The sequence below is a fragment of the Diplotaxodon limnothrissa genome, linkage group LG13 (assembly GCF_057381915.1).
Source record: "Diplotaxodon limnothrissa isolate DT_005_m linkage group LG13, D_limnothrissa_male_GT1.1, whole genome shotgun sequence".
NCBI lineage: Eukaryota > Metazoa > Chordata > Actinopteri > Cichliformes > Cichlidae > Diplotaxodon > Diplotaxodon limnothrissa.
Window position 1 is genome coordinate 10,477,548 of NC_140608.1, and position 288,358 is coordinate 10,765,905.

Genomic DNA, 288,358 nt, shown 5'->3' on the forward strand with positions numbered 1-288,358 from the left:
CAAACTCTCAAATCACCACTTCTCAACCAGCAGACCACAGTGCGTGGCCTCTCTGGCTCTTTTTGGCTTATGTGTATGTATTTCTGCCACTTTGTTCTGAGCTTTTATGCCTCACACCATTAGCAAGCCACCTCATTCTCCCCCTTTCTTTCTCACCCTCTCCCACTGTTTCCTGCACACGCCAGCAGGATTTAGATACCCTATGTATTATGGATGGGAAAAATAAACAGAATGCGCCAGCCATTTATATGACACACTTGTGAGATCACAGGACAGGAGCGATTAGAGTGGTCAAATAAAGCTTCAGTGGGGGATGGAAGAAAGAGGGAAAAAATACTGAGCTAGAGCCTGTCTTTTAAATCTTCTTCATTTTTTCTGACGCTTCCCTCCGCATGTCGTCTAGTAACCAATTACATTAAGCCACCACTCCCATTCGTACTGGAGGTCTATTAAAGTGGGCCTTAATGTAATAGAGGACTTATGTATGTGTTGTTGAGATAATTATTCCTCTCATTGAGGGCGATTGCACCTTCATCAAGCACAGCCAGGCTCGAAGGACCTCCCTATGCACAAGTATATTAAAACAGCAGCACATATGACGCTGTCATGCTCTACACCATTATGCTTAAGAGAATAATCCTATCCAGAATTAGAAGGGGTAACTTTACTATTGAGTGGTCTCCAATCTAATGAGTCTGCTAGTCTGTAATATTTAAAAATCATTTAGGCTGTCGATTATGTTGGCTTGGCTTCTCTCCTTGAGGCAGTGTAAGACAGGTGTAAAAATAATGTAGACGCGCATACTCCATCAGCAGAAATGACTCTAATTAGAGCTGCAAGCAGAGATGATAAAGCTCTTGCACATGGCATAGCACAATGTGATATAAAAGGGTTTAAATCAGGACATTTAAATATTACACCAGAACTTGTTTAAGACTTGTATACACTTAAAAACAACTTAAATTGGGCCCTTTTTTAATTTTTTTTTAACATTTTGTTGGTTATATCACTTGCAGAGAACAAAACGCAAACTTTTTGTTGTCCATAGTACATTCACATTACAACAATGTTTACAATGCTAAACAATAACATTTTGCTTAGGTGCAATTCAGGATTTTAGCATCGATCTGCATGCTGGCGATTGGGGGTGTTATGGAAATCTTTTTTTTTTCTGTGCTCAAAGTTTCCGGTTTGGTTATGTTGGATAAATCACATTTGTAGATTCTAGTTGCCTCACTCTCTCTTTTTCTGTTGGGCAATGAGAGACATTTGGAAACAAGCTGTTACATATTCTGTGCACAGATTATGATTTCAATTTTTTTTTCACATTTTTCATTTTATTAAAATGAAGCTACAAAAAATAATAGACACTCTTAAACTCAATGGATTTAGGCATGTAGACCTGCTGAAGTTCAAACCGAGTATCAGAATGTAGAAGAAAGGTGACTTGGAACATGAAACGATTGTTGATTCCAGTTGAGCCGATGGGAGGATTTCAACAACTGATAATTTACTGGGACTTTCCCACACAACCATCTCTAGTTAGTTATATCCAGTAGGCAGCCACTCCTGTCAGCTATAAACAGGAAATGGAGGTTACATTGGAAAAACATTTTTCTGGTCTGATGAATCCCAATTTCTGCTGCAACATTCAAATGGTAGGGTATGGTAGGGATATTTTCCTTAGGAGCCCTCAGTAGCACCTGAACATCATTTAAGCACTACAGCCTACATGAGTATTGTTGCTGACCATGTTCATCCTTGTATGACCACACCCATCTCCTGATAGCCATTTCCAGCAGGATAAAGTGCCATGTATTTCGGTAGTTTGTTTATTTAGGACAGTGCATGTTAATGAACATAAATGTAAAAAAAATTTTTACATGAATGTAAACATACCAGATTATAGCCAAGGGCTAATTTCCATCTGTTGTTGAACATGGCAGTGACTTCCCTTTACTCAAAGCCTCCACAGTCACCAGATCTCAATCCAACACAACACTTTTGGGATTTGATGGAACAGGAGATTCACATCATGGATGTGCAGTGGACAAATCTCTAACAACTTACTGAAGCTATCATGGGAATACAGACCAAAAGCTCTGAACACTGTTTCCAGTAACATGTTAAATTTATGCCATGAAGAATTAAGGCAGTTTTAAAAGCAAAAGGGCGTCCAACTGGGTGAGGTGTAACAAAAAAAAAAGTTTCTGGTGAGTAAATATTGAAATATTGTTCGCAATCTCACTACATATTGAATATTTAGTGAGATTCTGGATAAGACACTGGTCATAAATACTGTGAAAGCAGAGCATTTATGACCAGTGTCATTATTACAATTTGTTTAGCTTCCAATTCTCTGGATTTTTTTATCAGTATTGTTTTTAGCAAACAAAACACTTGTTGTATTGTATCATGTTCTATGAAGAAATGTAGCTTATGCTGGACTTTCTCTTTCCTTATGTTTATGGATTACGAGAGCTCGAGTTGTCTCATTACATGAATGCACGTAAACATGAAGCTGAACAAGGCTGTAGTTGCAGGAAAATATGTCATAGCTTTATATCCAGCATATAGTTGGCTTGTAGTAAAAGAACACAGATCATGGAAATTTGGGAAGAAAAAAAAAAGTTTGTCAGATTTGTACTTTTTCACCCTGTTGCTAAAGCTTAGTTGGAAAGTTTGCCAGGTCAGCCTACTGCTGCCTAAGGTAATCTATTATGAGCAGCAGATGCAATATAATTATAGAAGTCTCAGCACTTCATTTGTTAGCCTTGATACTGTACACAGTTCAGCCAGCAATATTTTTTTTTAAATAATTTGTAGTGACACACCATCAAAAACAGCAAAGAGACTGACAAATTAAACAGAGCACCTCTACAAGAGGCACACAAAAACACCTTTCATATCATGTTCAAAAGTTCATAATATCAAAGGGCATTGGCTGATGATAAGATACCCAGGAAATGTGAAGGCCTGCAGAGAAAATTACACCTATCCCAACAGCAATATCTTGGCCAAAATGAAAGTGATAAGTGTGTAACCTAGGTGGAAATAAAGCTATGAATATATCAGTGTGTTGGGGTGCAATTTTTCTGATTGTCCAAGTGAATCTAAAGCTTGTGCTTCCACCATTATTGATATATATAGAAAAAGACACGTATGACCTCGATTTGCTAGATATGGGTACAGTGTGATGGATCAGACAAGACAAAACAACAATCAGTAAGATGCCACTGCTGCTGCTGCAAAGTCTATACTCTTTGTGAAAGTCTGCAGCTCCTCTGTATCTCAGTAGACACTTCATCTGGTATCACAGACTCTGTTGTCACTTTACTGGTTTGCCGAAAAGGAAATTCGACTGCTGTTCCATCCTAGAGTATCAGACAGGAATCACACTGTGTTTAAAAAAATACAAAATGTTCTAGTTTGTGCGTTTGAGTGTGTGTGCCCTTCATACAGTAAATATGAACAAAACCTGGAAATAGCCAGGTAATTTGCCATCATCATGTTGAAAATTTAAAACACTTCTTCCACAACCCCACTGCTTTCACCAGTTTAATTTCACATCACACTCGTGAAGGGACCAAAAGAAGTACAAGTGGACAAATTGCCTATTTTCTTCTGTATCTCACCTACTTATGCCCTCCAATTATACGAAGGATCAAGATTATCCTGCACACAAATGTTCATTTTGACTGAGACACGGAACCATTTTTATAAGTACCAAGTGCAGTGTTTCCTGTCAGCGGTATGACAAATAGCACTCAGGGGTCTTCAGATGCACCAACTTTCCAAAGTTGGATAAAGATGAATTCAAGTTCTCATTTATGCATAATTCATTATCATTATTCTTTCTATCCTGTCAGTCGGCAATGTGTTTGAGTTCAAGGGCAAAGATGAAATGATAGTACAAAGGGGTTGGATAACTCACAGTGGTAAAATGGCATTATATCTCTTCCTTAATGTTTAATCAACGCTGTCACTGAGCCCACACAAGGCTCAGTCAGACTACTCAATTTCAATGACTCTGCCGTGTGTGTGTGTTTGTGTCAGCGCACAGAATTGTGTATGTGACCAGCTTAGAAGCTAACATTCTTTCTGAAATGTCCTAGAAACTTTTCCTGCCATCACTGTGTTTCCAGTGCAGAATGAGAGCTGAAAATCACCAATTAAAATGTCAATGCTAAAACCAGCAGTCAGGACAATGACAGACTTTCATCACACTGATGCAGTGTGCTCCACATACATATTTCATAATTGCTTTACCAGTTAAATTAATGAATTTCCTCCTTTCATCTAAAGCAACTTCGACCAAACCTGGTCATCACATTAATGTGACTGTGAAACTGGACCAGTGAAAATTTTCATTATTACAATTGGCTGAAAACACTGCATCCTTCTATTAAGAACTGCTTGCCACTTTCAGAGGCTTTTAATTGTGTGCAGCAGAGGCTAACAAAATCTTGTGAAATAAGAAGATGAACAAGATCTCAGAGCTTTTCAAGCAAAACCTTTTAAAAATGTTGTTTACACCCATTTATCATAGTAAACACCACAGCTCACTGACAGCTTTGTTTTTATCCTTCTTCTAGTTTTGGCTTAAACTTCAATAATTTTCAAAAATAACAAGCCTGCAACAGGAAATTCACTCTTTATTTTGAAACTGGAACAGAAATGGTTAACTATGCTCTGGAAAAAAGTCAGGACGTTGATTTTTTTTTTCACAGATGTAGATGGAACAATAATAACGATGACGTGATTAGATTTAGATTTTAGATTATTGCGGTACAATACTCCATACACCAGGAGTTGACAGCAAATTTGATGCCATCGCATTTGATTTTGCGCTATTTTGCATTAGTAGTTAAGTTGCAACTGTTGGCAACAGTGCAGGGTATAAAGAGTAGCTGCATAGTGGTAGAGATTGGGTTGGAAGGAATTTTTTTCCACTGCTTCTTAGTCGCATTGCATGGATGCTTCCATCCAGAATCCCTGGGATCAAGACTGAATGAGAGTTGCAATGGTTGGTTGGTTGGTTTGCAGAGCACTGAACAAAAGGCGTTCATAAGGTGGTTGAGAAAACTGACACCGCGCCTCATCTGGAAGACTTCAGTCTTGTTCATGTCATCCTTCAGCATGATCGAGAACTCAGAACAATGCAAAAACATAGTAATAAAAATTGCAATATGTACTCACATTTGTGTTTGTGGTGGGATGTTACAACTGAGGAGGAACATGAAGGGAGTGACGTAAGCTAACTACGCTCTGAGATGAAGACAGATGTGAGAAGACAGTCGGGACAGACGAGGAGAGGAAGGAGAGAGGTTAGATTTAAAGGGAAGGACTGCTCAGTGATGTTTGATAAACTTCAAATTTAAAGTTTACATGTGATGTTAGAATTTTAATTATATATTGGACAGATTATGTGTTTTGATAAATTCTGTATTCTGTAATTCCTGATCACAGTCTGAACACAAAGGAAATCTACTGAAGCTCACATTAGAAATTACTGCTTGAGTTGTTAGTATTTTCCCAATACTGAGCCACAACAGCAGATCTTATATTCTTTCACTGCTTGTATCCTATATAACATATTCAAACTAAGTACATTCCTTGGAGTTAGAATTTAGATTCGAATAATATTTGTATTCATATGTACTAAAATGCTATTATTATGATAATATAGCAGAAGATTCAGTTATTTTTGCACAAAAAGTATTAGTAGAATTGGCCTCCAAGGAGCTACTTTTATTTTCTTACTCTGAGTACATTTCAGAGCCTGTACTTTTTCACTTTTACTTGAGTGAAAAAGCTGCTTCAGCACTTCAGCTTTTAGCGGAGTATTTTTTTTTTTAAACCCAGGTATCTGTACTTCTACTTAATACAGAAAGTCTGCACTGGTACTTTTACCACCTCTGATCACCCACATAGTGTAAATCTTCTATATGCATAGTTTCTTTACTCAGAAAGGACTTGTTCAGGGGATTCCACTTCTATAACTGGCTGCCCCTCCACATAGGCCAACCCAGGCAATAGTCATTGGTAATGACTGCACCAGTCAAGACTGCTAGTCCCTTGGACCTGGACCTTTAAGCAAGACACAAAAAAATGATGTATGAATCAAACCCGGTTACCAAAGGCCACAATTTATTCAATTTATTTGTTGTGTACTGCTGGAGAAGCTTTTTTGTTGGTTTAAAACTACATTTGGGGTGGTGACCTAGCATTGAAATCACAATGGAACCACAGAAAATGCAAAACTTGTCACATGACAATGCATCCACCATTATCAAAGTGTTTCATCCTTTATGTTTGAACTTATTGTCTTATACGTGATAGTTTTTACCAACCAAAGATGTTCTGGATTTTGGCTCTTGAATTTTGTTTACTCTTGTATATGAAGACAATCAAGATGTAGTATGCTGTGAGCTCAATTCTTTCAATATAGAGGTTGTTGCTGTCTCCAAAATCAGACTGTGCCAGTGGTGATTTGGCCATCTCCTTACCCAATTTAGCTTTTATACTCAGATCAATAATAATAATAAAAAATAATAAGAAGAGGACTGGTAAACTGCAAATATCAGGATATTTTACATTAGAATCTAGTAGTGTGCAATATTGCAAATTTTAGTATCGATCCTGGAATGTAAATGTGCCTGTTTATAAAGCACTATAAAACACAATTAAAGTTCAGGATGGGCCACCTGCGGAACTTAGAGGATAGAAACAAAGTATCCATCCTGTCACAATAGTATCAATCCAATAACAATACCAGCATTGGTATCGATACTATCAATTACTGGATCGATCTGCCAGCCTCTAGTAGAATCCATCCCCACATCTTTCATTTAGTTTGGCAGCTTGTTAAGAAGTTTTGTAAGGCTAGTTGGTGAACTCATTGCTGGCAAATCCCATTCAGATACAATACCACTCTCTTCTCTCTGTGTTTACTTCAACTTGGAGAACTATTTTATTTTTTTTATAAAAAGTTGTTGAAATGGTAAAAGCTTGCTAGCGGAACATATCACATATGCAAATGCACCATCAGCTTCTTTCTTATAAATGATGAATGATCTTCACTTATTTAGTACTTTTTAAGTTCTTCACAGCTCTTTACAGTGTAACTCTCATTACACACTAACAGCAGCAGAGTGGCCATGCCTGTAGTTAGAAGTAACTTGAGGTTAAGTGCCTTGTCCTCACAACAAACCCACTCTACCACCTGAACCACATTACATAATAACTGTCTGCAAACCACTGTCTGTCGAATAGTTTGTATTCCAGCAGACGAAGGTCAAACAAAAGTGAATGGTTAGATTGGCAATAATTTTAAAAGCTTCCTCCATTTTCACCCACCGTCCCCTTAAAGGTCAACATTTTTTAAATGAGTGACACAGCAGAAACTTACCTTGCTTATCCAAATTTACCAATGTAGAACCTGATGCAAAATAATTTGCATTAGTTTAAATCTTCCCCATTGAGCACATCCAATGTCTGAGTGGACTTCATTAGAATTAACTGAAATTGTAGTTCCCTGTTTGATCATGCCCCAAGCCAATCACCTTAAAGCTAAAAAAAAAGACCTAACATCAGGAACATCAAGAACACATTGTCTCTCCCAAATTATTACAAATTGTTACATAATGATGCTTGGACTCCTTCCTGTCACATTTAAACTCACCTTTAGCTCATTTCTGACACGCAGGATAACAGATGAGAAAGAATAAAAACTGATACAAATCTGCATTTAGAGAGAGGTGTAACTCCTATTTGGGACCAATATTCTTACACTATATACATACATATGATATACCTGTGTACCACTGACAGAAGCGTAAACTTTCATCATATTCGACAAAATATTATTCCAATTCAAGAAAAACACCATTACGCCTGTCTTCAATCATATACACAGTCCAGAAACTGATAAACACTTTGAAATAAAAAGGGTTGGGCCAGCCTTGAAAAACACGAGTTATTTATTCTGCTTCCTTTGTGCTTTGGAGTCCTTTGCAGTGCTGTAGCAGCAAGGAAGACAGTCTAGCTTTGGTCAGAATAAAAGCTGTTATGGTAAACTGGTGAAATGTCAGCAATGCCAGCTCTTCTTGAAAGACAGAACTTCACAGCCACAACAAAAGGCTCCGCGGCATTCGCTGACTGACTGTGTGCTATATACTGACTCTGCAGGTACTCTAGACCCATGTGACACCACACAAGCAACACCACTATACAACACCCTATAAATTTTACATTGAATTTACATTTCATGAGACACTGAAATTCATCTATCTGCATTATGCACAATAGCAATCTCGCCCAGTGTGCTACAAAATAAACAATAGAGTGTCTTTACATCGTTTGTTAAATTTACCTGTATTTGTGTTAACTCAGTAATAACATGATTTATTTTAGTTTGTGATTTCCATTTACTGTTTGATGTACACAGTAATATATCTAATATATAATTTTGGCTATGTACAGTGCATGATTAATAAGAGCACCAAATAATAATCTCATTTACTCAGCTAAAAATAATATTTAGATCTCTGGAGATCTGCCAGGGATGCAAAACTGCTGCTTCTGCTGTTTGATTATGTTGTGTTTTTACATTTTATTAGCTGTCCTAATCAATATTTTTATATTAACAAATTGTTCATTAAAAAATGAAATATCTAGCTTGAACTCTGTCTTTGGAGGTTCAGTAACAGTCTTTCGGTTCATCGCCACGCTCTCTCTCATCAAACCCATTCCTAGCTCAGCAGCTGCAGGTAGCTCTTTTCAGAAATAAACCCAGTGTGCGCTACTTGTACATCCCTGAACAGCAGAGAATGTTTGCTTCTCATTGGGGGAGCTTTTAGCAGCTAAAGAGGTGGATATTTCCCTGAGGAGTTGTTGGTGAGCAAACCAGAAGTATAAGCAGAATAAATATTGGGCTTAGAGCCATCAGGTGTCAACTGATCTGAACAAACTCAAATGTGCTGCTCAGCAATGGGGTCAGTTCAGCTATGAAATGGGTCCCATTCCAAAAAGAATTGTAATGTCACGTTTGTCGAAGAGAAAATGATATTTTCACTGTTTGTGACACGCATATTTGATTACTTATAACAGTTAAATACTTGATTTCTCAAAACTGAACCCTTGTTGAATTTGTGGTATCACTAAAAACATTTTAAAAGGTCTGCAAACACAAGTGTAAACGAGTAAGACAAGCTAAAAAAAAAATCACATTCTTTCTTTTCACAGTTGACTAATTCTTTTCATTTTCAACCTGAGAAAACAAAGTTTATTGAAAATATAATATTTTCAGTCAGCCAGTATCATTACATTGTTGGGGCAGATTCAATTTTCTTTATCTTTGATGTTGAAGTCGATTTATACTTCGCATCGTCTTGTGATCATGAGCACGTCAGTGTATCTCTCAAGTGAATAAAGCCAGTACTGGCCCAAAGCTTATTTGAATGCGCGGTGTCCCTCTGTTGCAGACTTTTAAGATTTCCAAATAGGAAGTCATTACCTTTGACGAGAAAATATCACTATCATTTTCTTTTCAAAGCTGTCCCCTGAATGCAAAACAAACAAGCCACAGCGTCACGATACACACGGCGTCATGGGAAGAGAAGATTATGTTCTCTTGACAAGTCTTATTTAGACGTGTGCACTAGAACACATTAGGCTCTTTATTTACTCCCTCTCAAGACATTACAAACACTTTGTGGCCCAGAGTGCCTGCTGGATCTATGCAGTGTTGATGCACGGTTTGAAATTCTGTGCTGGAAGTGTGTCCAATTTTCATTTCAAATTACATAATTGCCGATTTGAGGATACACGTGTAAACAACATTATCTTTGGGTTTTTTTAAGTGCATGTGACCATTAATTCCACATCACAGCCTCTTAAAATGATCAAAAAAAATATCACTGATTATAAGATGTTAGATTTGCCAGATTAATCGTGCATGAAAATCTCCCACGCTCTTCAAAAGGGTGGGAGGAAGGAGAGACGGGAGGGGTTTAAACCAGGCAGATCCCATACTGCTTCTGTTTAATGTCATGTAAAGTACATCCATCTGAGTGGAAGCAAATAATCTACTACTACAAGAAGCGCCTCTGGCAGCAGACCACTCTCCTGGTAACAGATAGCACTGGAGTGTTCAATCAGCAGTCAGGAGTGTAGCAGGAGTAAAATCCTTTCCTGTGGTGTCTAATAGCATAAGTCCTACCAACACCAACATGGGAGGGAGTCGGGGGCAAAGGTGATTCCGCCTCCCGTGTTATCAGAACCGCAGTGACAGATCTCCAGCAGATGCGTGCCCGGAATATAAAAATAGACTGGATTTAATGATTGTGGCACACTTCCATAATTGTGTCTCTCTCTGTGTCTATGAACTGTGAAAGTTATCAGACTGAGCGAGAGGTGTTCTCTCCTGCACCCCAAGTCAATTTATGTCTCAAGTCAGGGCCTTTACAGATCAAGCTGTTTGATCCGGCTCGGCTGGCTCTGGCGTCTGCTCCTGAGCAGCTCTGGCCTATTGACCTAGACAGCTGTATCGCCCCCACCGGCCCGCTTTAACCTCCTAAGACCCGAACTCTTCCACGGCATGTATTTTTAATTTCTCTTTGATATTTGGTCACATTGGGGCCCGATGAATGTAAAAACAAAGGATTGCCAGATTTTTCTTTAATCTTATTTTTGTTTTTAAGAAAAATATGAGGATATTGGTTTAAAATCTTGATAGCACAGTAGCAGTATAATGTCCTCGTAAATGGATATCAGGCCCTTGTAGAGCAAAATTGAGTATTTTGGTCTAAATAACCCAAAATGTGATGCCCACATATGTGGACGCCAGGTCCCAGGAGGTTAAAATTTCCAGTTTGGGAAAAAGCTTCATCTCTGGAAATAAGAACATGTCAACAGTGATTCATGTCAAAAAAGCAATTGTCCCCGTGTACCTGATGAGCTTGTGTGTTTGTGAGACTGCAAGTTGAAACTGAAAGTTTTTTCTATGTGTGTGACTTAAATTCTGCCTCATGTTGTTACCGAAACACTGATATATACTAAGTTTTGTATTGTTTTTGTATTGTTGTGTTTACCAAAGCTTTAGCTCACTTAAATATCCAAGAAACTATATTGTCTCTAATGATATAAATATAAATATAATCACATGTTACCTCAGGTTAACTTAACTTACCAGCAAGAAAAAAAAAAGTCAACTCAATTAGTTTCAGTTTGTATTTATACAGCACCAAATCACAACAACAGTCTCCTCAAGATGCTTTATGTTGTAAGGTAAAGACGATATGATGATAAAGGAGTAAAATCCCAACAATGATACAACCCCCTATGAGCAAGCACTTGGCAACAGTGGGAAGGAAAAACTCCCTTTTAACAGGAAGGAATCTCCAATAAAACCATGCTCAGTTCAGGACAGACATCTACTACACCTGATTTGGGGTGAGGGGAGGGAGACAGGACAATAGACAACCTGTGGAAGATATAAAGTGCAATGCAATGATTTTTGAGGATGTACGTCAAGCTGTTGTTAATCTGTACAAATACTTCTTAGAGTCATTTTAAACTTGATTATGCTGATGGAATAACAAAAACTTATAGTGTACTAGTTGCAAAGTGAAATTATAATTATCAAAATTGCAGGGAATGTAACAAAAACAGAGGACAGCTTAGATGCTTATATGGGAATGACATGAGTTTTATTGCTGCTGCTTTATAGATGGCCAAATTTAGATGCTAAAGAAACTGAATTTTTAGAAATTGTGCTTTTTTCAAATTGATGTATTGTAGCAGAAAGCCAATAATATGCTGACAGCAGACTAGAAGTCTTTGAAAGTTTGAGAATGGATAACAAGAGATTTCAGCGTAATTTGTTTGGATCGATATGAATGACAGAATTCAAACAGTCAAACAAGGAATCTGAGATGAGAAACATGCCTTTATCTATTTGATATAATTGCCTTCCAAGATTAAAAGTAGTGTACTTTGTCTTGTATTTTCATCTATTTGTTCATTCCCTTGCCTTCCCCAGCTGCACTTAGGCCTACAAACTGTACTCCCTCATTTTTTGTACAGAAGCCAAGATTGCTGATCCCACTGCAGTTTTTTTAGGCAGACCTTTTGGCTTTGTGACAGAAGGGAAAGCACTGGTGGAATTAACAACGGCTCAGATAAATTAGGCTATGACGGTAAACCAGCCTCCACAATAGCAGGACCTCCCCTAAGCCATCATTAATACACATGTCAAAATCTGGCGTGAAACAAGTCTGAAGTAGCGGCTCAGGAGCAGCCTTTGAAGAAGCAAAGCATTCTGGTTATTGTAGGATTTCTCTCCTTCTGCTGATAGTGACCACCCCAATTCTTTTTGGCCCTGTTCTTGCCTTTTTTTTCCAGTTACTTTTTTAAAAATTTTCTATACTCACAGTCTAGTTTTATGACATACACAAACAGTGACATTACTCTGTAAGGAAGAAACACCTTCCACAGAAACCTTCAGTGCGGCTCAGATTAGATGGGAATTTGGATTGAAGATAATGAGTTACGCCAATCATGATTCTCTGTGATGGACAAAACAACAACAACAAAATAACAGTTATAATATGATTGCTGTAGTTGTTATTATAGCATAATTATGGCAATTACATGTCATCTGCCTTGCATTACTTCAATTTAGCACTACGATGAATCTGCGTTGTTTTTAGCTTGCTAATTGCTTTTGTAACAATATATCGTTCCCGTGCGTGGGTACAGCAGTCACAATGTCAAGACAACAAATGGTAACAAATTCAAGTAACTCGGTCTTTCAAAAGTGAAAGTAGTACTTCGAACACGGACATCAAGTGAAATGAGTTTCAGAAGGTTGAATCTGTTTTGCTGCTGCAGACAGAAGATGAGAGAAAATTTGTTTTTGTATGCATTTTCGTGCTTTAGTGATGCATCGCAGGAGGCCTTGGCATAGATTGAACTTAACATGAATTCCTGATGATCAAAGGGATGAAAGCTAAAGTGAAAGCTCCTGTGCTTTAATACACCGTTTGAACATTCACAACATTTCCAGTAAATTAGCATATTGTTTGGTCATTTGAATAATCAGACAATGACCTGGTAAATAGATCTTTTGTTATGCTGTTACTTCAGTGCTTGGAACTAATGTGGAAACTTTTAGTGTCACTACTGTTTTGGGTGAGGACACTACACGGTTGTCTTATGGATACTTTTGAAAGTCACTTTCTTGAATACCTAGTCCACATTTAGATCAAATAGAGAGAAAAAAATCTTAATGAGTCTCTAAATGTAACTAATGATGAAGGTCTCCTAACATCTGCATGGGTTTATTAATGTACTGACCCAGATTACTCAACAAAATAGACTTTGTATCAAATCTTAACTGTACAGGTGTAAGTTTGTCATTTTTGAGCACAGCATAAATACGGCATTGGCATTTTTTTTCTTTAAATGGTCATATCTATAATAATAATATTAACAATAATATGCAGTTTCTCTGCTCTTCTCTTTGTATGATGCCAGTGGAGGGTTTGGCACACAGCACCTACCTGCTCTTCAAACCTCTTAGCTACAAGGGGGAGCCAGTGAGAATATTGATGAAGAAGAAGTTGGCTTTAACCTCCTAAGATCCGAACTCTTCCACGGCATGCATTTTCATTTCTTATTGATATTTGGTCACATTGGGGCCCGATGAATGTAAAAACAAAGAATTACCCGATTTTTTTTAACCTTTTTTTGTTTTTAAGAAAAATATGAGGATATTGGTTTAAAATTTTGATAAAACAGTAGCAGTATAATGTCCTCGTAAGTGGATATCAGGCCCTTGTAGAGCAAAATTGAGTATTTTGGTCTAAATAACCCAAAATGTGATGTCCACATATGTGGACGCCAGGTCCTAGGAGATTAAGGGAGAATAGGCTTAGTATAATTGTGAAATAATCATGCAAACCTACTCTAATTAATTATAAGAATGAATAAATTGTGAAGCTGGAAATAAGCAGAATAGGTAACCTCTAAAGCTGCAGTAAACTGGTAGCTGGCTAATGGTTCAATCACTCTAGAGTAAAAACAGGATGGCAAACTCCTTCATGGAAGAATGGAAAAATGGTGCTTGCCCAGTTATTACATTGTACTTTATTTATTTATTTATCTTAACTTTCAGTGGTTCCGCCGACCCCTTTTCATAGCGATTGCACAGATTTCTTTGAGGGAGGCAACCTGTCTCAAAACAACTGTGGTCCACCTTGGATCACTCTTAGACAAACTGGCAAAGGTTTTCAAAAAACATTTTTATATAAATGCAAAGAGATTGCCAACAAATTGCGATCCCTATTCTCTCTTTACAATAGGGAACTTGACTCAACAGACTGTTGCTATATATAAGTTTCTGGAGTGGCTTTATACAGTTAAAATGATGTCCTGCAGCAATTACATCTCTACTTTTGGAGAAATTTGAAATTTCTGTTTCAAATTTATGGGATTCTGAATGTTATTGGGTAACGTGGGTCTCTGTGTATGTAGATGGAAGCAGATTTGTGATTTTGACTGATTTGTCATAGTTAATCACCATAATATCACATATTATCAGGTTACTTTTGGCCCAATCCACGGTCATTGTCGCACATTTCTATTGCACTGTTGCGTCTGCACTGTCTTGTGTCTGTATCGTACCAAAACAAAGGTGTTGCACTGCCTTTGTTTTGGTATTTTTTTGCAATTTTTGCACCCTTTTTAAGTAGTGCTGTGTTGATTGTCTGTTATATGTATGTATGTATGTATGTATGTATGTAGCACCATGGTCACACACTGTGTACTGTACCACTGCATGTGCTTGAAATGACAATAAAGCCACTTGACTTGGTTGACTTGACTTGATAATTTTAACATAAAATGGCCTCATTCGATCATAAAGTGATAGTAAACTGATATCAGACTGACTCCACATTGTTGCTATTATATTCCCATTTTAAGCACCAAAGTTGCTTTGAAGACAGTAATGCGGGTGGTTGCAGACCTGATCACTGTTTTCAAAGCAACAATTTCAAAGGCAGTGAGAGTTCATAGTAACCAGTCACAATATTTTTTGGCTGTGTCACAGTCTCGAGCCACTGTTTTCCCTAGTGTGACTGCAGATTGATAGGATTCACTGCTTCTGAAGTGAGTCATTGAACTGAACCAATTTAACTGGAACATTTTTGATAGAGTAACCTGACAAATTATATGGGTCTCTGTGCTGTTAAACTTACTATTACATCATCTAAAAAGTGCTCCCGTGTCGGCAAATGAAATTCTAGTATATTATTTGTATCTTACTTATCACTAATTAGCAGGTATCTGTGTCCATGGAAACAGCTCGATACCCGTGGTTGCTGGCATTAGCTGATAACTTAACACTTCACCCTCACGTCTAAATAATGTGCGCTGTGGTTGTAGAAAAAAGACAACACAAGCCTTCAAATGAGAGGCTGCACAAACACCCGAAGAGGTGAAGTGGAAAAGTAAGATTTTAGTTGAACAGCACAAATATAAATTAACCATGCATCCCAGGTAATGAAGCCGTCATTATTCATAATATCTCCGGGTATATAGAGGTAGGAGACTATGTTAAATAATTCTTTAGGAAAAAAAACTTTTCCAAGTATCTCACCTCTCCATATTTAACACAGTTAGATCATGCTGGAGGAAAGCCTACAGTAGGCTACGTTTGGAGTATATATGACGAGAATGAAATTGTATAAGAAATAGAGGCAATACTCATCTGCCTAGTGATTGCAGGGCAGACTGACATTTTGATTTCTTTCCTGCAAGTTTGATGTTAATGATTTTGCTTTGGATGGGGGACCTTCATAGTGTCTGAGCCATATGAGTGCAATTTCCGTCCTGGGGATGAAAGCACATCGATTGCCCTCTGATGGTTTTTATGGGGGGCTGCTTTCATCCAGACTGAGACATTATTGAACTGCACTCACCATTAATGCAGGGCTGATTCTGTGTAACTATATCAACAGGAGTCCGGCAAACATTCATTATGCTATACTTGTATGATGTAGCTACTATACTCCTGCACAAGTGTTTTTGAGCCCCTATGCAAATATCAAAGTGAAGTGGGATAATTTCATTTTCCCACAATGGAACACAGACCTCATATGATCCAGTGAATAAAGACTACAGGAAGTCGGGCAGCCACCCACCCATGATAGGCATAAAAATGAGCTTTTTATTCTCTGTAATTGATTAATATTGCAATTAGACTTTGCAGCCAGCAAACCCTTCTGCATTCACATTAGGGAATTTTATCCCTGCTGGTGTGCAATAGGGAGGATGCTGCTGGAAGCCTTTCTGCCTTTATGAATCCCTCTCTCAGTGTCTGCTTGGATTAAGGAATCATCCACAGCTGCTTCTACTGCACTGATGGGGTTTATGCTCGGGTTAAACGCTGAAATGTGCTCAAGTGATTCACTTATAGTCCAAACCTTACTGAACTGACCCACAAAGACACAGAGGAATGCAGCTGTCTAAATGAATACGTCTAGACAAAAGCTACTTGTGAATATATCACACACATGCCATAAATCTGCCTCTGTTTGGTTAGTATTGCTACAGCGGCTCCCAAATAGATTCAGGGATTATTTTCATTTAAGATCATGTTTAGATGAAGCACAAAGGCACATTTTTCCCTTATTTTAGATCTACTATCTATATCAGTTATAGTTCAAGGTACCTCATTAAAAGCATCAAATCACTATTCTAAAACAGTAAAATACAACTAGCTAGCTAACTAGAATTATGGATTCAGTGTACTAGTTACTGTTTGACCATCGCCTTCATTAATTTGTGTTTATATGAGATAACATGAGGTGGTATAAAATATATAAATTTTTTAATTTAACTCTTAAGTGTGTAATGTGTGTTTGTTGCTTTGAAATCACAATCTAGCCATTTTTAACCACCTTGCTACTATTATAAACAGTTTTACTAAAGTTTGCACCCTCAAGATGAAAAATCCCAATGTTCCTACTATCTAAACCAGTGAAAGGTGATATTAAGTACCCAACACCAGACTGCACTGTCTGCATATTTACCTGCAGGGAAGGTATTGACCTCTGCTCTTTTTACTTAATTTACTGACAAATTATGGAGCATAGAGGCCTCACCTTTGCACTCTAAATTAGCACAGCAGGAGGTGAGCTAAAGGGCATAACTGTGCTATAAACATAAACCCATATGCATGTCAAAGAGGTCCAATTAGGTCCTTCCTCAGTGTGTGGCTGTATGCAAAATGGGCCCAGCTGTTGCAGAAAGTATACAACTCTTTCCTAAATAATGACCAGGAATCAGATGTCAACACTGCCACAAAAACAATGCAGCACATTATCCCCAGTGCTGTTTCCTCTTGTTGATCTGAGACCTGCTTATCCCCTCGCTCCTTCACCTAATGGTCTTGAGTTAAGGAAGCAAAACTCATTGTTGGTCCAACCTGCACAAGTAACACAAAAGCCATGTTACACACACACACCCACAGGACACTTGCATCTCATCCAATTTGCAGTTTTGTTATTTAGCCTGCTCACTCCTCTCTTTTTCTTTCTCTTTTTCTTCCTCAACTAAGACTCACAATCCCTTCAGATCTCAAGAGGCTTAATCAGTTTCTGTGTCAGACTACTTCACGGCAGCCTTTGGCCGCAACGGATATTATCCATCTTTCCCTTCTAACAAATCTGTCAGTCCACTCAACGGGAAATGAAACTTCTCCTTTCTACAGGCATGCAAACTGTTTGTCTGAGGCAACGCCCAAAAAAAGAAAAAAAGATTTAAAAGGAGCAAAACATGAATTCAACATGAAATACTCAACGGTGAGAGCTCAGAGGTGATGTGACAGTGCCAAAGCTTTCACAAGAAGGAATATCAGGAATAAAATATTGGTTTCAAATTCACAATATATGCAAAGGGGTAACCAACCAGGGGAAAGCTTGCTTTGATTTGACTCAATTTGCATAAACCCTCCCAACTATGCTTTTAATAAGTGATCTTCACCCAGGGAGTTGCCGGTGCATAACAGATTAGCATATTCCAGACAACATAACCACCGGTTGGTTTAGGGGAAAAAAGAAGAAGAAAGAAAACAAAAAAGAGAAAGAGAGAAGGAAAAAGAAAAGGAAAAGGAAAAAACTGGTACGAGGGCAAATCGGAGGAATAGCAAGAGGGAATGAGGGGGGGCAATGTACCAAACAGACTTGTTTGCTTTGGATTTCATTTTCAGTAATACAGCAATAAACAGCTACTGCTAGAGAAATAACCACCTCTTATGACTCCCCTGCTAATTTGCTAATGGCTGGGTTGATTCATAGTGCCCCCTAGTGGTTCAAAAGAAGTTGGCTTCTGTTATGCTGAGGGAGATGGTTGATTAGGAAACTAAATGTATGCAACAGTAGAGATTAATAGTTGCTGAGGGGAGAAATTGACTGGGGAGGAGGAGGAATATTAGAAAACATACAGCCAAGATTCAACCTGATATTAAAATAAGACTTTATTCCTTTTAGGAGCAAATATCTATAGATTTTAAAATATGTTTTAAATGCTGCAATATTTGAATAATACACTGAAACGGTCTGTTGCATATATGATGAATGAGGGACGTTTCTGAAGAGGACCTCTGAGGGAACAGACTGCTACGTGATCATTTCTTTACACACTAGAGGGGGCTAGATCATTGGGAGCAAGTCGCATTAAATATGAGCTGATTGTGATTACAGAAAGTGTTGTGGTTATGTTTTTCAGCCACATTTTTACACAGCCTCTCGCTCTGTGACCTGCAGAGAGACAAATTTGCAATTATTCCTGGTCATACAGAATAGATCAACAGCTACATCAGTGTGAACTGAATATGATAAAAATGCGGTCAAGTTAATCCTCCTCCCATCATATTACCCTTGAGAATGGGCTGACATTGACTGTTGGCTGAAATAATGACAAAATAAAAGATGTAGCGCAGTGGGTCCACACTTCAGTGGCTGGGATAAGCTGGAAAGCCAGTTAATTTGCTGCAACTTTAATTTGCATGTATTTGAAAAGACAGAAACTAATTGGTATTAGATAGTTGTGTGTTGATAGAGGAGGACTGTCAGAATATTGGCAGGAATGGGAACACAGGGTCCAGCGTTTAATTGCCTTCCAGAGGGAACAAAATCTCATTAAGTGACACAACAAAAATTGAGTTAATGATAAATTCCAGTCTAAAAAGACAACAGCGGGACATCATTTTCTGATTTTGAATACATATTTTGTAAGAGATCCAAAGGAAAAACAGTTCCAGCATGAGATGCTGATATCATTCCTGTTGTGATGAGTTTACTAAGCTCGCATGATTGTGTTGCAGTTTCTTTCACAGATGTGTTTCGTTCAAGACGCTTGTCATGCACACACCAATCATGAATTACTTCGTATCAAAACAGAATATTTAATGCATGCAGAATACCCACCATAGTTCTTGTATAAAGACACGGGAACCAATGCATTTATGTTGAAGCCATAGCTGGACGGTGAAATGCATCTCTGCAGTGTGAAATGCACTTTGTGCTGCTTCCCAATTTTCCAGTGACAGAATTGACAAAGCTAAGCAACAGGGAGTAAGATGGGTGAGAATTTGTTTTGCAATATTTTACAATTACCAATTTGCTGAACTTGATATATCCCAAAACTAACCCTTTTAAGCAAGCTTTGAGAAAGAGAGATACAGATAGGTATACCTGATCAAATGTTCGTTGGTGCAAATATCATGCATGTCATAGCAGCAATACAGTGCATTTAGCCATGTAGACAAGGTCAAAAGAATCTACTGAAGTTCAAACTGACCATCAGATTGGGAAAGAAAGGTGATTTAAGTGACTCTTAGCATGGTATGTTTGTTGGGATAAGACAGGCTGAGCTGAGTACTTAAGAAACTACAACTGATCTACAGGGATTTTCTATGGTTTACAGACAAATCCAAAATAGAGAAAATATCCATGGAGTGGTAGTTTTCTGGGTGCTGAATGTTGTTGCTGCCCATCTTTTGATGGGCAAACTGCTTCAATCAGGGGAACACACCATGTCTCAGAGTTCAAATTATATCACTGTACTCAAATGGCCTCCAGAGTCACTGGATCTCAATTCAATAGAGAATATAATAGAACGAGAGATTCACATCATTAATGAGCAGCCAACAAATCTGCAGCAACTGTGTGATGCTATCATGTCAGTATGGACTGAAATCTCTGAGGAATGTTTCCAAAACCTGGTTGAATCTATACCACAAAGATTTAAAGCAGTTTTGAAGGCAAAGCAGTTCAACTTGATACTAAGAAGGCGTACGTAATGAAGTGACCAGTGTATGAGCACTGATACGCCAAAGCTAGCTCGAGTTATTTGGTAGTCGTCAGTGGAGAAGAATTGAATCAGTTTTGACAAGCACAACAGGCTCGCACAAGCATCAAGCAACAAGTATTTGTGAAGTCTTTGCAACCCGCAACATGTAAAACAACTGCTATATTTGTATATTTACTTGTTTCGCAATGTTTTGAAATGTACGAGCCTAAAAGAAATAGATAAATGAAATAAAACTGCAGTGGAAGATTTTGCCACTCGAGGTTTCCATGTACTGCATGTATGTGATGGTCAGCAGTTTATTCAGATCTTTCAAGGATACTGACCAGTTTCCTTGACAACAGAGTGCAACATCTCAGCCATTTTCTTGTCTGTGTCCTTGGTGATCAAGCCTAACACTAATTAGGATGATTTATGGGTTAAAAAAAACATTGGATCCATTTTCCTGAAAGACAGAGGCAATACCTCGCTTCCTTTTTTTCCACTGACCTTCACCGTGCCTGCTTTGGGGCTGTATTCTGGATACTGTCAGTTGTTTTAAACAGATGCCTGTTGTTGATTTTGATTTATTTACCCCTCCTCCATCCTCATACTCTTGAAGAGTCTACAGGCCCTGTGCTGGGGGGAGGCTGGATGTGTATGCAAGGCTTTGCATGTGTGGAGATGATGTCAGCTTTATACAGTATGAGTAAAGACAGATGTGTTGAAGACAGACTGTGTCATGAGTACAGGCACAGTCAAGGGAAACGTGCTGTGCTGCACAAAAGACTGCTTGCTTTACATCTACACACTAAGCATTGTGCAAATGATGGTTTTGGCTCAAAATCTGAAGGATTTTATACATTTCATGTCATAGCGGCATCATTAAATGAAAAAAAAATTGCAGTGTCCTGATTTCACTCTCAGAAAATGATACTTGTTTGCAGCTTTAGTTCATAAGCTAAGAAGAACTAAAAGAAAATATACCACACTCTTGCTCAATTCAATAAACTCGCCTCATTTTGCCTCTCTACGTCCATTTTTGCTCTGCTATGTTTGCCAGTGTCAGCAAAATGTCAGATATTGCTATGAGAGTGTCTTTCTTTATATTTCTTCATAATGTAAAATCAAAACAAAGTAAATATGGCAGCAGAAACAATTCAGAAACAAGGGAGTGTTCATTTTCAGTGCTTTACACTCCCATGGTGTGGGTGATGAGATTTGACAACAGAAACAGCCCCACATGTGCCCACAAGAGTGTAAAGAACATGATATCAAGTTTTTCCAGTTACATCCCGCCCCCTCAAGGCTTGTGAGAAGAGCCTGGGAAAATGTCATTTCGTCATCTTAAGTGAATGTACACTCACCAACCATTTCATCAGTTATATGTTGCTAGCACTGGGTTTGACCTACTTTTGCTTTCAGAAGTGCCTTGATTGTTATTGATAATGATTCAACAAGGTGCTGGAAACATTGCTCAGAGATTTTGGTCCATATTGCCATGAAGCGCAACACAGTTGCATTGCACAACCATAATGGAAATCTCCTGGTCCATTACATCCCATAATGTTCTACTGGATTTAGATCTGGAGTGCCAAATGAGTAAAATGAATCTATTGCCATGTCCTGATGCATGCTCAGTCATCCAGATGAACAAAAACAAGTTTTGGGGAATCCATTGTCATGTCCAGGAAACCAGTTTGAGCTGATTTGAGTTTTAAAATGTGGTCATAATAATGAACATGGTCTGCAACAATACTCAGGAAGGCTGGAAGAAAGGCATTTACACAATCCTCAGTTGATAATAAGGGGACCAAAAACACCAAGGAAATATCCCCCACACCCACTGCACCAGTACCAGCCTAAATCGTTGATGAAAGGTAGGATGGATCCGTGCGTTCATGTTCGTGTGCTAAATTCTGACCCCACCATCCAAATGTTGGAGCAGAAATCAAGACTCAGCAGACCAGGCAACATTATTCCAATCTTCAGTTGCCCAGTTTTGGTGATCCCGTGCAAACACTAGCCTCAGTTTTCTGTTTTTAGCTGACACTTAGTCTTAAGTTACTGTAGCCCACCTGCTTTTAGATTTAACGTGTTGTGCGTTCATGGATACTGCTCCTGTTGAGACCCACAACAGTAAAAAGTGAATACATTTTTAAAATTTCTAATGTAGATTCCCAAGTTCTCAAAGTCACTAAATCAGGTTGAAAGTCTGTGAAATGTGTTTAAAATGTTGCACCAGATGCATTTCCATATGAGTCCATGCTCAGCGAAAGCGTGCAAAGCAGACACCATGTGGGATCCTGATGGAGAAAGCAGGGCTCAGGTGCAAAACTATAAGTCATTTATGAAAGGAGCAAAGGGTAGCCATCCACAATAAGCTTGTGTTTGAATATATCTCTCAGTGTAATTATATATTTACTGAAAGGCTGGAACAAGCTGATGCTGTCAGCCAAGCAAGTAAAAAAAGATGATTTTAATAAACTCCAGAAAAAAAAATGTTAAGGGTTAATCCCCCTCAGCAAAAAATTACATAATATCTCTGTGATCCACATAAGCATTATAAATATGTGTTGCTTCCTGTAATATATATATAGCATGTTATTTATTATGAGTCAAGTGGAAGTTAGCCTCTCTGAGAGATCTAAGATACAGCAATACTGTGTGGGGTTAAAAATATGCAGCTACTCTTAAAACTACAAGAAGTCTTATTGTAAACAGGCTCGGGCTCTGATCTGCCTTTGGTATCTGCTGGAGATTCCTTTGATATTTTTATGATTCCTCTGAGTACAGATAATGTTATTATGGCTTCTCATGACAGTCAGATGCTCCATAATATAGAAGAGTCTTATTAGTTGAAGCCTAACAACCCACATCAACCCAATCTCCTAAAGAGATGGGCACTGATAAGCAAAGTCCGCCCTGATAGCAAGATCCTAAAGGCTGGCTGAACAACAACTCAATGAGAGGAAGTTTTGACAAATATAGGCGCGGTCACAAGAGACTTCATATGAGGTTAATGTTTTGAAGTACTGTCATTTTTGGATAAAGACCAGATGGGAATAAACACACACACATACTGGCAGGCTGAATTTGCAACAAACTTTCAAATAACTGCAAGTACATATGCTTTAAAAAAAAAGAAAGAAAGAAAAAAGAGCTGGCATATGTTCATGAACAGGCAGGCACATACACGTTGCACATACTCGTGAAAGCCATCACGGTGAATGACAGCTTATACATTGGGTGCCGTTGAATGGAGGCCACAAAGTGACAGTGCGTAACTCCCATTGCTCAGCCAAGTATAAAGAGATTTGATGGAGCATCTGTTTGGAGAGTGCTGAAACAACAGGCGGAACAAGAGTGGAAAGCTGGACCAGACAGTCTGCACATTGTCACGCGGCTTCAAATTATAACCCATAATAGACACAACAATGGAAAATCACGTTTACATAAACAGAAGACTTACAAAATTAAAATCAACACATCATGCAATATGAATGGGCTTCCTTAATACATCTTATATTATTAACTAACGTTGAAAAGATCTGCAACAGCTGTTACAGATGTGAAGGTCGGGTTGTGTGTGTGTGCGAGAGTGTGTGGGGAAGGGAGGGGAAGAAGGTAAAGAAATGAAAGGTAATTTGTATCAGGAGGAGCAGAACTGTCATTCAGTTGTAACGTGGCCTTCACCTTGTTGTCAGCTTAATATGATTGTGTGTCACCGCAAATGACAGAGCATCTGTTTGTGGCACACAAGAATCAATACTCGGGAGCGAAGTGTCATTTATCTTGTTACGCACTGACTTTGAAAATAAAAAGCCCCATTTCATCCTGAATGTGAAGAAAAGGGTAATTACACAAAGGAGCACTCATAATTATTAGCTCAATCTTAAATTATTCTTAAAGATATTCACCTCCATGAAGAAACACCATTTTTTTAAAGTTGGAGGAAAAGCATTAATTATCTAGAATGTGTTTTAATTCTAAGCATATGTTTTTATATGGTAGTTTTCAAAAAGCTGTTATTGATCTCTAATGTGTTTTTAATTAAGCTGCTAAATAGAAAATAAACACAGTAAAACAGCAAAAAGTGAAATCATTTATTTTAAAATATCGAGAAGTAGAAGCATAACCACTGCTTGAGCCAAGAAGCTTGTGAGGTGCACAGAAACATCATCAAAAACTCAAACTTCACATGTCAAGAAGGACAAAAGGAGCTCCACAAAAAGTGAAGAATTTTGAGTTGAGAAATAAATTGCTTTTGACACGTTCTTCTTTTTCTTACACCCAAAATTTTTATTTGCAATGATTCAGGACACTTAACATTTCTACAAAGCACTTTCTATTACAGCTCAATGTAGTAACAGTGGGCCATCAAGGTAGTAACGTGGAAATGGCACTATTACTATTACTTAATTACACAAGTAAATGTCAAGTAATATTGATTTAGTTATCTTGAATCACCAGTGCTTAATGTGTAATATTGCACTGAAATGTATGTATTTCAGTAGCAACTGGGGGTAAAAAATGTGGAAACAGACATATCCCTTCAAGGCAAAATCAACTAATGAAGTAATATATTGTCAACAATATGATAATCAGCAATGTAATGATGGTAGCTCTGCATGTAGGTAAAAATGTCAATATTACAGTTAATTCAGTGGCTTTTTACCCAGAACACTATGGTAGTCAGTGGCTGCAAAATGCAAACCTGTGTATTTCTAATTCTTTCTTACCTGGAAATATTTGATATTTTCTGTGTAATAACCAGCAATGAAGGCTACAAAATGTAAAACTCCCTATTCCTATTAATTTTATGTTAATATTAAATTAACTTATTACCCTAATATCACCACATTATTATTATTGAGCTGTAAAAGAAAATGTTACAGATTCCTAAACGTATAACAAAAGTGAAAGACTGATGTTAAAGAAGAAAATCAACCTTGTGACCTTTTCCAAAGCTCTGTGGGTATGTGAAAATGTTACTTCTCTAATGAGAGGAAAGAGGGTAGCTTCTGGACATCTGCCAATACATTTTCATTGTATAACGTATGCTAATCCTAGTTGTCTTGGTATGTATGCCAATAAGTTCCAGAAAGTGGGTGGAAAGAAGTTTAAACTTTGTATACTAGTTGCTTTATAAACCTGTCTGAAAGATGACATGGTTGTGCTCCTTGCTCCATTAGCCTCTCCGTCATTGCTCTCCCTCCTCGCTCTGTCTTGCAGTGATTTATGTAGGAGTGGAAAGACTGCAGTGTTGCAATTTGTGTCCTCTCTGTATGTCACCCGAGCGGTCCAACTATTTAAACGGTCTGTAAAATAAGACATCAGTGCAGCAATGAAACCTGTGCAGCATATTTTAAGATTGCTGCACCTACTCACATATGAATATTGATTTTATTCATATGAGGAATAAAACGTTCAAATCTTGATGATCCCCAAAAATTCCTGCCAAACAGAAAAGACATTCAATTTTAGTTTAAGTTGTTGCACAATGTGTTGCGCAACATTCAAGTGCTGCACATTGCAGAGTACTTGAAGATGATGGCATACAAATTCCTAAAGTTTTGTTTCTGCAATACTTATCTAACCCTCGATTAGATTTTTATTTTATTTGATCAATTTTTTTGCTAGGAGATTATTTTACGATGTCGTAGCCAATATTCAGGACAAAAGAAAATCACGCTCAGCATCTCGGTGTGAAACGCTCCTCTGCTCCACACTGAACATTAAAACAAGGGAGAAGCAAACCAGCATAGACTCTCAGGCTGGAGCTGAAATGAAACAGGTGCACATAAATTAGTTAAATAACAATTTACCTTATTCGTTTTTGGAGAAAATTGGAGAGAACTTTGCAATCTGCCATTTAGCCTTTAATTGTAGTTTCACTCTCTTCATCTATTTATAAATGTGGGGATGGAAGTAACATGCACATCACAAAAACATTACATTTTTATTACAGATATTTTACATACAGTCTTCACTTACTGCGCCTGCAGTCATAACTTCCAGTTAATTGTAACTCTACATGATTTGAAAAGTGTACCAAATTCACTGGTTGCGTCTGCATAAAATGAAAATTATGCTGATTGTGTCTTTATTCTGTCTACATCATGCTGTTGAAATACAGATACAAGTGCTTTCCACTTCGTGTGTGTGTATACTTGGGAAGACTAATAATTCAAATCATCTCTAATAATTTTTTATATGCTGATGATTTGTTGGTATTTATTAAAGTATAAACTGCTGACGCAAGTCTAGTGAGTCTGCGATGAGAAGTCTGAGGCTATGGTTTATTTCTCCACTGCAATTTAAGGTCCTTAAATAAAAGTGCAATTTTTATATAACACCAACGTCAGTTCAACTGCTTTTTATAAAGGTGTACTTGCTGCCACAAACCAGACACACTTTGAAGTTGTTTTCAGAATCAGAATCAGAATCAGAAAGGGTTTTATTGCCAAATGTTGAGCAGGTTTACAACATTAGGAAATTGCTGCGGTGCTTCAGTGCAAACATACTGTCATAAATTTCCTTTAAGGTATCACAACTGCTTTACTGTTTCAAAAAACAGTGAATAAATCTCTACACCAAGTTTGAGTGTTTGTCTGGCTAACTCAGCAAGCATTCATTTAAACTTGGTGGGTATAACACTGAGCAGTGTAAACCTTCATTTCTGGCTGATCTGATTTTAAAAACGATCCAGTCTGGTCATTACTTGCCTCCGTCTGCAAGGCACGTACATATGACAGGATCACTAAACATTATGAGATCCTGAGCCTGATGAAACAGGCTTTTCAGGTCTCCACAAGACGTTCAGGTTGTCACACCCTTCATTTCTCTCTCTGTTCCCATCTTGCTTGCAGCTTCTCTCGCTGTGTCTCTGTAACACACTCTGTGCCTTTCTCTCATTCATACACATATTTTTTGTGTCTTGGAGAAAGTTCGATTGCAGGAGTGGAGACAGGTGCCTCGAAACCTGAGCAGAGCTTCACCAGCTGTAACCACTTCTCCAATCAAACCTCCATCATGTTCTCAGCTGTGTTCTCGCCAGAGCGTAGACTTTTCTCATGCACAGCTTTAGTATAAGCAGATTCTCGCAACTCTTCCCTCAGTATACTGCTCAGTTTAATTCATGTTTTCTGTGTCCTCACTTCTCACAGATGAGTCAGCTCATTTGCAGACCTCCTGCCCCATCCGCCCCCTTTTGACTTCCTGGATTTCTTTCTCCCTGGCTCCCCTCGGTATTTCCCCCTGCCAGGTTCATCCCAGCATCGGGTCCACAGCAACCACCAGCTTTTTTCCACCCCAGCCTGAGTTTTTCTGTTAGTTGTTTTATTTTTTTTTTAACTGTATGTAAAACTGTTCCTGCCTCTGCTTCTGTGCCAGCCTTTAGTTTTTACTTCCCTAGCTTTGGACACATTTGGCACTCCATAGTCGCCTTCTATGATGGTTTCAAGTATAAAGCAAATCAGATATTCTAACGACCAGCTTCCCAGAAGGAATTTGCGTAAATGTAGTGAGCTACATCATTATGAATTTATGGTGTAGTCTAACACCACCCTTGGGATTGTTTTGCACTCAGTAAATCAGTGTACAATGGCTAATTTACTGAGAGTATTCATCATCTCCAGAGGATTGATCCTAATATTATAACAGTGTTTCTTCTGAACCCATCACAAAATCCATCACACACAACAAGTAATAAAATCTAATGGGACAATTTCCATGAAATTTACAGAGTAAATTAGTGCCAAACTCGAATGATGAAACTTATTCTATTTGTTGACTCCAAGTCTCTGAAAGGCTGTCTTTTCATGAGTGGAATGAACAAACCTGAGTTCTGTTTTAGTTTATTATTCTACAGAAAATTCCACAGTGAATTTCAGCTGTAAGTTGTCCAAGACTTGCACATATGCTTGTGCTTCAATAAAACAAGCCCAGAGCAGCAGTATAAAATCAATATCTTACACCTCATAAGCAAAGAGAGACAGACAGTATTTGTGTTGGGCCTTGTTTTGTCATTACATCATTATGAATTCATGTAAAGTGCTTTAATTATGCACAAGGCCAAAGCTTGAAGGACCACCTTAAATATTTATCGATTATAAATGCCGTAATTCATTATAAACCTTCTTTGTTCATGACTGGTTTACACTTTTGCTTCAGTTAACATTCCAACATGTTTGCAGTCACCCTCTGCTCCAGTAATACTTTACAGGCTCTATATTAGTAAAGTTTAAACAGTTTATAATACAGTGCTAACAACTGTAAAACAACTGTAAACATCTGCACTGCACTACAGGGGTTTCAAGTGAAAAATGTGCTCTTTACAATATAGGTTTTGCCGTCATGTGAATTTGGCTTTCCCACAGGTTATATGACACTTTATTGTTATTACATAACCAAGCAATAATAGCAAGTAACTGAAGAAATGGTCCGTGAGAGTTTGCGCTACACTGAATTCCTCTGACTTGCTTCGTTACATTAAATGAAGCACAAAGTGAGCATATAGGAACATCTGTAGACTGGATGGTTCTTATTCTAACCACAGCTACAGCAGTGATCCCAGGATGTGGAAAAAAAATAGGTCTAATTAATTAATGATCTGACGCTGAGCTCCTCTATTATCTGTTACTGCAGAATTAGTTTCCATTTTAAAATGCAGATTTTCTAGGTCAGTATATATTGTTTTGAGCAAAGCCATTTTTTCTTGCATTCTTTCTGATTTGTATGAAAAACTGTACTGAGCTGCATAATGGAAATATGATGAAAATCAGACCAGCCATAGTTTGAGCCATAGTGGTCCTGGTTCTGTAATTATGAGGATTTTTTTTCTCTCCCTGAGGCTTGGATTTTATCCTCACTGGAGGAAGATCAATTGTAATCATTTGAACTCTCCATAGCAATGAAAGTGATGGAAAGCCTGCTTTCAGATGCTGTTTTCACAAGCTCCAATAAATGCTCCATGACGATCATATCTGGTTATTGATAATCACATGATAGCAAACATTCACGATCAGCAAAAAAAAAAGCAGAAAAATAACTCTGCAGCCTTATTTTCACAATATCTATCTATCTATCTATCTATCTATCTATCTATCTATCTATCTATCTATCTATCTATCTATCTATCTATCTGTGTATCTATCTATCTATCTGTGTATCTATCTGTGTATCTGTGTATCTGTGTATATATAAAACAAACACCCAGCACGCCCCTGCGGGCGGTTTATCCTTCAAGCTCGGGTCCTCTACCAGAGGCCTGGGAGCTTGAGGGTCCTGCGCAGTATCTTAGCTGTTCCCAGGACTGCGCTCTTCTGGACAGAGATCTCCGATGTTGTTCCCGGGATCTGCTGGAGCCACTCGCCTAGCTTGGGAGTCACCGCACCTAGTGCTCCGATTACCACGGGGACCACCGTTACCTTCACCCTCCACATCCTCTCGAGCTCTTCTCTGAGCCCTTGGTATTTCTCCAGCTTCTCGTGTTCCTTCTTCCTGATATTGCTGTCATTCGGAACCGCTACATCGATCACTACGGCCGTCTTCTTCTGTTTGTCTACCACCACTATGTCCGGTTGGTTAGCCACCACCATTTTGTCCGTCTGTATCTGGAAGTCCCACAGGATCTTAGCTCGGTCATTCTCCACCACCCTTGGGGGCATCTCCCATTTTGACCTCGGGACTTCCAGGTTGTACTCGGCACAGATGTTCCTGTACACTATGCCGGCCACTTGGTTATGGCGTTCCATGTATGCCTTGCCTGCTAGCATCTTGCACCCTGCTGTTATGTGCTGGATTGTCTCTGGGGCATCTTTACACAGCCTGCACCTGGGGTCTTGCCTGGTGTGATAGACCCCAGCCTCTATGGATCTTGTGCTCAGAGCTTGTTCTTGTGCTGCCATGATTAGTGCCTCTGTGCTGTCTTTCAGTCCAGCTTTGTCCAGCCACTGGTAGGATTTCTGGATATCAGCCACCTCCTCTATCTGCCGGTGGTACATACCGTGCAGGGGCCTGTCCTTCCATGATGGTTCCTCGTCTCCCTCCTCTTTCTTGGGTTTCTGCTGCCTGAGGTATTCACTGAGCACTCGGTCAGTTGGGGCCATCTTCCTAATGTATTCTTGGATGTTATATATATATATAGGTCATGGGTCATGAACAGAAGGAGGCCTCTGCCAAAACAGAATCCTTTTTTGTTTGTTTTTTTATCACCCTCTTACGACCATTGCATATAAACATGATTTTGATCTGATTAAATTATCCAGATGCTTTCTGTTGCCTTACTTCTGTTCCAGCTGCAAATGTCCCCAGCTATAATATATATTACAAAAACCAATCCCAAAAAGGAGGAGATAGAGACTCCTCCTTGTGGCTCAACTTCGCCTTCTTCCAAGTTGCATGAAGAATAACAGGGGTGTAACGAGGTCGCTTGAGCAAAACATGTAGTATAAATTTCAGCTTTATTATTTGACTGGCACATTTCAGGCTATGTCCTTTGATGACCCTGATGAAGGCCGCAGGCCAAAACACATTGGTCAAAGTAATAAAGCTGTTCATCATACTACAAGTGTTGCTGGAGCGCCAACCTTGCTTTTGACTCAGGCCAAGAATTCCCTCATAAGTGTTTAGAAAAAATGTTGAACTACTGATTAATTTAGAATGTGTAAATAGCCTATCTGACATTTATAAATGGATGATTAATTATTAAGTGATGTTTCAGAGAGCAGGAGCATGTATTTTGGAGAAACAGAAAAATACATTTTTGGAGAAAAAAATGTACTCTCACACAATAACATGTCCTGTTATACTTAAGACATTAAAGAATAAAAAACAGACTGATTTAATTATCTTTCATTAAATGTGAAGATGGCAGGAAAATTGTGGGACTGTTAGGATTTTTTTATATAACCATTCATCCATTAAACAACCATTAAACACTTCCTCACTTCTCTGGAATAAAAACCTCATAAGTACCATTTTTAATTATCAGTATGATTTTAATATTAATCAACACAAAACCTGCTCATTGCAGACTCATCTGTGCATTCACATGTGGTATTTGCATTTGTTTCCACATTCAGTGAAATGGCAGCTCAGGTACCTTTATAATGTTACCTGTATGATCTCCCCAGCCCCTCTTTTCATCTCTGTTTTAATCTCAGTTAGAATCAGGGGATTCTAATTTGTTTTTGGTATTATTAGATTCTTTTCTTACATTGTCGGTACTTCCCTCAGTATATTGGTGCTTGCAAATCACAGGCACCAGCATATACGCTTGTAATGTGCTATATTGCCCTTTTCTTGTCTTATTTTTAACTAGAACTCACACTTTGATCACACATTCTTACAGCACTTTACCTGCCACACATACATGGCCAAGTTAGACTCACCCATTAAAATGACATGCATATTTTTGGACTGTGGAAGGAAGTAGTTGGAGAAACCTCACTCCAGGTACTCCACACAGAAAGATCCCAGGAACCTTCTTGCTGTGAGTAAACAGTGCTAACCACTTGATCGCCATGTCGCCCTATTTCAGATCAAAAGCAGACAAAAGCAGTATAATTTCTTATATATTTTGTGTGTTTGCAATCACTTCAGAAAAAGTGTCAAATTTCAGGTTAAAAGAATTACATTTGTGGTATTTTTCTGTGGTCAAATGTCAAAATGGATCAAATTCGACCTGGTATATCAAGTATCAGTTTGTGAGAGCTAAAACTGTGGAAAGCGATGTTGTTTTCTTAGTGTATTAATGCAATAATTACAGTGAAAAACACCACAAAACAAAAAAGGTAAGTTATGTTCTGTAGTTCTACAGGTATAGTATACCAGGTGTGTGCTGCTTTTCGAAAAAAGAGTGAAAAAAAAACCACTGTTTTTAGGAGAGGCTCTGAATGCGCTTTGATGAATTTAATGCACAAAGAAAGTCTGTTTAAAACTGAATGAAGATCATTGTCGCAAACTGGCTCAAAGGACCACAAAAGAGATTTACTTAAATAAAAGAGTATTTATTAACATTAATCATCCGAGACATGAACACCAAAGTGGGTTCGTGGAAGAGAGACAGTGAACAGTTCATCTGAGTTTTTATATCCTGGGAGCCCAGGTGGCTGTTATAGACCCTCCCATCTTAGCTTATTATTAGTAAGAGTAGGCCAATATTTACATGAGACCGGTTGAGTCATGGCACAAGATTTTAAACAATAGCAGACTAGTCTATAATTTTTGGTAACTGAGGTCTAAAGGAAACCAAATACATACAAACATGTTTTGAGTTATTTCACACTTTTTTGTTTACTACATAATTCCATGTGTGTTCATTCATAGTTCTGATGCCTTCAGTGAGAATCTACAATGTAAATGGTCATGATAATACAGAAAAACCATTAAATGAGAAGGTGCCACGAAACTGTTGACTACATTGACTATATAACCCACTTTTATATGGAAAATTGCTGTTTTTTGTTGTCAATAATATCTACTTTTTTAAGACAGATGGGTTTCTGGAACAATCCAGGACATGCATCTGCAATTACTGTTTTTCCTCTTTTGTCAACACGGTCTTGTCAGAATATGTCAGCAGGTGTTTAGCATTATGTGCTTTTAAAAATATGGTAATGTGGTCAGAATAAAAGAACAGTTCCTCAGCTCTGCCTTAAAAGTAGCCATCGCTCAAGTATTATAAATCAACTTATTTTTAAAGCTAGAATGAGCAGAAATTTGTTCAGCATTGGAGAAAAATTTCATAGAACCTTTCAGCATGTTGTAATTCAATTGGTTTGAAATTAAACTAGATTTCTGCAATTCATCTGGGCTTTGTTTTCAGGCTTTAGAAAATCTAGTCCGTGACGGGGGACTTTGGCTGATCACAAAGAGATTCTTTTCAAAGAAACAGTTCCTATTAACTTGTCTCCAAAATTCATATGCATATGCACATCTCTTCGGATGATGGAAAGACTGATTCAGTGGTGAAATATTCTTCAGAAAGAGTTCCTATTCCAGCATTGCCAACTGCAAAGTTATCAGAAAGAAAATCTAAATGAGAGGCTGACAACAAATGTAATAAATTATGTGCTGTAGAGCGTTTCAGAGATTGTGCAATCATCATTGCTCTGCTGTTCCAGTATGTACCTGTGGCCCTCTTTACTTCTGTGCTGTGGCTGCTCAGCTTGGTAAGTGAGGATCTGCTGTTAGTGACGTTAAGGTTGTGGAGACTATTTTGCAGAGCTGTGTTTTGCAATATTGCTCCACCTTGCAGTGTCTGTGAAGAACATTCATCTTAAAGCCAGATAAAAGTTTAATTTTGCAGCTATAAGTGAATGTCTTGACATTTAAATAGCCATGATTTAATGTCTGGATTTTGTTGTGCATTTCTTTATATGGGTGGCTGTAGCTCAGGTGGTAGGTCATCTACTGATCGGAAGGTTGGTGGTTCGATTCCCGGCTTCCCCTAGTCTGCATGCCAAATATCCTTGGGCAAGATACTAACCGATGCATTCATCGGAGTATGAATGTGTGTGAATGTCAGTTGTGCTTGTGTGAATGGGTGAATGCACAAGTTGTGTAAAGCGCTTTGAGTGCTCAGAAGAGTGGAAAAGCGCTATATAAGAACTAGTCCATTTACCATTTACCATATATATCTAAATATGTTGTTGTTGCTCTTCGTTAGGTAGTATGCATCTGTGGTCAGAAGTAAATACACTGATGGGCATGAATGCCATAGTAATTTGGGGCTTTTAATAATTTCTTTAACATCTTCTTTCTTCATAGTGGAATGATTGTACAGCATACATCTTTTTGGTATGTGAACAAATCTGAATATGTTATGGATTTTCTCAGATCCACACAGGGTCAAAATTATACACACAGGCTAAAATATATACATGTACACTAACTTAAATCTTTTAGGAAGTGGTGCTGAAGGTTCTACAGTGTCTTTTTACTGGGCAAGACCAAGGCCTATTAACTTTTCGTGACTGCTCATTATTGACTACAACTGTTACTTCTCTGTTTGCCGGCATAAAAAATGATTTGTTTGACAGGACTCTTTGGACTGACTACCACTCAGAACAACGGGAAAGTCCAAGGGACTCAGTGAAGAGCCGAGAAGAATTGTAGTTAGTGTTTATACAAATTTTGACAATCTCTTTGAACTATTTCTAAACCTACAGATTCCAAGTTCAACAGTTCAAACAGTTTGCCATGTCACCACTTTGCTAAGGTCCAGAAGAAGACCCAAACTGTCACCTTCAAATGAGAGGAAATTAATAAAGATGTTCTGGAGCAACCCAGAAACCGCTAAGGCTCCAGCCTGCCTTGTAGTGGAAACTGTTAGCACACCAGCATCAATTTCCACAGTGAACCAAGTTTATATGCAGTGAGAGGGCACAGACCAAATAGAAAGACCCTGTTCCAAAACTGACACCTTCAAGCTCAGCTGTCCACATAGACAAGTCAAATGCCTTTTTGGAGGAACTTTTTATGGTCAGGCGAAAAAAAGATTGAAGAAATTGGTTAGGATCTTCAGGAACTACACAGAAAGCAGTATGACAAGAGTTATGTGTGAAGGAGTGAAACTGAAGCTTTCAAACCTAAGAACACTGTACCAACTGTCAAGCATGGTGGTGGTAGCATCGTGCTCCAGGACAGTTTTGCTGCCAGGTACATGGCATACTGGACAGTGGATTGAATAATCAAGAACAAGTACTGTGCATAAAGCTGAATCTGAACTGGGAAACCAATTTAAATTTAAATCAACCAGTTCTGCCCAAAAAATTGTCATTAGCTCGTTGATGGCTACCAAAAGCATCTGATCAAGGTGCAACTTGTTAAAGAACATTCAAGTAAATATTAGTGGGGTATGTGTTTGAGCTTGTATTTATGGTTTTGACTCTGTGTGGAAAATCCTGCCAAAAATTTAAACTTCACCCAATTCTTGTTTTCTTAAAGTCATTAAAAGTGTGCTGTATAATCATTCTACTCTGGAAAAAGAACAGTTCAAAGAAATCATTAAAAGCCCCAAATTGCTCTAACAGTTGTGCCCATGATAAGTACATGTACACCTCTAACTGCAACTGTAGGTTAGATGAGATCTGCTGCAGTTGTCTTGGTGTATAACACCACAGGGAAAATCCAGAGGTTTTGCAAAGAACTCCATCCCTCGGCTTGTCAGGGCTATTTTGGCAGCACAGTGTTAGGCAGGTGGTTCTAATGTTGTGGCTGACTGATGGAGAATAAAACTTTTTTGACGCAGCTCCCTTCTAAACCTTGTCAAATACTTACATGGCTGACTTGCATCCATTTATTCTGCCTGACATTGTTTGTAGTTTTATTTATTGAGCTTGGAGGAATTGAGGCTTTTTGGATTTGGGTTTGTTTGTTACTTCAGGGTTAGCTTAGGTGAAGTCTGTACACAGTTGGGACACACAGTTGTGCAGGTGTTGTGAAAATAACATTTTTCTTCCACAATGAAGAGGCTCATTTGGTTAGTTTTACTGTTACACGCACAGAGCAGCTTTCATTTGGTATCAGCTTATCAATGTGTATCAAGTGAATCCATATTGTCTTTTCATGGGGCAACCGTGGCTCAAGAGTTGGCAGTTCGTCTTATAATCGGAAGGTTGCCGGTTCGAGCCCCAGCTCTGACAGTCTCGGTTGTTGTGTCCTTGGGCAAGACACTTCACCCGTTGCCTACTGGTGGTGTTCAGAGGGCCTGGTGGCGCTAGTGTCCGGCAGCCTCGCCTCTGTCAGTGTGCTCCAGGGCAGCTGTGGCTACAATGTAGCTTGCCATCACCAGTGTGTGAATGGGTGGATGACTGAATGTAGTGTAAAGCGCTTTGGGGTCCTTAGGGACTAAGTAAAGCGCTATACAAATAAAGGCCATTTGCCAAAAAACGGTATGTACACAGTAAAAGTGACAAGATCTTACTTACTTCATCTATGATTTCGGTAAAAGCTTTACTTACGAGTCCATGGTCTTAGCTGCTTGTGGCTTATTTTGAAAATTTTCCCAGTGGAGACATCAGGAAGGATAAAGCAGGGTATGCTTTAGGATGGGCCAACTTACCTACTGTGTACAGCGTCCCTTGGTTTCTGAGTCAGATCCATCCTTCGCTTTTCACATCCGGTTTCAAAATACCAACACCAACACCATAGCAACTGCTGAAATGCTCTGCTTAAGACTTCAAAATGGGACTTCACTGAGAAAATATCCCTCTTGGTGTATGAGGTCAGCAGCAGGGCCTTTCTCTCATTAGAAATGGGATATTCACACATGCAGTACTTGTTCAGTGTTCAGTGTAGATTTTACGAAGAGTATAGTTCAAAGTCAACCACAGAAAACAGCATTAACTGTCATTATCCAATCACCTGTCAGAATCCAAGTGAAGCTATGACTAATACTGTGCAGTTTACTCCCTGCCAATTCTCAAACTGCAAGGAGAGAGGAAAAAATCTGATTTAAATTATTCCCTGAATACCTAATTATTTTCTGCAGCACCCTGGTGACATTGTCTGGTGTGACTGGGGGTCCCTTTAACGACAAAGCACATTCACTGAGAACAGCTGAAGGGATAATGACTGGACCTGCAGCGCAATTGTTTGACTACAAATACATATTATGGTGCACGAGCTGGTTTGAGAAATGCGTTGGCCATTTTGTTCTGCTTTGTGGCTGTAAATGACAGCTCCATTAGTAACCTCAGCAGTCTCAGATAAAAATGACATGTAACTAAATCACTATTTGATGGTTATTCAAACGTCACCGGAGTTTTGCGTGAGATGTGTGTGAATGCAGGAATACAATGAGGAGTGTGGAGGAGAATGAGGAGGGTGAGGAGTGTTTAGTCAAGTCAAAATAAAAGCAGTTCTCAGGTCAGAGCTCAGGTCATGGTCTAGTTAATATTTTCCATAATCAATATAACAATGGATAGTATTATTGTGAAATGTGCAAGGTTGAGCCACTGATTTTTTTGGAGCAGACAGAGAAACTGCCAATATTTAGAACAGCTAAGAAGCTCTAGCTGTTTTTGTTTTCTTTTTCTTTTTGTTAGTTTGTTTTTTGTGGTGAAAACAAGAGCTTTAAAGTGATTTAAAAAAAAAACAACAACAACAATATTTTCCACTTTCCATGTATGATATGTTTTCTTTTTAGATACAGTACTGTTCAAAAGTCCCATTTTTTTTTTACATTTTGCATGGAAAATGGTACATAAGTGCAACAAATTATGGAAGCATGTGCAAATATATCTGCAAATACAGTAGAAACACAGAGTTTGTACAACTCTAAAAACCCTCGAAGGTCAATCTTTATTCTTCAACACAGCCTGAATTCTCTTAGGCAAGCTTTCTTGTATTTTCTTCAACAAACTTTCAAAAGGACATTCCAAGCTCTTCTTTAGATGTTGGATCCCTTTTGTTCTGTTCTCTGTCAAGATGATCCCACACTGCTTGAATAATGTTGGGGTACAGGCAATCCATGACTGATAGTGTTCCATTGTGTGTTTGTTAGCTCCAGGTATGTTTTTACATTGGCAGCATGTTTGGGATCATTGTCAATCTGAAAAATGAAGACATTGCCAATCAGATGATTTCCAGATGGAATTGCATGGTGGATTAAAATCTGACAGTAATTTACCGTGTTCATAATTTTTCTCCATTTTGACTACTGGCTGAAATGCAGCCATGACAGCGCCTCTATCATGTTTTACAGATGGTAGACACTCACAGTCATACCTCTCTCCTGGCCTCCTCTGTGCATACTGAAGATGATTTGAACCAAAAAAAATTCCAATTTGGATTCATCACCTCCTCAAGACTGGCTGCCACTGATTTCCAGTCCAGTTCTTGTGTGATACTTCAGCCATTTCTTATTTCCTTAAGAATGGTATTTCACAGCCACCCTTCTACTGAGCCCATTGTCTTTTTGTGAACAGTAGACAGAGCAACTGAAGGTCTAGATGCATCTCTCAGGTCACGTGTGAGAGCTTTCCTAGATTTTTTCTCCTGATACTGCTCATTCACTATTATGTATGTAGACACAACACAGGCTCATCCTTTGAATTTGATGAAATTAGGTGAAAATGGTCATGAAAAAAGGAAAAAGAAAGTCTCGCTCCCTGGAAGCAAAATATGAAGAAATGAGGGTTGGCTCAAGACCTTTGCACTGTACTGTATAGCGTTTGAATGATGTGCTTTTACGTCGCTTTAACTCGCAGTTTATGCAACATCCTAAATTTTTGTACAGGTTTGTACATATGGTAATCCGACTGAGTGCTTCTACTCTCCAAACTTGCTGTTGCTGCTCATTTCCACATTCGTAATGTGAAGAGCTGTCACTGTGGACTGCTGTATTTGCTCACTCGAGGCAGCCCAATTTTACCGGTGTGTCTAGAGGAACCCTTACGCAGTCATGTCAAGATTATTGCTTGAGATCATGTTCGTGACCAGGCACCTTCCTGACTCAATAACACACTCATGAAGCTTAAAACACCTCATTTGACAACCTAGCAGGTGTTTTATGTCAAGTTTGTTCCCGGTGACTGCAGCTGCTCCTTTCTTTAAAAGAAATAATAACTTGTGCAGACAGAGAGCAAATGACTCCTGCTAAATGTTTTATGACACCACAGATGATCTCTAGAGTTGAGTACAATTAAAAATTTCATCCAACTACTGACTTTTTTCAGCTGTTTTTTCCAAATGACCTATTGTTACTTCTGTTGCATTGGCTGAACTCAAGCCACTGAGTTAAAAATTGTCTTCCTGAAAAAGAGAAAAAAAAACTGAGAGAAGAAACAATAACACCCTGTCCGTTTGATTTAAGTGTATAATGCAGGCTTACATGAGCAAATATTGATGTGGAAATTCTGTATTTATATGTTGCCATGCAGAGCACCACACGTGAGAGCAGTTCCCTTATAATCAGTAGGAGTAATACAGTCACATGGTATTTATTTCCAAATATATTTAATAATCTCATCTGACCAGTTATGCAAAGCATTAAGAATAATAATATTATTTAACATCTGAACCAGTAAATCCAGCAAAATTCACTCTAATTGATTTGAGGCAACTCCTTGCATCTATCCTCATCCTGCCTATTAGTGACATGGAAAGAATTTAACCCAGGACTTGCGCTCTTTTCAAGCTCTTAAGACTACCATGACCTGCAGGACCGAGAACCTACACAGACATTTGACCCAGAAGTTTGATTAAAGATGTGCTATTGGACACTTATTTTATTATCCATAGACTGGTCACATGTAAACAGCAATTACACTTTGAAAGCCTATGATTCTGTGTAAAATGGGCTAAAGATGCTCTTGTGCTGCTGTTTAGAGTAGCTTTTAGATGATTAGTGTGGATTGTTATCCACACTTCTCAGTGATCTCATATATTGAGACGCTTGCTTCTCAGTGAGTTGATCCGTAGTCTCACAGGTCATAATCTCATAGATAATCCTTCAGTTACTCCGTCTTTGGATGACTTAACACCACTGAATGCCAGGCTAAAAAAACCCATTTAAAATAAAGAACACATAATGCTGTGATATAATGATAACAAACACAAAAGTGTGTTGGAAAAGTAAAAAGGACCACATGATATAATAAATATCACTGAAACACAGTTGAGTAATGCCGTAAAGTGAGGCAATGAACTATGGAAGAGAAACTAGGATCTTTTGTGTACCTATTTTCTTTGCAGAACAGCTGAATCTCTGTTTATCTGCACATTTTGGCAGCGCCTGTAGGTACACTGACAACTTCTTACAAACTGTGATTGTAATTCTAATAAATCTTTCTGCAGAACTTCTTTGCCAACAGAGAAAGGGATTCTGGTGCAATTAAATGAATGCTGTGATTGCCTTCTAGCTACACTTTAGTTTTAAAAAAGTCAGCTGGTATCTTTCCTATGTCAGTGTCACTTTGCAATGTTATGTGACAACCTATATTTCACCTCTAATACGTGCCTGCCGGGTGGGGTTCCTTTTCTCCCGACACCCCCCTGTTGAGGATCATATGATGCTCTTGTGTTGCTTTGTAATGTTTTGCATATGGCTCCCGGGCGAGGATCCAAACTCTGAGTTGAATGGTGTTTTTGTTCAACATGGATCATCCCAGAAGAGAGCAAGAGTGCACACGGCTCCCTCAAACAAGCCTGTCAAGATGTCCGTGGAGGCCCAACGCCAGCACACCCCACCAGGCAGCTGCTGCCTGCCAGGCGCCCATCTACAAATAATCTACTGTGGGAGGAGGTGTCAGTCTGTTCTGTCAGGGTATACAGTGTGTATCCAATTCTGAGTGAATGGTTCAAAGCTATTGCACAAAGAACTAGGTAATAATAAAAATCTCAATAGTGTTTGTATTTAAGCAAACTGAGCCAGTTCTGAAATGTAAGCCACATTCTGTGACTTCCATGTAGGGATTACTGAACCTAGCAGGGACTTGCTCCGGGGTCCAAGAAAGAGAAGCAAAACAGTGTTCTTTTTTTTTCCTTTTGAAAATGACTACAAAGAGACATAGAGCAAACCACAGCATTTACACAACTACAAATGTAACAAACAGCTATAAATAAACAAACACACAACTACTAGAATGGGTGCAAAGTAATTGCAAAAAAGAGACATGAAACCACAAAGAGACACAAGATAACTAAGAAAATGGATGCAATGTGCATTTCTGCAGATGTGAAATGTTGTAACACAACCACAAAGAGATGCAAAAGGGCTACAAGAGTTGAGGTACAAAGAACCATATTTTGGAGATATACAAAATTACACTTAAAACATCTAGAATAACTAATAAAAGACGCGAAACAACTACAAAAATATGCAAAATGTCTGCAAAAATAATGAACACTGATGCAAAAAAACAACAACCCTGCACATTGTGACTGCAAAGAAATACAAAACAACTACACCATGATCCAAAACAACTACAAAGAGTTGCAAGAAGAAATGACTGCAAGGGATGCAAGCGTCTACAAAATAGTTAGAAAAATGAATACGAAGAGCCAAAAAAAAAAAAAAACTATTGCAGAATGACTTTAAAATCATGCATGATGGCTTATTAAAGATGCAAAACAACTACCAAATTATAAAAGTGGACAACAGAATTACAAAGACTTGGAGAAGAAAAGAATACAATAGAAGAGAAAGGCAACTTTACTGACATTTGGGAATGTAGCGTAAAGTGCTTTGGCGTCCATAGGGACTAAGTAAAGCGCTATACAAATATAGGCCATACAACAGTTAGTGCACATCAAAATAAAATTTCAGAGCATCTAAATCTAAAGGTGTGAATATATATATGTATTTTTAAAACTAGAATATAGACACATAAGAATATAAGGGCAATATGTCTCTATACACTATTATTAGAAAGGAAAAGTGTACTAGAGGCATAAACAGGTGCAAAACTATTACAAAGAGATGCAAAGACTACAAATAGAAATACCCAACAACAACAACAAATATAGGTATGTAAAACAAAGGTGTATTCTAGCCATGCAAAGCTGCAACAAAGACATCTGCAAAAATATCATAGCTATATGTCAGTCTGTTTATTTATATAAGGTTGTGCCATTGCATTTATATGAGATGACTCACACATCACGGCACCGTAACAGGTTAGGTATGGGGTGCTACTTAGAGCTTACACAAATAACACACATTTCGGGTTTTTTTGTATTTTCTAAGTGATCTTTTGCAATTGCTAGGTATTTTGGCAACTTTCCATGGTGCATGATTAGCAGCATGCAGTTTTGAACTATTACCGTAGGACACAAACCATCACGTTTTATCATTTCACAGTGAACTGCACTTCTTCTTGTATTACAGAACAGCCAGTCAGTTTTTTGACAGCCCAGTGATCAGGTGGCATGTCATACACCATTAAGCATGACTGCGATCGCTACGGGGTCCATGCTATAAATTCCCAAGTGTTCTGTTCACACATTTTGTTTTGATACTTTTAGTTTATCTCTGCTTTCTTTGACAAATAAAATTGTTTTGACCACTTTTCATAGAAAATGACGATGTAAAATGCTGCATGAAAAACCCCAAGTCATATGGCTTTACCCCCGTTGGAAATTGCTTACAGACAGTCAAGTAAACCGCAATCAGTTTGTATAAACAACACAAGAATATAGCCCATGCTACTGAGCCAATACAGTGTCTCACAGGCCTGGCTGCTGATACAAGTTATATAAATGTGTGGAATACACCAGGCACAGACACACGCACACACAGGTAGGTACAGCCAACTTCCACATTTATTCAAGTGTTTGTTGTTTTGACAGCTGACTCAGTCACACAGTCTGACAGCTCACGAGCCCAGCTGATCTCTCTCCTGGCCGCTCCTCCTCGTCTCACTATAAACACAGCGGAGGGAGACCATCATCAGTCCATAAACAACATCAGCTGTTCTTACCGGCCTCGCAGCGCCGCCCTGATGAGCCTTCCGCTCCACTCCTCCCCTGCAGCTGCGCCCGGGGCCACGCCTCCGCCACACACCCCCACCGCCCGTTCGAGGCCGGGGAGCCGTCCGGCCGAGCCAACTCCCCCCCCCGCGAGCGAGAGAGGAAATCGGCCACTGCCATCTGCGCCCCCGGCCTATGGATCACCTTGAACTTAAAGGGCTGCAACGCCAGATACCACCGGGTGATCCGGGCGTTGGCATCCTTCATGCGGTGGAGCCACTGCAGCGGGGCGTGGTCCGAACAGAGGGTGAATGAGCGTCCCAGGAGGTAATAGCGCAGGGAGCCGACCGCCCACCGGATGGCCAGGCACTCCTTCTCCACGGTGCTGTACCGGCGCTCGCGCTCTGCTAGCTTCCGGCTGATGTATAGGACAGGGCGGTCGGCCCCCCTTACCTGCTGGGACAAAACGGCTCCCAGCCCTCTGTCCGAGGCGTCAGTCTGCAGAACAAAAGGGAGGGAAAAGTTAGGAGTGTGAAGCAGCGGCTCCCCACAGAGAGCCTTTTTCACCTGCACAAACGCCGCCTGGCACGGCCCCGTCCACTGGACCAGATCCGGGGCACCCTTTCGAGTGAGATCGGTCAGGGGGCTGGTTAGCTGCGCAAACCCCGGCACAAAGCGACGATAGTAACCCGCCAACCCCAAGAACAGTCTCACCTCCTTTTTCGTCCTGGGGCGCGGGCAGGATGCGATAGCCGCCGTCTTCTCCACCTGTGGACGCACCTGCCCGCCCCCCAGGTGGTACCCCAGATACTGCACCTCCCTCCGTCCAACCGCGCACTTCTTCGGATTGGCCGTGAGCCCCGCCCCCCTCAGGGACTCCAGGACCGCGGCCACCCGCAGCACATGCTCCGCCCAGGTGTCGCTGTGGATGATCACGTCATCCAGGTAGGCGGCAGCATACGCTGCGTGCGGACGCAGTACCCGGTCCATGAGACGCTGGAAAGTGGCCGGGGCCCCGAACAGGCCAAACGGAAGTGTCACGAACTGGTACAAACCGTACGGAGTGGAGAAGGCCGTTTTCTCCCTGGCCTCGGCAGACAAGGGAATCTGCCAATAGCCCTTGGTTAAGTCCAGTGTCGTGAAAAAGCGGGCCGTGCCTAACCGGTCCAGGAGCTCGTTGACCCGAGGCATGGGGTAGGCATCAAAGCGTGACACTTCGTTCACCCTGCGATAGTCGACACAGAACCGTATAGACCCATCCTTCTTCGCCACCAGAACGATGGGGCTACACCAGGCGCTGTGCGACTCTTCTATTACTCCCATCCTCAGCATTTCCGCCAATTCCCTCTGCACGATTTTTCGCTTGTGCTCCGGGAGCCTGTAGGGCCGTGAACGCACCGTCACGCCAGGCTGCGTCACGAAATGGTGCTCGATGAGGGACGTCCGGCCGGGCAGGGGGGAGAACACGTCCGCAAAACGCTGTTGCAACGCGACAACATCCGCTCTCTGGGCCTGTGTGAGATGGTCATCACAAGGGAGGGAGGCGGGAATGATAGAATTTGGCACCTCAGGCCCCGACTCATCTCTCTCCTTCACCAAGCTCACCAGAGAAGCGGTTTCAACCTCTCGCCACAGTTTGAGGAGATTGAGGTGATAAATCTGCGTGGCTCCTCCCCTGTCCGACCGAGCGACCTCATAGTCCACGTCCCCGACTCGCCGTGTGACCACAAAGGGTCCTTGCCACTTGGCGAGCAACTTCGAGCTGGAAGTAGGGAGTAACACAAGCACTTTATCTCCCGGTGAAAATTGCCTGAGCCTAGCCCCTCTGTCATACAGGCGTTGCTGACGCTGCTGAGCCTGGAGCAAATTCTCCCGTGACAACCTCCCCAAAGTGTGGAGTTTTGCTCTCAGGTCCAACACGTACTGAATCTCATTTTTGGCGGGGCTCGGACCGTCCTCCCAGCTTTCTTTAATCAGGTCGAGCACCCCACGTGGCCTCCTGCCGAACAGCAGTTCAAAGGGAGAAAATCCCGTGGAGGCCTGGGGCACCTCCCGCACTGCGAATAACAGAGGGTCTAGCCAGTGATCCCAATTGCGTTCATCCTCGTTAATGAACTTACGAATCATAGACTTCAAAGTCTTATTCAGCCGCTCCACCAGCCCGTCAGTCTGAGGGTGGTAGACGCTGGTCCGAATAGATTTAATGCCCAGTAATTCGTACAGTTCCCGCAGTGTACGAGACATAAACGACGTGCCCTGGTCAGTCAGTATCTCTTTCGGGATTCCGACTCGGGAGATGACCTGAAACAGTGCCTGCGCCACACTCTTTGCAGAGATGGTGCGCAGCGGAACTGCTTCCGGGTACCGCGTTGCGTAATCCACCAAGACTAACACAAAGCGGTAGCCGCGTGCACTCCGGTGAAACGGCCCGATGAGGTCCATGCCGATGCGCTCAAACGGGACCTCAATGAGGGGGAGAGGGCGCAGCGGCGCCTTCGGTATGGCCGGCTGGTTAACAAGTTGGCAGTCCGGGCAGGACGCGCACCAGCGGCGCACATCCGCTCGGATGCCCGGCCAATAAAATCGGGCCGTTATTCGCTCCAGAGTTTTCTCATAGCCCATATGCCCTGCCATGGGGTTATAGTGGGCCGCCTGGAAAAGCGTTTCCCGGCGGCCCTGCGGCACCAACAACTGGGTGTGTGTTTCCTCTGTCTGAGTGTCACGACTCACTCGATATAATCGGTCGTTTAATAAGACGAAACGCGGGTAGGTCTGCGCGGCCTCAGGGCGCACCACGTGACCATCAATAGTGTTGCAGGAATTGCTGTCTTGTGTGTGACTGGGTGCAGTAAGGAGTGTATGTAATGTGTGTGTGAGCATGCGCGTGAAGGAAAACGCGGGGAGCGAAAGAGGAAAAAGAGAGTGAGAGAGTGTGTCATGGGTAGAGGGCGACCGGGAGCAGCGTTCTAACGGGCTACAGGCTATGCAGTGTGTTTCCAAAGTGTGCAGTACTGTTATTAAAGCCTCATCTCTTCAGTACTCTCCGGTGCCTCGGCTGATTTCTGTCTGCCTCACTACTCCACAAAAGTGAAGGGAGTTAACCCCGAAGGAGGACAAACTTCGGCCCTGGAGGAAGCATCTCCCCTCGTGTCTCCCGACCACGGTCAGGGGACTGACGGCGAGGAATGGTTAACACTGGCGACCACGAAGGGACCCTCTCACGTTGTTAAAGAAGTGGTGAGCACAGAGAAAAACCGACAGGCTAAAGCGGCTAACGATAAAGCCGAGTGACTGTAATTACAAGTGTATTAGCCCGCAGCTAAGCTAACTCGCGATGGCCGCTGCTCGCCATTCTCGTGAAAAGTACGGACTTGAGACCAATTACTCCAACCCGTTCATATCGCTGACCAGTGTCTCCGAGGGTGCCGCGAGCATTAGGGAAGCTAACAGAGACAGAGCTGTGACTAAATGTGAACATATGAACCCATTCCTGTGTGCCGAAAGTTGTGCTAACACACACGCTAATGGAGAGTGTGTATTCGCGCCGCCCGATGGTCCTGCCCGGCCGCAGTTTTCCCGCACGAATCCCTTCGTTGATGCTGAATGCCGCAGCTACGGCCGTGAGAGAAACACAGGCAGCAGCATGAACTATTATCCAGCTCCTACTCCCCAAATGAAAATCCACTATCCAGACTCAAACCCATTTTCCTCCGCTCACATGGACAGTTTTGTACACAGCACACCGGCTCAGTTTAACGCAATGTTAAATACACCCATGCAATGTATGCCTTCCAGTAGCCTTAATGAAGCCATTAGCTATGGGGAAATCACTGCACAGCATAAACCCCGCTCGAAACCAGGCAAGACCCGCTGTGTGCCCCGTCAGCCCCTATCTGACAGTGAAGAGGACGGTGACACTAGAGAGAGAGTCCCCACCCTACGTCCGGGCCAATATGACGGCACCACACCGTGGAAGGAATTTCTGCACAGGTTTGAGAGCTGCGCTGAAGCCAACTATTGGTCAGAAAAAACAATGACAACTCAGCTTAAATTCTGCCTAGTTGGAGCAGCAGGGGCCATTATCCACAGAAATCCCCGCTCATCCAAATGGGATTACCGCCGCCTGGTGGACGAACTGGAAACTGCATATGGCCCTTCTTCTGACCATGCAGCTGCTGTTGCTGTAGAACTGAGGCAGCGAGTGCGTAAACCTGGTGAGGCCCTGCATGTTTTCAGAGATGACATTTATGGGAAAGTGGCTGTTGCATATGGTAATAGAGCAGAGATTGAACAAGACTCTATAGCTGTTGAAGTTTTCACCAATGGGCTGGGTGATGCAGAAATAGTACAGAAGTTGCTAGAGAGGCACCCAGCCACACTTGCCTGCGCATACGAAATAGCCCACCGACACGAAACCACTAAAAGGGCTGCATCTTATGTAACCAGTGCCATGCAGCAAGGAGCCCGTAACGCAGCTGAACGCCGGCCCCGAGCTGCCGTCGTCAGAGAAAAAGACAGAGATGAGACTGTTGCTGAGCATGCACCTGCAGCTAGCCCCTCACCGAATCGTTTTGTCCCACACACACCCTCGACAACACCGAACAATCACAGAAATTTTAAAAGGAGTGGGGTTCGCTGCCATAACTGTCAAGGTTGGGGCCATGTCCAAAAGCAGTGCCCTTCCCCTCACAAAACCACCAAGGCCTTAACATTGAACAGTAGCCCTTGGGACAGCCCAAAACCCACTGTGCTCCACCTTAAGTGCCAAAGCCAAGAAATGAGTATCCCCATGCGCCTCTACGAAGTGGAGGTATGTGCTGTTTTGGACAGTGGAGCCCGGAGGAGCGTGCTGCCGCTGCCCTACTACAACTCCATCCACCCAGACGTGAGACCACCACTACAGCCCTCAGTTGTTGAGACCTTGCTTGGTGTGGGACCTGGGGACGTGCCGGTGCTAGGTGAAGCCCAGATACCTGTCAATATCAACAATCGACAGGTGGATGTTGATTTCTTGGTGGCAGATATAGCAGGAAATGAGGTGCTGCTTGGGCATCCCTTCCTCACTCAAGCTGAAGCACGTCTTGATTTTGGCAAACGCCGCATCATCCTTTTCGGTGAAGAGGTGCTCTACTACCAAACCGAAGCCAGTACAAAGTCACACGCAGTGAGAATAGCTAGAACTGTGGTGGTGGAACCGGGGCAAGAGTATATGGTGAAAGGCAACGTGCATCCTGGTGCAGCAGCTCGAGGTGACATGATGCTTAGTCCCACCAAAGGTTTTGTTGAGAAGCACAAAGTACTTATCGCCAGAGTCCTAGTCAACGCACAGCCTTCTAAAGCTGTCCCACTTCGCCTTTTTAACCTTGGCAATAAAGCAGTAACAATTAAGGCGGGATCCATTGCCGGGCTCCTCCAGCCAGCTGAGGCCGTGGAACCCTCCATGGTCTCCCCAGCTGCAGACTCTCTGACCAGCCCTCCTGTGGTTCCTCTGCACCTGCAGGAGCTCTATGCCCAGAGCTCCACAGACCTCAATGACTATGAACAGCTCCAACTGAAACGCTTGCTTTGCACTTATGGACATGTGTTTTCTACAGGGCCTGCTGACCTGGGCCGAACCAGCCTTGTGCAGCATGACATCATAACCCGTCCTGGTGCCCCAGTCAAACAAAATCCACGAAGAATGGCAGGGGAAAAGCAGCAAAATGCTGATCAGCAGATCTACGACAGTCTACAGAGCGGTCTCGCCCAACGCAGCTGCAGCAGCTGGGCCTCGCCCATCGTTATGGTGCGTAAAAAAGATGGGACATACCGTCTCTGCATTGACTACAGGGCTCTCAACGACCGCACCATAACAGACGCCTACCCGCTGCCCCGCATCCAGGACACGCTGGACACACTCTCAACTGCCAGATGGTTCAGCACATTAGACCTCGCATCTGGCTACTGGCAGGTTGAGCTGACGCCTAGAGCACGCAGGGCCGCCGCTTTCTGCACTAGGACAGGCCTCTTTGAGTGGAACGTCATGCCATTTGGACTATGCAATGCCCCGGCAACGTTCCAGCGGCTGATGGACCGCGTCCTGGCTGGCATGCAGTGGGAGACCTGCCTGGTCTACTTGGACGACATCATCGTGCTGGCTAAGGACGTGTCGGGGATGCTGCAACGGCTTGGCCAGGTATTCTATAGACTTCAACAAGCTAACTTGAAACTGAAACCTGCCAAATGCTGCCTCTTTCGCCGCGAAGTTGCTTATCTTGGCCATGTGGTATCCGAGCATGGTGTGGCTACCGACCCCAGCAAAGTTCAAAAGGTTCAGATGTGGCCCACACCTACGTCCATCCAGGAGGTCAGACGCTTCATCGGCCTGGCCTCATATTACCGCCGGTTTGTGAAAGATTTTGCCTCTATAGCCGAACCCCTGCACAACCTGACCAAGAAGAATGCACATTTTCAGTGGCATGCTGAGCACCAAGCAGCTTTCGACAAGCTGAAGTGTCGACTCACCTCTGCCCCTGTTCTTGGCTATCCACTTGACCATGGAGAAATGACACTAGACACTGATGCCAGCGACACTGGCATCGGCGCGGTGCTGTCACAGATGCAACAGGGCGTGGAACGTGTGCTGGCATATGGCAGTCGTATGCTATCAAGAACTGAACAAAACTACTGCACCACACGACGTGAACTACTAGCCGTCGTGGATTTCACGTCCCACTTTCGCCAGTATCTCCTTGGACGGCCTTTCAAAGTGCGCACAGACCACAGCAGTCTACGGTGGCTAACAAAAATGAAAGAGCCAGAGGGACAATTAGCTCGATGGCTCGAGAAGCTTGCCGAGTACAACTTTGAGATCATCCACCGTCCAGGTCGAGTGCACACCAATGCTGATAGCCTCTCCAGAAGACCCTGTCGCCAGTCTTGTCCATGCAGAGTGCAGGACCCCCCCAAGCATCTCGGGGGGACCAGTCATCAGGCAGTTCAATGCGAGTTGGACTCTGACACCAGCTCCCTGTTGCTGAGTCCGGTGAGGGTGGAGGGACAACCGGCTACTACAGCGGTGTGTCTAGTGGGGGTAAGTCATAACACCACCACACCAGAAACAAAGACTTTAGACCAAACTGCTCTTACAAAGTCAGACATTTTATGTCAAAACACTCCTATCAACACAGACATCTCAGAACAGACAATTCACACTAGAACAGACATATCACACCAGAACATGTCCACTAATACACACACTGTAAAGCTGACTGAGAAAGTATATGTGGCTAAAACCCTTGATACTGCTTCTCTGTTTCATGGTTGGACCATGGGGGAGCTGAGCCAAGCCCAGGACGCTGATGCAGACATTGCACCCATACGCGCCTGGATGGAGGCCAGCAGTGAGCGCCCCCCATGGACTATTGTTTCACCATGCAGCCCAGCAACTAAGACATACTGGGCTCAATGGAAACGGCTCTACTTCAGAGATGGAGTTCTGGTCCGTCGCTTCTACTGCCTTGACGAGACCCAGTTCTATCCCCAAATCGTACTGCCACGTAAGCTACAACCAGAAGTGATGGGCCAGATGCACGAAGGGCCAGTGGGTGGACATTTTGGTGTCGAGAGGACTGTGGCCAGACTACGAACCCGATTCTATTGGTATCACATGAGGGAAGACGTCGCTCTTTGGTGCCGTACTTGTACCAGCTGTGCATCCAGGGCCCGACCCCAGAAGACACCGCAAGCTCCGATGGGAACTGTCCGGGTAGGAGCCCCAATGGAGCGCGTTGCGCTGGACATTATGGGACCACTGAATGAGACAGAGCGCAGAAACCGATATGTGCTTGTGATACAAGACTACTTTACAAAGTGGACTGAAGCCTTTCCTATCCCAGATGAACGGGCTGCAACCGTTGCCGAGGTCGTTGCGTCTGAGTGGGTGTGCCGCTACGGGATACCTCAAGCACTACACAGTGATCAGGGACGCAATTTTGAATCTGATGTGTTCCAAGGGGTGTGCAGTTTGTTTGGCATAGATAAGACTCATACAACGCCATTCCGACCCCAGTCAGATGGCCAGGTTGAACGTTTCAATGCCACTCTCCAGAAGATCCTGGCCTCCACAGCAGAGCGTTGTCATTGGGACTGGGACCTGATGATCCCGTACGCTGTTATGGCCTACAGGGCGACCAAACACAGTGCTACAGGTTTCACCCCGAACTTCATGATGTTTGGCCGAGAACTGAGTGAGCCAGTGGACCTTGTCGCAGGTCTACCTCCTGATCCAGGCAACCAACCCTCAGTTCCAGAGTATGTGCAGCAAATGCGTGAGCGGCTGGAGCTGGCCCACCTCATCGCCAGGGAAGCCCTGGGTGAGTCAGTCAAGCGCGCAAAAAGGCAATATGACAAGAACTGTTGCCACACACAGTATAAGACTGGAGATCCTGTGTGGTATCTCATCAAAGGAACACGTCACGTCAAGAACAAGGTCAGAAAGTTCCTCCCATCGTATGAAGGACCATTCTTTGTCCTGGGACAATTGGATGACCTAGTTTATCGGATCCAGAAGAACCCAAGGTCTAAAGTGAAAGTTGTCCACCATGACCAGCTAAAGCATTATCGCTGCCGCGAGCCACTGGACAATACCTGGGTCCTTGATCAGGCTCATCAGTGGTCCCCTACAGAGGTCCCACCACCAGCTTTAGAAGATGACCCAGCAGACCGTGATCTGGGTCTGCACAGTCTGTTCTCTACTGCAACTGGCAATGGCCCCAGCTCCTCTCAGCCTTCTGTCTCAGTTGCAGCTGATCCCGCTCTGGTTGTGGTTGTCCCATCGTCCCCTTCCCATGTAGACCATGAGAATGGTGGGGGTGTGGTGGGTGAGCCAGACCACCCGGGCCAGCAGTTTCAGCGACCAACTCGTCGGCGCAGAGCTCCAGACCGGTATGGAGTGTGGATCACTTAACTTGGTTTACCTACCATGGACAGTTCCAAGTAGGACTGAAGATTCGGTTCAAGTTTAAATCGTTTCAGCCTCCTATACTGTTAGCTACAATGGTTTAAAAGAGTTATATTTTTTTTTCATTGTTCCAGTGTTTACATTTTTTTTTAAAAAGTATCTGAAGGACCTACGGGGTTATCTACATGCACTTATCCATTTGTATTTGTGCCTTCCTAGATGCTAGGATAAGTTGGTTATTCCCGGTCGCCATGTAATAGTTACAATTGTGTAATTTCTTTTCTACTTAACAGCACTTGAAATGCTTTATTTTGCACATGTATGTACACCTTACTTGAGCCAACCTCTTTGTCACTGAAGTGCACTCGTTGATACTATACCTCACCTTATATGCGGTAATGGCTAACACTTTTATCTCCTGTGGGCTCCAAGTGGTAAAGGGGATTGTGTACCAGTTTTATGCATTACAATGCTGGAGTGGAATTATTGTTTAATTGCCATCCAGAGTGGGGGTAGTGTTGCAGGAATTGCTGTCTTGTGTGTGACTGGGTGCAGTAAGGAGTGTATGTAATGTGTGTGTGAGCATGCGCGTGAAGGAAAACGCGGGGAGCGAAAGAGGAAAAAGAGAGTGAGAGAGTGTGTCATGGGTAGAGGGCGACCGGGAGCAGCGTTCTAACGGGCTACAGGCTATGCAGTGTGTTTCCAAAGTGTGCAGTACTGTTATTAAAGCCTCATCTCTTCAGTACTCTCCGGTGCCTCGGCTGATTTCTGTCTGCCTCACTACTCCACAAAAGTGAAGGGAGTTAACCCCGAAGGAGGACAAACTTCGGCCCTGGAGGAAGCATCTCCCCTCGTGTCTCCCGACCACGGTCAGGGGACTGACGGCGAGGAATGGTTAACAATAGCCATCACTTGGTCAAAGGCTGAGCGTAGGGTGCCGTCACGAGACTGCTCCAGTGGGAAATCACCCATGGGGGACACTTCCGGGGCCGGCGGGACGTCCCGTGAGGGACCCGCCGGCTCCTCCCCCCCCGGAGTCAGTGTCGGACGACCCCGCGTCACCGCTGAACGCCGCGCACACGCTACACCCCGCTTCCGGTCGTGATCGCACCCCCGCGTACTGTCCCAGTAGCTGATGAAACCCCGGCCAATTGGTACCCAGAATCAGGGGGTGCGACAGGCGCGGGCTAACCGCCGCCGTTACTCTATGCGTTTTGCCCTTATACTTTAATAACAGCGGCACTATGGCATACCTGTGAACGTCACCATGCACACACCTCACCTCCACCCATTCTGCCTCCAGCAATGCCCCGGGGCGAACCAAGCTTTGGTGTACGAGGGTCTGCGTGCAGCCCGTGTCCACCAACGCCTGGCGTATACCCCCTCGAGTCCTTACCGGAATACTGTATGTCCCTCCTGGACCGGGGGAGGGTGCTGGGGCGCCAGCAACACGAAACACCTGCCCCACTTCCATAAGCGGACAATCCCTCCTCAGGTGCCCCGGCTGCCCGCACTTCCAACACTCCGGCCCCGGCGTCTGTGCTGCTCTCCGTGGCTCGGGGGCGGCTCCACTTGGCTCGGCTGCCCTGGACGGCACCAACGCCGCGAAAGGGTTAGTGGGGCTCAGCGCCGGCAGCCGCTCTGCCTGCCCTGGTGCCGGCACACGGCGCCTCGGGGCCGGCACCGGGGCCTGTTTGTTCGGCCTCCGTCCGGCGTCCCCGGGTTCCCCTGCTCCAGCGGCAAGGTGGTCCTCCGCCAGCGTCACCGCTACCTCCAAGCTTGCGGGCCGGTGGCACCGGACCCATCTCGCCGTCTCCGCTGGCAATCCCTCCGTGAACTGCTCCAGCACCACCTTGTCCACCAGCTTCGTCTCCCCCTCCGATGTTCCCGGTTGCAGCCAGCGTACCGCCGCGTCGCGCAGCTGCCGGGCCCAGGCGAATGGTCGGTCCGTTGTAGCCAGCCGACAGGCCCGGAACCGCCGGCGGTGGTCTTCGGCGGTGAGCCCTAGCCTGTCCACCACTGCCCGGCTCACGTCCGCGAAGCTGCTCCTCGACGCCGGAGGCAGACTCAGGGCCGCTGTTTGTGCCTCCCCGGACAGCAGGGGGAGCAGCCGCGGAGCCCACTCCTCCCGCGGCCATTGGCAAGCCTCCGCCGTGGCACGGAAGGTCTCCAAAAAAACCTGTGGGTCGTCCCCGTCCCCCATCCGGGGCACCGCCACCGACAGTGGCGAGGGCTTCGGCGTGGCAGCGGCCCCGACCAGCCGCTCCAGAACTTGCGTCTGCCGGTCCGTCTGCTCCCGCAGCGCGGCCAGGTGGGCACGCTGGTCGGCCGCCTGATCCCGGCTCATCGTCGCCATCTCCGCCAGCATCTGCGCCAAGAATTGCAGAGGCTGGGCGGGTGGCGCGGCCTGTGGGTCGGACATTTCCCCACCGGCACTTTCCTGGGTTTCGGCACCACTTGTGGAATACACCAGGCACAGACACACGCACACACAGGTAGGTACAGCCAACTTCCACATTTATTCAAGTGTTTGTTGTTTTGACAGCTGACTCAGTCACACAGTCTGACAGCTCACGAGCCCAGCTGATCTCTCTCCTGGCCGCTCCTCCTCGTCTCACTATAAACACAGCGGAGGGAGACCATCATCAGTCCATAAACAACATCAGCTGTTCTTACCGGCCTCGCAGCGCCGCCCTGATGAGCCTTCCGCTCCACTCCTCCCCTGCAGCTGCGCCCGGGGCCACGCCTCCGCCACAAAATGCTAAAGCGACAATAAGGCAGATCCTGAGAGGTGCCCGCTGGGAAACATAGCCAGCATGCCAACTCTGAATGTCTAGAGCCAGACACTTTGGAGATGTGTGTGCAACAAGCTCTTCCTTTACTTTAATTTGAAAAAGGTCAGTTATATTAACATTTTCAATGTGAGATCACCCCCTTTGATTTAACTGGTGGAAAGTCCAGTCATGATCTGGAAATTTGAAAATGTTGCACTGAATGAAAGTTGTTCTGAGATCTGCTTGCATGCATAAAAAAAACTTTTCCAGCTCAAAGATCAATCAAAGCTCTCAAATAAACCTAATATACTACATGGCCTCCCTGTTTCACAGCACCAGTATCGCATTGAGCCTCAAGCCAGGAGTGTCTTGCTCTGGTCATCATGGCAACTCCTCTGCCAAGACCCATCAGAAAGTGTCTTTATTTATCCTCATACACACTGCCAAGTAAATCTTGAAATGCTGCTCTGAGTACAGATGTTGGCATTAGAGGAACATAAACTCCTTAACCTGTTGTTGGAAGGAACTTCTTCCAGCTGTGTGACATATCTTTATGGCTGATCAAGTGGATTAATCCTCCAGAGGGATGCTTGAGGTCACAACTGGATTTTTATGCCAAAACAACTACAAAAATCAGACACTGTCAGAAAATATTCTTCCTTGGATTTTTTATTTTACCATCTATTGAATTCAGTGAGTTTCTCCATGGGAATGTAAATTGCCTACTGGGGGGGGGGGGGGGGGGGGAGGAGGAAGATGAAAGGATAGTAGGGACAGGACAGCACACATGGTGGGCAACAAGTGGGGTGGAAAACCGAGCGCCACGTGCTTGATATACTGTGGTGCACCAGCAATAGCCACAACACGAACTGTGGAACACGAGGACACAACATGATTATGAAAATGATTAGAAATTTTACAGTTTAATAAAAAGTATTAAAAAACAAAACAAGCTCTTTGTTGGATGAGTGATTCCTCGCAGTCGTACAATGTGAACAGAACACTGTACTGGAGATAACTGTGCTTTAAGTGTCTATATAATCTGGGAATATAATAACTATTTCTTGCTAGTTAACGCTCTTGAAGTCTGCTCTGGTGACTACAGCGTCAATAGTCCTGTGAAGCTCCACCTCCACTACCACCTTTTATGTTAATTTCCGCGCGGACTGAAGTGAGCCACTGCGTGCTGGATCTGTTAGTTGCTGTGAGCTGCTGCTTGATGTCGATGAATCTTTGGATAGACACAACCTAACGCTGAATCACTGTCGGGACTCTTTTTTCCCCCCTGTGCGTGTGTGAACAGTGTGGTGTCCATATAATGTCGCTGCTGAGGACGCGAGGCTGAATGTGAATACTGTGGATCCAGGTCGCAGTTAGAGGGAGAGGTGAACGCACCTTGCATCCAGCCATGGGAGGTCAGATCACCAGGAATACCTTTTACGGTAAGGGCATCTGGCGTCACCGGACAGGAGAGCGTGTGCCGATTGTTTATTATGCGCCACAACTGTAATATTATAAGAGGAGACGATATAAACGAGTTGTAGGCTTGGCTTGTGCAGCTTCAAGCCAGTGTGCATGAAAACTGTAGGCGTCCTGGGAGCCTAAAATAAAGGAGAAGTGAAATTACAGCCGCTTTGGCCAAGTTTAAGCACCATTTGTAAGTCACGACTGGTTTAGGATTAAAGACACTGGTGTTTTTTAAGTGTGAAAATCCTCTGCGACATATTAACCGACTTCCAGCAAAAGAAACCAAACAGGACAAACTGAACTGAGCTGGTTAGAGGATTAAATAGCCTTCAACTTTTTTTTTTTTTACCCACCTGCTTGTTATTTTTATTTATTTATTTATCTCTGCCTTTAGTTGATGCCTAACACTTTTAGAGTCTCCTGCCTCTTTTTAATGAACCTGCGTGTCTGAAATTATAATAGTGAGCAGGTACAGGGTATCTTGTTTCCTCTGCTTTTTGCTTGTATTCTGTTTCACTTTTTAGGTGTACGTTCAGTGGTAAAAGTCATATAGAACCCCGTTTAGTTTTGAATGATTATTGGGAGTCTGACACTGATATAAGTACACACAACATGCATTTAGTAAAATTTCTTAAACCTGTTATTAAACTATGCTGAGCACTAAATGAATTTAAGATGACTGTGGTCTTTTGTTTTTTTAAGCGTTTAATTCGTTAGTGCTGTTTTATTAAGATTAAGCATTTAAATTTAAAGTTGGCACAGTAAAAGTTCATGTATCAGGCATTAGGGTAGAGCTGAAGCAATACTTTGAATCGATTATTCAGTCTCCAGAAACATAATGCTTTTGGATATGTGATTGTTTCAGTTAATTCCCAAGTAAACCAAGTAGAAAGTTCTCTGGCTCTGGCCTCTCACATGTGATGGTTTGCAGATTTTCTGTGGCTTACTCATTTTAAATTTAATAACCTTGAGTATGAACTGATGGTTGACGGGCAGGGAATTTTGATGAGTTTACGCTCTTTTCTGTCATTTTATGGAAGAACATGAAGTGACTAATAAAGAAATATAACCATCAGGTAAATTGAATTATAAGAATCCCATTAATAGCGTCTTGTTGGGGGCCTAACTGATGCAGTTCTAGTGTTACACTATGTCTTTTGTGGGATGTAGTGTTTTGATTAGCTTTCAGTTGCTTTACATCAGCAAAGATTTGCCAGATGATTGAATGCTCTGTGGTTTTTGGTTCCTAGTTATTGTAAACAGTCCACATACAGTAAATGCCACAAGTCTGTGTGGCCTTATTTGATAGAAACCTGGCATTCACTTGTATTTCTGATCATTTGTGACCATTATATTTCAGTGAACTCAAGTCAGATTAACTAAATTGGATAGAAATAATTTTATACCAGCACAAATGATCTTCCACTGTCTCTGGCTATAAATGTTTTAGGACAGCAACAGTTTTTGGGTTCATTTTTCTGTTCAGGTGGTACAATGAAGGTGATAACTTATATAGAGTTTACAGTCTTCCTTTTCACTTTTTATTCAGGTCTCCAACGCTGTCTATCAGCACCAACCTGCCCATCCTATTTTTCTAACTTTTACGTTCCATATCCATATTATAATATTTTTGGTTTCATCTCTCTTCCATATTGGTATTATCTTGCTTTAGTTTACAATTGCAGTTTGGTACTTTTTGATATACCAAGTGCTTTCTAGCACACCCAGATGAACCAGTTCATGTGATCCCTTTTCCAGTTTCAGTTGTAGGGTCCACTGGTGTGACACAATACAGGTGCAGACAGGGGCACAGCTAGAAGTTCTTGGCTGTCAGCCATGTGTTCAATCGGGGCCCTAAAAATGTAAACCTTAATAATCCCTGTCGCATTGCAGGGCCCACCTCCATCTTAAGGGCTCATGAATCATTCAACCTTCACTCCTCCCCGTTTGGTAAACCTTCATGACGACTCTGGCATGCATTGTTCTTACTTAAAAATTCTTTAGTTCGATGTTTTCAAATAGGAACACTGCATTTTTGGACGGTTTTGGACTGTTGCTGAGAAAATAAAAACAAGACATTTCAAGGTATCACCTTGAGCTGTGAAATTGTTTGACATGTTTTCATAATTTTCTAGAGCAAACAACTAATCCAGCCCAAAGTTTACATCATGTTACAGTCCAGTATACATCTTTAACACTGTGCATGTATACCTGTTAGCTCATGACAAATAAAATAGGCTTTCCTTTAGGTTTTTTAAATAAAGCAGTTTAAAAACAATGAATTGATCTAACATTGGAAACAAAACCCACTTAAACAGATTCAAGTGATGGTCCTGTCAAACCTGAAGTAGGCGCGGCCCTTTTACAGAGGCCTCATACAAAGCATCTTCTCTGGTAAGACGTTTAAAAACTTTTAAATCACAAATGTTTATCTCTTATTGAAACAACGCCAGCTATGACATATGTGGAAAAAGCTAAATGTGCCCTGGAGCTCTTTAGAATGCATTTGAGGGGCCACCATGCCTTGATACTAACGTCACACCACATTAGGGCCTCTGCTGAGGCGTCTTAGTAAGACCAAGCCTCAGGATAAAACACAGAGGAGCGTAGGAGGCCAGGTGACACTGGCCAGGGCCACTCATTGTCTCTGCACTGTTTGTCTTTTCCAATTAATGACAGCAGAGGCAGTCACATTGTGTGCGGTGGTGCATTAAGTAACATTATCCTTAAGTTGCTCATCTGACGTTTGTCATGGCACCTCTCTTTTATCGTGGCAGGGCTCTGGTCGGTGGTTACCCTGACGTCACCGTCGGGTTGCATGACTTTTTAAACACACTTCAGCAACCATTGTATCATCAGCACTTTTGGCTCTAATCAGTTGTCATCTACAGTAAATCAAATGTGGTATTTTTATTTATCCTTTTATTTACTTTTTTGACTTTCATAGTTTATATAGTCCTTTGAAAGTTGTAAACCCCTGACAGGATGTCTGGGTTGTGGAAATAAACCTTCAGCTGATTAAAAAAGAAAAAAGAAAGTCTGTAGAATTCAATTTCACAGCAGCAGAAATGGTAGTAATATAGCAAAAATGAAAGAATATATTGGATTCTCTGGTTAGATGGTGGAGGATAAGAGACGCCACGGTCTGCAGGGCCAGTGAGGTGAGGTGTTGCTTCTGTTTTCAACCCTAACAGGAAATATTCTATTCTATTCTCAAGCCTGGTCTTTGATGGAGTACAATGCAGTGCTGTTTTGTTTTCCCCAAGACATCACGTCTGACACGACGTCATGGATGCAATATGGTTGAAGGGTTTGTTATGACTTCATTTAAGACCACTGTTGTGCACAGAGCACAATTAAGCATTGTTCAGCATTGACAAGAGCATGCAAAAAACTTACTAAATACACTGTGCTGAGTACAGAACACTTGGCAGAGGCTCTCTGATTGTGATTTGAAGGGCAGGACTGGACAGAAATATGTGACAACGATTCCCATTTGACAGCATTTGTAATTATTTTTCAGGGTTGACTATGACAAGTTTTTTAGATTTTTTTTTTTTTTTAATATAAATCATGTCTTCATCTACTGCTCAAATCTCTGTCTCTGCCCTAAAATTAGAACACTGTGATGTTCTATTAAACCTGGCCTCAGAAGTCACATGGCGACTCGTCTCCAATCCTGGCAGTCCTAACTGATTTGTCTCTGTGGTGCATTATATACCTCTTGACCTTCCAAGGTCAATTAAAGGAGAGCAAAAATAGCTGTCTTTCAGCAGTGGCTCACATTCTCCTCTTGCAGACAAACACAAGCTGCTCATACACAGTCTTCCAAGTTTAGGTGCGAAAATGCAACCAGTTCCCGAGGATGAAGAAGCGTTAATGAGGCTTAAATTATTTATTTTGTTCACACTTCGTGCTCGATGGTATTTTAAAACCCTGAAATGCTGCTGTAGACGAGGTCGGCGTTTTATGGAATAAAATCTGTATCAAACCGCGTCGTGAGATAAAAGTTATTTGTGTTATCAGTAGAATAAAAAGTTGGGTTTTGAGTGAGCCAAAGTTTGTGAGAAAACACCTCCTCCATTAAAACCACAGTGACCTTGGTGTGGTCCTTTTGAAGAGGAATGTAGGAAATGAGAATGGGGAGAGTGGATCCAAATGAGAGGGAGTCCGTGTGAATCATGATTATGAAGGCTTTGAGATTGGACGTTTGGGGAAAAAAAAAAAAAGCTGGTTCTCTTTTATGAGTTACTGTAAGTGGGACAAGTTGTTCACATTTTCACATGGGAAAAAATCTAGAAACCCGAGTGCATGGTGTGACTCACTGTGTACCTGTGGAGTTTTTTTTTTTTTTTACCACTTCCTCTGACTTACAAATCACAATAAATGCCTCACATTTTGCACCACTGATTTTGTAGCGTCGCGTGTACGTGACTTTCAGACATAAAGACTTATGATAAGATTGATATATGCTCATTAAAACACGAGCCGTAACTGGAAATAACATGTTAACAGCCATTCCTCACTATTATTGGTGTAGCTTTGAATATACTGTATTCGCCAGCTGAACATACACGCATCAAGAACTCCCGTAAGATCCCAAAGGTCATTTTCTCCTTGGCTAATTGTGGTCTTATTTGTGTGTAAGTTGATCTTTTTTTTTTTTCTTTGTCCTCCGCCTCCTTCTGCTTCCTTTACCGCTTTCTGCTGATTATCAAACAAAAAGTTTTCCACAGAAAGAAAAAAAAAACAAATGCAACACAAATCAGATGATTATCTTGAAAGATGTAGAATAACAAAAGTGAGATTTCGGTGTTACCGGAAATGACCATTTACTGAAATGAGAGTGTTTTGCACAGACTTCTCGCAGCTGCATTGTTCTCCTAAATTACGGTGCCAGGAGAGCAGGTCTGTCTTTGTGCTGTTGGGTTTGTGTGTTTTTTTTTTTTTGTTTTTTTTTTGTTTTTTTTTTTTTTAAATCCAAGGACATTTAGCTTCTAATTTACAATACAGGTGTTATTACTGTGCTACCGTGAAAAGATGGAAACAGACTTATGCTTTAAATTGCTTAAATAAATGTAATTGCTTCTGTTTGTCTATCTGTCTGTCTCTTTGTTAGCAGTCTAGCATCCAAAGTTTTTAAGATTTCATTTTCAAATTTTTCGTGACGGTAGTTACCAACAAGAACTCAAGCTGATTTAGTTTTTGCGAAAATTGGGTCAAGGTCACACCAAATGTGAAAATCAGTCCAAACGTTATGTTACCCATGATTTCTTTTTATGGATCATCTTTAAACTCTACAACAATATACTAGGCCTTGGAGTACCAAAATTGGATAAGCATTTGACTTGACCGTCATTGTTGCAAGTTGACCTTGCAAAATATCATATATATGGGCATGGAAAAAGGGCATGGAGAGAGCTATACAACACGCTTTTTATTTTCTCAATACAACACTATACAACTATAGCCCTTGCCCTTTGGGGAAAGTTGGGTTCTCTGAGTGCTTTTGTTACCAAATTGGATAATTCAGGAGAATGAACCAGCCAGTGTGGTCCTGCAGTGGTACAGACAGCCTGATTCAATACTGCAGTCAAATGTAATCTAATATTTGGGTATTTTACTGTAAATTGCACCCCAAGAAAATTAACTCCCCCTCAACCCTTGACCAAAATAACCAACTCTTACGCTTCTCATTCTTCACATAGATTCCCTAAATGGACCGTTTCCAGCAGGACCTCACCGATATCACCACAAGCCCAAGCGCTGCCTTCCCATCCAGCCATGTGGAAATTTGTCCTCCTTCCCTCTGCTCTTCCACCCAAGCACCAAGGGCTCGCAGATCGTCATGGACATGTCTCAGAGAACTGTCAAGAGACAGGCCAGCTTCTGCAATGCCATCACCTTCAGCAACAGACCTATCGCTGTATATGAGCAGGTTCGACTGAAGGTAAACGATGCACTATTCGAATGTCATTTGTATTCACAGGGATAATTACTATTTGAGCCCCGGTATGCTACACACAGAAAATGACTGGGTTAAAAATTGACCTATTGCACAATGAGTCCAAAGTCCGACACCAGAACTAGAGCACAACTGGTTGTCATTTTCATAATTTCCTGTAACGAAAAAGTTACTTTACAAAACCATAGATTAGCACATCTTGTACTTTCTGATATTATTACAGTCAATTACTGAGAAGATCCAAATTGTGAGTGTGATGAAAAGTAGTCCTCTTTTATCTCTGTCCCTCTAATTCTGTTAGCATGTTTTCATTTTCTTCTCCCTGCCTGTCTGCCTCCCTTTCTTCATCCCAGCTCTTCACTCTCCTGTTTTCATTTTCTCTCTTTCCTCTCTGTGCTCTTGTGTGGGCCAAAGCGGCAGCAGCTTAGAACAAGTTTCCACTTCACCTATCAGGCCATCTATGTCTCGAATGTGAGAGAGTAGGGCAAGCACTGCCATGTGAGGAACACTGTTATCTGGCACAGTAAATGCAAAGTAAATAGTGCTTCGAAATAAGACAAAAATCGTTTGCAGGTGATAAACATACCGAGGTAACCAATCTTGAAAGTGATAAGTTGTTTTTTTAGCCCTGCTAGTGGTTTGGCACTATGATGGGAATGTTGTGCTGTCTGTTTGTTCAGACTGAAATATCTCAACTATTGGATAAATTGGCATGAAACTTACAGACATAGAAGCCCATCCGTCCATCTATTTTCTTAAGCACTCATCCAGCCAAACCAAATTAAATTCCTCAAGATAAGTAAAAATAACCTCAGTAACTCTATGTAAATGATTGATGTAGCCACATTTCAAAGCCTCGATGTTAGCTTTGCTTAGACAGGCTTCGCCATGCAGCGGGCCATATTATTTCGCAGATAGTTTCTTTCAAAATGCTCCAAGAGGCACAAACAGCACAAACATGGTTGAGAGGTCCACTTCAGTGAATTGAATTAGTGCAGGAGAGTTCAAGCAGACAACCATCGGCTACAGCTCCCTCTATGTCAGCATTGTGGACCACATGTGAGCGATAACGTTAATAAGGTTTATTTGCCCGCACAGGGAAATTCTTTTGCAATCACATTTCCATACACCAACATGGAGCAAACACATCTTTTTCAATACGTAGGGACACTTTCATTGCACCTTGAGGTTGTTTTGGCTAAACCACCTGGGCAGGCCATGTGTTGCCCATGTTTAGAAATTTGATGGCTTGAGGAATAGACAAGACATGGATGTTGCTTCTTGTTGTTCTGAAAAGTGAAGCCAAGGTGGAAGTGCCTCTGGTAGTACAAATTATTCCTGTAGTAAACAGCCTCCACTTTCCGGATGATTGTATTGGAACAAGTGCTAGTTTCAGAACAAACAGAATAAAACCTGAAGTAAATTTTGTAAATTATGAGTACACTCATGGGCCAATGACTTGCCAGTCACATGTGAGTATTGAGTAGCATGGTATCACTCACTTTCTCTGTAATGTCTTCCACGTGCTGCTGAGGCTTCACCATGAGACTTCACTAAACAATGGGTGATGTCACCATTGTTATATCCATCTTTCAAACACATTAACAGCCATAGTGGTTAATTTAAGCCTTACCAGTTTTAATTGGTATACTGGCTTGCAATTGGGACAGTGGTGTAATCATCAGCTGTTGGCATGCTAGAAGATAAGCTGTTGGACATGATTATCATCAGTTAGACATTTTTACCATGGTGACATTCTTAAACTCAAAGCGACACTGCACAACAAGTGCATATGTGTCTGTAGACTCTAGATATTTTTGGACAATATTTTAATCTTAATGCTCTTATAGTATATGCCTTTAATGCCCAGTACATGTTTCTGCCATTCTAATGGTTCCCATAGGCCATTTGTCATGGTGCTAACATGCTCCGATCTATCAGGCAAAACATTTTGGATTGTATCCATTTTCATAAAGAAGTCACATTTCACAATAATCTAGGACTAGCTGCTCTTGGCACTGACAAAACACAGTCATACCACTTTAAAGGTAATTGCAGCTATAATTATGACTGGGTGGAGGTAAAAAATTACCCAAATGCAAGCTTTGAATGTCATGAATTAATCACAGTGCAGTGCAGGTAGTATCACTGCAACTCAGCAGAAACTATGCCGGCCCAAATTTGGCTTTATTCTTTTTAGCTCATATTGTATCTTGCATGTATGTTCTCTCCAGATCACTAAAAAGCAGTGCTGCTGGAGTGGTGCTCTACGTCTTGGTTTTACATCCAAAGACCCATCAAGGATCAATCCAGACACCCTGCCCAAGTATGCCTGCCCTGACCTGGTCTCCCAAAGTGGCTTCTGGGCAAAAGCACTTCCAGAGGAGCTCTCCAATGAGGGAAACGTCATCTCGTTTTGGGTAGATAAGAAGGGCCGGGTGTTCTATCGAATCAACGACTCCAGCCCCATACTGTTCTTCAGTGGGGTACATGTCTCAGAACCCCTCTGGGCTCTCATAGACGTCTATGGCCTCACTAGGGGGGTCCAACTGCTAGGTGAGTCATGCATTCAGAGGCAGGTCTACGTTTTATTATCTCAAATATTTTATTTACTCCCAAAAACCTTTAAAACTACTCATATTCCTGCCAGTTCTAAGTTTGATTTGTGCTCTATTTACAGCTGTTGTAATGATCTTGCATTAGCTCATGAGACCCATTAAGGAGGCTAAGCTGAAATGGTAAACATTATACTGTTAAACATCAGCTAGAAGTTATCTCACAGCACCTCTCTGCCTGGGTAGACACTTACAGAGTTGATAGCATTGCTGCAGACTCTGTGTTCTTGGTGTAATGCTTTGCCACTGGAAAAACACTCTGCATCTGCTGCTTTTTCATCAAGTGATTAAAAGGTGATGTTACATACAGCTGCACTGCTTTTCCCACACCGGCCAAATGGCTCAGTGGAAAAAGATGGTGGGAGATTAGGCAGATTGTATAGTTAGCATGGCCGTTAGTATCAAAGAAATTTCCCTGAAGGGAGAATTTCAAAATGTCTGAAATCTTTTCTTACAATTCTGCCGTGCTGCTTAAAGGGTCATTACATCAAAGAAATGTGAAGCAAACCGGTCCGTCCCAATTATTAACAGCAGTGTTTCATCAATCTAAACCATCTCAAGTGTGTTTGGATTGGTGATTGTGTTGTATTTATGAAACACATCATAACCAAGCCAGCTTTTGAAAACAATGCAAATGGGCAAATAGGAATCCTTGTGGTTGCCTCAGTACTTATTTATAACCATTTCCAAGAACCGCACTGCCTCTCCCTCTAAACAAAAGAGGCTGTCAGCACCAGTAATAAAAATAGAAGAGGCTCCCATATTGTGTAGATAGTGCCATTTAACCTTATTTCTTGTGGTGTGGTTGACAGCGAGAAGCGTGCTATCTCGTGATGGGCTGTTTGGTATCCAGCGCCAGAGTGTAGCTATCTGGGGTTCACTGGCCTCATGGTGCTGACCAGCACATTGCTCTTGTTCTTTCACAAGAGCAATGTGGTGTGGTGTTCATCCCAACAGGATAGACGACAGTAGGGATGATGTCAGGTAATGAGATGTTTGGGGTGTTTTTCCAAGACAATCAAATCAGTGGAATGTCTCACTCTGTGGATCCAAGTCTGAGTTTGACTTCGTTTGACATGCAGTCAACTTGCCTTCAACCCAAACTCGGATTCATATGTTTAAATGAAAGTCCCATTGGTATAATAAGAGAATTTTTCCGTTTTACAATTACAATTAAATCTGGGGTTTTCTGGAATGTGAGATCATACTTTACGCAATCTATGCCTGTGTATAATGTGAATGAGGCCAGCAGCCATAAATCCCACAGTTTCTACTCTAGTTTTTCCATATTGATCACTTTTATCCTCACATTGATGGCTTAAACCGAAAAGCCTCAGCCCTCAGTCAGCTAAAGGATCACTTGGCTATCAGCTTTCCTCTATAGCCTGAGAACGTCACTGCTCAAGAGCATGGTATATCTCAAAAGGCCAGTATTGTCTCAGGGGTTGGCTGCAGTTCAGCAAACACTTAGCCTGAAATATGGGCAGACACATCAAAGTCTGGTGTTGCAAACTGGCATGCAATTTCCTTTAACAGAAGGCTGCTTTTTGATTCTTAATGATGCTTAAAAGCTGAGCCAAATTTCACCTGTTGTGGGCTTACACAATCTGCCCAGGTGGGAATTATAGATCGCCAGCAGTTTTTTTTATTTTATTTTATTTTTTTTAACAGAAGACAAATTGTACGAGGAGCTGTGAATAGACTCCACGGAGTGTGGAGAAAGGCTTGGTTGGGTGACCTTGATTTGGCTTTTGAGATAAATGTGCAGGACAGTTTAAAAAGAAAAAAAGGCAGAATAAGATGCGATCAATTGTTTACTCATGATGATGATGATGATGATGATGATGATGATGATAATAATAATAATAATAATAATAATAATAATAATAATGTGCATCACTGATTAGATAATGTGCTTCAGGAGTGTTAAAGGGCTTCACCACTAAGTTTACATAGGACTACTTTAGTACAGAGGGAGTACTCCACTCCACTCAAATTTAGGACCGTTGCAAAATCGTTTCTACTCAGCCAAACAACTCACTCCAAGACATTTCAGTCAGAGGTTTCGCTGCAGGTGCCTGATGTGGCCTCAAGATGCTAATCTCCAGCACTGATGACGGCTGTTATGTTCACTTCTTCCCGAACATGAGATTTAATTTACATTATAAGCTGAGAGTCTTCATATCCAACCAATTCCTGATTCAAGTGACATCTTTGGAAGCAATTTATCAGATTTCATGCACCTCCCTCAGAGCCGCAGATGATTTCATCAAGATTTTCTCCCAAATGCATTTCCTAAGCACTGTAAACAGACTTTTATGTTTAAAAACCGAAGGCCGCATCAGAGACCGGAGCTTGATTCATTTGGAAAAATGTCAGCTTTTGGTATTTAGTTGGTATTTATTTACATTAATAGATATATGAGATTCAGCATATCAGAAGTCTGTTTTAGTCCATTTTTAAACATGTCTTCTTTGTTTCACTTTCAGCTTAAGAAAATCTATGGTATGATAACAGATTTCACTTCTCGTAACATTTTATGTCTATTCCTGTAAGCCGAACCAGTCTTGTCTTATTACCTCATTCCTCAGCTGACACGGCAGACACTGCCCTCCATTCACTTTGAGACACACATAGTGAGCTCGCTGTGATCTGATTTCATCCTTTATGTAAAAAGAATCCATGTCTTTAATATTTAATGGATTAATCATAATAATGTTCCTGCACACATCAGCATCACAACTGTTACTTCTGCAAAGTGCCACCTGAGTATTACTACCCTGTTAAAAGGTGATGGTTTGATTGTCTTTTCCTGCACAAATATTTTCTGTGATCCCTTCCAGGGTGAATATTTCTTAAAAATCTGAATTTATTCTGAACGCATGATGAAGTTTTATAATTATCCGAGTCATTTTTCAATAGATGTTTTTCATTCAGTGGCTGCAACCTCCCCTGAGGAGACGCAGTCAAAACTTTGTTGTTTTCTTTAGCCAGTGGCTTATCCGCATCAAACGCATGCTCTGCATCGTTCTCATACCTTTGTGTCCATTTGATCTTTTACAACCAAAACATGCTATATTAAGGGATTCAACCAAGCTGCTATCCGTCATCACCATTTCACTTGCGCTGCCTCTTAATGCGGTCTGCTGTCAAACAGCTTAACTGCTCTCAGGTCTTATTCTGATGTTCAAGGATCTTTTCCAGTGCAGTGTTGTTTCCACTCTTATCATGGGAGTGCAGTTCAGTAGCTAGCCACCCATGCAAGAAGCCAAAGGTGATCCTGAGATCAGTGAGACTGCTTGAAAGCTGAGATGGCGTTACGTAAGAGAGGAACCTAAATTAATCTGCTGAAATCAAACTGAGCCTCGGGGGTTGTCCAGACCAACAATGCTGCCCATGCAATTTAAGAAAGATCTGTTACATCACCACACTTGTCCTACTCACACAGCTATCAATAAAGACTAAAGTGCATTGCTTGGGCTTTGTACAGAACGGACTGTGCTGTTGAGGATGCACGACACTACCACTTTAGCCCTTAGTAAGATTGACAAAAGATTTCCTCAAGTGTATAATATGTCCCAAGCAGTATAACTGGTTTTAAAGCTCAGTTTTCTCAGCTGTGTTTTCATAAAAAGGTCTCTGTTTACTATGTTTCCTCTAGCAGTATAACCAAAAGCCTGGCTTTACGTAAACCTTTTTAATACCCCCCCCCCCCCCCCACTAATATGAAATCAAAAAGTGTTAGTTTTCTTTTCTTACTTGCTAACTTATAGGCAACTTGTCAAGCTACAGAAACCAGGTCATAAATATCTGAAAAGAAACACACAGGGAAATGGTACACCGTTTTGTGGTAAAAAAAATGTAATGGGGGATCCGAATGCTCCCTTTACACCTATATAGCTGCAGTCTTAGCAGAATCTGTTTGTTTATGGGACGTATCCCAAGAGACCACACAGCATCCTCGGTTTTGTACAGGTATGATGGATTTTTTCCAAGTTAGATAAGCCGACAGAGTCAAAGGCATCTTTTGATAGATGCAAGATGCTTTACTGGGGGTTTGTTTACTAGAGGTAGATGAGTCACTTAATCACTGACAGAATGGTAGTGATCCGTGAGGCCGGCATCAGCTAACATCATCTGCAACCTGTCCTCTAGTCATTAGAGAAGAATCCAAAATGACTGCCAGACTGTCAAGAGGCTGCGTACCTCTCAGGTGATTAAGAGGGAACTGTTGACATCAATCATTTCCATACACGGCATTGCGACACATTAGACTGTAGAGCTTCATGGTGGGGAAAACTCCTGCTATTTGCTTTTCATGCTTACTAGCGTCTTCAGGGACATCCCTAACATTTACACCTGATGAAACACAGGAAAGGTTCCTTTTTTTTAAAATGCATGCTGCATAGAATATCCGTAGTAGTTGCAAGTATCCATGCATGGCTTTGGCAGCTTCACTTAACAGTGGAGAGAATGTTTTTTAAAGTTGTCCACAATAAGGATAAATCTGTATTGCTTTAGTCATTTCTTGTGTTTTCACCTGGTAGATCATTAGACTGTGCATTATACAGAGATCTGAACTATTTTATTGTGGACTGGGAATTGTGATCACTTAAAATTAGCACAAGTCACTCTCCTACTCCATAATAAAAAGATACCCAGTTTGCACTCTTTTTCCTGCCAGTCCAGATTAGTTTGGAGTGCAAATCTGACAACAACTGCAATCTTCATTTACCTTATGGCTGCTGCTACTGAAATGTTGGTTATCTTTATTATGATTCATCTTTCGACTATTTTAATTCCTAATTGTTTCAGTCTATAAAATGAGAAATTAGACATCACTATCCTTTAAATCAGCGCCATCAAACCAGCTATTTGCCAAAAGAGCTAATATTAATAAACATAAAGAACACAAAAAAGTTAGCATTGGCTGTATGTTTAAACAATTTTTAAGCTAGTTATTTTATTATAAAGTGACTCGGAGCTGACAAGCATGCACCTCCCTGTAATCATATAATTTATCCCTACTCGAGAAATATTGAAGATTAACACTGACGGGCCTCAAGTCCAAAGCAATAAACTCCACAGCTCTCATCATCATATTTTTCCATTTTAATGATGGAAGAGGTTTCACATCCAGCTTGTCTGGGTGCAGCTGCTGCTGTTGGCTGCCGCTGGAGCTGGTGAAGCTGTGGCTGAATTGGACCACACATACTGAAATATGCCAAGTCAAATATGGAAACATCAAGCACTAAACAGTTGTCAGAACAGTCTAACTTAGACAAGTTGGCTTACAGGGTTTAGATGATAGATGACTGCTAAATTCTTAGTCACACACACCTAAAGAATGGAGGGTGACCCTACCATAGTCCATGGAAAAATGTGTATTCCTCAAATCATTGGCAAGTGGTTGCCTCTTGTCACGCAGGCCTAGAGACCAGTTAGCAACCCCCTAGCACACTGGTCACTAAGGAACAATGTGTATTCTCCAACTGGTTAACAAGCGGTTGCTGGATGTTGCTGACATTTGCTAGCTGAAAGTGGTTCCAAAAAGTGTGGCATTAAAAACCCTGTTGCAATTGTTTTTGTTTCCTAGCAGAATGCCACAGTTGCCTTTAGTTTGCATGGAAGATGCCAGCTTATCTGCACCTTTGTAGAAAATGTATCATGTTGCTGAATCCTACACTTTTCCAAACGAGCAACTTTTACTGTAGTTACTTTAGTTGGCAAGTGTTTGCAGACAAGTTTCATGCAAACTGCAAGCGACCAGTTTGCTAGTGACAAAAGCGATCACCAGGATGTCTTAGTGCAGCACCATCTTTGCCACCAAATTTAACTAGTGACAGCCAGCAGGCTGGAACAACGACTCTTCAGTCTGAGAATACACATTTTTGTTGCAAGAGAGTCACAGACTAGTCTCTACATCTGTGTAATTGAGGCCTAAGCTTAAAGTTTACAACAGCGTCACTGTGTCAGTTAGTTTGGAGAAGATAAACATTCAGTAAATATAAACATTAAGGACATTAAACATAGTAGTGTCTGTTATTTTTGGCAGTGCTGTGAAAACATGGAGTGTTATCAAAACATCTCCATGTTTTCCACGGATCAACCCTGGAAGGCTATCGAGGTAGCTCTTCTTATTATTATTAAAACGGTGGACCGATTACTGAGAATTTGATTATATGAAACAATATCGACAAAATAATTGAGCAATTGCCTGTGAGACTGCAACCCAGATTCTTTAAATGATCACTTTATCAAATTTTCCCCAAGGGCCGCAGAGACTCTTAGTCCCATTTCAAATTTGTCGCTGAACAGATTTACAGTATTTCATCATGTGTCCATAGCAATTCTTTACTCTTGTTATTGTGTTACTTTCATGTTACTCAAATAAAAGCGAAACAGTTTGCAGTTGCCTTTGACTCATACCTGTTTTATCAAGAGAGATAAACTGCACACGATGAAAAGCTCGGTGCTGCACAAACATGTTTGACGAAACCTGATTGTGCTGTACTTTCCTTTCTTTGTGTCTATTTTTGTCTGTGCTCGCTCCGTATGCCACATACTTATGTTCACTTGCTACAGATCTCACCTATTGTTTCTCTTGTCAACACAGATTATGTGGCCTTTCACAAGGTTTGATTTGTGGATTAATATGTTATAAATATAGAGGCAGATCTGATAAGTGCAGTCGGAAACAAGTGCACGCAGGATTGGGTCAGTGGGGCTGATTTAAAAAAAGATTCAGTATCATAAAATGATGCCCAAAGTGGTTTCTGTAATAGCATACAAGTAAAACTTTTAATTCAGTTTTTATACTGTATCCAGTCATGATGTGGTCCTACCTTTTTCAAAGGGGCTTCATAAGGGAGCAGAACTAAACTCTTTGTTAATTTTGATTGATGAAGACACGCGATAGGCCTCAGGGTTCTTATTACCCTGAAGTACTGCAAATGGATGTTGTGCTAATACATTGGGTTTCTGGTCTGCTGCTTACAGCCAAATCCTCCAAAAACAATAAACTTGAAATTCAGCATGATAATAACAATATGCAAAGTCATCTGTCAAAAGTCAGTTTGCAGCCAAAGGCAAAAGGCAGACAGTGAGAGAGGAAAGCAAAAAGAAATGCTAAATGTCTCCATATTATAAACATTCGGTAAGTTCCTTGAGGTGAATTCTTTTGGCAGAATTAGACTGAAATCATGAATCATACTTCAGCTTGTCGCGCTTTTCTTTCTGTTTTCTTCAGCAGTTGCTGTCTGTGTGATGAAAACCTGAACAAATCGAACGAAAAGTGATCCTTTTTTTCAAGGGACTGGACATTTAAACCTGATTACAGTCGCATTATGATTTCGCAAGGCTGTGGACGCCGTCCCAAGTTTTCCTGTTATGGAAATTAATGAAGCTTAAAACTTACGTTCCGGTCAAGAGGACATTTAGGCCCATGTTAATACCTTTTTGGGTAAAACGATGCAAGGCTAGAGAGGCCTGTGCAAGATCTGAGGTAACCTTACTCATTCCTAACTAGGTACATTGTCTTTGCTTCTATGTCATAACCAGTTTGATACTGAGGTTGCTAGCTCTCGGGCAAGTGATAAATCTATCCATAATCCACCCGTCCTTTAAGTTTAAAAAGAAAAAAAAAGAATAAATAAATCAAAATTTGTGGTCGTAAAGGTCATAAAAATAGCAGAAATTGCTATATTTAAATTATTTTTCTGTACTGCTGTATTTGAAATACAAATTATTAAACTGCTAAACATAACAGTCTCAGAGTATAGTTGTAGTGTAACTTGATAGTACAGATCTTTGTACTTGAGTCACCCTTTTATTTCATAGCAGCCAAACAATTCCCATTTGCATGCATGTTTGCAGCCAACCTTGCAAAACTATTTATTAACTTAAAAAGCATTTTTGAGATACAGTGTGGAGATACAACGTCAGTTTGGAGAAAACAAGACTCTTGGACACAGTCGTGTCAAAAGGACAACCTTTACTCCTTCTATCTAAATTAAGAGGTCAAGTAGCAGCCAGTTCAAATGATTGATTTTGATTCACTGAATGCAAGTGTGACAAACTCCGTAAAAGCAAAACGTTTTGACAGGTTGCCGGTCTGGAGCATTCAAGTGTGTGTTCACTCTTTAGAGGATTGTTGCAGTGTGTTAAAGTCAAAGCAAATTCACCAAAGGTCAGCATGTGCAATGCTCTGAGGAATTCTAAAACCTTCAGCTCAGACTCTACAGGCCTCAGTTAGCATGTTAAATATTAAAGTTCATGCAAGTACAACCAGAAAAAGACTAATATATGAATAAGTATGGCTGAGACAGGAGGAAGCCTCTTCTCTTTAAAAAAACAACAACATGACCTCATCTAGATGCTGTAGTTAGATGAAATGCTGTAGTGGGACCTTAAGAGCGCTGTGTATAAAGTAATGGCCGCAAATCCAGTAAACTGAAGCAACATTGCGAAGAAGAGTTGGCCATAATTCCTCTATAATGATGTGACCGAATGATAGTCCTTAAGGAAACCGTTGCTTCAGTTTATTGCAGCTAAATGTTGTTCTATGGCTTATTGAGTCATGAGGTGTATGTACTTGTGAAAACTTTCTCTTTCATATGACTGCATGTTTTGGATGCTATGTAAATAAAGAGTTTATAGTACAGTGGCTTCAATCAGCACAAGGAAAGACCTGATAAATGACTAGCAAACAGAATCTGCAAATTCAAAGGAAGAATTGCCTTACTGTTCGTTTATTTTAGCATGCTGACTGAAAAAAAAAAAAAAAATCAAAAGCTACCACTGAAAGCGTTTGAACAGTTGCTGGTATTTGGTATAATTATAGTGAAGTGATTGGGTGCTTGCCGAGGGGCCTTGAAGAGCCTTTCAGCTTCTATAGCTGCATTCAGGAGTCAGAACAGAGACGAGCTGGTTTCACCGTCCCCAAGACACACAGTGCATGAGTGTTACGCAACATTATGGCCCATTAGCGCTTCCCATTTCTCATGACAGTTTTTGGTCGCTTATATTTCCACTATTTTAAAGCCACTGTTAAGTGATTGCATAAATGTGTCCATTCATCTCCAAGTAGTTATTTTGTTAATGCTGCACACACACCCAGGAATGGCATGTTCAGTTTTTTGTTTTGTATTTTAATCACACATCCTCTCCTACAGGCCGGTGAGGTGTGAGTGGAGGACACAAGTGTACAGCTCCCTATAGCACTGTATTCTCTAAGTCACTTTTGAGTGTTTTTACTTGGATTATAACTAAGTAAATTAAATCTGCCAGACAGTCAGCTACAATTAAATAAGGGGCTTGATATAAACTAAAGGGCTGTATTTTGACCTAACATCTGCCAGAGTGTACACACTGGGATTAGAGTCCACTTATTTATGAGAGCTCTGTTTCTGGTGATCTCAGGGCTTGGAATTCACTTGATTTGTTGAACCAAAATAAATGCCGCTGGCCAGGCTATTATGCTTCAGCTGTGATTTAATCGGTGCAGATGGAATCGAACAGATTTTCAGGAAATCAAAATAGAAATCGTAATGGAGCCTGTCAGTTTTGGATCCAGGAAGCTGGACTGTACCGGGGGAAGCCTTTGGAGAGGAGGCTAATCACTTTCAGATGACCCGGTGAAGACGTGAAAGCGTGCTCTCTTTCCTGTGTGTCGATGTGTGCACAGATGTTCGCTTGATATTACTTTCACCAAAAACAATGAGATGAATCAATAATTGGAGAAATGTGTTTCAGATTGAGACACCTCATCAAGCAGTGGACGGTTGTCCAATGTGGAATTACCTAAGATGAGTAAGGCTGTGTAGAAGCACTGCATTACAGGCAGTTTCAGAAGGCTGACCCTAGAGGAAACTGTGCCCTTGAAGTGCTCAGCAGCGTCTTCATCTGCTGCCATTTCTCCCTTCAGTGTGTGCCCTTTACTTTTCACTATCACAATCATAAATTCTAAAAACCAATTGCTTAACTTGGTCTCTCAACATATGTGGCTTTTGTTGCACATGGGGTCCTATCATGTATCACTGTTATAGCTTTTAGACCCTCTTGCTTCACGTACACTTTCCTTAGTGAGCTCAGTCTGGGGTTTTTGGTTTTTTTTTTCTTTCTTTGATAAGCGGAAGCCCATCCCTTTCCTTTTTGGGACAGGCGCATAACCCTCGCCAAACACCTCTCTTATGATGGATGACTTCACTCAGTCATTGCAGACAGAGCCCTGGATAGCTCTGCAATGCATGCATACTTACGGCAAATCCCCAAACGCACACACATATATGCACACGCACACAGTCGGTGCTGCTGACCTTGTATAGAGGTTGCAGCTTCATAAAAAGACCAAAATACCTCTTAATCTTGTTCTACCAGCGCAAGGAAGAGGAAGAAATCTCCCTCGTCTATATAGTGCCACGCCACTGTCTGACTGAGAGGTGTCCATGACTAAAAGAGGCACAGCATTCCCCAAAAAAAAGAATGTACATAAAAACAGCTCTATTGCAATATGTGCATTTCTTGTGAGTTACACAAGATGCAGTTAGCTCTTAATATAAAGCATACTGTTTGTTTAGACTGTGTGTGAGTTTGTCTGTCTGCAGTTTGTTTGTTGTTAAACTGGCTTGTGTTTACAGTAAAACAGGATTTCGGTTTCGGTTACAGCCTCCCATTGCACATGAAATATCGTCTCCAGAAACAGGTTTTTCCAGGCAGTGTGAAGGCATTTATGCCTGTGAATGTTGGGACTTGTTTGAATGTGTAACAACGCAAGAGGCAGAGGGATGTTTATCTATCTGTCGACTACTTTTTTTTTCTTTTTATTTCCTACAGGTGTATATTTTGGCATGGATGTGTTCTTGCTTTCTCAAAGCCAAGAAATGTCCCCATAATGTGTAGCAGGAGTTGAGCTACACTGATTACTGATGTTTTCTCACAGCTACAATGATGGTATAAAGAGCCAGAGTCAAAGCGGTCAGCCGCTGACCCTGTAGTATCAGTCTGGTATGTGTTCCTCTTTTCAAATAGTGTTTTTTTCCTTCTCCTGGGACCAAGAAGCTGGAGCTGTTAAAAGGCCTCTTAATGCTACTGGGCCAATTGCAGCCATGCACTTAATCATTTCAGTATTGTTTTTTGTCCCAGATCCAAGAAGAAAAAATCCGAATTCAGACTATTCAAAAGCTTTAAGGACATGAACTTCGAAGTAGAACATAATTACCATTATGTTTAGGACATGTTATTAAAGAAACCACTGGAGCACTGCCAGCTGTTACGACTCAAAAAATTGTTACTCTAAGCTGCAATGAATTTCTGTTGGTACCGTGCTTAATTTTCTCACATAATTCAGAAGACTGTGTGCGACATTTTAATGAGAGTGCAGATTGTAAGGAAGAGTTGGTTCTTCATCAACCAAAGGGCTTACAGTTACAAAAAGGTGTGTGTGCGGAAACTCACTGGTTTATGAATTTGCTTTGTTAGAACAGTTTTCATTTGTATCCAATACTTTTAGCTAACACCTTTAACCTATGGTCCTTGCTAGTACTGAGTTGAAACCCTTTTGCTGCCCTAAATGTTTGTGACGTAGATTTACAAAGTGCCGGAAACAGTTTTTTCAGAGATTTTGCTCTATGCTGACATGATAGCATCACACAGTTGCTGCACATCCGTGGTCTGAATCGCCGCAATCGCAAAGCTGCTTTATTTGGTGGCTTGGAGACTATGGAGGCCATTTGAGTTGAGTGAACTCATGTCATGTTCAAGAAATCAGTTTGAGATCATTTAAGCTTTGTTATCCTTCGTTATCCTGCTGGAAGCAGACTTCAGAAAATGGGTACACTCAGGCCATAAAGGGATGGAGGTGGTCAGCACTAATACTTGAAATGATGCTCATTTGGTACTAAGGGATCCAAAGCATGCCAAGAATCACCCACACATTCAAGGAAGGATAGTCCATGCCAAATTCTTACCCTCAGAGCAGAAACTGAGACACATCAGTCCAGGCAACATTTTCTCAATCTTCCTAGCAGCTTCAAGCATTCTGGCCATTCTCTTCTGACCTCTGGCATCAACAAGGCATTTTCTCCATCAGGACTGAGCTCACTGGGTATTTTCTCTTTTTTGGAACAGTCTCTGCAAACCCTGGAGATGGTTTTATGAGAAGATCCCAGTAGATCTACAGTTTCTGAAATACTCAGACCAGCTCGTCTGGCACCAACAACCATGCTACATTCACAGACAGTTAAATCACCTTGCTTCCCCATTTTGATACGTGGTAAAAAAGACATTGTTTTGCACATTTTATCAGACAGAAGATAAATGTGGTGTATTAGGTGTTTCAAGCTTCACCATGTATTACCCAAAGATTTTCATAGTTTGTCAAAAGTTTCATGAGTAAAATTCTTTCCCAGACTCTTTTCAGGCTAAACCCAGGAAGAGCTCATACATATTTAGTTGCCTCACGTCTTTGTCTTTCTTTGTTTGGTCGTCTTTTATCTTTTGTATATCTTTTTTATCACAATCCCTTGGAATTTCTTTGAATGTTACTATTCCCCTCACAGCTTGGCTTGAGTGCTGCGCCAATCTCAGAAACCAAAACTGTGAACCACAGGAAGCTTTAATAGCAAGAATAGAAATTATCTCCTGTAAGTCGGCTAACTTTGCCTTGAAGATGATAAGGCGGCTAATAATAAGACTCTCGTGCCTGATCGTGCACGCTCTTGGCTGAGGTAGTAATGAATGTCAAGCACTTTATCAGAGGCTAGCCGGAGATGTGCCATCTTTGTTTGATAAAGGAGAGATGTTGAGGTCTGCCCTTTCATTCAAGTGCCTACCCTATTTTTTTTTTTTTTTTTTTTTTTTGTCAGGTCGTCCCTTGCTGCGCTCTCCTTCTTCATCCACTTCTCAAAGGGAAAGCCCAAAGCAGATCGAGGCTGGGAGCCGTCATGTCACTCATCTCTCAGCCTGCCCTCTGCTTGCTCTCCTCAGATGTCCAATCAGCCTAATTTTAGCTTGTTTTAGATGGCCGTGTTAAATATGTCTCTGTGTCCCCAAGCGTGCCATGATGCAGATGATCTGTGTGCATGGAAAGCACACTCACGCTGTGTTTTCTTTTTTTTTTTAAATGATGCTCCTGTGTGGTTTCTATTTAACAGTGAGCAGATTTAGCACAGGAAGGCCTATTTGTGAGGTGGGGTGGAGAGCATGGAGAGACATGTAATGCCGTTTTTAGGAGTCCCTTTACCTTTCAACGATTGGAAAAAAGCTGATTTTAGCATCCAGACACATAGCTGAAAATGTCACCAGTAGACAGAGGTATATTAAGTTGCTGGTGCTGAGGCAGTTTGTTTTGTAAACACTTGTGGTAGCTATTTGGATGTATACATATGGTTTTACTCTCTGACAAAGACTATATATAAACTGGCTTCAGTAAATTTTTGGAAATATAATCTTTGCATTTAAAGGCTCGGAGGACTGGAGCTGTGGTAAGTCTCACTTGCACACTTGGAGTTATGGTAGAAAAAAAATAGTGCACCCTTTATCAGTTCTAGGCTTTAACATATCAGGACATAGTTTAAGAAAATCATCTTTCTTTAGCAGCTATTAAAATTATTTAAATCTAGCCTTAGGTGTAAAATGACACCCAGCAGTTTCCACTGTTCCATCATTTATTTAACAAAAACTAAACCCAAATGCAGAAGCAGAGTGTGAAATATTAAATACACCCCGTGATTCAGTAGCTTGTACAACTTTTAGCAGTAACAGCTTAAAGTAATTGTTTTCTGAATGACCTTATTAGTCTCTCACATCATTGCGGAGAAATTTTGGCCCGGTCTTCTTTACGTTGCTTCAGTTCATTGAGGTTTGCAGGTATTTGTTTTATGCGCAGTTCTCTTAAGGTCCACCTACAGTTTCATTCTGGTTGAATTCAAGACTTTGACTGGGAAATCGCTTTTCTTTTTCAACCATTCTGTTGCAGATTTGCTGCTGTCCTTGAGATCATTGTTCTGTTGCATGGCCTAATTTGACAAGCTTTAGCTGTTGGACAGGTCATGAACTTCAACATGTAACTTGCTAAGGCCTTTAGGGTCTAAGACGTAGCTTTTAGGTTTGTTGCACTGTACAATCTGACCTTTAGCAGAATTAGCTGGGATGTCCTAGAACGATTGATGGGTAGCAGTAATTGACTTTCTAAGATAAGTTTTCATCCTTGGCATTGTGTTAACATATACCTGAATATACTAGAGCAGCCAACTGCTAAATCTTCTGCTTTTATAGAGGTGCTCACACTTGCTGATGATCAGTTAATCAAGTGCATTTAATGAGCAGCACCTGGCTCCTACTTACCCTCCTAATTCCTACTTGAAGCAGTGAAAATGTCCGTAGTTTTTCACACGCTGTGTCTGCATGTTGGCTCAGTGTCTGTTGAATAAGTAATGGCACAAATCTCATGTCATGTGGTTCAGCAGAGGTTGCATTTACTTAATTTTAAGACGTGCGAGAGACCAGTGTATTTTCATCATGTTGTGATACATAAAACCTCAAAACTGAAAGAGGGTGTACTTTCTTTTTACCATGACTGTAAGAAACAAGCAAAAGAAACCACAGGACCCTGAGCTAGAGACAGCGAGACAGGGCCTCAAACACAGGACCTCTTTTTCCTTCAGTGTTACATAAAGCTGTTATGTCCTACTGTGATGGAGCCACTGGGCCTGCAGCTATAGCTTTCCCCCACTTAAAGTGCTGATATGTTTCGGGAACATATAAACATTGAAAAATTTTGTTCATACTTTTGAAGCCTTAGTGCAGAGAGAGCTTTAGAATGAATATGTTATAAAACAGAGAAGCCGGAAGCCACCATTTGTTTAGAGTGGCAGGTGTGATGAATAAACAGTGTATAGACTGAGGATATAAAACAAAATAGTGTTATACAAGGAAATATGCAGATTACTAAGTGGCTACATTAATTTCATTTAGTCCTCCTGACTCTGTTTTCTACTTGCAAAGACTGTAAATTGATTCATTTTTTGCAGCTGTAAAGCCAGAGTGCTAATAAAAATTATTAGAGAACAAATAAAGGCAGTGTGCATGAATTTAGATTTGAATGTGCTCTGTAAAAAAAAAAAAAAAAAAAACCCCACCACAAACAAGTGATTACATAACATCGCTGTGTGTGTGTGTTCTTTTTTTCTTCTTCTTTTTTCCACAGACAGCGAGATGGTCCCACTGGATTGCCTGCGTCCTCGTTCTCTCGCTTCCGCCCACCAGACCGCCATTCAGCGAAGCAGTGGTGACCCTCGCCTCTCCGTCAGCCTGTGTGACCTGAGCCTGCAGCAGCAAGAGATGCATCTGGAGGAAGATGATGAGGATGAGGAGCAGCTACATCCCCTGAGCTCCTCCTCCTCCTGCCATGTGCCCCAAAACTCACAGAACTCACAGCAGTGCTCGCTTCTGCCCAGCCATTTGGACAATGATCTGCACTTTCACTCTGTGCACGGCATCCACGTAACCGTGCTGGATAAGCACACGGTGGCTCGGCTGGATCACCGCGGTGATGAAAGGACATTGGTGTTCACCAGCCGACCAATGCGCTGCTCAGAGACTGTATTTGTGAAGGTGAAAGCAGGTGTCTCGCGGCCCGGGTCGCTTTCTTATGGCGTGACATCCTGTGACCCCGCCACCCTGAGGCCCATTGATCTGCCGTCTAACCCAGAGTCCCTGGTTGACCGCAAGGAATTCTGGGCTGTGCGTCGCGTAGCGATGCCACTCCACAGCGGCGATATCTTGGGCTTTGTGGTGAACGCAGAGGGGGAGGTTATGATGAGCCATAATGGCGTCAGTGCAGGGATGCAGCTGTGCGTCGATAACTCCAGGCCTCTCTGGATGTTCTTCGGTCTGCACGGCACCATCACACAACTCAGGATTTTAGGTAGATTCAGTTGATCTTTTCATGTTTTTATCTTTTCATTGTGTGTGTGTGTGTGTGTGTGTGTGTGTGTGTGTGTGTGTGTGTGTGTGTGTGTGTGTGTGTGAGAGATACCTAAAAATCTATTTTTATGTTCTTAAATCAAATTTGGATTAGAACAAATTCAGGAAAAACCTAAGCTATCACAAGAATGGACTCCATCACTGTTATTGCTCCCTCAGAAAACACTAAGATTTTTTTACCTAAGAGCTGCTTGCATTGAAGCCATGTTTAACTGTCGAGCCACAGCCCTTTTAGAAAATGAGTTTTTGGTAATTAGATTTCAGTCTTTTATTAGATTTCAGTTTTTCAAGATTTTTGTTCCTTTTTCCTCCTTCTGAATAATTAAATCTTCGTTCAAGGAAATCAGATGTGCTCACAGATCTTTGCAGGGTGTCAGTTGTAACTTTCCGTTCTTAACTGAGTGCGTGATCGTGGAATGACCTTTGGAAGCTGAATTCCCACTCAGTCAAGTCATGAAATAGTTTCTCCCTCCTCTGTTGTCTGGGGCTGCTCTCTGCCTTTTTATCAACTCATATATCGCTTTTGGAATTTACATCCAACCCCCACGATTTGCCCGTGAATGTTAACTTTGTACCGTCGGATGAACAGACCTCGTATCAGCTGGGTTTGATTCCAGCAGATTTCACACAGTGATAACGTGACGTTACCTCAAGGTACTCTGAACTAAAAGTGTGGGTGTGCGTACACAGTTCAGGACTCAGAATGAAAAAAAGTAGGAACAGATAATTGCGCTCTCCAAAATAATTTCTTGGTTGGAAATGAAATGATATGGGTTATATGTAAATGCTGTAGTGATTATGACTGAGTAAAAACAGATTTCTTTTCAGGGAGCTTTGAGGAAATTGATTTGCCTTCAGGCTCTGTCCAAGAGCTACAGATCACTTGATTGTTCAACTCTTCAGAACATGTAATCAGTCTACTCTGTACATATTTGAATCTCTTTGGGAGAGTTTCAAAACAGGGTTTACTGTAGGTGGAAAATTGAAGGCCCTCGTGTCAGTAAAAGGTTATTTTTCTAGGTCATTTGACATTCAGCATCTGCCCTCATTTTGTGCAGAACGAGGTTAAGATTGAAATATTTATTTTGATTTCCTCAGTGGTAAGTCTCCTGCACTTTAAGGATTTTTATAAGCTGGAGCTTGGACATAGTTTATTTGCCTGTATTGGTAAAATATCACAGCAGGCAGGCATCATGAGTGAGTGCTTGTGATCTGTTTATCTTCATCGCAGATTAAGTCTTGATAGAGAACAGTTTTCTTACAGCTCAGAATTACACGATAGACATCTTTTCATAGAAAATCTAACATTTGAGATGAAAAAGAGGGTCAAAATACTCTGGTTGGTTAGTTTTTTTTTTTCTATAATAATTCATCTGTGGATTCTCTGCTCTCTCTCCTTTCATGTAGTCAGTCAGACCAGGAACTGAAGAGGTTATTTCTGTCTTGCGTGGGCTCCCAGCAGTCAGCATTATGTATCAGGAGGGTGCCTGTGATCGCTCCTCATGATGCCCTCCATATGCATTATTAAAATGTAATTGCATGGAGAATTGCAATGCTGGGTTTTCCACCCACAGCCAGTTCCTGTCACACTGGTCCTCGAGTCGTCTCTGTACTTCCTCTTTTCCTTCTGCCTTTTTCTTCCTCTTTCTCCCTCCCATCCTGATTCTTTGGGGGTATGAGCATTCTTCGAGTCATTACCCACTCCAGCTGTGGGGAGTGCATTTGTGACGTCTCTGCTCACCCACTCGCAGCATCCCGCACGCCATGAGTTGCCATGGAAACATCTAGCCAGTGAGACAGTTTGTCGTGGCTGGGTGTTGTCAAGCCCGTGAAGCGGAACAGATGGGAGACTGTTGCTCTCACGTGGTCATTTTGTCCATGTTATCTCAGAAACAGTGATTTGATCTTTTCATGGGTCGGTCTAAGGGTCTACTCGTGTAATTACATGCTAATTTCAGTTGTAAATGTGATTAATACATATATGAGCTGTAATTTATTAATATTTTCAAGAAAGATTCGGCAGAGAATTATCACCTAACTCTGACCACAGAGCTTCCAGCTTCTTTCAGTTCATTTTTGTGGTTGTGCTCCCCACAGCAAGTAACCTCTTCTTAAATTAGGGTTTAAATGAACCATTTGTTATAAAGTTGTGATCTATAGTAATAGCATTAGTATTAAAAAATGTATTTTTTAATACTAATGCTACTTATTTTTTAGCACTCTGTTTTAGATGGCAGTTACTCAGAATTAGCTGCTGAACTGGCATCTTTTAAAATTTGTGCCTTACATATTTATGTTAATTTTGATCAATCACAATATCAAAAAATGTAGTTGATGCAAGAAAACTCTGCAGGTATTCTTGCAGACAGCTCCAAAATCCTTCACCAGTAGGACAGGACAGCTTGTATCATGCCACTTGGTGTTGCTTGTGGAGCTTAATGCGTTGGCTATGAATAGACTGTACAGTCACCGGCCACTTTGTTAAGTACACCTGTTCAGCTGCTTGTGTATCAGCCAATCGCACATCAGCAACCAAACACATTCAGACATATAGACATGGTCGAGATAACCTGCTGAAATTCAAACTGAGCGTCAGAATTGAGAGAAAAGGTGATTTAAGTGACTTAATGTTATATAGATGTTTGCCCCAGATGGACTCTAGTGTTCACAAAAAAACTGTCCAGTCAGGAGCACTGTCTCTGGGCAAAACACACCAGAAGTTCACCAACACATTAACTCAGAGCTGCCACATAAGCGCTTAATGGAGTGCCGTTTAAATGCTACTGTATGCATACATCCTCTCACTTTAAAATATATAACTTTATGAATAAATAAACAGATGACTCTGAGAAGAGTGTGTCTCAGCAAAGTGCTGCGATCATCAGTCCCAGCGCTGACCTTAAATGCAAGTAAATTAGGGAACGTTTAAGCACGCATAACCAGAAGCAGTGTGTTCATGCAGACTTTGCTCCATCTACTGATTTTTTTTCTTCTTTCTTTCACACAAACACACTGGTGGTTGCATGATTAAAAAGCTACTATGACTTGTTTACATAAGCTGAAACTGAACTGCAAGCGGTTCAAGTGGTCCAAGGAAAAGGCATCAGAGTTCAGTGCAGCAAATCGGGTCACGTAGCTACAGTTATGCAACAAACTGTATACATTTTACAAACCCTATTAACGTTTTCTTGGTTAGAAAAAAAAATCTCACAAAACACAGAGACGCTAACGTGATAGAACAGCTGCAGAAGTGAGAGAAACCAAAGCAAGTGAAGGACTGCATTGAGACACGCTTAAAGGAAGCAAACGGTTCATCAGTGTTATGATGGAGAAGTAGATGCAAGTGCATTATTCATATAATCCTGTAGATACATGTTGCTATTAGCTGTTTACTGCTAGTTCGTCACTTCTGCAGCCGTTGCTTCACGTTATTGTCGCCCCAAAAGAATTCCTATTTTGTTTTGTGAGTTATGTTCCACTTCTATTGTTTTGGGGGGGGGGGGGGGTTGTGTGTGCTTTTGCAGCATTTTTCTATTTGCTGTCAAAACAGAATATCAAAATCTAGCAATCTTTCAGATGGCCAGCAGAAGGTCGCTTCTTTGGTTCCCAAATGAAATCTGATAGTACGAGAAAATGACCCTACTACTAATTTCATGATCTCATCAAATACTTTTCCAGTGAGTCTGTGGTCTCAATCACTAGATTCAGGTCTTCTTTAATACTACATGATGTTCATTTTCTAAATTATGGTCCCATTTAGAGTAAAATAGAAGACAAAGCAGGGTATGTTTTATGATTTGGCTGCCTTTCCTCCTCCACCTCCTTATGTCTTGCTTGTTTGTTTTCTTTTAAATGCTGGTATGACATCCATCGTTAATATAAAACCCATGGCTGCATTGCAGTAACTAGAGCTGACTCATAATTGATTGGATTTTGGGGTATGGTGGTAAAAAAGAATAATATTTAGTCAACCTTTAGCAAAATTTATGGGGACAAAAACACAGTTAAAAAATGAGTTTCCCTCACACCTGACACCAGGAAAACACGTTTAGCATGGCAGTGAGTTCACTGTACTAGCACATAAGCTAGTTGCTAAAAGAAAATATGCAGTACTGGATGAATGGAGGAGTTAAGTGGGGGGTAAAACAGGGCTAAAAGGAGAGCGAATATCAAACTTGGGTTTGGTGGAGGAATGCTAATGTTCATCCATAATTGCTTGATGTGTAAATAAACAAGTGTTGAAAGCCACTATACACATGCTCAACCACAAATAAGTCTCCTGCACTGCCAGCACAACCAAAGACACACATACTCACGATCTCACAGCCAGCCATGAATGCATAATACAAGAGAAGACAGAAGGGTACATGAATAGACAAGAAGGTTATCCATTTGGCCTTATTGGAGTTCACCAACACATTAACTCAGAGCTGCCACATAAGCGCTTAATGGAGTACCGTTTAAATGCTACTGTATGCATACGTCCTCTCACTTTAAAATATATAATAACTTTAGGAATAAATAAACAGATGACTCTGAGAAGAGTGTGTCTCAGCAAAGTGCTGCGATCATCAGTCCCAGCGCTGACCTTAAATGCAAGCAAATTAGGGAACGTTTAAGCACGCATAACCAGAAGCAGTGTGTTCATGCAGACTTTGCTCCATCTACTGATTTTTTTTTTTCTTCTTTCTTTCACACAAACACACTGGTGGTTGCATGATTAAAAAGCTACTATGACTTGTTTACATAAGCTGAAACTGAATTGCAAGCGGTTCAAGTGGTCCAAGGAAAAGGCATCAGAGTTCAGTGCAGCAAATCGGGTCACGTAGCTACAGTTATGCAACAAACTGTATACATTTTACAAACCCTATTAACGTTTTCCCTTCCTTTTTTTGTGAATTTACAGCGTTTTGCTTTTTTCCTGCATTTTCCCACCATCTGTGGTTCTTCGTTTTTTTTCTTGTTCTCCACTCCACATTGTATTGTAAGAAAATTTGGATAAGCAAATAGTGGAATTGAATGAAAACCACTGACATTAGATAATTTGACACATGGAAGCATGGTGGCGCCAAGTAAGTGACCAAACCAACTGTGTAGCAGTATTTCAATGTAAAACAACAATGCTACATCACTGCCAGGCAGACTTGATCAGATTTTGTCTTTCTATGAAATCGGGGTTGGTACGCTCTTCTGTGAGGAGAGATGAAGTGCCAGTATGACGCCAGAGCCTGTAGTTATCGGGTGCGGATGGGGACACATCACATGGGACGCACAAGAGAGCGTCTGTAGAGAGGGGTTTTTTTTGTACCCTACCCGGAGGTATTGTGGGCTCGTGAAGGAAGAAGGAAAAGTAGGGTGAGGGGAGATTACATCAATTCATAGGCTCCTGACTCACTCACACGCCTACACACACACTGTAGACTCATAAGTCATCTGCTTGGTGATAGAGAATATTTGACGTACGTGTAAGGGAGAGAATGACAGGCTGAGATAGCGACAGAGATGTAACAAGACATCAAACCTCCTACATTAGCTAATTATCAGCCCTGACTCTCAAAGATGCGGACGATTGAAAAGTGAAATGTTTAATCTTTGCATGTGAAACTTTGGCACTTTTGAATACTTCTATAAAGGTATCGTTTCCTCTCTATCCCCAGGCTCATCTCAGCACCCAGACCTGCGAGGCCCATCGGTGCCCAGCTCTCCATCATTTACACCAAACACACCCACAATGCTTTGCAGTGGCAACTCTGAGTCCAACCTCAACACTCCTTTGAATATCAACCTCAATTCAAGTCTCAACTCCAACTACCACACGCTTTTTTCCTCCTCAACAGGTTTGTCCAAGCGTTTTGGGTTTTTTTCTTTCCTTTCTTTGCGTATCTTTTCGGAGAAGTTTCGTGACATCTTTACAAGCCATGTCATGGTCTCCGATTCAAGTATTTCCACATGCCTTGTTTTTTCCAGATTTTCCATTGTGTTTATAAAAAGAAAATGTTTATGAAATTTACATTTATTAAAATGCAGAGGTGCAACAGAGCAGTGAAACAGCCAGCAGCACGCAAACGCTGACTGAACAGCACCAAGACGTCAAGTCGCGATGAGCACGTCAGTGCATGAAGCAAATATTTACCTTGGTGATGTGAAGCAGCGATCCTTGACATCACTACCGTCCCAAGCTGCCGGCAGTATGACAGCAAAACAGGAGTGATGATTGGAGTGCGCACTCAGTTATTCTTGCACAAAGTTGTCCTGAAGCTTCATTAGCAGGAAAAATAGGGGAATAGTGCTGACAGGTAAAATAAAAGATGCGTTGGATGTAGGGTACGTCGGATTGAGCAGAGCTGAATCTGTCTGGGTGAACTACCTGGAAGGTTTCTTCTGTTTTTCTGCCTCACCTTCAGACTCTCATATCTCTAATGGCTTTCTTTTGTCACCCCAGGTACAACCCCAAGCTCTCCATTCTCTAACCATCCAGAGTCCCCCACCTTCCCATCCTGTTCCAGCTCATGGAGTGATGAATGCACCATCTGCTATGAGAATGCAGTGGACACGGTCCTCTACGCCTGTGGGCACATGTGTCTCTGCTACGCCTGCGGTCTCAAACTCAAGAAGATGGCGAACGCGTGCTGCCCCATTTGCAGGAGGACAATCAAAGATATCATCAAGACCTACCGGAGCACGTAGGCTCGATAGGCGATGTCAGGTTCAGCTCGGCACATTGTCAAAGCCATGTGAGACTTTGTAAAGACACGGCACAAGCCTTGATCGTTTGCGTGTGCAGTCTGGCTCAGGTACTTTAAACTCCACCATTAAAGCGTTTTAATTATATCATGTCTAATGCACATCCTTAGCAAGCTAACAGTTGGTCCACTGAGATTCATCAGAGATCAATCCAAACGTACAGTGTGATCAACGGAGACACATTTTTGTGTAGTAACAGCACAACAACAACACACCTTGACCTACTTCCACTGAAGAGAAGAAGTAATCTGAAGAGGCATCTGTCCTACTTTGCCACAGTAGCTCATCAGTCTGCTGGTGATAGCATCACTGCTGGCTAGTTTTATGAGAATTAAAATTGTCCAGAGGAGTGGAGAAATAAATCGGTGGTTTCACCAGCTGCTCCGTTGCAGTTTTTCAGGCCGCCTTGGTTAAAGTGTTTTTTGGGGGGTTTTTTAAGTAGAAGCTCATGGCAAGATCAGATCGCGGTGAGGAATGAGTAGAAAGACAGAGAAAGAATGTGGCGAGTGTGGTGTGTTTGTGGTGAAAGTGCTTCTCTAGCAATAAAACACAAAGAAATGTCTGACCCTACAGGGTGAAGAAAAGCCGGAAAGGGAGCTCTGTTGGGTTATAAATGAAGTGTTCTGCTGAATATCTCAGCACCTGCTGTGCTTCTGTGAATGTCAGCCAAAGCAAGATTGCGCAAAGGGTAAAAAAGTGTGAATGTTGTCACCGCAGAAGGTCACGCTGGCGGTGAATGAGCATGTAAATCAGTGAGGAGGAGGAGGAAGGAGGCGAGAGGATGTTGTACGTTTGGGATGGAGACAGGGAAGAAAGAAGCGTCTTTGCTGCATGTCAGGGTAAAGAAAATGTTCACGCAGACGTACCAGATACAACTTTAGAAAGCCTGTAAAATGAGGGACTTGCGTGGATTGCATGTCCTGCTTCTTGGCAGCCGTTCACACCATCTCTGGCTGGTTGCTAAAGCCTGCTGGATGCTATAATTGCACAAACGTCATCCAAATAAACAGTGGTGGGCAGGGAAGCATTTTAAAATGCTGAAAGAGCACATGAAGATGATGAATCAACCTCTTCATCCCTGAAAGAATCAGGGAATACGAAATCCCACATAAGTTACAGATGGCTCCTCTTACTTCAGGTTACGCCCCTCTCTTTCATGCATCGAATCTCAACGTGAATAATTGCTTTCAGTTATGACATATTTATGTGTCCTTGAGCGGATTGGAAATTTAAAACAAATCGCAAGTTTGTCATCAGCGGCAAGGATGTAGCTTGTTATTGTGGGACATTTGTGTAAAAAATGTCATTTGCATATCAGTTTCTGAGTGCTGCTCTCCATCGATAAAAGCAAACTCCAAGGACACTTTCACTTGACTAATCTCTTGCATTATGTACTGCTTTGAAATGTTAAGAAACACAAGATATGTTCAGGTGTTACTCTGGCCTCGCTGAAACATTGCTCATCTTTAAAGTAGTAAGTGCTGATTTCTTTTCGAGCTTGTCGTCTTGTGGGGGAAAATTGGCAGTTACTGTGTGGATCATTTGAAGGACAGCTAAGTTTTCTAGTGTGCCTTTTAATAAAGAGAAGCTTGGACAAAGTTAGGCTCCTCACTGTGAAAACCTAGAGGGATGCCAAGGTCCTTTTTTATCTTGGAGCCACAGGTGGAAGCACAAAAAGATTGGAAGCAAACGCATCAATGTGCTTAATATCAGCGTGTGCTTTTTATTCACTGCTACTAATGAAATGTTTGTGTCACTACAGTGTACAATACTGGAAATTAGTTGTGAGCGTTGAGAGATGCTCACAGTGTACATTTCTACCTGGGTTCGTTTTCCTTCCTGACCAAATATTACCTAGCAGAAATCCAGCATTGCTGAACATTTGAAATGGATGAAACGGTATTGATGAGTGTAATATTAACTGTACATTATGAGGTTTATTTATTTTTCAGTGCTACAATAAGAAATTATCACTGTTTCTTTCGTATGTGTGGGTGTAGTGTCCAAAAAGTAAGAACATTGTTTATTTTATGGTTAGCAGACAAAGACAAAAGGAAACTTTTATTTCCCTGAAAGGCCCCTGCGGATGTGTCAGCTGATTTTCACTGAAAGAAATAGTTTGACATTTTGGGAAATGCTTATTCATTTTGCGGTGAAGATTCAGATGAGATGATCCGTTCCGCTCTCCAGTGGTTGCATGGTACGTACATTAAGTCAAGCACTCTATTTAACTACATTTTTGTATTTCGCTTGAGCATTTCCAGGATTTCAGAGAGAAACATTCGACTTTTGGGAATGTCATCTCAGTCTGTTGCTCTTCATGGAGCTAGAAAATCAAATATTACTTTCTCTAAAAGTTAGAGAAACTGAGAACCAGATGATAATGCTACTTCACGACTGATGGATATTTTAAAAAGCAACTGTTTGCTTACAAGTTTGCCACACCACGTCAAACCGTGGCCTACCTGAACAAACACCCCGAAGGCTTCGCTGTTTGCCTGCCAACTCGTCCCTGCCAAATAATAGTGCAGCCAAATCTGTCACACATCCTCTGGAAAAGTGGTGAATGGTGTAATTTGTACACTTTGATTGCAGCCGTGTGATATTTTTGGAGGTACTTGTTGCAGCTCACCCGACTCTGTAGAAAGGCATCTCCAGACAGATAAGAGAGTGGTATCACTCTATTCATCAGTTTCCCAAAAGGCCAAATAAGAGAAAATCAAATGTAAAGTTGGAATTGTTTAGCTTTACCTTTTGGTAATTTATATTTCTCCTAATTGAGCGTATTTAAACCGTGTTGTGGCCTGTGAGTAGTTCTGTTGATTCCGAGAGCTTCTTTTTTTCCCCCCAAACGTGACCAAACTAATCCGAATGAGGCAGTACGTGAAGATGGGCATTGTGTATTTTTGTACAAGAAAATTGTGTCTTTATTTTGGTTTTCTGGGCTACTTTGTGGTTTCTGAATTCGCTAATTATGTTCTGTTTGTTAAATAAAATTTAAATCACTGGCTTTCCTCTTTGTCTGTTATTTCCGATGACTGTATAACATGACCAAAAAAAAAAAAAGAAAAGAAAAGAGCACACAGAGCAATTCTTTCGATACAATAAAGAGTGAAAACTGACCATTTCCATTTAACTGCCGGGGTGCTTTCTCTGTTTTATGCACAGCAGGAAAAAAGAAGTCAATCTTGCACAGACGGGGAATGAAAGTGCATTAGCGCCATTACCTTTTCCCAAAATATACATTATACAAATGTTTCATTTGTGGGAGATTTACCTCTTGTACATGAAAATTCAAATTAGGCAATAGCTCGAGAACTAAAAAGGCGCCCAACACAAACATTCTCTGCAGTAGTATACTTGACTAACATCCCACCATATACTATATGAATAACAAAGGCAATGGCTTTTAGTAAACGGCTATAACTCACAGGGAAACTGTTTAGAGTTGTGGTATGTAGACCTGGACAGAGTGAACATCATCTGTTATTTACTACCCTGCAGGCCTGGCTCTAATGCAGCAAGGTTTTAAGCTGCACTCCAATAGGCACAAATACAGCCTGCGACGTTCGGACATGAAACAGGCAGCAGTGTGTTCAGAGGTGAGAGGGAAATACACAACCAGGGACTGTGAAAGTGACATGAATACAGTACATCTCGCTGGTGTCTGTGTACACACAGACTTTCCACTCAGACCTCTCAGTGAACCTGGCTGTGGGCCTTGTGAAGGCTTAAGGGCTTGCCAGACGTGTTTGAGCTGTGTTATGGTATCTCTTCTAGACAGCTGTTTGGTCAAACGCGCAAACTATCAACTTGTATTAATGTATTAAATTTGTATTCCAAGAAGGCAAGGCACTATCGATTTTGAATTTTAACTACACATCAGACAGTCTGAGTTTGTATTTGTTCCTCTGCTGTAGCCGAGGCACTAAGCAGCTTTTGGTATTCAGTGTGATGTAAAAGTCTTTTCCTCAGTCAGATTGGTGGCATCGAGGGACAGACTCTAAAAAGTGTTATTTAAAAACTGCAATTTTTTTGTTTTAAAGTCCCTGATATCAAATGAGTCCTTTCAGCCTTACAGTAATTATTGAGCTGATGAAGGCACAGGTGAAGGTCACAGTGATGCAGTGCTTTGTCTGCACCAAGATGCTGAGTACTGCTGCCATCCAGTGGCCAGAAACATGTCCAGCATCTTATGCACCGGGCAGAAAACACAGACAGTATGATTTAAAAAGCTTTCAGTGCATTTTGAAAAAAACAAATATTTCATTCAAAAACTCAGTCAATACATGGCAAGTCCATTTTTTATAAATAGTAATGGCAGTAGGTTGACAAGAATCTCATTTTATAGAATCAATTTTGACCATTGGCCATAAATATAGATTCTAGTACCATTCTTTAATCATTACATATATATAGTTAATCAAATATTTTCTTTCCAGGTGCTATAAATCACATTTTCCATATTTCATCATGCTAAATTAAGTCGCTCAGCAACCGCAGAATGAAAGCCAATGTCAAACGTGCAGGTTCTCCTAAAGCAGTGCTGCTGTCAATTAGAAATGAATGGAATCCTAAGCAGCCCAGGATGATCTAATTTATTTGAATGAAATCATCTGGCTGGTAAAACACTTGAGCTGTATTAGAGCTATAGATATATGCAGATGTGGAATGAAACTAGATATAAACACATCCAATACTGAGATCTTTTACAAAGTTAAAGGTGGAAAGAGAACTGAGGGGTATCCTATTGCCAGTGATTATGGCTGGTAATGAATTTCATCATACTTTCTGTCAACTGTTAACAGGATTATACAAAAAAAACTACCCACCAGAATTTCATGAAACTTGGTGGAGAGCTGTATTAAGAGAAAAAAACTTTTGTGAGTGGGTGCCGAATCAAAATGCTTTTGTGAAACAAGGTATTGGCCTTGGGAGAGGATGTCCTCTTAGTGTGCCCTTCTAGCTCTCAATCTGCTCAGATGATAATGATCACATTCACTCACAATAAAGAAGTGCCCCTAAACACACCTGCAACGCAGACAGGAATAATCTCATTTTGGTTTATCACTTTTACAACAATATCAGTTTTTTAAATGTGTGAAAGATGACTCGTTATTTTTTCTTCCTTGATAGGTCCTAAAAAAATGAGACAGAAAATATTAAAAATGAAGCATTTTAGCAGCATTTAAGGAGTATCAGAATTCTATATGTACATCCCATTTTACATAATTAATGCTGTTCAATAATGCAGTTTTGTGAAAAAGACCGTTTTCAAAGAACTTTAGAACAGTTTTTAGCAGCAATAACTTGAAAGGATCCTTTTTATGTATGAGTTTAGCAATCTTTCAAAGTGCTGATGAACAAATTTGGCCCACCCTTCTTTAGTTCTTTGAAACATTTATATATGTCCCAGCATATAATTTTATTTAAATTCTGGTCTGGACTTTGAAAGGTCCACTGCAACATCTTGATTCTTTTCTTTTCTTTCCATTCTACAACAGAATGGCTGAAAAAAGTAAACTGTCCTGTTTATGACTCAATTTTGGCCAAGCTTGGCATCACATTTGACTCTAGAATACTTTGGTATTCAGAGGAGTTCACAATAGACTCAGGGATCAGGTGCCTGGGTCCTATGGCAGCAAAATAAACCAACTCATTTCCCCTCCACCACCATAATTGGCAATTGGTATGAGGTGTTTGTGTTGATATGTTTAGTTTCATCCGTCCAAAGAAAATAGTTCCATGCTGCCATGTTCTTTTTATATGTATGTTGGGAACCATGGAAGTAGGAAAACAGCAAGTACAGGTAAAATTTTAAAATTAAATTAAATTTAAAAAACAGATGAAAGAACAAATGAATGTTCAAAAGTGCATTTATTAAAGTAATTCTTTTGGCACTTTAGTTATCATCACTGATCAAACAGTTAACATCAAACAAAAGTGAGAAGGTGAGCGTCCCCCCAAAAAAGGAATACTGTCAAATTTACTGCCCAGCAGAAATTCAAAATGTTATTATAATTAATAGAGCAGTTCATTTTAGAAAGGTTTAAATGACTTTTGCCTTTGTAATAATAAAACATGTATTAACATAATTATTAAGTAATGAATTTACAACATTTTCACTGAGCTTTTGCCTCTGAAATTAAAAAAAAAAGTTAAGGGAGCTCTGCTGTAACTGTTTTGAACTTTAAGGGAGAGAAAATGCTTGCAAATTATTTCATGAGGACAAAATTACATAATTAAATGGATAAAATATTTCACATGAAGGTGACATACAGTATAAAGAGATATAAAAAAAACATGCAGCACCAAAATTTTACTAACACAAAGCAGCTTTGGCAACAACAGAGATTTTCTTTAGGAAATACTGTAAAAAATAACAATTAAAAAAAGGTTTAATTTCAACAGCTCAAGGCATCGTCAGTATAATGAATCATTTCAAACATGCAGTAAGCTTTAAGTTCTTAAAATGTGTTTAATAAAATTATGTTAAAAACTAACAGAAAGGGGTTCGAGGAGCAGACACAAAATGACGTCTTATTTCAAGTTAAAGGTAACCACTGGAGAATATCGTTAACTCACTCTTCCACTCTCTGGTGTTGTCTTTGGTTGTGGTTAAGTCCCGATATATTGTTCCTGATGCAAAGTCTTAGGCACTCTATCATGTAGATTCATATTACCAGATGCATTGTTTCATTACAAAGTTAAAATTTGATGGGGGTGCTCGCTTTGGCAAAGGTACCGGAATTCAATCCGGATTTAATGTCCGGGAGTTAGCTTTTTTTTTTTTTTTTTTTTTACAAAATAAGTCTGTTAGAGTAGTCTTTACACGCATGTCCAGAGTTCTGCCAGCTCCATACACGAGTGCTAGTGCTTTTTCTCGAGGTAATTTGAGGGCACCCATCCTTTCCTTGGTCTGCCATTGTCCAGAACTTTGCAGTACCACCACCCATTGGGGTTTTTTTCAAGAACCTCCAGACTCGTCCCCTCAGGAAATCCCATCGTCTCCTCATCACCGGGGTAGTCTGCTATGGAGATGTAAACCTCTCTGAGGTTGTTATGGATGATGTGGGGCTTGGGTTTCACTGTAGATACAGGAAGGGCATTCTTCTGAGAGCTGACACCAAGGGATTCAGAGCTGCCAGTACCAGATCTGTTCCTGCTTGGCAGTGCTATGTTATTTGGTGCCAAACTGCGTGGCACAGTGCCAAAGGAGGCATTGCGCCGCACTGTGGGGCTGGTGCGTGGGTGATCTGTTGAGTTGAGAGACTCATTTCTCCTGAGAGAGCCAACAGGGCTGGGACCGTCTCTGATGGGGGCTGAGATGAAGACAGATTGCGGTCTGACAACCTGCTGCTGCTTGATGCTGTTCTGCTTGAACGCGCCAAACAAACCCGTAGGTTTGGAGAGACCACCTGGAGGCTTGGAGGGGATGGGTGGAGTGACCTTCTTTAGGTTTTGGTTAATATTATTCAATGCGCGCACCCTTTGTTCATTCTTCTCCAGACTGTTGGACTTGCTAAGGCTTCCAGGTTTAGTCGGAGTGCCATCGGATTCGGATCCTGCCGTGTCATCCTGTGGCCTGACAGGTTCCAGGTAATAAGTTGGAGCCCAACCCTCTGCATCTCCCCAGCGAATATACCACCAGCCACTTTCCTGCTTCTCCAGCACCTCCACCTCCACTCCACCAGGAAAGCTAAGCTCAGACTCTTGGACTTTCTCGTACGGGTCTGTGGTGCGGTACAGGCTACAACCTTCCAGGTCAGAGTCTCCTCGGCTGCCTTTAGAATAGATGGAGGAGAGATCTGATGTGCTCTGAGATGAGAAGGAGTCCTCAGAGGAGATAACTGAAGCAGTCTCCAAGTCCTCACCTTTAGCTTTGGTACCATTCTTCAGCTGTCCCGTTGGCCGTAATTGCCTTCTTAATGTGCTGATGTCCATCTTCTCTGCACTGGAACTCTTTGCTAGCTGTGGTTTGGGCCTCACCACTGGCCTTAGCTTAGAGGAAGATTTGGTGGATGAGGATGGCTTGCTTTCCTCCTGGTCTTTCTTAGGTCTAGATAGATCTGGGGTGGACTCAGTGGAGGCAGATTTTGGACTGGATGCCTCATCAGTTTTGGTTGAAAATGAGCTCCCATTCAAGTCAATCTTGAGCTTATTACCTGCAGGTTTCCGTCCACCAGATGTTGGGTGTGCAGTCTTGTCAGTTTGTGACAAGACATTTGTCTTGGAGGAATTGGAGTCCCTGCTGCACTGCCTCTCTGGGGTCTCCCTGAATGGTCGAAAGCCATCATTCTCATAGATACATTCTTCCTCACCTTCGGCCTCTCCCTCTGCCTCGTGGCCATCTTCAAATGACTCACCCATCTTGAAGGAGGCACTGTGGAGTGATGAGGCTGGTGAAGGCTTTGAAGACATGTGAGAGCCCTTCTCTGAGGAAGTGTCCTCATTCTTTCCATCAACCAAGGAACTTTCTCCTCTCAGAAACTCAAACTCAGACTCCAGGTCCAGATCGCCAATGGCAGGGACATCATATTCTGGCTCTTCATAGACAGGCTTACCAGGAGACACAGGAGATTCTGGGGCCTCAGACCCAGGGCTGCTGGGGGGTGCAGTCTCCACCGAGTCCTGTTTCTTGACAGGTGGAGCTGGAGGTGGAATTTTTGGGCGGCACAAAGTGCTTGTTCTACGATTCAGGTTGGGTTTTTTACGTTTGTCAATGTAGGAGCAGGGAGCCCACCCCTCCTTTTCTCCTATCTGGACATACCACCAGCCACCAGAGTTTTTCTCAATGACCTAAAACACATTTCCAAAGAAAAAAAAAGTATATTTTTGTCTTTATTTGAAGCCATTTTACACATTTTAATTTCAGAGGTGTTATTGAGCTATTGAGCAAGAGATATGTGACTGATGTTTGTGGTAATCTTGTGCCTTAAAATAAAGAGCGCTTACCTCAGCTTTTTGTCCTCCGTTGAAACTGATGCCATCAGATATACAGGACTGGAAATCTGCAATGGTGTAATACTCTGCTTCAACTGTAGGGGGCTCTGGAGGAGAGGGCAACTGAAATCCCTACATGAATACAAAATGGGTTCTATTAGATTTATTGTCAGTGATTAAAAAATTTCATTTCTAGTTTATATTCAAACCCCTACATATAAGACGCTAATAGTAGTTTTTTTCTCCACTTAATTTAAATGTATAATAATAATAAATAATACAGTGTTTCCAGCAGTACACATTATCCTCGACAGCAGCAGTCCCCAACCCCCGGGCCACGGACTGGTACCGGTCCGTGAGTCGTTTGGTAACAGAGTTGAGGCTCGGGTGTCAAATTTATGGTTTTCAGGGCTTTATATCGGTATTTTTTATTGTTTTTATCGTTAACACGGTTTTCCTGGGTCTTTTCCCGTGTGTTATGAATAAATCTCCTTTTTTTGGTACCGGGACTGTTTTATTTTGTTGTATGGCTGGTCCGTGGCGCATAAAAGGTCGGGGTCCGCTGCTCTACAGAGTGCTTACATATTGAATCAGTGTCACTTTCATAAGGGTTGGAGTTTTTTGTTTGTTTGTTTGTTTGTTTTTATCAGAATGGGTACTTTTATCTTTAAAAATTAAAATATGCTGGTAGATGAACAGGACATTAAATTAAACAATGTGAATACTTCTTCAATTACACATTGTTGTATGTTGGTAAATGTCTGTATGAAGGAAAAGTCACGAGTAACAAAGTCCCGTGCACACTCATTACCTAGAGATGAATGCAGTAACATTTTCCCTGTGATGTGTCTTTTTAAGTAAAGATTTACCGGTTTGTTCTTCAACAATGATCAAAATCATTCATAATTGCTTACAAGTTGTATACATTTATTATTAACACCATTTTTTCACGCTTTCTGACCTTTATCAACCAAAAATAATAATTACATGTATAGAGGGATAGATGGATGACTGAAATATCATCACTCTTACCAGGGTTGCATCTCTCCGAGGAGGAGGTTTTTGCCTGAGAATGGGAGAACCTGTGAGAAAATAACAGAAAAATCACACATGGTTTGGTTACATTTAATGAATTTGCTTTACGTCAATATATCATAGATTCAAAAGATATCTGCCCACATTTGAAAATATTCAAGTCACTATGACAAAAAATGTCAGGGGCATGACTAACCAATTTCTACCCGATGTGGGGCAATTCTGGCTATAGCGGGTGAAGCAGGCTCTGCTTTGCTGTTTCCATCCTGTGGGGCATTAACAGGGCTGGCGTCAGCGCAGGGGATTGGCAAGCTTATCTCCCTCCTGGCGACCTGTGGACTCTCTGGGACACCTTCAGTCTGCACATCCTTCTCACTTAAAGCTTTCTTGTTAAGGAGGTTGCTGATCTCCATGATGTTTCCTATGATCTCCACTGGGCCTGTCACAGTCTTCTTACGGGGAGAGAAGTCATCCTTCATCTTTTTGAGGTAAGACGCTGGAGCCCAGCCCTCCTTATCTTGGTACCTGTGAAGTAAGTTGGAGGAGAAAATGATAAAATTGTGTAGAATGAAAAAAAAAATGTCAGAAGCAAGTAAGGAGAGCTGTACTGTACCTGATAAACCACCAGCCTTCCAGATTCTTCTGAATCACCTCCACAGTGACACCTTTCTCAAAAGCAATTTCATCTTTCCCTTGGCTCGAGTAGGGCTGCACTGTTATGTACTTCTCTTCTGCAAAAGAGAATGAGTTCAGATTTTGACAGCAACGAGATCTCCGAAAACAAAATATTTAATGGAAACAAAAAACAAGACAGAAAACTGTATAATCTATAAATCTTTTTATAGACTTGTATTTTTATGACTACACTTCAGTAATGAGATGACACATTAAATTATGAAGCAATATATAATGATAGATTACCCTGAGATACACCAGACCTGTGAGATGAAACAGACTGGATGTGCTTTCAGGCAGATGTGTGAGTATGGCTCAAATGGCACGTGAGATTTGTCTATAAATTTTTCTTTATCAACCTAAGAAATAACTAAAGGACATAATTAATTCATGTCGTTAACGTACACAGATGTGCTGCAGTGTTAGCAACTGTTTAGCAATGTCTCACACAGCAATAAAACCCATTGTAACTTGGAATGTTTGCATCATTATCACTGGTAATGGATTATGAGTTTCAGTCTGATTCCCAGCACAAATAAGGAGCAGTGGGGCACCCTGGTGGTGCAGGATAGGTTCGCATTGCTTAAAATAGCACTAAATATACACAGTGATTATGCACACGTGATAGCAGTGCTTTCATGTAAGTGAAGGAATATATCTCTGTAAGAAGAATAATGCCCAAGTTCAGATAAAACAAATCCTAATAGCAATGCAGAGAAACAGTTTGTGGAAAGAGAAAATGAGGCACACAGAAAGGCCAACTTAAAAAAAACGAAACAAAAAAACAACTGACCTGCTTGATTTAACCCCTCAGATTGCATGAAGCTCCTATTAGCTCCAGCTAAATCTAAGAATATAGTTTTTATTTATTTATTGCAAAGCCCTTGAAGAAATATTCTGCTTGCAGCCAGTGTTGGCAAAATAATATTCTAAAATGCTTTATTGGCATGTGAACGTATATTTTAGTCTTGGTTCTGTATGAAAATAAGTGAAAGCAGATACACTAAGCGGGGCCATCTCAGCACAGAAGCCTCCTCTTTCAAACCTTCTGTTTTAGAGGGACAGCCAATCAGAAGAAAGTTTTTGCCCAAAGTGAGACGAAATGTTTCAGGCAGTGAAAAAGTGCAGTATAAATCACATAAGCATAATTATGAACTGTGAATCATGCAGCTCCACTCAAATAGAGCCAAGAATAAAAACCTTGTGGTCATTTTCAGCTCCACTGACAGAACGTAATTAGTTCTATAACATGACAATGGGAAACTACAGCACATGGGTCAAACTAGTGTCTTAAGGACTAGTGTCCTTGTCCTTTCGACAGGGAGTATCTCCTAACTCAGCACATAACAGAAAGCAGAGGCACCACGCTGATTTATGCATTCCCATGAGGCCGAGGGCCAGAGCCAAGTCATCATTTCCTGTCATTATGGCAATTCCTGTCTAAACACAGGGAACACAAGGAGAAGAGGTGTGCTCATAAAAAAAGAGAGGAGCACATAAAAAAAAGTGCTGTTCTGTATGCCGTCTTCTCAGCTGGTTCACAGGAATCAACACTGTGGTAACAAATTATTCTGTTTTCCTTTTCTCCACCCATTTCCAAGGTTGTGTAGGCAGCTTAAATGGCTGTGGGATAGTAAGTCCTTTCAAACTCGTTGGGTACAGGATATTTTCTGAATGCTTTATTTTCCTTTTCCCTGGTTCTTCCGGCCACTTTGTGTTGGGGCTGCTAAATCGTTTGCCTCTTACCAACTTCTTTCAAACAGTCTTCAACAATATCCAATGAAGGGAAATTCTGAATCAGATGTTATAGTAACCACAACATGCATCGGTGTTATAAAGTGTTCATGTGGAGTCAGCAAAAAAACAAAACAAAACGCAAAGCTGAATTTCAGTCATGGGGTGGAAACTACTCTCTCTCCACTCTAGAGAGCAGCATGCACTGCCAAGTGCAAAGTTTGGGCTGAACTCAATAGCCTATCCGTGCTCCTCTGTCAGCCATCCAAATGCATCTCTTGTGAAGAAAACCCCTGGCTGCGGTAAGAATGTGCAAGTTTGCTCGCAAACTAAGTGGAAGATTAATAAGACTCTTTGTTTATCAGTCAATACTGGTTGCTATCTGCAGCAAACCAGGAGAGAAATGTCTGTTTGTACCACACTTTGACAGAACACACACATATTACAGATCTACATACACGCTTCATTTGCTCATAAAACGTAAAATATGGCTCTAAACTGCAGCATAAGGCATTCCTAAGTCTATTACGCAACTACTTTCAGATGAGTGGGTAGTTTTTTGTTTTTTTTTCCTCTGTGATTTGGAGACGATTGGCTTTGGCATGCGGAGTATAATTTTAATAAAAACGCTTACGCGGAGCAATTTTGTAGCATAATTTGAGCTTAGCATCAATAATTAGTGTATATAAAGTTGCTGATTTCACCTTTGCTTTCCAGGCCCGTTTCATATTAACGTCAGTTAGTGGTTAGTTGTGGATTGTGGCTCGTGATAACTGCATTTGCTGGAGGACAATGCAGAATGCAAGCCTGAACAAATATGTGCATGTGATAAAAGTTGAGTCATGTGATAAGAGACAATAAATGAGATGGGGTGAGGACAACAGTAACAAAAAGAGAAGGGAGGGAAGGAAGGAGGGAGGCGATGCAGCATGTTTCTCAGTTCACCTCGGCTCTGCTGCCTGCTGATGACACCCCCCAACGTCCATCTCCGGTCCAGCCTCTTCAGATGAGCCTTGTGTCGCTTAGTAACTGACACACACACACACACACACGGCGACCAGATGACAAGGAAGAATCAAACAAACATGGAGACATGAAGAGCAAGCACAAATGTTACACAAACACACAACACACAAATGACATGGATCCATTATTAGCTACATGGAGGACACTAAAACACGACCACAACGCAAAACATGGTGGACAGTTAGCATGAGTGGATGGAGGTTACAAAAGAAATGTTAAAAACCAAGACATCTTCTCTGTGGCTTGTAATTAGCATGTTGTTATCACAGAGGCTCCCCCCCGTTAGGTTTGAGCATGTGGGACGCATATTGCCTTAAAGGAGCTGGTTAGAGATGTGTACCTAGAAGGGTCCATATTTCCTTGTATTTTAAATATAAGATGGCTAAAATGGAAATGATTCCAACAGTTCAGACATTAAACAAGATCCTTTTTATATAGAAATTTTAAAGAGACAGTAATAACATTTGGTTATAAAAGATTTCAAGTCTGAATCATACGCACAAAGCAGCTAAACTTTACACAAAGACTCAGCATCTAACCAGTTAATACATTTTATTTTACTTCTTTAATGTTCACAAAAACCAAAGTACATCAGTTTGCCATTTTACTGGTGGCTATATGCCAGTCTATTTTCCCCACCAGTTTCCTCAGAGGAAAGAAATAATTCGGCACAAAACGTCTTCATAAAGTCACACATTATTGTTCCACACCTTACTGTTTGCACATGCTAAACAAAGCAAAAATAATGTGTTTAGTGATACTGGTAGGCAGATATATTGGACTAAGGTAAATAGCTGCACTCCCAGAAATACATGACTATCATTTGTGTCAGTGCTGGCAGTATCATTATTTTCCTCTTATTTTCTACTACCAAAACAAGGAGGATGAGGGTTTGTTTACGCTTCCATCAGTGGGTAAACTCAAATCAGAAGATGTCTGAGCTTTCAACAACTATCATTATCAGAATCAGAAAACCAATTTTTGAAAAATATGTTGTTGTTTTCTTGGGGAGGGGTCAAAGTGACTATGTGGTTGTGCACAATCGGCTGAAGACCGCAGAACTGATAAAGAGTTGTTTTAAGAGGTTCATGCCATTTCTAAGACTCATGAGACACATAAACATTAATTACACTGACAGACTGTCCTTCCTAAACCCCCTACTGGTTAACTCAGTAAAGAGATAACTCCAAAAAAGGAGATAGGAGTGCATGGTTTGCATATAGCTATGCGCCTGTGTGTTATCCATTTGTTGTATTCTGAGAGGAGAAAAGGGCATTTTAACTTATTTAACATAATGCAAAACATTAATACTGACTAGCCTTGTGTGTTCACTCTCTTCTTCCACCACTGAGTCATAAGATATACAACACCGCAGGGATTCTGAGTCCCATTGTTACACCAGTTGTGCAGCAAAAAGATGTTTGGCCAGAGTGCTGGAAAATCTTGATGTTTGTTTGGAAGTGTAATATGCAACTTAATTATTTCCGTACCTCCAGTTTTTTGGGTTTTCTCTAACACAATGTTGCATATATCTTAACAAATATCCTGCAGTTGCTGCAATACCTGCCAAAATGATCAAAGTTTGCGCATCTGACACTAATTGAGCTCTTCTGGCATATGATTAAAGTGCTCTCTCCACTAACGTTGAAAATGCTTGGGGAGTGAGACAGCATTAGTCGCTCGTAGATGGCTTGATAACTGTATCTGAAAGGGCCATCAAGGCAGTTGGATGCTGTCTGCAGCTTCACACGTCAGTTTCACATTTCTGGCAAACCAAACTCTTCATAGGTGTGTATGTTACGACTGTTTTGGATCCTTCTCTGGCTCCAGTAAGCTCACGAAACTTAACATCCATCATCTTCAATGGTAAGCGGACATGAAATAGCGTGAGTCATGTCAGAGCTTTCTTTCTTTAACGATAACCATGATTTAAAGAGCATGACTCCAGAAATATTCATTTTTATTCAATGAAAACACACGCCTCTTTCATGAGCTACACTACACGGCGGGCGTATCACTTAATACTGCACTGTATCTTTCTTGTACAGTGCAGCACTGCACAGCACATCCTTTGAAACATTGAGGTCTGGTCTCTCTTGGCCCTCCTCCTTGATGTTTACCCAGGTCTGAATCTACACTCTGTTCTGATGTGCTTATGATGGCAAGCAGACAGAGTAACATGCTCACCCGGCCCAGCCTCAGTTGTTAGCGTAGACCAGCAGCGGTGAGGTTTTTTATTTTTATTTTGTCACGGACTGTCAAAGACTGAGGATTGAGGGCAAAAGTGGTTTCTGTGTGTGGGTACAGTGGAGTGGGTGAGGTTGTGTTTACATGTGCAAACGTGTGTGGGTGGGCAAAGACTGAAGCGTTTGCAGTTACTTACCTTCCCCAACTTTAGAGGCACCCAGCTCCAAGTCATCCCGTGTGCCACTGTGAGAGTTGAGATAGGTAGCAGGGACCCAGCCCTGCTCCTCTGCAGTGCTGACAAACCACCAACCTATGGAAACATACAGAGGTTGTAAATTGCATTTCAAACAATGAATTGGATAGCAAGAAATCAGCGTAGCCTAAAGTTAACTTTAAGGAATTCAACAGTTTTCAGAGGTCTGCAATTGCTCTTGAACTTTCCTCATGAAGTTGAGCCTTTGATAAGACTTGCACCAGAAAAAGTAGACAGAATAAGCCTCCAGAAAGAGAGATGAAAGAAGAAGACAGATGCCATTTGTACATTCCCGTTAATCACTTCCTCTTTGTTTTACTCATTAAACCTCAGCTGGATAAAATATCTCCAATCACAGCTACAAATGAACACGAATATGATGCATTTTATTGTGTTGCCAACAGAAATCTATCACTAAGGGCAGGACCAAGAACATCAGAGGACACACTGCTTGGCTGTGGCTCAACCCATGACGAGGTCTTGTTTGACCTACGTTCCATCGGGATCAGTCATGAAATCAGTGGGCAGGAAACTGCTGAAGTGATCCTACAAGCCAAGATATCCATTTGCAGGGTTGCAGCTGATTTGACTTCATTCTCCTGGGTATGACAGCATTGCTATTACATCTTTATGACATGCCTCAGTTGGAGAGAAGCAAGTAAAAAATAATGCTCATTTTAAAAATGGATCCTAAAACTAGCAGTGGCATGCTATAAACTCCAGGTTTGCATCATATCTCCTAGCCAAAGCTGTGTTTTGAAAGTCAGTGATTACAGTCAGGGTGGCGCAATGGGAGGTTGTTAATGATCAGCACTTCCAACTCACCTCACCGAACCTGATGATAATCTTGGTCATTTCCTTGGTCATTTTTATTTAATAGTTATTCCTGTGACAATGTGGGCTTTCTTTGGCTACTTTCAACAATGTTCCACAGTTCAAAGACATGCATGCTAGATTAGCTGTAGGTGCGAATGTGTGTGGTTGTGTTAGTCCTGTGATTGGCTGGTAAGGGTTTACCCTGCCACTCATCTAATGTAAGTTGGGAAAGGGTCTATCCCCTAGACAGATAAGCAGTTCAGAAAACAGATGCATTACAGTCCGAGATGCTGTAATCATAGGATTTCTATCCATGCAAGGTGTGTAGGATACATACATATATACTAGGGGTGCAACAATACTCGTATCGATATTGAACCGTTCGATACAGTGCTTTCGGTTCGGTACGCATATGTATTGAACAATACAATTTTTTTATTTTATTTTATCAACTTTTCTTCTGATGATGCTGAGCTCAGTGGATCTGCATTCGACTACTCCGTCTAGGCTGTACTGTCGAGCGCAGATCCACTGAGCGCAGCGCAAGCTAGCAAGACAGAAGCTAAGCTCATTGCAACTTGGCAACTGCTTCAACGCTACCCAAAATTGAACCTCCCCCACCCTCATTCAGATCTGGCGTTTGGAACTATCTTGGTTTTCATGTGAAGTATGACCCTGAAGGTAAGCGCGTCATGGAAAAAAGTATAACAGTATGTCGGATGTGCCATGCAATGCTCAATTGGTGGGAACTAGTGCGTTAGCGCAGTTAGCTTGTTAACGTGTTGACGCCGTCCAGCCCCACGCACGGGGCGATCCATGGTAACTCGTTAACAGAGATTTGCCGTGTTATGATGTTAAAGTCATTTTTACGAGATTAACGCTGACAGCACTAGTGGGAACACAATGAATATGACTGCACATTTACCCCGACATCATCCTAGTGCAAAGACAAGTGGAAGCAGACAAAAACAACAAGCACGCATGCTACAAACTTTACCCGAGTCATTTAGACAGCCGTTAGCACATGATTCTCCTTATGGGGATCTGCTATGTTTCACATGCTGCTGAGAATATAGCCCAGAAGAAGCGTATAGTATAGCTTTTATTTTGGAAAGAGCCATTTCTCTGTAATAAACTCTCTGATCGAGAAAGATTTATTTATTTATTTTTTATTATTTTGTTGTTTCAGCAACATTAAATTTAAAAACTGTACTTTTGAGTTAAAATATATATTTATAATTTTAATAAATGACAAATTAAAAAGGTATGAACATTTTTTTGTATCGAAAAAATATCGAACCGTGACACCAAAGTATCGAACCGAACCGAACCGTGAATTTTGTATCCCTGTGTCATCCAAAGAGAAAACCTTGCATATCCAAAGCCAAAAGAGTTCAAAGTTGGTCCGGCTTGATTTTCTTTTCTTTCTTCTTTTTTCTCTGTGCCTGTTTCGACCTGAAATTTCTCCCTTTTAAACTGAGGTTTTTTTGCCTGCAATTGTCGCAGAGATTGCTGGACTGTTGGGTTTATCTCAAGAATGTTGCAGGATTCTTAGATGGCTGTTGTTGGGAAATGGTGCCATGTAAAATTACATTCAGACAGAGCTGACCATACTGGTCTCCAATTGCTTGAGCAAATCCAGTCCCAATCTTTGGGGACTGCGTATTTGATGTCACTTCAAGTGTTTGAATCCATCATTGTCCTTTTTGATGCAGGGCTCTTTTAAGGTGCTGCACCAGTGTTTCTTAGGTGGGTTATTTGTTCCACCTATTATTCTGCCTTTGTAAATTATTCCACACCAGATTGACTGAAGTTAAGTTTGGTGTTGCTGCAATCACAGAAGAGACCTGTGAAGCACTCAAGAACTCCTCAAGAATGCAAAACACATTTTATTATGCTAGAAACTAAAATGAATGCCATGGCAAGTAATTGTGTTTTTTAAGGCTCAATTTCTGTTACACTGTACAGCTATATCAAGTTTTATGCTTTTAAGAAAAAAGTAAACGTGATTTTTATTTATCATCTCCCCTCATACACTAAAGAGATCATTTGAAGTCTTTGCTAAACCAAACGTTTCCTCTCTGCATATTAAAACATTAAAAATACATATGTATATTTATATATTAGGACTGTGTCTCGCTTCTCAATGAGAGACTTGATTGACAAGGATGGAAAAAAAAACTGTCACACACACTTTGTTGTGGTAACAGGAACCCAATATGGCTGACAGCTGTCTGGACAACCCATAAAGACAATGGCAGTGTTCCATTTCACAGCTGGTTCAAACCTCTCCTATACATTTTTTTTTTATACAGATGGATCCATGCTTTCATGTTGTTTACATCAAATTCTGACCGTACAATCCAACTGGACTCATCACTCATGGCCCAGGCAATGTTGTTTCAGTCTTCTATTATTCAATTTTGGTGAGTCCATAGTGAGGCTGAAGTGAGTGGCAGCGGTGTGGTCATCTGCTGCTGTTGTAGTCGATCTGCTTCAAGATTCAACATGCTGAGCATCAGAGAAGCTCTTCTGCATAGCTTGGTTCTACCAAGTGATTATTTGAGTCACTGTTGTCTTCCTATCAGCTCAAAGCAATTTGGCCATTCTCCTCTGACTTCTGATTTTAGGTAAGATGTTTTTGACCAGATAACTGCTGCTCACTGGATATATTCTCTTTAAATCCTATAAATAGTTGTGTGGGAAGATCCCAGTAGATCTGTAGTTTATGAAATACTCAGAACAGCCCATCTGGCACATTCAAAACCACTTATATCACCTTTCTTCTCCATTCTGATGCACAGTTTGAACTTAATCTTAATCATGTCTACATACCAAAGTGCACTAAGCTGCTGCCATTTGACTGAATAGGTGAACAGGTGTACATAATGAAGTAGCAGTGAGTCACGCTGATACTAATACTTTTGTTTGTTTTGTTGTTTGTTCTTAATTCTATGTCATGAAAACTTAAAGAAAGTGTTTCACTCTTCATCCAATGCCATTTAAACATTGATATGACACATAAATAAATAAATATGGGCCTCTGACATTGATCACCTATGTTGGTGCATCCCTAGTTGTTATGATTACATAATCAATATCTGCTTGATGCTGGCAACTGCAAACTCTGATGACTTACATAAAGTGAATCGGATTGACTCCCTAGCCATATGACTTCGTCCACTAAATTAAACTGGAATTTAGAAAAACAACAGATGTCCTGCTGACAGACTAATACTTCCACTGGCTTTCTCTGCGGAAGCAATAACCGAGAAAATCTTTCCAAGCCTCTTGGTCACTTACACGTGCAATCTCTGTGATTCATATCAAGGGTGATTTATTTAATTGCTTAACTTGCCTAGCTATACAACAAAAACATGATGGGCTATGGGCCTGTTCTGCATAAAGTAAGGGTGGGTCTAGATAGGCGGATATTGGTTGGCTCTGAACACTGAGCTGGCCTGTGCTCAGGGATGTAACAATCCATGTAATGTGCTCACCAAAGCTTTGGCTTGAGCAAAAACCCCATGTCAATAAATCAGGCTGAGAAAGCAAACCACAAAAAAGCACAAAGTGGCATCTACAACATTGAGATGGACTTAATATGTTGATCCTATTTTGTGGAGTTGAAAGCTTGTTAGAAGATCACAAATTTCTACCGTATTTTAAACATAACTGCGGATTTCACTGTAATTAGTGTCAAAATAATGACAGGAAAATGTTGCAATACTTCATTAAGTCACTGAAAGCATTTAAATAAGTCTGATGTGCCGAGTTTAATGAACAGGGAAGGGCAAGATCAATTACATGAATTGCACATTAAACTAAATCAACCATTATACAGAAAGGTCAGCTTGGCAGGAGAAAAATCTCTATAATCTACTCAAAGGACGAAAAAAATCTTTACATTTGCAAACTGCCATGTTCACACTTACTTTGCAGCTGGGGAGAAATATCAGGTTCACTTTAGGGAAGTGACAACTGACAGCAACAAAAGCACCCACAAGGATAAAGTGTGTGAATGTACTTTAAATGTGACCGTTGGGCTGCAAGTCTGAATCTAAATATGGTGCAAAGACACGGCGTCAGTTTAAACGACCTGAGTGAATACACATTGTTACTGATGGCTTGGGTGGCTTTGTCTGTATTTTTCAACCATCCCTTTACATGGCAGGTGCTTAGGCTGAGTTCACTGAACCTCAAAGGCAGCAATAAAAGTAACCTTAAAATGAAAACACACATTACGTAAGTGCTGATTTCCTGGCCTTGGCAGGTTTATATCAGAGAGCTTGCAATTATACGAAATGTGGGGAAAGAAAAAACTGCTCCACATCTTTCATCGCATGCACTCATTCACTGCTCCGTAGCATTTGTGTATAGGCAACACAAAATTACACAAATACAGCTGTCAGGAACCATGTGGTGAAAAAACTCTATTAGATTTAAAAATGAAACCCACCTATAATTGATACATGTGTGTCATCTTATGATAATTCCTCTGGACTATTTTTTTCCATAGGGCTGGGAGGTGAATTTGATTCTAAGATTTTGGATAATATCAACATCATACTTGACAGGGTTATCATTTGTACACTCTTCCCAGTGACATAAACCTTTTACTGAGGTCATTACAAAAGAAGCAGCTGTTTTGTGAGTCTCCCGCTGCCAAGACAGCAATCTTGCAGAATTACATGGTGACTAAGATTTTGATGAAATCATACTGGTAAGTTTACGTGGTTTTCTGAATATGTTGACCTTCATTTTACCCCTGTATGACCTAGAACCCTCGGGAATTAAATTCTCAGACTACAGTGATTTTAATTACAGACGGTGAAGTTGAACAATGAGAAAGTTAAGGATAAGACTCAGTTGTTTAAAAGTGAAATTGCAGATAACAGAAATAAGATTCATAACAGAGTAACACGCAGTGTCTTCTTCACTTCTAATTATCTGTACAGATGTGGAAGAAATACATGAAAGAAGCATACCTCTTGTGTCTGGAAACTTCTATGTGAGGGTTTGGGCAGGTACACTTGCATGTGCATGTGCATGTGTCAGATTCTGATCCACCCACTGTCTAGGCTGCCACGGCACAGAGCTCAGACTTACATTGCAAAGCAACACCTTTGTTTTCATCTGTGCATCTTGTGTATCATTATCTCTTGGGGTTTTTTTGATCGGTCTGCATAACAACCTGCTTTCCTCCATGTCTCTATGCCTTGCTATAAAAAGCTAAAAACCCTGGAAAGCTACTGCAAAGTTTCAACCACAAACAAGAAAAACAAATATGTCCAAATGCTGACTTGCAATACACTTTGCTAAACATTATTCAATAATACGATTATAGCAATTTAGTCAACATCCAGAGTAAATCAAAAAGGTTTTAAAGCGTTTGAGCAGATTTGAGTTCTGTAACCCCCCACCACCATTTTAGGGTCAGCGTTTGCATAAGACAATAGCTAAAACCACAAGACTCTAGTGGGAATCTCATATAACACCATCGCACCATAGGATCGTGACCACAGACATCAACCTCAAATGTCACAGCCTCGGAAAGATGGAAACTGAATGGTTTGTCTTAACTACAGTGTTGTATTTTACTACAAGGACCAAGAAAAACTGAATGTTACGGAGAGAACAAGTTGTAATATACGTTTTTTTCCCGCAGCAGCCTGCTGAGGTATAAATAAGACTGCTCATATCAAGTTAAATGTCTGCTTGGTGCCAATAATGGCCTTGTTTGAACAAAAACAATGATCTAATTTAGACAGTCTAAAATACCCAAATTCTGTCTTTCACATATAAAGCTAAAGACAGCAGTTGGTTTGTGCTGGTTGACAAATCCTGACAAGCTGCACCGAAACCTACCTACAGTTAGCTTAATATTTTTTTTGGACAAAGAGAGTTTTTGTAGTTTTGCCTTTTTTCACTATCATACTAGGACCGCTGTCCCCCCAAGCAGGCAAGCCCTACTCCATTGCTATTTCATAACAAATGAGTCCCAAAGAGATGTGTGTGCAAGTGAGGGAGACCATCATTAGGCTAAAAAAAAGTCTACAAGAAAAATGGCAAAAATGTAGTGGTGGTTAAATCAACAATCTGATACATTCCTTAAAAAACTCAGCAACACTGGCCAACAAAGTGCATGATCACATTTTCATGGTTAATAAAAGCAATGTCACAACATCAAACCAAGTCAAGAATACTCAATCAAGAGACATTTCATGAATGTAACTGCAAAGTGTTTACAACAAGGTGCAAACCACAGTTACCCTCAAGAACAAGTCGGCCAGATCAGACATCGCCAGAAAACATCTCTGGACTGATGGAACCATGATTAACGTAATAGAATGATTGGAAGAGAAATGTAAGCTGAAGGCTTGAAACAGCTCACGATCCAAAGCATGACGCATCCCCTATTAAACATGGTGGAGGCAAGGTTACGGCATGGGCACTTTGCAGCCCCCAGTGGAACCGCGTCACTATTATTGACTGAAGATCTGATATACTACAGTGGCTACACATGCTACTCAAATGGTTAATGACCCAAAACTATACTGCAAAAGCAACCAAAGAGTTTCACAAGGCAAAGAAACTTGATATTTTTCAATGTCCGTCAGTCATCTGATCTCAACCCAGCACGGCAGTTACTGAAGACAAAACTGAAAGACCCCAAAACAACTAGCAACTAAAAGCGGTAGCAGTAAAGACCTAGCAAAAAATCTTTTTATTTCCTGGAATCTGCATTTCTATGCATTTGTTACTTTTTTATGTTTACATTTTAGTTTTGGTAAGGATTGAACACAGTAGGACTAACGTTAAATATACAGGTGCTGGTAGTTGGACTTTTTCTTACAGCTGGACAAAACCAGCTATCTGTTTTTCCATTTCCAGTCACTGTGCTAACATAAGCTAACCTGGTACTCATTGTAGATTAATACTGAACAGACATGGATGAGAGTGGTATCAACTTCCTCATCGCCAACAATAACTAAATAAACAATTTTTAAAGGGGGCACATTCTTTTAACTTTAAACAATATATTAAAAAATGTAAGATAAAGATGTCTCATTAATTTAGGTTAGATTATTTTATGTAAATACAGAAATTCAAGATGAAAATAGCTACAGAGAGACACATTTCTATATTATTTATGTAAACAGATGCTCCTTCCAGGCTGTCTTCATAGTCTCACTTAACCTACAGTATATATTATACCCCTTCAAGAGCAGATGCACAATGTAGACATACAATAAGCACAGACAGTATTTCTAAGCTCTTTCTCTCTCATACAGTATCTACCATCTGGAAACTCTATCAGTTTTAAGAGCCATGCTTCATTTTTACTGTAATCAACAACAGATTCGCAGCTGCAACAAAGTAACTAGATTTATGGAACTCTGCTCTTTTCCTAAGGTACAGGAAAAACCCATAAAACAACGCTACAATCTATGAATGCGATCAATCAAGTTTGATTCCTTAGCATTGGCATGTTTAATACAGTGTGACTGACACACTTGTTAATGACCAGATATCCGCAAAAATGTATAATTAACTTAAGCAGGCTCGACTTGATTAAAGTTGAAATCCACACTGTTTTGTGCAGTGGAATAACTCCTCACAAAAGAGTTCGACCACATCTTCCATGAACATGTGAAACACAGACTCAGCAGCATGAGTCGTTTTTTTTTTTTCATGGCCCGAAATGATGAGGAATGCAGGAGCTCAGCAGTCCTGCAGATACTCGACACCACTGTTGAGTAAAGCAGGAGAAAACCCCATTCATTTCCAGCTTCTGTATTTATTAACAGTAGATCATGTATCAAAGCACAAGGGAAAGGCATCCAGCCCAATACACACACTTCCAGTTTTCATAAAACACTGGATTTCAATTACCTCGGTGGCTCTGGTACAAGGAGGGGTGAGGGGCAAGAAATGGCACAAAACGACTTTTAAGAGCTAATGCTGACCTAAGGAACAACCTTCACTCCCTCCCAGTCTCTGAAAGGATCCCCTCATGGTCTGAACGAAGCTGTAACCCACAGCTTGTGTGCTCTCTATTCTCCACCGAGTTGGGAGACACAGCAGTCCTTGAGTGCCTGAACCCACCCCTTAAAATGCTGGTTTAACTCAATGGTCAATTCTTAAGTGAGAGGGAGACATACCTTTTTTGGCTCCAGACATAGATTTCTGTACACTATTATTAGAGCCATTACTGTAACTTAAATACCATCACCATGCCTGTTTTTTATCCCCATATGCCTCTGTGACAAGATGCAAGGAAATAATGCTATCTGAAAATATAGGCTAAGGTTAATTTCTAAAGATGGTCATTTTTACTTCCTACACTGGGCTGAAAGAATGTGAAGGATGAGGATTGCTCTGAGTGCATAATGTGTCTTCCATCTGCTGCTGCAACTTCGGCTTAAAAAAGACATTTAACAGTTGGCGAGTTTTCTGTATAATGTCTTTGGTGGTTCATTGACATGAATTATAGTGTTTTTCCTCTCTTGCACAAGGAAACATGTTCCTGCTGAAACTGCACATACCAAATTGGGAAACTTGGAGTTTGAGGATTAGCAGCAGGTCAACACTGACCTTCCAAGAAAGTTGGGATAGGGGAAATAAACGTCTGAAGATATTGTGTAATACTAAACTAAACTGGTGTTAGCTTTCACATCTAATTCAGTTAAGTGGAAAAATCATGAATTGGTGTATTACTCTATGTTAAATTACAACAAATTAACAGATTTAATCACAGGCATAAAATGTCATTTAAAGCAGTTAAGGAGATAAGGCTGAAAACTAGTTCTGAGGGTTTTAGGCGACAGCAGACTGACATAGTTGTGGAAACAAATGCTGCTCACCAGATTTCTTTTTTTTTTTCCTTTTGGTGTTTTTTTATGGAAGAACTTGCTTATTTAAGCAAACAGGAAACACAAAACACATTTGCTATTTATAGTATTAAAACTGGAAAACTCCAAAGACAGAGAGAAAGCACAGGAGATAGTTTTCAGTGAAAGAATTTACAGCATTACGAAACAAAGAAAAGTGGCCCTGAACTGTAGACTAGATGATGTCCTATATTAACTAATAATGACTTTCAGAACTGATCAGCTCAGTGACAAATGCTAAGAGAATTAGTTAAACAAAAAGTGATGAAAAGAAAAAAGTCTAAATGTGGAGATTACAGTTGTTTTTCTGAAGACAAATGGCCATGGTTGCTATACTTTGGGTTAGTAAAATCATACTTCAGAATCTGTTTTAGTAACGAGGAAGGATATGATTTCTCTTTTAGCACATAAACACAGTGTAGTGAAATTGTATAGTGACATTGTAAAGATGGTACAGAAAGCTGCATCTGGTCAGACAGAAAAACACACAAACTTGGAAAAGTGAATTTGTAGAAAATGAAATGGCTGGTAATGGACAGATGTAAGGTGAATTATTAATGTGAACCTGGAGGGTTAGCCTTGTATAATTTTGCAGATTGCTCTCTGTTTCTTGAGTCAACTCCAGATAAAGGAGATTTAGCTGATCTGAACACTGAGTCCCTGCTGAGGTTTACCCTGAGATCAGCTTACTTCCAGCCTAAAGACAGGAAGGACAGACAGTATTGTATTAATACGTTTTTTCCATGTGAAGGTTGAGCAGACATCCTGCCCATCTATCATGCCACGCTGAGGGCCAGACCCGTTTAATCTGTGTGTTCAGCCTTTGTGGGCTTTCAGTGAAGCCATCAAACATCACCTGCAGGAATACCCCTGTCACTTTCCAGTCTCTCTGTGAAGCTTTGTCAAACTTTGAATCATTCTTGCCAACAAGTGACTTTCGGAAAAAAATGTCTTGTCTTGTAAGTGAAAGTTAAGGTTTTGTCTGAAATTCCTCTAACCCCGCCCTGCCTATATAAGCCCGGTGAAGCAGCAGAGACACAAAACATACTGTACATAGGTGGTGCCAGGGGGTCTTTGGGGAGATGGAGGGATGCTGTAAGTCGATCTTTTCACAGCAGACAGACATTCCTGGAGTTCATGTGGCAAACCGTAATTCACAAATGCTAATCTACCCTTAGAAGAGAGACGTTAAAAGCTGATGGTATCCACATAGAGAAATTGTCAACACAGAACTGAGGGCAACACGCTTAGCACAATAATTATGATATTTCCAGAAGCGTCTGCAAATTATTTTTCCTTTCCTACGTCGCCCTTTAAAAGGCAAAGTTTAAACCGCTGAATACAGAGCAACTGAACTGACCAACAAGCCTGCTAGCTTAGCTTTGGTTAACATCTCTCCAATATAGTGTAAACTGAGGAGGCATCCTGGAGGATCCATTAAGCCATTATATTGAACCAACCTCTCTGAACCACTAACTTTGGCAGGAAATTGCTTTTTCCATTTTCTCTCCGAGTTTCTCCCTGCACTATTCTCTTCTCCTGAGCCAGCATCTCCCCCTGGCAAACTCTCATAAAAAAGACAAATAAAATAGCTGCACAAAGAGTGAGGACAAAAAATTATTAAACTTTAACAATCATTTTCTAAGAAAGCTTTTGTTTTCCTGCATCTGTGTTAGTAAATAGTATTATTCAAGAGAACTGAATCAGTGGGCCACCTTGCTGATTTACCACACACTGCACCCACTTCAAACACCCCAAAAAACAGCCGACAGTATAAACTACTGTACCAACTGAAACAACGACCACAACACAAACTATATCATCAAGCCAGGGCGACGGAAAATACTTGCTTGGCTTGGGATAGCAGGTTGGAAAAGTGGAGAAAGCGGAGCTCACTTATAGGGCTGACCTAGATTCAGTGCCCCGTCAGAGGCATACATTATCTAATCCAAGGTAAGGGAAAGTCGATAACTGCACTGGGCAGGAGTCACAGCCAATGTCTATGGTGCAGTAGCTTTAACAGCAGGACTTTGGTTGACGTTACTGGGTGAATGGCAGAAACAATACAAAGCTGCACTTTTCCATTTCTAGATCTGGCTCTATTATAAGCTCATGCTGTTGCACCTTTAGATGCTGATATAAAATTAGATGGCAAAGTTTTCTACTCACTGCATCCAAGACTCTACAGGGGGACTCATGCGGCTTTAAATCTGCCCAGATTGAAAATCCATACAGCCCTTTTATCATAACAAATACACCAGACACTTTTAGTACCTCTAACTCAGCAAATTCACTACATAGAGCTGTAATACACAGATCAATCTGTCAGAAGCTATTAAAGGGTTTGTACTTATACTGCAAGGGAATGGATGCTAAATCAAATGAACTCTGAAATCTTCTTAGCACACACCTGGTCTTGTTAGTGCTGGCAGAGGGACACAGAGTGATGTCACCCAGCCAAATGGAGCAGAGTTAGCCAGCTTCCACTGGAAAGGTGTTGATATTTCAGCCTAAACGCTAGCAGTGCTGCTGGAAACAGTCTCCACAGCAAATTGTAAGGAACGCGGGTTATACTTCTGTGATCTCTGTGGAAGTGTCAGTGTATAATAAAACTGTCAAATAGCCTTCAGATGTGTTTTCAAAAGCCTGCCGTCTACTATTTTGCTTTCTAGAAACTCATAAGAAATCCATCTAACCAGAGATGAATGAATGAGCTGAAGTGAAAGTGGCAGCAAAATATAGCCTGCTTCAGAGATGAGAGGCAAGCAAAGCAATAATAACATGAAACAAAGTTAGAGCAATAACACGGAAACCTGGAAATCATAAATCTGCAATGAGATGTGCATGAGTTTCACATGGATCAACAGTGCACAGTGGTCAGCTGAAAGACAAAAGTGAAGGGGCCCATAATAAAAACAGGACCATGCACTTGAAATTCATGGAGAAAAGCACTCGTATAAGGCCCCCAATAAAAGGACTTCAAGGTGGTGGAATATCCGCCTCACAGTGGCTCCCCATTGGGTTGAAATCCTACCGGAGCAGAGAATGAAAACAAATACATGAACCCAAAGGCAGGACACATGACACTTCAAAGTGATCCTACTCTGTGGACCTTTTTCCTTAAGGCCACTGTGGCAATCACACCCACAGTGGAACCTAAATCCAGTTGCCTTCCCTTCACTATTTCCTCCTCCATCTCTCTTTTGCCATCCTCCCGCTGAAGAACACATGAGTCTGATTACTGTTTTACTGTCTCAGCACACCATTAAAGCTGGACGTCAGACCCTGTTACCAGGTTTATTTCTCTCCAGTCCCTCCTCTGCTTCATGTGGCAAATTCAGACACGTGCTTAGACCTGGCATCGTTGATATTTGAGCATATTTAGGACACATGTTTAAATTTGTGATATTATTTGTAATCCATTTCATATGTATAAATTATATACTTCATTAGGTCCTACTGTCTTCTTCAACCTACGATAAAACAGTCCTGGGAGTACTACAGAATAATCACTGACTAACGTGAGACTGTGCTTTATGTTGGCATTAAAGATTCAGTATTGTCAAACTAAATTACATATACCCTAAATTTGTAATCTTGGCCCTGTCTGCTAGCTCTTCCAAGAGGTTAAACAGCTGACTAAGGACTCTCTGCAGCTGGCATTTGTAAATCCAGCATGTCTTGCTGGCTTTCCATTAAAGTGAGGTGGAATAATTAATATGAGTCTGGAAGACATTCCTCTTGCTAGAGGCAACATTCTGGCCCTCAGCCTAAACCAACAGTGGGAAAAAACAGGGCTGACTGCAGGCCAAAGCGAGCCTCCAGATGGGGGCTGAGCAACAGCTAGCAGGCTTCGGACAAAGAAGGTGAAAGAGTCGAGATACAGAAAAGGGCAGAGTGTTCGAGGAACTATATGACTGAATACTGAATGTTTGTGTTTTACATACACATAGCATGCGTGCTGTTTTTTCTTGCTCAATACTGTTGTGCATCTGTTTTGATTACTCACCACTCTCACTCTTTTCAATGACATCGACCACCTCGCCTGCTTGAAGACTGATTTCTGCAGGCTCTTGTTTTTCGTAATTGGCCACCACCACATACTGTTCCAGAAGCATGGGGTCCGAAGCATCCAGACCTGGGGTTGATGGAAAAAAACATGCTGTCAGCCAGCTGCCAGCCATAGGTCCACGAGAACGACTGTTGGGCACTCGTTGTGCCATAGGCCACTTTGTTTGTAGAGCTTAGCCAATCACAATATTCACGAGGTTCAGTGCATCTTCCCCAAAGTCTAGCCATAGAGCTGCATGTCCCTCCAGCCCAACATCAGGGGCAAAGGAGACAGTCTAGAAAAAAAGAACCTCCCACCAAGAAGTAAAGGATCAGACATTCAAGTGCAGAAAATCCATTCTGTTTTACTAAAGGGACTTTATCCGTTTTCTCCAACAAAGCTGACTCCCAGTCAGTAGATACACATAGACACATGAACACAGTGGAAAGGCTCGCAGCAACGGGAAAGCAAAAGGAGGTGTAGAAGTGACAGAAAAGTGAGCTAAAGCCAGCTGAGGACAGGACAGTAGAGTGGGAGAAAGAAATGGTTTCCCTTGGAAAATAAACCATCTGCTAAAAAGCCTCCTTCTCTTCAGTTGGGGCTGGAACTGGGGGAAGAGTAGGGGGGTTGTGTACGCCAATCATAAGAGTCGGCATAAGGGGCCTTAAATAGAACCAGATGAAGGGGCTGGAGCTGTGCTCAGAGGGATGGCCCTCTGTCTCCTTGAAACACTAGAGCTCTGACTACAGCGTGCAACCCAGCCAATGGAAATCTTCCTCTGTGTACTTAACTGAGTTAACCATATAAGCGCCAGCAGTGACTTAGATTTGTTGATTTGGTTTGCACTCGTTTCCTAACTGGGTCAACATCTCACCAGATTTTGGTTCATTAACTAACACCAGCACAGCTTTCTCAAGTAGCAAACATGTGTTTTCATTCGTGAAGGTATTTAAAGAAGGCATCGTACATAACCGACAACCCGCAACATTTTTTGGTTCCCGCTTTACATAACTGAGTCCGGCTGAAGCCTTAATCGGGAACAATCTCTGAAACAAGCATCCCTGAATGGACTAAAGCAGATCTAACAAGTGTCAGCTGGAATCTAGTCACAAGCCAGCGACACTGAGCTCAAACATTAACAAGACCTTCTGTTGATCACCGAGTTCAAAGCTGTGTGGACACAGGAGGAGCTTCTGTGTGCACACTAGATTATATCTGTTTACTCTATTACTGCAGTTGCAACAGATGTTTACTTTAATGGTGGTTTAATATCAGCAAAATACCAACAAACTTCCTGGAGATCCTCATCTCTTCGTGGGCACACTGGTCCAACTTCTAACTAACTGCCATCAGTAGGGTTAGTTTAACAGAAACAGCCAAGCACATACAAATAAAAGCCTTTTTATGGGGTAATCACAGTTCCTGGAAAGAGCAACTCGGTTTGTATCCTGATGATGGAAAATAAGAAAAGTTCAGTGTGATAAATGGAAGATTTGAGCCTTAGATAAGGAATGATTGAGAAGGTTCGGATTAAGCTGCCATTTCTCTAAAGAGCTCACCTGGCTACAGTCCCGCAGACTAGAGATTAACATTTCTCTAAATCTGGATAATATTTCACATTCAATTCAGGGACTGCACTTGAAATGTCAAGGAGCTAATAACTCACATAGATGAACTCAGCACCATTAGCAACTCACATGATGAAACTGCCAAAGAGTCTGACACTGGATTACTGTGGTCGGGCTGCGGTTTATGAAGCTTCACGTTATTTATGCAAGATGTTTTGTCAGACCACAAAATTGGGTGCAGAAACAATGGAAGGAATATTATATAAATATTGCCTTTTTAGTCTTCACTGTATAATATGACAGTAGTTACTTTGGTACAGCAGGCAGAGTTATTTATTTTGACACTATTAATAGAAAAGTGTTGTTAAATGGTTTGTTTTAACTCACAGGTCAATTAACTCTCTATGAGGATATGTGAGCAATTACTGCGTACTGGGTAAGTGAGTAATTTCAAGTCTATAATTTCGCCTGTATTTATGGAATATCTCCAACTATATATGTTTTCTATCATGTTTCATATCTGTCAAATATCACAAATTTTGTAGACTGGAGAAAATGTTAAAACATGAGGACAATTTAAATGTTTCCAGGCATCATCCCTGTGCTCGGTCTGTCCAGATTTTAAAATGTATTAGCATGCATAACTTTTACCAAGTGTAATTTAAAATAGCTTTAATAAACAGCAATGCCATAGACTCATTCTGTTGATTTAGCTACTGCTGGTTGTGAAATAAAACACTGACCTGTGTGGAACCCGCCTCCAAATATCTTCAAACTTGGACATTGTTTTATCAAAGAAAAAGAAAACAGAGGGCTCATTTGTCAACAATGCATTTTCAAGACAGATGAAAATAATACTCAGGTCATGAGCTCATAAAACTCTGTGTCAAAAGACGTAAATGTAACCTTCTTTAGCACACAATTAGCAGCTGCTGCGAGAAAACCGTAAATCTGTGACCTGAGTGACTAAAGACTCTGTCAGTAAAGTCAACAGGCCTGAAAAACAAAAACTAATATTTCATCCTCTTTCAGGAAATGAAATGTTTTGCAACAGCAGGAAGACAGAGCAAGAAGAACATGTGTGTGGGGGAAAAAAAGCAGACTTGAACAGGATAAGCCTAATTTCGAAACAGTGTACGAAATGTGAATCATACAAACTGTGTACAAAACAGTGTTTCAGACAACACAGTGAAACATAGTGATCATAACAACTAAAATATATACATAGTATATGCAAAAGAAAGGCAGCTGCAGAGTGTATGAACACTACTCACAACAAACACTGCTGAAAAAGAAAATATATTTAAATGTTTTAATCAATAGCTAAAAGTAATCCTGCCCCTGTAGTATCTGTAATATCCTGAGAGCTCACCTGATCAGGTTTATATCTTTGTGAATGTGTATGTATAAGTGGAGGAAACCAGAAAGAACAAACTTGTTCCTCTAAACAAAAAGCATAACCAACCCCAGAACCAACATACACTGCAGCATGGCTAACTATTTTTCATTAGGCTGAACTATTTTGCACAATAAATAGGCTACATTTAAAAAGTATCATTTCACTGTATTTATTTTAGTCTTTTAAAATGTGTGTCTACGTGCAGAAACATTATCTAACACGTTATGCATGTTATGCCATATTAACTTGTTAATGATTGTCACATTACTGTTAAGTTGCCCAGAATGTGCTTTATTTTCTGTTGTGTTAAATTAGAAGTGACACTGTGAGTGAACTTAATTGATTGGTTAGTGCGTCAGAAGAGCTACAAGTGTGAAAACTGTCTTGTTACCATAGACAGTACAAAACATGGACGTAGCATCCAGATCAGAAAAATGAAGCTAGCATGAAGTTTGTTAAATCCACCTTCTATCTGAAAGCCACCAGATGGCGATAGTTGTAGTTGAAAAAAAGGATTTCTGGTATTATATAAGTTTATGAAAAAAACAGTTGGCTCGACCTCTGTACACGTTTTATTTTTATGGGCGAGCCATCATTTACAAAATAAGTCTATTTTGTAAACTTGGTTCATATAGTGTTTTAAAACTGAGGATTGTGTCTGGTACAGTGTGCACACTGTGCGATTTCCCTGTCAGACCTACTGCTGCTCGTCACAACCGGAAACGTCAATCTTGAGGCATCTTTTATGCTGTAAATGCTTTTTACATTAGGTCAAGTTTGACATAAAATCGTTCTTTTACTGAATATTTTTAAGTTACATCAGTTTAATTCCAAGGAAAGGGAGGCAAATGAATGCCAATTTATATAAACTAAGAGGAATTAAACTGGAAATGTATTTAATTTTTATTGACATTTATTTGTTTAAATAAAGTAAGCTAACTCCCAGTCCTATAGTTTTAGTTTAGTTAACTCATTCAGGTGTTACAGTTGGGAGGTGTGTGTATATGTATTTTCTTGTGTACCCTGCATGACCAGTAACGACCAAAAGCATTTATGAGCTTTGAAAAGTATTTCTTCTCGGCTTCCATCAGATATTAACCACTCGGTGTTTATCTCTCCTCTCTCCTATTTATACACGTGCTTCCTGCTCCCACCCTTCCACTCCCAAATGTCCCAACTCCATTCAACCCCCAACTCCACCCCCATTCTTCCGTCATCAGCTCCATCCAGGAATGATGACAGTTTGGAACTTTGCAATAATTCATCACCAACAGGAGGAAGCCAGAGAGTCTAGTCTACTCATTCTTTTTTTCCCTAAAAAACGGTTTTCAGGCTTTTCAAGCTTTTTGCTTGGTAACATGGTTGGCACAGGTCGTTATATTTTAGTGCCACATTTCTAACCCTGGGGTATCTTTGTAAGAGCAGAACCGTGTTGAGAAGATTTGGCAAAGTGCAGTGCCTTTGTTTGGCTCATCAGCAGCAGATGTGCAGCTGGATTAGAAAGGGACACAGAACTGCTGTTCAATGTAGTACAGATGTACTCATGTCATTGAATCAGTATGTGGCCCTAAGGGAAAAGAGGCAGACCACAAATAAATAGTACAGAAACATTCACCCAAATCATCTCAGTTAGACAGCCTTCACATTTCAGTTAGAAACTGCTGAATAGCTTCATCATCCTCACTTTTGCCTGCTGATTCTCGCAGTAAAGCGTAGCTCTGCAGTATAAAACTATTGGAGTTCCAAATATCTCATGATCCACTTGGTAAACACTGAAAGTCACGGTATGTTTATATTTGCTACACGGGTTTCTGCTTTTGAAAAAAATTGAATGAAAACTACAGAGCTGATGATCTGGAGGAATCAAACATATTTTTTGGGGGGGGGGTTACTTCACTCTGTGTTGTTGCCTTTTTTGGCACAAAGCTACATTTCTTGAAAAACAAGTGCACAAAAACAAGTGCTGATCATTGGAAAATATGAAATCACTGCCAGGCTGTGTATCATGTGAGCCGCATCTTTGTCCACATACGCATGATAACAACAGAACAGGGACCCACTCATAAAAACACTGCTCTACAGCACTACTAGAGGCAGTGTAAAACAACCCACAGTGCACCTTTAACTTCACTGGATGTTGCTGATATGAAAAAAAAGAGACTGGAATCAGATTCAAACCGCTAATTTAATGAGCGAGACTCCTCCACTTCATCAGGTTTTCCAGTAGAAAATCTGACGCCTGCACCACCGAACAAACAGAACGTAAGAAAAAAGAAACATAATGGATCCTCGGTTTTACTTACACAAAATCCTAATAAAAAATATGCATTTGCAATTTTTTTCCTCAACAGTATAGTCTTTGAAGAACTGTCACTAGTCATCTCTTATCAGAAACCGTGCATCCTGTACTGTATCTGTTCTGTGCTGCAGGGGCCAGAGTTCAGGAGAAACGGAAAAAAAATTCTACACCAAACCTAGAAATCTGTGCATGAAATGAGCTGTTATATGACAACAACTAATAAAAAAAAACATCTGTTTGATCGACATTTGATTTAAACCTTAACACATTTCATGTACTGCTTGACTCATAATTATGTACGACTGAACAAAAATGCCCAGTATTCAATAGCTTGTCATTGACAGGGAAGCTTGCTGAAGCAGCGTACGGCTGTTAAAGTGGTTTGGAAGTCCTCATTTGCCTTAATGATTTCCTATGCCAGTTTAAAAATCACATCCATCTGCAAACACAAACAAACACACGGCCCTCTTGACCCACCCACCATCTGACTTGTTACCAGATTCCTTCCAACACGCGCACGCGTACACCCATGCATACTACATGTAGTATGTAAACTCCCTCACAGACACAACCTCATCCACACATATGCACCCCCGTAGGTCCTGAGAGACCTGCAGCTCAAATAAAGACAGCAAGTCTGCACACATAAACACACTCACTGGGCCTTTGCGCAGCACTGACATGGTTTCCACTTGCCACGTAAACCTCCTCTCCTCTCCAGCTGCTTTTCACATGCACTACACCCTCGAGCGCGCCATTTCTTTCTTTCCTACTCAATTTCTATCTGTCTTCTGGTCAGCCAGCTCTCTTTCTGAACGCACATAAATACTAAATCTTTTAAGCTCCTGAACTTCGGCATCCTATGAGCACAGTAAGCAGCAGTTGATCCTGTTTCCTTTAGAGGTTCGCTTCTGACAGTGTGTCTCTTCACCTAACAGTGATTCATGCTGACCAGCTGAGTATCGGCAGTCAGCCCTGACAAATCCATTATATGCTAAAAAAAAATGGCATGGCTTTCTTTGAATCTCGTGTAGATTGTTGCAAGGCTATGATGCAGAATCAATCACTGCTTCGATCTTGCAGGGCTCCAGAAGCGTGAGTCATAAACAAGAAATGAGATGTGGGTCTGAATTTTACTGAAAACACATGACAGATGAGATCCCCAGTTTATATAACACAATTTCCTTTCACTACACTTCTTTTCACTACCCCCCATCTAGTATCAGCTCTACCAAAAAACACAAAAAGAGAAGAAGAACATTTTTTTAAATCCCAACACAGCAAATGATGACAGAACTGTCACGAAGCCAAAGATGATAACAAAACAAAAGTGAATGATCATCTGTGAGTGTGCTGTTCCTGTTTTCTTCTCTTCCCAGGTAAACAGCGTTCCAAATCAAACCTCTAATCGCTCAAAGTTTTGTGGTGAGGGGTTACATTCTCTGTTTTAGGCAGGGGATCAGTAAACTCTTAAGGGAAACCTGCAACGTGTAATTATGGAATACATAAGCTGCAGCTACAGCAGAAATTCACCACAGACTCACTGCACTTATCTGCTGTCCTGCTTTGAAAGAGAAATATCCATCTTTAACCACTAATGTCCAGCATGGGGACTATACTGGGGGGCTTCAAGATCAAGTATGGGGAGCTTAAAACAGTATGAATAACAAACCAGCATACGTACCAGATATAAAGTGTATTATTGTGCTTTGATTAATAAGACTTGAACCCAAAAAAATGTTTAAAATAAGAACAAATACATGCATATAATAAAGTCTGCAAAACAGATCAATTTTAGATCTAACTAAATTATTCAAAATAAAAAGGACAGCTACTACATGATAAAACTTTCCAGGCAACTGATATGAATATAACTGGAAGCCAATCTAATATCTTGCACAGACTGAATGCAGGCAACACGCACAGACACACACAGCTGAAATACGACAATTTTTTCCATTCCAGTATGTAGCTGGAATTCACTGTTACATAAAGCCTCAATACCGTGGAACGCATAATGAAATTAGGCTGGGGTCTTATTTCGTTTGGTGACAATTCCAGTGCAGCTTTTCCTCAGAGTGGATCACCCACAGAAAATTAACTTCCTAGGAGCTTTTATAGCCCAGCTATGCCGTATGTAACTGCGGCAGACTGCAGGAAGGGATTGCCAAAGCAACTTTACATCTGATTGCAGGACGAACGTGTAATTTGTAACGCGTGCGGGTATTCTGAGACTTCGAGCACGCAAGTGGATGCATGCACAAGAACTGGATAGCTGTTCACTAAAACTCCTCTCATGCTTTTCCTGCCACCTCCTACGCTCGTATCCCCATGCTCAGCTGAGTCACTCAGCACTCTAACACACAAAATATTAATGCAACGGCCTATTCTGGCAATGCAAATGCAGAGGCACAGACAGGTGGTCTCGCCCACATTACACTGTTTTCCTGACCATTTAATAATACCACAGGATTGTTTATGGCACCAGAGTCACACTCATGGCGGACAGTTTGGAAAAAAGAAAACAACACATAATTCACAGCAGCACAACCAGAAATGTACATGTTATTTATTTAATAGTTTTATTTCTAAACTGCCCCAAACAGTTATCTTCATAACCAGCTAATCTGCAACTTATTTTCTTGATTAATTGAGAGATTCCGATTGTTTAGTCTCCAGAGAGGCCTAAAACCAAATATAATCAATTTACTGTCACATGGGGCAATGAAAGGAAGCAAATTCTGCAATTAAAGAAGCAGAAAAAAACATTTAGCATTGCTATCGAAGCTGAAAATATTAATATCATATATTTACTGATATATAAAAATCTTTATCGTCTTACTGAGGTCATCTATCTTCTTAAGCCCCCACAAGAGATATCAATTTTTTTCCATTATCAACAAACACTGATCTCATTTTCAGTTCTGCCTAAGACTCCTTAAGACTTTGACAGGTAGAATTGCAGGAGTTGCCTTTTCTTTTAAATTTAAAGCGGTACAACTTTTTTAAAACCCATGAAAATTAACATAAGGATATTTTCTTACCCGATTTACGTTTGCCAGTGCCTCCACAGTCTCTGCAAAAGAAACAACAGCAGAGCAACATGGTCAGAATGAGTGTGTAAGCAAGAAAGGCCAGAGCATTTATATGACTGGTTACAGCTGAATCTTTGCCCGGGACCATCCAAGTACAGTTGGCACACAAGTATCAGCCAAACCCTCGCTGAGAATGCATGAAGAACTTGACCCACTACCAGTGGGAGGGAGACAGGGTGGGATACGTATGAGTGAGTCGCACAATAAGTGTGTCAAGGACAGCAACAAAGGAACCCATCGGCCCTTTTAGCCAATGTGTGTATATTTCTGTTAAAAAGCCAGATATGTTGTACATGAGGGGAATGCAGCTGCCTCTATTTAACAGAACAGCGTTTATTGACTTTACAACAGTATCATATCCCCCTTTAAGTCCCATTCATCTTAAGATGTGAAAGCATCTTTCTGTTCCGAACTATGAACTGCAGAAAAAAACACTGAAAGGAAGCGAGCTAGTGTCAATGAACCTGCTCTGTGCTTTGACACTCATGAAGGTCACAGAGCAGCGACTATCCCTTCACTGCACCCACGCTTACTGCGCTGCTCTAAAAGCTGAGCTTAATCAGCAGAGATGGGATATTTATGTTTACTTTGTCAAAATACTATATGCACTTTTCCCACTCAGTGTACTGCAACTTGTGAAAACACATGCAAAGTCTACCAAATAGAGTACCAAGCTGCAGGTAACAGCAATAGAAAATTTATGTGTTTAATTTACTCAAGTAAAGCGTTTTTTTCTCTCTTTTTTTAAATGCAGTGCATGCGCTGTTGAATTCGTTAAAATGCTTTCCTGAACTGTTTGTGGTTTCTTTATTTGTACACGTTCTCTCAAAAAAATGAGCGTTGATTTGTGACGGCCACCTCGTATTACAGCAGAACAGGTCATTAGCCTAATTTCCAATTGTCACCGTTGTTCTATTCAGCCTCTTTCACACTGACGGAAATTTGTCATTTAGAGACAGGCAATAAATAAATGATGAATAGTTTTTAATTAATTCATTATAGGTTTGTTGATTCAATTGGAGCACTCACGCTTCATTAATTGCATGCAGGCACACAAGTGATGGTACTTCACATAATTACTCCATTCAGTTTGATGGGAATTTGTTTATAAAGTGGAAATGCATAAACATTTCAGGCCAGACCATTTTAGGAAGTTCGGGCTGAGTGTTATGCCCTGGTTTAGTTAACTTGCAGAGAGAAAACACCGAGGAGAAGTTGAGTTTTGACACAGATGGAAGCAGACACCTGGCTCTATGGAGGGCCAGCAGCAGGACTGGAGCCACAGCCAGTTATGGATATGAGCACATGTTTGGATAAAACCTGTCCAACGTTTGCCAGGTTACAGTCTGTTCATCAATACTCAGTGTTTGATTGAACCAAGTTACCAAAAAAACCCTGCAATTTTCAAAGTAGATTATTTGACACTGCTGTACAAATAAGCTATTTCGCATTTGTTTTACATCTATATAATGAAATAATGTAAAATATATATATATATATTCGTGATAAAATAATATCGGCACAATTTCTCTTTTTCCCCGATGAATGAGCAAAGTAAACACAGATAATTTATGAGACAATTATAATAATGAATTGCTTATACATTAGATTGATTAAAAGATTAAATAATAGACTGACTAAACTGACACTGAAACAAAAAGGCCATGAACTGAATTTCGACGGCGTAAGAAAAATCATTAATCGTTCATCAGCAATATAAATGTCATATCTTTCGATAAGATTGATGAACAGAACAAAAAACAAAGTTAAACTTTTGTGCCAAGCCACATAAACAAAGCTGTGGATTAATTAAAAATGCATAGTCCAACTAACAATGGGAAACTTTAAAACCCCAACTTTATAAGGAAAACACATCTAGGGTCAGAGGTCAGAGGAGAATGGGCAGGCTGCTTTGAGCTCATAGGAAGACAACAGTCACTCAAGTAATCACTCGTCGCCACCAGTCTATGCAGAAGAGCATCTGTAAATGCAAAACCTTGAAGAAGAACAGGGGCAGAAAACTACACAGTGTGCAACTACTGTCTGCTAAGAACTCTAGACGGAGGCTACAATTCTCACAAAAATTGTACAATAGAAATGAGAAACATGTCGCCTGGTCTGATGAGTCTCAATTTCTGCTGCAACATTCAGATAGTAGGGTCAGAATTTAATGTAAATAGCATGTAAAAAGCATGTATCAGCGATTCACACTGCTCATAGTGATGTAGGTCCATTTTCTTTGCACACTTTGGGTGCCTTAGTTGCAGTTGAGAATCCTTTAAATGCTCTATCTCAGCATGCTGACCACGTTCATCTATACAATCTACCGATCTTCTGATGGCTGCTTCAAGCAGAATAACACAAAGCTCAAATTATCCCAAACTGACTCTTGAACCTGACAATGAGTTCACTGCACTCAAACATCCCAAAGGTGTTCCAGCAGAACACCTTTGGGATGTGGTGGAATAGGAGGCTCACAACTTGGATGTGTAGCCAACAAATCTGCAGCAACTGTGTGATGCTATAATTTCAAGGATGGCCAAAATCTAAGGAATATTTCCATCACCTTGATCCTGTGCCACAAAGAACTGAGGCAATTCTGAAGGCAAAAAGGGCTCCAACCCAGTACTAGGGAGATGTGGAAAGTGTGTGTTGTTCCATTGGTTTCAGATTTTCCTATGTGTAAAATTGTTATAGATGTTAAATATTTCTTAATTATTTTAAAGATGTCTTCATTTGTTTTTATTTTGCCAAAATCTGCTTGGGCAGAGATGAAACTGAAACAAGGCGGGGAAGAAAAATGAAGATAAAGGAGACTCTTGACATGCCCTGCTTGCTTGTGACCTGTAGCACAGAGGTGGAGTAATATCTCTCCCAAGAGGAGACTGAGCACACAGTCCTGGCTTTGTGTACTTTCCTCTTATCACCAGTAAAATCTAATAGGTGAGAGGAAGGCAAGGGGAACGAAAATATGTCCAAACACTATTAAAAGTTTAAGACTGTGCTTGTGTATTTAGAGGTAAATTTCAACCTCTAAATACACAAGAAGCTGAAAAATAGTCTTTTCAAGCCATAAAGCTTTAGTTTCATCATTCAGACCAGGACGCACATACAGTGCAGGACACACGCACTAGCACTGAACACATCATTAAAAATTCAAACCCGTGAGAATCCATCTGAAGCTTGAGTTGGGAGTGACCATCTGTTTGCACATAACTGCAAACTCTTTGTAGGTGGGCCTATTACAAAAAAGGAATGTGTAAGATATTAGTGCTCGCATTTTTCATCCAAGCCAGAGGACTGAGGTATCTGCCTTTCTTCAGCACACAGACACTTCTGCACGACCTCAGATTAACCTCTGCAGGAGTAACCTCGAGCTCGAGTCAATGGGTCGACATCATTGAGCAGCAATCCATTACGATAGGGTTGTGATTTGCACATAATCTCTTACTACACCGTTTCTGTGCATATCCTGTAACAAAAAAAAAAAAAGGTGGTGAGGTTGACTCAAATCCTCACAAAGGCACACACACTGCTGCAGTCAACCTCATGCGTACTGGCCCCAATCTCCAGCAAAGCTTGGCTATGATCACACACTGATGTCAGGTTAAAAGAATGTTAGTTTGACTGTGTATCAACCACTAATTACTCTCCTTGTGGTGAAACAATGATGTCGAATTAAGACTTAAGCTGTAAAGAACAACTGCGTTTCATAACTTTTTAAAATCCTTTGCCTTTTGTTGTATTAATCATGTTCTGTATATGCAATCCCAATGTGAGGGCTCACCCTCCAGTTAAGTACAAAAAGCAAGCTGTCATGTGTGTTTTGGCTGAGATTAAGGTTAGGGTTTGGCATGTAACAACTATAATTAAGGTAAAGGAGGTTAGTCAGGACATTTTCTTCCCAAATTGCTTGTGTTTACATCCACATACATATATCAGGAAGAAAGGGGCCACCGATTTTCTACAAAAACATTATATGTTTTGAACTGATGCTGCAAAAGTGATAAGAATTTAAACAAAATTCAACTATTTCACTGTTGAAAATGATTAACCTCCTTCATCTGTCATATGCATAGAAGTGACTAAATGAAGTTAAAGTTAAGATGGAGGACTGACCTTCAAAGTCACACCTTATGGAGGCAATTTTGTTTCTTGCATCGCTGTTAGATTTTCTTTTCCTTTGCCAACAGAGCTTTTGCTCTGAATCATTGTGGATCATTAGCGTCATCTTGATTTTAATGATTTTGTAACTTCTGATACTAATTTCTCTTGGATATGATCGAAATTTGCAAATGTTCCAAAATTCTCATACGAGTAATACTTGGATAATCTGACTGATCTGAATCATAACATCTTAATCCGAATTTGTTTAGAGCTTATGCATAATATAAGCTAAAATATAGTGTGTATGTGTAACATCACTACTGCAGGCTGCTATTGTATTGCATCCCATACATTAACACTGTGATTGTGTCCTCTTGGTGACTTCTTATATTAGAATAGGACCACTTGGTTCAAAAAGAGAAATTTAAAATCAAATATCACTCTCTCTTTATTTTTTATTAACATTTGTTTTGTTAATATTTTAAATGTATGTGATTCTTTTATATAAATGAAAGAACAAATACAACAGAACAGGTGGTGTATCTCGTCTCCTTTTTGTTTTTTTCCCTCTTGATTGAATCAGGATAGTTTCCAAGCTCCTTGGTTAACAAAAAGAAAAAAGAAAAGAAAAATGAGATGGCGTGGTGTAAACTTAATTTGTCTGTATGAAAGGTAAAATGTTATTTTAAATTGACATTATGGGCATATGTGCCTGTTAACTAGATTTAATTATACTTCACAACACTCCCGTAGATGCTGGCCTCAGAGGTGGGAGTCCTGAAAACATTTCCCCTCGGAGGTTAATAAACTGGAACTTTCTGCAGTCACACTGCACATACAGCCCATGGATAGTTTTCACTAAACAACAATAATACAGAGGCTGGCGGAGAATGTATTATCTCCAGCAAAACACCTTAAAGCTAACTGATGTCAAAATGAGTTAAATTGCTGTGTTTCAAACAGCAGAGACATCCACTTTCAACTCTGCATCACTGTAAAACACTGAAGTGTTCAAAGACCGATGACTAAAACTTTGAATTTTAATTTTATATTTAGCCACTGGCATTCATTCTCAAAAAGGAACTCTAACTTCAAAAGGTCTTCCGCATGTTTCTTATCACAACCTAATTTGGACTCCAGGATGTAAGATGATTTGTAAGACTACTAAAAAAAACAACAACATGTTTTTATTATACAAATTTATAACATCTGTCTCTCCAAATTTGTCTCAAAGCTTCTCTGAAAGTTCCCCTTTCTTATGAAATATACAGTGGCTCTCGGCCATTAACCGTCTGGAAATATTTTAAAAGAGGATATCATAATTTGAACGAATTGGGCGAAAGCACTGTAAGAATCCCGTTTGTTTAACTGCATTTCAACCACTCACTGAAAAATCATTTTTAGTGATTTCCTAACAATAAGAAATATTCAGATGTCTAAGAAGTATCAACATATTAGTTAATCCTTTTCGATGGCATTGTTAAAAAACCGAAGGCATAAACACAGGTGAGTTTTTTTCTCATTAAATCTGCCTTTTTTCTAACTTTCCATATAGCCAAACACAGCTTTATAGATAGATCGATAGAGCAATAGATAGAGATATGTAGTGTCTTTTAGTGTCTTTACTCAAAAGATTGCAAGGCTTACTTCACCAATATACTACACATTTAATTATCAATATAAATCTAATAACCCAATCGAAAACTGAACGCAGACTGAGGCATGCATTTATGATGGATGAGGCACCATCTTTCATTCACCCAAATGCTATAGAAACGTCTTGTAATTTTTAACCAATCATGTGGCTCCCTCTTGTGACAAGCAAAACAGTACCTGTGTTTTTTTCCTGTGCAGTGACCACTGTTGAACGTTAGATGGCAGTAGCATCAACAGGCTTGGACATGAGCAACAGTGCATCTCTATCGAGGCTGTTTGCAGGGCATGTTTGAACGGTGTGGAAGGAAATGTCATGACAGGACCAATTTTCTAGGTTGATTGGACGCATTTTTAATTGCTTTCATGACCTCTTTCATCTGTTTCATCGTGTTTCAGTGAGTGTGAGTGAAGCTCTATTAAATCTACAGCAAGGTTTTTCGTTTCACAAATAAACACTTCTAAAACCATTATTTGTAATTAAATAAATTAGCCGAACAGGACAGCAGAATGGTTCTTTTACATTTTTAACATATTAAATATTTAGAAAAACTATTTGTTTCACAGCTGGGTGTTAAATATCAGAATTTTAGAGCATAAAAAGAACATGTTTTCTGTGAATTGCCCAGACCACCCCAGGAGTAAAAAAACAACTTGGGCAGCGGGTATTATACTTTAAGATATTAATTTAAGCTACGCTGGACTGTCTCTGAGATTAAGGGAGCCTCTCACTTTGAAGTGAGATTAACATGCAGGGGTATTAGAGGTTAGAGGTGATGGGCCCACATTGCTGATAAAAATATAATATCCCAGACATATGACTGAACATAAATCTAACGGAAAGAACAAAATGTAGACAATGAGTGATATTGCAGCCAGGCCGGATTTACTCCCACTCTGACTTTGAACTGAGTATGATAAATGGCTCGCCTGAGAGCCTTATCTGCCCTGAGACTTGAACTCCGACGTGCTGTCGTTACACTGCTAATCCTTCCCCATTTGTTCTGGCATCAGGTGTCACCTCCAAGAAATCATTATTAATAAAAAGCAGGGCTTCTTGGAGCCAGATCAATCAATCATCCCTGACAAAGCAAAGCCTCTGGATCAGGATGGGTCAGCACGAATTAAAGGCAGCTGCTGAGCCACACACATTCAGTTTGCTTCCATATCCAATGTTCACATCCCACCAGAGGGCAATGTTTGGCGTCTAACAGTTCATGCATACAATGCCAATGCTCAATAACAGCTTGTGATTTCTAGCACATAGTTATAGTTACTCACTCTGTGGGAGGGTTGAGGTCTTCTGACTTAGTCTCAAAGAACTGAAGGACCTCCTCACTTTGGGAAATGTGGGTGGGAAGTTTCATCAGAGCCTAGGAGAGAGAAGGGTGGGAGAAAGCTACTGATTCCAATAAAAACAATAAAAGGTCACACTAATGTGTGTCAGTTTGGACTGAGTAACTGGTTTATAACACTTAGTCACTACCCAGTCACATGAGAAAACCAGGCAGAGATGTGGAGGGTGTGCAGGGGAAGGAAGAAGGCTCTGAGCACAGAGAGAGAGGGTTAAAACAAAGAGAAAAACACAGACCTCAGTTTGATTGAAATTAAAAAGACACCCTCATGTAATCTGTATTTTCAAGAAAGCTTTGTGCTTTCATTCATTCATTTCAGGTCCAATAAATGAGAAACTGCTGCCACACTTGGCAACACACCTGCCCCACATTCCCATCTGTGGGCTAATAAGCATAAGAGGATCAGGTAGCTATCTGCACTCATTGCTACAATTAAAGTCTGCTGATTCATTCTTAGTCTCTCTTTTGTTTTTACCCCTGCGTGCCCCCATTTCCCTCGTTTCCTTCATATGCTGCCTATTTACATTGGTGACAGGAAATGACAAGCACAGAGAGCAGTTGCTTTCCTGTTGAGGCTGGTGGAGGGGAGATAAATGTTGAGGCCTTGAAAAAAACTGTGGTAAATGTTCAGAGGGTAGAGCACTGACAGAGATAAAGCACTCTTCCAAACAACATATAAATTAAAAATGAGTAGTCTCTTCAATAAGAGATGCATTGTGCTGCACACAAGTTGAGAAAAATCCAGCTCTGGAAACAGTGAGGCATGCAGCTTTTGTCTTACTTTGCAGTAATTATCCAGGTGCTTCAGCCTTCTGACGGCTACATCTCTTATGTGACTGCGGCGAAATAAGACTTTACCTGAGGAAAAGCAGAGCACTGTCAGGTGTATATAACAAAAAACACAAAAATATTATGATTAAATGCTTAACAATCGTGCTATAATTTAGGCTTAGACATTTATAAAATCCCAGCATGATCCCTTTCCAGCTCAGCTGGTACTGACACTGAGATATAAAATTCCAACCAACATATGGAGAACTTCTCTGGAGCTGATTGCTCTCAACTAGTGGGACTAATGTGAGGCAATTGAATCCACTTTTTCGCTTTTTCCCATTTCCTAATTTCTAACTCTTATGAGACTGAGATTGCTAAGAGCATGAAGCCTACTAAATAGAAAAATAATGCAAACCATTTGGGGGTTTAAAGGAATACAGTTCACACCATGGTGGGCTTACAGCTTGTCTAACAAAGGATCTCTTCACTGCTCTCCTCTGCTCTGGCCCACAATGAGTTTATCAGATTAGACAAATCCCTTTCTGCTAGCCTCCTACTGAGATGGCCGACCACAAAATGATTTGGCCCGGATGGAGAATGGAAGCCAATAAAACAAAGCAATGTGGTAGGCGATGCTATGGAGTGTGTAGGAGGAACAACAAAATGTCTAATAAGACAACACTGACAGTGCCGAGTGTGTGCATACTGAGTTTAATCACCTGGCAAAAAAGGAATTATTCTCTTTTTGGGGTCTTTTTGTCCTCCATCAATTGGAAATTTGTCAAGGATTCGCATCTGCAAAAAAGAAAAAAAATTAAGAAATAAAAATGAAAATGTAACACGAACATTAATTGTGGAGCAAAACTTTTTTAAAATCCCCCTTTCGAATACAATAAAGACATGAAAGGCAAGCAATTATAATCATGCAAATGCTTGATGGCAAAAAAAAAAATCAAACAAACTGTCAATTATCTATCGCGAGTTTAAAGTGGAGTAATCTGTGATGAGATACAGGAAAAGGGGGTCTGAAAATTCTCCAGCAACAACTGACCATTTTGTAACAGTACATGAGTTCAACACAGAGTATAATTATATATCATCTGAAAAACCATTTAAAGTGCAAACCATTTCACTTTGATAGCTGGGGCAGCAGGCAAGGTTACATCACCCTCTTATTTGAAAAAACCCTCACAAGGAAGCCACTTAAGCAGCTTAAAAAGCCATCAGGGTGCATAACAGGCACTTTGATGTTGACACTTGATACATACAGTGGGGCAAAAAAGTATTTAGTCAGCCACCGATTGTGCAAGTTCCCCCACTTAAAATGATGACAGAGGTCAGTAATTTGCACCAGAGGTACACTTCAACTGTGAGAGACAGAATGTGAAAAAAAAATCCATGAATTCACATGGTAGGATTTGTAAAGAATTTATACGTAAATCAGGGTGGAAAATAAGTATTTGGTCACCTCAAACAAGGAAAATCTCTGGCTCTCACAGACCTGTAACGTCTTCTGTAAGAAGCTTTTCTGTCCCCCACTCGTTACCTGTATGAATGGCACCTGTTTGAACTCATCATCTGTATAAAAGACACCTGTCCACAGCCTCAAACAGTCAGACTCCAAACTCCGCCATGGCCAAGACCAAAGAGCTTTCGAAGGACACCAGGAAAAGTATTGTAGACCTGCACCAGACTGGGAAGAGTGAATCTACAATAGGCAAGCAGCTTGGTGTGAAAAAATCAACTGTGGGAGCAATCATCAGAAAATGGAAGACATACAAGACCACTGATAATCTCCCTCGATCTGGGGCTCCACGCAAGATCTCATCCCGTGGGGTCAAAATGATCATGAGAACGGTGAGCAAAGATCACAGAACAACACGGGGGGACCTGGTGAATGACCTGCAGAGAGCTGGGACCAAAGTAACAAAGGTCACCATCAGTAACACACTACAACGGCAGGGAATCAAATCCCGCAGTGCCAGACGTGTTCCGCTGCTGAAGCCAGTGCATGTCCAGGCCCGTCTGAAGTTTGCCAGAGAGCACATGGATGATACAGCAGAGGATTGGGAGAATGTCATGTGGTCAGATGAAACCAAAGTAGAACCTTTTGGTATAAACTCAACTCGTCGTGTTTGGAGGAAGAAGAATACTGAGTTGCATCCCAAGAACACCATACCTACTGTGAAGCATGGGGGTGGAAACATCATGCTATGGGGCTGTTTTTCTGCCAAGGGGACAGGACGACTGATCCGTGTTAAGGACAGAATGAATGGGGCCATGTATCGTGAGATTTTGAGCCAAAACCTCCTTCCATCAGTGAGAACTTTGAAGATGAAACGAGGCTGGGTCTTCCAACATGACAATGATCCAAAACACACCGCCCGGGCAACAAAGGAGTGGCTCCGTAAGAAGCATTTGAAAGTCCTGGAGTGGCCTAGCCAGTCTCCAGACCTCAACCCCATAGAAAATCTGTGGCGGGAGTTGAAAGTCCGTGTTGCTCGGCGACAGCCCCAAAACATCACTGCTCTCGAGAAGATCTGCATGGAGGAATGGGCCAAAATACCAGCTACTGTGTGTGCAAACCTGGTAAAGACCTATAGTAAACGTTTGACCTCTGTTATTGCCAACAAAGGTTATGTTACAAAGTATTGAGTTGTATTTTTGTTATTGACCAAATACTTATTTTCCACCCTGATTTACGAATAAATTCTTTACAAATCCTACCATGTGGATTCATGGATTTTTTTTTTCACATTCTGTCTCTCACAGTTGAAGTGTACCTCTGGTGCAAATTACTGACCTCTGTCATCATTTTAAGTGGGGGAACTTGCACAATCGGTGGCTGACTAAATACTTTTTTGCCCCACTGTATGTCTATTTACAGCATCAATCTCTCAAGAGATTAAGCAGGGAGCGAAACAGAGCTAAACAATGAAAAACAACTGTTTTACAGTGAAGATTTCCTTCTGAGGGTAGCTGTCCCTAACAGTTTCAACATGATTCTCCTTGGATACGCATATTTTGTATTTGGTGAAGTTTTGATGAGTGCTAAAAAACAAACAAACATGCATTGCATGTGTGTTACATACTACAAACAAGAGTAGGTATGTATTTTGCCGCAGAAGGACATGGTTTTTGTTATTTTGCCTGTTTACACTACCACAGTGAATTTTAAATTAACCAGTAAGTATGTGATTGAAGTGTAGGCATTTGGCTTTAATTCAAAGGGTTTCAATAAGAAGTTTACATTAAATATTTAAAAAACTGCAACGCTTTTTAAACCCAGTCCCAAATCTCCAGAGGCACAAAAAGGAATGTTTTTAAAACCTGGATGAAAATCTCCTGCCTGAAGTCTACCCCAGTCTACCCCAGTAAATGTGGGTTCTTCTTTATACTCTGCCAGGCTTTTTCTCCAGCCACCTGGAGTTCCTGTTTGTGGATATTTCCCTTTGGTTTTGCATTTACTGAAAAACATGTTCATCTGGGTTGAGATCGTATTACTGGCTGAATCTGGCCACTTTTGGGCTGCTTTTGCTTTTGCACCATATGGCTGAAACTGAGCACAGAGTATATCCCTGTACACTTCAGAATTCACCCTGCTGCTTCTATTGGCAGTCACATCATCAGTGAACGTAGTGGGAACCATATATGGCAATGTCTTATTTCTCCACCATTTTTGACAGATGATATCGTGAGCTGTTTCTTTCCTTCTCCATACTTTTGTCTTTCCATCATTTACTTTGGTACAAGTTAACCTTGGTTTCATGGGTCTAAAGCAGTGCAGGCTCTTTTATGTTTATTTTCTGGCAACGTCTAATCTGGCTCTCTTGTTCTTGAGCATAACCAGTTGTTTACACCTTATTGTAAACATTCGTGAAGGCGTCTCTTGATTGCAGACTTTGCAGACAATGATACACCTACCATCTTGATTTCTTGACTTGGTTACATGTTCTAAAGTTGTTTTTCTAAACCATGGAAATAATTCTGTCAACATGCACTTTAGCTGTCCTCTATGGTCTTTCAGGCCTTTTGGTGCTGCTGAGTTGGCAGCTTTATTCATTCTTTAAATAATGCACCAGACTGTTGACTTGGCCACTCAAAGTTTTTGCCATCTTTCTGAAAGGTTTATTTTTGTTTTTCAGCCAAACGATGGGCTCCTTCACTTGCACCGACCTCATATTTTAAATTACAGTGGAAAGCCATAAATACAAAGCCCATAAATTCCTTTGCCTCCAAATAACAATGGAACAGGCCTCACTTGGCCAGGAAGCTACTGGTCAGTCAACTGTCCAATTGCGTTTGAGCCTCTGGGTATAAAATGGGTGTACTAACCTTAACAGTTCTAAACAGTTAATGCAAAATGCATGTAAAAACCCTTGAATAAAAGAAAGCTGACTGTCTGAACTTTCATCGCATGCTGACTGCCTGATTTAAAAAATCCATTGTGATGTGGTACTTTCAAAAGGAAAATATATCTTTGTCAAACAAATGATAGACCTTAACTGTAGTATCGTCTTTGTATTCACACGAGAGCATCTTACAGTAACAGGTTTAAGATGTAGATGTAACCACGCCTTAATTTTTCCTCCCTTGCCTTGTTCCAGATGTGCTTTACCAGCAAATTCTGTGAGTATCAAGCTGAAGCACACTCAACTGGGAGGAGAAGGAAAGGTCTCAGTTTAAACTGAGCCAAAAAGAAACCAGGTGGACAAACAGAATCAGGCTTGGAGGTTAAAGTTGGATCCAGTCTGTCTGGGTCTGTGGGAGTTGTTTGTAGGACTTGTGCAGCAAGAGGTGGTTTGGTTTGATGTTGTGGTTCTTTCGTTTCCACTTTAATCTGCTGGCTTTGCTGAATCTAAAAATTTCTCCCAGGGTATAGCATGTTCCCCCCTCTCCCCCAAACTACAGACTGCTAACAAGAAATGTTTTCCTTTGAAATGGACAGTCATCATTATTGTGTTTTAAGGGCAAAGCAAAGTGCAGAGTATAAAGAATCGTCCTGGTTAACCACACCTGCACATAGCCATGGTAAAATTCCTAATCTTACGGTGATTACAGTCTAATGCCGAGAAGGCACGACATCAAATATGTATGTAAACCAGACTGTGTAGTTTAGGATGCTATGGCAATAACATAACTTTACAGGCTAGGCTGTAATTCCTCCAAATCCCAGTAGTTATAACAACCATATTGTTTATTTGATACACAAAGCTACACGCTCATCATGTTATCAGGCTTACAGCTGGATGTAGCTGTGTACTCCCTCTAATACAGGAGTGTTCACTCAACACTTGTAAGAAACTGCCTCAGCTTTTCATTTGGGAGTGAGGATGACATCACTACTGGAGATCTACGTGGCTACACTCACAGCTCCATGGGACAGTTTGGAACAAAAATCTGATTGAAAACACTCCTCATATTTTGTTTACCTTTAATTCAGAGGCTTTGGGGAGCAGAGATGGTGTAATTAATCTATATTTCTATCCCACGCTCTGCCCAGGAAACTGCAGTGTATTTAAGTTGTAGCGTTAACACTGGGGAATGTCTATCAGGCAACAGGTGCTATGATGTAATGACATGTCCTGTCTCTTTCCACACTGTTTGGTAATCAGTGTTGTGAATAAATACCAGAGGAAGGAACTGCAATAAAAAGTCAATCATCAAACATATCTTTATTTTGTCACAATGATGTGAATTATGGTGACTGGAAAAAAACAGAAATAGCTTCTGTAAACTGTAATGATAATCTCTTGAGCCATTTAAAAATAACTGAGCTCACAGGAGAAAGGAAGAAGAAACCGACACAGACACTGAGCTGTAACAGAAGACAAAGAAACTGTTCTGAGATAGGAATGTCTGAGTGGGAAAACAATCAGATTTCATTGCTGGGGTGTGTTTTGACATCTTCTTTGCAGTTGTCTACTGCAGCGAGATCGTGGTGCAACACCCTTTTGGATAGAGTAATAATAACAATTTACTACAGTCATATTAAATATTTCAAAGAAATCTAGAAATTCCTATGAAACACCCCATGATTAAGCAGCAATGACTTAAAGAAATCATTTTCTATGTGACAGTCTCTCACAAGATTCTGGAGGAATGGCCCACACTTCTTTACAACGTTGCTTCAGTTCATGCATAGTTCTCTTAAGGTCCTGCCACAACATTTTAAGGTTGAGGTCTGGACTTTTTCTGAACCACTGCAACACCTTGATTCTTTTCTTTTCCAACCATTCTCTTGCTGCTTGGCATCATTGTGCTATTGTGGGACCCAGTTTCAATAAAGCTTTGGCTATTGGACAGATCGTCTCACATTGTGGCTTCAAAACAAGCCCAAATAATCACCCTTCTCTCACCATGCTTGACAGTCATTTAAGGTGCTGATATGCTTTGTTTTGTTATCACGATCTCATCTGTCCACAGGACAGTGTTCAACAAGACTTACTGTTTGTTCGGATGCACATTTCCAAGACAAAACCAATGGTAGGATTTGTAAAGAATTTATTCGTAAATCAGGGTGGAAAATAAGTATTTGGTCAATAACAAAAATACAACTCAATACTTTGTAACATAACCTTTGTTGGCAATAACAGAGGTCAAATGTTTACTATAGGTCTTTACCAGGTTTGCACACACAGTAGCTGGTATTTTGGCCCATTCCTCCATGCAGATCTTCTCGAGAGCAGTGATGTTTTGGGGCTGTCGCCGAGCAACACGGACTTTCAACTCCCGCCACAGATTTTCTATGGGGTTGAGGTCTGGAGACTGGCTAGGCCACTCCAGGACTTTCAATTGCTTCTTACGGAGCCACTCCTTTGTTGCCCGGGCGGTGTGTTTTGGATCATTGTCATGTTGGAAGACCCAGCCTCGTTTCATCTTCAAAGTTCTCACTGATGGAAGGAGGTTTTGGCTCAAAATCTCACGATACATGGCCCCATTCATTCTGTCCTTAACACGGATCAGTCGACCTGTCCCCTTGGCAGAAAAACAGCCCCATAGCATGATGTTTCCACCCCCATGCTTCACAGTAGGTATGGTGTTCTTGGGATGCAACTCAGTATTCTTCTTCCTCCAAACATGACGAGTTGAGTTAATACCAAAAGGTTCTACTTTGGTTTCATCTGACCACATGACATTCTCCCAATCCTCTGCTGTATCATCCATGTGCTCTCTGGCAAACTTCAGACGGGCCTGGACATGCACTGGCTTCAGCAGCGGAACACGTCTGGCACTGCGGGATTTGATTCCCTGCCGTTGTAGTGTGTTACTGATGGTGACCTTTGTTACTTTGGTCCCAGCTCTCTGCAGGTCATTCACCAGGTCCCCCCGTGTGGTTCTGGGATCTTTGCTCACCGTTCTCATGATCATTTTGACCCCACGGGATGAGATCTTGCGTGGAGCCCCAGATCGAGGGAGATTATCAGTGGTCTTGTATGTCTTCCATTTTCTGATGATTGCTCCCACAGTTGATTTTTTCACACCAAGCTGCTTGCCTATTGTAGATTCACTCTTCCCAGTCTGGTGCAGGTCTACAATACTTTTCCTGGTGTCCTTCGAAAGCTCTTTGGTCTTGGCCATGGCGGAGTTTGGAGTCTGACTGTTTGAGGCTGTGGACAGGTGTCTTTTATACAGATGATGAGTTCAAACAGGTGCCATTCATACAGGTAACGAGTGGGGGACAGAAAAGCTTCTTACAGAAGACGTTACAGGTCTGTGAGAGCCAGAGATTTTCCTTGTTTGAGGTGACCAAATACTTATTTTCCACCCTAATTTACGAATAAATTCTTTACAAATCCTACCATGTGAATTCATGGATTTTTTTTTCACATTCTGTCTCTCACAGTTGAAGTGTACCTCTGGTGCAAATTACTGACCTCTGTCATCATTTTAAGTGGGGGAACTTGCACAATCGGTGGCTGACTAAATACTTTTTTGCCCCACTGTAGCTCTTGGGTTTGCAGTTTCTCTGAGCATTGCACCGGCTGATCATGGGGTAAACTTGCTGCAACATCGAGTCCTGCTCCAGAAGAAGCAACATGAAATGACTACAAGCTTGCAGATGAAAAATCGGATGGTGTGGAACAAGATTTTTATAGTTTAACCAAAACTATACTACAAAACTAAAAATACATGTAAAAAAAAACATTTCAGTTAACTCAAAATAAAAACGAGACTTTTTTTTTAAACTTAACTGAAACAATTTTTTGTGAACTTTGGAAAATAACTAAAGTAAATAAAATTTGCCTGATGAGGTTTTGAAAGACATGCTTATTCAGACTCTGGATTTCTACAATACTATGACACACTATCAGTTAACTGCTTAAAAAACGTTATGTGTTTTTATTGTAATACCCTTACTAATTTCCTAAAAGAAACTAAACATTCTCAAACAATAAAAAATAGGCTCATGCCAAAAGGCAGTCGGTTTCCAAAGACTCGGTAATGTACATTGCCGAAAAAGTTTTGGTTTCTTCCTCATTCCTTTAGTAATCTGCCATTCATGACAACCATTTGAACAAAGTTGTTTTTATTGTATTATGGCCTATCATTAAATACAAAACTACTAAAGGTGTGGTTGCTTTGAGTGCCAGCAATAGCAACGGTAGCCTGTAGCTGTCTGAAGGCTTTAGTTCACCAGAAGTGAAGCCTTCAGACAGCTACAGTCACTGAATAGAACCATCGGACTGTTTTATGGTGTTTATGGTGCATTTTTAAAGAAATTATCTAACAAATATCAAAGCTTGCTGTGTAGTCAGTCATAACAACAGCCCATCAAAGAGCTATTCACCGAGGTAAAATAAAGTATCTTATTTGCAATTTGCTATTAATTAGAAGGTCTATATCTGTGTGACTTATAAATCCAGTTTATAAATGCATGTCATTAATCAGGCTTGCTAATATAGCTCTAAAATACCAAATGGTGCATCCTTAATAATGCTTTATACCATATTATGGTGCCTTTGCCAATTCCACATCTTACTTTTGGTTCTCATTAACGTAGTTAATCTGGGTAATGTAGTTTGATCACATTTAGTTTATTTGTGTCTTAGGTGTCTCCTTGTCTTTTCCTACCAGGTGTTTCTCAGTTCTTGTCACTTCCTGCTTTTAGTATTACAACAAACAGGATAGGACTACATTAACAGCTGCTACACTTCCAGGTCTAATTTCAAGGAGAAATCTTGGTTATGTAGCTTAAAGAGAGAGAGAGAGAGAGAGGGGGGGGGGGGGGGGGGGGGGGTGTTAAAACCAAGGTAAAAAAGATCTAACTCTTGTCATTATGCTACACTATTACAATGCTAAATTGTTGCTGCATCATTTTAAATAACCTTTAAATAAAGGCCGTTCTGAATGTGTGATACCAATGTTGGAGAAAAATAACCCTTCAAAGCTTTTAAAGTCCTGATTCATGTCAGGAATGTAGGACAGAGAAATTATAATGTAGACAGGGTAGAGCTCACTGCTGGCCTAGTCACTCAATCCCAAAATAATGACAACTAAGGGATTTTGGAGAGGTTTCTGTCCAAAAGGAAACCAGGCCAGCTTGCACACGCCACAATCCCCCCTGTGGAATGCTGTGACCCATGCGACCTATACGCTGTGGTTTAAGGGTGTGTGTGGAGGGGGAGACCACACTCGCTTGACACACTGACCAAATCTGCTCACGTCAAACATGTGCAGGTCAATAACATTTCCCTTTGACAACAGAAACAGTGCTTGATGAAATTCAGGCTCAGCAATCTTCTAGCGTAGAAATAAATGTCTCTAAACCAAGAAATCAATGTGCTTAACTCTGCACATGCATTACAAAGAGTGCACTTCACTTTACGTCAGCAGAAAAGACAAAGGGGGGAGGAATCAGATAAAAAAGGTGACGGGATCCTGGTAATTTATGATAACTGCTTCCCAAAGGAGCAGTTATGAACTATCTTAAGTGTGCTGGAGAGGTTTGAAACTTCAGCAGTGAGTGCATTTTTGGATGTCAAATTGGCAGTAAAAGAAAATACTTCATCTTTAAAAAGACAATCAGCCAAACAGCTTGTTGATGACAATGATTTGTATATAGCCAGCTTTAAATTACTAAAACGATTTTAGACACGGTATGAAAAATTGATTTAAAAGGCGTTTCTTGTTCTGTGACCTTATTTAGCTTTTCAACTTGAATTCATGGTTATCTGATGAGATCATGGTCACATTTGGCCCCCCTCTTTTCAGCTTCTTGCGAACACAAAACACGCAATTGTGCTACGAAAAGAGAGCAACTGTGAAGAGTTTGGAAAAGACTGTAGGTGTCAGTTGGCAGACACACAAACAAGCTCAAACTCATTTGAGAATTGAGTATTTGAAAATTCAGATGACAACGAAACCTTTATTGTTGCAAATTATTGCTTCTGAGGCATCCAATAGCTGTCTTATCTTATTATCTTATATCTTTAAAGTCAGGGTGACAAAATTGCTCTTTACCACAACCCCCAACCTACAAGAGCCTCCCTTTTGAATCGAATGCATTTTGGGACTGGCCTTACTGCATTACTTAAGCTGCATAGTCCTTTAGTATTCTTACTGACTTCAATTCTAAAAATGTATTAAGCAATCCATACTATATGCAACATATATACAAACAAATGCCCTAAACCTAACCATTCTGTATTGACAGCTGCAGACTGTTGTTCTTCATGATTACCACAACCAGACAAACATACCCTGGCAGCAGAGATCCATGCACAAGACTAATGTTTACAAAGACAGGCGAGGAGGTCTGTTTCAGTCAAACAGACCAGGGCAGACTTTTCCTGGCTATTAGCAAGAGACAAGAGAACAAAGGGTTTCCTACAGCCAGCCCACCAGAGCCAATGTGCTTTACTGCACTTTGAGAGGGCCATTGGAGAAGGTCCACAGACGGCCTTTTACAAGAAAAGGACTTAATGCACTCATTTAGGGTTTAACTCTAACTTTCTTTCTAAGAAACAAACTATAGTATACAAAAAGGCAGATACAACACCCATTTCCAAAACAAAACGTTGATGCTGTGTAGAATCTAAATGAAAACAGAGTGCAATGATTTCACAAAACTCATAAACCCTTATTTTATTTACAACAGGACATAGAAAACATATAAACATTTTAAACTAAGACATTTTACAATTTCATTAAAAGAATGTTTTGGGGGTGCATTAATGCCTAAGAAAATGGGACCTTGCATAATTGGAAAGACACACCGGTTCTCAGTCCCCAAACATTTACAGACTTTGAGAAAAATACCAGTTTATAAGATTTGTAAATCACTGGATTTTTTTTTTTTAATTTACATTTTACACAGCCTCCCAACATTTTTGGAATTGGGTTTGTATTTTACTGCTACAGGATCCTGTAGAAGAGCCTCAGAAGTTTGCCCCATACTGCATTCTGCATTCTGAGGTCATGTTTTTTCCTGCATCTGGTGACTGGATTTCCCCTATTTTCCTATTTCCATGCAGTCGCCTTAAATAAGACCTTTCACTAAACAGGAGCTGAACAGAAAGACATTGACTGAAAGGTCAAACTGGCCTTGCGGAGTTTAATGTTGCAATACAACAACACATAAGACATATTAGAACCATTCTTAATACAAAACATTGAGCTTTTGGGCAACTGCCTGTGCAACTATGAATTAAATCTGTAAAATTATTTTGTAGTCGTTGCAGTGTAACGTACCTGTAGGTCAAAGAATTTGCTGTACCTTCTGTAGATGACATGGGAAGTGGAGTCTGAGTAAGTAACATTGATAAGGTACACCTGCAGAGAAAAGAACAAACAAAAGAAGCCCATTAGGAACAATATCACTTTGTCAGAGACATCATGGCACCGCTTTACCCCTTTTTGACTTTACTTCAAAGGATCATCAAAGGTAAAATAAATTCATTATGTTTCTCTTTGTCAGTCACACATTGGAAAGCCATCAGGGGGTCAATGAGAGGGCCAATAGATTTGAAGCATTGTGTCTCATTAAAAACATGCATATTGAATTACTCTTGTGTATTTAAGTGCAGCCGATTGAATGCAGCTGATTCAAATATTTCACAAGTACAAATATTGAATGCGGCGGTTTAATAAACGCTGTAAGCCTGTTATTTTCTTTGCTGTACATGAATATGAGACTCTCATTAGTTTTCATTTTTGAGTTTTACATTACCAGTGTCTCATGAGTCCACCGTTTGAAGGGGAAAAGTTGCTTCCGTTGTGTCAAGTTCTGCCAGTTCTACCACCACAAAAGATAACAAGGAAAGGAAGTGCTGACTCATGCTAAAGCGCAAACAGGAGTATCCTTTCCTTGGCACAAATCGGTCACTTACAAAATACTCCCAAAATAAATTTTTTATTTACCTCAACAATAAAGAGCCCCAAAAACAACTGCGCTCACCCTGAGGTTCGGAAACAGATGGCTACACCTAATACATTTTCATCTAAACCCATGGCGCAGAGTGTTTATAAAAGCATCATTTACACATATGGTGGCAAGCTGCAAGGACATCAGTTACTAGTTTGAAATGAAGTCTTCTGCTTATTACAAAAGAGTTTTCCAGCAGCTCGCTAATTAGACACAGACAGCCCAAACTCTCTCATATTAGGCAAAAGCACGGTTCACTTCAGAAGCGGAGGGGTTGCAGAATATTATCAGAATATTAATTTGCCATCTGGAGAAGCTGGGACGGAATTAAACCACTAACCTTGCAATTAACAGATGGGTAGCCACAGCTGCCAAGCTAATATTTGATGTCACTTTTGGTAATTTAAGGTGATCTCTACACAGTAGTGATATAATGTGTGACACTTTAAATGTCATGTTTCAGTTGTATTTATATTTATATTTATGTTTATTGTTATGTTATGTTATTCTGATTTTTAAAAAATAATAATAATAATAACAATAATAATATTTTTCTTCTGTTTCATGTATAATTGCTTACACACATGATTTCAGGAGAAATGTATAGCACCTGTGTAGTTTAGGAAAGAGAGCTTACACAAGAAACCACACATGACACTCACTAACTGAATGCACCATGCTATTTACTGAGGTATTCACACTTTGGCACAATCAAATGGCACACAGACTTGACTCTAGCTAGTTTTGTAATTTTCCATCAGTTTTCAATTGTTTCCAGAGTGGGTTTGTTCATTTCAGCTTAGCTTTGTTTTAATCAGTTTCAGTGTTTTAGCCTTTTTAATCATTATAATAGGGTGTTCTTTGTCAGGAGCTGACAAAGTAATTTGTAATACCAAATTACAACACAATCACATTTTGTAAAGGCTGTTGACTCACAGTCATGCAGACCTCCCAAGCCTTACTAAACAGATGCATCAAAGCCTCCTCAGGCTTGGTTAACTAATTTGACCAAAGACTAAAACTAAAGACATTTCATGTTTCTTCTTTTTCAACATGGAGGTTGAGTTAACTAGAAAAAACACTGCTTAAACCAGACCACATGCATTGGATATTTGCATTCTTCTTTCCGTGTTTAGCTGAGCTCAGAGCAATTGTGTAATTCTGTTGTTCACACACATTCACGAAGCTGTGAGAGTTTAAATACCTCGATTGGTAGTCACAGCTGATAAGCATGCACTTACTGTAAATGCGTAAGTATCTAGTTACCAGGAGTGTTAATATAGTAAACAGAGGATTTGACATCTCCTCTACCATAAGCACCCTTTGGAAGTATATGTAAACAAGGCTTAGTTGCTATGTACTCTTTGGCACCACTGCTACAACTGCCTGGAAGGAAGTCACACTTGGACAGTTGAGACAAAAGACAAAGGGCTGCTTCTTTCCTCTCTCAATACCGGATAAGCATTCCAGTTGCTTAGCTCATATATAATGAGATTCCCTCTGGGGGACTTCCCAGTCAAACCTCACCTCCGGCTTTAATCCCAAGAGAAAAGGTCTGTGCCCTGTCTTTAGCTGCCTTGGGGACCCTCCCTCAGCAGGAGATGGATGATTCAATTGATCCCAACTCTCAGGTTAATTAATCCAATTGGACCTGATGGGCTAATTGATTTTTTTTGCTGTCCCACTGAGACATGGTTCAACTGTTATGGCTCAACAGTTTGAGTGAGATAACATTAAGGCCAGAAAGTCCACAGCTTAAAAGCAGCTCTTAGAGGCTATAATAAAGAATCCTAACAGGCACAGAAGGAGTTTAACATCCTGACACATCCTGACAGAATTACATTAGCATGTAGGCATACTAATATTTTTTAAAGGAGCACTTGTATGCAGTTAGTTTTAATGTCAAGTATTTAACTATAAATAAAAGCACAGGAAAAAATGCACATTTTGAGTTTGTGAATGAAAAATCAAGGTCTAGGATTCATCGCTTTTCAATACCTAAAATTTCTGGTTATTCAATGCAATTGTATTTATATAGCACAAAATCATACCAAAGGTGATGTGAGGTAAAGACCCTGCAGTAATACAAGGAAAATCTGCAAATTATCCATTTCCAAAAAACATTGTTCTTAACATTATTAAGCATTATACACTTTTAATTACACCCATATTAATTTTTGCCAAATATGGTCAGTGGACTGGTACTTATATAGTGGCTTTCTACTCAATTTTGGCAAGAGTCACACAATCACACACACATACATTCACACACCTGTGAAGTACTTTAACTAATATTCAAACAGACATTCACACAGTGGACATTCACGGAGTAGTATTTGGGGTTCGGTGTTATTTGTGTGAACTTGGTATTTAAAATATATATAAACAAAGATGTCCTGTAAAGATCACCTTTCAGTGACAAAACAAACATGCTGCACTTGCTGATGATAAGACTGTAATTACATTGTCATCCTAAAATGCAAACATAAAGATGAGTAAGACCTGTCCAGGGTGTACCCCGCCTCTCGCCCTATGACAGCTGGGATAGGCTCCAGCACCCCCCGCGACCCTGAAAAGGATAAGTGGAAGCGAATGGATGGATGGAAAGATGAGTAAGCACTTGGCAACTGTTAAAAAGAGACATGGCAGGCTCGGGGAGGGGCCAATTTTGGGCAAAGGTTTCTTCCTGTTAAAATGAATTCATTCAAATAATCATAATAACTCATAATAATAATAATAATAATAATTTCACACAACACTTTTATGTACGCCTAGCTGCTTTGCGTAACATATCCATACCACAGACTTTCACACGCAGACACTGAGTGAAAGTATCAGGAGCTACTTCGGGTTTAGTATGTTTCCCAGGGATACTTGAACATGCATACTTGGAGGAGCCAGGGATCCTTTCCAATTGGTAGGTGACCCACGCTACTACTCAAGTCCAAACCAACAGCACCTGGTATTCTCAGGGAGTCTCCCATCGAAATCCTAACTAGGCCCAAACTTTCTTTTCTCCTGAGATCGGATGAGATCAGGTGTACTCAGAAAGGTATGGCTCTAAGCCATGTCTTAATGACTTTATCATATGAAGAGATATTTTGGACAGTTGAGACATTTCTTGCCTGATTATACTTCTATTCTCAGAGTTTCTCTCTTATCATGTTATGCTATCAAGAATATAAGCATGCGAGCATGTTCAACATGGACGGTCAACATATTATACCTATCACGAGAGTTCTATCTTATCTTATCTTATCTTATCTTAAAAAGGAAAGGTTTAAGCCTGGTCTTAATAGTAGAGAGAGTATCTGTCTCCTGAATCTAAACTGGGGAGCTGGTTCCACATAAGAAAAGCCTGGAACCTAAAAGCTCTCCCTCCCAGTCTACTTTTAAATAATGTTGTCAGGAGAAGGATTTTACATTTGATTCTGCATTTAATGGGGAGCCAATAAAGAGAAGCTAATATGGGAGAAATATGGTCTCTTGTTCTAGTCCCTTTCAGTACTCACACCTCAGCACTCTGGATCAGCTGAAGGCTTTTTAGGAAGCTTTTAAAACAGCCTGTAACGAATTACAATAGTACAGCATAGAAGTAATACACGCTTTAACTACTAACTACTAATCCCAAACTACCAGGAACTGCAGTAATAAAATGGAAATTCTAATTTTAATTTGATGGGCCAACCCCACATTTTTCCCTTGTCACCACTTGTTGACAAGAGACCACAGCCAGTTTCTAAACCTGTTTGACTGGGGTTTTTGCATAGCTTAGTCGCTAGAGCATTAAGTCTCAGCGATGATGAGCAACACAACCTGAGAAGTTAAACAAGTTTGTGTGCCACAGTGACTCGTATTTCACACAGCTAACTCAGCTATCAGAGGAGACTTGGCCCTCACTTCGGTCAGACAAAATGATCAGGTAATCATTGACTTTTCTGTCATATGCCGTTTGTATAAAGACAATAATGTGCTTTAACCTCCTAGGACCTGGCGTTCACATATGTGGACATCACATTTTGGGTTATTTAGACCAAAATACTGAATTTTGCTTTGCTTTAGGAGGTTAATTTTGTTACAACTTGTATTGGTTTAGACAAGATAAGCTGAGATGATGTTTGAATGAGAACTTTTCTGTCATTCTAAGAAGTCCTGAAAAAGATTCTTAGCTTTCAAATACACTATCACTGAGAGACTCTATTCCTTTACAAGTTAACTATAAGAGGAAATAAAGATAAGTTATAAGTCAAACAATTCTAGCATTAAAGCTAGAATGATATAATACTAACGCTCTGTGTGTGTGTGTGTGTGTGTGTGTGTGTGTGTGTGTGTGTGTGTGTGTGTGTGTGTGTGTGTGTTGGGGGGGGGGGGGGGTTAGGGTTCTGTAGCATTATGATTTATTATTCATTGAATTTGCATTTTATCACAGTTAATAGTTCGCTAGAAAACTTACTGTTTCGCAGACGTTTAGGAAATAACAGTGAAGAAAACAGGATGATCTGCTTCTTCTAGCGTTTCAGTGAAATGGAAGATTGTTTCTAGTGACAATATCCATTTCAGTCTTTGTCACACCTGTTCAAGGTGAAGAGTTCAGGTTATGTTCAAAATGCTGACTTTAAGTAATTTGATTATATGGACATTTTGCATGCAATTTTGTTACATAAGTATAATGTCAAAAGTAAATTTATTAGAATATGATCAAATTAAATGTACTTGATTGGTATATATTCAGTTTATTCCGAACTAATTTTAATGATATATTATTTTAGTAAAAACACCTTTGATTTGATACATTTCAGTTGATGAAAGTTTTGTTGAGGGCAAAGAATCATGTTTTTGATTGTGAATTTTCTGTAGCTAGTTTTATTATGCTTGTTTCCTTTGTCTACACTGAAGTCAGCAGCAGAATTAGCACATTGTTTTTATTAACTGATTTGGTCAGCTTTTAGGACTTTTAAGCACTTTTACTTTTTAATATACTTCTGTCATTTATGGTGTAACCTAAGAATGGTTACATTTAGTTAGACACAGTTTTAAATGTTTTATTATATAATTACAGAATATCCGGAGCTTTTTGAAAAATGTCAAATAAAATAAAAAATGTTTAATCCGATATAAACCATGACTCCAAAATCTGAATTCCTCCAAAGAAGTTTCAATAAGAGATCAATCCTAAAATGTAACACAACAAAATGTACTGTTCCTATATCAGTTATATTAAGCTATTATTTTTTATTAACCTCCTTATCAAAGAGGACTGCAGGTAGTTGGGGAAATCAAAGATTGAGTCACTCTGATTGACTCCAAGCCCTCTAGGACGAATTTTTGTCATTTTTGCAAATAACAGCTGTGTAATTTAAAGGCAGAAATATTATCAACAAGCTGCAATCAATCCAAGTCAGTCTGTGCCAGTGAGTGCAACTCCTCTGCAATACATCTCTTTGTAATAGTGGACTCGAGTCAGCTGGGCAGTAGCTGGTTAATTCTGGCTATACTCCTGTATAAAAGCAAGGTTGCCTGGTAGTTTGATAGTATGTCATCACTGGTAACATCAGTGATGTGCTTTTCAGAGGCCTACCTTCAAAGTGTCAAATCACAACAAAAGTTCCCTCAAGGTGCTTTACATTGTAAGGTAAAGTCCTTACAATGTTACACAGAAAACAGAAAACCTCAAAATGAATATGACTCCCTACCAGTAGAGATTAATAATAACACATAATTAAATGCAGAGAGGTGTAAAAACACATAGTGAGTGAAAAAGGTGACTGAAGAAGAAACATTTAATGCTTCATGGGATGTTCATCTCCCAGCAGCCTAGACCTAGTGCAGCGTAACTAAGGGAGGATTCAGGATCACCTGATCCAATCCTACCTATATGCTTCATCAAAAAGGAAAGTTTTAAGCCTAAACTTAAAAGCAGAGAGGGTGTCTGTCTTCCAAATCCAAACTAGAAACTGGTTCCACAGAACCAGCCTGAGAGCAAAAAGCCCTAATGGGGTGATACGGTACTATAAGGTCATTAAATTAAGATGGGCCCTGATTATTCAAGAGCTTGTATGTGAGGAGTTGGATTTTCAATTCATTTCTGGTTCAACAGGGAGCCAAGTCAGAGAGACCACACTTCATTTTTAGTTAGTCATGCATTAGACACGGCCTATAGAAACTATGCTATGTATGTACGATATGATATGTTTGTAGTACCTGAATGTCTTAAGGCGTTATTTATTGATACATGCCTGATTGAAATTTCTGTTGAGTGACTATTTATTTATTTTTTCACTGTTTCCAGGGCCGGCCACATCGGAATTGTTATGCTCTTAGGATCACTTCTCTCTATTGTTTTTTTTCTTCAATATTATAGCGACACTGAAATGTTCCGCTCACCAAAACTTGTAAAAATGTATAACAATTCCTATAAATACTCATTCCCAAAATGTGAACAAAACATGGCTGCTGCCAGAATCTCAGGCTTCGATGGTTTCCCTGATATACTTAAAGACTTTCTTTACTATCGTCACTGTCGCTATTTTCCCATGATTCTGGACCTTCCTGACAAATGCGGAGGCATCGAAGAACCTGAAGACATCTTCCTTCTGCTTGTAATTAAAAGCTCCCCCATGCATTATGAACGACGTGAAGTGCTGCGAAAAACCTGGGCTCAAGAGAGGTCATACAAAGGTTTGCGGATTCGAAGGATTTTCATCCTTGGAACAATGGGTAATGACTTTGAGAAAGAGCGATTGAACAAACTCCTCAAAACAGAGCACCAGGAACACAATGACATCCTCCAATGGGACTTTCAAGATACATTTTTTAATCTCACTTTAAAGCAGGTTCTATTCCTCAAATGGATGAAAAGGAACTGTCAACAAGTTAATTTTTTGCTAAATGGTGATGATGACGTTTTTGCCAATACGGACAATATTGTGGACTACCTCCATGGTCGCCGTGAAAATAATGGAAGCCAGCATCTGTTTACTGGTTTTCTGATAAAGAATGGATTTCCTGTAAGATGGGACAGGAGCAAGTATTTTGTTCCATCTCAAGTATATGAAAAAAATGTTTACCCCAACTATTGTGGTGGTGGGGGCTTTCTTTTGTCCAGCTTTACAGCTTTAATGATACATAGCTATTCCAATGCCATTCCACTTTTTCCTATTGATGACGTTTACATGGGAATGTGCCTGGAAAAAGCAAAACTGGCACCAGCACCTCATATCGGTATAAAGACATTCGGATGGTACATTCCCTCCAAAAAAATAGATCAATATGATCCTTGCTATTTTAAAGATTACCTCTTGGTACACCAATTCTTTCCTAATAATATGTACCTTATGTGGCATCAAATAAATGACCCTAATCTGAAATGTGGTGGCACAAATTCGACTAGAACGATCCAAACTTAAACTTACGGTTAGTGATATTGCATTTTATGACTTTAAGTCACAGCAATCATTGAATTATGTAAAAGTTTTAAACTGATATATCACGTTTGCCCATATAGACAGTCAGCCAGACAGCCACTGTTACATGAGTGACATAATCACAAACAGTACATAAAAGATTCAGTACTGATTTTATTTCTGATTTGTTTTTTTGTTTTTTCTTAAACATGTGCGTTGTAAATAAATGTGAATTGAGTTGAGGTAAGTCTTCAGATTGGGAGGTAATCTCCAGCTTTTGAATATAGTCTAAGGGTCGAAAGTGTTTGTCATGTTTTCATATGTTGCAGGTAATCCACAAACACAGTTATGTTCACTGCGAGTAGGCCAAATTCAAGAAAGTGGGTTGGTGCTCGGGGGCACTAGTATTTGAAGTATTCATCTGAAGTATTAATTAATTACTTTTCCTGCTTTAACTGTGACTAGGGATGCACTATTATTTAACCAGTAATGACATTTGAGGTCAGAGTGAAAAAAATGCATTTATTGAAGGCAACTTGTGATTTTTATCTGTTTGTAACGTTAATGCAGTGTAGAATTGAAATACTTTTTAGTTATTTGTTTGTAGTTGTTTTGTTTAAAGTAGGGGTTTGTTTGTTTCAATGGGGCAAAATGTTTGTTAATGAATAACAAACACGAAATAAAAAGGAGACTACTTGTCAACCAAAACGTTATTGTAAAGAGTGATCTGTTCATCCATTAATATGATATATTTAAGTGAATTTGGGTAGTTGTTGTGTAGATATGTATGCTAAGTTTGGTGTTGTGTTAGTTCAAATCCATATTAACCCATTCTAGCCTCAACAAGAAGTAAGGCTCAAAACTTAAATTACAGGTTTGACATCTACAGCATACACATTTGCTTTGTAAATGAGCTCTCCTTTGAGGAAAAAAACATATCAGTTACCAATGGTCCCAGCTTAACAGAGTTTAAATAAAGTTAATCCCTGGGTTAGCTCGTTCTCATCTAACATTCAAACATGAAAACATCACTTTTTCTGCACTTTAGATTGTTAGGTGAACAATGAAAAGCAAAAAATCACTTGGGAAACAGGGCACCACAGTTAGTCTGCATGCCATATACACAATTAAAAGATTAAATATATATGTGTGTAAAAATATAGCTGCAAATCCCTGACTACTACTTTTGCTACGTCTATTTAGACGATGGCGCTGCTTAGGGTGCAGCCCAAGTCTTAGGATCCTCATCCAGCTGGCTGTCACGTATATGTGATTTCAGTTTGTTTGTGTTTTTAAGCCTCAGTGCATGCTGTCGGCTCTGTCAGACGTCAGACACAGTGACACTGTATTTTACAGGCAAAAATAAAATACTGGTGTTTTTCAGGCACGACAGTACAGCACTAAGCAAAAGCTTGCAAGAAGACTATTACTTTAAACATTTTTTAAAACACAATTACTTTAGTTTATTAAAATACCCAAATAAATCAAAGCATCTGATATTTTTTAAATGACCTGATATTAAATCACTGTTGTCAAGTATATACAAAATCAAATGTAATAGGTTGTATCTACATTTCAATCAAAGCCATGTGGTGACAAAAAATACAACGCCTCAGATCACCACAGTCATAAAGAGACATCTTCTGGGTACCATGAATGTCTCTATTTAAAAAATTAAATTAAATTTAAAAAAATTTTTAAAAAAAAGCACCAGGTCCGTTCAACAGCTGTTTGGTGAAAGTAATGGACCCTCAGAGCAACACTGGCGTCCACAGAGCTGCATAGCATGGGTTAAATTTCCACAGAGACAATACACAATAACTGCACTGGTGATCTACTTGAACAAGAACAGAACAGAGAGAGAGTATACAACTTACATAGTGCTTCGAAGGATTCCTTCTTTTCTGCACGTCCACAACATTTACGTCAAGGAAGGTGCGGAACTGCATCTTGACAAGCGAACAAGATTTGCACCAAACACAATACTACAGTTTGCACCAACGATGTTCACCCATGAAAACTTGGTTGCTTGTAGTAGAAGCGCAAGAAGAAGAAGAAAGAGTTGAGAGGAATGAAAAGAAATAACTTTCCTCTTTCAGGCTTTGGGTGCATCCATGAAATTACAGTGTCAGACGGCCTCGGAGCATCTGGACTCCTTGTGAAACATGACAACGCAATAAAACTGGCGTCTAATCAGACTTCTCCTCCTTCGGGAGGGGCTGCGCCGCTGCTGTTGCCAAAAAACGGGGGGCAGTCTGAGCAGTACAGCTATTTAATATGTAGGCTATGGGGCGGTCCTGCTTCAGCTGGCTGGACACACCACACGGGACCAAGGAGGTCACACTGTTTTCAAACAGGTTCTTGGATTTGTTGGTCATCCCTAAAGTGACTGATAGTTTGGGTGAAATGTGAATAGTGAAAAGACACATTTCCTCTCCATAAATGGGCGATGGGCTGAACTGCTGTATAAGATGAAACATCTGTAGTTTTTTTTTAAATGATTTTGAAACGCTTTTTTGCAACAATAAACGTCCCCGACATGTGCTGTCTCTTAACTTCAAGAAAACAGTCCGTGTGTCTGAGCAGGCACGGACATTGACCGTGTTCGCTACTTGCAAACAAACAGGCAATTTGTCTAGTTGGCTGACGCGTATATACTTGTCTAATTTGGCTATCGCTTCCAAGTTATACATTAGATTTCCGACAGCACCTAAAGCAGCCAGCATACCGTTGCTCCCTCCTTGTGGAGACACGAGGTAAAGCGCGAGGAGGAGGTAAAGAGAACAATTCATTATTATTCCCACATTGTGGCGCTGCAGAACATAAGTGGTCTGTTTGCGTTGTCCTCCTGTCTAGATAAATTTCCTTCCTGTTTGTGCCCTATCCTATAATAAATCTTTCCTTATAATTTATGACAGGTATACTGTTTATAACATCTAGTAACATAGTAACATACAAAAAAAACACAGACATAGATATTTTTGCACCACTTTTTGAAACTGAGTCATGCTGGAACATTTCTCAGTCTGCTCCACAGCTTCATTCCACATACAGTAATTCAAAACCTTTTTTGTGTCGTCCTAATATGCTGCTTTAAAAACAACAACAACAACAACAACAATAATAATAATAAACTGTTTTAAAACTACTTATTTTTACTTTGCACATTTCTGAAGTGACCATATTTAGTAACGCCTTTACATTCCCTCTAGAACAAAAAGGTTTTGTGTCATATGCGAATATTGCTAATGTTGACATATCAGATGTGTGTAACGTAATTTCTATAAATAATGACATTTGTATTCTTAATAGGCTCCCAACATAGACTGAAGTATATTATTTGAATGTTTTGCTCACTGTAGGCAAGTGAAATATTATAATTTTTTGGCTGTTATCAAATTCAGATTAGAGATGAATACTCTGCTATATATTTTAGGCTGTACCACAGCATTATTTCTAATGTAAGTATCAACCAGTTAAAATGCTTTTTTCCGGTTAACTGGTAACTCTATAAAAGTAGTCCACTTTTAATTTTACTGTAGTTTTTACTGTTTAGCTGTTAAAACCAGTGAGAAGTAAAAAAGTGAAAGACAATTTTATTTTACAGTGAAATCCAAAGATGAGTTGTGATGCACTGAGTTTTGTTGCTAAATGTGAAAACTAATGACTAATAAACTAATTAAACTAATATTACCAGGTATTCACAAAATGAAAAATAATAGAATTAGAATAGAATAGAATTCAACTTTATTGTCATTGCTCATGCACAGGTACAGGGCAACGAAATGCAGTTTGCATCCATCCAGAAGTGCTTTAGTGATATAGATATATTACAATATATACTAGCAATAATATAGATATGTAAGTATATTACAGAAATGGGTCTATTATGGTATGTTATAATGTACACGGTATGAAGTATGTTGTGAATAGTATGTACAGGCTGTAGTGAGTACAACTATGTACAAGATATGAACAGGATATAAATATGAAAAACTATACAGAATATGAAATAAATAACTTTACAGAAATCTGAGATATACAGTTATACAGAAATGGGAACTATGCAAGTTGTAAACAGTTGTAGGGTTAAAAAATAAATAAATAAATAAATATTTTTAAAGAAAAAAAGGGGGGGGGGGGGGGGGGGGAAGAATTCTACCATTTTCTCCTCTTTATGCCAACAGGAGGACCACAACTGGCATGCGTGGTAGAGGCGAGGGGGCTGAGCCCGGCTGAGCGGAGCACGTCCTGCTGGGGAGGAAATAGCCGCTACCCAGCTGCGTCAAGCTAACTAGAAATAGACCTGCTGACAGCGGAAATCTATTTTTATCCTCCGACGTAAAAGCGTCCACTCTGTTGTTTTGCTCAAGTCGGACAATAAAACCAGTCTGTTTCTCGTACTCCAAAGTGAACCAGTGAAGCGGACCGGTTCGGTAAAATCACGTTGATACTGCGTTTACGCCACCTATCGTACATTGAAACGCCTAACCATCGAGGTTTAAATTCGGTCTTGTCACGCAGTACCGTCACACAATGTATTACTATAAAATGTGATTATAATCCTATATATTCTATCGTAATATACTTATATTTGATCTAACGTGAATAATGTATGTAAATTATAATTGGTTGTTTATTTAGATGCGGAATATATAGTGTACAAAGCCACAGCAAAAATACATCTTAGCTCAGAAAGGCAGATGTAATATGACATCCATGACCACCTAACTCCAAACGCTATAGACCCTTGTATAGTTATGACGTAGGCAGTCGAAGGTCTATTATAGATTTTCTTTTTGTCTTATAAGTTTAATATGTGAGGGGTTTTTAAAACCCTTTATTGTATTAGTCAACTAAGCTTTTCACCTGGCAGCCATTTTGGTCATTCCTACGGGAAGTTATTCTGGCAGTTATTTTGAAGCATCATCTAAATCAAATGGTATTTTTATTTTAGTAGTCAGTGGGACAGAAAAACTTTTAATGTGTAGTAGTTTTTTTATGTCATTTAAAAGCTATGCTAACTGTATCACAAAACAAGTTTAGAAGTTTGTGGTTTTTTAACTTTTTTCTGACATCAATAATTAAAACAAAATATCGCTACCATTTTTTTTTTTTTTTGACGAAATTGAAAAAATAAAGCGAAATAATGTAAATAAAAAGGTCTGCGTAACAGTTGCGTTTTATTTTGAAAGACTTTAGCGGAAATATCGAGAGCTGCGATAGCAGCTTGATGCTAGTCCACTAACTTGTGTGTGGTCAGTCAACCTAAGCATGAGGTCCGTTGACTGCGTTTTCGTGTTGGTAACGTTATACGATTAAAGAAAATATTCTGTCGAAAGTGATGATATGGTAAATATTTTTTCCGCTTCGTTTAATTTTGTTCGCTCAAAACGGAAACACGAGCCTCTGCGGAACAGCTAACTCTTCTCTGTATCCCTCATCTCCTCCGACAGCGTCCTGTGAAGGCTGCTAGCTATGATGTGACTGTGATATCCGCCGTCGAGGGAAGTTATAATTGACATTATCATAGCTGAATGGCTAAAGCACCGGTCTGTCTGGCTTAATTTAACGCTTGAATGCTCTCATTTCGATAGCCTTTTGAGCTCCGCGTCGGAGGGAACCGCTATATTTTCTTGGCGGAAATAACCGAAGAGAGCGTACTCGCGGTGCTGTAGTTCACACCTAAAAAAGATGTCCTTCTTCAATTTTCGCAAGATCTTCAAACTAGGGCCGGATAAGAAAAAGAAGCAGTATGAGCATGTACACAGAGACGTCAATCCTGAGGAGATATGGGAAATTATTGGGGAACTGGGAGATGGAGCCTTTGGGAAAGTGTACAAGGTAAGTTGACGTGTTACGTTACATCCGCCTTTGGTTTCCTGCATTTCTTTATAGACTAGCTTCAGTTGTTTCTTCGCATGTTGCTGTCTCGAGGTCATAAGCTGTAAAGCTGACAGCGATGATTACAGCTCTTGTTTGGGTAACATATTCCAACCTCGGCCACCTAACCCTCAGCAAATAACATATTTGTTTCATATAAATCATGCAGGAATTGACTAACTGCTAATATCCTGTAAAGAAATGTGACCAGCAGCTGGGATCTTAAACTCAATTAGTTTTTGGATATTTTCTATTTAGCAGGCTTAGCACAGGCTTTGCGTCACTGCCGGAGTATAGACATGACTTTACCAGTGAGTTGCACTTGGGGTTGGTTAAAAACTGATAAAGGTGTGGTCCACATACAGAATCAATATGGCCTCACATGTGACATGTTGGATTATTTGGGCCTGTGACATGTCAGGACAACCACAATAAATAGTTTAAACTAATAAAATGACAGAGCAGGTGCACCCAGACTTTTAAAAAAACACACACACTTTATGCTAATTACTGTGACAGGTGCACAGCTGGGTTTAAATTAGGGCAGTGGTTTGTCACATCTGGTTTGTCTTCACTAACCCATATATATAGGAACTGTTACAACAATTTGATGACATAGAAGAGTACCTGTTTATTATTTTGTTTAGGTTTGTTTTCCTGCTGAGAAAGTCAGGTATGCCTTCCAATGTTGTAGTTTGTTGGTGTATAGTTATGCTACATGGAAAAATATTCAATGCTGTGTCCTCCAGCTGTAATCTCTGCTACTTTACTTACCTTTCCAGGTTATCTCTGCAGGAGTTTGCTCTAGGCTGAGAACACACTTTAGAAAAAGTTAGTGTTTGTGTACTTGTAGCACAAGTAGATTAACTTGGTTAACTTGTATTTTTTTAAACATAGTTTCTTTTAAATATTTTTCAATGTATATAACTGTTTTAGTAGATTAGTGAAAAATAGTTTCCACAACCTTCCGTGCCTTCATGCCTCTTTTTGTTTTGGCACTAATCCCTGTTAAAGAGCTTTCTTTCTCTCTCTCTCTCTCATTGTGAGCTACTTAATGCTGTTCCTTCCTGGTGCTCTTGTGTTCAAATAATGCAGCAAATGGCCCATAAATCTTAATTTGTCTTCACTTATTTCCTAGTCTTGTTAGCTGATTGGCTACACGAGATGAGAGCCAAGAAATACTTGAGTGCCTTCTCACACCAAAGTATACAAAATATACACCTGACTCCCAGTTATCACTTGTGTGAGCTCAGGTGAAGATATCTTTAATCAGGCCACATTAGTATGAAAGCGCACTGTGCTTTCATTTGCTACTTCACAGGCTTCTGGCAGCTAACTCCTTTGGGTGGGGTCGCAGAGTTTGCAAGCAACATGTGAATCAGCTGTTCAAGTGAGGTCAACCGGAAGAGAGAGAATTCTTAACTAGTAGATGAATGTATTACATGTTAAGTGTTTCATAGACACTTTTAGTACTGCAAACAAACTGCTTATATAATTCTTTCCATGCAATGAGTCATTTTTTAAAAATCTGATCTACCTATTCAAAGATAGACCTCTACAGGTGGTGCGATATGGGAGTTTTCATTTATCAGCTATTTATTCACATTAAAGGTTGGGTTTTTTCTGGCTCAGAATGGGCCTTCAGGGTGTTACTATACACGTAAGCATGATGGTCTGCAAACAAAAAGTCTATGTTACCTTATTTAACAGAGGTACATACATTTTTATTGTTACTGTTTTTGGCTGTTTTACAAACATAAATATATTTAAGCTTGAGTAAATTAAACTCCAGAGTTCAGATGAATTTTTTCTGACAGACGGAAATGTATTTATTTATTTATTTAATAAAGTAAAAACTCTGCGTTCATGGATGTACATTTGAATAACCAGTGCTGAACTGTCAATGATTATTATTTACAAAGAACCACAAAGTTCGCTCTCCCTCCCTCTTAAACATGATTATAGCACTCCTGCGCTCTCATTTAATTCCTCAAAACAGATCAACATTAAGCATTTAGCACATTAAAACGTCATGTTCATGATGAGCAAAGGTCACAGGCTCTTCTTTAATGAGTCAAGTGACAGACAAATTATGGTGTCTCTCTTCACTGTAAAGCTAATATTGAATCTGCATGTAAGCGATGGCCTGTGCCTGACAGGCATCAGCCACTACAAAGGGAAAAAGAGGCAGGCAGTGTGTCAGGTCAGAAGAGTGTAAATATAGGGTCTGACACACTCTGCTGCAGTTGGTCTTTACACTCCCTCCCTTTTCTTTTTCCCTAACTCCCTGAGATTGTGTCTGTATCCATAAACATTAGGCCCTAGGCTGGCCTTAAAATAACTTCCCAGTGCTTTATTTCACAGGTTCAGTGATCATTTTTATTGGTCTCCTCGGTGCAGCTCTATCAGGAATGAGAATTTAGGGTTTGAGTTGTGCAATAAATGGCACAAACCTGTTAAATCATATACATATTTGGTATAATAATCACTGCAATGAGTGTGACAGAGTGAGATGAAAGAAAGAAAAGAGGGGAGGAAAAGGAGTGGAGGAAGTGAGCAAGCGTTGCAAGATCGGCCTGTGTTAGAGTAGCTCAGAATGACAGGATGTGTTGTAATTTTTTTTCTTTTTTTTATCAATGTTTGACAAAGAGTTGTCTTAAATCTCTGAAATGAGTTTCTTGAGATACAATCTTCTGTAAGCTGCGTAATTTATATTGCTCCAAATGACTTTTTTCTTAATGTTGATATTCTTCCATAATTCCTGTTGTGTACAAGTTACAAGTTGTTGCTCTGTAAAATTATGCTGAGCAACATTTGGCTTATAATTAGCATGATCCTTTCCCATTTTATACACTGTGTGCTGTAAGGATATACTCTACAATTTATCATTTTGTCAATGTTGCTTGCAGGCACAGAACAAGCAGAATGGGACCCTGGCTGCTGCTAAGGTTATCGACACAAAGACTGAGGATGAACTGGAGGATTACATGGTTGAGATTGACATTCTGGCCTCCTGCAACCATCATCACATTGTCAAACTGCTGGACGCTTTCTACTTTGAAAGCAAACTTTGGGTAAGTTCGTCAGTTTCGTGCTGGGAAGCAGTGAAGCATGGAGAGACAGAAATTCATTATAAGGCACCATTCGTTATGCTGTTTCTCACAGGACTTTCAGATCATTTGACTGATGGCTCATGACACTAAACTTTTCTTATTTCTTCAAGAGTTAGAATGGGTCATATGACAAGCAACAGAGGCTAATACACGACTAGGACTGCATGCTTCACTGGAGAGTACCTGACTGCTTAGAAGTAATAGGCCACATATAGTTGTTTTTTCTTTATTTATTTTTAGCTGGTTAGCTAGAAATCGACCTGATTTGTTACTGTGTTCAAAATTCTGCAAGTGAAGTCTTTGTATAAGGAAGTAAAGAAGTAATAGGCCACTACTGAGAAATGCATTATCATACTTTATACATCTTCCTATTTATAATGAGGGATTTATGTATTTAGTGGAATACTCCTCAATTTGGCCTTATTCCTATCTCCCTCAAATCATAACCAGTGTGCACAGTGTATTTTATAATGAGAAAGAACGTATAAATCTCTGAACACAGCCCCTCATCCTCATCCTGGTGTTTTACTGTGAGCACAGAGGTGCAGCTTTAATACATGGTCAGTAGATCTCATTGTGTGCAGTAAGAGGCCCCAGAGCAATTAGGTCCTAGCAGGGGGTGTCATGTGACTGTCCCTTGTGGACTGGCCACAACCATTGGAAGATAATGGAGCAGTTTTGGTGGCTGGAGAAAGTGCTTTTGAATAATTCAGAGCCGCATGCAGGTTGTCCCTCTGGCCTTTGAGTTCAAATAGCATGATGAATGTGTAACTGCCTACATTTAGCTTGTGCCGGGTGTTGAGTTAATGTATAATATGTTCATTAATTTTCTACAAAGGAAATCTGTTGCTAGAAAACAGATGTTTACTTTGACTTGTGTCTACAATCAGTGTACGTTTAGTTTAATACTCACCTGTAAACTACAAAAGAGATGGCATGAGAAAGTGTACTGCCAAATGGGAAGAACCACTTTGTTTCTTCCTTTTGTTTGAATCACTGAATAGAGGGTGGTGCTCTGTTTGTAGCTTCGATTGATTTTTGTATCATCTGATACCATGAGCTGCCAAGCAACATGCAGGCTAAGCCAATAATGATGAAGTACTGGTCGGGTACATTACATCAGCTCTTACAACTGAGGTCAGAACCTGTGCAGTTTTACATCCTAGCATAGGGGATTAGCATTAGTTTTATTTCGTTACCTCTCTGGAACCCAAAGAATCACTGCACTTTATGAAAATTATTGCATATTTGATGAGGTTACTGATATTTCATCTTAAAATATCAGCTTGAAACTTGTAATTAAGTAGTTAACTGGCACCTTTTTATGTTGATATTTGTTGTTAAAATATCCCCTATAAAATTACACAGTTTTATATTTAAAAGCATCTCCCCTCTTTGTTTTTTCTTCCCTTGGGGAAATTTCTTCCAAGCTAGAAACGTCCAATTAAAGGACACTTGCACCCAACGTTTTAGTGTATTCCCAAGCTTTTAACATGCGCATATGTGCATACTGTTTTGAAACAAACAAAGATGGCAATAATGGATGTCTTCCTCTTACTGTTGACAGAAGCACAGTACTGTGAAGAAATGCTTTAGGCTTAAAGGGATCGTCACAGAAAACATTTTTCAATATTGTTGTTTCTATAAAGTATAAGTGTATAAATTAGTACATATTTAGACTAATGACAAACCCTCATTTACATATTAAAACCTATAAACCTTTATTTATAAACATATAAGCAAATGTTAAACATTTTAGAAATATTGTATTAAAAAATAATATTCATAATGCAAGTTAAGTATTTTAAATAACATGTCTTCTTAACTGGCATAGTATGGAGAGACTCATGTTCACTTCCTTTAAGTATTGCCCCTTGTACATAAAAATGTGCAAAGGGATTTTCTTCAGTATTAATGCAGCGGTTTAGTTTAAAGCGTGCGTGCTCATCCTAAACAAACATGTTCAAACTCTTCTGCAGTGTTTACCAAAATGAGGAAATCGTTTGTCACTAGGATCTGTGATGAAGCATACATAGTATGTGTAAAATATTTACATGCATTTTGCACTAAACATTTTTCTATACTTTTAAGAAACAATTTGTATTTTGTAGAAATTCCTATAATAGACTCATTCATCACAACCTCCTCTGTATAGTGGAAAAGGATCCCAGTCACTATCAAGTTCAAAGCTTGAACTTCTACAGATATTTCAGTTCAAGAAGGACTAAAAGACAGATGCATGTAGAATGGAAACCAAAAGACGTATAGCTCAGTATGGCTGATTGGCGTCTTGATCTCTACAGTATAATCAATCTTTTCAATAAACATCATGTTGTTCCAGCTTTTGAAAGTCGCAAATTCCTTATTTAATCAAGTCGTGTGCTGCAAGGGTAGGTTAAACTGGGACTTTATTGTATTATATAAGTGTATTACTTAATGTTCTTTTGTTCTACCATTACAGATTCTGATAGAGTTCTGTGCAGGCGGTGCTGTCGATGCCATCATGCTGGGTAAGTCCCTCATTCACTAAAGCAAAAAAAAGAGTAACACTATGAAATTCTGCAGCTTTTCCTTTTCTCCATCCTCTAGTGCCAACTCTTTTATTCCATCCAGAAGCCTGTACCGAAGGATTTTTTTTTTCCCCCCTCTACGAAGTTGGCAAAGCAATTCCAACTGTAATTATTGTAGCTCAGGTTTCAAGAAGCAGTTAAAGTACTTCTTGTTCATGCACTTCCTCTGTCTTGTTTTGAAGCCTAAAGAAACACAAAACCACTCATTTTAAAATGCAAATTGCATTGCAAAGAAGATGATAATGAATTCACTTCACTATTCAATGTTGATTCATTATGACTCGCCTAGATTTGTCTAGTCATATGTGCTTGCTGATGTAAAGGTGGAGATGACCCATTTTGTGTTTGTATTTGTGTATAACAAAGCCTACAGCAAAATATTCACTGGGAAAAATTGGGACTTTGGAATTTTCTCTGTGCATGTTTGTCCTTAGAGTTGGAGAGACCCCTGACTGAGCCCCAGATTCGTGTGGTGTGTAAGCAGACTTTGGAGGCCTTGGCTTACCTTCATGAGAGCAAGATCATCCACAGAGACTTGAAAGCTGGGAATATTCTCCTGTCCCTGGATGGAGATGTAAAACTGGGTAATTGTGTTTTTGTTTTTTTGTTTTTTTAACCATTTCTAACCATTTACTAACAAAAGGAGATATGAGAGGTTATTCCATTAAAAAAATACTAAAATCAACTAAATGTTCTCGCAGAATCAGGTTTTTGTTTTGTATTTTTTACAAAAAGCATGTTTAATAAAGTACATAGGTTTGGTTTGAATCTTTAAGTTCTGAAACCACATAACCTCTTAAGTACACGACTTACTTACTTGGGATGAATTAGTAACAAAACGGGGGGGGGGGTGTCTACTAAACTCACTTTAGTATTATATTCATTCTTTGATTTGTCCTTGGCTCTGTATTAAAACAGCCGTTGTAGATCTCTTTGTAGCTTGACTTTGGGGTTGGTGGTGACAGTGCAGCACTGTGGTTTGTTTACACATAAAAATGTAATGAGTCATCATTTGGCATCGGGTTCAAAAACTTGGAGAACAAAGTGATGTCCTTGCTGTGTGTTTTTTTTTTTTTTTTAATATAATATTCTACCTATGTATGTGTTTTGGTGATGCATAATGTTTCAGAAGTAAGAGTATTCATGTTCATGTTGTTGCTGCAGCATCCATAGCTCCTGGCTGCCTGATGATTCATGTTCTGTAGGCAGAGGGTCATGACGGAGCCTGGCAAACAATAATTATCAAGCCAGTCACCAGGGACTTAATGATAGATCTCTTTTTCCCTCTAATGTGTGCATACTGTAAGTGTTGCAAGAAAAGAGAGCAGGCTGAAATAACTGCACAGGTAACACAACAATGATGGACCCTAAGAGCATTATGAAAGGGAATGTGAGGCTTTTCTGCTCACTTTGGGGATAAATATTATAAGTGTAAAGCACTCTCTACTGTGTTTTGTTTTGGTAGAAAATGCTATTTTATATTCTAGTCTCACAGGGTGCCATTTTACAGTTTAGCTTAATTCATTGATGAAAAGAATCATGATTTATTTCTACTTTCAGCTGACTTTGGTGTGTCTGCTAAAAATACCAAGACATTACAGAGAAGAGATTCTTTCATCGGCACTCCATATTGGTGAGTCACACTGCCTGCTTACAAGAGGGCATTCACCTCTTAGTATTTGATAATTGTCTCAGACTGTACCACAGCTAAGATGACAGTGGGTTTTTTTGTTGTTGTTGTTGTTGTTGTTGTTGTTGTTGTTGTTTTAAATCATCAAAAAATGTGGGATAACAACTCATTTGAAAAAAATCTATGTATTAAACAAACTTCCTATTTTATATTCCTTTCCTCCTGGAAAATAAGAGCATTGACCCTTAAGCATTAGAAGATATGCTGAATGACCTCATTTACCTGCATTCCAAAATGTGGGTTATTGATTGGTGGCTCTTACTGACTGGTTGAATTTCGCAGGATGGCTCCAGAGGTGGTAATGTGCGAAACTTCCAAAGACCGTCCATACGACTACAAGGCCGACATCTGGTCCCTTGGCGTAACGCTCATAGAACTGGCACAGATTGAACCGCCCAACCATGAGATGAATCCCATGAGAGTGCTACTGAAAATAGCCAAGTCCGAGCCGCCCACACTCATGAATCCCTCTCGCTGGTGAGATACTGTGCTGGTGATAACTGGGAAGGTGGTGCTGGATTGTTTCCGAATGGGAGATGAGGAAATGTTGAGGGTTTGCATGTGTGAAAGCATGATAAAATATTAATGTTAAAAGGATAACTACTACTGAATTACTACATTATATAAAGAAAAAAACGGGGTACTTACTCTGTTCTGGGACCAACAAATTCAGTCTTCTTTACCATTTAAAGGTCACCAGAATTCAGCGACTTTCTGCGCAAAGCACTTGACAAGAATGTGGACAATAGGTGGAGTACAGTACAGCTTCTGCAGGTGAGCTGCAGTTGCAAACTACTATAAAACTAAGTGATGCATAAATGTCCGTCAGATGTTAATGTGTCACACTTTAAATGATTTTGCAGGATAAAATTTTTTATCTAATGTTGATATCTTTTGTCTATATATGTAGCATCCTTTTGTCACCAGTGTAACTGACAGCAGACCTCTCAGAGAACTCATAGCTGAAGCCAAAGCCGAAGTCACAGAAGAGCTTGAGGACAGCAAAGAGGAGGAGGAAGAGGACGAACCTGATACACCTCTGGTATGTAGTTTTTTGGGGATATGTGTATAACAAGCATTATAGTATTTTACTTTTTTTATCATTTAGATGAACACTTGATGTTGATAGCTTCATTAAACTCATTGCGGTAAGTTTTATTATTGCTCACTGTGGACATATTGCAATTTCTGTTGGTTTAGGCTGGTCCCGGGCACAAGCGAGCACCTTCTGATGTCAGTGTGGCCAGCTCAGAAGATGACAAAGTTCCATCAACTCCCTCCACTCTTGAGGCTGTTAAAGAAAAGATGGAAGTTGAGCCTGCTGAGGACCAGACTAGTGATAAGTTATCTGATGAAGGACTTGGAACAAGTGAGGTAGACAAGACTGAGGAGGAGAAATTAAATGAGGTGTCTGATGCCAGTAATGAAGACCTGGCATCTGGACTAGTAGAGCCCAGCAAAGATGTCATCTCACATGACTCCACAGAGCCTAAACCAGAAGAGAGTCAAGGTGAAGAGACGTCTGCTGAGCAAGTAGTTTCACAGCCAGAAGAACCTGTAAATACAACAGACAACCAAGAACTTGTCACAGAAACAGAGGAGGAACAGAAGGAGACAGAAGAAAGGATAATGGGTGATGAAACTACCCAGGTAATGGAGGAAGAAAAAGAGCCAGAGCAGGGGAAGCAAGAGAAAGAAAAAGAAGCTGGTAAAGAAGAATCCAGAGAATCACAAGCAGAACCTGAAGATGCAGAAAAAACAGAATCCATTCCAAGAGATGAGCCAGAGGTAGAAAAAGAAAGCAAAGAATCCGAGGAGGAAACGACTGAACCCAAACTAACAGGGAACACAATGGAAGCCATGGCTAATGGCACAGATGAAAATGTAAACATTGAGAATATGGAATCAGATGGAAGACACACGTTTATAAATGAAGACACAAAATTAAGTGTGGATGAGTCATCTGCTGAGCCTATAGAAACAAAACCAGAAGAGAAGCCTATGGATGAGGCCCATGAGGAGTCACAGCAGCCTGAACAAGAGAACCAGATCACAGAGGAAGCTGAGCTAAAGGAACAAGTACCAACTGAGTCTACAAATGGCATCTGTGATGAAGTTAAAGACACCCCTGAGGATTCAGTGGTCCCACCTAAAGATTCCTGTGTGAACGAAGAAGAAGAGAAAGCAACCCACGCAGATGAGAGCACTTCCCAAGATGCTGTCTCTGTCCAAGAGAGCGAAACGGATTCAGAAGCCAAGATGGAGCAAGGAAGCCCTGCTGTGATCAGGCCAGATGTGGAGAAGGATTCTGACTCTGGGAGCAGCTCTGCTGCTGATAGCAACAGCCTCGACCTCAATCTGTCTATCTCCAGCTTCCTGTCTAAGAGCAAAGAAGGGGGCTCTGTGTCCTTGCAGGTAATACAGTCTGTGCCACTATTACACCATCAGTTATTACATTATCAACACTACCCTGATTACTCGATCCTCTAAAGCAACCCTGCTTTTTGGTAGGAGTCAAAACGACAGAAGAAGACTCTTAAAAAGACACGCAAGTTCATGGTGGATGGTGTGGAGGTTAGTGTGACAACGTCTAAGATAGTGACTGATAACGACACCAGGAATGAGGAGATGAGGTTCCTGAGGTACGTCTGTATCTAATCTGCTTGACATACAGTTGTTCTAAATGTGTGACATGACCCATTTAACTCGCCTGCCTTAAATAGTGCTCGCTCTTTTTACAACTCCCACAGCTTTTTACAAATGCCAGATGGGTTATCTCCCGTGATGAATGCCGCATTATATTACTGTCATTTCTCATGTTGCCTTGTAAAGACATGAGGCATGTTGCTGTTACTGTGTGTACAAGTGCTGTCTGACTACTGCACGACCCTCCTGTTAGTAATATATGACACAAATGTGAATCAAACATTTTAAAAAGATTCATCAAAGCACGAAAAGCCATAGAGTATGAATGAGTCACTAAAGTTGAAATAAACATTTAGATATATTTTTTTAAAAAGTCACTGATGTGCAACCATAAAATTCCATCCATGTTTTTGTGAAAAAAGTATTAGATTTTTTTTAATAAGTAAATATCATGCCCTTATATTGATATGTTCACTGCAGGCGGCAGGAGTTGAGAGAGCTTCGCCTCCTCCAGAAAGAGGAGCAAAGGGCCCAGCAGCAGCTGAGCGACAAGCTGCAGCAGCAGCGAGAGCAGATCTACAGGCGTTTTGAACAGGAAACTACTGTGAGTCACTCTGGTTGTACTGCACTAGTGTGATGGGCTTTTTTTCTTTCTTCTTTTTTTGGCATTTGGCTAGCTCCTTGAAAAACAAGCACCTTAATGTCAAATCTGGGCTAAATTTAATGCAAGTGTTTACATCAAATGTGCTGCCAGATTTTCCTTAACTGCTTAATTTTCACAATATTGGAAACTTTAATTTGCATTAAAAGCAAAATGAAAAAACGTACAAAAAAAACAAAGAGATTATGTAAAATCTAATATAAATAAATATTGTTTTGGAATAGTCAGGGTGACCCTAGTGCGTATCAATTCTGCAGGCTAAAAAGCGTCAATACGACCAAGAAGTGGAGAACCTTGAGAAGAAGCAGAAACAGACCATTGAGCGACTGGAACAGGATCACACCAGCCGGCTCCGAGACGAAGCCAAACGGATCAAAGCAGATCAAGACAAGGAGCTCTCAAAGTTCCAAAACATGCTGAAGAACCGCAAGAAAGAGGTATGACCCTGCATGTGTGTTTCTCTGTGGAAGTGGGCTGAGTAGTACTTAAATTTGGGAGCTTGTGATCCAGAGCAGCTGCATGTGATGTGTACTGCACAAGCCGTTTAATGGTGCATGTGTTTACAACTTAGCCGGTGGCTAACCTGGCTGTCTCATACTAATCCTATGGGAGTGGTGCGCCCTGCTGTATGTGTGCAAATGTTACCCAGACAGGCTGTGCTATCCTTCTCCTAGATGCTGCTCATTCATGTTGTTGTATCCATTATTCATCTGCCCAGAGGCTTCTGGTTGCAGCTTAAGAAATACTTTGCTCCTGGGGTGTGTTTGTTATTTTTAGAAAACTGTTTACAAAAAGTCAGGATAGTATCTTGACACGTTGATGTCTTAAGCTTTTGCTTGATGGTGCAGATGTTCTCATGCTTGGTCTTTATAAGTCTTTCCTGGCTCTTTCTGTGCTCTTTAGTAGCCTTTAAATGCTTCTCTGGGTGTGCCTTTTTATGTTCTTAAGGGCAGTAGTGCTTATTGCCATCTGTTGTGTACGATGATGCCTTGGTGGTTGCCATGCTCCTCCCAGTTTGATGCTTAGGCTACTTACTTGTTATTGCCATTCTACTTAATGCTGTTTTACAGGTTGGCTTGCGTTTGCTTTCTTGGTGTTTAGATGTAAAAATCCAAGAATTAGGCTATGGATAAGATGTGTTTTTTGCATTTTGTCATGTTGTAATCTTTATTGAAATGTACTGTTACTGTGTATTTAACTAACCATGTTTCTTGTATGAGTGTGTGAGGTTGCTTTGGTCATGGGATGGCCAGATTTGAAAGGTTTTTCCAAGTGGTGTTGGGCTTATTTGGGTCAAATAATAAATGCCTTTGGTCTGACTAACTGACATGGAATTGTCTTCAATAGTGCTGCAGTATTCTTTTGGAAATCTTAAGGTCAAGATGGATAAATAATCAACAGATTCATTATTAACAAAATTATAAGTCCTCTATAAATGGCAAATTGGAAGAAAACCATGTTGAACCTGCTTTATTACACTGTTAAATCTAGTTTGTAATTACAAAACAATTCCAACTCAGTTATTCTATTTTTTTCTTTTTCTTTTTTTCCCCCCACGAATCATCATGTTCATGGCTGCGAGACTTAATCGAATGCAAAGTAATGTAGGGCGAGCTGTTTTTGAGGCTAACATCTTCTGCCGTGCACAAGTCAAATTCTTTCTTTTAACATGACTCTAACTCATGGGGGTCAAGTCGACAGTTCAAAGAAACGTTAAATGCAGGAGGTGGAAATTAAGCATGTTGACTTTAAATCAGTTGGTGGCTGGATCCAGTATCTCTCCTCTCAGACTGGGCAGTGCATGACTCTTACTGTTGTTGGCCAGCTTTGTTAGATTTTCTGACTATAGAGATCAAACCGATTCTGCACATACACACTTTAGGCCATACAGGAAGTTGGACATTCACCCAAACACAAGAAAAAAGAGCTCATGAAACGCTTAAAGGAGGACCTCACACTCCTCAACACTGCAGAGGTAAAGCATCACCTTCTGTGTCTGGAGTATTATCTGTGTATGTAATTGCTCCCTATCTGCTATCTATCTACTACCTACTGAGCTGTATTGACTTTTGAATATATTCTCCTTCTTTATAAAAAAATTTTTCTAAGATTTTAATAATACCATGTACACGCTACAGTTAAATGGTTAGCTCTCACTGAATTTTGGCAAAACCAAATTTGTGCTTCAGGTAGAAGCTTTAAAAAAATAGCAATTCCCTTTATGTTACACATATATATGAAGATTTGTTCAGGAGAAATAAATTATAACATACAGTCACCAGTGAAGTTACATACAAGGTTTCTGACAAATTTTTTGCTTTCATGATTTCTATCCTATGATAAAGATTTAATTTTCCTACTTTGTCACACATAGCAGTGGAAGTGTTCTATTGGACTATATTAAAAAGATTTTTACAATATTCAGCCTTTTATTAAATAAAGGTAGGAGGAACAAAAAATTAAATTGCCTCAAAGGAAGCAACATCCACCTTTTACTGTTTTCCTCAGTAATGAAAAATATAATTGAACTTCGAGATTTCCAGCTGTCACCAAAAAATGAATATTAGAATCTTTATGGAAGTAAAATTTGTGGTGTGGCCACTGAACACATGTCAGTGTTAAAAATCAAATCGGGTTCTGAATATTTTTTATTTTTCCTCAGAAAATTAATCGACAAAACAAAAGAAACACAAATTTAATGTTTTAGATTTGCTTCAAATCTGAATACTTGTTTACCTCCATCTTCACTGATATGGAAAAATCATTTATTTTAACTGATGACTGCTCAAAACAAAAAATAATCATTATTAGATGCACTGTAAGGTTTTCTCCTTTGAAAAGTGTCCAAAATGTAATAACCATAACATGTAGTCTGCTACTCAATACTGCACATCCCACACCCGTCCATCAAGTACAAAACATCCCACATTGCAATTCTTCATCTTTGTTCCTGACACTACATATGTGGAATTTAATTATGTAATGCTACACTTGTCAGTGGTGATCATACAGTCTGTGGTGGTGATGATGATTCAGAAGTGTCAGATCTCATTTTACCAGCTACCTCAGGCACCATTCAGGCTCTCTTAACAAAGGAGCGACTGCAGACATAGCTTTTGTCTCCACAGTAAAGATCGTTACTGAAAGACCTTTTCAAAACTTGGTTTTCCTGCGCTCAGTCTGAGACACACAAACAAATGTCTTCTTTTCTTTGAAAGGTAAACCTTAATTTATTTTGTTTTAAATATTCTGTAAGTAGCATTGAAAGTAACAAAACTGCTTTTTTTACCAGCTGGATTTAACAAAAATGCTAAAATTCTGAGCCGCTTTGAAGCATGGCAAGACAAAGAGTTTTGACAACTAATTGATTGACTTCCTAACATTCATCCAGACCTCGCCACGAGCCTTAAACTCACCAACAATCCCAAAGTGTAAAAACCCATTTTTAATGTAGGAAGGATCTGTGTGAGTGCTGAGTGAGTGTTGACGTGAGAGATCCTCAGGCTGCTGTGTGCTGTCTGTCCCTGATCAGGGCAAGTGCGCTGTGTGCTCTCCTCCACAGGCAGTGGCCCAGGTTATGATACAGTCTTTTCAGTTGTCCTCATGCGCACTCTTCAACGCTCAGATGCAGGATGTAAGTGCCCCCCCATCCCGCCCCGTATCTCTCCATCTCTGGCCCATACTTAGATGTGTGTGAAGTTACATGACAGGATAGTTTGTGATGGTTCAACACATGTAAGCATGGGCAACGTTGGGATTTTTTTCTTTTTTTTCCTTTTTGAGTGTTGTCATCACTGTGTTTGTGCAGTGGTTCTTTCTTCCTCTCTTGCTCAGTATTTTTCCTCCACCAGTTCACAAATGTTATACATCAAGTCTGTGTATTTTATATGGTATTTATCTTGTATTACACCGTTTGCTTAAGACTAGATTAAATCTGGGTTGCACCGCTGTGTGGCAGCTCTTGATGAATTCTGTCTGGATCCATGTTTGTCTTTGTCAGCCAATATAGACAGCCTGCCTTTCAGGGCAGATGAGTCACTCATTGTGTATAAGTGGATTATGAGATCACACTTGAACCATCTTAATTTGGATTCAACTGTATAATAACAGCGTTACCTTAGTTTTCTTATAATCAAGTGAGTTATATGATCAGTTTTACCTAATAATAGTTTTATAATCGCAATACAACTTACAGTTAACACTAGCTAGATAAAGTTAAATAAAATAAATAGAAGATTTGGCTTCTTATGCAATTAGTCATGCGTAATGTAGGCTGGTTTCTGGACGATGTGAATGTCACTGTAGATGTTGTCTTGCATAAAACTTTGCCACAGTATCTCTACTAAACTGTTAACTTTTCTCTCTTTCTTCACTTCCATTGTGGATCGTTGCCATCCATGAACTCTGAGTGTCTCTTTTGCTGAGTCCAGTTGATGATGTGACATCTTAGTGCTCTGTGTTGTACTGAATTTTGAAGTGAATGGCTAGATTACATTATTTTGCTTCAGGCAGATTCGATCATTAAGATGCAGTCTAACTGTGACACTGCTGTGCTTCCCCTCTCTACTTTTTGCTGTCTCTGAGTGATCTCCATGTCTTCCCCAGGCAGTTTCTCACTGCTCTTCTCTCCTCAGGAGCAAGAGTTCCTACAGAAGCAGCAGCAAGACTTGGATGGAGCTCTAAAGAAAATCATCCAGCAGCATAAAGTGGAGATTGCCACGATTGAGAGAGACTGCCTTAACCACAAACAGCAGTTTATGAGAGGTAGAAGACTCGACTCTGTTACTGCTCTGTTTTGGAGTTAATCTTTTTTAAGGGTAATTGTGTAATGTATGCCATAGGAATTAATTATTGAGCTACACAAATGATCACAGGGTATTTTAGGTTTACAGGGTCCTCGTGTTTACCAGTTGACTTGTAATTGTGTTGTAAATCTGGTGATCACTGATTCGAATTACGCTGCAGTGTTATATTCACACGAACACTGAGAACATAGTCAGAGATACCACATTTTGTGCCACTCTGTCTTAAGACTGCTGCTGTTTTAAACATGACAAAAAGGCAAACAACTTACCTCACGTATCCTGTGCAAGATTCAAGTGTCTCAAACCTCATTTTCATGCCAGACACAGACATGAAAGAAACCACAGCCTGAGATGTACTTTTATTTTTGAGTCAGCGTGTAGAGGAAGTTGATGTCAGCGATGCCTCCTTTGCTTGCCAAGTGTGTAAATTCTGACTGTGACACCCAGACGACTGAGACACTGTGTTTAAGGGGATGTGCTGCTGCCTATCCAATTTTGCCTTTTTGTTTGGTTTTCAGACCCCTGTTGGTAACCAGCAAACATGCATGCACATGTTTTTTTTAGCCTTGTTTGTGCTCATATGTGTTTTGTAGCTCGAGAGGCAGCCATGTGGGAGCTGGAGGAGCGCCATCTGCAGGAAAAGCACCAACTGCTGAAGCAGCAGCTGAAAGACCAGTACTTCATGCAGAGACACCAGCTGTTGAAAAGGCATGAAAAGGTACAAGCACAGAGTGGAACTGTAAATGTAACTGTAAAATTTAAATAACCCCACTAAAACAAAACTGTGGGCATTCGTGTGTTTTATAGGAGATGGAGCAAATGCAGGGCTACAACCAGCGTCTGATAGAGGAGCTGAAGAACAAACAGACTCAAGAGAGGGTGCGTCTGCCCAAGATCCAACGGAGCGAGGCCAAGACCCGCATGGCTATGTTCAAGAAGAGTCTCCGCATCACCGCCACAGCATCCATCACCGCAGAGCAGGAGAGAGAGCGGATAAAACAGGTAGAGGCGCTGCGAGCTCGGGCTAGTGATGTTTGACCATTTTTAAAAGAAGTGACTGGACATCAGTTTTTGTTGGGGGTTTTTTCCTCCTCTTTCTCTCAGCAGTAATGTTTCACACTGGCTTAGACTCACACCTGGGCGCTGACCAATACAAACACAGTACCCTTTATTATTCCAGCCTGTTTGGATCTCAGACCAGAAACTTTCCAACTCACCATTTCACAATCCATACTGACGCCATCATTCTCAAGTTGCACTTTCAGTTTAGTTTTGTGGATGAAAGCTCAGTGAACGATCTTGGAGGAAATCTTAAATTTTAGTTTGTGCAAATAGTTTATTCGCTGACATTCTGAATGTTAATACGCAACATGCTTGTGTTGTTTTGTAGTCACGGTCAGTTTATTTGAAATAGACACTATGACCAAAGGCATAGAGAAAAAAAATGCATCATTTTTAGCAGTTCCTATGCCTTGTGTGAAAACCGCAAATCATGCTCACATCTGTCTGTTGTGTTTTTGTCTCCATGGTCCAGTTTGCTTTGCAGGAAGAAAAGAGACAAAAGGGCGAGAGACTGCACCAACACCAGAAACATGAGAACCAGATGAGAGATTTGCAGCTACAGTGTGACTCAAACATCAGGGAGCTGCAGCAGCTGCAGGTGGGGCTCAACGCGCTCACATTCACACTCTATCTTTTTATGTTTATCGTATATGTTTTAAACTACATTTCTATGGAGCTCCAGAGTATTGAGCAAAACACACATAACCACGTCATCCATCCATCCATCCTTCCATCCATCTTCTTAACAACTCATCTACCTTTAGGTTACAGGAAGCTTATTCCAGCTGTGATAGGGTGAAAGACTGGGTACTTCCTGTGTAGGCTGCAGTATAACCATATCAAGAATATATACAGTTTAAAAAATAATCATTTGTGACATTCAAATTCAACAGGATTCAGTAGTTTTTCTACATATTTATTTTAATGCTAATGAAAAGTAAACATTAACAAGGCTACATTTGTAGCAGAGGCTATTTAAAACATGCAATCATAATTGTACTTGGTACTATTGTTTGAAATATTCTCACTAAATTCCATTAATATTTATGGCTTCCTTATATATCTATCCTCTGTTTTTATTGCTTCGGTTAATCCATGCTCATGTTGCAAATGTTTATGTGCAGCCTGTAGAAAGAGTTTCTGGAGGCCGGCGGTATCGATTTCTATTAGGTGTTGCCGGTCACTTCACACTCTTACTATTGATCTTATTCTGATCACAGAGCTGAATTAAATGCTTTCTGGCAACAGTTAAATAATTAATATACTAATTATGACAAAAATGTCATTCTGGAAAAAAAAAAGTTGAATCTAATTCATTTTTATCCAAAAGGTTAAAGGTCAGTTTCACTTTGAAACTGCAAATGCGCTGCAAAAACACTTAATTCAGCACCATAACTCTAGAGCAGGTAGATACTAATCTTTCTGCTATAGCAGATTGATTCTAATCTACTAAATACTTTCAGTCTTAACTACATTTGTTATGAGTCTGAACTCGAATGGAATCTGCAGCCTGTTTGCTATGAAGTAAAACTGCAGTGCAGTAATTCTAGTTTAACATGATTATTAATTTATAAGGTTTTTTTTATCATTTATTTAATACTGCATATTTAATGTGCATTTTAAGTTTTTAATCTTTAATCCTTTAAGTTTTTGCTCTGCTGACTGAAAGTGACTGCAACAGATTCATAAATGAACAGTGACTTATGAAGATTATCAGAAAATAAGTAGAGGACAAATTAAAGATGTCAGACAGCATCTATTTTTAAAGGAATAAAAAGCAAGATATGTCGCAGTGTAGGGACGTATACAGGATTCATTAATCATGACAGCACCGTGTTAACACACATTTTCTTTCAGAATGAGAAATGCCACCTTCTGATTGAACATGAGACCCAAAAGCTGAAGGAGCTGGATGAGGAACACAGCCAAGAGATCAAGGAGTGGAGAGAGAAGCTAAGACCAAGGAAGAAGGTATGCTCATTATCCATGTTTGTGACTTTATTTCTTCCATTTTCTTTCTAGTGACGCCATGTTCAGGATCCACCTGTGCAGGCTGTCTCAACAGAATTTTTCATATTATCTTCAAACTGGTTGACTCTGTTTGTATGTGCTGCCCCCTGCAGGCGTTAGAGGAGGAGTTCACACGGAAGCTCCAGGAGCAGGAGGTCTTCTTCAAGATGAGTGGTGAATCTGAATGCCTTAATCCAACCACTCAGAGTCGAGTATCCAAATTTTATCCCATCCCAAACCTGAATAACTCTGGCTTGTAGCCTAATGTTCGTCCGTGCTGCAAAGCAGACTGCTGTCAAACTCTGCTCTCAAACTCGACTCCTCCAGAGTTTAAAAAGGAGTGGAGTTTGAAGGACGAGCCGAGGCGTCATTTCTCTGACCGCTAACTGAAAAACGTGAACACGTTTCACTACTTAAGTTCCACCATTCGCGAGCATGACGTGCCTACACACCGTTCCATTACTTAATTGGGTTTCCTCAGCTTGCTGGGAAGACTCAAAATGAATGATATGCACTTGTTTTGAGCATGTTCAGATTTTTAAAAGTCTGCGGTTGGTAGCTGAGGTCAGTCATGCTTTTCAGATTATTATCGTTAAGCTTAGCTCTGCTACAATATGAATAATCTCCAGTGCCTCGTGTTCTTTTTTTCTCTGCGTTTAGGCCCTTCCCTGCATTTTCTGCAGCTTGCAGTAAATAAATTCCCACCTGAATGTTTTGCACTTAAAAAACTGGTTATCAATTCTGCTCATAATCACAAGATGTCATGAGATCAGTGTAATCGATTCACACAAGCTGGTTATCAAAGACTGCTCTGAGATTTAGTTTGGCTGCATGTAGTAGTAGACCTTGCTGAAGGGCGACGGAGTCAAAAGACAACCATGTATAGATGTAAGACTTTGTTATGTCTGTGTAGTCTTCTGTGCACAGTGTCTGATGTCTAACGGGAGTTAAAATGTTGGGATCGGGAGGCTGTGAGTTCAGATGAAAAATAATGTACTGTGTTGTAGGTGTGTACCTAGATATGAGGTTTAAATAAATACTGTGCTTGCCAGAAGCATTTCACCATCTTAAGAGATGAATGAACAAAAAATATATCTGTTGATTTAGCACATAATTTGATTTCAGTGCCGGTCAGCAAAACACAGAGGTGGCCTGTTGGGTTGGGGTTTTTTTGGGGTTTTTTGACGTTAACTAAATCAGTTCTCCCTTTGACTTTCAGCAGCAATCTCACAAACTAATGACGTCTTGTAAAGAATAATTACCGAAGGAATGTAAAGCTTTTGATTTGCACTGTATTGCCACATGAGCTAAAAAAAAAAATATGCAGTAGAAAATTTTGCCTCACCAAAGCCTAATCAAACTCCAAGCTGAATTGTTTCAACATATTGTTTTCCTTTTATTAAAATTACTTTTAGCTTCTTCTTTTTTTTTTCTTTTCCTTTTTTTCAAATATGCCCTTAGTATTTTACAGCCATGCCTAATCGAAGCCTGTATTCCTGGTATGCTGTAATCGCTCTTCATGGTGAACTTTTGCACTTGTTGAGAGCAGTCCTTTAACTGTACGAGTTTCAGTGTGTGAGGAGATGCCCTCTGCTGCGTTTTACGATAAAGTATTGATGGTTCACAACAAGAAATTACTGTAGTTTCATTTGCCACCATATAGCATCGATGCATGTTATAATTTCTGTATGCTTATATATAAACATTGATTTGATTTTTGTCATAAATGCTGGATTTTTATTGGAGTTTCTGGAGGCTGTCATGTGAATTACACCATTCGACCAATAGATTTCAAATATTTTTTTATTTTATGTTACAGCATTTTAATGTTTCATTCTATCACAATGAATATTCTTTAGTATATGCATTTTTTATGTCAGATGAAATGTATTTAATGTGTCTTTATATATGGACATTTTTTTTCTTGTAAATAAAATATTGACTGTTTATTCGGCAACTTGAGTTAATTTTATTTTTAGACAAATTTAGTAGTACAAATATCAAAACTCACAAGTCCAAAAATAGGTTTATTTTTCTATTGTTTTTCCTTCTTTTTTTTATATTGACAAAATGTCAATAGGTATAAATCATGTAAAAACATAATCTGGGAACATTTTATAACTTAATCTCTGCAACACTTAAAGGTATAAAGAAAAATATATCAAATTCAGTGCCCTTTCACACAAAAAATATACAATCCAATCCACTTCTTAGTGATCATCCAAGTCACTCTTTCAACCACGCCAACAATGTGTCTCTAACCCACAATTATCAGTTGTGCCTGCAGCAACATTAACTGTAACCCTCCCTCTGTCTGAGACTGTCAGGTTTACATAGTAATATATGTATGCATTTAAAGAGTAAGCTGTTGTAATTTGTATGCAACGAATGCTTATGGATACACTTATATAGCCCTCAATACAATATAATCCTCAAATGACAACAATTTAAAAAAAAAAGAAAGAAAAAAGAAAAAGGTACACCAGGCACTCAGTGTGGAAAAAGATGCAAAAAATATCAGCGACTGCTACTTGTTGCTTAAAAATATATTCTCGTAAACAAAGCTGCCCCAGGAAAAAGTCTGATTGCAAGCTTCTAATTAAACAGAGTAAACATTATACACCCACATAATTAAAACAAAATGAAGTATATGCCTGAAAAACCCTTAATGTCTACTGAAGCTGTTTTAAAGACACTGATGCATTTTTCTGGCTGCTTTTATTTTCTCAAACTGACTTTTCTACAGTTGGAAACAGCATTTTAGCTACTTAAATTGGTACAGTTAAAGACCTAAAAAAAAACTGAGTGAAAATGAAATGAAATCTGTTATGATCCAGTAGTATGTTAGCCCTTTAACCGCTGCCAGCCTGACGGCGATGCTTCTGACGACGACCAACAAGTTTATTGCCTGCAGGGGATGAAAAAGAGTGTGTAGGAATGCACTGGTTCATATGTACGGTACTGTGCAAAACCGGCACCCCTCATTTCTTTATATTTTGCTAGGAAAATTGAAAATATGTGCAAACATGGAAATACAGTAAAAAAAAAAAAAAAGCATTTGGAAAATTCTAACATGTTTGGAAGTCAATATTTAGTACGACAACCTTTACTCTTTAACACAGCCTAAACACTAGGGAAAGCTTTCTTGTTTTTTCTTTTAGTCTTCAGGAATAGTTCTCCAGGGTTCCTGAAGGACATTCAAAGACCTTTGGACGCTGGCTTCCTTTTGTTCCTGTCTGTCAGGATGATCCCACTACGCTCAAATAATGTTGAGGTCTAGACTCAGAGGAGATAGATCCATGATTCATTGTGTTCAGTTTTATTCTATTTCTATTCAGGTATGCTTTTACTGCAGTGACTGTGTGTTTAGGATCATTGTCATGATGAAAACTGTCCAGATGGTATTCCATAGCCTCAAAACCATTGTGTTTTCTAGATAGCTTATAGACACACTGTTGTACCTGTCACCTAAACTCCCCTGCACATATTGATAATAAGACCAGTCGCCACTGATTTTCAGTCCCGTTCTTGTGTCGTGTGGCACAAAGTTTCCCTTCAGATTCACTTTCAGATACTGTTCATCTTCTGTACATAGTTTTTAGACCTGCCACTTATCCAGTTTCCTCAAATTTTGTAAAGGTCACACTGCACACCAGGCTGAGATAGTCTGTATTTTTGGCTAAGATCTATTTGGGAATCACCTTGTTGGTTTAAAAACTAACTGCTGATAACTAAGAGCCTAAAAATATAAGTTGTCTGCTATGTGTAAACATGACAGTTGATAATTTTTTATGCCTGTGTCAGTGTTAAGTGGCTTATCACATAAAATAAATATTCCTCTAAAAATGGTCAGGAACAATGAGTGAACTGAAAAGAAGTGAAAAAGCAGCCAATGCTGAAAGAAAACCTTTGAAAAACCTACAGAAATCCTAGAGAACTGTTCCTCAACAAAAAATACAAGAAAGTCTGGCTCCTTAGAAGCAAAATGTCAAGAAATGAGCGTTGATTCAAGACTTTTGCACAGTATTGCATGTAATTGGTTGTTTTTCCTGTAGTTTGACATCATAATAGCTTACCTGCTTCCCTCTTCTGCACTCTGTGTGGAATTTGGACAGTATATGTCCCTGGTATTCCAGGTAAACCTGGAGGTCCAGGATCACCTGTAACCATACAAAACACTCTTGTTGTTTCTGCACTAAAATGTTACTCTACCTGTACGCACTGAATAAAATCTGTTTTGTGTACCTTTGTCTCCTTTGGGTCCTGGGTACCCTCTTTCCCCTTTTGGCCCAGGGCTTCCTGAAGGGCCGGGAATGGTGCCATAGACTGTGAAAGGACAGAAAACAGATTTGTTAGAGGTAAAACTGCACTGTCTAGCAACACTTCAGAAGTTGAGACAGTTCAAGTGGGTGGAAAATCATAAGTATATTTACCTCTGAAGAAGTCCATGAGATCAGCTGTGATATTGCCGTAAGCTGCAAAAACACGACTGTGACCAGGTGGTCCAGGTGGGCCAGGCGGGCCTGGCGGGCCTTGAATAGCTCGAACATTTGTGGTCAAAGAAGCCCCACCTGAATACCCTTGCAGCAGGCCCTGACCTGCAGAAAAGTAATTTAAAAAAAAGAAGGCACTGTAGTCATATAAGTTAATTTGCATGTCTTTCATCGGCCTAAGTGAGAAGTACTCAAATCCTCAAGGTCCCCGTACTGGGATCAGGCTCTGTGTATGTGTTATTAACATGCAACACGCTACCATTTTTCAATGGTTTGCCAAGCATAGAGCATTCACAGAAGAGGCTGCTCATAATGGATGCAGCACTGTTGTGCTTAATTTGGAGACAGAGACTTAATTCAAATTCTTCTAACTGAATCTGAATTCAGAGTTGTGATAATACCCTTCCTGATGCAACCCTGTGAGGGTTTTTTTGTCTCCTCTCTGACTTGAACCAGGAATCTTACACTTGTTAGATGGATGCATTAACCAATGCACTATTGCTAATATCATAATATAATTGTTATGGTGCCATTTTTTTGCCAAAAAATGCAAAAAACCATACTGGCTAAAAAACAGGCCTTAAGAAACATTGAACGTCAGGTCTAGCATGTAGAATTCCCAGCAATATAGGAACTGTAATTCTAACAGCACATCTGCCACAAAGGTACAAAAACTGGTAGAGTAACTGGTAATCTACTTACTCTTGATGTAGTCTGTAACTTTTATGGCGACATTAGAGTAGTCCAGTGTCTCAGCAAGCTTGCTGACATCAATCTGTCTGATCTGTGGGTTGTTGTGAGAGTCACCCTGAGCGTAGGTCTGGCTCTGTGCGTAGGTCTGGAGGTAGCCTGGCTCTCCACGCTCTCCTTTCAGACCCCTTGGACCGGGAGGCCCTGGAGGTCCCGTGATGGTACGGCGAACACTGTCACCTGGAGAGAGAAAATGTGTCATATCTGCTCTCATCTGTGCTGCTGGGAATGTTTTTTCATATTTGTATCTGTGTGGGATGTCCAAAGCTTACTGGTTAGATACTGCTGAATTTCAGTGCGGATGCTCTCCCTGGGGAAGTTCCCACTGTAAGAAACTGATCCAGTGTAAGTGCCTGGTGGACCCTGTGGACCTGGAGGACCAGGAGGGCCAGGAAGACCTCTAAACCCAGAACCTGGCAGAGAATAGAGACCAAGATGAACAAAGCTGGCACAAACTGATTTTGGATTAAATAAGAAGATCCATCCATCCATCCATCCATTCACTTCCGCTTATCCTTTCCAGGGTCGCATGGGGCGCTGGAGCCTATCCAGCTGTCACAGGGCGAGAGGCGGGGTACACCCTGGACAGGTCGCCAGTCTGTCCAGGGTGTACACATAGAGACACAGACAACCATTCGCACTCACATTCACTCACAGATTGACCAATTAACCTATCCCCACTAACTGCATGTTTAAATAAGAAGATGAATAGAAAAAAGCAAAAACCGTCCAAATTAAATTTTACAAATTAAAAATTAATCTTGTATTAAACTCAAGATTAAAAGATATGATTGATATGAATTTCATAATAAGCCAGAACTGCATGTCTCATCCCACAAAAGACCGCTTCTTCTTCTTCTTCATTTGCATCTCTAAACCTGTCCTAATTTTTCAGTAATATATAATATGAATGTATTATAGAATTTGGATGTTCTAAATAATATGGTCAGCATACATAAAATAAACTGTGGTGAGCCAAATACTTGGTTTTAAATTATTTCTTTCTACTACTGTGCCAAGATGACATTACTCTGGCTTTATCTTGGCCTCAGATAAAGCGGTGGAGCACTGAATTCTGTTTGCGGAAGCCTGGTGAGGGGCAACCAATCGGGCGAAAATGGTCTTAAAGAGACAGGAGCTCAAACTTCTAATTTTTGTTCACAAATAACATTTCTTTGAGTACTAATTGAAATTTAATTCGAGGATGGATAACATTTCTGATACTTTTAAAATTATTTCCACTGGTGTAAAATTATTTAGTCGACCCTTAAACAGTTAGTATCCAAGTGATTTTTCATGGTTAGACATCGCTTCGTAAACACAAGACTATTGTCACTCTCTCTGTTAGACATACCCTGCAAGTAACGCTGGATTTCTTCCAAGCTGTAGCCACGACCTCCTGCCCCATACACAGTAGCAGTGGAGACTCCTGGCGGGCCCTGAGGGCCAGTAGGGCCGGGTAGCCCTGGAACACCCGGAGGACCAGGAGGGCCTTGTTGCACAGCAGATGCGATCCATGAACGGAAATCTGAATCTAAAAAAAGTTGAAGATATGAGGAAGAAGATGAGTGAGTAACTTTATAGAAACTTTGAATCCAGATCATTCTGTATGCAGGTTATTTTGGTTATCCAGATAAAACATGTTGGTGTCTGTTAATAAAAAGAGACAGACACTAATTAAATGCTCTTACTCTTTATTAGTGCAGAATAGTCAATAGTAGCGGTAGTGAAGCCAGACCCTGCTGGACCAGGAGGCCCTGCAACCCCAGGAGGACCACGTGGCCCAGGTGGACCTCTTGCAATCCCTCTCTCTATAAATAACATAAAACCCATTAGTTTAAGCCCAGTTGCTGTATCCATGTTTAGTGTTTTTAGGTAAGAATCTTTGCTAACCGTTCATGAAATTGAAGACATATGTAGCTATCTCCTCTACTCTATAACTGCCTGAAAGTCCTACTGATGTCCCTGGTGGTCCTGGTGGCCCTTGTGGCCCTGGTGGTCCTGTCAAATATCTCCTCACGTCATCTCCTGGACAGATCAGAGCAAAGACACAGTTTAGCTTGGTGCATCCAAGCTTAAAAAACAAAAAATGATGCATGATAGATGATGATGAAGAGACTGTAGAGGTGCTGTACTGAATGCAAGCTGGGTATGATACAGCTAAAATATATATTGTACTCACTCTGAAGCATAGCTATGAGACCGCTGACTGTCAGGGATCCAGAGGCAGGTCCAGGAGGACCAGGTGGTCCTGGAGGACCCTGAACACCCAAGCTGAACCCTGAGTCTGAACCTGAAATTACACAAAACATTTAGAGGTGGTTCTAGTTTACTGACTGTGTCTCTGAAATAAGTATTCATCTCTCTCACATAATTAAAAAATGCTTACGTCGTAGGTATGCAATGACACGAAGAGAGATGTCATCTATAGAGCCTGAGTAGGTTCCAGGGGGTCCTGGTGGTCCAGGTGGACCTGGAGGTCCAGGAATGGCAGATTGCCTGGCTCTACCTGAAATGGAACAAGTCAATACCATGTTCTGCCCTCTGAAAGTGATCTCCCTTTAGAAAGACTCTTACTTAAATAGTCACTGATGTACTGCCGCATCTCAGTAGAAGAAGCAAAGGAGCCCGGCAAGCCTGGAGGGCCAGCAGGACCTGGAGGACCAGGAGGACCTGACGTGACTGAGATTGAGCCTGGGGAAGAAAAAAAACCTGACAGTTAAAATCCTGTGGAGTACAAGTGGACTTTAAAGCCACTGTGAACTATTTCTGTTTTTAAGAAGAAGACACTCGTGACTTTGTCTATAATTGTAAACAGAAATGAGGACATGGTTCATGATTTTATCTACCTCTTGAAGCGCCTGGAATCCCAGGAGCTCCAGTGTCCCCTGGAAGATAAACAACAAATGTATTGTTGTTGCGTGACAAACTCACAGTTCATACAGCTAATATAACGCATCTCATCCACTGATTTAAGAGTGCTGTTAGCTTTACCTTTGAGTCCTTGAGGCCCTGGAGGCCCTGGTGGACCCGGTGGTCCTGGGAGCCCACGTCCTCCACCATATGTTGACACTGTAAGTCAGAATTGATACATAAACATCTGAAGTAACATGATACAGCATACTGTATTTTTTAATGTGCCAGCTCTCTAATTCAGACGTTGTGTTGTGTCAGCTTGTGCAATTGCCCCCTCTGAAGTTCATGTGTAAACATGGCTTAATTTAATTGTAATGTGATTATTTAGAAGTCCTGACCTCTCTCGTTGGTTCCTGGTGTTCCCGGGGTGCCGGGCACACCTGGCTGACCGGGTTCACCTGAGACACAAATGTCAATTATTTAAGAGTTATATAAGTTATATAAGCATATAAGCAGAGAGGCTTGGTATGAATGGATGCATGATTTTAAAAAAAGCCAAAATATAGACAAAAATTAAAGATAAAAATTATACCTTGGTATCCCCTGGGCCCTTGAAGACCTAAAACAAAGATAAAAAATTGTATGTTAAAGAGCTAATAGAGAGGCAGAGATCAGACCACTTCACAAAGACTAATCACCTGTTGATCCTTTAGCCCCGGGAGGCCCAGGAGGTCCTGGTGGTCCTGGATATAAGGCTGCTATAAGAAGAACAGTGCTGAAGTCAGTGGCATTGCTCTGTTACTACTAATTACATGTAAAACCCAAATCTAGATATAACAGAATTATGACTGTGGATCATACCACCAGCGCTGGATACAAAGCTGGAGTCCCCTTTGTCTCCTTTAGGTCCTGGTCTTCCATAACCTAGAAAGAACAAAATAAGAGTTTTTACATGAAGAATGGATCAGATTCACACGCAGTGACAACAGCGCTGAGACAGAAACTTGCCTGGCTGGCCTGGGGGCCCAGGTGGTCCTGGAGGTCCTTGTCTGGAATCTCCTAATAAAAAACATTTTCAAATGACTCAGTAGGTATTTTTCATTGTGTCAAACAAATCCCACACAACTTTTAAAGATGTTACCTGTTATTATGTCTATAATGTTATAGAACAACTGTATTGATTGACTAGTCTAGACTACAGTAAGTGTTCCTGGGGCTTTGGGCTCTTTAGACTTTATCCTCTCCTCTGTGCGCCTTAGAACAATGTGAAGATGTGCTGGAAACTTCTACTAAATATAAAATGTGTTATCTACCTGGACGTCCTGGAGGCCCAGGTGGACCCGGTGGGCCGGGTGGGCCAGACTGTGCCAAACCTCCATTTTCACGAAACAGCCCTGAAGCACAAACAAAAACAAGTTTATTAAAGAGAAGTGGCAAATACTGAATAATGGCTACTATCAAAGTAATGCTAACTCAAGTGGGGGACAGGTTAAAGTAAAAAATGTGATTCTGTAGTGGTAGTAAAACAGTTAAAAAAGTTAGCATTGGCCACCAAACTCTGATACAATACAGATAGATAGATAGATAGATAGATAGATAGATAGATAGATAGATAGATAGATAGATAGATTCATTCAAAAGTACTCACTGTCTGTTCTGCTTGAAGAAACCGTCTCACTCTTACTCAAGGATAGTTCTGATTCTCCCACGTCTCCCTTTTCTCCTCTGTCACCTTTAGGACCTGAAAAGGCAAACATTTAGGGTTTTAATCTGAATCTGAAAGGAAAATTCAAGTTGAGAACAAGAAAAACCACAATGACGTACCAGGTTGGCCAGGCAGACCAGCAGGGCCGATGGGACCTGAGGAGGTAAATTGAAGATAAAAAAAACAAAACATTAATGCTGGTACTATAATTCAGCGATGAAATGAATGTCCAACTATTTTTTTGGGCTATCAAGCGTCAGACCTGATAATCCTGGAGCCCCAGGGGGACCAGGAGGACCAGCAGGCCCAGGTGCTCCTGGGATGCCAACAGCAGTGGAGCCAGCTGCTAAATGTATGTGATTATCAGATGTCAAATTCTTGTCTTTATCAGGAGTCTGTTAAAATATACATTTCATGATGTTCTGTTACCTGCATTGATGATGCGTCCTGGTGCACCAGTGTCACCTTAAACAGACATGCAGATCTCACGTTAAGGTGTTAAAGTCATAATCAACAGCACAAAAAAAACTTGCAGGCAGACATACGCAGCTGTACCTTTGGTGCCGGGTTGTCCTGGATTTCCTGGTATCCCTAAAATACAATTTAAGTACATCATCAGTGTGGTCAGCATTCAAAAGTGTCACCCCCAGAGAATTAATAATATGCTACAACAGGAGAGGTATTAATGGCACAGTCATACCTGGTGGTCCTTGAAGTCCAGGTGTTCCTACAGAAGGAAAATATTATGAATATATTTCTGAATATATGTAGCAGATTTATTATCTGCTAATGTGTTAGAGCAGCAACCTTACCTGGAAGTCCATTATCCCCAGGAGGCCCAGCAGGACCTCTGAGTCCAGGAGGCCCAGCTGGTCCTTGGTCACCTGGGCCCAAGGAATAGCATTAGGATTTATTTATTTTGATGTATTTTTATTTTAATTATTCTATTTTACACTTGTGTGAAATAAATGTATTAATTCTACCTATATCTGTTCTATATTCTTATTTAAATAATATGTAAATTAGTGCAAATGCAGTGCTTATATGATGAGTTATTCACCTCTTGATCCCTTTGCGCCATCTTGTCCAGAAAATCCTGATGGGCAAAAAGCAGAAAATATTTTATATTTAATTTATCTAAAACATAAACGCATATGCTGCTGACTTAATAACAAGTCTTAGCTACAGACAGAGGAAGCCTTATGAGCAGACTCCTCTTTGACAGAGAATGTTGTTTCATGCTCCTGCAGGTTCTAAACAACCACATGAAACACCAGGAGGCAGTCGAGCACAGTACCACAGTCCGAGTGTCTGAGAATCTATTAGAATCTACTATCCGAGGTTAGACATCCTCTGACTCACCCACTGATCCTTTGGAGCCTTTTTCTCCAGCTGGCCCGGGCGGACCTGGTAAACCGGATTCACCTGAGAAGTCAGACAACTCGATCAGAAAATTAAGAGACTGAACGGAGTTTAAAACATGCTAATTTTGCATCTACAAATCCAGTTTCAATTACAAAGCTGTGCTGACCTTGTGCACCTCTGGGACCTTTGTCACCAGTGTCACCTGAAATAAACAATGAATTAAACTCTGATCAACAAGCCCAACACAGGGTCCTTTAAAATCCTGACAGGATGTACAACAAACCTTTAAGTCCCTGGAATCCAGCAAGCCCTCTATCACCTGCAGAGTAAGAAAAAGATGTTATAATATATCAAAAAATAAATAATTTAACTATGAATTTCACACTATTTAGCAGGTGAGTAGTGTGAAACCCACCTTTAGCCCCAGGAGGCCCTGATTCGCCACGGAAACCTTGAAGACCTGGTTGACCTATCACAAAGCAGTTCATGTTAAAGGCCAGGAATGAAGTTAAAACACTAATGATGCTATTTTCAGCTGGTGCTAAATACATTTTGTGGTAAATTCCGCTAAGCAAGTAGATGAATTCGATTTAATGCACTAACCTGGTGGCCCAGAAAGTCCAGACAGCCCCTGTGCACCTGAAAGAATAATTAGCAATTAATAATTATAACAGCATTTGGACAAAAATAAGAATTTAAAAACTGTTTTGATTCACATTGGCACTTTAGGAAAGCTTGAGCTTTCTTTCTTTCATTACACTGAGAAATCAAAATTGCTCTAAAGTGACACAGATGTAAAATAAACGAATAAGTAAATAAATAACTGTAGTGAAAAAAACAACAACTTTTTTCCAGTGTTTTCTAAACCAAAGCTTTCTAAGTGTTTTGGTAACGCTATTTGGAAAAACAGGAAAGACATATGAGTTTAATTATGCATGAAGTCACAAATAAAACATATTTCTGGAGAGTATGAATAAAAATAAAGCAATGATAGGCCATTCTTTGTTTGTTTTGTTTTTTTTTGATAAGTAATGTCAACTGCAAATTGCATCTTGAGGCTGTATTCATAAACTGACTCTATACTGCCACCTGCTGCTGCAAACGGTACAGACACCACGAGGGATTAAATGCTTGTCATCTCATAAATGGCTCAATAAGGAGGCATTCATAGATGTTTTTGTTTGTTTGTTTACTTGAACTTGAAAGCTCCATCTTTACTGATCTCACCTTTTGGTCCAGGGGGGCCGATAGGTCCTACAGGCCCAGGAACCCCAGGATCTCCATGAGCACCTGCAGAAGCCAAACATAAAAGATCTTGTAGTGACAAACTGTTTGCGAGTCAAGCTGGACGAGGTCTTTGATTGCTCTGAGTATGAACCATACCTCTGTCGCCTTTAATTCCAAAGCCTGGAGGTCCTGGCTCACCTCTCGGGCCAACTGGGCCCTCACGACCTCTGAGACCCGGTGGCCCCTCAGCTCCATGTTCACCTGATCACACATAAAGCACAGAGATGATCAGTGGCTCTAACTCAGCTGAGCAGCTACATCATGAATTCAATTTTAACTTGAAATGTTTTGTGTACCTTGAGTTCCTTTTTGTCCTTTGGGACCTTCGGGGCCTGAATGTCCCATCGCACCTGGAGGACCTGAAGTCACAGTCACAGTGAGTAAAAATGGCGTCACAATACCACACAGTAATTCTAAGAAAAATATAAAATAATGTGATGACTAGCATCCGATACCAATGCTGATACTGACACTGACATTTGGAGGTATTTTAAATCCACTTTTCCAGTGTTTCGGCTGAAATGTTTTTGTTTCAGACACACGACACACAAACAGATCTCTGTAACACTTGTCGATCCATTTTCACCCTGCCCAAATCTACTCAGATCAGCTTGTGTTGTGTGCCAAACACGCTGACAACAGGAAAATTGTAACCCGCCCTCTGGTGGACAAACTATTGTATCTAACGTTAATGGTCCTAACATGGTTGAAGTGTGTTTTACAGTTTTTTACAGACGCTAGGACACATTTCCCAATACTTAGGTCACTTTTGCAAAACACTTCACACAATCCTCCTAACTGACCGTCAGCTTGGCAAAGCAGTTCATTTCACATTCAAAATGCACTACAACTACCAAAACACTTCATTCAGGTCTCAAATAAACTCATTCTTCCAGAACACTAGCAAAGGTTGACAGCCGGCAAACACACTTCGTCACCCACAAAACAATGACCTAAAAAACACTAACAACATGTAGCATTACACAGTGTTTTCTTGTGTAAAACAAGGACACATCTCTGTTTATAATTTCAATATATGTTACTGGAATGAATCAGACATCATGCAGAATTCGTTACAGTTTTTTACAGACGCTAGGACACATTTCTCAATACTTAGGTCACGTTTGCAAAACTCCTCACACAGTGAGCACGACAGAAGTCTATGTGGGCTAAACTGAGGACCAGTTATCATTGTTTTGGCACAAAATGCATTCAATGACTACATCTCTCAAATTTCATGAATTATCTTCTCACTCAGACACAACAACTGCCAAAAATCTTTGTACGTACAGGACATTTTGCATGTGCTTACATACTGTTTTCAAAACTGTTAAACTTATGGCCAAAACAATAACACAATGCAAAACTTAAAAAGACAGCAAAATCCAACAGCAATATTTTATTGAAACATATTTTAAATCTAAAAATGCAGTTTAACCAGCCACAGCTGATTCTCATTGTAGATGAACATCTACACAGGTGTTACTCCTTCAATTTTTCAACTCCTTCAATTCTGGCAGCCAGAAGATTCTTTCCTAGGTGTGTTGCCCTAGATGACATAAGATGTGATGTGGATGAGAACCTGTGGCCAAATGGAGGAGACCGAGTAGATTAGCATTACTATTGTATGTGTATCAGTGGATGGTGTGTATACAAATTCTTGTATTTTGGGATTACTTAGTGCAAAAAAATAAAAATACATAAACAAATATTAACGAATTCTGCATGATGTCTGATTCATTCCAGTAACATATATTGAAATTATAAACAGAGATGTGTCCTTGTTTTACACAAGGAAACACTGTGTAATGCTACATGTTGTTAGTGTTTTTTAGGTCATTGTTTTGTGGGTGACGAAGTGTGTTTGTCGGCTGTCAACCTTTGCTAGTGTTCTGGAAGAATGAGTTTATTTGAGACCTGAATGAAGTGTTTTGGTAGTTGTAGTGCATTTTGAATGTGAAATGAACTGTTTTGCCAAGCTGACGGTCAGTTAGGAGGATTGTGTGAAGAGTTTTGCAAAAGTGACCTAAGTATTGAGAAATGTGTCCTAGCGTCTGTAAAAAACTGTAATATTTGTTTATGTATTTTTATTTTTTTGCACTAAGTAATCCCAAAATACAAGAATTTGTATACACACCATCCACTGATACACATACAATAGTAATGCTAATCTACTCCATTTCTGGCTGGGTCCATGTTTACATCACAAAAAAAACCTATTCAGCAGTTGTCTCCTTTTGTAATGAAATTGAAGGAGTAACATCTGTGTAGATGTTCATCTACAATGAGAATCAGCTGTGGCTGGTTAAACTGCATTTTTAGATTGGAAATATGTTTCAATAAAATATTGCTGTTGGATTTTGCTGTCTTTTCAAGTTTTGCATTGTATTATTGTTTTGGCCATAAGTTTAACAGTTTTGAAAACAGTATGTAAGCACATGCAAAATGTCCTGTACGTACAAAGATTTTTGGCAGTTGTTGTGTCTGAGTGAGAAGATAATTCATGAAATTTGAGAGATGTGGTCATTGAATGCATTTTGTGCCAAAACAATGATAACTGGTCCTCAGTTTAGCCCACATAGACTTCTGTTGTGCTCACTGTGTGAGGAGTTTTGCAAACGTGACCTAAGTATTGAGAAATGTGTCCTAGCGTCTGTAAAAAACTGTAACTGCTGTTATAAATGCTGATACTGATAGATCAGCACACAGATAATATCAGCCTGAAAACAAATTGGGTGGGCTGTAGTGATTAATAAATGAAAATGTAAGTCATCGTTACTCACCTGGGATGCCAGGGAAACCGGGATCTCCTATAAAAAATAAAACACAAGAGAAATAAGAGCAGAAAAATGGAGCAGGACTTCACCCGAAATACTCCAAAAAGAAAATATTTTGGTCAGTAAGAGATACTGCTGTTAAACCTTTAGTTCCAGGGTCGCATAAAAAGAGTAGGAAAATAAACATTCTTAAAATTTTAAATGACATGCAGCTGATTTTGATTACCTCAAGAACATTATAGTTTTAGATGTAATTATATAAACTTTTTTATATTTTACCTTTAGGCCCAGGCAATCCTCTCTCTCCCTGTACTGAGGACGCTAAAGTAGCTGAAAAAGGAAAACAATTACATGAATGTAGTGCATGATATGTAATTGTATGTGTGTGTGTGTGTGTGTGTGTGTGTGTGTGTGTGTGTGTGTGTGTGTGTGGTACCTTTGAATGCCTGCGACTGCATTTCAGCCCTTAACATGTGCTGGATGGCCAGCTGAAGAGCAGCAGAATCTATGTGTCCTCCACTCACGCTGATCCTGAGGTCAGTGCCAGTACCGGCACCACTAGCAGAACCGGTAACCCCAACTCGTTGACCGGTACCAGCAGCATCAACTCTACCACTTTGACTTGTACCAGCACTCCCGACGCTGCTGCTTCCACTACTGCTGGAGCTCCCACTGGAACTGGTACCAGCTCCAACACCAGAAGTACCAGTAGACCCTCCAATGCCATTACCACCTGCGCTGACATCACTTGTGGAAATCTGAACTTGTGTCCTGGATCCTGAACTTCCACCTCCTCCACCCACGCCTATGGTGTTGTCAGTGCCCATACCTCCACCATCCACATAAGTGTTGATATCATTGGAAGACAGCCGACTGGTGTGGGCGCCAGCGACCGATGACGCAGCTTCCAGGGTCGCCACTCGACTCTTCAGCTTTCTCACATCCTCAGCTGAGAAAAAGACAGGCAGATGTTTCCACCGTAAGTAAAAAATTCTTATTTACAGCTTCTCAAATGTAAAGTGTTATCTTTCTTTTTCTCTTCTGTAGACTAAACACTTAACATCAGATGACTCCGTGATGAAAGTACTATGATGTTTTAGCTGTGGTCTAAAAATCTAAAATGTAACATATTTACTTGCTCATATTTGTAGTAAATGTGAGCACAAGTATAGAACGGGATTCTTGCAGCTTCCCTTTGTGGGAGCCTCCAAGCCCGAGGAAAAAAAAATCCAGTGGATAAGAGCCCAAAACTGCAGTTCCCCTAGAGGCCACTTGAGGCTGCCTCCAAAAGCATGTAAGTGCTCTTTGACTTCCATGTTAAGATGCTGTTGAACTATACAACATTTAAAGTATGTTTACAGCCTGATAGAAGAAGCATTTTTGGTTACTGTTGGCGGTTTCCCGTTCCATACTACCTGTACTGGGGTCTTAGACAGTGTTTGTGGTGTTGGTGCTATTTGAAGTGTTTTAGTGGAGCTGTATGATCTACAACGTGGCTTTCTGGGTGGTACAGACCATCCCAGAAGTTTGTGCTTCAGTTATGATGACTTGTACAATTTAACAGATTATTTAGCCCTCCAACTTCATACCAGGATGAAGGAGGAAATGCAGATTTTAGAAAGAAATGAATGAACTGTAATATGGCACTTAAGCCTCAGTTTCTAAACTATATATGGAATACTGGAACAATTAAAAGCAATAAAAAGGCTATTATTTATCCAGACATACAGAGTCAAATTTTTATTTTTCCTTTGTTTTCAAGGGACATAAAAATGAAGTGTATATCCTCTCAAACTCTGCTGTTGCTTCACAGTCTAAGACTGAGAGTGAAGACTCGTAAATTCATTTGTGTTCCCCTCGGAACATATTTAACTTAACATATAACTAAGCTATAAGTTATAACATATGTATTGAACTGAATGATGAAAAACAGACGTTTATCAGTTCACAGACTCTGAGCAGGCTGTGGATGCTTCAGTGTAAGTTGCAAATGTATTTTCAGGTTCTTGACATCACATTTTTATCAGGGTAAATCCACAACAACAACTCTCGTGCTACAGGCAAAGCAAACTCGAGTCTCTGATGTCATCCAGCAACGATTTCCAGAGCTGGTCTGTAGACAATGAATGAATGCCAGACTTTATGGGGGTGGGACGGCACTAAGAGATCATATTTCCAGGGAGAGAATTACATTTATTGTTTCTCAGCTCAATAGTGGAGACTAGTCTATAAAGGCTGAAACACTTTTTATTGGTTAAAAAACAGTCACTCTCTGATCCTTCACAGCACAGCAGCTTTAGAAACTGGCCCTTCAGACTCCTGAGGTTTTATCTTATCTGTGGCCTTTGGGGTGGGGGACTCTCATAAGGCTGCACAGTTCAATCTTACCCAGAGCAATGAGGCCAAACAGGAGTCCCAGCAAGAGCAGGGAGAGAAGGAGAAGGCCCAGCAGCCACTTCCACCAGGAGCAACAGGAGTCCGAACAACAGCATAGTCCTCCGCCTCCGAAGATGCCGCTGTCCCTGTGAATCTCTGCAGAAAGAGTGACGAGTTCAATCCAACATTAAATTTTCAGTACACTGTCAATTAACTCCTCAATATTTATGTCGATGAAACTTACCTGCATAGGTGGCTTTGTCTTTCATTACAACTCCAGATGAACCATCTGTGCAAGAAATAAACCAACATCACCAATTTTTTTGTTATTGTTGTTGTTTTCTTGTAAATCAGTCACATTGGAGATGCTTTTAAGATGCTCTCACAGTAAGAGTTGCCAGTCTCTGCCTTCAGTTGTGCCGTTTCACCGTAGCTCGAAATAAGCTTCTCCTTCTTTATCGAGTCTCCTGACAGTGACCCTGTGAAAACAGAAAAAGCACCCATTTTATGTATTTATTTATTTTTTCTTAAGGAACTAAACTGAAAACATACAATGACAAACTGTAACAGACAATCAGCTTCTAAAGGAGTTTAAATTATAACCAAAAAACGAATAAAAAACAGTGCAATTAAATACATGTCAGACCAATTCCCGATTAAAACTCTAAGGAAAGTTGAGGAACTTGTATGCCCAGTAGGTGGCGCTGAGTGTGAGGCTCACCTCCTCCTACATGAATGCCGCTGCTGGTAAACTGCTTGCCGGTGTCTTTTGCCAAAATGAGCATATCTGTCTCCCTTTTGGCTGGAACGTTTTCTTTTTCAGAAACCACGAACTTATAGTCTTTCTTATAGGCGTCATCAGTTTGGGATCTAGTGGCTGATAAAAGACAAACCACCAGGAATTAATCTTGTTCAGCCTTTGATTATTTTTATCAGATTCAGGGGGATTTAAACTGTTGCAGACTTACCCGTAGAGACTCCAGTGCTGATGCCGCTGCCACCGTTGGTCACGTTCTTCTGAACACCATATCCTGTAAATACAAACGCATAGATGAATATGTAAGAAAGACACAATTTTGAAATGAGGGCAAAAAGAGGATAGAAAAAAGGTTTTCTTACCTCCCAGGTTAGCATTGACGTTGGCTCCACTGGTGGTGAGCACACTGGCCGAAGTGGGTGCCAGGTTATTCTGAAAGCCGTAAACTAGAAAATATAGATGCAGAGATTTGATTAAGTAACTACCAATTATTTCACACTGGAGGAAAGTCACAGTGGAGAAAGGAAGCATCCTTCATTTCCATTTATGGCCCCAGAGTAGTTTTACAACTTGACTATGCTAACCAGCCAGAATAGGGAAGAAAGACTTAACTGGAGTTTGTGCAATTTATTTTGTTTTTTCAGGGAAAAGAATTACACTGACTATGGAAAAGTATCAAAAACTCACAAAAACTCATGCATCAAATATGGAAAATACTTCCAAGGTTTTTCTGAGAATATATAATATTCAAATTCAACACTATGGACCATCAGGATGGGCATGATGACATCTGCTGATTTCTAATATAAGACTTATCATAGTGTACCTGTTTCCTTGTTCAGATGTTTGTTTATATGTAAGCATGTGTAGATATGGAGCATAATAAATGCATGTGTAGTGACAACATATCCATGTATATCCAGGAACATTTGGTCTCACCTGACAGGGATGATGGAGAGGTGGGGATGACTGGTGCCAAGCCTGCAGCCATGTTGTTGGCGCTGACCTGCCCACTTTGGTATGTGTAGCTGCTGGTGTTGCCAGCAATGACTGTAGTGGAGGAGGATGGCAGAGTGGAGGTGGACCAGGAGAAAGTGGGGAACACCGTGGAGTCCAGAGTGTCATATTGACCTGATCTTACAGTGGTGTCATACTGCACTGATCTCACACCAGTATCATACTGTCCTGATCTCACACCAGTATCATACTGTCCTGATTTCAGACTACCATCATACTGTAATGACCTCACACCAGTATCATACTGTCCTGATTTCAGACTACCATCATACTGAATTGATTTGACGCCAGTATCATACTTGTCTGTGATATCATACTGGCTTGATTTATCAAGCTTTCCATTTGTCAGGCCGGTATCATACAGTCCTGATAAATCAATGGTGTTGAACCCAGGTGATCTCACACCAGAGCCAAAAGAACTTGAAACTGCAGGAGAGAAAAGACACAAAGACAAACATTTTAAATGTGTCTCTAGTTTTCACTTTTCTCCACTTTGTGTCTGTGATGTGCAGCTCAGGCGGCAGTGCGTTGTCCTGTAGTTTGGTCGGTAGCCCCCCACTGTCTGTGTTATACTGAACCATAATTGGCCTCTGATGCATCCATCAGAGTGTGAGTGTGCGTGTGACAGTTAAAAAGAGCTTAAAGACATAGTATGAATGTGTGTGAGAAAAGGTAAAACCAATATATAAGAGTCTATTAAACAGTTTAACCCCTTATAACCTGTTTCCACATTCAGACTAAATCTATATATTGGACACAACTTGACAACTAACTTTATTGCACATTAATATACATTTTTATTAATGTTATTTTTTCCCTCTTTATTCCATATTAAGATTTCCTGTGACACCTCTCTAATATATAATGACTTTTTAATAAACCCTGACTATTTTGACAAGATCTTCTTCTACGTGAATCTCCAACGCTAAAGGGTTTAGCACTGTAGTATACCTGACTGAGAGGCCACTGAGATGGTCTTGGTCTCCACGCTGGCCTTTTTAGGGACAGGCAGGGTGATGGAGGCACTGGAGGAGCGAGTGGGGCTGACGCTGCTAGAGCGTCCCTTCAGCAGCTTCTTCACGTCATCCAACTCTGTCCCTGCAGAACCACAAACGCACAAACAAATGCAACAATGCAGCACATCTCAGATACTGTTTCATCTTGAATTTGAACTAGAAACTCAACAGCAGAAACTGTTAGAAGTTTATGGCTAAAAGGAATCCTAAAAACAGAAGACTGTAATTTTGCAAGAGGCAAACACAAAAAACACTTTTTAAAGAAAATTTAACATTTTGTCTTAATATTTATTCTTCATTTAGTTTGGTTAGTTGGGGGTATGTGTCCTCTGAAAATATTAGTTAATCTCCGTTTGTCATAAAACAGGTATAATCAATCATATAAATATCTAACATGTACTCATGCAATAATCTCACAGTGTAAAAGTGGCCATGATTTATTGTTTTGAAAGTATTTTTATTTGTAATATTTCTGCGAGTGATAATAGCTGCAAAACCTACAAAAGAAGAGACTTACACTCCACTTCTGAGAGTTACGGTCTTGTTTTTGTTTTATTATATTTAGTAAAAGTGCTTTCTCCACCACTACACACGATGTACCGTGGCAGGCTGAGGGGGCCAAAGGTGGCACAGAGTGACTAACTCTTAAAAAATGTGGATTAAATAACAGCACTTATGGACTTCAATCAGCAGGGGGAGCGATGATCATCTGTTCAGCTCTAACTCTGCACCGTTTTGGTCTAAAATAGGACTTACTGCAAACAGTGAGTCATGTGTGCCGTTGCTACCACCAAAACTCTGCCCCATAACCTTTTCTCCACATGGCTACAGTGCAAACAAAGGCACAGTCCCCACTGTTTAAACCTCCCCTCGTCTCTTTTTGCTGATGTATATGTTCTGTTTTGGAGAACTAACTGCAACACGTGTTACAAATTAGAATTTTATAGACTCGCATGTGAGAAGTGGAACGTAATATAAATCTGATCCACATGATTCAAAAGAGACACCCCATAGTAAAAAGTCTTTCACTATGCAAGTGGTTCTTTGAATGAATGTACTCAGGAACAGGACAAAATGAGAAAAAGTTCTGAGAACTTGCATAACAGCAGCAAATGGATTGAGAGGTCTTACATCTGCAGGGAGTGGGGGAGGCACTTTGCAATCTGACTCTGATCTCGCTTTCTGGAAAAAAAAATCACAACACACAATGGACAATGGAATCCTCATTTAATAAAATAAATAAATAAATAACAATTCAGAGTCAGATGGTGCAGAAATAATGAGGGGAGGAGCTATTATTAAATACCTCTGCTTTCGCTTCTCCCTCTTGTGGCACCAGAGCCTGAAAGAAAAACAGAGACACATGTTTAGGGTAAAACAGGAGAGATATTGTGCAATGAGAACATTGATAAGCCTTTTCACTTACAATAGTTTCCATAATCTTTGCGAGTAAATTCTGGAGAGGAATTAGCACTGGAACTCCCTAGAAGAAAGCACAATGGTTGAGCAGGAGTATAAACAGCACCCTTGAGTTGTGCCAGTTTCCTTCACTCTCTGATGCCAACTGTTTTATTAACAGGATCTCACCATCATAGCCCCCTGAGCGGCTGGATATGTGCTTCCTCTCCCGGAAAGCTGGCGACAGGCCTCCTGATGAGCCAGCAGTCTGCGTCCTCCTGGCACCGCCCGACGAGCTGGACCGGACCTTGGACGCGGAGCTCACGAGATAACTGCCTCCGCTGCCTCCACCTCCTCCTCCTCCTGTGGCAATTCCAAAGCTTTCTCCATCTATGTAGGTCCCACCTCCCTCACCCCCTCCTGAGGAGTCTCCGCCGAGGTAGATTCCCGAGGAGGAGCTGTAGCTCCCGGTGTTCACACCTACAGAAGCTGGAAGGATGATTTCCAAAATTATTTATGATTTCACAGAACTCTTCAGTCATGATTGGACTAATATGACCAGGAAGTAGTAACTAAGTCCCTTTTCTCAGCTGTAAATTTAAGATAGTGCCATTTTACATGAGTATTTACAGCTTCTGCTCCGCCACATCTCAGAAAAACTGAACATACTGGAAATACTACATAGCACACAGAAAATATATAGTGATGATCCATTTTAAAGTCCCACTTACTGGAAAATATTCCTGAGAAACCTCCACAGAAGATGCTACATAAGATAATCGTTTTTATTTAATAAAAACTGCTGTTTCTAAAAAGAAAAGTAAATGATTTCCTGTGGCAAGTGTACATTAGCAGCTAAAACAGATCCACTGAAACTCCTGAACGTGTTTACCTGCAGAATATGATTAATGTTATACAGATTCTGCAGATAACACTCGCATTGCCACACGTTCAGCTGACCAGTTGTGCAAAACTTGAAACACTTGAAACAGGCTCAGTTATTTAATTTGGTTTTTCTGTACAGTCCACAAACTGTACAGAAACTAAATTAGAGTACTGATAGTTACTTTACAACAAGAGGAACTCCTGTTTTAGTGTGTGAAAACATCCAGATCTGTCATTTTTACATTAAACCCTGGTTTAACTTATTCATTCAATTCAATAAAAAAGTTCCCCATAAATATTGCACAAAAATAGTCATTTCTAATTAAAAACCTGCTAAATAACTAAAAGAAGTAAAGTATTTCCCTATGCCATGCTGTGGAGCAGAAGTATATAGTAGCATGAAACCATAACATCTAAGTAAGTATCTTTACTGAGATTGGAGCTAAAAGTTAAATACAGTAACCGTTTCCCTCTGGCACCCGAAAAATAACGTTTCAGTAAACCAGCTCCACCTCAGCCTCCTTTAATAGTAATGCTCTCCGCTGTATCTTAGTGCATCAATAATGACGTCAGAGCTACTTTCAAGAAATAAAATATTCCTGCCTGGATGCAAAAAACTAGAATCTGTCTTTTGTAATTCGGGTTAAAAATGTGACATTCAGCATTTCAAAACAAAACTGCAGCTTCCTCATTTTAAGTGGAAAGTTGCTCTCACATGAAGAAAAGTAAGTTCCACTGCTGCTGTTCTGGGTTAAGACATTCTTCTCCAAGCCCAGCCCTCCAACACTGCTGGACATATTCCTGTGATTTGATCCGCTGGTTCCCTCTAGCAACGAAGACACACAGCAAAACACAAGAAGCAGTTACTCATCGGGAACTTCCTTTAGAACTATAATTACTCTTATTTCTTTTTTTGTTTTTAGTTTGCTGACAACAATTAAGGCAAACATGGCTAGACCAAAGAGACTCACTTGGTGGGAGAGATGTCAGTCTGGTTGTGGAGGTTATGGTTTCTGTGACAACTGATGAAAAGGAAACAATAATTACTACTGTGCACACAGTATTTGAGTCCATATAGGTATAACACTGAGAGTTATTACAGCAAACTACACTTTTTTTTGTTGTAAAAAAACTGAAAATGTACTTTTTTTGCCAGTATATTATCTGTTTTTTATGTAATAGACAGGATGACATAATGGAATAACAGAAAACAGATCACATAACAACAGAAAAATAACAGAAATGATCAGAATAAAAATAAATATGAAAAGAATAAACAAATAAACAGAAATAACATGTTATTGTGTGTAGACTCATCTTGACACTTATTGTTATTGTTATTGTTTTTATACTATAACTAAAGACTAGGGGTTAGGAGAGAGGATTACAAAACTGTTATAGCACATTAATAACAATTTTTGGAGAGCAAGGTTGGTCGATGTCCTCCTACAACTGTTTTTTAAATTTAATGAAATTTAATGAAATGAACAATTTCTAACCATAGTGAATTGATGTGACTGCTTACGAACATTAACAGGCATACAAATGAAAACTTCACTCTGACTATTAATGATTTTGACAACCATCTAAAAATGCAAAATGCTAGTCTTAATAGTGCCTCATAGTTTTTTAATAGAGTATTAACTGATCTATTAAACACTATTAAAGTTCTAGTTGCAACCTTGAAGCCTTTAATAACAGGTGACTTGCAATTACCTGGTTCTAAAACAACCAAGTGCCAGGTTAAGGTCATCGGGTTGGGTGGTTTCCCGTAAAATCAAATCAAACTCAAGTCTTGCGTTTAAATAAAGCTAAAGTATCAAATGAGGACATCTGACATGTCAAGTTTTTCAATGTTTTGATTCTTACTGACAAAAACGCCCCTACCAAAAATTTCACAAGCATCTTGAGGTCTTAATTTGCAGATTGCTGACCCTGTGATTGCTATCACAATGCGCAACAGGAGAATAACAACTAAATCACCTCCAGGAACGAGCCGGACCCTACGCCCTGTGACCGCGTTTTCTTTATGAATTTTCAGTCCCAACTTGGATTCACACTTTCTGACAAGTTCTGACTGTAATCAAAGACTTTGTCCTCAGGTCAGCCTGAGCCTTCATGCTCATCATATATGTAGGCATGAATTACAAGAACATTAAATAAAGATTGCATAAATTATGGGTGCAGATAAATTTGATGTTAATAACACCCCTGTTCCAGCAGGAGGCAAGTTGTTCTCCTGCAGCAGCCTGTTGAGTTTTGCTGGCATCAGCTATAGATTATAAAAATTCCTTTAAGTTCATGCTGGCTTCTCGTTCGTGTCTTCCTCCTTTCATCTCCTCCTCTTCCCTCCTGCTTTCCTTCCCTTTTAGGGGTTTATGTCTGTTTTAGGCCTGTTATGCTCCTGCTGCCGATGCTCCTCGACTCTGGCAAAGCCTCGAACACATTCTAACCACTGGTTATGAAATGTGTTAAATAAATAAAGTTCAGCAGATTTGCTTTAAAAGTGATCAATAAAACAAGAGGACAGCGTGTCTGATTCTCTCGGCAATGGTCAAACTTATGATCCGGGCCTGCTTGACCTCTCCGCCCTGTGTCAGAAGCTGTTAGGCCGCGATGAGCTCTGCTTTAACATTTAGCTATGACTACTGAAGGGAAACCCAGAGGATGACTTACACTGTGATGAGCAATGGAAAGTGAGACCAGTGAAGGCATGCAGTGATGTTAGTGATAATAAGACCCCCCAGAGAGAGAGAGAGACAAAACCACCACCAAGGAAAGGAGGACGCTATTTAAAACCGTGTAGCAACAAAGTATTTTTGAGCCTCTACACCAATCTGTCTTTAAACCCTCAAATAAGAAATCACTTTATGAGGTCTGTGAAAATGGGACGCTGAGATTCTGAATGAAATCCAATTCAAATAGAACAAAAACTGTCTGTGGCAGTTAGTTTTTGTTTAATGTGTGTCTATTTTGGGTGAATCAAGCCTTTATTTTGGGATTTAATGGTGGCTTTGTCTATCTGTACTGCCATTCCAAAAACTTCGGAGGAAATCCAGAAATCTCACCCTTTTCTTCTGAGAAGTCCATCTGCCTTGTTAACTCGTCCATCCCATTTTAATCTGGTGAGATGATGATAAAATGTTGACCACAGTCATGTATATTCAGAGCCGTCTGCTTATTTCTTAACTGTGGTTAGATGGTATTTTAGCTAACATCTAATGAAAAAAAAGACAAAATTGTTCTCCCAGGAATGATCTGGGTTAAAGATCAGGCTGCTTGTTTACTGCATGTATTTGATACTTCATCCCAGCTGAAACACAAAATGTCATCACACCAGTCTTCCTGATTGTATTTTTTAAAACCACCATATGGTTTCCCCTTCCACTAACAGCAGACAGGCAGAACATATGCAACAAGAGCACACATTTACCTCTATGTGAACAGAGGACACCACAGAAAAGCATCATCTATAGCTTTCAGCAGACTTTCTATTTACTTTTGTTTCTTTGACGAGCAAACTCACAAAGGAACAAAGGAGTCTGGTGGATCACCGCTCAGCTCTGAAAGACCATCCTCTCACCACACCCTGCCAGCCAACTAAGGGCATTTAACTGCATGTGCTTCATCTACACTCAGGTTATTTAGAAACAGCAATGCAGAGAAACTTCATAAGATGCCCTTTTTGTTACTTTTCTCCTGTACCACGTGGTGCTGAAACCACAGCTTCTACCTGTGCCCAGTAACACATTTATGCTGTTTTTACTGCTGTGAGAAAAGTTAATAGTGAAGATATTTCTCCCAATAAATCCACTCCTTGTTATCCTTTTAGCTTGAAGCTTGTAAAAAAAAAACAAAAAAAAAAACAGTTACTTATCATAGGCTGTAACTGATCTGAGCAGCAAATATAGGCACATGTCAGTTAAAGCGTGATGCTCCAGAAAGGCCGGAGCCACTGGTATATTTAGACGGATCTAAATAGCACAGCAAAAGGAGAATGTGTAAAACTATCCTGAGATCACTATAACCGATCCCCAAAAAACCCCTCCAATGGATTGTACATACAAGCCAAGAAGTATGTGCGGAGAACTTTGAAGACTATAACAATTCCAACCTATAAACACCCAAAAAAAGATTGACAGCCCATCAGCAAACTCCCAGAGCGCAGTTAGTGCAGAGATGCAGCAGCCAGGTGGGAAGAAACATCCGCAACATCCACCTTAAACAACTTTCCCCTTCTCCCCCCACCCCCTTTAAAGTCTCCAAGTTATTTCAGAGCACTGCATTGTAACAAAACAAAACAAAAAGAAATCCATACCTTCAGCCACTTCCAACAAGTACCGATCAAATACGGATTCCTCCCAGGATGGAGCGACTGATCCACCACCGGAGGAACAATGTGTTTATGTGAAGCTGACGCGTCGTGCGGGGATGTTCTTAAAGTCCTCGATCCTATTGTGTCTTTTCGCTCAACTTTCCCAGGCAAGTAAAAACAGAGATTTTAGCACCGGTCCCAGCGGCGCCCATCAGCTTAGCAGGCAGGTGTGGCAGACGGCACGAAAAGCTGAATTTGAAGAAGAAAAAGAAGAAGAAGAAGAAGAAAAGAGCTCCCGAGGGAACCAATTAAGTTGTCAGACTCAGCCTAACAGGCACAGATACTCGACAGTGAAAAGGAAAAGTGATGAACTCCTCCTGCTGCTGCTACTGCTCAGCGCTTTAGCCTTACTTTTCGAAACTGGTAAAGTTTTGAGAGGAGGTGGGAAGGGGTTGATATGGGAGGTAGGATTTTTTTTCCCCCACCACCACCTTCTCTTTCCTGCTGTTGGATAGCAGTGCAGCCATTTCGGGGTCTGCTGATCTAGTGTGGGCTACAAATCAATCCTGCTGCATCTGGAACGCATCTGGTGCGCATTTTTTGGAACAAGAAACAGAGCATTTAATCTATATCCTATGGCTTCAGCAACTGTTATTACATAACCAAGCAGTATTTTTACAACGTTTTAAAATTAAAAGCACAAGGCTGGAGTCGGGTGACTTTAACTGACTGCAATGTTTGCGTAAAAGGCTCCTCAGCTTTTTTTTTAAATCCAGCTGTTTCAGCATCAGTTTGTGCCTTTCCTGTTTACTGCTCAGATTAGGAGTTCTGATAGTTTTCATGTGACACTGCTGATAGACTTCAGAAGAAATCAACAGCTTCCACCACGTGCAGTCACCAAATGAGAGGACACACGAGCTGTTTTTAACTGCATGATAATAATAAAAGTTCTCCATCCATTCATTTACATTTATGCAATTTTGCAGCTAAATTATAGATGTTTTATTTCTACACTGGCAGCCGCAAGCGCCAGTAGGTTCCCTCACCCACCACACCCTGTGCAGACATCCACCCACCCTGCATGACTCACAGCAAGTATGACTCTAATCTGCTCAAAGGATGGAAAAGAAATGGCCCCAAGGACAGTGTAACGGAGGAGGAGCTGCTGCTCCGCTCACATCTATGTGCAAGTTTGAATAATGCCAAATCTTAAGGGAAAGCAACAGATTCCAGGATGGTGGGGGGGAGCTGCAGCAGACTGGCCTGTGCAGCCTTTTTGTATGAAACACACTCCTGTTTGTGTTGAGGATAACAGCTGTTCCAGATAAGCTCTTATTATTCGTTTGAAGAGAGGGGGAAACAGCTTCAAAAGATTTGACAGGAAGTTCAACAATGCTTACACAGCAGAAAAATTAAAAGAAAAAATCTTGTTCAGGGTTTATTAGGATAACCGGGCATGTACACATAAATGATTAAATGTTCTTGACAGAAAAATAGTACAAATTAGGTTTTCTGAAGGAGTATTATTGGTTCTCTTTGTAAAGGAGTCAGCACTTACAGAGCTGAAAGATGGACTTTTTTTTTCTTGCTGGCATAATTTGTATTTAACTATAGAAGATGATTTAAGGGAAACCTCAACAGACTGGCTTGGCATTTTGAGGTGTTTGAAGAGATGAAGCTGAGGTTCAACTTTGCACAGACATCAGGCTTTGCTCTAAGTTGAGCTAGTAAACCTCTCCGGTATAATAAATAAATACCAAGAGGGAACTTCTGACGATACTTGGCTCAGAGAAAGTGCATGCAAATTTAAAAGAGAGAGACAGAGCATGTAATAGTTTATTTATAAACCTCCTGATTTTTATTGGTTTTCTTCTCACTTGTAAAACTCCTGAGCCGTAAACATTTTGATTCTGCGGACTTACAGAAAAATAACCGCCATTTATTTTTATAATTAATACTTCAAGCACCAAATATTCTACAGCTACAGCTAGTGCCATCTCTGATTATAGCCTGCACCGTTCTTTGGTTTTGGGAGAGTTTGCTGAACTAAATAAGTGATTTGATATTTTCTTGTAGGAAACTTTGTTTAGTTCTTTTCCGAGACCTAATAATTTAGCAGTTAAATGAGAATATAATCCGTAGATGACTTGAAAGTACTGCAGGATCCAGTCCTGCTGAACCGGATAAGTGGTTGAGAAAATGGATGGATGGATATTTGAACATTAAATGAAGGCTATAATCATATGCACCATTAGAAAAACAGAACAATAAACTCATTGTATAAAAGAAGCAACACAAAGAGCATGACCTTAACACAGGGAGACACACTTGGGACTATTTTGTTTTCCAAAATGAAAAGACTATTATTTCTGAAAAGGAATGTGGGTTTTGATCTATGTGGTCAACATAATTGCTTCAGTCTTTGACAGTGAAAGATGACACGTCGCTATTTCAAGGGGGATCATCAGGAAGGATTCGTAACAACCACAGTCATCCAACTCGTACAGCCATCACTGAGCTACTGCAGGTTAAAGGTCAAATTGACTTTGATTTTGAAACCACGTTATTTTTGCATCCTTTTTCACAAGCAGACACTTTACCGTCTCGCAGGAGAAAAGAACAAGTGTAAATCAAAGTTACTGATGGCTATGGTCCAGATAGGTCTTGGGTTTCAGGGCACTGATACTGTTCAGTTTGACAGTGAGAGTGTTGCAGACACTGTGACTCTGACTGGGACACTTAAACAGAAAGGAGCTGCCATTAATAACACCTGTCCTTTTCCTTCTTTGGATAAATATGGAAAGTGAGTGGAAAATGTGACACCAAATGTCAGGAGGCCTCAAGTTCGCTGCTAGCCAGGTGATTTTTATCACCTGTGTGTCCCCATATTGTGGCCCCTGTGTCAGACTGTAGTTTACTGGTCTTTATGTGCTGTTTATGTAAACCTTGGAGGGGAGATAAGGAAGTGTTTTACAGATGAGGCTCACTGGCAACGCATTAAAGGGAAACCAGCACACAGCGGATTGTGAAATCAAAATAACCCGCTAACCCAAAATACAAAACACCCTTTCAGCCAAAGTCAAGTGACAGTCTGTGCACAGCCCAGTAGCGTCTAATCCACTGGAAAAGGGGAAGCAAAAGGCTGACCATATCTTATAATTTAAGTAAGGGGGACAATAGCATGCAAAAACATGGCTAGAGTCTATATTTAAGAGTGCCGAGCCTGCACACCTGTATTTGATGAAAGACATGGCACCTGCGTTCGCTGTCTCACATTGGCTCTGTTGCTACCCATATTGCTGGGGACTGAGCACAGAGTTTTTGTCAAGTTTTCAAAAGTAAAAAAAAAAAACACTGAAAACTGTCTCCTGACTCACACATAGTAATTAACTGCAGCTTTCAGCCCTGCAACATTCATCCATATAATATGACAAAAATCCCCAGATCCCTAAGGTGTGTAATATCAGACTGCCAAGTGCTGAAGTTCAAGTCCAGGCAGCCTCACGTTTTAATTCCCACTTTTTATCCTCAAGGCAGCAGGAAAAAAAGCAGGTGATCGCAAACATCTGAACGCCATCCCAAACAAACCATGAATGGATCGGTCTGGAGGAGTTAAAAATAAGCCCATTAAAGGAAATGAATCAACTGATGAGAAGAGCTGAATCACAATGTGACTCGACCCTAGCAACAAGGGTGACAAGCAGCACTAAACCTGTCAACAGTCCACACAAATCAGTTTTACTTTGTGTTTCCTGTGGCACTTTATTTTGTAAAGCAGCATAGTTGAGTTTAATTTCACTGGAAGTCCTTACTTCTTGAATGTTACGCTTTATCCTTTAAAATCTAATGAGAAATATAATTTACTCTAATATTCTTCTTATAATTACCTGACTTTATTTAGTTTTACTGTAAGTAACCTGTATTTCCAGCAGGTTTTTTCAAGTTCAAAAAAATTATTTTTAGGAACACTTAACTAATTTTGCATGTATAATTTTCTCAAAGCAGAAGAGCGAGTCAATATAATCATACGGATTTATTGTAAGTTTGAGAAATATCATGAAAACACCGGATTTAAGGCACAAAGAACATTTTGTGCCTTACATGTTATACTAACTACAGCTCCCAAGATGCGTTTCTGTAATACGTCATTACGTTCTATCCAATCACAGACTGCGAAGGTTTCGAGCCGCAAAATACGGAAAAAGTCTCGCGTCGGTCCTAGCTTTCTGATTCAGTCTGCGTTTAGTGAAAGTTGTTGGCTGCTCAGTGGTTATTGTAGCAGCATTTAACAACCCTTCATTTACTGTAAGTGCTGAAAGTAGTTTTGTTTTTTCAGCCGCGTCTGTTAAAATGTGATAAATGGATAAGTGCCTAGCTAACGATATCCACTTGGCTAACTTAAACTACCCTTCGAAACTATGAAGTTTACATGATTCAAAGCAAGTTTCAGCGATGGAGATCACACCTAAAGCAGCTAAATTACAGAGGGACTGTTGTTCACCATGTAGTTCAGTAGAGTCAAGCCCGTGTGACTACAAAGAGAAGGTAAGGTGTTAGAAGGGCTTAAGCACCATTTGTCTTACATAATATAACCTGGCATGATGGTTGACTTTATAGGAACTTTTGTAATTAACTATCAAAACTTGCCCATGCACTTTCCCTGTGAGTCATTTTCTTTCCTGTCACCCCCACAGCATCAACCGAAGCTGAGTGCCTCACTGAGGGAGAGGCTGAAGAGATCCAGGCGCTCCTTCATCTCTCCCCTCTCTGTGGCCAAACGCCTTTGTGTTGATGATGAGGAGAATGGCCAACAAGTTTCAGCAGATTCCCAGCAGCCCGTTAATAATCCTCCAGTGGTTTTAAGCAGTGTTGATGTAAACAGAAATGGGGAGAGAGAAGGGAGTAAAACGTTGTCTGGGCCTGCTCCCAAATCAACACAATATCCTTCAGGAGACTTTGCACAACGTCTCAGGAAGGAGGTGAAAGACAAAACAGAGACTCTACGTAGACTCAAGATGGTTAAAATGTACAGAAGCAAGGTATTGGCGACATTTAAATGGAACATAATGGGATATGTTTTTGGTTACTTAAACCAAAGCTGGCAATTTCTCACGACAGGTTCTCCCATCTTTCTCCCACAGAATGATTTGACTCATCTCCAAACATTGATTGATAAGTGGCGGCATTGTGCTCAAGCTGCGCTGTATGAACTGCAATCAGAAGTCCCTATTGATGGACGAAAAGCCAGCTTGTCTGAGCTGATTGACCTGTTCAATTTGGATGAGAGCATTCTGCACTTTGACCGCACAGAGGACGACTTCACTACCTAATAAAATGTTACAGGGGAACAATCACATTTCAGATGTCCTGTTTATTGTTTAATTTGTTGCTGCTACAGTTCAAGTTGTACACTTTATGTTCAATTTATCTGCTGAGAGAAGCTTAAATAAAACCGTAAAAATCTGTTGAAGAAGAAAGCTTTGCTCATTAGTGTTTCAGTTGATCAAGCGAAGGAAAGTTCTTCATGGTGAGACGCTCAACTTCTGCCCCAAGGAAAGCCAGGTTCTCTGCCTGAGCTCTGGCGAGTTCCTTCAACTTGCTCCTCTTAACGATTTCCTGGTAGCGCTCTTCTCGTGCAGCAGCCTCATTTTCTGCCATAGCTAAATACCAAACATGCTAGAAGATGAAGAAAACTCCCATTTGCATTGTGTTTAATTAGAGCTGAAATGGCTGTTTTCGTTACCTGCTGCTTTGCAGATGTGTCTCAACTCTGACACGGTGACCTGCATTTCAGGGAGCTGCTGTTCTAAATCGGCGCTCTTTTTAGCTTTTGCTGCTGCCCGCTTATTTAACTGTTCAATCTTTCTTAAGCGTTGCTGCACACTCTTCTTATGAGTCTGAAATTAAAAATAATTGCATTTGCATAATTGCATAAAATTGAAATAAAAATGCACATTTTATCTGAACAGTCAGCTGCACAAATTACACACATGTAGCTACTGTTTTATTACCATTTCCATCAAGGCAATACTTTTCTCCAAACTGGAAATCTGCTTGGATGTGTGACTTTCTTGATCTGACTTGCTGCGATGCTGAAAAGAAAAGAGTGTGCAGTGAAAGAACAGAAAATCAGCATCCAACAACAGTTGAAGTAAAACACCTTCATCATAAAACTTTGGATTTAGTTGGTTGGTTTCATGGGCTTGAACAATGGCAGGAAATGGCCACCAAAGATCTACCTGAAGTTTTTTTTTCCAACGGAAGCTGGCATTCAGGCCTGGAAACACATGCGATGCTCATTGACTTGTTAAAAATAAGATGACGGATGAGTCATTTGATCTGTATTTTTTATTTCTCAACTGCAGCGCTCTAACTTGTGATATTACTCGTGTTCAATGCGAATTAGGTTGTAAACAAAGTAAAACGTATTTAAAAAAAAAAAGAACGGAAGGACAGGATAATCTTCCAACCAGTCTCCGCCTATTGAGTAAGAGTTTTAAGAGCTGAAAAAGGGAAAAAAACAGGGTGGGGAGCTGGCGTGAATAGGGTGTGTGTCTTCAATAAAAGATCATCCATCTGTGCTGGAGGATGGTAACAATTTGCTGCCCGCAAAACATGTGATGCTGCCAAATACCTGCCTTCATATCACCGCCCGAGGTTTGGCCAGAAATGCAAATGGGATTAATGTTTAACCTCAAACGCAGACATTTTGTTATTATTTTAAGCAGATGTTGAACGTTTTCATAAGTTGGAATTATACAGCGTAATGCCTATTCACTGTCTCAGTTTAGTTTAGAATAAAACATTTAAAAAGAGGCAGTGTTAGCATATTTTAGAATCTACATTACTGTCATTTTCTGCTGCTCCTCTGAGAGTCGTAGCATCTTGATATTCTTCTCCTTGTCGTAGAGGTCTTCTATTTGCTTCCTCATCACCTTGTTCTCCCATTCCAGCTGGATCATGCCCTTACGCACGTCTTTGCACGCCACCATGGATGTTATTTTCTGCTCTGCAAGTGTCTGAGCATAGCGATAATAATCAGTAGCAGGCAACGACACCATAACCACCTGAATTTGACCAATTTGGTTTGAATCAAATCAAATTCTTTGTGATGAGAGTAGGAAAAGGCTGACCCTGATGACATTTCTCAGGTTGTCCACGACGCTCCTGTGGTAAAGCATGAAGTCGGTGTCTGCGTTGTCAGCAGTTGGGTCTGTGGTAGTCACCTCCACCTGTCCCTGTTTAAGTATTACCTGGACCATGGTGTCCATCAGGAGATCAGTCCTCCTCCGGTGCAGACTACAGCAGAAGGGGGGAGCACTCACGGGTCATTCTTCCATTAAAAAATAGATTTAATGTACTTACACTAGTCATTAAGTTTAAGGCTTGTTTTACAACTGCTTGGAATCAGAGTGAAAAATCTGATTTATACCTTTCAAGCGCTTTAGAAAGATTTTTAATTTCCTCTTGAGCAGCTTTATCCTCATTTCTCTTCTTCTGCAGGAACGCCTGCATCTCAGCGAGAGTCAAAGCTTTTGTTTTTACCTGAAAAAGACGTGTCCAGCAGTGAGTGCATGACTGCAAGCACAGAATGGAAATAGTTGTTTTTTACATCTATTCATAAGTTGAGCCGGAGTAAGATATTGTGCACATTTATGCATATCTTAATGGAACAGCAACTCTCCTCCATATTTAACCTCTCCTCGTCGTCATACCTTTTGCTCGCTCTCTACTTTAGCTCTGCGAACGTGACAGAATTTCTCCCAGGCTACTGTGCTCAAGCCCTCTGGTATGTTCGCTGGAGCGTCCAGTTCGTCCATGGCTCTGAGCATTTGGCTGAATGCATCAGGGGCCTGAGAACCACACAGACGATGCTCTTTAAACGGGTCAGAATTGTTGCTGTTGTCCATCTGGGCCCTCATCTTCTGAGCCCTGTGGGGTGAAAATTTGCCCACAAAAAACGATAAACAGTTTACAACTCAAATTATGTAATTTTCTTCATGCGTAGCCATCAATCAGGAAACAAACCTGGGTCTGCGTTTGAACATCTTATAGAGGCAATCGACCATATGGCTCGGAAGGTCTGAAAATGCCCTCCTGAAGTCTTTATCCAGCGACTTCAGAGACACAGACGTTAGGTTACTATATTGTGTTATGTTTGCCATCTCTCTCAGCCATGATTTTAGTACGGTATTTAATCAGCTGGCTTACTTTGTCTTCAAGGACAACATTGTCATACGTCTCCTGTAACAACTCTACTTCATCTTCCAGCTTCTTCAACCTCTCCTCAGTTTCATCCTGTCAGAGGAACCAATTTTAGAGGAGACGAGCATGTATGGAAATTAGCGATAAGCAGTCTTGAAGCCTACAAAATGAGTGTGCCACACAGGTTAGCTCTTAAAAAAACATGCCTGAACAAAGAGAAGGTTTTGTTCTACAGTTTTGGATGATGTTGCTGCCATTTCTCACAAAGAACGGAGTGTGAAGCTGGCACTCATAAATTCCTACAGCATTACTGTGCACCAGTTTTCTGACCTTGTATGCCAACATTTTTTCAAGTTGGAGCTTGAGCTCCTGCTCTTGGCTTCTCATCTCTTCTTCTCTGAGGACTGACTCAACGAGATATGTGATCTTGAGCTCTTCCTGTAAGATACACCGAAACCAATTTTAAGCAGGATGTTATAAAAGACATTGCAAGGGGCAAATGAGAAGAGACGGCTTACCTGGTATATAGCTACTGTGCAGTTCACTTTCTTCTCTAACAGCTTTGCCAGATTTTCATCAAACCTTTCGGTCGCTTCCTTGGTGGACTGGTGAAGCTTTTTTATTTCAATTTCCAGTAGCTGCAACAACACAGGCCACAGACTGTTACCATTCACATCAGGAGTGAATTATAATTCAGATCAGTGCAAAAAGAGCATCTTATGTAATACCTTTTTGTACTTCTCCTTCTCCTCGCTGAGCTCCTTGGCTTTCTTTTCATACTCTTTGAAAACTTTTTTCTCCTCCTCACTCCACTGAATGTCAGGTTTGGTCAAAACAAACTCAGGCAGAGGTATTTCCTGTGGAGTAAATTCAATAGAAACTATGTGCCCTTCTTGCTCATTTGTCTAATTTAACTGACGCTGCTTAGAAAAGAATTCAAGTTTTAAAAAAAAGAAAGAAATCCTGCGACATCATTAACACACACACACACACACGTGGTTCATCTGGCTAGACTGTATGTAATATGAAACAAAGACATGAGATGTGGACCAGCTTTCTAATATGTTATATTATCTAATTACAGAATACATTATTATCTATAACTACCAGTAATTAAAAAACAGTATAGTTTTAAATAGCTAAGTACATCATGTTGTATTTATTTATATTATCTTCTCACTTAAAAGACTGTTTTGGTTTGGTTTTCTGTTTTTTAAATTGAATTACATTCTACAACAGCATTCAAATGTCTTATTCAACCATATACCCCCGAAACCCCGTCTTCCCACTTGAGAGCAGATCATCTAACAATTAAAAAGTCAGTGTTTCAATTCCTGGCTACTCTAGTCTGCATGTCAAAGCGGCAATAGTCAAGGTGCTGAAGCATGATTTTCAAAGGCACAGAATAAAGTGCTACATGAATGTGTGTGTGTTTATAACTATACTGTTTTTTTTTTTCTCCTCTTAAGCCCGGTTGAATCGGGCTTAAGAGGAGAAGGGCACTTCATAGGTACCAGTTCATTTAACATAAAACTCTATTTTATATTTAATTGTATTCTGCATTTGGAGACAATCTCAAAATTAACAGATTGATCAAAGAAGTGAGTAGATAATATTTCATACTGTGTTCTGCTGTCTACTGGTCTACTTCAGCATTAATGTCTTAAAAAAATGTTTTGATGGTCACCATTTTCAAGATGTCCTCTTTTTTCACTTCAAGTACTCCATCCATCATGTCATCAAGAGCCCTTTCTCTAGAATCATCAGCCTGCAATTGAACAATAGAACAACAAAACCCATTAACATGGCAGAACTGAGCTATCCTCACCATCGAAGCAATCATCCTTTATGGAAGTATTTTAACATGTAAAAACCGAAAAACAAAAACATATTTTTTTTGTTTTGTGGCAGCATACTTGGGCAGCCAAACGACGTTCCTCCTCCAGCTTTCTCCTCTCCTCCTCTTCTTTCTGCTCCGCTGTGAGGTACCGTTCAGCTCTTATCTGGAGTTGGACAAAGTTGACATCTCATAAGACAAAAACCACACACCATTTCACACTTTGGTAAAAGAACAAACAAACAAACGAGCAGTTCAACTTGTACAGATGCTTTGTCCCCTGAACTTTCTCTGAACCCTCTGTGAACTGATTAGATGTTTCAAGAGGACAGTAACCTCAGAGACTTCCACTGCGAGCAGCCTCTCTGGCCACTCGCTGTTGGCCAGGCTGGGCTCCCACAGCTCCTCGTGCATGTCCAGCTGCAGCATGATTTCTCTGATGTGCTTGTTCCTGTCTCTCACACGTTTGAGCTCCTTCATCTTCTGCTTGTGTAATGCCTCAAAGTCAGCGTTGAAAGCCGTCTTGACGCGATAAATCACATCCTGCAATGTGCAGATTAGTGAAATTGGGCAAAGAAAACCTGCTATTAATGATCAGCATGACAATATGATGAAGTTGCTCTTTATTTCCATAATTATTATTTTTAAGAAAGTGTTTTAATTACAGTTCTGGATATTCCCTGAATATAAAGACATAATTATTGCACCTTTTTGAAACAGGTTCCCACCTGTAACAAAACAATCTGGTTGATCCTCTGCTCTATGGTTTTCAGGCTGAACTGATCGTAGACATAAGGATTTGAATATCCTAACTGAGCCGAGATACTCCCCGTCACAGTGGCAGTCTCAGCGTCCTGGACTTTCTTCTCCTCCTCTTCTTCTTGTGCACTGAGATCTTTCTTTAGGTTGCCTAGCTGAGGGTTAAAGGTGGACACAAGGGCTGAGATAAACAGTGAGGACTGAATCTGTGGCCATGTGATTATAAACTTCATCCACAGGACATTGCACTAAGATAAAACTATCGAAACAACTCACTTTTAGCCACACAGCTATAAATCTAAAAAAGTTTCAACAATGGTGGACTGGCATGTGTTCAAGCATTTCAAAATGCTACTGCAGTGAAAGGTCAGATGAAGGACTGAGATTCATGGCATCCAATCATTTTGTAGCTGTAAACTTGTTTTGACTTGAACGCTTCAGCCATAAAATGTATTTCCAGAGAGGAAAACCCAAAACACAGAGGAGGCTGCGTTGTCGCAGCTTCCACTCAGCGCTGCATTACTGCATTTCTGTGCCTTTCTTTGCAGTGCTACTCAGAATCTAAACTGTTTGAGCTTCTGGATCTGTTTTTCTTACGCTGCAGGCAGCTTTTTCTAACTTCCTCATATTTTGAACCCTGCAAAGGTCCTCAAGTTCTTTTGCTGTTTGCTCTTTCAGAGGGTAGTTCAGCACTTCAAGGTCAGAGTGAAAGGCCTGCGGCAGACAAGAGAAAAAGAAACTGCGATGATTAAAAAATGTTAAAAGTCATCAGTGTGATGTTTCGCTGTTTTTTTCTGACCCTTCTCACCTTTATGGTTCTGCCGATGACCTTCATGGTATCCCAGCATTCTCTCTTTAGGACATCACGGAGGTAACATTTTTCTACAATGTCCCATTCAATTTCCGTCCTCACCTACAACAGGGAAACAAATTCACAATCACCCGAATTCAGAATTAAAGTGTCATCCCATTTATGTGTGTGTGTGTGTGTGTGTGTGTGTGTGTGTGTGTGTGTGTGTGTGTGTGTGTGTGTGTGTGTGTGTGTGTGTGTGTGTGTGTGTGTAGCAGTACCCTTGTGACCTCCTGCTCCACCATGGCCTCGAGTCTCCTCTCCTCCTCAACATCCAGGTTAAAGTGTTCAGGCTGGTTCTCACTGTCACGTATCATCTCCTGGATCTAACATCACAGGAAATACAGTGCAGGGATCCCACTCTTTGTGGAACTGTTATCATTTTTTCAAATATCATGTTATGCTTTATCTGCTGTATAGTATTTACCATAAAGTTTTTAGCTTTTAGATATGGAGTATTTTGGCTACATGAAATCTGTTTTTAGATCACTCTAATTACGTGTATGTAGGTTTTGTTCAGGTATTAAGTATAGTTGTAAGTACGGAGAATTCTCAGTGGATTGAAAAACGTTTATTGACACAGTAATTGTGTTAAATTCTTTCAGGTTTTATGCATGGGCATTATAATTTTCTCCTAATCTTTTTAATACCAGCATTTGTAATAAACTTCACTTACACTGTCGCGTAACTCTTTGATGGTTTCCATCAGGTTCTTCTTCATCTCAGAGTATTTCTCTTGATCTTCTTTTAGAAGCTGTTGACAACATGTAGACTGTCAGATTCACAAGAATCGAGAATCTCTCGTAAAAATTCAAATTAGAAATAGTAATTACTGACAAGAAAAGAAAACACTTCAGCCTGTAGCACAGAGTCAGTGCCAGGATCCCGATTGTGGACAAAGTAATTATAGAAGTTGATTTTAATCCTGACGCTTATATTTATTACAAGTGGGTGCATGCGCGTACCCACAAGCATGTGTAAATGAAAAAAACAATACTCAATCTATCATTAATATTCTTGCTGTGGATTGTGAAGACCAATATGTTCATCCTCTTAAACACAGAGATCCAAAGTGTAATCAAAGAAACAAATAAATCCTCTTATGGATGAGAGGGTGAGCTACACTGACTTATAACAACAGTGAGAAAACAGCACTGCCCTGTATATTCATCAACCCAATAGAAACTGCCTCTACATTGAAAGAGAATATAAAACAGACAGGCCACCTATTTTTTAACAGTTCTCAGGACAAATTTTATTTTGTCCCCGCTGAGACTCGTCTAATATTTTGAAACAAAGAAGCCGTGAAGGTTCAGTATGACCAAAATCCCAGAATCAAACTGAGTAAAACCTCATGATCGTATCAGAAAAATTCAGAGAAGTTTCTTCATCCTCTGCTGAACAACCTCTGAACTGTGATGTGCTCCCTCAGATTTATCAGGTCATGGTTCATGTGAAATGGGTTGTTGTGATTGGTCAGAATTTGCCTTTGATAACTTCATAAATATCACCTTTTACTTATATATAAAGGAAAACACATTTAGTTTTTATTTATTTAAATATTTCCTTTGTATTAATTGAAAATAAATACTAAGACACTTACTCATCTTATCACGGTGGGCCCGTTAGTGGAGTGGGTGGGTTCAGACCCCTTAGGCCCACCCACAACGCTGTGGTAGATGTAGCATAAATCAGACTAGAAAGTGCCTCTTTCCGATGTGTGATAAGATAATCAGTGAGGTTTGCTAAACCTAAAATTTAAAAACCTGCCACACCTTCAACATCAATTTATTGTTAACAAAATTCTTTGTCAGGTGACAAAGTACCTAACATGCTCTTACACATGTTTATGTTCTTTACTGCACTATACCTATAGCTAATTGGTTTTCTTACTCCATAAAAAAAATAAATCAAGCTGTTGCACAGAGTGACTGCATGCCAAAAACCACACAGCTGTTTTTCCAGCTAGATACCACACACTGGTGCAAAGGGGACTTTTGTAACCTTCCAATCTGCAAGCGCGTAGAAAACCCCCCCAGCAGAATAAGTATCTAAAAATAGTAGACAACATCCAGATGTCATTCCACCACCACAAATATCACAGCATATTAGTCACTGACCCCCTCTCGCCTGCTTTCCAGCCAGGTGGGCTGTGAAGGTGGAGCACGTAGGAGGTTGTTATCGTCCCTATCTCGCTCTGTCACATTGACAGATGGTCCACCACTGACCTATGACACATAAAAATAACTCAAAGATTTAGATAAGTAAACAGTAAATGGCACACAAGCAATAAATAGCAGTTTATATCTATTACAACTGATAAGATATACTTTATTTAGCATAAGAGCTGGAAAATTCCCATGTTACAACAGCCAAAACTTTAACTACAGCCTCTAACAAACCAGCTTAAAAAGCTGAATAGTTTAGTAATAAAGTACAATATGGCCAAAAAAAGATTTTAAAAAAATTAAAGACATATATGACAATTAAAAGAAATGAGCTAAAAACAAAAAACCTACATGAAAAATCCAGTAACAAACATATTTTAAAAACAAAATATAAGAAAATTTAAAGTGTATTAAATGGAGTAACGAAAAAACATCAGGCCCTTTCTTAAGAAGAAAAAGTTAGGTTTAATTGGTGCTTAAAATAAGTTTGTCACGTGCATAACAAAACATTATAACTTAAATCTGTTTATGTTAAAGCTCTGTCGGGGAGGCGTTCCTTCAGATTTGGAGGCTGTAGTTTGGGAACTGAGTTGTGAGGCATTGAAAAACATTTACTTTTTTCCTACCACATTAAAATCATTAACAGCTGAAGTTAAGAAACAGCACTGAGCTACTAGAGGCCATGGAAGCAGGGAAGTCTGCACAAAGGAAACTTTTACAGCACTAGACTGCAGTTAGTTAATAGCTTTAGCCCATTGTCCTGAGCAAATAGAGCATGTTTTTACAGTAAAACAGAACGCAATGGATCAATTTAACCTTACTTACCTCTAGAGTTTCCGTGCCAACCGGAGACACTTGACCCCACACAGGAAAGTTAATCAGGATGGGATTTTCAGTATCAAAGATATTCTTCAAGAAATAAGCCGTAGACTTGCTGTACTGAGTAGCTTCATTCATCGTACTGACATCCCCACCTTTAACTCTGTGTGAACCCAAGCAGAAATACACAAAAATATGCAAAGGTATTTATCAGCTGTCATTTTAAGAGAAGACCGCAGTCAACGGTGAATTGATCATAATGAAGGCACAAGTAACAGCGCACACAAATCCATTTAAGAGTTTCTAGACAAAAGAATCTCTGAGAACAGACTACACAGCTTGGTTGCACAGATAATATTTGATCTTTTCATGGAATTTGTTGCTATTAATAAAAATATATGTTATCATCAAGCATGTCCTTTAACCCCCTCAGGTTTAACGGTGCAATGAATCTTTGTAGAGCCTAAGCATGTAACTTTAACCCTAGGCGATCGGACTGTGCAATTAAACTGTTCTATACAGTTTTGTCAATCAGGGAACAAAAATAATAATAATTTTACTTGAAGCACAAAAGAAAAAAGTATTTTAAAAAAATCTGTTCTTTTCCTTCTCTAAAATACAGAGTTAGAATAGGGTTATCACCTCAGAGGTCTGTTTATGGCCCAGGCTGTATATTTATATGGATCATAATGAAAAGGTTTTCTAGTGTGGATCTGAATTTGAAACAATTAAACTTTTCATTGTTTCTCAAAGAAAGTATCCTACTGAAAATATGATGGATTGTTATGTGGCATCATCTGTGATCCCAGAAACATGCATGCACACCCGTTTTTAACATTACTGGCTTTGATTTTATTGTAAATTTCCAACTTCTAAATCAGTGATGAGAAGATGGAAATTTATGAGTAGGTCTGCTTGCAGCGAACCACGGCTAACAGACTTACAGTAGTGACATTTTTCCGCTACAACACCCTGAGGCAGATTCCAAAGTGACAATGAAAACAGCTCAACGTCAGAAAACATTTAAAACACAACAGAATCGAGAGGAAAGATGTTTTCTTAGCTTTTGCTTTAAACAAAAGCATTGATATATGTTTGCCAATAAAATGATACTGCCATGTTTTAATAAAGTCAATCCTTAATTCAGTCAGTCTTTTTTAGCAGTACTGAAACAAAGATAAAAGTCACACAAGGATTGCCTAAAATATGTAATTTTGTTTGTAAATTTTGTGTTTTTGACAAAAAACAATTGAAACTATAATTAATAACATGGGAACATTTTAGAGTATCTGTCACAGATAAATTAAACATTATATATATAGCTTGGTCAATTGGGGTTACATTTACAGATTATTCGCAATATTATTATTATATAAATAATATAGGCAGTGGGTTATACACACCATGATCTCGCAAATGGTGCATGCAAAACAAAATATTTCTGAAGCACTAAAACCTTTAAGATAAAAACGACTTGAAAACAGAAGCATGCAGGAACAATTGCTGTAGTCAGATGTGGAATGTGAGTGGGATGTTATTCTGAGGAAAGATTGTGCTGTGAATTTTATTAGATCTTTGTCTTCCTGCTGATATTCCCCTGGACACTAAGTTATATTTACTTACTTTTGTCCTTCATTGCCAGTTATAATAGAGAAAAAGCCCTGCCTTATGTAACCCTCATCAGCCTATTGGTGACTGTGAGCAACGGTTCCCTCTGCTGTTCACATCTGTGCATTATGTAAGCGTGACGTGCAACTTGTTTTACCTGATGTTAGTGCACACAAGAGAGCCATCTTTGAGGCCTACAGTGAGGAGTGTGCAACCGTCTGTGGAAAAGGACACGTTCCGGACTCCACCGAGACGGCACGAGTGACACTGCAGTTCAATGTACCGCTCCTAGAGGTGTGGCAGCGCCACAGGGAATGAAAAGCAGGATTCAAAAACATTCACAGTAAAAATGAAAAACAGGAAATTAAATGAGATCTAACCATGGACGCAGTTTGTCTAATCCGTAGTAAGCCATCTCGGGCCACAGAAGCCAACCATAAGCGGTGAGGGGAGAGAGCAAGAGAGGCAGGGCCCAGTGGATGACCCCTTACTTCCTGCACTGGTTTCAGCTCGACTCTCTGTTGATCAGAGAGATCCCCTTTGTCCTGAGAGAACAGATCAGAGAGTAGAATAATAAGATTCAAAATGCACACCTGAGACCATTACGTATGTAAAACTACAAAAACAAATCAGAGTGATGCTATGCTGTGACTTAGTTATACAGATGATTTGAGAAGAAAAAAGCCAAAAAAGACAGCAGCAAACCTCAGGAAGTACAAATCGCTGAAGTGTTTTACTCCTGTGGCAGTAAGCAAAGATCTCACTTAATCCCAGAACACAGCTTGTAAGTGGACGAGGCACGGTGAATGTGAACACTTTGAGGACGTGAGAAGACAGGCAACCATGTCGGTCTATACTATCTGGACCTGCAGAACAGCAGACACGTTGTAATATGCAATGAAAAACAGATAAATTGAGAATTACAAACTGCCAAGCCTGTTTTTTTTCTGGCGCTTTAATCTCAAAGATGGCCCCTTAAAGCAAACTAGCATCTCAGCGTTAGTATTAGAACTCTCAATTTGGTGTTTGCTTCTTCTTTGTGTCTTTGTGTGTGTTGTCCAACATAGTTTTCCAGTCTGCTGTATAAATAAAGGGTGTGATTTTGTAAACTGTTCACTCGCTGTATTCATTTTAACTGTGTCAGTAACAACATGTCTAAACATTTCTGTGTGATACATCACGTTAAGTACTATTAATCCATTATGGGAACGTGGTCTAGTGTCGGTTCCTTGTTTTGAACACTGCCAAGATATTTCCTTGGATAAATAAAACATAATGGATAAATAATGCATTTTTTCAGGCTTAAAACAATAAGAACAGAAGACAAGAAGAAGCCTATCATTCATCGTTTATTAAACCTGTGTAAAGTACTGTTTAAAATCTCAGGCTGTCTCCCAGTTCTTTATATTTTGCTCCTACAATGGGAGATAGGTGCAGTGAAACGTGCAAACATAAATGGAAATATAGTACATGAGACAAGAACAGTTTCCACAGTTCTATCAAATCTTTAAAGTCAATATTTGGTATGCCCAGCTTCATTCTTCAATATAGCATGAACTCTTTTAGGCAGCCTTCTTGTCATTTCATTAAGTAATCTTCAGGAGTAATTTTCCAGGTTTTTTGAAGGAAATTTAAAGCTCTTCTCTGGATGATGGCTGCTTTTTTTTGTTTTTGTTAAGAAGATTCCACGTGGTTTCCATAATGTTTAGGTGTGGGTTCTGGGGAGGATGATCTATGGCTCATAGTGTCCCAGTGTGTGTTTTTTTAGTCCTCCCACTTCTTTTGTCTTCATTTTTCAAGTTTCCTCAATTTTTTTTAAGGACACACTGTACACCATGTCAAGATATCCAAAGTTTTTAGCTAAAAGGAATCACCTTTGGGAATCATCTTGTTGAAGAAAAAATAAAATTGTATGCCTTTCAAAATGCATTTTTTGGGACTTTTTAAAATCTGACTAAAGAAATGGAAGCAAAATTCATGCCTTTGCAACGAGCTGCTAATAACAAAGTCCTAAAGATACAATTTAAAACTGATTCTTTCAGAATCAGAAAGACTTTATTTATCCCCAAGGGGCAATTAAGATACAACAGAGCAGCATGACGTTGAAGATAAGGGCAGGGCATAAACAAGCAATAAGAGTGAGAAGTTCCAAAGTTTTTTGTTATATGTCAACATAACACTCAAAAGACCTTCAGAAAGCCAGGAGAACTACTGCTAAAGACCACTTTAAGAAAAGACAAGAAAGCCTTGCTCCCTGGAAACAAATCATAAAGAATGGATAGGTGACTCAAGACTTTTCACAGTACTGTAAGTGGAATATAAAGGAAACCACGGGAACCAGGACATGATCCTTAAGTTTCGCTTGTACTTTATTTCCATTAATCACCTTCCAAACCTCTCCTCGCCCACAGGAGATGATTCAACTTTTGGTTTCAAAATGAATTTTTGCTTTTTGCAGATTCTCAAACCTCACTCCTCTCATGTATGCAGTGCCCCTCCTTGGCTAAATGTTTACATTTTTTTTAACTGCCTTAGTTTACTACCCCATGATTTAATGATTCATTTATTAGACTTGAGATTCTCACATTGCCTCTGAGACACTGCCAAAAAATCCTACTATTTTTCAAGAGGGATTCACGCTCTTAAAAAGGTACCACAGTAATTTATGTTCTACAGATTCTTTTTTTTTTAAAGAACAACTCTGTCCTATCATAAAACTGTTTTAAAATGATTTAAACATCTAGAGACTAAGTAGAGAATTCATCAACACTTTTAGTTTTGTACCTCCAAGGTTCTGGGTAGGCAGAGAGAGCAATGTAAGCAGGCTACTGTCCTTTTTTCTGTCCTCTTCACCAGCACACAGTGCAAGAACTTTCACCTCGTTCATGTCCCTGTTGCACTGAGCGGAAAGAGACAAAATGCATCCAGAAAGAACTGGAAAATAAACCCACACATTGCATTGGTTACAGTAGTAGGACCACACATTTCTGCAACGCTACAGTGTGTGACAGTTCTTATCTAGTTACACTGATGTGTGCTGTAATTTAATGTTGATTTATAATATTTTGAAAGGAGTAAGAATAAAAGCATTTACCTGTGTACCCTATGACTGAAAACATCTTGGACGGCCTAGCTTCTAAGACATAGATATGTGAATCTGAGCCACCGGTGAAAAGATAGTGCCCGTCATGATCAAAACTGTAAAAGTAAACACATTTTTATTTGCTTTTCTGAGCAGAAGGGGAGAAGAAGTCACCCTCTAATTCATGCTTCCATGTCACAAATATAATAATATATAATAATATAATATAATATAATTTTGTGTGCAGTTTTTAACTGAAATGCCCGTGAAAGCATCACAAAAATGGAAGATACTTACACTAAATGATCAACAGCACTGTGGTAAAGGAGAACCTCGTGCACCAGGCGAGGCCTCTGCTCCTGGTTTAGGTCAATAAAGAGCACTTTTCCTGTAGTTGTTCCTACAGCTGCATAGTGTGCAACAGGACAGCAGGCCAGACATGTCACCTAAAGACAAAGAGACTTGTGTTTTTTCTTAAAAATGTCAATTTTACACATTTTATATTAAAGTGCTCTGTCCTGTAAGTTCTCCTGGTGGCAATCTGACCTCCACTTGGAGTGAGAGAGAACTGATGCAGATGCCATCTGAGGACCACAGTTGCAATTCTCCAGACTCCTTCAAGGACTGCAACCAATGTAAACACAAACATCACTGCTCATTAAGAGACACAGGCCCAAATTACAAGACGCTGCAGTTCTTGAGCAACACAGATGCTTTACCACACAAATGTTCTTGTCATTGTGCAAGAGAGTTGCTGTCACAAAGTTGCCACTGAGAACATCGAAGATCTTCACAATCCTATCTGACTGGGCTGGGTTCAACACATATATCTGCCCCTGAAAAGCAGGAGGTGTCAGAGTTTGTTCTTTTCTGTCATGTAACATATTATTATTTGGATATTTTAGGCTATATCATGTTATGCTCCTGCGCACTTAAGTACTTACGGTATTAGAGGAAAAAAGTAATGTTTTATAGTCAGGAGAGTACATCACAGTTGTGACAGGTCTTTCTAACTTCCACGTTTGTGCAATGTTTATCTGACTCCCTTTGATTTGCAGGTGTACCACGCTCTCCTGCAACACAGAACAATATTAAATTGCCTGATGTTTGATGTGCTTGTATACATTAATACAGTAACCATTGAGTGGGCTTGTACCTTTCCTACAGCAATCAAACCATTGTTGTTAGGAGTTAAACGCTGAAAGCTGTTTCTTCTGAGTTCAGGGATAGATTCAGCACCTGAACAAAAATGAAGAACAAATAATATGTCCAATGTGTTTTCTAGTCTCTGAATTGGGTAAAAAATATGTTCCACATCCAAGTGTGGGTTTGTTTACTTGTAGGATTGAAAAGGACAGAGACAGAGTGGCTCTCTGGGTCAACAAGAAGCAGGAATCCTTCAGCACAGCCCACATAGAGCTTTGAAGTGGCTGTCCAGCAGATGGCAGAAGGAGTCAGCCTGGCTCTGGTGCTCTGGTGGAGTTTGGCCTGTGCAAACACATGTAGAGCTGGGTCATGGAAAACATAATTGTTTTATGGATAAATTAAAGATCTAAAAACTGCAGTTATATCACACAAACTAGAAAGTTACCATAATGTTGCTGACATTTTGAGAGGATGGTGCCTGGCTCTCACTAAAGGTCCCACCAGGTGCTGGAAGCTTAATTGTACTGCAATATGACAAATATGATATGCACATATATGTTATTATTTGACTCTTTACTTTCCCCACTTTCTTTCAACCTTCCATGCATTTGCAGCAAGGCTGAAAGAAACTTAAACACATGCATTTGCTGTATTGCGTTTACCTCGGTTGCAGGACATGAAGGCTGTCACTCTTTGCAATATTCCAGACAGTGAGTGAAGCAGTGCCCAAGGAACAAAGCTGAAGCCAATTCATGGGGTTGAATGCCAAGGAAACGACATCCTGTCCAGCTTGTGGTTGAGAACAAAGTGGCTCAGCATTTTCCCAGTTCCTGCATCAGAAGGTTATGATTACTATTACACTGCCGCTCAGCCCGAGTAACTGAAAACACATGGTACACAGTATAGGGCAGTGTTCTGCTTTGAGTGGCTTACCACACAGTAATGATGTGGTCAGGAAGAGAGGAGCAGGAGCCCAAATATGGACCACCGTGGCTTAATGCCAGAGATGTGTAGTCCAGTTGTGCTCCTCCTAAAGAAAGAGATGAATGAGCAAAAGTCCACATCTTTGGCAGGATTACAGTAAAAAATGTGGCAGTTTAACAAATTAAAGTACGTCTGCCTTACCCTTAAGTTCATTCTTCAACTGAAGCTCAGGGAAACTGTACACATATATCGACGGGGATAGCTTTTCCTCGGAAAAAGCAAAAATCCCACTGTTTCCGTTGGCTGTCAATGCACCAATGCCTCTGCCAGGACTCGGAAACGCGTTTTGCGTCCTTGTCTCCAAATTCAGGAAACATATATGATTCCCACATGTGTAGCATACTGTTTTATTTTCAACAAACTCGGTATTTTTGTTTCCGAAACCTTGTATCCACCTGTAACAATCCAATATCAGTTAATTGTTAACAAATAACCAGTGTCGTAATTGCAGCGACAACATACCTGAGTTCTAAACTTCCAAACTCGTTCATTTTACGATTAAAAAGAAGAAAAAAAAGCCAAACTACGCAATGTTTATAAGTACTTTCAACCGGGAGAGCGTTGTGTAACCATAGTAACCCGCCTTTCACACTATTGGCTGAGGCGCTGTTTGACACGCCCACCACGGAAATAGTGTATAAAATTAATAATCAGCCATACTGCTTGCTCTCTGACTTTCTTTCTCGGTCAGGTGTAGTCGGTCACCGTTTCGGCTCTTCGTCTACCACTTCAAGTGCCAACATGTCCACTGAAAAATGTTTCGCTAATGGTAAGACCTACGCTGTTACTCGGCTAAAACTGGAGGCTTTCTATTGATGAATTTTCCTCTGCCCTGAACTGATTACAGGGGAGAATTTAGGAAGTAACGAGATACAACACTAAAGCTAAACGCAGATACACTGTAGTTGCAAATCAAATAGCCCATTTAATGGACTCATTTTTAGTATGTGTCATCAAACGCAGTAGCGGTTTTTGATATGGGCGACACGCGCGGTTGCCCGGGGCGGCATCGTGGCGGGGGGCGGCATCACGGGCATCGGTAAAAAAAATAAATAAAAATAAAAATTGCTCGTACTCATGCTGCCCCGACGTCATGCCAGTGCATACTGGAAATGGCATAGGCACCGATCGGTTTTCTATTGCCCATTTGCTTGGAATAAGGGCGCCCTCCGTTTGCGAGGTGCTCCTGCTGCTTCCGGCACAGGGAGGAGAGGGCGGGGCGGCGGGGGAGTCACTGGCTGGCTGGAGCAGCATCTAATAACCAACTCGCAAAATAAAAACAAAACACCAGACATTATGATACAGACTTATAATTTGCACCAATGTTTTTTTCGAAATTCTATACGCGAAAAGTGAGCGCGAGAGCCCTCGGTGCGCCTGCTTGCTGCTGAAGTCAAAGTAAAACTTTATTGTCATCTCCGCTACATACAGTCCAGTATATAGAGAGACGAGACGACGAGGCTCCACAGCAGTGCAAGTAAACAAACAATATATATAAGAAGAGTAAGAAAATAAATATGCACTTTAGGACCAGGGGTAAAGGGATCAATAACAATTTAAAATTTATATTTTACAGTTTGATGATTTAAAGTCTCACACACACAACCCGTCGAAAGGGGAGCGGCCCTGCTGCTTCCAAATAGAGCACATTTCATTCATAATGATGTAAATCCAAGTCCATTATGTATTCATGATTTGAATCCTGGGTTGTGTGAAATCCCAGAAATACACCCTAGACAAAGTGAATCTGTGAACTAAGGTGTAGGTCTGTTAGGTTATGTTGTGGTGCTCCTCGATATGGGGGATTTGTGTTCATACTGGAGTGCAAAATTAAAACCAATGGAAGATGGACAAGAAAAGTTCAAAGCCATCAGGTGCTCAGTTTAGAAAAAATAGAAAAGAAGAGGAGGAGAAACGAGCAAAAGATGCAGGTAAGCAGACGTGTCATTGGATAATGGCAGGTCATCCTGAAACAATCAGAATCAGAATACTTTATTAATCCCTAAGGAAATTATGTGGGTTACAGTTGCTCCAAGAAGAAATGGTAAAAATAGCAACAGTAACAGACTAAACTCCAAACAATACATTATGTTACAGGTTTTAATATTAATTAGACATTGTCAATTGTTGATTTGTCCTGTTCTCATTGTATGATGAATTATGATGGCTGTTTGGTAGCTGTTTGCATACTATGCATACTCTCTCTCTTCATATGTGTGTGTGTGTGTGTTTCTCTGGTGAAATTCAGTATGGGTCCGACAACAGTTTTATGTCAATGGACAATCCTTAATATGTGTGTGTGTGTGTGTGTGTGTGTGTGGGGTGGGGGCAGGAGGGGGGGGGGGGGGCAGAGGGTGTGTTCGCCCAGGGCGCCAAACAGGCTAAGACCGCCACTGATCAAACGTGTTGTGAAATAAAGACTAAATTAAGAGCATACAGCTGCCAGTCTACAACTGCATCACATTTTCTGTCTCAGCTATGACGAAATGCTAAAACATAAATTTGCTGTGTCCTAGGTCTAACTCTAGTGACAAATAACTGTGCAGAAATAACAGAAAAATAGCCCAAACAAAAAAATGAAAGCAGTAATACTTGACAGTTTCTTCTCGGAGTGGTTAATGAAATCAAAAAATAACTTGATGAATGACCCTCAGAAGTCTTTCCACCTCAGTATTTTTTTATTCTAGTTTTTAAGCTTTTCTTGTTTCCCTCAGGTAGTGCCGCACCTGGTCCAGTGCCCAAAGGCCACATTAGACTGTACAGCATGAGGTTCTGCCCTTTTGCCCAGAGGACCAGATTAGTGTTGAATGCCAAAGGAATCACGTAAACATGCATTTTATTACAATTGATTTTACAAATCTCATCCCACTCACTGAACATAACGTAGGTACTTTTGTGTTTCAGATATGACACCGTCAACATCCACCTGAAAGACAAACCAGACTGGTTTCTTGAGAAGAATCCTCTTGGTCTTGTCCCAACGCTTGAGACACCTGCTGGTGAGGTGATATACGAGTCACCCATCACCTGTGAATACCTGGATGAAGTTTACCCTGAAAAGAAGCTGCTTCCCTCCTCTCCCTTTGCTAAGGCTCAGCAAAAGATGATGCTGGAGCACTTTTCCAAGGTATGTTGCATGAAAACTTTAATAAAAATGTTAAGGGTTTGGTTTTTGTTTTTCAACCATCACCAAATAATTGTAATGTCACTATTTTCTACAGGTGACACCATACTTCTACAAGATCCCAATGGGTAGAAGGAATGGAGAGGATGTCTCTGGACTGGAAGCTGAACTGAAAGAAAAATTAGCCAAATTAAGTAAGGTAGGTAATGTATTTGAATCCCGTAGTTTCTTTGTCCATTAACTCAAAATGTAATATTACAGCTTGTAAAGGCAAAAATGTTCAATCATAGGACCTTGCTAACAAGAAGACCAAGTTCTTTGGTGGTGATTCCATAACAATGATTGACTACATGATGTGGCCTTGGTTTGAGAGGCTGGAGACCTTTGAGTTGCAACAGTAAGTAGCAGTCTTTAAGTTTAAAGGGTGTTTAAAATGAATGTTTAACTCATACAATAATTTAAAGAAACTTGAGGTCATCTGAGTGGAACCTAACTATACAAAGGTTTAGACAAGAGAAAGAAGAGGGATTCCTACATTGATCAGTGCTATTTGTCATTGTTCCTTTTGTGAGACCAGAAGGGTATGCTATGAAGCAAGTGGTATACTTTCAGGCTTTCTTTGTGTTTGTTGGCTTGTCAAAACTTGAGAACCCAGTGAGACACTACACGCCTCACAGTGTTGGATTAAAGACAGATTTTCTGCATTGCGCTCAATGCACAAAGGGGGACACATGACATAATTTCGCTCTTTCGCCACACAATGTGGATCAATCGAATGCGGCCTCCTTTTAGTCATGGACATTATCAGAGGAACTGCTGATAGGGACCCATAAAGAATCACTATAAAATCCATATAATGGCAAAAGGAGCTCCAAGTAAAGCAATGCTGCAGGGAAGAGCAGATCTTAAGAACTCCTAAGTTATATTTATTTTGCCTCTTTAAAATTGAAAGTGCAAAGTGAATTTTACAGATGTTGATGGTGTTAAGCATAATTTGCAAACATTGATCAAATAAGGTAAAAGAAGAGTGGGCTCCTTGACAGGGAAAACTCTAAATTTGTGCTTAGCACACTTTACTGATGCATTAATCTCACTTGATGATAGTTACGAGTTGACGAGTGTGGTTACATTGAATGCTGCCTTGTTCACATAGCATGTTTGCAACAGCATTTGAGTCACTGAGTTTGAGTCCAACAGCTTCAGCCTGTGTTTTTTAAGTAAGAGTGGTGTTGGTTAAAATTAAATCTTAGTTCATCTTTATTAATGGAACCTGCTCTTATTGTATTATTGTAGGGTCTTTACTTTACAATATAAAGCGCCTTGATGCAATTGCTGTTGTGATTTGGTGCTATTTAAATCAAACTGAATATTTATATTACTGAAACAGAACGTCTCATTTGCCTAACGTTTTCATTTATCTGTGTATTCATGTTCTGTCATTCAGTTTTCTTTAAATTACTTTCTTTGTCTTCTAGCTGTCTGGATGGTACACCTGAGCTGAAGAAGTGGACAGAGCGCATGCGGGAGGATCCAGCTGTTAAAGCCACCATGTACAGCACAGACACCTACAAGGCCTTCTACAAGACCTATGTTGATGGGAAACCTGACTATGACTATGGCCTGTAGAAAATTAGCAGTGAGACCACTGAACAAAACTCTCAGCCGTCCTTTTATATGTCCGATGAGTCAGGTCTGTATCAAAATACTGATGTGGCACGTGTAAAGGGAAACATCTGAAGAACAAATGTGAATAACTTTTTCAATTAAATATCCATGAAATGATCATCCTTGTTTGTTTGGGTTTTTGTTTGTTTGGGTTTTTGTTTTTTTTTTGTTTTTTTTGGGGGGGGGGTTTGTGCTTTAAAAAAACAAACAATTTCATGCTTTTCTCCAGGCCACAGAGTGTGGTCATTTGATAAACTGGAGCTCCACCAAAACAATACAAGAAAAATATCAGATAAAGTGTAGAGATCAGTCCCATCTGAAATGTGTGACCACGCTTCAGTAATTACTCTGAACAGTGTAGTTTTGGTGATTAAAATCTGCCACCACTAGGTGGAGCACTTAGGTAGTCAGCCTGGTGTTATGTAACTGACATGGGTGTTGCTCAGGCTTTTAACAGTGCTGATTCATGTTGGTCTGTATTATTTTTGTTTATATATATTTGCAAGGAAAAAAAGACATTGTTTGAACTTTTAATTTCTCAAGAAAAATGCAATGAAAACTATGTATAGTGAAAACTGTGCTTATTTATGACCAGGATTCCTGGATTGCAATGGAGCTGCAGGTGCTGCGGGTCAACAAAGGAGGACAGAGTTAGTCAGTACATGTGTGCACTGGTGTGGCTGTTGTTGTTGAAGGTGCACACAAAGCTTTGCACTTAAAATCCAATGCGCTGTGTAGGAGTAACTATTCAAACATTACAGTTTGAATAACAGTCTATGAATTAATCATATTTCAAAAAGGGATGGCATTTAGTCGAAAACCACAAAAGGAACCAGCAGAAATGGTCCCTCTGGGCTGACACTCGGTCAGTAGTGGAGAGAGTAAAGGAAACAGACTCACATGAGATTTAAAATGGGAAACATCCGGTGAAACAAAAGGACAAAAGTCAGATTCAGATCCCGATGGTCAAAAACTTGCACCTGTATAATCAGCAAAGAGAGATTCCTGTTTTTGATGAAGATCCTCCGCAATTCTCCATTTATTAGAGCTTTTTTGCTCTGTGTCTGAAAGCTAAAGCAGTCTAACCAAAGGTTCCAGACAAAAATATACATTGGGTGAAATAATGATTTGATCCCCTGATAAATTTGTACGTTTGCTCATTTACAACAAAAAGAGCAGTCTCAAATTTTTATGGTAGTTTCATTTTATTGGTGAGAGACAGAATATCAACCAAAAATACAAAAACAAAAAAACAGACATTACATAAAAGTTATAAATTGATTTCCCTTTCACTGAGTGAAGATTACAGACAGATGTTTCTGCTGGGTCTTTCTTTGTGTGGTATTTTTCCAACTTATAAATTTCAACTTACAAATTCTGCAGGGAGTCAAATAACAATTTCCTCCACTGTGGTAAAAGATGTCAACCACCTGGAATCTTTGAAAAAGTATTTATATACAAATGAGCCCATCAGTTTTTGGATAATGACACTTTTTTGTAGTCCTGCCTCTTTACATAACAGTAGATTTTAAATTCTAAAAAGTCAAGATGTGATTGAAACGGAAGACTTTCAGCTTTAATTAAAGGGGTTTAACAAACATGTTGCTTTAACTAAAGAAATTACAGCCATTTCTATCTACACACGTGTTTGGGGTGGGGGTTTTTTTTGGGGGGGGGGGGGGGGGTGTTAAGATTTGCTGAGAGGCAGTTTTGTGGCAGGTGAAACCTGTAACCTCTTCAATACATGACAAAATAAACAGATCAAAAGATCTTGAGTTGATTCCAAATAGCTGTCTGAGAAAGCAAAAGATGCTGACATGTTAACCTGCAAGAGATCCATCATTTGTCATCACAGCCTTTATTCACTGCGACTCAGTGAAAGCCAGGATTTAGAAATGGCTTCCAGTATTGGCTTCTGAGAATAAAGAGAGCAACATTTCTGTGAAAACATGTCTAACAGCAACAATATCAGAAGGAGACAAAGGGGGCGGTAATCTCGCAAAGTCATAACTAGTCTTACTTTCTTCTGGGTTATGTAAAAACAAGACAAAAACGGGGAGTGGAGTATCTGCAAAGTCACTGTGAATATGCGTTACACAAACGTGTATGTGTATATATATATATATATATATATATATATATATATATATATATATATATATATATATATATATATATATATATATATATATATATATATAAGCTGTTTCCTATTATTCTCTCTTAGCAGCATAAAAATAGGCGATGTTCTCTGCAACTCTGTACAAAGCTTCCTGTTCTGCACAGTTTCAGTCTGGCTAAGCAATCTAATGACCTATGACACAGTTTATAACTTAAAAGGTGGCCTCTAATATACTGGCCTGTTATTAAATGCATAAAACAAAATACACTGCAAATAAGCACTAGAAAATATATTTTCCTATTAGTATTCTACATGTTTCCTTCTGAATAAAGTTATATTCAACTATACCTTTGAAAAAACATCAGTAGTTGTCTTTTACGGTTCAAAGTTGTGGTCACATATGAGACTTAGGAGGGTTTTTTTGTCTTCATATTTTAATTTAATTTTAATATTCTTTTAATACATTTGTCCCAAATGACAGATTCTGGTTCATTTTGATAATGAAAATTCAGTTTTATTTGTATTTTATTTAATTGTATATTGCCAAATCACAACAAGAGTTGCCTCATGGCATAACAATATTTAAAGACGGTATCCCAAAGTATTTCTACTGTAGAAAAGAAACATGAGAAGTTTCAGGCTTTTATCTTTAGTAGTCTTTAAGTTATTTATGTTTAAACACTGCCTCAGTTTCAATGTGCAAAACAAAAGGCCTGAAAATGGGTCAACTGACCATTTTCCAAAAAGATACATCTTAAAGTATTTCAGATATGAAGATATAAAGCAAATTTTATACTATAAAAATTTTATGCAAATTAGAGATGGCCAAGCAGAAAGCTTAGGCTGATTTGAGAGGCAATGACCCTCATGAGAAAATAAGCAAAGAAAAAATCTGGAGTTGATTCAAACAGGCGGCGAAAGGAAGGAAAAGATGGTGACATATTAACCTGCAGGGGATCCATCATTCATCATGACAACTTTCTTTGCTGTTCCTCAGTAAAAGCCAGACTTCACAAAGGGTTTACAGTTCTGGCTTCTGAAAAATAAAGGGAGCAAAATGTCTGTAAAGTCATGATTTACAGTGAAGATGTCAGAAGGAAACAAAGGGCAAAGTATTTGCAATGTCATTATGAGTATTCATTACATAATCACTTCTGACAGTGTTGAAGGTAAAAGAGAAGCAGCTAATTCACTGTTAACTATTGATCATAAAAACAATTATCTTTATGTGACTGATCTAGGAGGGCGCACCCTCTCACAGGGTGAGTGTGATTTCTCTTTACTGCAAGCTGAAAATGGTGATTGAGGGGGTGATGATTAAGGCTTGTTTTGTTTTGCAGAGGAGCATGAACACCTCTGCATAGCAAAGTATTCTAGAGTCAAATTTGAGGACATCTGTTTGACAGCTAACATTTGGTCCAAAGTGCAACAGGACAATAATCCTAAGCACAGCAGCAAATCTACAACAGAATGGCTGTAAAATAAAAGACTCAAGGTGCTTCAAGGGCTGAGGTCCAGACACCAAACTGCCTGAAGTGCTGTACTCCTTCAGAGAGCTGTACATAAACAAATGCCCCAGTTAACGGAAACAAAGCTGGAGAGACGAGTGGGAGAAAATTCCTCTACATGTGAGACACTAATAAAGTCATCAGAAAACCATTGCTTTACATTACTGCTGCCAAAGTTGGTTCTGCAAGCTGCTGAATCATGGGGTGTGCTTCATTTTCACTAAAGTGCACAAAGTCCGTGTTGTGGGAACTTTATTTGTCATATGACTGTCTGTATGAGCAACATAGTTTAAACTTCCACGGCGGCTCCTTTGAAGAGAAGAAAAGAAACACGTCTTTACCAGCCTTCTGAGACAACGGTGGGCGTGTCGACTCAGTTTGACACGCCCACCGCGGAACTAGAGCGTAAAATATAAACTTTAGCTCCGTCCTTTACAGTCTGTTTCAAATCATTCGTTATTTCAAGCGCCAGCATGTCTGCTGAAAAGTGTCTCGCTAAAGGTAAGAAATAAAGTATTACTCTGTTAACTGAAGGCTGCTTATCGATGTGAAATGCAATAGTTTTCTCCCTCCGATTCGATCTGTGGTAAGGATTTAGCTTCGTTTTTTACAAAATCATGCTTTAGTCCTATGAAACCTCTTCGTGCCGATTTGAAAGCAGCGCCAAACGGTCCAGGTGATTATTGATTTATAAACGTTTATAAACGAAACTCTTTATGCCTGAACCAATTTGTCTGAACAAACAGCGACTCACTGTGGCGTCTCTGAAAACAAGCAGACGTCAGGAAAAAAAAAAAAAAATCCAGTTGAAGTACAAGCACAAATGTATAAATGTGCATAATCCACAGTCAGCTGCCCTGTAATCAAATAGAAATGCTAAATTCACTGTAAGTTTGAAAATAAAGGTCAGTTAATGCTGTTTCCAAAAAGCTTGGGATGTTGTGTAAAAATACTACGAAGACAAAATGCTGATGTGGAAGCACAACATAACCCAAACTGTCAGCTATAAAATTACTCTGAAAATTATACTACTGTACAAAATAGATTTTTTCTTCTTTTTTTTTACTTTAGTAAAAGTTAAACAGGAGAAAAGTCTTTACGTAATCCCTCTTCAGGTTTCCCTACTGACCAGTCTTTTAATGGAAGAAACATTTTTGTATCCCTCAGGTAGCGCTGCCCCTGGCCCAGTCCCTGAAGACTGAAGACCCCATCAGGGTTTACAACATGAGGTTCTGCCCTTTTGCCCAAAGGACCAGACTGGTGCTCAAAGCCAAAGGAATCAAGTAAGACTACTCTTTATTCTAGTTTGCTGTAGAAATGAAAAATCATCACAGTCATTCAACCTGTGCTTAAACATGCACACATAACCTGCTTTTTTGTTTTCAGATACGAAACCATAAATGTCCACCTGAAAGAAAAACCCGATTGGTATCTTAAGAAGAATCCTCTTGGTCTTGTCCCAACGCTTGAGACACCTGCTGGTGAGGTGATATACGAGTCACCCATCACCTGTGAATACCTGGATGAAGTTTACCCTGAAAAGAAGCTGCTTCCCTCCTCTCCCTTTGCTAAGGCTCAACAAAAGATGATGCTGGAGCACTTTTCCAAAGTAGGTCACACAAAGACTTGCATATAAACCTTAACGTTTTGTTTTTTGTTAACCACCACCAAATAATAATATTAATGTCACTGTTTCCTACAGGTGATACCGTACTTCTACAAGATCCCAATGGATAAAAAGAAGGGAGAGGATGTCTCCGGACTGGAAGCTGAACTGAAAGAAAAGTTTGCAAAGTTAAACGAGGTAGGCCACACCTTTGAGGCCTCTGGTTCCTTTATCCATTAACCCAACATATGAGGTGATACACTGTGTGTGAATGAGTGTGTGCCTGTGAATCACAGTCATTGATCAAAGGTTGTTTTTATTAAAACGAATAAGTTTATCTTTCCTGTCAGTGCCTGGTTATTCCAGTTAATTACAACTCTAATAAATGTAACATTCAATTTCTAGGACCTCGTTAACAAGAAGACCAAGTTCTTTGGTGGCGATTCTATAACAATGATCGACTACATGATGTGGCCGTGGTTTGAGAGGGTAGAAGCGTATCAGGTCAAACAGTAAGTAATAATCTTTACAGATATTTAGCCTATAGAAAATTGTAAACATTAAAAAAAAAAAAAAAAAAAAAAAAAAAGGTCAACTGTGGGGAGCCTAAGTATATTATTTACTAGAAATGTTACAAAAGTTAGAAATGAACAATCGAGAGAAGCATCCTTTTCTAAAACCGACATGTTTTACACTTTAGTTAGTGGAGTCTGTTCTTCCTGTGCCACTAGTTGCACTATTGTGGTCAACAGAGATAAATTTTACCTTAATCTTTTTACTCCAGCTTTTCCAAATGTTGCCGTTTTTGTTTTTTGTAGAGATGGCACGATACCACTTTTTTTAATGTCCGATACTGATATCATAAATTTGGATATCTGCCGATACCGATATGAATCCGATATAGTGTGTTTTTTTAATCAATAAAAATGTTTTTTAATATCTTGCTGCTTTTTGTATAAGTTCATATTCAAGTTACAAAAAAAAACAAACACTAAAGCTATTCTGTTATACCTGTATGCAAAAAATATACTGCACCCAAAATATTTCATAGTTCAGCAATACTGATCAATCTAATAAACTTAAACCTACTCCATCCTCCCTATTCTGGTATTTTAAAGAGTAAGCAACCTAACTAATAGGGTTGCAAATTCCCAGCAAAAAAAAAAATAGGGAACCACCCCCCGCCCCATGATGCTTAATTGACATAATCAACTTTAATTTGATGCAATGTGGGGAAAAATGCACAGAACTCAATTATTTTTCAAGAATAATTAAATAGATTCAGCATCTTTCTTCAACAGAATTGCAGACTGCACAGATGGTACCTTCCCAAAGGAAAAAGTACTATAGCTTACTAGGGTATATTAGACTTAATAGTTACTATATACAGTAATGAACTTCTATACATTTTTCATCAGATTAAAAATTTGGGTGTAAAATTCGGATAATTATTTATTAAAAGCTAGACATTTTAAATGAGAATAAGAAAGAAAAGTATGTCTTTGTGCCCCCTTTTCCCTGTTCATGCCCTATCGGCCCCCCTGGCTAAACTTTGCTAGATCCGCCCCTGCACGGTTACCAGCTACGTAGAAAAAGATCCTGGTGTAGAAAGTAATATTAAATAAATTCTAACAACAGCTTAAGCTTCAACGTGCTGCTGTTGTTCAGTATCGGACCGATACGTAATATCAGATCGGTCCATCTCTAGTTTTTTTGTTTTTTTTTAAAAGACAAAGGTGTAACTCTGCCAAATGGGCATTGCTTGCTGTGTTTTATTGCCACAGCAAGCACTGTGTCCATAGTTAGCAACACTGCTCATGTATTCCTCATGTCTCTTTGAAACCAAAAAGAGGTCATTCACCAGCTGTGCAACTAGTTTTAAAGCCTGAGCCGACTCAAAAATTAAAAAAGAAATGGAAATGTGTTGAGGATATTGTGCACTCTCAGTCAAATGTCCGATTTTGTGGCGAGTTCACTGATCCACTTCTGCACCTGGAAAAAATGCCTCTCGTTTGTCTCTTTAACGGAGTAACAAAGTGACTTTAGCGGAATATTTATTACCGTGTGCCGAAGCTAATGGATTTACTTTTCACTCAGTTGCTGAAACTATTACAAAAATTGAGTGTTCAAATTTACTTGTATTTAAATGGCTCTACCCTTTGTCTTATTAGGTTTTTGGATGGCACACCTGAGCTGAAGAAGTGGACAGAACTCATGTTGCAGGACTCGGCTGTCAAAGCCCTCATGTTCAGCCCAGACGCCCACAAGGCCTTCTTCAAGACCTTCCTTGATGGAAACCCAGACTTTGACTATGGCCTGTAGGAAGTTATTAGTTAGAGTACTGAACAAAACCTTCAGCCATCATTTAATGTTACTGCATTAGTGACTATGACTGATTTTTCAATAAAAAAATAAAAATACTGTCAATGAAATGACAGCAAATTTGATTTTTCTATTTGTGCTTTAAGACACATAAAAACAATACATTGTTTCCCTTTTATGGTCTCATTTAATAACCTAGAGACACACACAGTAAAAATATAACAAGCAAAATTCAGAAAATAAGCTCTAACAAGCAATAAAAGATACATAAAGAATAACAATCCTTAATAGCTGCCATCGGATCTGCAACAGTAACAATGATACATAAAACACAGTTATACAAAGCAGACAGTGCACTGTTTTGTTAAAGATTCCTGTGTGGCTCCGTATAATATGAGAGGTATTTATGTTAAGATCTCCTGCTAAAATGTAGCATCCAGGAGCCGAGGGATACCAGTGTCACAGTTAGTATATATTGCTGGCATCTCCACTAAGATGTTGAGGTTTTTCCCTCAGCGTCTGATAGCGGTAAGCTGTATTCTCAAGAAAATGTTAAAAAAAAAGCAGCTGCAATAAAACCAAGTCTACATATCAGCCTTCTATTTGTGACTACTTTACTTTGGTTGATACAATCTGCAACCACTAGGTGGAGCAGTGATGCTGCTGTTTTTAATGGTACTGAGTCGTGTTGGCACGTGTTTCTTCACGACTGTGCTGTTTTTTGTTTTTATTTCAATCTAAACATTTATTACAATAAGATTGTAAATAATATTTCTGGGTTTCTCCACTAAATTTTCCAGTTCCTCCTTTAGCATCGGTGTTAGCAGTAGACCATATTTTATTTAAAAAGGTTTTGTAAGTAGCAGCTACGGCAAAACCACTACAAATTTAGTTACCAGCAAGAGCTGAATCAGCTGATGCGCGTGCACCTTTTGTTAGTAACATTACTTATAGTATCACTGAACGATATGTCTGATATATGTGTCTAAAATAGTTCAGTTGCTGAGTGCCTATAAACTTTCATCCAGGCTGTGATGTAAACCTCCGTTTGATAAGTACGGTGTATACTCCTGTATGAGCACAGGTGCATTTCTCAGCATCTCCTGAAAATGCCTGACTGTTGCTGCATAAAGCTCCCTCTGCAGCACCAGTGTCCTGAACAGGTTGATGGGCTCTGCTCTGCGAATCATCTCAGGAACCTGGACCTCTTCTGGCACTTTAGTGTTGCCAAACATGACATGGTTAAGTCTTTTCTCCTGCAGGCTCCTCTGCACAAAGCTGAGCAAGTCCTGGACCCTGTGCTGCATACTCTCAATGCTCCACGTGATGGTCTTTTTACTCAGCAACAAGTGCAACAGAGCAGTCTTTAAGTGATAGTTTGTAAGGGCACTTTTTCCAGTTAGCCCTGATTGCTTTTTGTGTAAGAAAGTAACAATCTGGAGGCAGTGTAAATGACAGGAATGTTTTGGTAGGCGTTTAGAAAAATGTTTCAGCAAATTCCTCTCGTAGACAGCAACAGATAGGGGCCAGTATGGGTCTGGGAAGCTGTCAACATCCGATGGAAAGTGCGAGACAAAATAAGCATCTGTATCCTCAAGCTGGACCACCGGAATGATGTTCATTACGATGATTTTTCCTGACGGGAATCGGATCTTCAGTGCACCGGCAGCATCCAGGCTGCGAAAGGTAACATCAAAGTCATATTTGTGAGAGATGCGTCCCCACGCTTTGGTTACAGAGATCTGAAACCACTTCATGACTTGGTCTTTCGCCAAGCAGTTTGTGTCTCTGGAGCACAGCAGTTCATCAGGACTGAGACTGACTTTGGGTGTGTCATTTCTGCCATGCAGCAGACAAAGCATATCCTCTCCGAGGTTAGCAGAGCCACAGAGACAGCCCCCACTATTCTCCCCAGGTGTGGTCACCTTTATCTTCCCACTGCCCTGCATATCAGGAGGTATGTCACTGGAGGAGCTGCACCACAGGTGGTACTGAAAGGAGTGCAGATCTGGAGGTGAGAAAGGCACGATGAGGTCACATGTGAGCGGTTTGCAAAACTTCCAGGACTCAAACATGCTTCCAATGCCAACAAAGTCCCCGACTTCCATGTCTGTGTCCCTGTTGCACACGCTCCTGAGTGACTCGAGCAAGTCATCTGCAAAACCCTCGACAAACTCCCTCACCCTCCAGTTTTCATGTGCTGAAGTGTAGGTGCATTTATCACAGAAGTTACTCAGGATGTCCTTATCCAGTACCATCATCCTGGGGTTGATGGAACCACTCTCTGAAAAAACCTCTTCCTCCTCAACTTGCCGGACTTCTCCATCAGCCAGATCCACCCTGCACATCTCGATGGTGAAGAATATTATAAAAGACACCGTGCTCCAGAAGTACCAACTATAACCTTCCTGCAAGCTGGTCTCTTCCTGCTTTGAGTCCATCTGTGAAAGCTCTTTCTCCAACTTGGCCTTCTCCATTTCCAGTCTTGCCTCATGCTCCCGCATTCGAGCGATCAGCTCCTCATCCTGATCCGGGAGTGTGGTGTTTTCATGCGGAAAGAGCGAGGGATGGTTTAATATGGCAGCAGCCACCACCACGCACAGCCGTGCAATGGCCCCCTGCATCTTCAGCTCGTTTCTAATGTGCACATTCAAGCAGATCCTGAAATAGAAACATAAATACAGTCAGAGCAGATACAAATGGTTTAGGGCAGCGGTCCCCAACCTCCGGGCCTCGGACCGATACCGATACCATTAATCGTTTGGTACCGGCCGCGAGAGTTGAGGCTCAGGTGTGAAATGTATGGCTTTCAGGGTTTTTATCGGTTTTCAGCGTTATTTTGTTATCGTTTTTATCGTTAACTCGGTTTTCCTGGGTCTTTTCACGTGTGTTATGAATAAATCTTCTTTTTTTCGGTACCGGTACTAGTTTTATTTTGTTGTATTAAAGGCCGGTTCGTGAAAATACTGTCAGGCATAAACCGGTCCATGGCGCAAAAAAGGTTGGGGACCACTGGTTTAGGGCAGTGGTCCCCAACCCCCGGGCCACGGACTGATACCGGTCCATGAATCGTTTGGTACCAGGCCGCGAGAGTTGAGTCTCGAGTGTGAAATTTGTGGTTTTCAGGTTTTCATCGTCATTTTGTTATTGTTTTTATCATTAACCCGGTTTCACTGGGTCTTTTCCCGTGTATTACGAATAAATGTTCTTTTTTTGGTAGCTGTGCAGGTTTTATTTTGTTGTATTTATCCGTGACACCTTAAAGGCCGGACCGTGGCACAAAAAAGGTTGGGGACCACTGGTGTAGGGGTGATGTATAAAATCATGACATATTTGTATACAAAATCCAGTTATTTTTGATCAAGCTCTCCACCCACCAAGGGAAGCACAGACTGTACCTCTAAATATAGAAGAAGTGCGCTGAGTGACGCACTTGTCCAGTATCAGGCTTTGCAACACAGGAGGAAGGAAGACCGAGCCCATGAGAATAACTTTGCCCTCCTCCGATAAACATATTTAGTTACCACACATTGTGCCTGTTGACATTTATATCCTTTTATCGAAGATATAGCAAAACAATACTGCTTTCTTAAAAGAAAGAAAATCCAAGTTTGTACACTGTGCAATTCAGCATCAGTGTAAAACAATACAGAAAACAGTTTCCATTGACTTCATATCTACTTTCCTAGATTTCAACAAATAACCAACATGCAATATACAAGGAGAAAGAGGATATTACATAAATGTCTTTCTTAAGCTTCAAGTTTGCCCCTGTGTGATGCTTATACTCACTATTTAGTATTGTGTTACAGATGTTTAAAGGGTAGGAGATTAAGAAGCATCCGTGCTCGGCTGGCCGGACTGAAAAACGGAAACTGTCAACTCTGACATGAATAAAATCTTGTCATAAAAGGTGCCAAAAATGAGGTTTCCTCTAGCACACAAGTGAAACAAGAACAGGGAAGTATGCATCGTGATCTCACCGTAACATCATGAGATGATGAACTGTTCTCTGCAAGACTCAAGATTTTAAAAAGACAGCGGTAATGAAGTATGTGAGGCCAAAGAGCCGGGGGAAACTTCCCATGACTTATTCACTGGGAAGATTTCCAAGACTTGCATTAATGAGACCACCCAAACAAACACTGCGACAGCCAAGAGCCTCGAGACGTAGCTCTTCTCAATCATTTTGGAGTAGCGATTGCTACATAACAGAAACATAACTGGAGACTGACTCTTTTCAAGTATTTGCAACTGAGGGTTTACAGAAAGTCAGAGAAGAACAGACTGTCAGAGGTGGATCAAGTACCCATACTCTTCAATGAAACACCATCATGTGAAAATATCAAAGCAGTGTTAAGTGTGTTTTTTTAATCACACACTTAACACTTAGGAAGGGTAAAAGAAAGGTTTTAATTCCCTTTATTTCAGATTTCTAGTTCAAGTTCAAGTTGGTAAAAATGGCAAAGGGGCAGATTTCATAAACGATTAGATTTCACAAAGTACCTGCACTTAATATATAATTGCACTGATGATCAGTGCAGCTTCATAAAAATATTTCTCTGCCACGCATGCATTTAAGAAGAAATTCTACAGACATAGCTGAAGTTAGGCACCTTTATTAGTCATCCTGGCAACAGGAAGCTTGTCCCAGTTTATGTTTATGCTTAATTTATTTAAAAGGTCATGAGCAGTTATTTCCATCATGTAAAATCATGTGAAAGACAAATTCTTCATAGGACTCTATGCACTCCTATAAAAACTAAGTACACCCTATGACTCAGTAGCTTGTAGAACCATCTTTAGCAGCACGTGATGTAATGACACTTGTGGGCATTTGTTTATGCATAGCTCTCTAAAGTTCCCACCATGGTGTTTTGATCAGGTTAAGGTTTTCTTTTTCAGCAATTCTGTTACAGATTTGCTCCTGTACTTGGGATCATTGTCCTATTGCACCTCCAAGTTTGGCTCGAGCTTGAGCTGTCAGACCGATGGCCTCAAATTTAATTTTAATACTTTGGTATACAGACGAGTTCTGTGGCTGCCAAACAACCCAAATCATCACCACTTCACCACCGTGCTTGAAAGATTAGTATAAGGTTTTTGTGTTGATATGCTGTGTTTGGTTTTCTCACACTGTGGTGCTATACATTATATCCAAACAGCTCCACTTTGGTCTCATCTGTCCAAAGGATATTGTTCAAATGTAACTTTGCAAAGCCATACCGCCATATTCTTTTAAGAGAGACAAGGTTTTCTCCTGGAAACCCAGCTATAATTTTTCCGTTTTTATTTTAAACATTTAACATGCTAACTGAGGCCTCAATTTGCTGGGACGTCCACTGCTGGGCAGATTGTGACATTTTGTTAACACACTCCAGACCAGCAAACTGCCAAACCTGTGCTTTTATAGAGGTGGTGACACTTGACAGACTATCCACTAATAATGCCTATTTGAATAGCAGTACCTGGCTGCTACTTACCCTCCTAATTCCTGTGGAGGAGTAAGGGTGTAGTTTTTCAAAGGCATGACTTTATGCAAGGTTTAACCACGCAGGCTTCATTTTTTTTATCTGCAGTCTGTGGCAACTTAGAGGTTTTTATAAACAGCAGATGAAATGCCAAAGCATCTAAATATAGATACGAAACAGAAGCGTATAAATGATGAAGCAAAGACATAACCGTATATACATATGATTTGTTTTGTTTTTTGCAAATATTCTGATTTAGGAGCAACATGAAATATCCTGCGTTCAAACGAAACCTACTTTAAAATGATTCATACGCACAGGAATGAATGAAAGATGTTTCCACCACTGTTGCTGCACCACCCTACATCCAATTATCTCCTGGTGTTTTTTGGGGGAAAATACTAAACAGCGACTCTCCCACGCTGACGTAGCTGCGTGCTGACACAGTGACGTGGTTAATAGCCCTACGAGCGGTCACCTCCTCTGTTGTCTTAGCAACAAAATAGAGAGGGACTAAAAAAGGGAAACAGACTAAAAAAATATTATTCCACACTCATCACTCACTTCACAGGCCGGTCGCTTACCACACGCTGCTCCGTTTCATCCTGCGTGGAGCTTCATAAAGCAACAAAGAGCAGCTTAAACGTGCCTCGCGTAATCTGGTAAAATAACTGCACGCTTAGCAGCCTGGAGCTCCTGTCGTCCCATCAAGTTTGGAGACGTGCGCGTAAAAGACGAATGCTATTGTAAAAAGTTAGCAGACCTACCCGTGTGGTGTTTCTGGGTGAGTTCATGGTGATAAAGTTCATCGTTCGGGTCATCCGGTGAGAGCAGCCTCATGCGAGTGGCGCGGGGACCGTTTCTCAGCTTCCTTCTGACATTTCCTCACTGCGCGCTCCACCCATGCATAGACAGAGGGACCGCCCTGCTTCCTCTCATCACCCAGAACAGCAGGGACTTTTATGAAATGTGAGGAGCATAAATTACGTGCAACAATTCTTAATGTCATCCAGAATTTTAAATACATCTTAAATAAATTTTATATTTATATAAAATATTGCAATTTAAATCAACTTCACAACATTTAATCGTAGCCATGTTACATTGCAAGATACTGCTATATTGTGAAATTCAGCTCTAGTGTAAAGGAATCTGATTATTTTTTCCTATTTAGTGATTCTTCTGCTTTTGCTACAAAGTGTTATACAGTTGCAAATACTAAGTCCGTTATATTTAGTCTTAAAATGTGAAAGCGTGTGTGTGCAGTCATTGAGCACACTAAAAAGATCTATATATTTATTTAATGGGCAATATAAAAAATAATAAATGAACTGCGCTTCATGTTCGTGGATAAAAATCTCAGTCTACCTTGGAAACGGCACAAAAATACACAGTAATAAGCCTATTAGTAGTAATCCTGTGGTACAGACGTGACCAGGGGCGGAGCGTGGGGGTGGCTTACGGGGCTTAAGCCCGGGTTGTTTTGTCAGAAGCCCGGGGTATTTTGGAGTGTAATTTTTTCATAGTTAGATGCCTGGCTGACAACTGTATAAAACAAAAAGTACACACAATATTCGAAGCACATAGTGCACACTGTGGGAATTTACGACTGTGCGTGAATCCCCCCCTGATATTGGTATGATCCAAGCTCAGGCACTAAGCGACTGAGCGAGGGGGCGGGGGGAGCTGCTGCCCGTGAGTGCGCTGTTGGAGAGACGGAGCCAGCCATACTAAGGAGAGCTTAAGTTTGAGCAGGTACCAAAGCAAATCATTCGTACCGTACAAATAATGTAAATATGACGGTGAATCACGAAAGATTGATATCAAACTGATCACTTGACCAATATTATTTTACTTGCTCTTCAAGTGAATCAACAAATGGCGAAATGAAAAGCCGAACAAATGCTATTTTTTAGAGAGTCTTAGCTTACGTGTGTTTATTTCATATTTTCAGTTCTTACCCTCCCCGACTAATTCGGTTTCAGTTATGTACTGAAATATAAGAATGGACATTAGAGGCTTCTTTCAAAGAAAAAACTCAGGTAAATGTTATTTTATATATTATGCTTTGTATGTTGTTCAGTATATTTCTATGCAAAACAAGAGGGATTTCAGTACACAGCAGGATATTCACATTTGTAACCAGATATTTACACTTTAGGGAGAAAACATAAAACATTTTTACTGTACAACATCAATTTAGAGTAAACTTTTGTTTTAGATAAATATTGAAATATATTTTGAATTAGTTAAATGTCAGAATAAAGAGAGACAGAGCTGTCTATTTATTATCACTTTCATCATATTAAGGAGTACATATACACTAAGTTTATTGTTAATTAATAAGAAACTCCAGACGATTCCATTCTGAGCTGAAGAAGCTTCTGATAGGTTAGTAGAGTCCATGTGAGTAAATTGGTGGCACAGCTGTGGATGCATATAAGGCAAAACACAGAGCCTGTTTCTTTGACATGGGAAAATCAAGAGATGTCAACCAAAACACCAGGAAAAGAACTGTGGAGCTCCATAAGTGTGGCTCAGTTTGAATACAATTTGGTGCCATTTGCAATTAAAAAAACACAGACAGTTTCTCTCTTTACTCTTAAAGTTAACAAATATGTTTTTATATTTATCAATCTAAAAAAATAAACATTTAGTCTGATTTGATGTTACAATTAAAAAAGTGTTTGTGTTTTGATCTGAAGAGTTTGTAAATATCTGGTTTCAACTGTATATTTGATGATTGTCAGCACAAAGAGGGAGAGAGAGGAGCAGAGATTGAGATGGAGAATGAGGACAGAACAGAGATGAACAAGAGCAGGTGAGACACACATGTTAGTCAAATGGTTGCTTACTAAAAGTATCACTGTATCATAGGTACTCATGTATCTCGTACCTAGTGTTTCTTTTTAGGTTTGCTATTTTTCAAATTCTATATTTATTAAGTTCTGCAGGCTTGTTTGCACAACAAGGCTAAATAATTATATAAACTTTTCTCAATCTAAATATTGTACTTTGGTAGAATTAAATAAATAAGTGTAGTGCAGGTCTATGATGATTTTTAGTGCTACTATCATCTAGTTCTGATTGTGGTTATGTCTTGGTTAAGTCCTCAGTAATCCTGCTTTTGAACTGTTGTAGTCCTGTTTTAATTCTGGATCAGTTCTGGGTCTGGTTGAATTGGGGTTTAGTCCCTGTGTCTTGATACAGCCCCGACTTCGTTCTGTCTTGCTGCTCAATTAAAAAACTAGTTTAAGGTGTCCTGCATGTGTGATATATATATTTCCCTATATGAAGTCATTCTTTTTTGAACAAAACTCAAAACAGAGCCTATTAATCTTTCAGTCATTTCTACACCCCCCCCCCCCCCCCCCCCCTCAAAAAAAAAAAAATCCCACATGCATACTACCCTTTAGGGCTAAGCCCCGGGTGTTTCAAATGTCTGGCTCCTCCTCTGGACGTGACCACCCCGAATCTGATAGGCAGTTGTTCACCGAAGCTGTGAAGTTCCAGTTCCAGTGAATGCAACAGCTTTTTCCAAATGCAAGTGAAAGCAGCATTGCATTACGTAACAGCAGCGAGTTCCTGGATTGGGCCACTAGTGGAAGTTGTGACGTGCCTCTGTGTAAATGTATACTTAGTAGCATCAAATGACATTTATAGTTACGATGTTTCTACATCGAGCTCATAATGGAAACAGACAAAAACTATTATCACACACAGGCGCACAAGATCAATTATTAAATTTTAAAGCAGATTTACTTTAAGTACTGATTAGATACCAAAATTGTCTCTCTCAGTTCTGTTTTTTATTATTTAAATTTTCTCCCAGTAAAACCATTATTCCTTACAATTAGCATAGATTAAAGCTGTATATGACCTTATTTTTCTTAAAGGAAAGTGCACCGAGCTTGTTGAAAGTTGTGGTCAGATGTCTACCTACATCATGGGATGAATGTTATAGTGGGGAGGGAAAACTCTTTTAACAGGAGGAAATCTCCAGCAGATCGAGTCTCATGGAGGGGAAGCCATCTGCCACTCACTGATTGGGGGTGAGGTGCAGTTATTTGGAAATGGCTCCATGAGATCTTCCCCACTTGTGTAAATCTTCAGTTCTCCTTCTTAGATCTCCTCAGAGTTCCTTAGCCTTCACCATTGCTCTTAGTATTGCTCTGTTGAATGAGCGCGGTCAAAGTCTGGAAGCTGTTTGACATGAAAAAGCAGGAAATGCTTTGTTTGTCATGTAATGATTCATCATCATGCAATCTTTTCAGAAAACTCTCAGCGCAGTTACATTTTGCTTCGTCAGCGACAGCAAACTCGTAGAGAAACACAGAGAGGCAAGTTCTCCTGGTTCTGGGGGACTGACTAAGAGATCATAGAGTTAATTTTTGTCCCAGTTTTATTTTCTCTTCATGTTTACCTCAGCTGCTGAGTGCCTTACATTTGTCAAGCTTTTCTCTGATGCAAAGTGGTCCTATGTGTTAAGATCCAACAGAGAAGTTACTGCAACTGGTTCTGACAGAAAGGCGTCAGAATACACAGCACATCACAGCTTGTTGCATATGGTGCTGCATAGCCTTCAGTGCTGCACTGAGGAACTCTTCATAGGTCTTGTGCCCTCTGGTGGTAGTTCTCCAGATTGCAACATAACCCACTGGACAGATGACGCCAATAACAACACCAACCACAACAATTTTTTTGCAATAACTGAAATACAAAGATACAACCATTCCATTTTATTATAAACAAAATACTGCAGTATATACATTTTTTCCAGTAAATACCCGTGATAGGATGCTACCTGTGCAACATGTCCAGTTGTGAAATTTCCTTACTTCTAAATATTCCACAGTCAGCTGTTGGTGGTATTTTTACTCAGTTTTTGTATTAGTTATAGTCTCTATTAATTATTATTTGTCACAGCTGGGAGTAATCAGGCTGGATGAGACAAGGGAAGCAAACTAGAAACACTGACATGAGACATGGACCTTCAAAGTAAAACAGGAAACACACTGACTGAACTCTAGACATGTAAACTTAACAGCAACTGTGGAGACAGAACATAGGGACCAGAAACATGGTACAGAAAGGCACAGTAGACACAACATGGAACACAGTGAAGCCGTATTACAAAACCTAAGAACTAAACCTATGATAACCATAACTGAAACCTAGGGAAATAACAAACATAGTACAACAAAGGACTCAAAACATAAACCATAATATAAAAACACAAGAACTCAAAAAGCTGGGTCAGAAAGACCCAGAACCGTGACATCATTGTATGAAGGGCAAGATTTAGGAAAATCAGTACAGGTATTACAGTGTTTTGAAAACAGTTAACTCCCTATCTTGTTAACATCCCAACAAAGTCTCATAAGGATAAAAGTTTGGATTTTTTTTTTCCAATAAAACTAAAAAACATGTTAGTTAGTTTTCCATGTTCACAAAATTATGTTTAGTACATTTTTCAAAAGCCTAGTTTTTATTTTTAGTTAACTTTTTTTTCATTTCCAGTTTTAGATTTTAGTTTGTTTTTGGTAAACAGCAATAGCCTTGGTCGAGAAGTCACTGGAGAGATTATATATCTCATGTGGGAACACCCCAGTTCTTCTCAGGCAGGAAAGATTGGAAGTGCTGCACACCTGGAATTCCCTTCTTAGCCTGTTTACACCACAACCACACTGTTTATATTAACAGAAATTACTGGATGGATGGGTTTAATAATGTTAAAAAGCACGGAAGTGGTGATAGTTTTTAATATATTTCCTTTAAACAAAGATCTTGTTGTGCAAAACCGAGCCAAAGGGCCAATGAAAGAGGACATTTTTATTAGTTGTTTTTTTGTCAGGTGTTTTCTCTTTTGACGTTTGAAAAATGTTTATTAGCATTAGATAACAGCTATGTAATAGACCTAAAAATAAGCCATGAAAAGCAAGGAAGGAACCAAAACCAAGCTTTTACAAACTCCAGGTTCATCAAATATTATCGCATAATATAGAAGCTGTAGCAAGACATTCATCTGTCCCTTATGACACGTGGATTTTTTAAAATGAGCATTATTATTATGATCATGAAATTAAAAACACTGAAAAATAAAAACAATCAAATTTAGATATATTGCAACTCGAAATCAGCTTTCACAACCTGAATTGAAAATCAAGAGGTAACTTTGCAAGATTGTTTCTTTAGAATTCAAAGTTCTTCAAGTTCATTGTGTATACATGTCAGCAGTTATTTGCAGGATTGTTTGATGGTGAACTATGTTTTAACAATATGTCTCTGATCTGTGTCGCTTTTTTCTTTTGTTTCATATCCACAAGGTTTTCGATAAGTTTCTTTGAAGCCTGTTTGCCTTCCTTCTCCACCCACTTAAACAGCAGCTGCAGCGTTCGCTCCTCAGCATCATTTCGATACTCCATTTCATAAGATTCAGTAGTAACCACACTTATCCCAGTGTGGAGAGCTAGGGTTCTTGCATTTTTCCATCCAAGCTCCCTTGCAATATCAGGCAGGTGAGGAACAATGTCAACATCTGAAAATAATGTAAAAAGAAAAAATATTAAAAGATGGGTATTAAGACCACAACGCACAATATTATAATTTACTGAGCAGGCAATATGCAATGTTTTTTGTTCAATGGATGAAAATGGTAAAGTCATGATCAGAAAGAAAAGAGGGTAATACACTTTTGTTCTAAAGAAATTAAAAGTTTAGAGAAAATTAACCACATGAAAAAATGCAAATGCACAATAACTTGTTCTAAAATCTGATTCTGACTGGTTAGTTCAAAAGACAGAGAATAATTAAAGCTCTTATATTGGCTTGAATAAAGTCATGTTTGTTACCTGAAAGACGACGGATGAGCTTCTGTGAAGCAGAAACAAAATAAAAGTTTTAATTCTTTTCAGTTTTGTTTGCGATGAAGTAACAAACTGCTCATGTCCATGTGTGTGTGTGTGTGTGTGTGTGTGTGTGTGTGTGTGTGTGTGTGTGAGAGTGTGTGCAGAAAGGCAATTGGATGAACCAGAGATCAAAGAGTAAATATCACGTCACAGGTGTCCAAAGAAAATAACTTACCTCTTTGCTTTTTTCATCCTCTTTCTTTTGTTTTCTCTCTAATGAAACACGAATAGAAATTACACAGAAAAATTAATCAAGATACGACTAAATATTGAACTGAATATAAATAAAGCCTTCAGTGCTGAGCAAGGAAACACACAATGTCGTCTGGTGGTACTTTACTCATATATTAGCAGAAATACTCACTCGCTATCCAGATTATTCCTACAACGGCTCCAGAAAAAACAAGGAATAGAATAATAATTCCAGCAATAGCTGAAATGAGAAGATATGACCATTAATATTTTGCAATGCAAAATGTGTCCAATATGATTTATTAAAATCCAATAATACTTAAGAACACCTTACCTCCACCATTTCCATTGCAGACTGCATCACTGTTGGCTGTACAGGCTTCTTTAACACCACCAATTCCACATCTTGAACCAAAACAACAAACAACCACGAATGAATCAAAAATAACTACAAAGGGAGCGGAAAGCCTTAAAGGACAAGTCAATAGACAACAGATTCTTTAAAGGAGCTACACACACATGTCACAAACTCTTTATTAGAAACATGTTTGCAATCTAATGAAAACCATTACAATAGCTCTGCCATCACTTCTGCTTTTACAAAATGAATGAGTTTCAGCAAATCATGCTGGAAATGTTCCAATTATTTAAGTGTATTACTAAGATGGCGGTGTATTGAGCTACATTACATTAATAGGTGTTCCTATTATTTTGTACAATGTATTAATATGAACACTGTACTCAGGTCTAGTACATTAGCGCTAGGGAATATGCACAGATTTACATGCTGAATGTGATTTCAAAGTCAAATCAAACTTACTTTTTACATGGATGGCAGATTGTGCAACTTTCACTGCTGCAGAAGTGATCTTCCTTGCATCGACACTTGGTGTCCCTACCAGCAGTGCACTCTTCTTCTACTTCTAAATTAGCTGAAAAGTTGAGAAAAGTCACACAAGTTATTATTGAGGCTATAAAGTCTTAAAAAAAAAAAGAAACTTGCATTGTTTTAATTGTGAAATAGACCAAGGATGGTTTTCCTTCACTTTTTCGTATAAAAAGATGGGATGTGAACTTTCATATATAAATTGAAATAATGCTTGGATAATTCTGGTACTGCATTTTAATTATCTGCTAACCTTATATATTTAAAAATAAAATATTAAAATATGACATCTAAGAAACTGCTAATCAATATAGCACATGTATAATCCAGTAGATAATGGTTAATGATAGCTGATTTGATTTCAGGGTCCTCATACTGGACTTAAGCATCGTTAGAGCTGTGACCAGTCAAACATTCTGCAGCAAAAGGTGAACTTTTCTCTAATATTTTGTCTTTAGTTTAGCTGTGAATAAAAGGAACAGCCATGTCCTATCATAATTGTACCATTTGCCTGTGCGCAGGAGGTGCAGCGGTGACAGGTCTTCCGGTCACTAGGCTCACTGTTGTATGTGTCCCTCTCGCAGATTTCACATTTTCCATTCATTTTATTGCCATTAGTGCAATGCTCTATTACTCGCTGTCCTACAGAGTGGAGAGAGATGATGCAGAAGAAAGTCTGTTAATGGTATTACACTGTTTACATGAATAGAATATAATAACCAGGGGTGCAATTAAGTGGTCCGCAGGTGCGCATTCGTTGCAACTTCTTATCTGTGTTAACTTGTTGTTTTCTGTTATATCGCGAGAGTATTGTTGCTGTATCTATAGTACCAATTACATAATTAATTGGTACTATAGATACAGCAACAATTAAAAAGTGAAGTTTTAACTTTTTTCCCCCTTTAAAGCTTCATAGACCTTTCTAATGGGTCCTATCCTAAGAGTTGACTGCTCCACAGCACCACCAGAGATAAGCAAGGGGGTCATAAGTTAATGGGAGAAAAAAAAAGAAGACAGGTTAGTGATGTTTTGCTGTTGTTATTTTTATTTTAATCTTTAATTAAGGCTTATTTTCCCAGTTATTTGGCTGTTCTGGCTCAACAGGTTGTGCTATCTCACTCTGTTACAGAAATTCTGGGAGAAGTTCAGTCATAAGATTGATGACTCATAGGTGTCAGAATAACTGGAAATATGAACGGAAATTTTCTAGCAAACATAATCTGGAAAGCCCTCGTAAAGCATACGACTTGCAGAGTTGCTGGTCTGCAGGCTGGCAAAAGTAAATGTTTTGATCAGGCATGTCCAGCAAGTCCAGGTCATTCTCCTTTGCAGGCCCCTCACTCCTACCTTAAATATATTATTTATGGCCACAAACAGAATTAATATAGTGTAATTTCTCTTTTCACAACATGGTGGCAGCACTGCGCTGTGCAACCAATGAATGTATAAAAGTTTTGTACACTCACAAAATGAACCTGAGACACTGATACTCAGCAGCTTCATTGAAGTTTCAGGTATTCCAGACAGCTTGATCTTTCTTATGTTCTCGCAACATGTGAATGATCAATTGCTTTATTTTGTTAACCTGATCACTGTGATGATTAACAATATATATATATATATATATATATATATATATATATATATATATATATATATATATATATATTTTTTTTTTTTTTTTTTTTTTTTTTTTTTTAAATAATATTTTTTATGCTTCACAAAAAGGCAAGAAGAATTGTTGGCCCCTGGGTGATTGTCAATTTATGACACTCTCGAAAAAAGTTTGGACATCCCGGGTTTTGATTAAATGGAGAACAAAAACCCTACAGATTACAAAGACTACAAATTACAAACTACATTGCTTGAGTTCTTTAAGTTCACATAACCACTGACACTTACCAACAGGGCAGTTACAACAGCTCCAGTTTGTAAAGTTGTAGGTGCCATCCAAACATTCCGGCTCTCTTCTGATGCGGGATGCCCCATTAACTGACCTGTGGCGCTGGGACGAGGCAAAGCAAACGCATCTGTATAAAAAAAAACAAAAACCCAGAAGCTCAAAACGAAAGTGAAAGTGCAGCAGCTTGGTTTCCTTTTAGAATAATAAGTTCGTTTAGGTTAAATAGCAGTTTATAGGTGGTGTTAAGACGCCAAACAGACGAATTCATTGCTTTATTAAAGATTACATTTACCGCACACTTCTGAACTCAGGTGTTACGGTAAGTTGTATCACCCTTCGTTCCCAACCGCCCCTGTGGTTACCACCTCACACCGAGCCGAGCAGTTAGTAAAGCTAGTAGAGACAGATAATAGAGGACTGTCTAGTCTACATCTGATTACTTACAGTGACACAGCGAGCCAAACACAGGAACTAAACCACAGTGAAAACTTCGTCGCCATCGCGCAGTGAGTCCAGAGCCTGAAATGTGTAGAGGCGCGCTTGCAACACGACGGGGCGGGGTTTCCTGTTTGTTTCTGTTGCGCTTTGTCTAATCCCCACGGAAAGTCCCAGAAACCACCGCTTAGTCAAGCAGTCAGCAATGACAGAAAATCACATATATCTCTAGAACTATGTTGCAAAAGCAAACACAATTATAACCAAAAACAAAATTACGTTAATAGTACAACAGGAAAGTTACACATACCAGATCATCATCATCTTTTATCGCTTTAGTCTGTGTTGTTCTTCTTTTCAAAAACAAACGATACACATTGAGCTACTATGACATTATTTTGTTTGTTATTATCTATTTCAGATAAAAATAAAAAGAAGAACATGACAAAAAAGAAAGTTTCGTATTTTAACTTCTGCCACTAGGTGGTGCTATTGCTCTTCTTCTTGCTCCCTCTGCACCTTTTTCTGAGGTGGAGCCTACCACATCCATTAGTTCGACTTAACAAAATGATTTTCTTTATAACATTTAACAAGATATGTTATCGATTCTGACTTGATTTATCAGAATGTTCTAAAAGTTTGACACAACTGATATTTTAACATGGGTGTTAAAATATGGAATGAGTTAAATATGTGAAACAATACGTTCACAACCAGTTACTGATTGATTTCTCTCCCTTTTGTTGTTGTTTCTTAAAAGAAAATTTGCCGCCTAAAAATAAAATTGCGCAGATGATCAAAGCTAAAAGAAAGCTCTGCAGGAAGTCAGATTTGTTCACGTCTATGTTATACTAAAGTTTTAAAGGAAGTAAAAAATAGTCTTTGATTTGAAGACGTCTCTTTTAGAGTGAACTTATTAAGCTCCCAGTGCCACTTCTGTAGCAGGAAATCCTTCCTGCCAGTGCCACTCATGTAGGAAATGAATGCTTCACCCCCCCCCCCCCCCCCCCCCCCCCCCATAAAATGCTGTTTGATCTCTGCCAACTGTAGTTAACAGCAAATGTATCTTTGAACAAAACTAGAAAAGGGGGTTTGACTAGGGAATAAAAAAAAAAAAAACTTAACTTGAAAGAGAACTCCTGTGGGATTTTTTTTTTTTTCATCTATATCAAATTTCAGCTCTTTGTTGTCACACTCAGTCCCTGTGTCAGATTTGTACCAGTCTACTGCATGCTCACGTGGCCCACTTTGTAGATCAAAATGAACACACATACAAATAGGTGTCGCAGGACAGTCATGAGTTAATATTTTTAAATGGTGTATATTTTGGTGGTTTCTATTTTAAGCACTATTTTTTCTATTTTTTCTACAAGCCTCAGTCAACCAAACACACACATATTCATAAAAGTGCTTTTTTCTATACCCCAACTCCTTGTCTAACACACACACACACACACACACACACACACACACACACACACACACACACACACACACACACACACACTTGGATGTATTCATCTGAGGCAACTTGGGGTTCAGTATTTTGCCCAAGGACACCTGCATGCAGACTACAGTAGCTGGTCCTTCCAATGGGTAGATGATCCGCTCTAAATCCCGAACCACAGCCACACCTACTTTTAGCCACACTGATGCCCCAGATCTACATTAGGTGGTGTCTAGTGTACCGTTTTGCCCACAGATGACTGCAGTAATCTTCAGGAAGGCTCTGATGTGCTTCCTTCCCTGTTTCCCCTCTAATCACTAACCTGGCATAAATTTGAGTTTTTCCCATGTATCATTTCTGCTATATAGATACATGTATAAATAAAATGTCTGTAAAATTAATGATATCACCAATTAGTCTAAACTGTACTTTGTTTTTAATAAAAAATATATAAGTCGTAGCTGGTGATTATTATCAATTGATTATTATACCTTCCACACACCAGTATCTTTAGAAATACAGTACTGTGCAAAAGTCTTACACTACTTCATATCATTACATTCTGCTAGAAAAATGGTAAATATTATAAATATAAATTGTTTATTTATTTATTTTTTGATGTTCCCAGAGAGCAAACCAAAGTACACTGGTCCAGAAAAGGACCATCTCTACTAGTGGTGCGCAGATTCAGATATTACTAATTTCTTTCATCAATAAGTTCTCTAATTCTTTGTAAATGTGCTGCGTGCTGTTTTACTTTAAGTTGAATGTAGACTAATCAGACATAAATGATATAGCTATAAATATTTTTCATTGTTTTACATTTAGAATTTCCAATTTCCTAGTCAAATTTGTGCTCTAATTCATGTAAGTTTTACTTTGAAATGGCCTGTTTTTGGCTGGAGAACTGTCTCTTTGTCTTTTGTTGGTTGTAATTTCTCTTTTTGTAGCAATGTAACACAAACCCTTTGAACTGTAAATCGGTGCACCCCTAGTCTCGTCAGCAGGACATGGACTCTACGTGGGTTTTAACAATGTCTCTGTTGATGAGATGAATGTGGGGCGACAGTGGCAAGAAAAAAAACTCCTTCTTCGAGGAAGAAATCTTGGGAGCAATCAGGCTCTCTGGGAGGACCCTTCCTCCTAAGGGCAGTTATTACCAATATTTGTCCTCCAGTTGGCGATGGTGGGCTAGGACGATTGCTGTTCTTTCTCGGCATGATGATTCCCAACATCCAGTTTTAGACCTGAGGATGAAGAAAAAACTGATTAACAAAGTGATGGCACATTTAAAAATTCTCTCACTTCAGGATGAGATGCTCTGTCTTCTTACGTTTTTCTTGTAAAACAGGATTTAGGCCAAGTACTACAGACCCAGTTGTGTGGAACACCTGTTTGTAGGTGAGCCAGTGATCTGTTGTAGAGTCTGGACTCTCCTCAGGATGGACAGAATTACCATTGTAGTGCCCTGAAATCATAGTAGGACAAATGAATCCAACTTCTGAAGGTCAACTGATTTAAGCATACAATGATTTTGACAATGAAAAGTAACACGTTCTATTAAATCCTTCTCTGTCTTTTTTTTTTTTTTTTACCTGACTCTGTGCTTCCATAATTATGAATGAAGCTTACAAGACTGTAACAGCCTCCAACCTGAGAAGGTACAAAGCCAAAGAGTGTTAGTTTTATAAAGAATCACATCCATTCCATTCGCTTCCGCTTATCCTTTTCAGGGTCGCGGGGGGCACTGGAGCCTATCCCAGCTGTCATAGGGCGGTGGTTAGCACTGTTGCCGCACAGCAAGAAGGTCCTGAGTTCAATTCCACCATCAGGCCGGGGTCTTTCTGTGTGGAGTTTGCATGTTCTCCCCGTGTTTGCGTGGGTTCTCTCCGGGTACTCCGGCTTCCTCCCACCGTCCAAAGCCATGCAGCTTGTGGGGATAGGTTAATTGATTAATCCAAATTGTCACTAGGTGTGAATGTGCGAGTGAATGTGAGTGTGAATGGTTGTCTGTCCCTGTGTGTTAGTCCTGTGACAGACTGGCGACCTGTCCAGGGTGTACCCTGCCTTTTGCCCTATGACAGCTAAAGAATCACATCAGTGCGATAATTAGGCTGATTCTCTGAGATGTTCTGCAGTCTGTTTTTACCTGTTTGGATGACACAACCAAGTCTCTCTGCAGCCTGACGGGGTCCTGAAGCCTGTAGGTTTGAGTGAGGCAAAACCTCCTCAGGTGCAAGGTCAGAACTCTTGCAGAAAATAAAAAAACAAAAAACTCTGTCTTAAAAAACTCTGAGGTTCAGTGTGCCACAGTTTGGAAACCAGGTCAGTCTATCAATTTTGATGTGACCTCACTCACCTTGACAGTGTATCAAAAGATGACTGACAAACGAGCTGCAAATGAGATCGAGTCCAGAGGACTGTCCGAGGAATGTTCTCTGTGTTTATAATGAAGCCCAGGTTGGCCAGATGCTTCATGACAACAGAAGTTTGGTGGAAGCCTCCTCTTCCGACCATGGTGGAAGCAGGCAGTGATCTAAATACACTCAACAAAAATATAAACGCAACACCTTTGTTACTGCTCCCATTCCCCATGGGATGGACGTAGAGACCTAAAATTCATTCCAGATACACAATATAACCATCCCTCCCAAACAGTGGTCACAAATCAGTCCAAATGTGTGGTAGTGGGCACATCTGCTATATTGAGATAATCCATCCCACCTCACAGGTGATCTGACATCATGAGTAGTGCACAGGTGTACCTCAGACTGCCCACAACAAAAGGCCACCCTGGAATGTGCAGTTTTCATCATCATCATCATCATCGTTTATTTGTATAGCACTTTAAGAACACACCAGGCAGACCAAAGTGCTGAACAACACAGATCAAAACAACAACCAAATTAAAAATACCATAAAATCATTACAAACAATAAAATAAATAAGAAGGTGTCAGTTTCCTACAGAGTTAAAAGCCAGGGAATAAAAATAGGTTTTCAATCTGGACTTAAAGACCTGCACTGATGACGCTTGTCTAATTTGGAGGGGAAGGTTATTCCAGAGCATCGGAGCCGCAATTGAAAAGGCACGGTCTCCTCTGCATTTCAGCCGCGACTTAGGGACCGACAGCAGCAGCTGCTCAGCTGAACGGAGCGAGCGAGGAGGAACATGTGACTTCAGCAAGTCAGTTAAGTACACAGGAGCCAGACCATTTAAAGATTTAAAAACCAATAAAAGGACCTTAAAACGAACCCTAAAATCAATGGGAAGCCAATGCAAGGAAGCCAGAACCGGAGTGATGTGATCGAATTTCCTACTACCGGTTAAAAATCGCGCTGCCGCGTTTTGCACTAACTGCAGGCGTGACAAGGTGCCCGACCCGACCCCTATTAAAAGGGAATTACAATAGTCCAGACGTGAGGTGATAAAAGCATGAATAAGAGTTTCCAAATTGGGTTTGGAAAGGAAAGGCTTAACCTTCGACAGGCGTCTGAGGTGATAAAAAGCTGATTTTACCACCCCACTTACATGACCTTCAAAAGTAAGCGCAGAATCAAGTTTAACACCAAGATTAGTGACTGAACTTTTCAGATGAGAGGTCAAATCACCAAAATCAACATCTGGAGAATCAGTAGAACGATGCGGGCCATATAAAATTGCTTCCGTTTTGCGACCATTAAAATTCAAAAAATTATTTGCCATCCATAATTTAATATCGCTAAGACAGTCAAGCAGTGATTGACATGGGGAGGTATCCAAATGACTAAAAGGTAAGTAAAGCTGACAGTCATCGGCATACAAATGAAATGACACTCCGTGTTTACGAAAAATCGCACCAAGGGGGAGTAAATACAGCGAGAAAAGTAATGGCCCAAGGATAGATCCCTGGGGCACACCCCAAAGCAGAGGGGCCACAGAGGAAGCGGCCAACCCCAGCTTGACACAAAAACTCCTTTCGGAAAGATATGATTTTATCCATGTTTTGTCTCACAGCAAAATGCCACAGATGCCACAAGCAATGAGGGAGCGTGAAATTGGCATGCTGACAGCAGGAATGTCAACCAGATCTGTCGCCCGTGCATTGAATGTTCATTTCTCAACCATAAGCCGTCTCCACAGGCGTTTCAGAGAATATGGCAGCACATCCAACCGGCCTCACAACCGCAGACCTCGTGTAACCACACCAGCCCAGGACCTCCACATCCAGCAGATTCACCTCCAAGATCGTCTGGGACCAGCCACCCAGACAGCTGCTGGAACAATTGGTTTGCACAACCAAACAATTTCTGCACAAACTGTCAGAAACCGTCTCAGGGACGCTCAACTGCATGCCCGTCGTCCTCATCGGGGTCTTGACCTGACTCCAGCTCATCGCCGTAACAGACTTGTGTGGGCAAATGCTCACATTCGATGGCGTCTGGCACGTTGGAGAGGTGTGCGCTTCACGGATGAATCATGGTTCACATTGTTCAGGGCAGATGGCAGCTGAGAATGTCCCCGTTCTTGCATGGCCAGCATACTCACCGGACATGTCACCCATTGAGCATGTTCGGGATGTGCTTGACCGGCGTATACGACAGCGTGTGCCAGTTCCCACGAATATCCAACAACCTCGCACAGCCATTGAAGTGGAGTGGACCAACATTCCACAGGCCACAATTGACAATCTGATAGACTCCATGCCACGATGTGTTGCACTGCATGAGGCAAATGGTGGTCACACCAGATACTGACCGGTTCTGGGTCCCCAGACCCCCAATAGCGCAAAAAACTGCACATTCCAGGGTGGCCTTTTCTTGTGGGCAGTCTGAGGTACACCTGTCATGATGTCACTCATGATGTCAGATCAGCATCCTGATGTGGCACACCTGTGAGGTGGGATGGATTATTTCAATATAGCAGATGTGCCCATTACCACACATTTGGACTGATTTGTGACCACTGTTTGGGAGGGATGGTTATATTGTGTATCTGGAATGAATTTTAGGTCTCTACGTCCATCCCATGGGGAATGGGAGCAGTAACAAAGGTGTTGCGTTTATATTTTTGTTGAGTGTATGTAGCCAGACGAATGCCCCACTGCCTCAGTGGTGCTAATTGTATTTGTATTTTCTGAGAATTCCGTTCAGAGCCTGCAAATCCCCATCCAGGATTTGCAGGCTCTGAACCCCGTAGCCCTGTGATATAGTTTTGACCACCCAGGCTGGAGTTGACAGCACTGCCCATCTCTCTGTCCTCCAGGATAGAGAAGAAGCAGCCTCTTGTGTCTCGCCTGCTCTGTGTGCCCCAACACTTGTGTTATGGCGACATCTAGTGGCAGAATGCGGATGCAACATCTTTAAGAGAGATCAACTTCACCTCCAGAACTATGCATGACAGGATGATAAGATGCTGACTCTATACATCCACAATCTCAACAGGGTTCTCTGATAAGAACAGATGGCTTATCTAAAGAATCCATTTCCACTCATGTATTTGTCGTTCACTCATTTATTGGACAGGCTAACCCTAACCCTCTTAACATTCGGCAAACAAAGTGTACACCAAGGATTTAAACACGTGAGGATAATGTCTGCAGCAAAGAATAAACAGGATAAATAACAGAAAACATACAGTCTGATTGACGCACACCACTTCTTCAGCATAAGGAAGAAAGGAATGTGGTAAATATGATTTTATTTTTACTGTAGTCTACTATTAATGTGCATGAATTTTTAAAAATTGTAGTATTTTGTAGCACAGTTGAGAACTTATATTTTTTTCATAGCTATGATGTGTTTATTTAATTGATAAAACTGTTTAAGTGTACTTTAATGCTGTAAGTACATCTCTAAATTAGATGAAAGCAGTGGAAATTAAAACAAAAAGAGGCACATTTTACATGTTGGTTAATCAACAGAGAATTTATAGAGCTTTTATAAGTGGAAACAGTTGCAACCACAGCACATTTCTTATTGTAATTCTGTATCTTTTGAAGTTATTGCCAAAAAGTGGTACAGTTACACAAAATATTCAGGCACACATTGTATAAAGACCATTATGCGTCTTGTATAGTAACTAATATCTGAATGATTTAGACTGCACTATGCACTTTGTGTTACATTTAATTTAATTTAATTATAGATATTACATTGCAACTTCAATAACATTTAAGTGAAGATATATTTAGGACTATAATATGTACATTTATGTGAGTAAAATTCATATTACAAGCAATATACTGAAAAAAAAATACAACAGCTTGTTTTAATTCATATTGAGATTACTAATAAAAAATGTTTTGGGACATTTTTTAACTTAGAGCCAACACTGTAATTAGTGGCCATACTTTTTTACAGTAAGTGTGTGGCGGAGGTGTGGTCCCGGGCGCAGCTGCAGGGGAGGAGTGGTGCAGTGAGCTCAATGGGGCGGTGCTGGAGAGGCAGGTGAGAACACAACTGATGGAGTTTGGGCTGATGACGTCTTTTCTTCCCCTTTTTAGTGAGACGGGAGAGGAGCGGAGGGGAAGCTGGGATCAGCTGAGACGGGAGCTGTCCAGACGGCGGACTGTCAAAACTAATAAACGTTACATCTGCAATAACGTACCGTGTGTGTCTGTGCATGTGTGTACGTGGGTAAAGTGCATCCCACAAAGTGTTTGGTGCATATGTGCTATTTTGATGTGCATTTATCTATAAAGAAACATATTACACTTCCTTTAATTTATCATAAATTAAAGGAAAATCTTAATTGAAACGATATTTCTTTGTATTAAATAAAGTTCAATCTAATCATTTAAGATATCAGGTCAGTCGAGCAGAACAAATGTTTAGCCACTTGGCTATGATAGTAGCCAAGTGGCTAACAAAGGTAAACAGAAGTTTTCCCCACTAACGAATGTTATCTTGTTTCAGGATACATAATACCTGTCATTATCCAACGACACATCTGCTTGCCTGTATCTTTTGCTCGTTTCTCCTCTTGTTTTGCTCTTTTTTTCTAAACTGAGAACCTGATCTCTTTGACCTTTTCTTGTCCATCAGTAATTTTGCACTCCAGTATCAACACCCAACCCTAAAACATAACCTAACAGACCTACACCTCAATGCACAGATTCGATGATATAGGGTTTTGTTTTTCACACAATCCAGGAAAAATAATTAATACATAATGGACTTGGATTGACAATATTATGACTGAAATGTGCACTATTTGGAAGGAGCCCACCCCCTCCCCTTTCGACTGGTTGTGTGTGAGACTTCAGCACAAGCAACAGCAGCAAACAGGCGCACATATACACTTTTCACGTATATGTGTGTGATAGAATTTAGAAAACACATCAGTGCAAATTATAAGTCTATAGAATGATGGCTTTTATTTTTGTGTTTGTTGTAGGGCTGTCAACGTTAAAACATTAACGCGTCATCACAATTAACGCGATTAAAAATTTTAATGCAACAACCCATCTGAAGTGCAGAATGGACAAACTTTGGACACCGCCTGAAATGCGTTGACAGAGGGATTTTGAGTCATTCTGCATTCCAGATGGATTAATTGCATTAAAACCTGGTTACATTCACCCCCCAAGAACTACATAAAATCCTAAACAGCACACACAAAAAAGAAGCAAATCTAGAAATACAACCACAATAACAAATTCATTAGCCTCAAACAAATTGTCATCACATATACAATATTGAATTAGATCAGCAACATAGCTTCCTCCAAGGAGGATAAGAGACCTGAGACCAGCTTAGCACCTAGTAAGATGCCAGGACACAGCCCAGTCTTTCTCAAAGTGTGGTACTCTCGCTGGTGGTACACGGGAAATCTCCAATTTTTTTAAATATTAAATAAAATACCATTGTGGAGGAATGCAAAGATGACACGAGAGTTCCAGAGGCTCTTCTGGGAGCCAGAGTCCACCAGAAAACATGTCCCCGAGTGTGAGTCCTCTATAAAGAGTAGCCTTTCCTTATCGCCAGCAACAGAGCACTGGCGGACTCATTTCCCTGCAAAGGCGGCAATGCGCTGTCACGCTGATGGCAAAAACACAGCCCTTTTCCACGGTGCCATGTTCCCAGCCACCATCGATGAGTTGGAGGCCCCCGAGAGAATCGCGGGAGATGTTGTTGGTGAGTCGGGAACTATTGCCTGGATGCTGAAGTTCCTGGCAGCCAGGCAGGGCCGTGCAGAGAGGTTTAAAGGGGCGGGTGCTCAAAGTTAAAAAGGGGCACATTGAACCAGGCTGAATAACAACGACACACATTCATCAAGAATCTAATATGGGCAACAAGGCAAAGCAAACATAGCCGATGTTTTACCTGATGGGTACAATGTTGCTGTTGAGGGGTTGCTGTGGATAGTTCTGGAGGGCAGGGCTGTGTTGATCTGAGACTGTAGACAGTAAAAAGTCCATAGGAGAGATGGTAGCTGATTAAACAAGTGTCATGAGATAATAACAAAATGCAAAGATTGGTGACAGCACTTGGAACCATAAGGCAGCAAAAAACTGTGAGAAATAATTTAGGCTCTGCCTGTGAATCACTCTTTGCTTCTCTTCTTCCTTCCATCCCATCATTTCATATATCACTCTCCACTTGCTGTCCATCTGAGAACAAGGCACAACTTGCTATTGCAATAAACTATAATCTAATTATCCACACCTAACAACTCTTGCACTTAATCTATAATAAAATGATGACAGAAAAATGTTATAGCACTGCCTTTAGTAGCCTCACACAGCTCCTACTGTTTCCTCCTCATGTCCTTACCAGCCATGTCTGGACAATGTTATATCATGAGTAATAATTTTAAAAAATTCATATACATAAAACAAACACATGCACGCACACACAGTGACATTTTAGACCTTCTTCAGAATACTGTATATACTATGGGCATCCATGGTGCTGATCCAGAATCCTTACATTATTATTTATTACTAGAGCTACAATAATAAAGCAATGAGGAGGGGGAAGTAATAAATATGAAATAATGTCATTATGATGATTCCATTTGTTTCACTATCCACTCTGTGCAGGGGCAAAGCTTATTACATTTTTAAACTGTAGAGATACAATCATTTTACTGCTGTAAAATCCAAATTTTGTCTTATTTAAAATATAAATCTAATATAACCTGCTTCTTGGGGCGATCGTGGCTCAAGAGTTAGGAGTTCGCCTTGTAATCGGAAGGTTGCCGGTTCAAGCCCCGGCTTGGACAGTCTTGGTCACTGTGTCCTTGGGCAAGACACTTAACCCGTTGCCTACTGGTGGTGGTCAGAGGGCCCGGTGGCGCCAGTGTCCGGCAGCCTCGCCTCTGTCAGTGCGCCCCAGGACGGCTGTGGCTATAATGTAGCTGCCATCACCAGTGTATGAATGGGTGGATGACTGGATGTGTAAAGCGCTTTGGGGTCCTTAGGGACTAGTAAAATACAAATACAGGCCATTTACCACTTAATGTATGTTCTTTAAAATACAGCGCGTGTTTTTTAAAATATTATAAATATAATAATGCATAATTATGTGGACATGCATATTAGATCGTTTTTAGTGAAATATAATTAACTTGTGTTTCTCCTACAGCTCCGGACCGCAACAAATGCGCGTGCTCTTTGTGAGCTCGTTCCCGGCTCGTAACCAGCGCGTTCTGCCGTCGAGGGCGATCATTGGTTAAATGTGATCATGTTACTGATGCAAGCCAGATCCTTTTATTTAGCAAAACTGTGATTAATAGTTAAATATTATTGTTGAGGGGCACAGACAGGACTCCGCACGCACACACACACATTAAAAAAAAAATTTTTTTTAAAAAAAAGTTGCCTCAACAAAAGGGCACTTTGGGCACCCATCAGGAAAGGGGCGGGTGCTCAAGCCCCTCTAGCCCCCCCCCTCTCCACGTGCCTGCAGCCAGGAGAATGTGATTCGCTTCTTCTGCAAGTGAGTCCATCTCATTGGTCTTATCAGTGTTGAGGGTGAGCTTTGTTGTCCTCACACCATGGCACCACCACCTCTCTCCTATAAGCCGCTTTGTCCCCTCCAGTGATGTGACCAATCACTGCAGTGTAGTCCGCAAACTTCAGTATGGTGTTATCCCTATTGGAGTTCACAACACAGTTGTGGGTGGACAGGACGTAGAGGATGGGACTGAGGACGCAACCCTGTGGAAGCCAGTGTTAGTACTAATGCTGGCTGAAGTCCTGTTGCCCATCCTGACGGACTGGGGCCTACAAAAAGTCCTGTAGCCAGTCACATAGGGTGGGATGTAAGCCAAGTGTTGGTCAATGTCAATGGTCAATGGTAACTTTATTGTCCCTGATGGGAAATTGATTCGCAGTATGTCAAAACAAACAACAAACATACAACCAACACATCACGTACACTCATTAAAAAAAATACTATAATATAATATAAGCCTGATAAAACAACCTAGATATTCCATCGAAAAAAGTGCAATGTGCAATGGCAACAACACTTACAATTTAGTGTTGTTAATTAAGATAATAGCACTAGGTACAAACGACAATTTGTGTCGCTTTGTCTTCACTGCAGTCATTTTATAACGACGACCTGATGGAAGCAGTTGAAAATCGTTAAAGAGAGGATGATCTGAACACAACAGGACAGAAGTTGCCTTCCTCAGCACCTGCCTGTTATAAAAGTCCACAAGCTGGACCTGAGACCTCCCTGAAATCTTGCCCGCCACTTTAACCAGATTGTTAAGTCTGGTCTTTTTATCCATGGACATACTACCGTACCAAGCAATGATACAGAAAGTTAAAACAGATTCAATAAAACTTTTATAAAAGAGAGTCATCATTTCAGATGAAACATTAAAACCTCTCAACCTCCTTAAAAAGTACAGTCTTTGTTGGGCCTTTTTCACTGTAGCAGCAAGATGTGACTCAAAGGACAGGGTCTTATCAAGAACAACCCCCAAGTACTTGTAACTATCCACCATTTCAATGGCTGCACCATTTACCACTGTAAGCGCAGGATGAGGGGATGACTTCCTGAAATCTATAACCATGTCCTTGGTTTTCAAGGTGTTAATCATTAAGAAGGACTGATCACACCATGAAACAAACTCATCCACAACAGGCCCATGGGAATCCTCTTCACCATGAAGGAGGCTTACAATGACTGCGTATTTGATGAAATGCCTATTGGCCTGTGTGCTGCGACAGTCATTAGTGTACAAAATATACAAAAGAGGAGAGAGACAACAACCTTGTGGTGAGCCAGTGGAAGAGTTCAGCTGTTTGGAAAAACAGCCGTTTATTCTCACACACTGTGATCTATCAGTTAAGAAGTCTAAGATCCAACCAACGAGATTAAAATTAAGTTTAAATTGGTTAAGAAGCTTGTCCACTAAAAGATGTGGCTGGATAGTATTAAAAGCAGAAGAAAAATCGATAAATAAAAGCCGAGCATGAGCTTTGGCGCCATCAAGATGGCGATAAAGGAAGTTCAACAGAGTGACCACTGCATCATCCACACCTCTACAAGGCCTGTATGCAAATTGTAGTGGATCTATCAGCTTCTCTACTTGCTGCAGGATCTCCTTCCTGACAAGTTTTTCGAAGGACTTCATCACTAAAGATGTAAGAGCAACAGGCCTAAAATCATTTAATGATGTAGGTTTTGTGGTCTTAGCAACTGGAGAAATAATTGATTTTTTCCATACCTCTGGAACCTTCTGTTGCTGAAGAGATAAAAGAAAGATGTGATAAAAAATACCACATAATTGCTCAGCGCATGTTCTAAGCACCTGGCCACATATATTATCAGGACCTGGACTTTTATTAGTCTTACTCATTTTAAAAAGATTTCCCACCCTTCTTTCATCAAAGAACAAAACTGGGGGGCCTCTGGTGCTCTCTATTAAGGAATCAAGTGTATTCCTTGGAATATAGTTATCATTAAATCTCGAATAAAATCTGTTCAGCTCATTGGCTAACTGAAAATCTGAACTAAAACCAGGGAGACTTATCTTATTACAGTCACTGAGACAGTGACCAGTCATGTGTTTCATGCCAGGGAAAGAATTCACAACCTTTGAGGGAATAATCATGTCTCTACAAAAGGATATATATCCGCAGACAACGTCAGTGAGTTCATTAATGTCTCTACATGATTCAGTAAACACCGACCAGTCTGTACAGTCAAAGCAGCCCTGCAGGGCTAAAGAGGCATCATCACTCCAAACCTTTATGCGGTGTTTCCTCACTTTCTCTCTTCTCAGTACAGTCTTATAGACTGGCAGAAGATGCACCGTGTTGTGATCCGAGGATCCGAGGGCGGGGCCAGCCACAGATGTATACGCACCTTTTATGGAGCCATAACATAAATCCAGAGTCTTATTGAAGCGAGTGGGACAGTGCACATACTCATAAAAACTGCTCAGTGTTTTCTTCAAGTCGCAGCGATTAAAGTCCCCAAGAACAATATTAGGGGCTTCAGGAGAGAGAGATTGTAGAGAGTGGATAGCATTGGAGATGGTGTCAGTCGCATCTTAGGATTCGCTTTGGGGTGGATGTAAACGACGGTGACGTTGATCTGTGGGAATTCCCTCGGCAGATAAAACGGCCTCAAAGACACAGAGAGGAGCTCAATGTCAGGCAGACACACTTGTCTACGAACGGTCACGTTTTTACACCATTTCTGATTTATATACAAACACACCCCTCCTCCTTGCGATTTCTGGGTAGCTCCGGGGTCTCGATCCAAACGTATGGGAACCCCGAAGCCATTTAATTCCAGAGAACAATCAGGGTCAGAATCCTTGAGCCAAGTCTCTGTGAATGCCATTAGACATGCATCCCTGTAGTCACGTAAATGTGCAACATTCAAATGCAGTTCATCTAATTTACTACTCAGAGACTGCACATTAGCCAGGATTATTGATGGTAAAGGAATACGGTTGTACCGTATTTGCTTCCGCAATCGCTGACGTAGGCCTCCCTTCTTACCCCACTTCCTTGCTTTGACTCTGTTAAAAACAAAAGTGCCCCTGTGATTACTGGATAATCCAGAGCTGGAAAACACTGGAGGGTGAAAAGAGTCCAAAGACGGGCCTGTCCACCGAAGATCCAGAAGAAACTCCCGTGAGTATGTAATTGTGTGGGAGTAGCACTGACTCCAAACAACCGTCAGGATTGCCAATAAAACCAAGCGAAATAAAAAACCCATCTTCATTAAAAGAAGTTCCACAAAGCACAAGCCGATGCTGTAGGATTTCCTCAGGCAAAAAAAAAAAGAAAGAAAAATAGGATAAAATAAAGGAATAAAAAATAAGTTAAGACACTGACACTGACAGACAGAGACAACCTGCTGGTCGCCGCAAGAGCAGCGCCAGCTTGTGAGTGAGTTTGTGTGGGATGACAGTAGTGAAGGCGGAGCTGTAAACAACAAAAAGTACCCTGATGTATGAGTCTTTGTTTTCCAGATGGGAAAGGGAATCGTGAAGGGCAGCAGCGATGGCGTCTGACGTGGACCTATTGGGCCGATAGGCAAGCTACAGGGGATCCAGGGTGTCTGCGATGTTGCTCTGGATGTAGGCCAGCACCACTCTCTCAAAGTACTTTGTAATGATTGGAGTGAGTGCAACTGGTCTATGGTCAATAGGGGTGATCTGGTGGTTCTGGAAGGTCTGGGGGGTTCGGAAGGTCTGGGGGTTCTGGAAGGTCTGGGAAGTCTGGGGGGTCTCGAAGCGGGTGTAGAATCGATTGAGGTCATTCAACAGACTGCCTGCAGAGCTGATGGTGCTGATGGCATCCCTGTACTCTGTGATGTGCTGTAAGCCAAATATCATGGACTGTCATCTGTGGCCATTTTTGCTTAGCTCTGGGGGTGAGGGACCATAACAAGTTTAAAAGGGTGTGATTAAATCTCTCTGTGGTACTATTACCCATGGGGTGGTATGGTGAACACCACCCAATGGCCAACACCACCCAAAACCAGAAGCTATGCAAGCAGCTCACTCTCAAAACTAGCTCCCTGGTCAGAGTGAATGCGCTGAGGGAAGCCATCCATACAGAAGAATTAATCCATCCCAGCTTTTTAGCAACTCTCTTAGCTGTCTGATACTGGCGTTTGAATGCATGTGCTAATTTTATGAAGTGGTCAGTAAACATAAGGACATCCACAGACTTGTTGTTTCTGTCCTCAGCTGACCAGAAGTCAATGCACACAAGTTCCAGTGGAGAACAGGTCCTAATGCCTTCCAAAGGAGCTCTGGGGTCTTGCTGAGGATACACCTGTGGCAATTTCTCACATGATTGCGCACATCCTTCTCTATATCATACCAGAAGAAACGCTATCGAGCTAAGCAGAGTGTGCAAGGTTGACCTTGATGGCCAGCATCATCGTGTATGTCAGACAGTGCCATTTGTTTTAGGGAGTCAGGCACCACAAACTGGAATCTCTTGTGTTTGGTCATTGGGTCCCTCACAACTCTGTAGAGGACACCAATGGGGAATGTGAGCTTGTCCCATTGTTTTAGGAGCCGCAATATTTGTTGGTTCTTGTGACAGCGCTCAACTCTGGAGGGCCTGTGCTTATGCTCAACATAGTGGGCTACTCTAGAGATCACAGGATCCCCTATTTGGTGAGACAGGAGATCAACATGAGAGACATCACAGGCAGGTGGACTAATCAAGATCAGGTGAGCAACGAGGGATGTTGCGCGCTGGTGAGAAGCAGACTCCCACTCACAGAGGGAGGACATGAGAGAAGAGACATTATCAGTTGACAGAGACACATTAATTGCAGCAGAGGTAGGAGCACTGCGTATCGACTGAGGTTGACAGGTCAAACGGAAGCCATCTTGGATACTGGAATCTTTCACAACTTGCTAGAGGCGCTGGGCCAAAGGTCTCACAAATGGTTTTCTGCTCAGGGTGTCTTCCACAATGTTCAGCTTTTCAGGAACATATTTGATCTCAAAGAAATATGGCGCAAGCTGCTCACAGGCATCCAGATGTGGCTTAGTCATAATGTATGTGAGAGGGCTGTTATCAGTCCAGACAATGAACTAATGACCCTTAAGCCAGTGGCTGAACCTATTGCACACAGCCTACTTCAGAGCCAAAAGTTCGAGTCTGTGTGCTGCCTGGCTGCGGCTGAGATACTTACTAGCAAAGAATATAGGTCTTACTCTCTCTTCAGCAGCTGGCACCTGGGATAAGACAGCGCCCAGCCGTCCAAGCATCAGTTGAAAGGATGAATGGGTTTTCAAAGTCAGGATATGCCAGCACCACACAGCTGAGGAGTGCACCTTTGAGTTCCTCAAATGCCTTCTCACAAGCAGGAGTCCAGTCATGAGAGGTCAGCTCATGAAAGGTCGCAGGTTTCCAACACCCATGGCAGCCCTTAATCCTCTTCTGACCGGCAGTTGGAGCAAAGAGTGGCATTGCAATACGAGAGCATCCTAGAATAAAATGCTGGTAAAACATAACCATGCCAAGGGAGGATCTAACTCTCCTCTGAGATGGGGTGCAACCATCACCATCCATGAGGTCAGCCTTCTGAAAACTGGTAATAACCCTCACTTTATCTTAATCAACTGAGACACTTGTATAACCAGGGGTGCACATAAGTGGTCCGCAGGTGCGCATTTGCTGTCAAAATAAAAGACGTGCACCAGATAAGAAGTTGCAACACGCGTTTGCATACAAATAAAAGGCACTGTTTTTGTCCGCTAGAGTGGGATTTTCATGGCATGTTCTGCACCACATCTCTGCGCATTCATCATTTGTTTGAAGCCAGCTCACCACCTGCAACCACTTTTCCGAGAATACGCGCTTCCTTTGCGGTTCGGACTCCTTCTGACATTTCTTTGGAGGTGGAGGAACACCAAACTAATTGCTTAAAGGAGCTTGCTTCTTCGACATCCTTAAGAGTTCTAAACAAATGTCTGTCCTCCTCCAGAAAATTTTATGTATGCAAACAGGCGTTGCAACTTCTTATCTGGTGCGGGTCTTTTATTCTGACAGCGAATGCAGACCACTTATGTGCTCTTGATAAATCGAGGAGATATTTGAAGTTTACATAGCTACATTCTCGCCTGAAAATATCCTAAAAGTTTATTTTGTGAGCCAGAAAGAGTAATATTAAAACTAAGTTTATTTTTTATTCCTATTTATTCTATTTATCCCCTTTGTATATTTTATTTATATTTGTCTCTGTATTTATATGTGTGTGTGTGTGTGTGTGTGTGTGTGTGTGTGTGTGTGTATATATATATATATATATATATATATATATATATATATATATATATATATATATATATAACAATTCTGTAACTGTAACTTCGGTCGTTGCTGTGCTTTTTTTTGGAAGTCGAATTTCCCAGAGGAACCCACCCGAGGGATTAATAAAGTTCTATCTTATCTTATCTTATCTTATCTTAAGTAGCTGCCACGATAGTTGGAAACAGGGGCGATTTTAGCCCATTTTTGGGGGTGCTTCAGCAACCCCAAAATGAATCAAAGATTTCACCCCCAAAGATTTCTTGCTTTTTTTTTTTTTTTTTACAATATTTGCTGTTTGTGTGACACACTACTAAAATATAACAAGCATACAGTACATAGGTTGAGACGTAACATTTTAACAATAAAAGTATAGATAACCCCCCTCCCAAAATGGTTTGTTCCAGCTCTCCCCTGCTTTGGCTCTAGCGCCGTTGCTGCCAGAGCGATGGTGGCTGAGTGGAGGTGTGGGTGCCTGGCTTAACCCTTAGATGCACACGTGGGGTCAAAAATGACCCCATGAGTTGTTTTTCTTCAAAATCTTTAAAATGAAAAGTTGTAATATATTCATATTCCAGGTATTCCTCATAAAATATGTTTGTAACATGAGGCCATTTGCATTTTTATTTATTATTTCATTAATTTAAAAAAAAAAATGCAGTTTTTGTATCACTACCCCACTCTTCCACAAGTGGGGTCAAAAATGATACTTTCACGGGAACCTTGATCACATGAAAGGAAGACAAAAGCAAAATAGGATGACAGAGTCAACAACAAAGTTTTGTTAGAGTAGAATTCATGGAAGAGCTGTTGTATTGGGTCTAAATTACACTAAAAGGGCCAGTAAGTTTTTAAGTTTACTGCCATTGTCAGAAGTTTATTACCTTTTATTGTCTTCTGTGTGTTCTTTTATTACATGTTATGTGTTATGTGTTTTATTTTTAAGCAGATTATGTGCTGCTGTACGCCGTGAATTTTACCTTTGGGGATTAATTAAACTATTATCTGGCAAGATTTTATAAAAAATAAAAAAACTTCTATACATGTAATAATGACTTTTTTTCACTTTGACGTTTGCAAGCTACCGTCATCTACTGACGTTTTGGCACTGAACCCGCAACAAAGAGGATTGTGCGTGCTGTGATACATTCATCCACTTCTGGTGCAATAGCAGCTCCTGACAAGGCCACTGATCCACTTCACCGACCAGTAGGCATAGTTCATACATCATGTTTTTTGTTTCTTTTTCTTTACTTTTACAGCTTTCTGATAAGTAGGCACTCAAAAACATTTTTTTGCCACTACAGCTACGTCCACACTGCAGGTCTTAATGCTCAATTCTGATGTTTTTTTTTATAAAATCTGATTTTTTTTTGTCTGGTTGTTCACACTACAAATAAAATGTGACCGCAAATGCGCTCTAGTGTGAATGGTTCATGGCCCTCAAAACGGCCCGCATGCACAAAAGAAGACGTCACACACAACGCGCTCTGTTTACGGAAGTAAAAATGTCAGCTACAGAGCTAGTAGGTGTTGTTCCAGCAGTCTATCAAGTTCTGCACAGTCGTAACCAACAGAATTTTGACAAATTAATTAGAGAAAGAAGGACACTGAGAAAAAAGAGAGCCCGTGCTTTAACAATGGCCTTGTTTGGTATATATGGACACGGAGTTGGAACCAGGAGTGGTGGGATTGGGATGTGAGAGAAAACCTCAAAACTTCAGTTTCTGTCCACTGACTCGCTCCGCCCCCAGTTTCTGCTGCCATGCTTCTCGTTTGTCTTCTCTGGCACTGATAATTGGCGTCTGTCTTGTGTCAGTGACATAAAAGACGGATTTAATGCGACATGACCATTCAAACAGCAGTCGCTTTTTCTAAAACATCAGAAATGTATCAGATTCAGTACCACATACAAAAGTGACCTAGGTCGGATTTGAAAATATTGGATTTATGCTGTTCAAACTGTCATACCATGATTGGATATGGGCCAACAACATTCAGCAGTCCACAATCAGCAGGATCATCAAAACCCGGGTCAGTTTTTTGTACACCTTACTCGGCGCAGTTGAGATATGGTTGTCTCCTGAGGTGATTAGAACCACGATGCCAAGTGTGTTTGGAAAGTACTCTGACACCCAAGTCATTGTTGACTCCATGACTGTGAGATGTCAAATGCCTTCATCTTTACTCTTACAGATGAAGAGAAAAAGTGAAAAAGAATTATTTAGGCAATCTGGCAGTATCCCGATTCTGGATTAATATATGGCTGTAATGGTGGATAAGGGTTTCAGAATTGATGACCTGGCTGGTGCCCTGCAAAGTCTACAGACCACCTTTTCTCAGTAAAAACTTACAACTCTAACATTATGATGTGCTGTTCACTCAGGACATTGCAAGGTTAAGGATACATGCGAAGAGACATGTGAGGGAGGACAAAATATTTGACACCATCATCCCTCTGACCATTGCTGGCAGTGTCAACCAGTTTTTGTTTTTTTTTGCAGTAGCCTGCTTCCTAAGTAATTCTCAAAATATATCTTTGGTCAAATCTTTGGCTAAGGATCTCAGTGTGTATTAAGTTGCACAGTTCACAGGCGATCAGATGGATCATCTGGTTGAGAGGTATCCTGTATACTGAAGCTAGCAGTCCTCTGCAGCAGCGAGGGGCTTGAACTCGATTTATAGAATAAAGGCAATGAAACACTTTAAAAAGTTGCACAGTTCATTCTGGTGCTTGAGTTTGAATTGAGTAATTTAAACAGCTCCAATGATTAAGGGCAAACTTTTGAGAATCAGCTTATTATGAAAAAAAATGTTTTGTGTTTTTCTGTTCTTAATCCCTTATTACACACTTATAACATACAATAAAGCAAATTAACTAGCAGATGTTGAAAGAAGTAGTGGTCCTTAAAATAAATGACACAAGCACATACTCACAGGAGATTTTAGGACACTTTTATAGCTAAAACAGCAAAATACTTCCAGGCAGCCTGCTAAACATTATAGGTCTTAAGAAAATGAAGAACAATTGTTAGAATTCAGTTTAATAACAGAAAATTACATTTGTTTTACTATTTACAACTTAATTCTCAGTTTTTTCTTTTACATAGAAAAAACAGCTGTTTTCTGTGAATTCATAGTTAATGTCTGTTATTTAAGTGCACAAAAAAGTCCTTTTTTTGTTTGCTTGGTTTGCAGATGTGATAAATATATACACACACAGACCCAGTGCAATGTGTGCTGCATAGTCAAACCTTAAAAAGTGACTCTTGAAGGGCTGTGACAGGATATGGACGTCACACAAGTTAGATTTGAAAACAATCGGCTTCCTAGGCTGCGAGTCTGGAGGATAAGTAAGTGGATGAGCTGGTTGCGGTCTTCTTGGCACAGATGCATATAATTTTGGTGCTTTGTCCTGTGTCTTGTGTGGGCTTAATGCTTAATGCAATAATAGCACACAAAGCTGTTACCAACAGGCCACAATGTGAGCATTGCTCTGCTGCGTTCTGCTTTACTACAACAAAACCAAATAGCTGCAAAACCGCCACCAGAGAGCTGCTGCTCGTACATTTCTGCTCCGTGGAGCAGCATTATCATCCGCAGCCAATGTGTTCCGCCTCCCATCGCCCCCGGGTCATATGCAGAATAAGGCAGTGTAGTAGCTCCACTGAGATGGAGGAAAGGAACAAAAATAAAATAAAGTAAGACAATGTTTTTGTTGTTTTAAAGAGGCTGCTGGAAGGGGCCGTGTTGCAAAGCATCCCTAGGGACACAGAAGAAACGGTAAGGAGATGATTCAGGGGAGGCGGCAGGTAACAGTTCGTCTCCCACTCATGCAGCTTCACGTATGCTGAAGTTCATTAATGGTGTGCATTTCATAGATTTAGCTAACTTTAGTCACAATGCCCTGGGTCTTTTTTTAGAAACTGGGTCACATCAATGTAAACTCAGAATAACAAGCAAAGCAACAAGTTTTGTTTTGTGGTTTTTGTTTGTTTTTTTTCCAGAAATTGTTTTGCATGCATGTCAGTGCTGCAATCTGCTCTGAAGCTGACACGTCTCCTTTTAAGTGCACTATGCATTTGTTCATTTCAATTTTCATGCGATGTTGTGGCAGAGCGCTTTCTATTTCTTTTTAACTTCCTTGAAGTTGAACTTCTTTAAATTTAGCTGCAGAGCATCTTTTTTGTTTATAGAGCTGGCGCTTTTAGGCCTACAGGTGGTAATCATAATCTACAAATGCACTGGGACTGAATACCAAATCCATATTGGCTTTGCTTTTAAATTCAGAGAAGCTATACTGCAGCAGCTTTGACATTTAAGCATAACTGCCATGCTAGTTTTCTCCTTTTGTGTCTCGAAGAGACTTTATTTTAAACTTTGGGGAAGGAATGCACAAATTTAAAGTTATATTTAGGGGTTAAAACCAGGTATGAATATGCTTTTTGGACATATCTTGAATGAGAAGTCCACAGCAAGTATTTAGAGTATTTTGGGTAAGTAAGCTAAGATTCACATGTAACTGGTCTTGTGGAGATAAAATGTGCTTTTGACTTTGCCCAGTGTAGCAGTAATCAGGACTGGGAGGACAACCCTGATGCTTCTTCACACACAGAACAGGAAGAGAATCACGCTGCTCTTCAACTACAGGAAATACCCTCTGTGCCGATGACGCAGGTCTCAGGGGAAAGCTCAGCAAATTCTGTAGAGGTGAAGCAAACTGTAAACTGTGTAAGTGCAAGGCTGCCTGTGCAAAGCTGTGCAACATATTTCAGCATGGACACACACACACACACACACACAAACGTTCACACATTGAGATACATTATTTCTTTAAGTTCTATCTTGTGTTGTATGTTAAAACTATGGCATACAATTAAGTTTGACTTAGATGTCAAACACAACTACAGGATATGCCTTTCTCTCCCTCAGCACCAGCTTACACACATGCACGCAAACTAGATGAAAGGACGTAAATCTGTAAAGCTGCCACTAGATGATAAGTCTGAGCAGCGAGATTTCCCCCAGCAACACGTCCAGCGGTCTGCCTAATTAGAGCCGAGTGTATCTGTGGGCAACGGAGTCTGTATCTGCAAATGTAAAGGGGATTTGGCCGGGAGCATTCATTCACTCGGCTGTCTGGTGGGAAGACAATGGTGAGGGCTGCAGATTGGATTTCTTGTTTCCAGAGGAAAAAAAGAATAATGCCGGTTGAATATCCCATAGAGATGGATTTATTGGGAGTGCTGGTATTGGAAAAATCCGGTTAGGGACTTAATCAAAACAGAGCAGCAACAGCAGCAGAGACTAAGCTGAGCCTGTAGGCCAGGCCAAACTGAAGCCAGCCCTGCATATCCTGTCCTTTACCTGTCCTCTCTGTCCTCAGAGTGGGTCCACTCCACTCATTTATCCTTTGTCTGAGCCATTATATGAAAGGGCGTCCTCCCTTCCTGTCCTCAAGGATAAGCCCTCCCTCATTTCTGCGTGTGACCTCATGCAGAATATACGAACATTTTTCTGTCTGTGTGCAGAGTTTTGCTGTGAAACTCCAAATCAGGGATACCTAGACCTCAAGAGTTACTTAAGCACTAATCAGGAATAAAACAGAACACATAGAATATGGATATAATACATCAAATGTAAGGCACAAACACAATAAAACTATACAACAGTGTCCAATGATGTTCAGTTTAAGCTTATTTGGTACATGAAGGTTGTGTAAGTGACGTTTTTAAGTTCATTTATTTAATGGTTCTTTGGAACCTGGCGTCCACATGTGTGGACATCACATTTTGGGCCGTCTAGACCAAAATACTTAATTTTGCTCTACAAGGGCCTGATATCCCCTTATGAGGACATTATACTCCCACTGTTCTATCAAAGACATCCTCATATGTGGATCTCATTTTTCTCAGAAACAAAAATCAGGTAAAAAATAAATAAAAATCTGGTAATTCTTTGTTTTTACGTTCATCTCGTCCCAATCAGCCCAAATAGCAAAGAGAAATTAAAAATGCATGCCGTGAAAGAGTTCGGGTCTTAGGAGGTTTAGCTAAACAATTTGACTTTCATTAACAGAATCCCAGCTGCTGGCTGCACAATCATTTCATTTTATTATTTTAATACATGGATGTTTATGCATTTCAATCAGAAGTCAGTGGTATGTATCGAATTACAGGATGCATAACCAGTCAAATGTTTTACTACACATCAATGACTCCTTTTTTTATTTCTTCAATAAAATATAAGAATCTTTAGTTGAGGTCATAAAAGTAAGTAATGAAACAATGCGTAACAATGCCAGGTTAACTTATTTCCTCCTATAGCTATAAGATAATGACCAAAAGCATTAGAAGGAGAGAACTAGGTGATTGGCTTCAAATAATGGAAGTTTCCAGACTAAAATCTCACTGAGATGCTTTGAGATGAAGTGGATAGCAGAGAGAAAGCAAAGTAACCAAAGTGCCACACATTTCTGCAACACTGTTTGGACAAATGTTTCAACCAAAGTTTCGTTTAATGTAAGAAGAATGTCATAAGTGTGCTCATCAGGTTTTCACATTGAATCTAGGATTTAAAATTTAATTACTTATGTAACAAGTGTCACCTGGCAGTTTGTTGCTCTCTGCCAGGTGATTGGCTGAAGAGCTGTGAAAAGGTAGTGGGTGTGTGGGGTGAAGTCAGCGCTCTTCTGTGGAAAAAACCAGAGGCAATTAATTCACTCAGGTGCGAGTGGGTATACTGTCGGTAAGAGACTTTTGCCATTTTTGTTTGGATCTTTTGCTATTGCATGTGCCTATTTTTAATGTGTCATTGGACTTTTTTAGTGTGACCACGAATTTTAATAGAAGAATTGATCAAGCCCTAGATCGACTGCGCGCAGGGAAACTGATCAATATTGTAGGTATATTGAGTGTTTGTTTTAGCTTCATGATTTTGAATGGTTTTATAAAATTGCTATTTTATTGGGTAATATTTTAATTGATAATGTTGTTTGTTTTTCAGCTGTGCTGTCTCTGCTGTCCTTTTTTTTTTTTTTTTTTGTTCTTTTGATTGATTTGTAATTTTGTTTTGGTTAGTCCGTCCAGCCGTAGAGGCGGTTATTGATTGAGAGTAAGTTTTGTAAGGGCGGACTAACCTCTCTTTTGTTTTTTTATTTTAATTGTTTGTGCCACTTCCCTTTATCTCTCAGATCACAGGCCATACATAGCACTGATTCCCAGTTGCGCTGAGACCCGAATTGTTTGCAGTGTGTGCCACGATTGCAGTGTCGCTAAGCGGGGTGTGACGGGTTGCAGTGTTATTTCGCGCAGTTTGTGTGGTAAGTCTCATGTGCAGCTGGGATATCAGCAGGATGTGTTGTAAGTCCTGTCTGGAAACGACTGGGAATTTGTATGTTTAACTCATGTAATAAATAAATGATCAATTATTTCTTTGCCCCGTTTACTCATCCCTTGTCCTCGGTTACTTATTTTTAATTTGTACTCACACTGACACTCACCGGCCACATTACTACATACACCTTACTAATACCACGTTGGATCCCTTTGACCTTCTTTATGATTTAGGATTCGTGTAGATTTTGGCTCATATTCAGTTTCAGCGTTCAAGAAACCAGTTTGAGATGGGCTTTGTGACGTGGTATGTCTTCTTGTTGGAAACAACCAGTGTTGGGACTAACGCGTTACAGTAACTACGTTATTATTGTGGTAACGAGCACGGTAACTAGTTATTATGCCAAAACCAGGAACGCGTTACTCGTTACTGGGATTTAGATAGGGTCGTTACTCGTTACTTCGTGTGGTGGCTATCGCGGAGCTTCCACAGATTCAGTAACATTAGCAAGTGGTGGAGGCCAGCAGGTGGATGAAGGAAAAGGGACACAGAAGGAAAAGAGACCCGAGGCGGCCGCCGGTCCAAGTGTGAACTGAACTTCAGGTAAGAAGTTATGACCTGCAGTCTCTCTGGGTCAGATATGAACCAAGTTTAGGTGGAGTTTATTTTCGTTATTCTGACTTTTTCCGTACTGCGTGCTAGCTAGCATGACGGAGTTTCTATACAGCTGGGTGGGTGCTATGAAGTTAATGATGTTGAACTTTATTTTGTTCATAAGTTATTAGAGTTGCCAACCGTCCCGTCTGGTATTCAGAGAAAATATTAGGCGTTTCTTATTGAGGTGAAAAGGAACAGTTTGTCCCGTAATTCAGCTACAATGAAAAAGGCACAAAGCTGGAGTTATTCTGTGTCTTTACTGCACAGCTGCCTCTTCTTCTCTCATCCTGTGCCCCTCCCTCTCCTGTTTCTACTTCAATCATGAAACTGATCAATGATCAGCTTTTCTCTCTTGTTTGTTTATCGCCCACTTTGCGCCGAAAGAGGAAACCAGCGGATGTCGCGGTAAACAACAGCAGCACGTTTAAGCTTGATCAGCTGTTGTTAGAATTTATTTAATATTAATTTCTAGTATCAGCTGATGTTTGCTGGAGCCACAGCTGCAAAAAAGCTGCTGGTCAGAATGTCGGTTTGGATATGTGGTGAGAGGGAAACATGAAGATGAAACCAGGAGATGTCCTTACTGAATCATCAGAGCTGAACAGGTGATGGAAAAACAGGTTAACCTTTTAGGTGACATGAATGAGTTGAAGGGAAGTTATGAACTGTTTCTGAGAGACAAATAACCCCAGGATCCTTTTTTAGGTAGCTGACAGCTGGTAACTGTGCAGGTGCGGATCTAGCAAAGTGTTGCCAGGGGGGCAGGTAGGGCATTAACAGGGAAAGGGGGGCACAAAGAAATACTTTTCTTTCTTATTCTCATTTAAAATGTCTCGCTTTTAAAAAATAATTATCTGAATCTTACAACAAACGATTGATAGATTGATGCATATGTACCATCAAAACAGTGCACATCACTGTCACAACAGCGTTTGTTTTCATTCAAAGGCTTTATGATTTTTCCTATAATGGTGGGCCGGTCTCTAGTCAAAATGCCCAGGACGATTTTTTTGTCCCAGTCCAGCCCTGTATGCAGCTCATCTGCAGTCTGGTGTTACCTACATCTTCCTATTCAGAAGGCAGAATTTCCGAGTTCTTAGTACAATCGAAAGCACCACGACTGCAGTTTTTGTGTTGGATGTAAAAGACGCACATGACGCTGTGACGTAGGCTAGAATCATGGCAGCAGTCAATGACGGTCCAGGCGTGGGATTTCTCTCGTGGAAATATGCACATTATCTTTTCCTTTCTATTGGTAGGTGGCACAGTGCACTTGTGGCAAGTAAGCAAGCTAGAAGACTGGCAAAGTTATGGAAGAAACACATTAACAAGAGAATTCTGAGTAAAACCAAAGTTACTTTCCCTAGTAACTAGTTACTTTGAAAGTAACGAGTAACTTGAAGTAACTGAGTTACTTTTGAGAGAAGTAACTAGTAATGTAACTAAGTTACTATTTTAAAGTAACTTACCCAACACTGGAAACCACTATAAAGGGATGGAAATGGTCGCTAATAATCCTCCATAGAAAACCCCATAGTCTGAACTGCAAGTCCTGATGTATCTGTACTTTACAACAAATTTTGCATTTAAGACTCATCAGACCAGGCAACATTTTTGTCGATGCTCTGTTGTCCAGTTTTGATGAGCCTGTGCAAACTTTAGCTTCAGTTCTCTCTTCTCAGCTGACAGGAGTGACACATACGTTCAGTGTGTTGAGCATTGATAGATGCTCTTCTGCATACCTTGGTTGTAGCTATAGACAGTGCAACAGAGAAAAAAAATCTGACAAGGAAGGGTGGGTCTGACTGTGAAACTGCAGACCCACTAGCTAATGACTGCTCATTAGCCAATGTGTGATTTTGTCGTCTGTTTTGAAACACCAACAAACCTTCAAGGAACATACATACATACATACATACATACGTACATACATACGTATGTACGTATGTATATGTACACATATGCTATATACATATAGTATAATCATTCTAGTACAATGCTATGAGATATTGTAACACACCATTCTAATCTGACATTCCATTTGGGGCTATATTGAAGTAACAAATGTACAAATATATATACAATTGTGTGATTTGTATATTCATAAGACCCTTATGAAAAGGAAACCGAGGGAACAGTTTACCCTGCCCGGGATAGGGTTACCGGGGCCTCGCCCTGGAGCCAGGCCCGGGGAGGGTGCCCGAGGGCGAGCGTCTGGTGGCCGGGCCTTAGTCCATGGGGCCCGGCCGGGCACAGCCCGAAGAGGAGACATGGGCCCATCCTCCCGCAGGCCCACCACCCGCAGGAGGCGCCATAGGGGTCGGGTGCATTGTGTGCCGGGTGGCGGCCAGGAGCGGAGGCCCGGGTGGCGGCCAGGAGCGGAGGCGGACTGACCCCCGGCTGCCAAGACTGGCAATAGGGACATGGAATGTCACCTCTCTGGTGGGGAAGGAGCCTGAGTTAGTGCGTGAGGTTGAGAGGTACCGGCTAGATATAGTCGGGCTCACCTCTACACATGGCTTGGGCTCTGGAACCAGTCTCCTGGAGAGGGGCTGGACTCTGTCTCAGTCTGGAGTTGCCCTTTGTGAGAGGCGGCGGGCTGGGGTGGGTATCCTAATATCCCCTCGGCTTGCTGCCGGTACGTTGGGGTTTTTCCCGGTGGACGAGAGGGTTTGTTCCCTGCGCCTTAGGGTCGGGGAACGGGTCCTGACTGTCATCTGCGCTTATGCGCCGAGTGGCAGTTCAGAGTACCCAGCCTTCTTAGAGTCCCTGGGGGGGGGGGTGCTGGAGGGTGCTCCACCTGGAGACTCTGTTGTCCTGCTGGGAGACTTCAATGCTCACGTGGGTAACGACAGCGAGACCTGGAGGGGCGTGATTGGGAGGAACGGCCTCCCTGATCTGAACCCGAGCGGTGCTCTGTTATTGGACTTCTGTGCTAATCACAGTTTGGCCATAACGAACACCCTGTTCGAACATAAGAGTGTCCATAAGTGCACGTGGCACCAGGACGCTCTAGGCCGTAGGTCGATGATCGATTTTGTAATCGTATCAGCAGACCTGCGACCATATGTTCTGGACACTCGGGTAAAGAGAGGGGCTGAGCTGTCAACTGATCACCACCTGGTGGTGAGTTGGATCAGGTGGCGGGGGAAGACGCTGGACAGACCTGGTGCACCTAAACGCGTAGTGGGGGTGTGCTGGGAACGTCTAGCAAAGGCCCCAGTCCGCGAGATCTTCAACGCACACCTCCGGCAGAGCTTCAACAGCATTCCGAGGGAGACTGGGGACATTGAGTCCGAATGGACCATGTTCAGCGTCTCCATTGCCGAAGCTGCTGCATTGAGCTGCGGCCGCAAGGTGGTTGGTGCCTGCCGTGGTGGTAATCCCCGAACCAAATGGTGGACACCAGAGGTGAAGGGAGCCACTAGGCTGAAGGAGTCCTATCGGGCTTGGTTAGCCTGTGGGACTCCGGAGGCAGCCGACAGGTATCGACAGGCCAAGCGGAATGCGGCTCGGGCAGTGGCTGAAGCAAAAACTCGGGTGTGGGAGGAGTTCGGAGAGGCCATGGAAAAAGACTTTCGGACTGCCTCGAAGAGATTCTGGCAAACCGTCAGACGTCTCAGGAGGGGAAAGCGGTGCTCTACCTGCACTGTGTATAGTGCTGGCGGAGCGCTGCTGACGTCGACTGAGAAAATTGTCAGGCGGTGGAAGGAATACTTCGAGGACCTCCTTAATCCCACTGACACGTCTTCCGAGGAGGAAGCAGAGTCTGGGGATGAGGGGAATGACCCGCCAATTTCCGGGGGCGAGGTCACTGAGGCAGTTAAACAACTCCTTGGTGGCAGAGCCCCTGGTGTTGATGAGGTCCGCCCCGAGTTCCTGAAGGCTCTGGACGTTGTAGGGCTGTCCTGGTTGACATGCCTCTGCAATGTTGCGTGGAGATCAGGGGCAGTACCTGTGGACTGGCAGACCGGGGTGGTGGTCCCCATCTTTAAGAAAGGGGACCGGAGGGTGTGTTCCAACTACAGGGGGATCACACTCCTCAGCCTCCCTGGGAAAGTCTATGCCAGGGTGCTGGAAAGGAGAGTTCGTCCGTTAGTCGAACCTCGGATACAGGAGGAACAATGCGGTTTCCGTCCTGGTCGCGGAACACTGGACCAGCTCTTTATCCTCTCCAGGATACTTGAGGGTGCATGGGAGTTTGCCCAACCAGTCTACATGTGTTTTGTGGACTTGGAGAAGGCATTCAACCGTGTCCCTCGGGGTGTCCTGTGGGAGGTGTTGCGGGAATATGGGGTGTCTGGCCCATTGCTACGGGCCATTCGATCCCTATACAACCGTTGCAAGAGCTTGGTTCGCATTGCCGGCAATAAGTCGGACTCGTTCCCGGTGGGTGATGGGCTCCGCCAGGGCTGCCCTTTGTCACCGGTTCTGTTCATAATTTTTATGGACAGGATTTCTAGACGCAGCCAAGTGGCGGAGGGCTTTCGCTTTGGTGGCCTCAGAATCTCATCTCTGATTTTTGCAGATGATGTGGTTCTGTTGGCTTCATCGGGTGAGGGCCTCCAGCTCGCACTGGAACGGTTCGCAGCCGAGTGTGAAGCAGCGGGAATGAGGATCAGCACCTCCAAATCTGAGGCCATGGTTCTCAGCCGGAAAAGGGTGGAGTGCCCACTCCGGGTCGGGGATGAGTTCCTGCCCCAAGTGGAGGAGTTCAAGTATCTCGGGGTCTTGTTCGCGAGTGATGGGAGAAGGGAGCCGGAGATCGACAGACGGATTGGGGCTGCAGCTGCAGTAATGCGGACGCTGCACCGGTCCGTCGTGGTGAAGAGGGAGCTGAGTGTAAAAGCGAAGCTCTCAATTTACCGGTCGGTCTACGTCCCTATCCTCACCTATGGCCACGAGCTGTGGGTAGTGACCGAAAGAACGAGATCGCGGATACAAGCGGCAGAAATGAGCTTCCTCCGAAGGGTGGCTGGCCTCTCCCTTAGAGAAAGAAGAAGAAGAAGGTGTGTACATTATTGTACTTTATTGAGCCCCGTGGGGAAATTGCTCTCTGCATTTAACCCATTCACTCAGTGAAGCAGTGGGCAGCCATTGGGCGCCCGGGGAGCAGTGTGTAGGGACGGTACCTTGCTCAGGGGTACCTCAGGGTAGCTGTTAAGGGGAATCGAACCCCCGACCTTCCGATCATGGGGCAACCACTCTACCTACTGAGCTATCCCTCCCCCATAGGGTGAGAGGTTCGGCCATCCGGGAGGGGCTCAGAGTAGAGCAGCTGCTGCTCCACATCGAAAGGAGCCAGCTGAGGTGGTTCGGGCATCTGACAAGGATGCCCCCTGGGCGCCTCCTGGGTGAGGTGTTCCAGGCATGTCCCACCGGGAGGAGGCCCCGGGGCAGACCCAGGACACGCTGGAGAGATTATATCTCTCGGCTGGCCTGGGAACGCCTTGGTATTCCCCCGGATAAGCTGGAGGAGGTGGCTGGGGAGAGGGAGGTCTGGGCCTCTTTGCTTAGGCTGCTGCCCCCGCGACCCGGCCCCGGACAAAGCGGATGAGGATGGATGGATGGATGGATGGATGGATGATTTGTATAAAATATTCGTCTATGCCATACAGGCAATGTTTGTGCAATGTTTCATGAAGACTGGTCCACATGTCTTGTTGAGTATAAGCAACATACGAACATGATAGTATGATGACATGACCAAGATTTGCAAAACTTATTCACTGTATTCAGTATGACTCAAAATGAGTGACTAAGCTCATAGGATCAGCAGGAAAGGGTTTACAGAGGTCAAGTCACAAAGCTGTTTTCCCACAGACATTTACAGGACCGGAAGTCTTTTTGCAATCATAGTTATCGCCATCTGGTGGTCCTCAGATAGAATGCAGCTTTGGAGCGCTTCTGCATCAGATTCATTTTTCGGACCATTTTCTGTAAACCTCAGAGATGGTTGTGAGAAAGTCCCAGCAGATGAGCAGTTTCTGAAATACTCATGGCTGACTAATGAGTGGTTGAGGTATACCTAATAAAGACACAGAGACATTACAGAACATGCATTTAAGTAACTGAAAAAATGGAGATGTAAATAACTTTGTGACCTGTAGTGTTCATGCATCAAATCTGTATACAGAAACAGAGATCAGTTTTTTGTTGTTGTTGTTGTTGTTTTTTTCTTATACTGATAAGACATCTTTTATTGATTGCAGCAACCAAGCCATTTTTGACCCCGGCCTTTCACCTGATGTTCTCCCACGTGTGCACTCAACCCTTTCAGATAGTTTAATAAATACAAACAGCGAACAAACCTCATGTATCTCATTCACTTCAGAGAAAATAATCCACTTTCTGAGAACATATTCATACATGAAACTTTTCTTCTTCACCCACGCAGAAAGTACAGATAAATGTGTTATGAAACACACACTGCATGAACACACCAGTCTATCACCTCCCACCCTATATCCTGGAAAATATTAACCTTCCTCATCTCATGTCACCTTTTTTGTCCTTTGCAAGCACCACGCTCACATGCCTACAGACCCCTGACACATGCACATCGTGAACTACAGGGGAAGCAGTTGCAGACTCGTGTACACAAACACAGAGACACACAAAGGCAGCTGCAGATATCTCAGAGGAACTTCAGAGAATTCAGGGAGTGGAGAGTCATTTTGTTAAAGAGGACCAAACTGCAGGAAATGAGAATCATTGACCCTCCCTTGTGACCGAACTTACAATCTGTGCTTGAAATCAGTTGAAGGAAGAAAGAAAACAGAGAAAGTTAGCTGGAGAAGGAAATGTTTGAGCATCTATAAATAGAAGGCCCGTGTTTGAAATGATTCTGAAAGGCATGCAGTCATTTATTATTCAGCTCATATTGCTCCATGTTTATCATATTAGAAAGAGGAAAAGAAACTTGACTGTAGCAGATCTAAAACTTGTGATCGGCTGCATTTATAGACGTCTACAGCGAGCGAGTATTTGGGGTAATTAAACTAAGATTTACATGTAAGTGGCCTTATTAGCAAATGGATTTCTGATGCTACAAATGTGTATTTTCAAGAAAAAGAAAGAAGGAAAGAAAATTGCTGTATCCTTCTAAAGCATATATCAGTTCAGCTCCTCGAATGCAATACCAGACAATCTAATTGTCTTAGCTCAGCACATATCAGCCATCTGCTTTGTGCACAGTGTGACTACACTCAGACAAAGGGGATTAAAAAAAAACGCCTCTCAAACACTGCGTTAACCTTTATTTAAGATTTTTTTAGCACAGCTAACACGGTGCGCATGAGCATAAGGCATTAGAAAAAACAAACGGTAAACTGTGAGCACGAAGACACGAAGCCTTTTGCACCGAAGAGGTGCATGGGGCCTCATTCATAATTCAGAGGCGTCGCAGCGATAGGAGAGAGGAGGACGCATCTGTCTGCATTACGCCAGCGTTGCCACTGCGTTGCATCACCCTCCCGGGAGGTTCGTTTTCGAGAGTTTGATACGCTCCCTATCAGTTGCGCTCTGGCTGTGGTCTAATTTCAGCCTCAGATAAGAGCCTGTATTTGTCACCCAGCTCCTTTGCCCTGTCACACAGCCTAGAAGTGCTCCTCAGTCTGAAATCTTAAAAAGGAGTGCTGACTGGATGAGATGCTGTATGTCTGTATGTTACGTTTGACTGTTAAGTGTGCAATATCATAAGTAAGAATATCATGCACCCTCGATGCTAAAAAAACCCATCCCCCCAACACACACACACACACACACACACACACACACACACACTTAGCTGTCTCCCCACACAAAGAGAGGCGCATGTGCTTTATTACACACACACACACACGCACACAGCTGGCTGCTGGTATGTCTGACCTAGTTTATTTCTGTAGGCTGCTCTAATGGAAGGAGTGAGCCTGGTGTATTATCTGACTGTATCTGATTTGCATTTCTGCCCTGTCACTGGCAGATGGCACCAGAGGTCGAGAGCAGAGCTTTTTTTTGGAGGCCATCTCAAACGCAGCACACACTGCACACACACACACACACACACACACACACACACACACACACACACACACACACACACACACACACACACACACACACGTGCAAACACACAAAGCTTCACACTTTACCATAGAAAGAAACTAAACTTGATGATCAGAAGAGCCGCCTTGCTGCAGGTTCTCAGATTGGATTTAAGTGTGAGTAAAAGTCAGGTGTGATGCAGTGGGTGGAGGCGTGCAGTAACACAACAAGTCCAGCTGTCCACAGAGCGCTGTGCTCAACGCTTACAAGCATGCATGCATGCGAAAAGGTGGAGAGACCAGTGCTCTGAACTGTAGTTTTTAGTTTACACCCTCTGCTCTCACACTATTCATGCTTAATAGGAAGGAAGTGATGAATCACACTCACTTATTTGTGGTAGTGGTGAGTGTTCGAGTACAGATAGGGCCGCACTCATACATGCGCACAAACACTCACACTTTCTCTTTGCCTCCGTCCTCCCACCCTACCCCACCCCACACCATCTTTTTCTCTCTCTCTCGAGAAATCACAGAGGAAGTGAACAGACATGAAACCTCAGCAATTTGTCAGTTTTCTATCTGATGGAAGTCTCTTGTCACGGTTGAACTCATCCAGCACGTGGTATAGCGTTTATTGTGACACCGAAATTGTGTGTTTACATCTCCGCCATTGCGTCAGGTCATATAAGCCATCACTAGTGTCATGTGTTCCAT

At 40.5% G+C, this 288,358-nt stretch overlaps 10 protein-coding genes and 2 pseudogenes across 18 annotated transcripts; 6 read left to right on the forward strand and 6 right to left on the reverse strand.

Annotated features, from left to right (window-relative positions):
• Positions 1–52,685: 52,685 nt before the first annotated feature.
• Positions 52,686–54,324, reverse strand: LOC146619863 (uncharacterized). Its single transcript, XM_085369842.1, has one exon. It carries the CDS (start codon positions 54,237–54,239, stop codon positions 52,686–52,688), a length of 1,554 nt encoding a protein of 517 aa, XP_085225968.1. The 5' UTR covers positions 54,240–54,324.
• Positions 54,325–55,903: 1,579 nt separating this feature from the next.
• On the forward strand, positions 55,904–87,213 carry LOC146619864 (E3 ubiquitin-protein ligase NEURL1-like). 2 transcript variants are annotated; one of them, XM_085369171.1, is made up of 6 exons: positions 55,904–55,937; positions 61,671–61,912; positions 64,162–64,483; positions 79,748–80,467; positions 86,184–86,363; positions 86,969–87,213. In XM_085369171.1, the coding sequence occupies exons 1-6, from the start codon at positions 55,904–55,906 to the stop codon at positions 87,211–87,213; spliced, it is 1,743 nt and encodes a 580-aa protein (XP_085225297.1). The 2 variants fall into 2 exon arrangements, with proteins under 2 accessions (XP_085225297.1, XP_085225298.1); XM_085369172.1 differs by having other exon boundaries at positions 86,184–86,330.
• Positions 87,214–93,698: 6,485 nt separating this feature from the next.
• Positions 93,699–155,128, reverse strand: LOC146619865 (SH3 and PX domain-containing protein 2A-like). Of its 3 annotated transcripts, XM_085369776.1 has the most exons (15): positions 154,782–154,889; positions 144,829–144,909; positions 133,854–133,929; positions 133,142–133,218; positions 132,287–132,378; positions 128,685–128,691; positions 120,987–121,006; positions 116,843–117,006; positions 103,067–103,180; positions 100,603–100,686; positions 97,862–97,979; positions 97,445–97,773; positions 97,246–97,295; positions 96,226–96,345; positions 93,699–96,069 (listed from the first exon to the last, which is right to left on the reverse strand). In XM_085369776.1, the coding sequence occupies exons 1-15, from the start codon at positions 154,851–154,853 to the stop codon at positions 94,141–94,143; spliced, it is 3,333 nt and encodes a 1,110-aa protein (XP_085225902.1). In that variant the 5' UTR covers positions 154,854–154,889; the 3' UTR covers positions 93,699–94,140. The 3 variants fall into 3 exon arrangements, with proteins under 3 accessions (XP_085225902.1, XP_085225900.1, XP_085225901.1); XM_085369774.1 differs by lacking the exons at positions 120,987–121,006; positions 128,685–128,691 and adding an exon at positions 125,195–125,226 and having other exon boundaries at positions 116,843–116,971; positions 154,782–155,128; XM_085369775.1 differs by lacking the exons at positions 100,603–100,686; positions 120,987–121,006; positions 128,685–128,691 and adding an exon at positions 125,195–125,226 and having other exon boundaries at positions 116,843–116,971; positions 154,782–155,128.
• LOC146619866 (N-acetyllactosaminide beta-1,3-N-acetylglucosaminyltransferase 3 pseudogene) lies at positions 151,789–152,907 on the forward strand (annotated as a pseudogene).
• A 3,037-nt stretch (positions 155,129–158,165) lies between the features above and the next one.
• slka (STE20-like kinase a) lies at positions 158,166–179,158 on the forward strand. Of its 2 annotated transcripts, XM_085369783.1 has the most exons (20): positions 158,166–158,748; positions 161,697–161,861; positions 164,362–164,410; positions 164,905–165,054; positions 166,031–166,103; positions 166,443–166,637; positions 166,853–166,934; positions 167,071–167,202; positions 167,361–168,575; positions 168,672–168,802; positions 169,287–169,410; positions 169,725–169,904; positions 171,350–171,442; positions 173,030–173,101; positions 174,102–174,231; positions 174,866–174,990; positions 175,080–175,274; positions 175,807–175,932; positions 177,192–177,305; positions 177,458–179,158. In XM_085369783.1, exons 1-20 carry the CDS (start codon positions 158,599–158,601, stop codon positions 177,602–177,604), a joined length of 3,648 nt encoding a protein of 1,215 aa, XP_085225909.1. In that variant the 5' UTR covers positions 158,166–158,598; the 3' UTR covers positions 177,605–179,158. The 2 variants fall into 2 exon arrangements, with proteins under 2 accessions (XP_085225909.1, XP_085225908.1); XM_085369782.1 differs by lacking the exons at positions 171,350–171,442; positions 173,030–173,101.
• A 211-nt stretch (positions 179,159–179,369) lies between these two features.
• On the reverse strand, positions 179,370–204,864 carry col17a1b (collagen, type XVII, alpha 1b). 4 transcript variants are annotated; one of them, XM_085369780.1, is made up of 55 exons: positions 204,345–204,864; positions 203,095–203,148; positions 200,998–201,048; positions 200,742–200,852; positions 199,331–199,630; positions 199,170–199,226; positions 199,050–199,085; positions 198,875–198,925; positions 197,679–197,825; positions 196,650–197,153; positions 196,073–196,156; positions 195,922–195,984; positions 195,675–195,830; positions 195,340–195,432; positions 195,198–195,242; positions 194,966–195,109; positions 193,014–193,526; positions 192,857–192,907; positions 192,584–192,610; positions 190,097–190,159; positions 189,897–190,001; positions 189,741–189,803; positions 189,117–189,152; positions 188,929–188,982; positions 188,797–188,832; positions 188,680–188,715; positions 188,511–188,573; positions 188,209–188,244; positions 187,961–188,032; positions 187,849–187,875; positions 187,704–187,739; positions 187,578–187,613; positions 187,411–187,491; positions 187,268–187,303; positions 187,092–187,184; positions 186,757–186,837; positions 186,452–186,502; positions 186,305–186,367; positions 186,142–186,201; positions 186,036–186,062; positions 185,842–185,901; positions 185,582–185,659; positions 185,437–185,475; positions 185,165–185,281; positions 184,977–185,096; positions 184,770–184,880; positions 184,481–184,615; positions 184,279–184,398; positions 183,942–184,121; positions 182,860–183,000; positions 182,540–182,767; positions 181,778–181,942; positions 181,590–181,670; positions 181,421–181,504; positions 179,370–180,252 (listed from the first exon to the last, which is right to left on the reverse strand). In XM_085369780.1, exons 2-55 carry the CDS (start codon positions 203,135–203,137, stop codon positions 180,197–180,199), a joined length of 5,346 nt encoding a protein of 1,781 aa, XP_085225906.1. In that variant the 5' UTR covers positions 203,138–203,148; positions 204,345–204,864; the 3' UTR covers positions 179,370–180,196. The 4 variants fall into 4 exon arrangements, with proteins under 4 accessions (XP_085225906.1, XP_085225903.1, XP_085225905.1 ...); XM_085369777.1 differs by having other exon boundaries at positions 187,411–187,494; XM_085369779.1 differs by lacking the exon at positions 204,345–204,864 and adding an exon at positions 203,526–203,546 and having other exon boundaries at positions 187,411–187,494.
• Positions 204,865–208,793: 3,929 nt separating this feature from the next.
• Positions 208,794–209,729, forward strand: sfr1 (SWI5-dependent homologous recombination repair protein 1). Its single transcript, XM_085369369.1, has 3 exons — positions 208,794–208,886; positions 209,036–209,380; positions 209,483–209,729. The coding sequence occupies exons 1-3, from the start codon at positions 208,794–208,796 to the stop codon at positions 209,669–209,671; spliced, it is 627 nt and encodes a 208-aa protein (XP_085225495.1). The 3' UTR covers positions 209,672–209,729.
• A 99-nt stretch (positions 209,730–209,828) lies between these two features.
• Positions 209,829–225,720, reverse strand: cfap43 (cilia and flagella associated protein 43). Its single transcript, XM_085369175.1, has 35 exons — positions 225,478–225,720; positions 225,261–225,339; positions 225,007–225,157; positions 224,826–224,908; positions 224,614–224,742; positions 224,389–224,505; positions 224,216–224,293; positions 223,967–224,115; positions 223,682–223,785; positions 223,372–223,521; positions 221,293–221,453; positions 220,968–221,132; positions 220,745–220,875; positions 218,986–219,142; positions 218,113–218,220; positions 216,669–216,746; positions 216,214–216,318; positions 215,951–216,055; positions 215,740–215,856; positions 215,112–215,297; positions 214,720–214,926; positions 214,463–214,549; positions 214,234–214,314; positions 213,275–213,403; positions 213,065–213,184; positions 212,877–212,984; positions 212,553–212,639; positions 212,370–212,458; positions 212,057–212,273; positions 211,774–211,886; positions 211,475–211,640; positions 211,190–211,360; positions 210,353–210,433; positions 210,085–210,238; positions 209,829–210,001 (listed from the first exon to the last, which is right to left on the reverse strand). The coding sequence occupies exons 1-35, from the start codon at positions 225,567–225,569 to the stop codon at positions 209,829–209,831; spliced, it is 4,428 nt and encodes a 1,475-aa protein (XP_085225301.1). The 5' UTR covers positions 225,570–225,720.
• Positions 225,721–226,444: 724 nt separating this feature from the next.
• On the forward strand, positions 226,445–230,693 carry LOC146619871 (glutathione S-transferase omega-1-like). The gene is made up of 6 exons (XM_085369176.1): positions 226,445–226,568; positions 228,514–228,622; positions 228,704–228,926; positions 229,021–229,122; positions 229,214–229,320; positions 230,399–230,693. The coding sequence occupies exons 1-6, from the start codon at positions 226,541–226,543 to the stop codon at positions 230,547–230,549; spliced, it is 720 nt and encodes a 239-aa protein (XP_085225302.1). The 5' UTR covers positions 226,445–226,540; the 3' UTR covers positions 230,550–230,693.
• A 3,998-nt stretch (positions 230,694–234,691) lies between these two features.
• On the forward strand, positions 234,692–238,174 carry LOC146619872 (glutathione S-transferase omega-1-like; annotated as a pseudogene). The gene is made up of 6 exons (XR_014906662.1): positions 234,692–234,719; positions 235,386–235,501; positions 235,605–235,827; positions 235,921–236,022; positions 236,230–236,336; positions 237,996–238,174. The product of XR_014906662.1 is annotated as a glutathione S-transferase omega-1-like (transcript).
• A 599-nt stretch (positions 238,175–238,773) lies between these two features.
• Positions 238,774–244,476, reverse strand: itprip (inositol 1,4,5-trisphosphate receptor interacting protein). The gene is made up of 2 exons (XM_085369177.1): positions 244,385–244,476; positions 238,774–240,807 (listed from the first exon to the last, which is right to left on the reverse strand). Exon 2 carries the CDS (start codon positions 240,768–240,770, stop codon positions 239,157–239,159), a length of 1,614 nt encoding a protein of 537 aa, XP_085225303.1. The 5' UTR covers positions 240,771–240,807; positions 244,385–244,476; the 3' UTR covers positions 238,774–239,156.
• Positions 244,477–249,847: 5,371 nt separating this feature from the next.
• fas (Fas cell surface death receptor) lies at positions 249,848–254,016 on the reverse strand. Its single transcript, XM_085369242.1, has 9 exons — positions 253,951–254,016; positions 253,506–253,633; positions 252,108–252,245; positions 251,538–251,649; positions 251,052–251,122; positions 250,890–250,958; positions 250,701–250,738; positions 250,469–250,490; positions 249,848–250,155 (listed from the first exon to the last, which is right to left on the reverse strand). Exons 1-9 carry the CDS (start codon positions 254,004–254,006, stop codon positions 249,848–249,850), a joined length of 942 nt encoding a protein of 313 aa, XP_085225368.1. The 5' UTR covers positions 254,007–254,016.
• Between the last annotated feature and the right edge of the window lie 34,342 nt (positions 254,017–288,358).

What these genes read in the sequence shown, in the direction of transcription:
- LOC146619871 (XM_085369176.1), top strand. Translation starts at nt 226,541, where the DNA reads ATGTCCACTGAAAAATGTTTCGCTAATG. An exon ending in TTGAATGCCAAAGGAATCAC is followed by an intron (nt 228,623 to 228,703) that starts GTAAACATGCAT and finishes TTTGTGTTTCAG; the next exon opens with ATATGACACCGTCAACATCC. An exon ending in AATTAGCCAAATTAAGTAAG is followed by an intron (nt 229,123 to 229,213) that starts GTAGGTAATGTA and finishes GTTCAATCATAG; the next exon opens with GACCTTGCTAACAAGAAGAC.
- LOC146619863 (XM_085369842.1), bottom strand. Translation starts at nt 54,239, where the DNA reads ATGTGGAAGTTGGCTGTACCTACCTGTGTGTGCGTGTGTCTGTGCCTG.
- sfr1 (XM_085369369.1), top strand. Translation starts at nt 208,794, where the DNA reads ATGGAGATCACACCTAAAGCAGCTAAATTACAGAGGGACTGTTGTTCA. An exon ending in CGTGTGACTACAAAGAGAAG is followed by an intron (nt 208,887 to 209,035) that starts GTAAGGTGTTAG and finishes TCACCCCCACAG; the next exon opens with CATCAACCGAAGCTGAGTGC. An exon ending in TTAAAATGTACAGAAGCAAG is followed by an intron (nt 209,381 to 209,482) that starts GTATTGGCGACA and finishes TTTCTCCCACAG; the next exon opens with AATGATTTGACTCATCTCCA.
- itprip (XM_085369177.1), bottom strand. Translation starts at nt 240,770, where the DNA reads ATGCAGGGGGCCATTGCACGGCTGTGCGTGGTGGTGGCTGCTGCCATA.
- slka (XM_085369783.1), top strand. Translation starts at nt 158,599, where the DNA reads ATGTCCTTCTTCAATTTTCGCAAGATCTTCAAACTAGGGCCGGATAAG. An exon ending in GTTTTGAACAGGAAACTACT is followed by an intron (nt 169,411 to 169,724) that starts GTGAGTCACTCT and finishes TCAATTCTGCAG; the next exon opens with GCTAAAAAGCGTCAATACGA. An exon ending in TGAAGAACCGCAAGAAAGAG is followed by an intron (nt 169,905 to 171,349) that starts GTATGACCCTGC and finishes TACACACTTTAG; the next exon opens with GCCATACAGGAAGTTGGACA.
- fas (XM_085369242.1), bottom strand. Translation starts at nt 254,006, where the DNA reads ATGGCGACGAAGTTTTCACTGTGGTTTAGTTCCTGTGTTTGGCTCGCT. An exon ending in AGGATGAAAAAAGCAAAGAG is followed by an intron (nt 250,491 to 250,700) that starts GTAAGTTATTTT and finishes TCTGCTTCACAG; the next exon opens with AAGCTCATCCGTCGTCTTTC. An exon ending in GCTCATCCGTCGTCTTTCAG is followed by an intron (nt 250,156 to 250,468) that starts GTAACAAACATG and finishes CATTATTTTCAG; the next exon opens with ATGTTGACATTGTTCCTCAC.
- cfap43 (XM_085369175.1), bottom strand. Translation starts at nt 225,569, where the DNA reads ATGAATTGGCTTCAGCTTTGTTCCTTGGGCACTGCTTCACTCACTGTC. An exon ending in TGTCCTTTTCAATCCTACAA is followed by an intron (nt 224,909 to 225,006) that starts GTAAACAAACCC and finishes ATTTTTGTTCAG; the next exon opens with GTGCTGAATCTATCCCTGAA. An exon ending in TAGAAAAAGCTGCCTGCAGC is followed by an intron (nt 215,298 to 215,739) that starts GTAAGAAAAACA and finishes TTTAACCCTCAG; the next exon opens with CTAGGCAACCTAAAGAAAGA.
- col17a1b (XM_085369777.1), bottom strand. Translation starts at nt 203,137, where the DNA reads ATGGACGAGTTAACAAGGCAGATGGACTTCTCAGAAGAAAAGG. An exon ending in CGGTTTCCCTGGCATCCCAG is followed by an intron (nt 190,160 to 192,583) that starts GTGAGTAACGAT and finishes CTGTGACTTCAG; the next exon opens with GTCCTCCAGGTGCGATGGGA. An exon ending in TGGGCCCCCAGGCCAGCCAG is followed by an intron (nt 186,368 to 186,451) that starts GCAAGTTTCTGT and finishes TGTTCTTTCTAG; the next exon opens with GTTATGGAAGACCAGGACCT.
- LOC146619865 (XM_085369776.1), bottom strand. Translation starts at nt 154,853, where the DNA reads ATGCAGTTCCGCACCTTCCTTGACGTAAATGTTGTGGACGTGCAGAAA. An exon ending in GGAATCCTTCGAAGCACTAT is followed by an intron (nt 144,910 to 154,781) that starts GTAAGTTGTATA and finishes TTTTCTCTGCAG; the next exon opens with GTGTACCTTATCAATGTTAC. An exon ending in AATAATTCCTTTTTTGCCAG is followed by an intron (nt 133,219 to 133,853) that starts GTGATTAAACTC and finishes GCTTTTCCTCAG; the next exon opens with GTAAAGTCTTATTTCGCCGC.
- LOC146619864 (XM_085369171.1), top strand. Translation starts at nt 55,904, where the DNA reads ATGGGAGGTCAGATCACCAGGAATACCTTTTACG. An exon ending in CACCAGGAATACCTTTTACG is followed by an intron (nt 55,938 to 61,670) that starts GTAAGGGCATCT and finishes TTCTTCACATAG; the next exon opens with ATTCCCTAAATGGACCGTTT. An exon ending in TAGGGGGGTCCAACTGCTAG is followed by an intron (nt 64,484 to 79,747) that starts GTGAGTCATGCA and finishes TTTTTTCCACAG; the next exon opens with ACAGCGAGATGGTCCCACTG.